Genomic DNA, 272,304 nt, shown 5'->3' with positions numbered 1-272,304 from the left:
GAGTTCTGTTCAGGCTGGGCCAGGAGGGGAAGTGCCAGGAACAGATATGGGTGCCGCTTAGTTTCTGAACAGAGAGACACGTTCAAGAACTCAGACACCATGGGGCCTTTGGCCCCTTCTCTCTGTCCCTGTGATGATGGGGCTAGTTGCAGTCACAGCACCACAGGCACTTAGTCCAGAGATAACATGATTTAAGATACTGGCATTATTTGGGGAGGCTCTAGAAACTTAGAACATGGTGCCAACCTGAAGGAAGCAGACCATTGGGTGAACCCTTGGGATACGTTATCTCCAGTTGCTTCCTGTCTTACTCTCTCTGCTTCCTGGTCCACCATGATGTGACCTGCTGTGTTCTACCATGTCATCCCCACCGTGAGAGACAGAACCTTCAGAAACCATGGGCTAAAGGAGTCTTTCCTCCTCAGACTTTGTAAGGTCCTCTCTCTCTACCCTCCCTCCCTCCCCCTACCTTCCTCCCTCTTTCTCTCTCTTTCCCTTCCTCCCCCTCTCAAGTGTGCACACACTCTCAGGCACACACACACAAATTAAAAAGAACAGGCTGGGCTTGAACTCAGATATCCACTCACTTCTGTCTCCTGAGTGCTGAGATTAAAGGTGTGTACCACCACAGCTTGGCATCAGTCAGCTTTTCTTAAAGCAACCAGGACTCCAGCCCATGAGTGGCACCACCCACAATGGGCTGGGTCTACCCACATCTATCACTAATGAAGAAAATGCCCTATAGACCTGCCTATAGGCCAGTATTATGGAGGCGTTTTCTCAATTGAGAGTCCTCTTTCCAAGTGACTCCAGCTTGTGTCAAAGCGATGTAAAACTAATCAACACAATTAACTCCTCATCAACTTGACACACAAGCACTATACTGTTCAATTACAACCTTTCCTTTTTCTTTTTTTTTTTTTTGGTTTTTTGAGACAGAGTTTCTCTGTAGCTATGGAGCCTGTCCTGGAACTAGCTCTTGTAGACCAGGCCGGTCTCAAACTCACAGAGATCCGCCTGCCTCTGCTTCCCAAGTGCTGGGATTAAAGGCGTGCGCCACCACTGCCCCGTCCAACCTTTCCTTTTTCATTTGTCCCCAAGATATGTTAATGTTATGTTAATGTTCATATGACAATATGAAACATAGCATAGCTTGAAAAGTTCTACAGTCTTTACAAATTCAAATACTTTAAAAGTTTGGTCTCTTTAAAGCATCCAAAATCTCTTTCAAAGTTCCAGGCCTCTCTAAAATATCTGAAGTTGCCATAAAATGCCAATGTTTCTTAACTACGGATGACCATAAAATGAGAAAAATGTTAAATACTTTCTTACTCTAAGAAGGAGGAGCCAGGACACAGTCACAATCTGAACAAAGCAAAACCACACTCCAACAGTGTAAATAACTCAAGTGCCTGGGATCCGCTCACCGTCTCCTGGGCTTCCGAGAATCTGAGCAGTCATACTTCTCGGGCTCTCCCATCCATGGTGCGCACAGTGTGTCTCACAGACTCGGAATGGCTTCCTCTTCACAACTGTGCCGTTCCTAGTGGTTGTTCCAGGGTATTGGCATCTCCGAAGTGCTGCGGTCTCTGCGACCAAGCTGCACCATCACCAGTGAACTTTCCTGGGCTCCCCTCAGAGAGAAAAGGACCAGGCCGTGTGGTGCCAAGCTTCAACTTCTGTCCATGACCTCTTCAATTCTGGGACTTCAGCTGCAACTGAGTCTTCAGCTGCAACTGAGTCTTCAGTCCTGGCCTCTCTTCAGAGACTCCAGCCCTACTATACAGTGCCAACAGACAGAGACAGTTTCAGCCGTCAGGGCAAAGAAAGAAAGGTCACAGAGTCGTGGTTGTCATCGAGGATAGAGGAAGACAGTAGTGAGGGGTTGGGGAAGACCCCCTAGAGCAATGGATCTTAACCTATGGGTCACGACCCCCTTGGGGGTTGAATGACCCTTTCGTAGGGGTCACCTAAGACCATCAGAAGGCATGGATATTTACATCACGATTCATAACAGTAGCAAAATTACAGCTAGAAAGTAGCAATGAAAATAATGTTATGGTTGGAGTCACCACAACGTTAAAGGTTCGCATCATTAGAAAGGTTGAGAATCTCTGTCCTAGAGGATGGGATGTCTAAATTGATCTTACAGAGAAATAAACGTTGCCTGGGATAGAGGGATGAGAATGTGGAGAGGCTCCAGGGCAGAGAACAGCATGTTCAATTGTTGATCAAAGAGAGAGCCTCCCCAACAATCAATTCCCTTTCCAGGAGGCTGATTTCCCAGCAAACGGTTTATCGCTTGTGTGCACTTACACAATATATAGCATGGCTGGAAAACCATGGAATGAATGAACCTTGAGAAGTAAGGAGGATTTCCAGCCCTTTTTGAAAATTTTTGTTTTGACAGGGTCTCACTATGTAGCCCTGGGACCAAGCACACAATCATACACATACACACAAAAAATATATATGCATACCGTGAACAAATAAACAGAAATACAAATGTATGTGGCATATATACACAAATGTACCTGTATACCCAAAACATGTGTACATACAAACGTAATTACACAAAAGGCACACACACACACAAACACACACACAGTAATACACCTTCCTTCCTTTTTTCCTTTCCTTTTTTTTTTTAAAAAAAAAAAAAAACAAGGTTTCTGTAGCCCTAGCTATCCTGAAACTTGCTATGTACACTAGACCGGCCTGAAACAGAGATACTGTTGATGTTTCCCAAATGCTGGGATTAAAGGTGTGCACCATCACACTTGGTCACCTTATTTTCTTTAAGAATTAAAAGAAAAGACACAAAGTAAAACAAGGATCTCACCCTGAAGCTCAGACAAGCCTGGAGCTGATGATGTCACCAGACTGTCTGGGAGCTCACAGCAACCATGTAGCTCAGTGCTAGGATTACCAGCATGCAACTTGACCCCCAACCCTTTTGCTATTGCTGTGTGTTTGTGTGTGTGTGTGTGTGTGTGTGTGTGTGTGTGTGTGTGCAGGTGCCTGCAGAGGCCAGAAGAGGGTATCTGATCCCTGGGGCTGGAGTTACAGGGAGTTGGGAGTTGCCATGTGGGTACTGGGAATGGAACCAGAATTCTGAGAAAGAGCGGCCAGTGCTGTTAACTCCAGCCCTTAAGACCTTTTCTCAATAGATGCCAGTTCTTTCATAAAACCTCTTCCTGAAGTTGTTTTCTGAGGCACTGTGATGGTTTGAATGAGAAATGCCCCCCATAATCTCTGGCATTTGAGTGTTTGGTCCCTAGGTTTGGGGGAAGCTTAGGAGGTGAGGTCTTGCTGGAGGAAGTTTGTCCCTGGGGATGGGTTTTGAGAACTTGTTGAGCCTGTTCCCTGGGCTTCCTGTGCACGTGGTTCAAGGTGTAAGCTCTCAGTAGCTGCTCCAGCCACCCACTGCCGTGCTGTCCTCTTCATTATGGAACCAAAGCCCAAAATAAACACTTCTGTAAGTCACCTTGGCCATGGCGTTTTATCACATTAGGAAAAAAAAGTGAATAACACAGGTGTTTAATGAAATAATCACTGCTTCTCCTAGAACTGAAACTCCCAGAGAAAAGCCAGGGCTATGTTAAAGACTCTACAAGGCAGATTGACTGATTCACGGTTGTGGAGAGCTGAAATGTTATGGATCCTGAGCTAAGATATCCTGGGCTACTTTCAGTCTCCGTAAGAGGCATCTGTTACCCACTTGTGTGGTTAGCCTAACATCTTTGCATCTATAAGGTAAAACCTGAAGGATTCAAGAATAAGAAAATAAATATGTAGATTCCAAAAATGAAAATATATATTTATAAGTCTAGGAGAATGAAAACAGACCATCATCAGCTTTCCCAGCAGATCAAGGATCATTTATTCACAGGGAACGGTTTTCTCAGATGTTTGGGAAGCTTAGGCTATTTTACAACTGGATGTTTCATTTACAAGACCAGGGCTTCCCCCTACAAATTGAGAATGGTGGTCCTGGCCATTCCTGACAAACGACAGATGTGAACTGAGCTAACCTTTAGGAGACAGAAATAGGTGACCTTTGGGTCAGACACTGTCTCCGTTATGGACAACTGGCGCCACAGCAGGATATTTTATGGGTCACATCTGGTCAAGAGGCTAGCTGACCAGGGTACCTTATCACAAATGTCAAATTGATGAAGCATTCCTTGCAGGGAATCTGAGAACAGACAAACAGGGCTGTCCCCAAGATGACCTAAGCCCGCACCAATGGAATTACTGTTACTATGCCCCCCCCCCAATGTAACCTGTAGAAAAAGAAAACCTATAAAAGCTGAATGAAGAGTTTGATCGGGGTGCTCAGTTAGCAAAAAGCTACTGTGTAGTGTGGAGGTGAGCAGGCCTGCTTTTCATCCTGCCCGGATCCCACACGGCTAGCTTTACACCCGAAATAACAACATACAAACTGTATTCATTTAAACACTGCCTGGCCCATTAGTTTTAGCCTCCTACTCACATCTTGACTAACCCACATCTAATAATGTATGTAACACCACGAGTGGTGTCTTACCGGGGAAGATTCAGCACGTCTGACCTGGTGGCTGGCTTCATGGCATCTGGCTCAGAGAGGAGAGGTATGGCATCTGTCTGAGCCATCTACCTCACTTCTTTCTTCCTGTTCTGTCTACTCCACCCACCTAAGGGATGGCCTATTAAATGGCCCAAGGCAGTTTCTTTATTAACAAATGAAATCAACACAAACAGAAGACTCTCCCACATCACTACTGATGTACCTGAAGGCGTCTGTGTGATCAATAAAGAAACCTCTTGCTGATTGCATCTATTGGTCTGGATTATTGAGTCTGGGGGATTCTCACCCACCGCCTTTGAAAACAAGGGTCTTTCAAAACCATTTGAAGCTTGGAGTGGGTGCTCACTCCTGTAATCCCAGTGTGTGGAAAGCAGAGGCAAGAGCGTTAGGAGTTCAAGGTCATTTTCCATCACACAGTGAACTCAATACCAGCCTGGGATGCATTAGACCTTGTCTGAAAACAAAGACCAAACAAATAAACAAACAAAAACACTTTGGGGATGCATACACTTAGCAAACAACTAACATCTAGCATCTCAAAGGCTAAAAATAATATTGGATAGCATCTGAAACCTATCCCAGGGATCTCCCCATTTTGCCACATCCCACTAACCTGAGATTTCCTTCAATGTTTTTGAGAATGTCTTGACTTATTGTTGGGGAATATTATTTTAAGGTGTGCTACTTTTGTTTATGTTGCATTTTTTTCAACTCTGTGAAGTTGTGATTCTTTGCCTGTCTAAAACACCTGATGTTTTAATAAAGCGCCTACAGCCAATAGCAAGGCGAGAGAGAGAGAAATAGATAGGGCTGGCAGGCAGAGAGAATAGATAGAAGGAGAAATCTGGGAACAAGATAGGAAGAAGGAGGACTTCAGGGGCCGAGCACCCGGCCACCTAGCTGTACAGCCAGACCAGAATAAAAAGGAAAGAAAAAGTATACATGAATAGAGAAAGATAAAAGCCCCAAGGTCAAAGATATATGGGATAATTTAAGAAAAGCTGGCAAACTCGGGAGGCAGAGGCAGGCGGATCTCTGTGAGTTCGAGACCAGCCTGGTCTACAAGTCTACAAGAGCTAGTTCCAGGACAGGCTCTAAAGCCACAGAGAAACCCTGTCTCGAAAAACCAAAAAAAAAAAAAAGAAAAGAAAAGAAAAGCTGGCAAGAAACAAGCCAAGCTAAGGCTGGGTGTTCCAAACTAAGAATAAGCCTCCCTGTGTGATTTATTTGGGAGCTGGGTGGTGGGGGCCTCCCAAAAAGCCGAAAGAGTCCAAAAATTCAAAAGAGCAAAAGCATCGCACAACAACTTACGACTTTCTTGAGGTATGTAACTATAAAAACTCATGAAATAATTTTCACGTTGAGATATGCTACTTGAGGCAACCTAAATCCATGTCCCAGACCAGGGTCATGCACATTTGGCCCAGGAAAAAATTCTGTCTATTCCCCTTGGATGTGTTTTGTGTTCACACCTAAGGAGCGGTCTCTGACAACAGAGCTTGGGCTGCTCCAGGCGGAGTGCAGACTTCATCTGGATGGCGCTACCCCCTTTCTGCTGCCTTAATAATAGGGTGGCGGGGGAGGGAGCAGGCTGGGCTCCTCTCTGAGGCTGTCACTTCTCCAAGCCTTGGGTGGAAAGAAGACTTAGTTCCTTATCCCTCAGGATAGGGACAGGCTCACTTTCACTTGTGGGTCCCACAGAATTCCCCAGTGGCCTGCTTTTCTTTGTTAGGGAAGCTCTCCAAAGTCTTCCTCCTGCCCCTCTTCCCTCTACTGCAGAAGCCCTTCTCTGTCCCTCTCATTCACTCCCTCTGTCCTCCATGTCTCCATGCCCACTCCGGACCTCCCCAGAAGGAGACGCAAATCCTCTTTCTGTCTACTACATTTTTTTGTTTGTTTGTTTGTTTTTTTGTTTTTTTTTGTTTTTTTTTTTTTTTTTGGTTTTTTTCGAGACAGGTTTCTCTGTAGCTTTGGAGCCTGTCCTGGAACTCACAGAGATCTGCCTGCCTCTGCCTCCCGAGTGCTGGGATTAAAGACGTGCGCCACCACCACCACCTGGCTACTATTTTTTTTAAAATGAAGACCAAGTCTCCTGTAGGTCAGGCTTGCCTTGTGTACTCTATGTAGCAGAGGATAGCCCAGAACTCTTCTTTCTCCTGAGGGTTGGGATTACAGGTGTGTACTGCCGAGCTTGGTTTTCATGCACCTGGGGATAGAGCAGGCGTTTTGTGCACACCAGGCAAATCCTGAACTAACTAGGCTACATGCAGTTATGTTTCCTAAATCTCTAATCAAATATTTAGTGCTTGTTTACCAAATGCTCCCCAACATGTTCTAAAACATGTTTTCAGTTAGCAATATTTATCATAAAGTCTTGTCCCCCACCCCCTACCTCAGAGAGCTGCTGCAGAATGCAAAAGTTGGATTGTGAGCCAAAGTTACATTTTAAGTTTAATGACTCTGCCGTAGAGATCCACAAAAAAAAAATGCCTCTGATCTGAAAGCCTCTCTCCCAAGGACAGAGAGGTAGTGAGAAGACAGAGACAACACGCCACATGTCTTCACTCCCTAAACAAGTTCATTTGACCAATCTGCACTGGATGTGCTTGCTCACATGTGGGCAGGAGGTACATAGGTAGGAAATATGTCAGAATGTTGGACCTGAAAGGAAATGCAATGAATTATGGGTTTTCTTTCTTAAGCCCTTGCCATCCGTGGTCCTGGAACATTTCCTGGAACCCCAGAGATAATCTGGCCAGAGTTCATCCATCTGGACAGTAATTATTTAAAACTGGCTTCAAATGTGGCTTTAAATTGTGGTAGTGGTCTCATCCTCGACGAGTGTGATTAACAGGATGAGGAAGAGAAGAAGAAGCTCATCTCACTTCACTAGAGGACAAGAGGGTTGCTCTGTGGAGTTGGGGGAAGGGACATGGATGATTGGACAGATGGACAGACAGACAGACAAACGGGGGACAGGGGCACATGACTGTTGACAGAGATTGACTGTTCCCACAGCCTTTCAATCCCAAAGAAATACACAGAAGCCTACATTACTTATAAACTGGTGGGCCTATTAGCTCAGGTTTAACTAATTCTTACATCTTACATTAACCCATTATTCTTTTCTCTGACTTGGTACCTTTCATCAGTGAGGCATTCTCATCTTGCTTCCTCTCTGTCTGGGTCATGACTGCAGACTCTTTCCTTTTCCCAGAATTCTCCTGTTCTTGTTGCCCCACCTCTATTTCCTGCCTGGTTGCCCTGCCTCTACTTCCTACCTGGTCACCCCAACTATACTTCCTGCCTAGCTACTGGCCAATCCACATTTTACTAAAATACAAGTGGCAAATCTTTACAAAGTACAAGATCATTGTCCCACAGCACCGGACTGTGTGGAAATCCCAGTCTGCTGGAAGAGTTTCTGTTTTCACAGTCTTGGAATGAGCTCATGCTGATAGCTCTGAAGGGGGAGGAACCACCGCCAAAATTCCAAAAGTCCAGCCAATGACACAGTGACTTCAGGGAAGATTTAGTCTCCAGACTGAGTTCCAGACTCTCATCTTCCTGCACCAATGACCTTGAGGGAACCGCCCCCCAGCAGCCAGAAAGGCTTCCAGCAGTCTACCCACCCACTTCACAGCCATTGGGTTCACCTCTTGCCTTTGACTAGAACAGCCTTCCATTCTGTGCCAGCAAGACACAATGTCTTGAAGACACAATGTCTTGAAGGTCCCCTCAACATTTCTGCCTGGACATGTCACCAGTAAAAAAATAACCCCACCCCCCACTCCAGGTATGTGAGGAAATGAGCTCCCTTCTCTGGAACCCTCAGGCCCTCTGCCCAGCATGTGGCTGTCTAGTTGACAGTGGTGATGGAGCTAAATTTGAGGGCTGAGAAAGGAAGGTGGAAATGCACTGAGAGATTAATGATAACACAGGGATTTTGCTGGCAGATGTGACAATACTTTCTTCACTCAGTAAGCACATGTGCCTCTGGTTCCAAGGGCAGTTTTGTAGAGTATCACACTGATGTGGCTAGGTACATAACAAGTTATGTAACAGTCACATTTATTACTCATGGTTCCCTGGACGTCCTGTATCTTTCTTTAAATATTTATTTATTTATTTATTTATGTATTTATTTATTTATTTATTATGTATACAATATTGTCTGTGTGTATGCCTGCAGGCCAGAAGAGGGCACCAGACCCCATTACAGATGGTTGTGAGCCACCATGTGGTTGCTGGGAATTGAACTCAGGACCTTTGGAAGAGCAGGCAATGCTCTTAACCTCTGAGCCATCTCTCCAGCCCGACGTCCTGTATCTTAACCAAGTCAAGGGGATGGCCACACTGGCATCTTTGTGTGAACCTTTATGTGGCCCTTACCACCTTTATTCCCTTCAAGTGGCCTCACACATGTCCACCACCTGGCAAAGAAGCCCCCACTCGAGGGCTATGAGGAATGGGGGCCACAGTGCTCTGCTTCTGCACTGTCTTGGAGGAGGGTGTGGTAGTTTGAAAGAAAACGGCCCCCAAAGGGAGTGGAACTACTAGGAGGTGTGGCTTGTTAGGAGGAAGTGTGCCACTTTGAGTGCTCATATATGCTCAAGCTATGCCCAGTGTCTCAGACCACTTCCTGTTGTGTGTGAATCAAGAAGAACCCTCGGCTCCTTCTCCAGCACCATGTCTGCCTGCATGCTGCCTTGCTTCCTGCCATGATAATAGTGGACTAAGCCTCTGACCTCTAAATGAGCCACCACATTAAATGGTTTTCTTTTTTTTTTTTTAAAGATTTATTTATTTATTATGTATACAACATTCTGCCTCGATGTATGCCCTCATGCCAGAGGAGGGCGCCAGATCTCAGTATAAATGGTTGTGAGCCACCATGTGGTTGCTGGGACTTGAACTCAGGACCTCTGGAAAAGCAGCCAGTGCTCTTAACCTCTGAGCCATCTCTCCAGCCCTAAATGGTTTTCTTTATAAGCTGCCATGGTCCTAGGGTCTCCTTACAGCAATAGAAGCCCTAACTAAGACAGTCCCTGCTGCTAGGATAAAATAACCTGTTGCTAAAGCCACTGGGCAAGAATAAAACCACTACCACAGTCCTAATTAAAAATTAATTAATAAAGCTTGATAAATTTGAAGCAAGCTTTATTAAATACTGGCCAGGATGATAGACACTGGCCAGGTGTGTACTCAGGATTCCCAGAGTATGATGCTGAACTACATTGGACAGGGACTCATAAAGGCAACATTCACGAGGCTACCTACTTTTCACCTTCATCCAACTGCGGGCAAGCGTACGTCCTGATGTGCCTTCTGCCTGCAAGTGATCAAGCACATCCTGTGCAGTTGGGACAGCTAAGATCGTTGACAGATGTGAAAACACGCGGCTTGTTATTTTACAAGGACAACAGCATTCCAGGAAGTCATCTGTTTTGGGGCAAGTGGGGCTTACAGGTGAGAGACTTGTTTGTTGTTGTTTTATAGCGCTCTTAACTACAATTATTTAAACTTAAAACATAACTTTAGCCCACAGTGGCAAGAAAGGGAAGGGTTTATCTTTAGACGCAGTCCAGCAGGGCAGGGATTGGACGCTGCTGGTCACATGGCACCCATAGTCAGAGAGCAGGGAGGGCCGGGCAGCAGCGAAAATCTTTAATCCCTGCACTTGGGAGGCAGAGGCAGGCGGATCTCTGTGAGTGCGAGGCCAGCCTGGTCTACAGAGCTAGCTCCAGGACAGCCAGGGCTACACAGAAAAACCCTGTCTGGAGGGGAGATGGGGACAGCGGAGAGGGAAGAATGAATGCTGGAGCTTGACTCCCTTCCTATCTTCTATGTAGTCCGGAGCCCAAACCCAGGAAATGGTGCCAGCTACTTCCAACATGGGTCTTCCCGCCTCCCCTGGCGTAGTCCACTTGCTGCTCCGAAGCTGAATAACCCCCACAGGTAGCTTGGAGACTTATATTCTAAGTAACTCTAGGTCCACCAAACTGACAAGGAACATTAACCCTCACGGAGGATTTTCCATTTGAAAGCACTAGCTATAAAGGGTAACCTGGAGGTCAATGCTCCAGCCGCACCTGACCTCGGACCTGGCCTGCCTGCCAATCATGCTCAAGGGGGCATGAGGGTTTCAGTTGTCTGGTGTATGCTCCTGGCTCCTCATCAAGGAAGCATCCAAGTTTCCAGCTTGCTCAGCACACGGCACACTCCTCTCTGATGCCTAGAACTCTCAGGCCGCCACAAAAGGACACAGCTCGGTCCCACAGCCCGCCTCCTCCCAGAGCTTCTCTTTTCTTTGCCTGCTTTATCAAAAGCTACTGGAGGATAGTGATGGGGCAGGGCTGGGGCGGAAGATGGTGGGGAGGAGGGTTTGAAGTGCTTCAAACTACCGGAAGGAAAGAGGGAATGAGGGGAGCCAGCTGTGACAACTCGGGTGCAGGGCAACGTGTAACCAAGAGAGAGCAGAGAGCCCCAGAGTCAGAGCACTTGCTCTGCTGCCTACCAGCTGTTCTCCAGAGCGCACCCCGCAGCCCACGAGACTTCTCACCCCTGACCTTAAGTGTGTTGCTTGATTTGGAAAAGGACAGAGACGACTTCCATGAGTCACTTGAAGTCAAGGTTCCTCCGCCAGTCACCCCTTCTGCTCCTGGTCTGGCCCTGGTACCTGCCTACTCTGTCCCTGCCATTCTACCCAGGGCTTCTGTGTGCTTGTGGTGTCATCCAGAGACCAGGACCCTAACAAGGCAGGGAGATATCCTTTGCCAAGGTCCTTTCTGTAGTGTGGCCTTTCTATTTCCTGCTTACATTCAGAACCGGAGCCTGAGGTGGTAGGAGTCCAGCTATGGATGTCTTCATTCTTTCTGCCTATTTAGGGGAGCTGGTGATAGGCCTAGGAGAAGGAAGAACACGGAGTAAGGAAAAACTAGAGAGGGAGTTAGGTGGGCCTGGGTCTTTCATACTTCCTACTACCCAGCCCTAGCATACCCTAGCCAGGGTCAACTCTTTGCAGACCGGGGCCCCAAGGAGCTAACAGCTGTGATGAGCTTTCTGACCAAGCACCTGGGGCCAAAGCTGGTGGATGCAGCCCAGACAGTAAGCGGAGACTGTGCTTTTTGTTTCCTGGCAACCCAGACCAGCATAATAACACAGAAACTACATTAATTACAACACTATTTGGCCAAAGGCTCAGGCATATTCCTAATAACTCTTACATCTTAAATTAACCCATTTCTATTTTTTTTAAAGATTTATTTATTTATTATGTATACAGCATTCTCAGTATTCTGTCTGCATGTATGCCTGCAGGCCAGAAGAGGGCACCAGATTTCACTACAGATGGTTGTGAGCCACTATGTGGTTGCCAGGAATTGAACTCAGGACCTTTGGAAGAGCAGGCAGTGCTTTTAATCACTGAGCCATCTCTCCAGCCCCATTTCTATTTATCTGTATATTGCCACAAGGCTGTGGCTTACCGGTATGATATGTTTACTCCTTCAGTGACTACATGGCCTCTCCTTGACTCTGCCTTCTCTCTCTCTCTCTCTCTCTCTCTCTCTCTCTCTCTCTCTCTCTCTCTCTCTCTCTCTCTCTCTCTCTTTCTCTCCAGATTTCCCACCAGGGTTTACTCTGTTAAGCCATTGGCTGAAACAGCTTTATTCATCAACCAATAAAAACAACAGATATACAGAAGGACCTCCCACAACAACTGCATCCTCTCAGTGGAGCTACAACTGCCGAAAATGCTGAAACCCTTACCAGAGGCCCCAGCAGGGCCTCCCTCCCGCATCTGCCTAGGAGGCACTGGCATTGTATTCTTTGGTGCACAACACTAGCCCAATTTGAACAAGCTGGTGTTGGAGCCCCTACCTCACACCTCCTTATGCAAGAAGTGGCTGTGGAGTGTCATGGTAGCCCCCCTCCCTACTATGGGTGTTCTGTGCTGGCCAGAGCATCTGGTTATTGACTAGATGGTCTTCCATGGAGAGCTGCCCCAGAAAGGAGATTAGCCCCAAGAAGTCACACAGAGGTAGAAGGAGAGAATCAACTCCATATATGTTCTATGGCATCCATATGTGTGCTTCTGTGCACGCACGCACACACACGCACACACACACACACACACACACACACTGTGGAATAATCCTGTTTGCTATGAAAATGTGTTGCTTTCATTGTTAATAAAAAGCTGATTGGCCCATAGCTAGGCAGGATTTGGGGGGCAGAGAGAACATTGGAAAGAGATGGAGCAGAGTCAGGAGAGCTGGAAGCCAGATGCAGAAGAAACAACATGGAAACTTCATAGATGAGTTAAATGAGCCTGGGGCAGCATGTAGATTAATAGAAATGATTTAATTTAAGTTATAAGAGCTGGCTAGAAACAAGTCTAAGCTGTCAGACAAGCATTTATATTTAATAATAAATATCTGTGTGGTTATTTGGGAACTGGCTTGTGGGACAAAAAAGGGTCCTTCTACACACACATGTGTATGTGCGAGCACACACACACACATAATGAATAATAAAATTGGATGATGTAACCAGGTGCAGTGGCTCACACTGGAATCTGTATTTGGAAAGCTGAGGCAGGAAGATCATAAGTTGGAGAGTAACCTGATTTTTATAATGAATTCTAGGCCATCCTGAGCCACTTTAGGAGGTTATGTCAGGGGCTGGAGAGATGGCTCAGTGGTTAACAGCATTTACTGCTCTGCAGAGGACCCACACTTGGTTCCCAGCACCAATATGTCAACTGACAACCACTTGTAACTCTAGTTCCAGGAGATTCAGTGCCCTCTTCTGGCCTCTTTAGAAACTGCATACATGTGGTGCACATAAATACTTGGAGGAAAAACATTCATACATGTAGAACAAAGGAAATAAATCCTTTTAAAGGGGAGAGATATGTCAAACAAACTCTCCCTGTAGCTGGACAGCAGCCATGGCAATAAGTGGGTCACTGGTGGGTTTTGCTGCTGAGAGCAGCTGCTCCCCAGATCAGCTCTATAGAGAGAAGTCTTTGTGTGTGTGTGTGGGGGGGGGTGAACGGTGAGTGGGATGAACTGGAGAGAGGGCTTCACAGTGCTCTGCCTCCTGGAGGTGGAAGGGACCTACACATCCTCACTTGTGGATCATGATCAAAATGAAGACTACCAGATGCATGATGGGTAGATGAATGGATGGATGATACACACATAGAGATGCTAAGACAAGAATCACGTAAGTAAAAATAGGAAAATATTACTGGTAGAATTTAGGATGGGTTTACAGGTGTTTTCTGGGATTACAGACATATCCCACTGTGCTGGATTTATTTTTGGCTGGGGTTGAAATTAGGGCCTTGTGTTACACAAGCACTCCACTGACTGAGAGATCCCAGTCTCGTGAATTTAAAACAGTTACACTAAAGATACACTGCTCCAGTAAGATCACACTGACTAAGCATCCTGTTGTTGCTTGGTTTTCTTGAGGGGGGATTATTATTTTTTGTTCCTTTTGTTTTGTTTTGTTTGGTTTTTTTTAATATTTATTTATTTATTTATTTATTTATTATGTATACAATATTCTGTCTGCCATGTATGCCTGCAAGCCAGAAGAGGGCACCAGACCTCATTACAGATGGTTGTGAGCCACCATGTGGTTGCTGGGAATTGAACTCAGAACCTTTGGAAGAGCAGGCAATGCTCTTAACCGCTGAGCCATCTCTCCAGCCCCTTTTTTAAAAAAAATATTTATTTATTTATTTATTTGTTTGTTTATTATATGTACAATATTCTGTCTGTGTGTATGTCTGCAGGCCAGAAGAGGGCACCAGACCTCCTTACAGATGGTTATGAGCCACCATGTGGTTGTCAGGAATTGAACTTAGGACCTTTGGAGGAGCAGGCAATGCTCTTAACCACTGAGCCATCTCTCCAGCCCCTGGTTTGGTTTTTTGAAACTGGGTTTCTCTGTGTAACACCCCTGCCTGTCCTGGAACTCACTTTGTAGACCAGGCTGGCCTTAAACTCACAGAGATCCACCTGCCTCTGCCTCCAAGTGCTAGGGATTAAAGGCGTGCGCCACCACTGCCCAACTTCTTGGTTGGCTTTTACTCTTTTGGGGGGGCCCACCACCCAGCTCCCAAATAAATCACATACACAGAGGCTTATTATTACTTATAAATGCCTGGCCTTAGCTTGGCTTGTTTCTAGCCAGTTTTTCTTAACTTAAATTGTCCCATCAGCCCTTTGCCTCTGCGCTTTTTCCTTCTCTTACTTCTGTGACCTTGCTTTCACTCCTACTCCATGGCTGGGTGGCCCCTATCATCCCCTCTCCTTGTTCTCTCGCTCCTTCTTCTTTTCCTCCCAGATTTCTCCTTCTATTTATTCTCTCTGCCTGCCAGCTCTGCCTACCCTTTCTCCTGACTTGCTATTGGCTGTTCAGCTCTTTATTAGACCATCAGGTGTTTTAGGCAGGCAAACTAACACAGTTTCACAGAGTTAAACAAATATAACATAAAAGAATGCAGCACATCTTTGCATCATTAAAACAAATGTTCCACAGCTTAGTCCAGTCAGCTAATCTTTTGACCAGATGTGACCCATAAAATATCCTGCTGTGGCGCCAGTTGTCCATAACGGAGACAGTGTCTGACCCAAAGGTCACCTATTTCTGTCTCCTAAAGGTTAGCTCAGGTCACATCTGTCGTTTGTCAGGAATGGCCAGGACACCATTCTCAATTTATAGGGGAAGCGCTGGTCTTGTAAATGAAACAGCCATTTGTAAAATGGCCTAAGCTTCCCAAACATCTGAGAAAACAGCTCCCTGTGAGTGAATGATCCTTGATCTGCTGGGAAAGCTGCTGATGGTCTGTTCTCATTCTCCCAGACTTGTAACTACATATTTTTGGAATATATATATACTTGGACTCTTCATGTAAAGATGTGTTACATTTGTTTCACCTTGCCTGCCTAAGGCACCGGATTGGTCTAATAAAGAACATAATGGCCAATAACTGGCAGGCAGAGAGAATAAATAGGGAGAGAAATCTAAGCTCAAAAAGAGAAGAATGGGAGGAATGAGGGAAGGAACAGAGAATGAGGGACACACCCAGGGCAAGAAGCCAGGCAGATACCAGGCAGATGCCAGGCAGACACATGGAAGCCGTGGAAGTAAGATACACAGAAGGAAGAAAGGTAAAAAGCCCTGAGGCAAAAGGCAGACAAGAGAAACAGGTTAATTTAAAAGAGCTAGACAGAAACGTGCCTAAGCAGAAACGAGCATTCAAAACTAATAATAAGTCTCTGTGTCATGATTTGAGAGCTGGTTGGTGGCGCAAAAGAAAGCATTTGGTACACATTCTGATGCTGCACGTTCCGGATCTCACGCCTCCACTGATTAGACTCTACCATCTTCTCCCCTCAACCCAAACTCTCCCCTCACCTTCTTCCCTTCAGCTCCTTTCTCTTTTCCTGTCTTCTCCACGAGATGACACCGCCTTCATTCACTAAAGCTCAGCTCCACCATCACTCCCGTTACCTTTGCCAGCACAAACGACTGCTTGCTCTCGCCCATCCCTGTGTAAATTGTGGGACCCTCACCCCTTATTCTCAAAGGGGCAAGAAGAAATTTCCTAGCAGAATGTTTTCCCAGGAAGATAGTGGCCTTCCCCTCCCCTACCCAGGAGACTCCAAGCACAAGGTCACTTAGCTCAGCCCAGCCAGCCACCCGGTACAGGCTGATAAAGATGGCCTAACTCAAGAACAGTGGCCTTGCTCTAAAAACAAGGAAAAAGCTGACTTAACAGAATGGGAGGGAGCAAAAGTCCTTGTACCCGTGCCAAAGCATCTTCAAAGATTCTCTTTGTAGTTATGCCTTTAAAAGCTTACCCCGCAGAGGAGATACAACTCCTCTCTACTTTGTTGTAACGGGGATGGAGATGAGTTCCAAACATGTTTGTATTATGCTGATTAAACCTTGCTTATTTACAGTCTGGGCCTCTCTGGGGGTCTCTCTCTGGGGGTCGTAATCTGGGCACAACACAAGTCAGTCTGGATTCTGTAACGGAGGGTCGCACACTGAATTGCAGCTCTATGTCTATCTGGGCCCTGTATTTACTCAGCATGGAACTGAAATTCGTTGGGCCGGGGGAATGACCCAGTTGGCAAAATGTTTGCTATGTAGGCATGAGGACCCAAGTTCTGTCCCCAGAATCTACACACACAAACACACACACAAACACAAAACAAAACAGGGCACAGTGGCATGTAATTTCACTTATTTTAAAATAGACTTTGTTTGCTTTTATTTTATGTACATAAGTGTTTTGCCTGCATGTAAGAGCACCACATGTGTGGATGCTCTACAGGGGCCAGAAGACAGTGTCTGATCTCCTAGAACTGGAGTTAAGAATAGTTGTGATTTACCTTGTAGAGGACCCGGGTTCTGTCCCCAGAACCACATGCAGGCTCACTACCAGCTCTCACTCAGTTCGAGGGATCTGATGGTCTTTCCTGGCCTCTTTGGCCAGTGTACAGACATATGTGCAGGCAAATCACCCCAATACAGAAAATAAAAATAAACAAGTATTTAAACATAAAGCAAGGTGAAGGAAACTTGAAGACTGACACATGAGGTTGTCTTTAGCTTTTTTCATGCCTAGTGACATACACACACACATGCACATACATATGTGCACTCACACAAAAATAATTAAAGATAGTCACTTGGCAAACAAAAAAAAAAAAAAAAAAAAAAAAAAAAAAAAAAAAAGAATAGTTGTGAGCCTCCATGTGGGTACTGGGAATTGAATTCCTGTCCTCTGCGAGAGCAGCCAGTGCTCTTAGCTACTGAGCCATATCTCTAGCCCCTCTGGTAGTTTATACCTTTAATAATTCAAGCACTAGGGAGGTGGAAATTGGCAGAGACAGGCAGATTGGCAGCTAGCAAACGTACCCTACTTGCCTACTTGGCAAGACTTGGGCCAGTTAAAAACACATGTGTCAAAAGGCAAGGTCAGGGCATGTGCCACCAAGCTTGCCAACCTAAGTTTGATTCCTGGGTCCCACGTGGTAGAAAAAGCAAACTGACTCCTGCAAGTTGTCCTCTGACCTCGGTATGTGTGCCATGGCAAGTGTGCACACATACAAGTGCCAACAAACAAATCAATAAATGTAATTTAAAATTTAATTAAAGGAAACAGAAGACCCAGAGGAGGGGTGAGTGTGTTTCTGACCAGCAGGCTGCAGAAGCCCCGGTCACGGAGCACAGACATTCCTCGACCCCCTAATCTTTCTGGTCATTCTGCAGGGGTTTCTCCCCGCGGTTACTGCCCTTCTCTTCCTATCCCATCCCAGAGTCCCTAAGGCACCCCTCCCCTCCTTTAGGGCCACAAAACCACCCTGCTCGGCCTGTATTGGGGCTGGGACCGGGTGGTGAGTGGAGGGAGATCCTTTGTTTCACTCAGCTTGCTGGGCCTTTTGTCTGTGAGATACCTGCCCAGCAAGGAGCCAATATCCAGTAACAGAAGACCTGTTGGAGGTGTACCTGCCCAACAAAGAGCCCTTATCCTGTAACAGAAGATCCATCGAAGGGGTCCCTGGCCAACAAGAGGCCATAATCCTGTACCAGAAGAACTATTGAAGAGCATTTGAAGGAAGAGATGGACAGGTGCCAAGGCAAAAATCCCTCCAACAGTCTGAAAAACAACACGAAAACACCAGAACATAGCGATCTTACAACAGAAGGACTTGAACACCCTAATCTAGAAGAAGTGGAAAAAATTGACATTATGAAAGTGATAGAGACCCTTAAACTGGATATGAAAAACTCCCTTAAAGAAAAAACCATGAGAAAAAAAAATTTAAAAAAAAATTAAAAAAAAAAAGAAATGGATGAGAAGTATAACAAAAAGTTTGAAGAAATGAGTAAATCTGTAAATGATACCTTAGAAAACCAAGAAAAAACAATCAAACAGGTAATGGAAACAGTTCAAGAATTGAAAACTGAAATGGAGGCAATGAAGAAAACACAAACCGACGGCTGGCTGGATATGGAAAATCTAGGTAAACGAACAGAGACTACAGAAACAAGCATAATCAATAGAATACAAGAGATAGAAGAAAGAATCTCAGATTCTGAAGACACCATAGAGAAAATAAACGCACTGACTAAAGAAAACAGCAAATCCAACAAATTCTCATCACGAAACATTCAGGAAATCTGGGACACAATAAAAAGACCAAACCTAAGAATAATAGGGGTAGATGAAGGAGAAGAATTACAGATCGAAGGCCCAGAAAATATATTCAATAAAATTATAGAAGAAAACTTTCCAAACCTAAAGAAAGATATTCCTATGAAGGTTCAAGAAGCATACAGAACACCAAATAGACTAGATTAAAAAAAAAAAACTTCCCCTTGCCATATAATAATCAAAACACAAAACATACAGATTAAAAAAAGAATATTAAGAGCTGCAAAGGAAAAAGGTCAAGTAACTTATAAAGGTAAACCTATCAGACTTACCCCGGACTTCTCTATGGAAACCATGAAAGCCAGAAGGTCCTGGATAGATGTACTGCAGAAACTAAGAGACTATGGATGCAAGCCCAGACTACTATACCCAGCCAAGCTATCATTCACTATCAATGGAGAAAACAAAATATTTCAGGATAGAAGCAAATTTAAACAATATGTAGCCACAAATCCAGCCTTACAGAAAGTAATAGAAGGAAAATCACAACCCAAGGAATCCAACAATGCCAACACTGCCTACAATAACTCAGTCATCTAGCGACCTTCACCAGCAAAACTCAAAGAAAGGTAACACACAAACTCTACTACCAAAAAAAAAAAAAATGACCGGAGTTGACAACCACTGGTCATTAATATCAATGAATATCAATGGACTCAATTCACCTATAAAAAGGCACAGGCTAAGAGATTGGATACAAAAACAGGATCCAACATTCTGCTGCTTACAAGAAACACACCTTAACCACAAAGACGGACATCTACTCAGAGTAAAGGGTTGGGAAAAGGTTTTTCAAGCAAATGGACCTAAGAAACAAGCAGGTGTGGCCATATTAATTTCTAACAAAATTGACTTCAAACTAAAATCAGTCAGAAGATATGGAGATGGACATTTTATACTCATAACAGGAATAATTCATCAGGATGAAGTCTCAATCCTGAATATCTATGCACCTACTTATGTAAAAGCACCCACTTATGTAAAAGAAACACTTCTAGAACTCAAGGCAGTCATCAAATCACACACACTAATAGTAGGAGACTTCAACACACCTCTCTCACCAATGGATAGGTCAATCAGACAGAAACCTAACAAAGAAATAAGAGAATTAATGGAGGTAATAAAACAAATGGACTTAACAGACATCTATAGAACATTCCACCCAAATAGGAAAGAATATACCTTCTTCTCTGCAGCTCATGGAACCTTCTCGAAAATTGACCACGTACTTGGTAACAAAGCAAACTTTCACAGATACAAAAAAATATTAGTAACCACCTGTGTCTTGTCGGATCACCATGGATTAAAGCTAGAATTCAACAAAAATGTTACCCCCAGAAAGCCTACAATCTCATGGAAACTGAACAGTCAACTACTGAATCACTCCTGGGTCAAGGAAGAAATAAAGAAAGAAATTAAAGTCTTCCTTGAATTTAATGAAAATAAAGACACAACATATTCAAACCTATGGGACACTATGAAAGCTGTGCTAAGAGGAAACTTCATAGCACTAAGTGCCCACTTAAAGAAAATGGAGAAAGCACACATTGGTGACTTAACAGCACACCTGAAAGCTCTAGAAAAAAAAGAAGCAGACTCATCCAGGAGGAGTAGAAGACTGGAAATAATCAAACTGAGGCTGAAATCAACAAAATAGAAACACAGAAAACAATCCAAAGAATCAATGAAACAAAAAGCTGGTTCTTGGAGAAAATCAACAAGATTGACAAACCCCTATCCAAACTAATCAAATGGCAGAGAGAGAACACGCAAATTAATAAGATCAGAAATGAAAAGGGGGACATAACCACAGACACAGAGGAAATTCAGAGAATCATTAGATCTTACTACAAAAGCCTGTATGCCACAAAATTGGAAAATGTAAAGGAAATGGACATTTTTTTAGATAAGTACCATATACCAAAGTTGAACCAAGATCAGGTGAACAATCTAAATAGACCTGTTAGTTGTGAAGAATTAGAAGCTGTTATCAAAAACCTCCCTACCATAAAAAGCCCAGGACCAGATGGTTTCAATGCAGAATTCTACCAGAACTTCCAAGAAGAGCTAATACCTATACTCCTTAATTATTTCACAATATAGAAACAGAAGAGTCATTGCCAAATTCCTTTTATGAAGCCACAGTTACCCTGATACCTAAACCACACAAAGACTCAACCAAGAAAGAAAATTACAGGCCAATCTCACTCATGAACATTGACGCAAAAATTCTCAATAAAATACTGGCAAACCGAATCCATAACACAGAAAAATTATCCATTATGATCAAGTAGTCTTCATCCCAAAAATGCAGGGCTGGTTCAACATTCAAAAATCTATCAATGTAATCCATCATATAAATAAACTCAAAGAAAAAAACCATATGATTATTTCATTAGATGCTGGAAAAGCATTTGACAAGATTCAACACCCCTTTATGATAAAGGTCTTGGAGAGGTTAGGTATACAAGGTTCATAACTAAATATAATAAAAGCTATTTACAGCAAGCCAACAGCTAACATCAAATTAAATAGAGAGAAACTCAAAGCCATTCCACTAAAATCAGGAACACGACAAGGCTGTCCACTCTCTCCATATCTCTTCAATATAGTGCTTGAAGTTCTTACAATAGCAATAAGACAGCATAAGGAGATCAAAGGGATTCGAATTGGAAAGGAAGAAGTTAAACTTTTGTTATTTGCAGATGATATGATAGTGTACATAAGCGACCCCAAAAACTCTACCAAAGAACTCCTACAGCTGATAAACACCTTTAGTAATGTGGCAGGATACAAGATTAACTCCAAAAAATTAGTTGCCCTCCTATACACAAAGGATAAAGAAGCAGAGAGGGAAATCAGAGAAGCATCACCTCTTACAATAGCCACAAATATCATAAATTATCTTGGGGTAACTAACCAAGGAAGTGAAAGATCTATTTGACAAGAACTTTAAGTCTTTGAAGAAAGAAATTGAAGAGGATACCAGAAAATGGAAGGATATCCCTTGCTCTTGGATTGGGAGGATCAACATAGTAAAAATGGCAATTCTACCAAAAGCAATCTATAGATTCAATGCAATCCCCATTAAAATCCCATTAATCTTGTTGATTTTCTCCAAGAACCAGCTTCTTGTTTCATTGATTCTTTGGATTGTTTTCTGTGTTTCTATTTTGTTGATTTCTGCCCTCAGTTTGATTATTTCCAGTCTTCTACTTCTCCTAGGTGAGTCTGCTTCTTTTTTTTCCAGAGCTTTCAGGTGTGCTGTTAAGTCACCAATGAGTGCTTTCTCTGTTTTCTTTAAGTGGGCACTTAGTGCTATGAACTTTCCTCTTAACACTGCTTTCCGACCGTGAGGGAACCTCCACCTGGCGATAGATGAAGAAAATGACTGAGCCCCACATTGGAGCACCGGACTGAGCTCCCAAGGTTCTGATGAGGAGCAGAAGGAGAGAGAACATGAGAAAGAAAGTCAGGACCATGAGGGAACCTCCACCTGGTGATAGATGAAGAAAATGACTGAGCCCCACATTGGAGCACTGGACTGAGCTCCCAAGGTCCTGATGAGGAGCAGAAGGAGAGAGAACATGAGAAAGAAAGTCAGGAACGTGAGGGGTGCGTTCACTCATGGAGACGGTGGGACAGAACTAATGGGAGATCACCAACTCCAGTTGGAATGGGGATGGATCATGCGACCAAACCCGTCTCTCGGAATGTGGCCAAAAGTGGGGGCTGACTGAGAAGAAAAGGACAATGGTGCTGGGCTCTGATTCTTCTGCATGGACGGGCTCTGTGGGAGCCTTCTCAGCTTGGTCGATCACCTTCCTGGACCTGGGGGGAGTTGGGAGGACCTTGGTCTTAGCATAGAGTAGGGAACCCTGATGGCTCCTTGGCCTTGAGAGGGAGGGAGGGGGGTATGGGTGGAGGGGAGGGGAGGGAAGGGGAAGAAGGACGGGAGGGAAGGGGGAGGAGGAGGGGAGGGAAGGGGGAGGAGGAGGGGAGGGAAGGGGGAGGAGGAGGGGAGGAGATGGAAATTTTTAAATATAAAAAAATAAACCATGAAAAAAAATAAATAAAATCCCATCAAAACTCTTCACAGACCTTGAGAGAACAATAATCAACTTCATATGGAAAAACAAAAAAACCCAGGATATCCAAAACAATCCTATACAATAAAGGAACTTCTGGAGGCATTACCATCCCTGACTTAAAACTCTATTACAGAGCTACAGTGTTGAAAACAGCTTGGTTTTGGCATAAAAACAGAGAAGTCGACCAATGGAATCGAATAGAAGACCCAGATATTAACCCACAAACCTATGAACACCTGATTTTCGACAAAGGAGCTAAAAATATACAATGGAAGAAAAAAAGCATCTTCAACAAATGGTGCTGGCATAACTGGATGTCAACCTGTAGAAGAATGAAAATAGATCCATATCTATCACCATGCACAAAACTCAAGTCCAAATGGATTAAAGACCTCAGTATCAATCTGAACACACTGAACCTGATAGAAGAGAAAGTGGGAAGTACTCTATAACACATGGACACAGGAGACCACTTCCTATGTACAACCCCAGCAGCACAGGCATTAAAGGCAACATTGAATAAATGGGACCTCCTGAAACTGAGAAGCTTCTGTAAAGCAAAGGACACTGTCATTAAGACAAAAGGGCTATCTACTGACTGGGAGAAGATCTTCACCAACCCCGCAACAGACAAAGGTCTGATCTCCAAAAATATATAAAGAACTCAAGAAACTAGACTTTAAAATGCTAATTAACCCAATTAAAAAATGGGGCACTGAACTGAACAGAGAATTCTCAACAGAAGAAGTTCAAATGGCCAAAAGACACTTAAGGTCATGCTTAACCTCCTTAGTGATCAGGGAAATGCAAATCAAAACAACTTTGAGATACCATCTTACACCTGTCAGAATGACTAAAATCAAAAACACTAATGATAGCCTTTGCTGGAGAGGATATGGAGTAAGGGGTACACATATCCACTGCTGGTGGGAATGCAAACTTGTGCAACCACTTTGGAAATCAGTGTGGTGGTTTCTCAGGAAATTCGGAATCAACCTACCCCAGGATCCAGCAATACCACTCTTGGGAATATACCCAAGAGATGCCCTATTATACTACAAAAGCATTTGTTCAACTATGTTCATAGCAGCATTATTTGTAATAGCCAGAACCTGGAAACAACCTAGATGCCCTCCAATGGAAGAATGGATGAAGAAAGTGTGGAATATATACACATTAGAGTACTATTCAGCGGTAAAAAACAATGACATCTTGAACTTTGCATGCAAATGGACAGAAATAGAAAACACTATTCTGAGTGAAGTAACCCAGACCCAAAAGGATGAATTTGGTATGTACTCACTCATCAGTGGATTCTAGACATAAATAAAGGTCAGTGAGCCTATAATTCCTATAATTATAGAGAAGCTAAATAAGAAGGTGAACCCAAAAGAAAACATATAGTTATCCTCCTGGATGTTGGAAGTAGACTAGATTGCCAGGCAAAAACTGGGATCTTGGGGGTGGGGGTGGATCTTGGGGGTTAGTGGTGATGTGGAGATGTGGAGAGAAAAGTGAGGAGGGGAGGATAGGGAGACCCTGGGGGAATGGGATGGTTGGGATGGAGGAAGGGTGGATAGGGGTGCAGGGAAGAAGATATCTTAATTAACGGAGCCATTTTAGGGTTAGCAAGAGACTTCACTCTAGAGGGGTTCCCAGGTATCCATGGAGATGTCCCCAGCTAGTTCCTTGGGCAGCTGAGGAGAGGGAGCCTGAAATGGCCCTTTCCTATAGCCATATTGATGAATATCTTGCATATCATCATAGAAGCTTCATCTGGCGATGGATGGAGATAGAGACAGAGACCCACATTGGAGTGCAGGACTGAGCTCCCAAGGCCCAAATGAGGAGCTGAAGGAGGAAGAACATGAGCAAGGAAGTCAGGACCGCAAGGAGTGCGCCAACCCACTGAGACTGTGGGGCTGGTATAATGGGAGCTCACCAAGGCCAGCTTGACTGGGACTGAAAAAGCATGGGATCAAACCGGATTCTCTGAACGTGGAGGACAATGAGGGCTGACTGAGAAACTAAGAACAATGGCACTGGGTTTTGATCCTAAGGCATGTACTGTACTGGCTTTGGGGGAGCCTATTCTGTTTAGAGGCGCACTTTCCTAGAACCGGATGGAGTGGGTTGGACCTTGAACTTCCCGCAGAGCAGGGATCCCTGACTGCTCCTTGGACTGGAAAGGGAGGGGGAGGGGAGTTAAGGAAGGGAGAGAGAAATGGGTGGGGAGGAGGCAGAAATTTTTAATAATAATAATAATAATAAAATTTTAAAAAGTTAATTAAAACAGGGCCGGGCGGTGGTGGCGCACGCCTTTAATCCCAGCACTCGGGAGGCAGAGGCAGGCGGATCTCTGTGAGTTCGAGGCCAGCCTGGTCTACAAGACCTAGTTCCAGGACAGGCTCTAAAAAAGCTGCAGAGAAACCCTGTCTCGAAAATCCAAATAAATAAATAAATAATAAAATAGGATAGCTGGTACATAAGGGTGATCTCTGATCTACACACACACAAACACATACACACAGAGAGAGAAGAATTGGAGGTTTTTGGAGCAAGTACTAGTCAAACGGCCTTGGTGACAGTGCCCAGCTTGGTACTGAACCCATTTCTGAAAGCTCAAACGTGAAACTGAAGCAGCCACTAGTCGTTGTTACGTTCACATAACTTTTGTCTTCAAATGTAAAAAGCCATTCCAGATCCCTTTCCTGATTTGACTCCCTCAGAAAGAGTGGAAGTCCAAAGATCCCAGGTGAATAAGCTGCCTTGTTGCACTGTCGACCTGGTACACTGGGCCAAAGGGCACTGCCGAGGTGCCAAGCCCAAGCACTTCCTTTCCTGATGTGTGTGGAATTATCTGAACTTGTGCCCAGCAAAGGCTGCAGGAAGGAGACAAGGCCAAAGGATCCTGGGATATCGGATATGAGCAGGTCAGAAAAAGAGAAAAACAGTTCACTTGGCTCAGGAGGAACCCCAAACTTGGAGGTAGACCCAGGAGGCTGTGGAGAGTAGAGCAGGGACTGAGGATTAGACCTCGGCTTTCATTCACCAATCACTTACCAAATCTGGAAGGGGCAGGGGGGCTTTAGGGAGAACAGTTCACTATGGAGCGGTTTTCTCACCCTGAACAAGCAGAGGCAATAGAGCGGTTTACAGCGTGCCTCTGGAGTTACACTGCTAGGATGTGGATCAGGTCAATATGACCTAGGATGAGTTTCTTAACACCCTTGTACCTCAATGTTATTACCTGTGGAATGGGAACAGTACCAAAACCTACTTCAGGATTTTTATGAGAATTAAATGAATCAATCCATGCATTTTCCTGAAATCATCCTGAACATAATAAACATCCAGTGCATGTAGCTGCTAATTAACTTGTTATTAACCAGAATCTATAGGCTAGGTCTTTCTTCTTTATTTCTTTAATTTTTTTTTTTTGAGACAGGGTTTCTCTATGTAGCTTTGGAGCCTGTCCTGGAACTAGTTCTTATAGACCAGACTGGCCTTGAACTCAGAGATCCTACTGCCTCTACCTCCACTGCCTGGCTTTCTCTCTCTCTCTCTCTCTCTCTCTCTCTCTCTCTCTCTCTCTCTCTCTCTCTCTCTCTCTCTCTCTCTCTCTCTCTCTTTGTTTTTGTTTTTTGAGACATGTTTCTCTGTGCATTACCTAGTCAGGGAGTGGTGGCACACACCTTTAATCCCAGCACCAAGAGGCAGAGGCAGGCAGAACTCTGTGAGTTCAAGGCCAGCCTTGTGTGTACAGAGTTCCAGTGCTGGGTTTATAGAAACCCAGTCTCTGAAAAGAAAAGAAAAGAAAAGAAAAGAAAAGAAAAGAAAAGAAAAGAAAAGAAAAAATGTGTATCATCACCACCTGGCTATAGGCTATTTCAAAACTATGCAAACAGTCGCTCTAAAAGCTGAGTGGTCAAGAGCAGCAAGGTAAATTGGTTGACTTACCTTGCTCACAACCCTGAGGATGGGCAGTCTAGGCTGACTCAGCTGCGCAGTTCTGCTGGCGTCTTCTGGGTTCACTGATGACCCTACAGCTATCTGGTTAGTGAACAGGGTTTGGGTTGTCCAAAGTGGCTTTATTTATGTGTCTAGTGGCTGTGGTTATAGCAACATTGTCTTCTGTAAGCTTTACACTGTGGTCTTGGATGCCAGCCACAGCCAAAGAGAGCAAGCCCTAGTGAGCAAAGGCTTTTCAGATCTTTTTCTGCATCGGCTTGACGTGCATGTGTGTCTGTTTATGTATACGTATGTGTGTGTGTGTATGTGTGTGTGTGTATGTGTGTGTATGTGTGTATGTGTGTGTGTGTATACATGCCCCCTTGTGGAGGCCAGATGTCCAGTGTCTTCCTCAATTGCTCTCTATTATTATTGTTTTACATGCATTTGTTTTGCACGGTGGAAGGGTGGACACATGCCACAGCGTGCATGTGGAGGCCAGAGGACAACCTGTGGCAATTGTTTATCTCCCTCCACCACGTGGGTTTGGGGGTCAAACTCAGGGTGCTTGGCTTGGTGGCAAGCACGTTTACCCAGTAAACCAACTACCTGGACCTCCACTTTATTTTTGGAGACAGGGTCTCTCCCTACAATTAGATTTCACTAATTGGCTTGGCTAGCTGGCCAATGAGCTCTAGAGGGCTACCTGTCTGCTTCTGCTGCAGCTTGGGAGTTATAGAAGCATATGATGTTGCTGCCTTTAGGTGCGTGCTGGGGATGAGAACTCAGGACCCCCTGCTTGCCTGACAAGCACCTTACAACTGAGCCGCCTCCCCAGCCTCCTGCCTCCCGTTTGCCAAAGTCCCATTAGCCGAGGCAAGTCGCAAGACCAGAGCCACATTTGAAGGCTAAAGAGTACACTTCATGTCCTGATAAGGAGAGAGATGCCGTCAAGGGCAAAGGGCCTGGGCTAGGACTAAGACGAGCATGTTCTCCACCATATAAACAACACATCACACTGGGTACCTGTTAGGTGAGCAGAGCTCAGTTTTAGAAACTGAACGTGATGCTCAAAACAGACGGGAAAGAATTGAGACTGAACAAAACAACCGCACAGCGGCCTTGAGTGTGACCAGTGCCCCAAGGCAGGATTAGTTACAGGCTAGGGAAGTTTGGGTCAGAGAGCTCCTTTAGTCAGGGGTGACCGTCACTGTGTTGGGAAGGTTTAATTAGCCTGACTTTCAATACTGTTAGAATCTGGACGCGTGGAGATGAAGGAAATGATATTCTGGGTAGAGAGAAAAGCAAAGCTAGAGCAAAATGGGTGTCTATGGAGTGCAGGAGCCATGAAGGAAGGACTGCAGGGAAGAAGACTGGAAAGAACCTGAGAGAGTGTGTGGCCTTGAACTTCCTACTGTAGGCAATGGGAGCCACTGAATGGTTTTTGGATGATGAATGAAAAGAACTATATCATCAGAAGCCTCTCTTGCTAACAGCTGAGGGCTTGGGGGAGGGGCGAGGGGTGTGGCTGGATGGCCATCTGGCGGTGAAGGAGATAGAAGTCTAGGTGGAACAGTCGGCTAGAGCATCAGGAGAGAAAGCAGGGGTGGAAGATGGCTCAGTGGGTAACCTGCTTGCACGCACAGCACGGTAACCTGAGATCTGGCCCCCAACATCCATACAAGCTGAGATTTCACCTGTAATCCCAGCACTGAGGTCCCAGATCAGATATAGGTAGATCCCAGGAACTCAGTGGTGAGCTACTCTAGCCAAGCTGGCAAGCCCTGGGTCCACTAGGACCCTGTCCCAAACACTCAGGTGGAGGGGCTGGAAAGATGTGACAGCAGCTAAAAAGCTTTGCTGCTCTCACAGAGGACCCAGGTTCTTTTCCCAGCACCCATATGGCAGCTCTCGTCCATCCATACCTCCAGGTCCAGGAGATTCAGTGTCCTCTTCTGACCACTGTGTGCGCCAGGCACACGCATAGTGCACACGTATACATGCAAGCAAAAACACGCAGGCACATAAAATAAAAAGAATGTAACCAAAAAAAAACATGTTTTAAGTAAAAATAAAAAAAAAATAAGGTAGAAGATGACATTGAGCTGCCATCTCCACGTGCACATGTATGAGCCGGTGTGCCCTCACACATACATGTGCACATGCGATGCATACACCACTCACTCACCCACAGACACAACAAATAAAACAAAGTAAGCGTAGGAAATGTGGGGGCCTTGATGAGTGACAGCACAGAGGATGAAAAGCTGTCAGAGACGATGCCAAGGATGCCAGGCTCAGTGCCCACAGGAGGGCAAAGAAGAAAGGGTTCCCTTCCAAAGCAGGGGAGCGTGGAGGAGAAACAGACCTGAAAGGAACTGGTGGGTGTGGGGGGTGTGGGGGACTTCTGGGTAGTGTGTCTCCCTAGAGACAGACACTTCCTGAGAGTAGAGCTCAGGACAGTAGCCTTGAACACAGCAAGCATCGTGACAAACATGTCACTTATGGTTAGGTGATTAAGAGAGGAAGCAGGATGCATGAAGCCCCTCCCTCCCGTGAGATTTGACAACAAAAATCATAGCAATCTTCCACTAGAACAAAGGTGTTTAAGGTCACTCAGGGTTCAATGTGAAAGGGGGGGGCAACAGGTATCTTATTATCGGGAGCTTTCTGGTTGGAGAGTTCCCCTGGATTCTTGGGACCTCTGCATCCCACACCTTCCAGAGAAGGTGCACAAAGTGCTACTCACTCCCCTGCTATCAAGAAACTGCCTTGTGCTCCAAGGCTCAATCACTGAGCCGAATGGTAGCCAAGTGCATTCTAGCCCCAAGGTGTTTAAAACCCAAAACCCAAAAAGGAACACCCTCCCCCTGCCTGCCCTTCTAGAAGGGAGGTGGGTTAGGCACTCCTGGCCTTCCGTTCTCCATCCCCGTGGTGTTGTGGAGATTTGGAGAACCACCTACTGGCCGTACACTTCCTAACTAAGCCCTGCTGTGTTTTCATAGCTAAAAATAGCAGCCCGCAGGCCACTGTTCTCACAGGAGCTCCCTAACCTCACTGCTTGTTTTCATGACAACCGGGACCTCTCCTCTTCCTGTCCAAGCCTCAGAGAACTCTCTGGGTGGTGGGGGTGTTAAAATGGTCCTCAGCTACTTATTTGCTAATTATGTCCCCAGGTGGCCTCCGGAAAAGAGCAAGAGGGAGGGCTCCATCTCTGCTAGAAATGGAGCGTTCCCAGCTTTGGGGGGAATGGATGAAAGGTGCCATGGATAGAGGTGGGGGCACAGCAAGCTCACAGTGCAGGGTAGGTGCCAGGTGGGGGCTCTGCCGAGGCACGTGCCCTTGAGATCTGAGCCGCTTCCAGCAGCCTTAGTGTCCAGGTGTCCAGGGAAGGACTGGCTTCACAGGGCATTCTCTTAGGCCTGTGTAGTTTTTTACTTAACTGTGTGAATTCTTTTTTTGTTTGTTTTGCTTTTTAAGACAGGACTTCTTTGGGTAGCCTTGGCTGTCCTGGAACTTGCTCAGTAGACCAGGCTGGCCTCGGACTCACAGAGATCTGCCTGCCTCTACTTCTTGTGTGCTGGGATTGAAGGTGTGCGCTACCACAGTCTGGTGTGAATTCATTTTTTCAAAATACATTTCTTTATTGTGTATGTGTGTGGGGATGCATGTGAAAGGCTTCATGGCCAGATTTCTTTTGCCACCACGTGAGTCCTGGGGATGTGAACTCAGGTCCTCAGACTTGGCGGCAGTCACGTTTACCTGCTTAGTCATCTCACCTTGAATCATTAGGGTTTTTGTTGTTGTTGTGGTGGTGGTGGTGGTGGGGGGTTATTTGTTTGTTTGTTTTGTTTTTTTCTCTTTAAGAGACAGGGACTTATTACTCAGGCTGGTCCTGAACTGTTTGGGCTCAGGCACTCCCCCTGCCTCAGACTCCTGAGTTGCCACACTAGAGATGCAGGCCTTCACTCCCAGCTGAGAGGATTTTGGCTTTTCACACTGGAACGCTATTTATCTTCCCTGTAGCAGAGGGCTTGCTGCATATGTGCATGTGTATATCAAGGCCCTGGGCTCTAACATGTCCTCATGGGAGACACTTCCAGAGGGCGGAGCATGCTCACGGAGGGAAGAGATCCCCAGCAGTGCACAAGCCACATTCCTAGCAGGAAGGACCAAATTTGACAGGAAGAATGTTTCCTACCTACTGGAAGGGTTTGGCATCACCAAAGGTTGTGCTGGGAATGAGAAAAGAGTCTTCCGTCTGTCCCCAAGGGAACTCGTTGATTGTCCTGGCAGAAACACCCACTTCTTTGCGGGAAGGGGTCTTAAGAGAGCGTGTTTTGATTTGGAGAGAAGGCAGCTGCTGGGCTGGCAGAAGGAAGGGAGCCGAGCAAGCAGTGGGCTCTTAGTTGTTTGCCATGGAGCAAAAAGCCTTTGGGGAATTTCTCAGTGGACAAAATGTCCAGCCCTTCCTGAGAGCCAGGCTCTTGCTGCCTGGCCAACAGGTGTACAGTTCAAGGTCCTCAACCTGAACTTTCTCACTGAGCCAGCGATGAGTCAGTCAGTTTTCACTGTTTAACAATCATTAACCCACCTCCATCTGAATCCCCGACTTGTTTTTCTGGTGAACAAACTGGGTCACTCGCTCTGAAGGTGACAGCAGCTGAACCAGCCAGTTTCCACACAGTCCACCCCGAAACACCTCCCCCCTCGATCACTTGGTAGGAGGGAGGAAAAAGAAACCCACCTAAAGTTGTAAAGAACAAAAAATATTAAATTAAACAGTGTGGCTGGGGCTGTAGCCTGTTTGGAAGTGTGTCTGCCCGGCTTGCCACAAACCAGGAGTGGTGGTCCAAAACTAATCCCAGCCCTCAGGAGGTGGAGGTCATCCAAGGTCATTCTTGGCTACAGATAGAATTTAAGGTCAGGCTTGGCTGCAGACACTGTTTTAACACACACACACACACACACACACACACACAGAACTGTTTATCTTGCTGTTTTGACTTGACCCATACCCTAAAGGTCAGACAGCTATGAGCTGTATCCTGGCTACAGTTTATAAGCAAGACTTATTCTAGTAATACTAACCAGCAAAGTAAAAGAAGCCCTTCTCTCAATAGAGCCCAGAGTCCAATCCAGAATACAGGATTCAGCTTCAAAAAACAAACAAACGAACAAACAAACATACAAACAAAAACCACCTAGAGTTTCTTTTTGATAGTACATAATTTCGGCTGATGTGTATAGTGAACCACACTCCTTCCTCTCTTGGCTCTCCTGCTGGCAAATAAACCCTGAAGGAATGAGTCAACCTCACTCTGGAGACAGTGGCAGCCAGGACACTACGCTGGGTTAGACTGTCATTTCTGGCCCCTTTCCTTCATTTTCTTCCCAAACTTCTGGTTGTCTGTAGAAAAACTGTCCCGTGTCTCTGTTGGTTAATATACCTCACAAAGAGAGGGCCAAGCCATTTTCAAATCATCCTTGGCATTTCTCAGCTTTCCCTGGAACCCCCCAGTTAGCATTGATATGTCCAGCTTCACCATTGAGGACCCGTAAGGGGTTCACCGGCATTTGTACAAATAAGAGACCATTTCAATACAAAGAGCACTCAGTTTTGGTCGTTAGGTCTGGCTCCCTGCCCCGCCCCCCAGTAGACTGCCAATGCCCCAGAGATCAGCCAGGATTTAGCTTGGAATGCCTGTGGGTCGGTCGGTGGAGCATGAAGCTTGGGTTGGTTAAGTTGAACTGGAGAATTGTTTAAAAATAAAAATGGCAAGAATTAAAAGGAAGGGGCTAGAGAGATGGCTCAGTGGTTGAGACCATGTTCTATTCCTGCGAAGGACTCAAGTTCAGGTCCCAGGACCCACACGGTGGCCCACAGCTGCCAGTAACTCCACCTTCACACTCACACAACCACAGACAGACACATACACATAAACAAACATAATTAAAAATTTATCTTGAAAAAGAATCAATTTAAAAAATATTTAAAAGCTAATGAGAGGAAGAAGGTGAGGTTCTTTCTTTGGAGAGAGATTTTTGTTACTGTTTTTGTGCTGGCTTTTCTTTATTTGTATGTTTGTTTGTTACGGTGGTGCTGGTGATCAATCCCAGAATCTCATGCGTGCCACTGTTAGACTGCTGAGTTATCCTCCCACCCCTTAGGTAATTTGTTCTTTTGAGACATAGTCTCACTGTATAGACCAAACAGGTCTTGAACTGCCAGCCTCCTGGGGTCACCTCCTGCTAGGATTACTATCATAGCAGTTGAGACAGTTCCTTAACCAACGAGATACTTAGCAAGACCTCCAGAAAACCAGATGTTCTGTCCACAGGATTTGCCTTTGGTGATGCCCAAGACCTTGGAGGACCCACAGTTTCCCTCTTCCCTTCGTTTTCCAGCTGGGGCTCTCTGGTCTTTACCTCTTTCTGCACACGATAAAAATTTGCTGGAAGCAGCAAGAAAGAGCTGGGAGGTCAAAGATGAGGTCTAGGAAATAGCCTAATCATGTAATCCAGAGCACGCACACACACACACACACGCACGCACGCGCACACACACACACACACACACACACGCCACATAGCAGGCAGGCTGCAGCAGAGCCTCCCACAGCCTCTGCATGCTCAGAATAGGACATCAACCCTGCTCTGAACCCTTATCAGCACGGGCGAGCATTCTCCGGGAGTTCCCCTGAAGATAGCGCTCTCAGTCCGTGCTCCATAGGCTGAGCACATGACAGAACCCCGCCTGACACAGAGATCCCGACTCCTCACCCTGCAGGGACCCAGACAGTAACCTCTGGATGTTTCATCAGAGAATCTGCCCTGTTTGTCCTCAACTCTCCTCAATCCACAGAAACTCGAGTCCTAGGATCATCACAACGGATACTCGATACTCTCTAGGAAGACTTACCTGGTAAAGGGAGAAGCTGTGTCTTCTAGTGAGACACACTCACTATGACCCCCAAAGTCCTGACAGTAGAGGATACAAATGTCTCAGCCTCCGAAACACACTGAGCTCACACAGAGGCAATGCCACCTCACCCTCTCTCCAGGTTAGAGACAATATGGGTAGGGCAATCAGAGTCTGTTAGAGAGAGCTGCAATCCTTGACGGTAGAGCTGAGACGGTGCCAGATCTCACCTCCAGGTCCAAAGCACATACCCTGTAAGATGTGCCCATCACTTCCAGCATGGCATGCTGTCAGCTTTCTCTGCAGATTTAGGAACTCTGAATTTCTTGAAAAATGCATGGGTCTGCCACTTCCCTGCTCCCTTCTGAGTCCTCTGTGACCCAAGAGTAAGATTTTTGCTCTGTCCCTTGCTTTCAGGTTGATTGTATAAATATATATGAAAGAATAAGCAAGATACTAGAGCCCCTTTTCTTTCTTTTCTCTTTCTCTCTCTCTTTCTCTCCTATTCTCTCTCCTTTTTCTCCCTTCCTCCCTCCCCTCTCTCTCTCTCTCTCTCTCTCTCTCTCTCTCTCTCTCTCTCTCTCTCTCTCTCTCTCTCTCTCTCTCTCTCTCTTTCTTCTGAGACATGGTCTCTCTATGTAGTCCTGACTGTCTTGGAACTTGATACACAGACCAAGCTGCCCCTTGAGCTCCCAGAGATCCTCCTGGCTTCTGCCTCCTGAGTGCTGAGATTAAATACACGTGCCACCACACCTGGCTCTAAAGCCTTTTTTCCAAACATAACTAGGATGAGGCAAAGACTTAGCACACTTGCTGGAGTAAGTAGCAAGCGTGCATGAAGCCCTGGGTTGGATACACAGCACCATGTAAACGGGGCATGACAGGGCATGCCTGTGGTCCAGCACCTGGGAGACAGGAGGGTTGTAGGACCACGGTTATCCTTTCTTATGTAGTAATTTCAAAGCCCGAGATGCAGGAGATCTAGCATCAAAGAACAAAGTGCCTAACTTTTTCTCCAGTCTCCAGTTGCCGATTCCTTAGAGTCCCGTGTTTATCAATTAAAGGGCTGGAGGCGTAGCTCAGAGGCCCTGTATTATGTAGCATGCTTGAGGCACTATATCGATTTCCCAAGAACACACCCACAAGTGAAAAAAAAGTCTTAAAATTCAAAAGAGCTTAGTTTTAAGATAATTCGATGAATTAATCATTGCACTAAAAAAATGATTGCCCTGGGGCCAGACAAGATGTCTCATCAGGGAAACAGGTAAAGGTGCTTGCCACCAACCCCCGGGGCCTGAGTTCAATTCCCGGTCCTCACATGGTGGGAGGAGAGACCTGAAAGTCATCCTCTTATGTACACACACACTTTATCACACTCACACACATGTACACACACACTCACACACATACATGTAAGTAAAAAAAACATTTTAAATGATTGTTTACTTGCCCTAAGAAATATAAAAATCAATATTGGAAAGAGTGTTGGCATCCCGAACCAGAGGTAGACCCCGGGCCCACGTGAAGTTGGTGAAAGGCCAGCAGAGTGACAGTTCCCAGGACAGCAGAATCTGCTGTTACATATTTTAAATTGATAACTTAAAACGTCAGTCCCCACAGCAGCAAACTTCCCTTTGTCTCCAGATTAATGCTGCTGCAGACTTCAAAAAGCAGACGCACTTACTTGCAGGAGCCATGGTGGCAACAGACTCTGCCCCGAGCCTCTGGCCTGGCTTCAAGGGCCAGGAAGGAGGACAGCCCCCAGCACTGTCAAGCAGTGTGCCCAAGTTAATAATTGGCTCTGCCAATGGCAGATCAGGCTGTTTTTGTGTGCCTGATTTGCTATTTTACGTAAATCACCCTGAACATGCTTGCATCAACCTACTGATGATGCACCTTTGATCAATAGATTTTAGACAAAAGTGGTTTTCGAGTCCAAAGATCGGGGCTGGGTTGACCTACAGACTGAATCCAGGGCATATAAAACAGGGGCAAGGCACAAACTGATAGCAGAGCAATCACCATCAAGCTCGGGCTCACTGCACGGGCTCGGCTGCCAGCTTCCTGCGGTACCAGCGGAGTGAGGATGGAGGAGGGAATGAACTTTCTCCATGACTTTGGGATCCAGTCGACCCGCTACCTCCAAATGAATTACAAAGACTCCCAGGACTGGTTCATCTTAGTGTCTGTGATCGCTGACCTCAGGAATGCCTTCTATGTCCTCTTCCCCATCTGGTTCCATCTTCGAGAGACTGTGGGCATCAAACTCCTTTGGGTGGCAGTGGTGGGGGACTGGATCAACCTCGTCTTTAAGTGGTAAGAACCATGCAAAGGGGTGCTTGGCAGGGAAAGAGGCCGCGTTCTTGCTAGAAATGGCTGTCCTCCAGCAGGGGCACTCCATCATGCCATAGGCTAGACCTCCCTTGACTTGAGAGTATCAGCAGGAAGAAAAAAGATGGAGAGAATCCCACCAGGGCCTGGGAATAGGGAAAATCTATTTTATCTGACCTGCAGGAGCTGAATTAAATGAAAAGTCCGTGTGAAGTCTTTGTTATACTTTATTACTTTAAGATAGGGTCTTGTGTAGCCCAGGCTGGCCTCAAACTTACTAGGCAAGAGATAGTAAATGACTTTGAATTCCTCTTGTCTCTACTTCCTGAGTGCTGGGAGTACAGGTGTGAGCGCCCACGTGCAGGTTAACATTCTGGCGATTGAACCTGGGGCTCTGTTGCTGATAGCATTTTCAAAGCATGCACACGATGCTTGTGCACCCAAACTGAGCCGCATCTCCAGCCCCTGAGTATAGGTTTTAGTACTTTGAGGAAGGATGGTTACCGTAGACATAGATGTAGGAAAGAAGCAGGGAGGCTGGGAAGAGGAAGCCAATGGCTCTTAGCCTTTAGGTTAGGCAGTGAGAAATAACCCAGGCAGCCAGGACCTGGTTCTGCCACCTTGCAACTGCATGTCTATGGAAAGTTGCATGAATTTTCTGAGCTTCTGTTTCAGAGTCTCTAAATTTTTGACTCTCTCCAGAATCTTAATAATAGTCACAGTGGGCATTTATTGAGTAGTTACTATGCGCCAGGCTCTGTGTGTGTGTGTGTGTGTGTGTGTGTGTTATGTGTGTGTGCGCGCGCGCACGAACACACGTGTTCTATCACTGAGGAGCGCCCTCAGCCCAGGCCTTGGGCTTTTCTGTGGAGATGCTATTTATGTTACAGGCCAGAGAGCAAGGCTAAGCATTCACCCGTGGGATGAACATGGTTCCTCCAGAGCAGAGGCTACCAGTGCTCTGAAGAACTAAGTTCCAGCTAGTGGTGGGGGTGAGACAACAACCCTGACTTCTAACACTGGCCGGGCACCATTGTGTAAATTTTCCCATCACGGTAATATCTAAGCTATTGATGCTTCTTGTTTGAAAGGAATCAATGAATACTGATTTGGCCTGTTTCCTCAGCTAGAAAATGAAGAGGACCAGTTTCCCCATTCATAGAATTATCTGTGTCTGTTACCAGGTGATGTGTGTGTGTGTGTGTGTGTGTGTGTAGACATGGTCACGTGTGTACATGTATGTGCCTGTGTTTGTGGAGGCCAGAGCATTCGTTCCTCAGAAACTTTCTGAGTCAGGGTTTGTGACTGGACTGGAGCTTGCTGAGTAGATTAGACCCTGGGGATCCACTGGCTTGTGTGCCCACTGGGGTATACCATCATGCCTAGGTTTTGGGTTTTTGTTGTTGTTTTTTTAATATTTATTTATTTATTATGTATACAATATTCTGTCTGTGTGTATACCTGCAGGCCAGAAGAGGGCACCAGTCCTCATTACAGATGGTTGTGAGCCACCATGTGGTTGCTGGGAATTGAACTCAGGACCTTTGGAAGAGCAGGCAGTGCTCTTAACCTCTGAGCCATCTCTCCAGCCCTGTTGTTGTTGTTTTTGCTTGTTTGTTTTGTTTTGTTGTTGTCTTGATTAGTTCTGGTGATGGAATTCAAGGCCTCCTGTTTTCATAGCGGGTTCTTGACCTCCTGAGACATCTCCCAGCCCCTGGCTCCCTGCTTTGCTTGTGGACTTTTTGTTTATTTGTTTGTTTGTTTTGTTTTGCTTGTTTTTTGAGACAGGGTTTCTCTGTAGCTTTGGAGCCTGTCCTGGAACTAGCTCTTGTAGACCAGGCTGGCCTCGAACTCACAGAGATCCGCCTGCCTCTGCCTCCCAAGTGTTGGGATTAAAGGCGTGCGCCAACATGCCTGTGTTTTTTAAGATGGGGCGTGGGGGAAGATACACAGTGATGAGGAATTATTTCATTCTGTAGCCCAGGCTACTCTGGAATTTATTAAATAGTCCAGCCTGGTCTTGACTCATGCCTCCTATTAAGTGCTGGGATTACAAGTGTGAGCTGCCATGCCTAGTTTGTTTGTTCTTGAATTCTAGAGGCTGAATTCAGATCAGAGTCTTATGCGCACTCTTTATCACTAAGCTGTCGCCTCAGCCCCATGGGATTTTCTTCTTAAAGGACAAGGTCTCTTACAGCTTGCCATGGACAGGCCTCTAGCTTGTAATCCTCAAACCTCAGGTTCTGGGGGCTCAGAGTAAAGGTGTGTTCAACTATACTCTGTTGCAGGGCATTCTTTGCTTTGTTTTTGAGTAAAGGACTCATTTGACATCGGTTGGCCTGAAACTCAGTAAGTAACTGAAGATCACTGAATTTTTAATCCTCCTCTTCTATCAGACAAGAGCTAGGATTACAGATGTGTGCCTCTCTGCCTGGCGTGTATGAGTCTCTGTGTGTGTGTGTGTGTGTGTGTGTGTGTGTGTGTGTGTGTGTGTTGCATGCATGCATGCTTCATCATGCAGTTTTATGTTAGAGGACAGCTTTCAGGAATCTATCCTTTCCTTCTACTATGTGGTTACCAAGGATACAGCTCAGGTCGTCATGTTTAGGGGCAAGTGTCTTTACTTGCCAGACATCTTGTTGGCTCTCTCCTGGTGATTCTTAATACCTGCCTCCACTTCTCATATTCCTTAGCCATAAATAGTAAAAGTCCTTAAGAGTAGAACAAATTGGGTTCCAGACTGAAAGTAGGGCCTCAAACATGATGATCAAGGTGAGGGGCGGCTCAGTCAGTGAATGTTTGTCTTATAAACCCAAGGACCTCAGTTCAGTCTCCTGAACCCATGTGAAAATGCTGGGCGTGGTGGCATGCATTTGTAACCCCAACACTGGGGAAGTGAAGACAGGCTGTTTTAGGGTATCTACTGCTGTGAAGAGACACCATGACCACAGCAGCTCTTTAAAGGAACACATTCAATCGGCACTGGTTCACAGTTCCAGAGGTTTAGCCCATTATCGTCACGTCATGACGACAAGCATGGCAGCACGCAGGCAAGCATGGTGCTGGAGAAGGAGCTGAGAGTTCTACATCTTGACCCCCACGCAGCAGGACACTGTACACCACACTGGGCCTAGCTTGAGCATTTGAGACCTCAAAGCCTGCCCCAATGGTGACACACTTCCTCCAACAAGGCCACACCTATTCCAACAAGGCCACCCCTCCTAATAGGGCCATATGTGCCAAACATTTAAATACATGAATCTACGGGGGCCATACCTAGTCCAACCACCACACAGGTGGAACCCTGGAGCTAATCTACCCTAATTGGTGAGCTTCAGGTCAGTGAGAGACCTCATGTCAAGGAGACAGATGGCCTTTTGGAGGTTGTCCTCTGACCTTCACACCCCTTGGGCACACACACATTAGAGAGTTGGGGGGAATGGCAAAGGAGAGAAAGGGAGGGAGCAGGACCTTGCTGTGTTGCCTAGGCTAGCCCCAAAGTCTTGGTCTGAAGTGATTCTCCTGCATCAGCCTTCCAAATAGCTAAGCCCACTACTACATCTGATTTTGGAAGCTACTTGTTTATGTTTGAATAGATAATACGTTCACCTGTCAAAATTTCAGAACTTGCCAGGTGGTGGTGGCACACACCTTTAACCCCAGCACTCGTGAGACAGAGGCAGGTGGATCTCTGAATTCAAAGCCAGTTCCAGGACAACCAGGGCTGTTACACAGAGAAACCCTTTCTCAAAAAAGATTTTCTTTCTAAAGCTATCTACTGTGTCACACAAAGTCCTCCCAGGCCCTCTCCCCAGGAAAAGGGAGATACATACCTCCAAAGGGGATAAACACGCCAGCTTCTTCCTCTTTGAAAGTGTGGGCTTCCAGATAAATCATGCACAGAATCACACAAACACTGGTTCTACTTTCCACAGGATTCTTTTCGGACAGCGCCCATACTGGTGGGTCCTGGACACGGACTACTACAGCAACACCTCGGTGCCACTGATAAAGCAGTTCCCCGTCACCTGTGAGACTGGACCAGGTAAGAATCCCAGCCCTCACTGAGGTGAGGTGGACATCGTTCTTCATAGACATGCTCCAACATCCTTTGCGGATGATGCCAACCTTGGGGCTGGAGGGGCCTGAGGACATCCATTGCTTTATTCTTTGATCATAATTCAATCTGTCTTCCATTAGTGCGATATCACCTTAATTCATGGCAGCAGGGCCTTCCACTGCTAGCGGGGAAATCTGAGTGATGCTTCCAGGATTAACGTTCCTAGTCCAAGAGAGGCCGGGCCATACCCGCAGGCAAAAGACTAGTCAGAATAACTGAGTCTTTGCCCTGTATCCAGAGAGGTGAAAGTGATTGATAGAAGCCTGAGGCCTTATTGTCCCTCCCAGCAGCCTGGCCTAGTTAACGTGGTCCTCTAAGCTGATTGTCCCACCCCTCAAGCTACTCAAGGTTTTTATCTTATTTTGGGGAGGTTGAGGAGGTGGAGTTCTTCTGTTCTGCCAGTCAGCTCTGTCCTGCCAGCTGTCTCCCAAATAACCACACAAAAACTTATTATTAGTTATAAATGCTCATCTGGTAGCTTGGGCTTGTTACTAACTAGCTCTTACATCTTAAATTAACCCATATTTCTTATCTACACTCTACCACACGATGATACTTTTCTCAGCACAGCATGTTGTTCCCGCATCTCTGTTTCCTTGTGACTCCTCGTGACTCTGCCCTTCTTCTTCCCAGTGTTCTCTTAGTTTGTTTCTCCTGCCCAACCTCTTTCTGCCTAGCTATTGGACAGTCAGCCTTTTATTAAACAAAATCAGAAGGTGCCTTGGCAAAAACACATCCTCATAGTGTACAAAAAGATTATTCCATAACAGAGTTGATATGGGATTCCCCTCTGTATGCTATGAATATGTTTTATTACCACTGGTTAATAAGGAAGCCACTTTGACCTATGGCAGGGCAGAATATAGGTAGGTGGGAAAACTAAACTGAATGTAGGGAGGAAGAAGGCAGAGTCAGGCAGACACCATGTAGCTGCCCAAGAAGCAATAGGTAACAATCCATGAGTTTTGTGGTAAAAATACAAAATAATAAAAATGAATTAATATAAGATGTAAGAGTTAGGGCTGGGTGGTGGCGGCGGCGCACGCCTTTAATCCCAGCACTCGGGAAGCAGAGGCAGGAGGATCTCTGTGAGTTCGAGGCCAGCCTGGTCTACAAGAGCTAGTTCCAGGACAGGCTCCAAAGCTACAGAGAAACCCTGTCTCGAAGAAAACAAGAATAAGAACAAGAACAAGAACAAGAACAAAAACAAAAGATGTAAGAGTTATTTAATAAAAAGTCTGAGCTAATAGGCCAAAGACTATGTAATTACTATTCAGCCTCAGAGTGGTTATTTCATAAGAGATTTCAGGAACTCGTGAGCAGGACCTAGTAGATGGAGAGAAACCAGTCCAGGAAGACCAGCAGATTGGAGAATATTTGTAGCTACACAAGGTTGTTTCTTTATTATGAGGTAGTTTTTTAAATAGGTCAACTAGTCCTAAACTTATGATGTAATTGAAGAGGACCTTGAACTTCTAATCCTCCTGCCTCCCCAACCCTCCTGAGACAGCAGATGTGCCAGGATTCAGTGCATGCTAGACAAGTACTCTATCAACTGAACTGCATCCCTGAACCAACCTGTGATTTGTTAGTTATAACCATATAGGAATTGTTAGGTCAAGTGACAAGACTTTTTTGTATTAGAAATATCCAATAAGTCCTTCCCAGAAAGTCTCAGTGCTACTGTTCCTTCCTCGGGATCCCTTTCCTTGCCTTCTGCTAGAAGAAACATCTTAGATGTTTAGTCTCAGAGACCAGTGTTTTTTGGTTTTTTTTTTGTTTTTTTTTTTTTTTGGTTTTTCAAGACAGGGTTTCTCTGCAGCTTTTTTAGAGCCTGTCCTGGACCTAGCACTTGTAGACCAGGCTGGCCTCGAACTCACAGAGATCCGCCTGCCTCTGCCTCCCGAGTGCTGGGATTAAAGGCGTGTGCCACCACCGCCCGGCTGAGACCAGTGGTTTTTACTGAGCATCTACCATGTCCCAAGCCCTGTTCTAGATGCCTGAGATTCCTTTGCTGATGATCAAAACAAAGATCCTGTACAAAGAGCTGAAATTTAAAGGGGGCTTGGTGTGTCAATATATAAAAAATCATAATAAATCAGTAAAACAGTATATTAGGATATGATTATTTGAGTGCAAAAAGAAGAAAGGGAAGAGAGAAGAGGAGGCTGGAGAGATGGTTAAGTAGTTGAGAATACTAGCTACTCTTCCAAAAAAGAAAAAAAAGCCCAGGTTCAATTCCCAATAATTCCCAACATCCATATGGTCTCTCACAGATATCCGTAAGTCCCATTTCAGGAGATCCAGTGCTTCTATGGATACTTCATGCACATGGCAAGCAGACATTCATGCAGGGGAAACATACATACACATAATTTTTTAATAGGAGAGGAGAGAGAGTTTGTCCATGAGATTTCCTGGAATGCTGACTGGAGGGGAGAGGAGAGAGCAAGCAGCTGATAACTCTCCAGAGCCACAATTGTGCAGGGGTAGGGATGTGTTGATGGGCAGATGGAAAAGTCCAGGTGGGGCTAATTCTCCCTTGACTCCGCAAGGAGCTCTTAAACTAAAGATGTTTCTTAATACAGTTCAGTTATGGGATACAGGCTATACCTAGGTATGGGGGTAACCTTGACCAAGGTGGCTGTCTTCAGCCCAAAGCCATGCCCACAAAAAGCTGAGAGTTAAGGACAACTTACAGCTATGCTCTCAGCAGTTGGAAAACCATCGTTCTGTCTAGGAGGGGTGGCAGATCTCGGAATTGGAAACAACTGTAAATTGGTCAGAGTAGGTCTCATTGAAAAGGTGAAATCTAGGGGCTGGTGAGATGGCTCAGCTGTTAAGAGCACTGGCTGCTCTTCCAGAGGTTCTGAGTTCAATTCCTAGACCCCATGATGACTCACAGCCATCTGGGATCTGATGCCCTCCTCTGATTGCAGGTGTATACGCAGATATAGCACCCATAAACATAAAATAAATAAATATATATTAAAAGAAAGAAAAGGTGAAATGAGCCAGGCAGTGGTGGCACAAACCTTTAGTCCCATCACTCAGTAGGCAGAGGCAGGTGATCTCTGTGAGTTCATGGCCAGCCTGGTCTACAAAGTGAGTTCCAGGACAACCAGGGATGTTACACAGAGAAACTCTGTCTGGAAAAAAAAAGAAAGAAAAGAGAAAAGCTGAAATCTAAGTCAAGGCTTGAAGAGACAAGAGAGTTAACCAGAGGAATTATGGGAGAAGAGCATGTCTGATATGTTTAGAGGCAAGCATCGAGGCAGTATGGCCAGAGCAGCATGAGGAGGAAAAAGAAGGGAACTGATGGTGGTCAGATTGATGTGTAATTTACCAATGTCCTGATTCCTGTGCAATCTCGAGACCATCTGAAACAACAAAGGCAGAGGACAACCTCTCCACTGTACTCCCCCACCCCTGTGCAGTCCTGGTGCATAGTATGAATTCAGTTTGTTAAATAATTGAATTATAGATAAATGAGTGGAGAGTAAGAAGGATGGATAGTTAGATGGAAGGCATGGTTAATGGATGGGTTTATGGATAGTTGGATGGAAGGCATGGTTAATGGATGGGCTGATGGATGGGTAGATGGAAGGCATGGTTAATGGATGGGTTTATGGATAGTTAGATGGAAGGCATGGTTAATGGATGGGCTGATGGATGGGTAGATGTGTGGATAATGCCTTGGCAGTCTCTCACACGGACACCTTTCCATCTTTAGTCTATTCTCCTCTTTTCTGCCATCTAGGGAGTCCTTCTGGCCATGCTATGGGTGCAGCAGGTGTATACTACGTGATGGTCACTTCTACCCTTGCTATCTTTCGTGGAAAGAAAAGGCCAACGTACGGATTCCGGTAAGAACTCACCCCTGGGGATGTGGGTGAGCAGGAAGTTGCACACTCTGTCGCCAGCAGAGTTGTTCTTCCTACTTCCCACATCCCATTCTCACATGTGCAGCTGGCACTAGTAAGAATCGTAGCACCTATGCTATGAATGAACATCAGGGTCACAGAATATTAGGGCCAGAAGGAACCCACTAGGATAGCCCTTGACTTAGACAAATAAATAAAGCTTGCCACCATGAATAGGAATTCAAAAGATCATCTAGAGCATTGATTCTCAAGACCTATGGGTCATGACCCCTTTGGGATTGAATATCAGATTTTTATTTTTTTAAAATATTTATTTATTTATTTATTTATTTATTATGCATACAATATCCTGTCTACATGTATGCCCACAAGCCAGAAGAGGGCACCAGACCTCATTACAGATGGTTGTGAGCCACCATGTGGTTGCTGGGAATTGAACTCAGGACCTTTGGAAGAGCAGGCAATGCTCTTAACTGCTAAGCCATCTCTCTAGCCCCTCAGATTTTTATATTACAATTCATAACAGTAGAAAAATTACAGTTCTGAAGTAGCAACAACATAATGTTATGGCTGGGGGATCACCACAACATGAAGAACTGTGTTAAAGGGTTGCAGCATTAGGTAGTTTGGGAGCCACTGATCTACAGAGAGTGACGGAGCTTAAATTAAATTCATTATTTCATCCATTCATTTATGGGTTTGGTTCCGGTGTTCGAACTTGGGACTTGGGCATGCTGAATAACTACTCTATCACTGAGGTGTATCTCCAGCTTTAAGAAAAAAGGTCAGGCCGTGATTGTGCAAGTCTTTAATCCCAGCTCTCTGGAGGCAAAGGCAGGTGAATTCAGAATGGCCAGGGCTACAGAGAAACCCTGGCTTGAAAAACAAAACAAACAAACAAACAAAATCCTAATTTTGTACCAGCCTGGAGTCACCTCATAGGTGAAAATAAACAGACATAAGATGTTCCTAATTGCTGGGTGGTGGTGGCTCATGCCTTTAATGTCAGCATTTGGGAGGCAGAGGCAGGCGGATCTCTGTGAGTTCGAGGCCAGCCTGGTCTACAAGAACAGGCTCCAAAGCTACAGATAAACCCTGTCTCGAAAAACCAAAAAGGAAGAAAGAAAGAAAGAAAGAAAGAAAGAAAGAAAGAAAGAAAGAAAGAAAGAAAGCAAGCACATAATGGGGGACTAGAGAGACGGTTCAATGATTAAGAACACTGGAGGCTCTCCAGAGGACCTGGGCTCAGTTCCCAGCACCCATATGGTGGCTCACAATGGTCTATAACCCTAGTTCCAGGAGATCTGACTCCCTCTTCTAACCTCTGCGAACACAAGGCATGCACATAGTATATAGACATACATGCAGGCAAGACACGTATACACATTTAAAAAAATAACATCAAGTGATCCAGGCAAGGTGGCACCTGAGAAGCGGGGGATCAGAAGTTGGAGATCAACCTTGGCTACAAGTTTAAAGCCCACCAGGGCTACATAAGACCCTTCTCAAGAAAAACAAAAGATTAAAAAAAAACCCTCAGGCTGTAGAGATGTGGCTCAGCAGGTCAAAATACTTGCCGTGAGATCCTCATAAAGCTGACGGAGAAAGCCAGCCCCACAAAGCTGTCTCACTTCCATACACATGCTGCGACACACAGGCATCCCACTCCCACATCATATAGAGAAACACAGCAATAACAAATTAGAGGGTTTTTTAAAGAAAAAAATGGCATAAGCACAGTCTTAGTTAATTTTCTATTGCTTTGAGGAAACACCGTGATCAAGGCAACTTATAGATGGAAAGGCTTGAGGTTTGGTTCCAGAGGGAGAGGGTTGGATCCATCGTGGCGGAGAAGTGTGGAGGCAGGAACAGCTGAGAGCGCGCAGGTTGAACTACAAGCAGGAAGCAGAAAGGGAGAGGCCTCAACACTCATTGCGGCTCTGGGAGTCTTTCAGCTTTAACCCACCCCTACTGACATACTTCCTCCGGCAAGGCCACTCCTCCCAATCCTTCCAAAACAGGGCCACCAACTGGAGACCAAGTATTCAAATGCCTGAGAATACAGGGGAGGTCTTATTCAAGCCACCACAAGCACCTCACATTTTTGAGCTTTTGAGCAGGACCCCCAGTTTCTAAAAATTCCTCTGATGGCACCTCAGTTTACCAGGCTCCTCCACTCTGACCAGGGCTGTTTTCTATGATGAAGGATCAGCATTTGGGTTCTGAAATGGTTACCTGTTCTCTTGCAGGTGTTTGAACATCATCCTGTGGTTAGGATACTGGGCTGTGCAGCTGAACGTCTGTCTGTCCCGGATCTACCTCGCGGCTCACTTTCCCCACCAGGTTGTGGCCGGAGTCTTGTCAGGTATTTGCAGTTCTGACTCCTTCCCCCCTCCCCAACCCACCCCCGCTTCCTATTCCTTCTGGATCTTCCTTGCACAACATACTGTCAATGTTTCAGTGGCTTCAAAGTCAAGGGTGGGTGGGTGGGAGGCTAAGGAAGTGGCTTCATCTATAAACCAACATGAGGACCTGAATTTGATCCCCAGCACCCACTTAAATAGGCAGGCACAGCGGCGCATGCCGGTGTTCCCAGAGCTGGGGAGGTAGAGACAGGGGGATCCCTGGAGTTCACTTGGTGAGGCTCAGGTTCCAGGGGCAGATCCTATCAAACAAACAAACAACCAATGAAGTGGATGCTCCTGAGGAACGCCTGAGGCTGACTTCTGGTCTCCACGGCACACGTTCACACACATGTGCATCCACACACGTAAACACGCAAGGACACAATTGAAATTATTAGTTTGCACATCATTCCCGAGCTAAACTACTAAAAGTATCCCAGAAAAGCTAACTCATCCAACCGAGCTTGTCTAAAGTCCCCAAGCTTCTTTTTTTCATTTTTTAAAAAAGATTTAGTTATTTATTATGTATGTAATGCTCTGCCTCCATGTATGCCCGCACACCAGAAGAGGGCGCCAGATCTCATGAGCCACCATGTGATTGCTGGGAATTGAACTCAGGACCCCTGGAAGAGCAGCCAGTGCTCTTAACCTCCATGCCATCTCTCCAGCCCCATCCCCAAGCTTCTTACCTTCTTTATTTCTCATTGATCTTCAATTTGAAGCAGCCCCCCATTCCTTCTCGGAGAACCTACCAAAGGTACAATGACTTGGGAGAGTTCCTTATTGAAAAACATCCATCTGCAGACCTAACCGATGTCTGCAGCTGGTGTTTGTGCATTTGCATTTTCTGAGATCCAGTCAGTAAGAGAAAGAAAAGATTGAGGTTAAACATTAAAAAAAAAAAAAAACAGTCCAGATTTGGGGCTGGGAGGGAGGGAGGGAGGAGGGCAGAACAATCAATTGCAAGGGCCTGCGTTTGATCCCTGGAACCCACATGGCACCAACTCCGACTAGCTGTCCTCCAATTTCCACATGTGAGCTACAGCACGTGTGCCCACACACATACACTCAAACACAAGGTGAATGAAATGTGTAAAAAGTAACAATAAAGCTGGACAGCAGTGGCGCACGCCTTTAATCCCAGCACTCGGGTGGCAGAGGCAGGCGGATCTCTGAGAGTTCGAGGCCTACAGACTGAATCCTAGGACAGCCATGGCTGCGCAGAGAAACTTTGTCTTGAAAATCCAAAAATAAATAAGTGGGTATAAAAATAAAAATGCCTGGTAAATGAACACATGCTTGTAGAAGCTATGTCACACAAAAAAACTGGGGATGTTTTGGCTAGAGAGGATAATGTCATCAACTGTGTGACCAAGGGTTTAAGTGAACAACTTATTAACTTCTGTGGAAGGAACTGACACCAACAGATGGTATTGAACGGTGACAATGGTCTGATGAGATGGCTCAGTGGGTTAAGGCATTTGCTACCGAGCCTGACAACCTGAGTTTGAGCCTGGGACCCACATGGTAGAAAGACCCAACTCCTGTAACTTGTCCTTTGACCTCCATACAGATGCCATGTCACATGTAGGCCTGCCCACACATGAACAGACATGCTTACATACACATACCCAACAAATAAATACATTTGGTGAATTTTAAAAACAAACAAACAAACAAGAAACAATAAAAGCAGACAAGTCAATCCAAAACTGAAAGAATGGGCCTGTCTGTGGGAAGGCATTCCATCCCTGAGTGTATGCAAGAAGAAGCACACCACACACAACAGGAAACCCAAATTCAGTGGGAAGATGTTTGAGATGCGATTCTTCCATCTGAAAAATACTCTGCTGTTGAAGACCTTCCACTCTGGTGTGTGACTTAATTTCACCTGGCGAGGTGATGGCCCTGTCACCCTTTGCCGCCTCTTTCTCACAGTGCTTTCTCTTGCACAGGCATTGCTGTGGCTGAAACTTTCAGCCACATCCGGGGCATCTACAATGCCAGCCTCAAGAGATATTGTCTCATCACCTTCTTCCTCTTTGGCTTCGCACTCGGATTTTACCTGCTGTTGAAAGGCCTGGGGGTAGACCTTCTGTGGACCTTGGAGAAAGCCAAGAGGTGGTGCGAGCGGCCGGAATGGGTCCACCTCGACACCACGCCCTTTGCCAGCCTCTTCAAAAACCTGGGCACCCTCTTTGGGTTGGGGCTGGCCCTCAACTCCAGCATGTACCGGGAGAGCTGCAAGGGGAAACTCGGCAAGTCACTCCCATTCCGCCTGGCCTGCATTGTGTCCTCCTTGGTCCTCCTGCACCTCTTTGACACTTTGAGACCCCCATCCCGGGCTGAACTTCTCTTCTACGCTTTGTCTTTCTGCAAGAGTGCGACGGTGCCCTTTGCCTCTGCCAGTCTCATCCCCTACTGTCTAGCCCGGGTTCTGGGCCAGACGCACAGGAAGTCTTTGTAAGGCATGAGGAGGCTTTGGTATTTAAAGTCAACGACCATGCAAAGGATTGGGGCCTACCAAAGCCTTCGGCATCCTGAGGCCAGAGGTGTTCACATCAGCCCCGGTAACCCTGTCTTTCTTTGCTATCTTAACCAAAAGGGTGAATTTTTAAATGCTTACAGGGCTGTTTGAGAAAAACCTTGAGAGCTAGAAGTTGGGTCATTCTGGAATTTTCCCTGAAGGCCCACATGCCATTCTCCTGTCAGACATAGAAGAGCAAGCCCAGGCCAGAGATCCTGACTGAGAATTCTCTCCCTGTGCAGGATCCCCCCAGCTGGGAAAAGAGCACAGTGCATTTGGGAGGAAGAGAAAGAAGGACCAGGAGGAGGGGGGTGAGCAAATCACAAGCCAAGCCACGTTATGTCTGAGTCTTTAGAGAGGACACTCTTGATAATGGCAGGCCAACTTAAAGTGTACTGAGCAGTCAGTTAAAGGCGGGAATTCTTCTTCCCGCTTTTCTCTGCTGGGTCCTGAATGGCTATGGTGACCATGTAAGTCAGAACATACACATCAGCAACTTCTCGGTCTGTCTCCTCAGCCTATGTCTGCGTTCCCTAGAATTCTCCACTAGTCCCCTGCCCCCGTGGCTGGACCCTCAGATGTCCAGCGCACAACTGTTTGGTGGTGCTTTTTGTAGGGTTAAGTTAAACTCTGAAATCTCGGGCGAAAGGGCAAAAGGAGAGCCAGGATCCCCTCTCCAGAAGGTCACTCCGATGTTACTCATGATTCCTGGAGCAGAAATATGACGCTTTCTCTAGCCCACGCCAGCCAAGGACTCATTCTTAGAGAAAAAGCCAGCTCCTCCGTGCCTGGTTTCCAGCCTTCGCTGACTTGCAGAGTATATCTACAGAAAGAAAGAAATGCTGTAGCTATTTATTCAAAATGTCTTATTTTGCTACGAATTATACATATAATTCTCATTCTCACCCACACATGCTCCCTGTTCCTAACATCTTTGAAAACTACATATATGTAGTATTTTATTAAAAGAACATTTTATTTAAGAATGGAGTCTTGCTTATTACTCTATTTTATTTTGTCTTTATTATTTTTCTTTTTATTCCGTGTGTATGGGTATTTTGTCTGCATGTGTGTCTGTGCACCGTGTGCATGCCTGTTACGTACAGATTCCAGAAGAGGGCATCAGATCTCCTAGAATCGGAGCTACAGTTGTTGTGAGTTGCCATGTGGGTGCTGGGAATTGAACCCAGTCCTTATAACACATGCAGAAATGTCAAGCATGGTTGTACATATCTGTAATACCAGCGATGGTGAGATGTGAGCTTAGCTTAGGAGGTGACATTCCAGGCCAATGAGAGATCCTGTCTCAAAAGATGGAAGGTGTTTAAAAAACAACACGTGAAGCCACACACACCACACCACACCACACACACACACACACACAGACACACACACACACACAGATAGACATACACACAGACACACACACACAAAGAAAAAGCACATGATAGGAAAAGAGTTCTATCACAAGCTGGCTAAGAGGAACTTAAAGGGCCATCTTCCCTCTTGGGAGGCTGACTTAAGGGCAGTTTATATAGGAAATAGGGATTGCAGACTGATGGACACATAGCTGAAGATTTGTATTCAAAGCACACCCATCTAATCACCAAGTAAGATGCCTTTCAATTTCGCAAATCTCAAGAACAAAGATCAGCTAAACTTAGTAGCACAAACCTTTAATCCCCAACATTCAGGAGATTTGCTAGTTCAAGACTAACCTGAACTGCAGAGCAAATTCAAGGTCAGGCTGAACGATTTAGTGAGACCCTGTCTCAAAGTGAAAAAAAAAGGGGGGGGGCTGGGGAGATGACTCAATTGTTAAAGTGCTTGCTATGCAAGTGTCATGACCTGAGTTTGGTAATCAGCTCCCATGTAAAAGCCAGGGGCAGCGGCACATGATGTAATCCCATAGACAGGGAAGTGGAGAAAGGAGGATTCCTGGGGCATCCTACCTATCTAGTCCAAAGGAAACTCCATTTCCCCAAATTCCAAAAGGCAGAAGGGACAAATACCTATGGTGCTTATTGGCTCACCAAAGTGCATGCTGGCTGCCAGCTCCCTCTTATCACGAGTACATGGTACAGATCTCGAAGTCCATACCAGTATCTTAGCTCTTCCCATCTTCCCTACCTTAACCTCCCTCCAGCTCACGGGCTTCCCCACCCCCAGCTACGCATTCTCCTTATAACCCTGCTATTTTGACTACTGCTCACTCTCTGTCTCCCTCCTCTTCCCACACTTTCCCTCTCTCTACATCTCTCTCTGTGTCTGTCTTCTACACTCTATCTCCCTTCTCCTCCTTTCTCTGCTCTCTCTCTCTCTCTCTCTCTCTCTCTCTCTCTCTCTCTCTCTCTCTCTCTCTCTCTCTCTCTCTGTCTGTCTGTCTGTTCTGTGATGGCCAAAGTTCTATGTTTAAGTTACTCTGCTTCATTGATCTATAAAGCAAAAAACGCCTCTAATCTGTGAGCCCTATTTGCCCAAAGACGGATGACTTCCTGGAGTACTGGAGGCTTCTGCTCTTGTAAGATAACGAGCCACGTGTTTTCACTTCTGTAAACAACATGGGTTGCTCCAACTGCAGGATGTGCTCGATCACATGTAGGCAGAAGCTACGTAGGCAGGGAGTATGCCAGGATGTGTGTTTGCCCCATTGGTTGGAAGGGGAAATGACGAAGCTTTTGACTTTATTAGCACTGGACTAACATAATTTGCAGTCATTCTCTGGAAGTCCCAGGTATGGACCTGGCCAGTGTCCCTCATCCTGTCCAGTATTTATAATAAAGTTTGCTTCAAATTTGGCTCAAAATTTGTAATATTGGTCTTATTCTCGCTGGGTGGGATTAACAGTTCCTCTCTCTCTCTCTCTCTCTCTCTCTCTCTCTCTCCCCTCTCTCTCTCTCTCGCTCGCTCGCTCTCTGCTGCTCCTGTTTCTCTCATGGCCAGGTCCAGAGTGCTGACCATGTCCAGTCTATTACCTTCTCTGTTCTAGATTCTTCCAGATAGCTCTGGATGTTCTTTCTCGCATATCTACAATAAAACCTTCCCTTCAGCCGTACCAAGGAGTGATCATGCCAGTTTATACACTATATATATAGTCTGAGTTGGTGAGTTCCAGATTCAAAGAGAGATCCCACCTCTGGTGCAGGAGTACCTTCTGTTTGTGTGTTGCTTTCATTGGTTAATGAATAAAGAAACTGCCTTGGCCTAGTTGATAGGTGGAGAAAACAGAAGTGAATGCTGGGAGGAAGAAGGGCAGAGTGGCAGATGTCATGGATTCTCCGCCTGAGATGGACGCCCGTTAGAATCTCCAGTAAGTCACTGCCACATGGCGATACACAGATTGATGGAGATGGGTTAAACTAATATGTAAGAATTAGCCAATAAGAAACTAGAGCTAATGGGCCAAGCAGTGTTTTAATAATTACAGTTTCTGTGTAGTTATTTTGGGTGTAAGCTAGCTGGGCAGCTGGGACAAACAAGCAGCCCTCTCCCTTGCAACACACCTCAAAAAAAAAAAATAATAAGGTAGAGAATAATTGAGGAAGACACCCAACACTGACTTGTGCTACACACCACACACACACACACACACACACACTCATATACACAGGTTGGGGATCTAGCTTAGTGACCATTATCTTAGTATCTAGTGTATGTAACGCTGTTATAGAGATGGATACTTTGTATTGGTATGGATCTTGGTTTATTGATACAAGTTTTAGGTCAATTTTGTTATATGTATATTTATGCTCTTGATTAAAGTATCATGTTTGTGTAGCTCATTTAAAAATGTAATGTATAGGGGGCTGGAGAGATGGTTCAGTGGTTAAGAGCATTGACTCCTCTTCCAGAGGTCCTGAGTTCAATTCCCAGCAACCATATGTGGCTCACAACCACTGGTAATAAGATCTGGTGCCAACTTCTGTCTGCAGGGATACATGCAGGCAGACCATTGTATACATAATAAATAAATCTTTTTTAAAATGTAATGTATAATTAAAAATATAGGTTAATAGATAATCATCTATAATAGTCAAGCTTATAGTCATGTTAGTTAGATTTTCTAGATGTATAAAGATATATTTCAGTTAGGTAAGTATTCTTCAAATCTTTCAGAGACCTTCAGAATATGGCATTTAAAATGTTTAAGAACTTGTGCTGGAGAGATGGCTCAGATGTTAAGAGAACTAACTGCTGTTCTGGAGGTTCTGAGTTCAATTCCTAGCAGACACGTGATGGCTCACACCCATCTATAATGAGATCTGGTGCCCAGAACACTATATACATAATAAATAAATTTTAAATACAAAAAAGATCTCTGACCCATTTTTAAAAAAAATATTTAAGAACTTAAGACTTTTCATGACAATGAGACACATCTGCTCCTGGCAGCACCAAGCTACTTCAAGAGGATGATGGCATCGAAGAGGCTTTTTATGGAGTTGGTTAGCCATTTGGGCAAGAAACTTCTCTTGCCTGGACTGCTTGACTGGGCATGCAGAACCCACAGAGAAATGACTGCTGAACTTACCTAAAGGTGAGATGATCCTTTGGGGTTCCTGTTTACTGAAAAGGTCTGCCAGACATTCTGCAGGACACAGAAGAAGTGACTGACAAACTGCCAATATAGGCTGAACTATCTTTGAAATTTCCTGCTTCATAGAAAAGTCTGCTGGATACTATGGGCCTGTAGGCTGAAGATGGATGTCCCAAAGGTACAGAACTTTGGGTGACTGTCCAGGCAGTGAGATGTCTCTATCAATTCTAGAATTTTGGAAGTTGTTTACAATGCACTTCCTGTTTACTTAGGTAATATTATATCCTTCTGGATTCTTTGATGGAGCTGAAGAATTTATAGTTATAGTTATAGTTTTCCCTAGTTATGATAAAAGATAAAATAGATATAAATATTATAACTGTAATTCTTGCTTGATATGTGTTTTGTTATATGTAATTTTACTATGTTAAAGTTAAAACCTTTCTTTTTATTTAAACAGGAGAGGGGAGGTGATGTAGGGTTTCCCTCTGTATCATTGATTAATAAAGAAACTGCTTTGGGCCTATATCAGAGCTATAGGGGAACAGAACTAGGCAGGGAAAACTAAACAGAATGCTGGGAGAAAGAAGGGCAGAGTCAGAGATGCCATGTAGCCCCACAGGAGACAGACACCGGAACTTTAGTGGGTAAGCCACAGCCACGTGGCAATACACAGATTAATAGAAATGGGTTAAATTAAGATGTAAGAGTTAGCCAATAAGAAATTAAAGCTATGCCAGGTGGTGGTGGCGGTGGCAGCGCATGCCTTTAATCCCAGCACCTGGGAGGCAGAGATAGCTGGATCTCTGTGAGTTCGAGGCCAGCCTGGTCTACAAAAGCTAGTTCCAGGTCAGGCTCCAAAGCCACAGAGAAACCTTGTCTCGAAAAACAAAAAAACAAAAACAAACAAACAAAAAAGAAGTTAGAGCTAATGGACCAAGCAATGATTTAATTAATATAGTTTCTGTGTGATTATTTCGGGGCTAAGTGGCCAGGAACCAACAAGTGGCACCTCCCTCCAACATAAGGCCATAGGTTTAGTCCTCTTACACCAAAAGCAGTGAGGGCAAGAGTTTTACTTCATGAAATTCTTCTCCCGTTTTCCCACGTGGCAGCTCCTGCCGTGTTATACAATGGACAGGCTGGGTGGGCGGGGCACCTTCCTGAAGGCTGGCTTGCCGATACTAAACTCCCCTGCTAATTATTGTGAAAGACAAGGGTCAGGTGAGGTCAAGTGAGCAGGCAGACCAAAGATAGCGTTGGCCCAGACGGCATACTAGTTACCAGACCACAGGTCAGCCAGAGTTGTTCTAGGATCACATTGCAACTTGAGGGAGGGTGGGGGCAGAGCCACTGCCAAGTGAAGCAATAGTCATGCATGCAAGAGTAGATGAGTGGGTGGGGGCAGGACAAGACAAGTGGCTGCTGGCAGCAAGGATTGGGGTTATAGGTAAAGAAAGCCCAAGGCCACTCAGCTCAAAACACCCAGAAACCTCAGGGGAACTACAGCAAGTTTCTGTTGGACTATTTATTTCATCTTGGTTCACAATCTCACCTCCAGAGCCCTCTCTACCCCCTCATCACCACCACGCTGCACCGCCTGTGGCAAGAGCTGACTGATTGCCCCAGACTCCGGGAACGTGTTTATTTCAGGAGGGTGGATTTTCAGACTAGCCTGGGGTTCTTCAGCAGGGCTAAGCCTATCTGAGACGCTAATGGTCCCAGGGAGAAGGGTGTTGGCTCTCATCTGTCCAAATGAACCCTCAACTCAGGTTTGGGACCCACACTTGATGCTCCAAACTCCTGCTCCTTGCCAGAGGATGCTGGCAGAATGTGAAGCACCCGGATGTCCAGTTGTGCCCTGGGGAGCCCACCAGCAGCAGACGACGCTCATCAGCTTGCTGTGGGAGTTATCTCTATCCACAGTTAGCTACATCCTCTCGACATCACCGGGAAGTTCCAACCCTTTGCCCTCCATCACACGCGCTCATACGCAGAGCGAGCGGCTGAGAAGCTAGTCACAATGGTGGGGCCAGTTTAACAACTAGGCAGTCTTGACACTGAAGAGGTGGTCTGGTTGTTAAGAGCGCTGACTGCTCTTCCAGAGGACCCAGGTTCAGGTCTCAGCACCCACATTGGTGACTCACAACTGCCTCTATCTTCAGCTGCAAGGGATCCCTTCTAGCCTCCTTGGGCACCTGAACATGCTCCACAGCTGGGGATTCATGGGTGGTACTGTCACCTGGTAAAAAAAAAAAAAAAAAAAAAGAACAACAATCAAACTCATGGGAAGGTTGCAGGCCCTGAGAAGTAGCTCTATTTGTGCTTTGCTAAGAGATCAGGTTGTCAAACCGCACTAGAAGTATTTATATTTATACTCATAGATCTGTGCTGCTCTTGGCCTTGACCAGAAAAGCTTCTTGCTGTGAGCATCCCTTAACAGGGACTTACATATAACTGGTCAAAGAGCTGAGAATAAGGAACTGTATGTGAACTGTCTATATTTATAAGTAAATGGTGGCATGTCATAATACCGGTTGATACAAAAAGAAACTATAACATATGTTGTTATTGGCTTGGGTATTTGTGCCACCCCAGAACTCATATGCTGAACCCTTCAATGGGATTTGGAACTGAGATTAGTAAGTCGTGATGTAGATGGGCCTTTTTGAGAAGCTTATTGATGAGACACCAGAGAGCTTGCTCTCTTTCTGTGCCGAGTAAGAACCCAGGCAGCCATGTGCACGCCAAGAAAAAGCCCTTGCCAGACCTGATCAGTGTGATATCTGAATGGAAAAAAAAAAAGAAAAGAAATAAAGAAGAAGTACAAGACTGTTCCTATGTGTGGTCGAGGAGAAGGTTTATTGTAGATAAAAATGGAGAGAGCACAGCCAGAAGCAGAGACAGAGACACCTGGGAGAGGCGGGAGTGAACCAGACCAAACTGGGCTATATAGTGAGAAGGGAGAGGGGAGAGGAGTCTCCCGTGAAGATGGGCATCATGGGCTAAGGAATTGGCATAGCCAAAATAGCTGAGTTATCTAGGGGCCAAAAGAGCCGCAGGCAGGGAAGCCCAGCTCTATAGCTGGGCTGCAGACTTCAGGATAGGGGGCTGGGTATGCCGGCCAGGAGGGCCCTGTAGCAGGAGAGACTGAGGGATGCTGGGAAAACCTGGCGGATAGCACCCGCTTTGCTATGTTAATGGCACCTCGGTTAGCCATTGCCCTGGGCTGGAGACCGTAACCTGACCATAGACTTCTAGCCATGGAAGAACCAGAAGACCGTAACTTGGGTTAAGTCTGTGGTATTTTGTCATAGCAACTCATACTGACCAACATGACTCAGCCATTTTGGCCGTTCCACTCTCTTGGCCGCCCTCTCTCTTGCTCTGTTGGACCTGGCTCCTCCCTTGGGCTCCTGGCCTCTTGACCTTCCCACTCCCCTTCCTCCCGTCCCCCTCTGGCTCTGATCTCTCCCAGACACCTCTTCCTCTTGCTGCCCCACGTATCTGTAGCATACTTTATGTGCACTTTAGGAGTAATCCTGTCCTCCGTTTCTCTCTTTTCTTCCTTCACCCCCAAGCCTGTGGGCTGGAGTCCAATCCCCAGGACACACACCGTAAGAGAGGAGGACCCACTCCTGACAGTTGGCCTCTGACATCCTTAAACATGCCATGGCATGTGTAAGTCCTCACACATACACACTAAATGAATACATAAACGTAAATTTTGTTTGTTTTGTTTTGTTTCAAGACAGGATTTCACTGTTTAGCTTTGGAGCTGTCCTGGAAATTGCTCTGTAGACCAGGCTGGCCTGGAACTCACAGAGATCAGGCTGCCTCTGCCTCCCAAGGGCTGAGATTAAAGGCATGCGCCACTTCCACCCAGCATAAATGTAAATTATTTTAAAGATTTAAATTAAAAACCCTACAAAGGTGGTGTCTTAGTTGGGGTCACTATTGTTGTAATGAAACATTATGACCAAAGGCAACTTGGGCAGGAAAGGGTTTCTATATATTGCTCCATATAACAGTTCATCATCAAGAGCCATCAGGGCAGGGACTCAAGCAGGGCAGGAACCTGGAAGCAGGAGCTGATGCAGAGGCCATGGAGGGCTGCTACTTACTGACTTGTTCCTCATGGCTTGCTCAGCCTGATTTCTTTATTTGGGGGGGGAGGTTCTGAGACAGGGTTTTCCTGTGTTATTGTGCTGGCTGTCTTGGAACTCACTTTGCAGACCAGACTGGCCTCGAGCCTAGAGAGATCTGCTGCTTCCTCCTCCCAAGTGCTGGAATTAAAGGCTCGTGCCACCACCACCCAGCATTTAACCTGCTTCCTTCCAGAACCCAGGACCACCAGCCCAGGGACAGCACCACCCACCATGGGCTGGTCCCTCCCCCATCACTAAGAAAATGACCTGCAGATCCACCCACAGTCTATTCCTCTAGAGATGTTTTAAATTGATGTTCTCTCCTCTCAGATGACTTTAGCTTGTGTCATAAAGCTATCCAGTGCAGACGGGGTTTTGCTGCTGGTGATTTGTTCTGTTGTTTGTTTTTGAGACAGGGTCTCACTATGTAGCCTCAGCTGACCTGGGATTTGCTGTGTTCATCAGGCTGATGACATCAAATTGACAGCAATCCATCTGCCTCTACCCCCTAAATGCTAGGATTAAAAGTGTGACCACCACGTTGGGTGGGTATCCATTTTGTTATTGACAAGTGCTATTTCTCTGTAGAGCTACGCTACACTTGGTTGACTTATGACTCAGTTGGTGGACGTTGGAGTTGTTTCCACTTTGAGCTTACTGTGACTAACACTGCTGTGACTATTTGCACGGCCGTATGATGCCATGTCCCTTGGGAGTGCCCTCAGGAGTGGAAATGCCTGGTCCAAAATAGAACCTTGTAAGGAACTGCCAGTCTGTCTGTGGTTTTGCCTCCTCTCTGAATTTTCCGGATCACACCTACATCAGGACTTTTTCCACTTCTTTGCTTTGCAAAAGATTTGGACAAGGAAACCAACTCGAACTCCCCCGACTGTCACCGGCAATGGAGTTGCTGTTCCACTATGTGGGCCGAGGCCATTTCATTTGCGGGCCTGTCTGGACATTTGAAGTCCCAGCCCTAATCAATCGAGCCATTTGTAACCTGTCGGAAGGTGCAGACTATTGGTTGAAACCCATGACTTTACCTGCTGAATTCCTAATATTTATTGATTTTGCTCTGTAGTAGTTGCTGAAGCGGACAGAGGCGTTCGAGGCCTGTGCATAGGACGGTAGCACTGGTGCCTAGGAGTTCTTCAAAAGCCTCTTGAGATGGAAGAGACTCTTCTGGTGCTTTTTGGGAAAGAGTTGGCTAGAAATGGGATGAAGGTGCAATCAACGCAAAGTCACTCCTGTCAGGAAACTGAGGATGTAATTCATTTAGAGGAGATGCTAGCTAGCAACTGCAGGAGCCAGTGGTAGACGGCTAAAAAGCTGAAAGACCCAAATCAAATTTCAGCATGGAAGGTTAAAAAGCTGCTAGAAGTAGGATCAAGCTCCTCCCCCTCCATCAAGGCTGGACAAGGTAATCCAGCATAGAGAACAGGTTCCCAAAAGACAGCTAAGCGCCAGAGACAGGTCCTGAGCTCGCTGCTAGGAGCCTTACAAACGGGAGGAAAGGAGGGAGGGGAAATTGGTCGGTATGTAAAATAAATGAAAAAGTGTTCATTAAAAAAGCTGCTGGATGATGCTTGGTAAAAAAGGCAAGACTGGGAATTGCTTTTTCTTTTCCTAAATTGCTCTCTTTCTTTTTCCTTTTTCTTTCTTTCTTTCTTTCTTTCTTTCTTTCTTTCTTTCTTTCTTTCTTTCTCTTTCTTTCCTTCCTTCCTTCCTTCCTTCCTTCCTTCCTTCCTTCCTTCCTTCCTTCTTTCTTTCTTTCTTTCTTTTTTGTTGTTTTGTTTTGTTGGTTTTTTGTTTTTGTTTTTTGAGACAGGGTTTCTTTATATAGCCTCGACTGTCCTGGAACTCACTCTGTAGACCAGGTTGGCCTCGAACTCACAGAGATCCACCTGCCTCTGCCTCCCGAGTGCTGGGGTTAAAATCATGCACCACTGCAGCCCCGCAGAGTCACCTTTTCAATACTTTCCTTTATGTTATCTTCTTGCCCCACAGTCAGAGCCTTCAAATCTGCTCACCCAAACTTCACAGTTCTAATGTGGGGAGACCAGGTGGGCTTATTTCATTCTGCCCTCCCAATCCATAGAACAAACAGTGGAAGTCCAGTCCATCTATATATATGGTGTTTATGAATGTTTTGCCTGCATGTATGTCTGTGTACATGTGTGTACAGTGCCTTCAGAGGACAGAAGAGAGTGCTGGATCCCCAGAATTGGAATTAGAAACAGTTGGGAGCTGCCATGTGGGTGCTGGGAATCAAATCCAGGTTCTCTAGAAGTTAAGAGTCTCACCCCAGAATGAATGTCAACCACATAGCTGCACAGACGGAGCGCTTGTCGGTTAACCATCCACACTCTGTACACTCTGTCGCCTCCCACAACCATGAGACCAATTGTGCTCAGGCAGAATAGCACACGGATGGAAAGAGCTGCGGGAAGGAGGAGCTGGAATGTTAAGTGAGTGTTTGATGAGTTCCCCCATCCCTCCTCTGTGGCAGGATGCCAACAGGCCCAATCCTGAGACTCTCTTGCAAGGAGTCACAGCTGCTCTGATGATGACGACAATGGTGTTCTGCCGTAGAGGACAGCATTCTACAACTCCCGTCTCTCCAAGGGCAAGATGAACAAAATTCCTCATCTCCACTGTGGACTGGCTCCAGATTCCCTGGCCGAGCTGACTCATCTTCTAGTGCTGTGAGTTTCGTCTTTCCATCTTTCTCCTTTCCTTAAAAGCTGCCTTCAACCCATGGTCCCCACTGGATCCACCTTCATCTTGAAGGTAGAGTAACCTTTCAAGAGATATAATTTGACTTAATTGATTTAATAACCCGAGCAGCATAAATTAGTTTTCTTTTTTGGGTTGGATGGTAACTGTCTTCACTATCAATTTGACTGGATTTGGAGTCACCTAAGAGATACACCTCCAGATGTTTCCAGAGAGTTTTAACTGGCAGGGAAGACCCACCCTGAGTTTGAAAACCAGTGGTCTGGGGAGATAGATGCCTGGGTAAAAGTGCCTGCAGGATCTGAGGTTGAATCCTCAGAACCTGTGTAAGGTAAGTCTTGACAGCACATTCCTGTAACCCTGGTGTTCCTAGCTCAAGATGGGAGGCAGGGACAGTGAATTCCTAGAAGCTCATGGGCCAGCTAGCCTGCTGTGTACTGAAGCAAACCGCACGAGACCCATCTCCAATAAGATAGAAGGCAAGACTGAGGTTGTCCTCTAACTGCATATGCACACCATGTCACTCAGGTGCCACATTTACACGCATGAACATCTATGTATATATACAGACACAAACACACAGACGCACATACAGGATTTATCTGTTTGTTTGTTTCAAGACAGGGTTTCTCTGTGTACTCTTGGCTGTTCTGGAACTCACTTTGTAGACCAGGATGTCCTGGAGAGTTCTGCCTGCCTTTGTCTCTTGAGTGCTGGGATCAAAGGTGTGTACCACAACACTTGGCTACAATTTTTGTTGCTGTCGTTTTGGTTTTTGAGACAGGGTTTCACTGTGTAGCTCCGGCTGTCCTGGAACTCACTCTGTAGATTAGGCAAGCCTTGAACTCACAGCAATCCTCCTGCCTCTGCCTCCCAAGTGCTGGGATTAAAGGCATGTGCTCCTCCTCTCCCCAGGAATTTTTTTTCTTTTTTTTTTTCTTTTTTTGGTTTTTCGAGACAGGGTTTCTCTGTAGCTTTTTTAAAGCCTGTCCTGGAACTAGCTCTTGTAGACCAGGCTGGCCTTGAACTCACAGAGATCTGCCTGCCTCTGCCTCCCGAGTGCTGGGATTAAAGGCGTGCGCCACCACCACCCGGCCAGGAAATTTTTTTTAACATATTGCATTGTATGTGCCTCACAGTCAGTTTTTTTAAGATTTATTTATTTATTTATACAGTATCCTGCCTATAGGCAAGAAGAGGGTACCAGATCTCATTACAGATGGTTGTGAGCCACCATGTGGTTGCTGGGAATTGAACTCAGGACCTCTGGAAGAGCAGTCAGTGCTCTTAACCACTGAACCATCTCCCCAGCCCCCCAGGAATTTTTTTTAAGAGGAGAAAGTGAGTTAAGCAGCAGCATTCACCTCTCTGCTTCCTGATTCTGGACGTGATAGGACCTCACCATTCCTACTGCTGCCTTCCCCAGTGATGGACCGACCCTCAAGTCATAATTCAGAATAAACCCTCCCTCCCTTAAGGAGGTTTTTATCGGGGTTTCTGCCACAGCAATGAGAAATGTAACTAATACAGACCAGGTCTTTAAACGGCCAAGGTCTTCCTTATCAGTCCATTTTACCCCTCCCACCTGCTGCACTGGGTGGGGGGGATGCGCGGGTCACTGCAGAGGGCTCCTGGTTCTGAAGCCTTGGGTAGGATCCATCAGGTATCAGAGTGGATTCAAAGGCATGAATATGAGAACCGCAATCTTAGCCGGGCTCTCCACACTCAGTCAACAGTGTATTGGTCACAGTTGGTACCAACCCATCTCTAGAAATAGGCGCTTCCTCATTTCCAAAGCAGTGAGAGATACATGGGTCTAGAAACTTATGAAGAGCACAATGACTCCATCAGATTTGTAAGTAATTCCTCTTCTTACGAACAGCAAATGACTCCCAGCACAATGACTCCATCAGACTTGTAAGTAATTCCTCTTCCACCTGTGGGCTGGGCTGAAGTCAACCCATTTTAAGAAACATAGAAGACTCTGGGAACTTCTGCTCTTTTAGAGCTCTTTTTCTATGTTGAATTTAGGGTTCCCTTTCAGGTATAGGTTTCTTTGGGGACAGCTTATCCTGTCTTTGGGGATAAGACGATGCTTAGTCCTAAGGGAGAGATTGGGAGGGAGGATGGAATTGAAACAAACAAGGGGGTGTTGGAGGCGAGCCGGTCAGAGTGGGGAGGTCTTCGATGGAAAAATACACTACTCAAGCTGCTTGCTGCAGCTGGGGTCAAAACCCCTGCCTCATGCATACTAGGCCTGCACTCTGCTATTGAGCCACATCCCTAATCATTCTCTCAAGTTTTAGTTGGTGTGAATCCACCTGGGAAACCTAGGTTAGAGGAGACAAAGCTAAAACATGCCGTTGTCTGTGTAGGTAAGGAATTCCTCGCACCACTGCCTAACACCATCATGTCTATACAAAATGTCTTAAAACAAAATAAAACACAAGAGAACAGTGATTCTCAAAGAACAGTTGCGTCCTATGTAAGGACACTTTTATATGTCAAAATTGGAGAGGACATTACTGATAGAGGTCATGAATATGCAGCCCCTTGTCACAGACAATGATGGGACCTGAAACAGCAATAATGTCAGGGCTGAAACATGGAGACTAAATCGATGAGAAAGGAGATACTATCATAATTTACCTGAATTAACTATCTTTCTATCCATCTGTCCATCCATCTGTCCATCTGTCTCTCTATCTCTATCTACCTATCTATCCCTCTTTCCATCCATCCTTCTTTCCATCTATCCACGTATGTATAAACGCATCCACATCTATCTATCTGTTTGTCTGTCTGTCTATATCTAGCTCCCTCTCTCTAAAATTTTACTACATTTTATTTATTGTGGGGGGGGGAAGCACGCACATAACACATCACCCATTTGGAAGTCAGAGGGGTAATTTGTGGGAGTTGGTTCTCCCCTTTCAACATGTGGGTCCCAGGATCAAATTCAGGCTATCAGGATTGGGGCAAGCACCTTTATCTGATGAGCAATTTTGCCAGCCCTCTTTTTTCTTTAAAGGCAGAGTTTCATGTAGCCCAACTGGGATGTAGGAGATCAAACTCACTATTGTAGCCCAAGAGGACCTTGAACTTCTGAGGGGAAGAAAGCGGGGGTTGTCCTTGCAGTTGACCAAACAACCCTCTTCCAGTTCTCTTAACTGGGAGATTTATTGCTCTAAATTTGAAAATATTCCATCCAATCAGGTCTGGCTGTTAAGGCAACCAGAGTCACTGCATCTGTGTTCATACAAGTAAAAGCACTGTGAGCTCCAGAGTCAGAGACCCCAACGCTGACTGCATGCTGTCACATGATGCAGACCACGTGGACCCCAGAAAGACTGAGCATCTCGGCCAAAGATTGGGTGAGATGAGCCAAGTGTGACACCGCCTGCTATTGTAGGAGTTAGTGGGGGGATCAGCTGTCTCCCCAGAGGCTCTGAATGTACTTAACACTGTTGATAAGTCACCAAGGAGAGCGAGCAAAACAAAACACAACGTAGTTAAGACAAACTCTGCGTAACTCTGCTCGGATTTGACTTCTCAGAGATGGGGATCAAATGCATACTACGTTAATTCATCTGTCCTTCCTTCTTCCCTTCCTTCCTTCCTTTTCTTCATTCTGTAGCCCAGCCTAGCCTGGTGCTCACTGTATAGCCCAAACTGGTCTAGAACGTGCAATCCTCCTGCCTCTCTCTCCTAAATGCTGGTATTACAGGGCAAACTACCATTCCTAACTCATGTTTTTCCTTTTCTTCTCTTCTTCCCCTCCCCTTTCTCTCCCCGCTCCCCTCCTTGTCCCCCTCATTCCCTTTACCCCTCCCTTTTATTTACAGTGCAATGAACATGTGCTTGTTTTCCGGTTGTTAAATATTAACTCATATTCAAGATACATCGCTTTAAAAATATTCTATACACAAGGCTGGGGATGTAGCTCAAGTTGGTAAAGTACTTGACTAGCATACAGGAAACCTGGGTTTGATCCTCAGGACACCTCAAGTGGTGACAAACGCCTGTCACTCAGCATTTGGGAGATGGCGGCAGGAGAGCCTAAGGTCAAGGTGACATTCAACTACCTAGCAAGTTCGAGGCCACTCTAAGTGATACGAAAGCCTGTCTCAAAGCAGATAAATAAGCGCCAGTGAGATCACTGGGTATAGCAGCTCCTGTCCTCAGGCTTCAGGCCTGAGTGTGAGCCCCAGGCCCACACAGTGGAAGGAACGGACTGGTTCCACAAATTGCTCTCAAGATCCCCACATCCCACTGTGGCATGCACACCTATACATTATTCAATAAAATGTAATCAGCGTTGAAATGGAGTAAAGAGAGTGGATCAGAAGTGAAGAGCTCCGGCGGCCCCTCCCAGCAGGCCCGAGTTTGATTCCCAGTCACACCATCCGGAACTGGTCCGACAGGGAGGAGTGTGGCGGACACAGCAAATGGCCACACCTTCCCTGAAGACCCTCACGCAGTCCCGCCCCGGGCATTTCTGCACCAACACACACTTTACAATGTTCTGGTCGCTTCTGCAAGACCCTGAGAGCCGAGGCTGGGGCTACCTAGGCCTCTATGCCAAAAGGATGGAGCCGTTCCCTTATTTGGCATTTGGCCCAGTTCCAGTATTTTGCTCTTATAAATAGTACATGAAGTTCTTTGTGAAAATTACATTTTTCCCATTTTTTGGGTTATTACTGCCTTGGGGTATAGTCTCAAAAATTAGTTGCGCAGCTCTTAATGCCCACTTGTCAGAACATTCCCCAGGCAAACGGTGGTATATTTGAGCATTTTGAGTTTTTATTTTCCAATAGTGTATTCATTTTTGTATGTATGTGTGGTTTTTTGAGACAGGGCTTCTCTGTGTAGCCCTGGCTGTCCTGGAACTCACTCTGTAGACCAGGCTGGCCTCAAACTCACAGACATCCACCTGCCTCTGCCTCCTGAACGCTGGGATTAAAGACCTGTGCCACCACTGCCCAGCTACCATATCCATTTTTGAAAACCATATGACTTCAGTTTTCCTTAAGGCTGCTTACATGGCAGGACTTTTGCCAGCTTTTTCTAAATTTCCACGAAAATACATTCAGGCGTTTTGAATGTTTGACCAGATTTTTCCCCCAATAACACAAAGTAAGACAACTTCCTCTTTTTTCCCCCTTTTCCTCTTCGTCCTTCAGCGGGGAAAAGAAGTTGGGAAATGTCAAAACATCGTCAACATAGTAAAACCAGAGCAATCTTTTAGTGGCTGTGCAGGGACATTCTCCAGCCAGCTCAGCTGGAGGTGACGGCTCCTCGCGCCCCAACACACACACACACACACACACACACACACACCACACCACCCCACACCAAATACACACATGAGGAAGTAAGCAAATAAATGTAAACAAATCAGAAAATCCCATAACTATCTAACTAGACAATCGGGTCCTTCCACATGCTAAGCAAGGACTCTGCCACAGCCCACAGCTCTAGCCTTATTTATTTACTTATTTTGTTTTTGTTTTGGGAGGAGTGTTATTGTTGTTTATTTTGATTGTGTGTTCTGGACTGTTTTTCTTTTTTTTTAAATATCAATAAAGAATTTTTTAGAAGTATTTTTTTTACCTATTTCATGTGTGTCACATGTTTGCACTCAGGTGTGTATGCCATGGTGAACATGAGGTCAGAGGCCACTTTGCTGAAGCTGGTTCTCTCCTTCTCCGTGGGTTCCAGGGCTGGGATTTGGGTCGTCAGGCTTGGCAGCAAGTGTCTTTACCCCCTGAGCCATCTCACTAGCCCAGTTCTTACCACCATGGAAGCTTTACCTAAAAGAAGCACAGGACACAAATGTCACACACAGAATTTCATAAGTTCCTGACTCAGAAGTCTGTCCCTGAACTTCATTTTCAAAAGTGGCAATGATTTCCAAAAACCGATTCATTTTCTCGTGGACATTCTACAGATGCTGCCTGTTCACAGTCTTATTTCATAAAGTAATTAATTCTTCCAGTTAAAGGCTACCTGGGGTCAGCCAGGCAGCGGTGGCGTGCATCTTTAATCCCAGTACCCAGGAACCCTGTCAGTTCGAGGACAGCCTGCTCCACAGAGTTCCACGACAGGCAAGCTATACAAAGAAACCCTGTCTCGAAAAAAAAAAAAAAAAACAAACTTTTTTTACTACTCGGCGGTAAAAAACAATGACATCTTGAATTTTGCATGCAAATGGATGGAAATAGAAAACACCATCCTGAGCGAGGTAACCCAGGCCCAAAAAGAGGAACATGGGATGTACTCACTCATAATTGGTTTCTAGCCATAAATAAAGGACATCGAGCCTATAATTCGTAAAAATTCCTAGAGAAGCTATATAAGAAGGTGAACCCAAAGAAAAACATATAGTTATCCTCCTGGTAATTGGAAGTAGACAAGATTGCCGGACAAAAAATGGGAACATGGGGGTGGGGTGGGATGGGGGAATGGGAGGATGGGGAGAGAAAATGGTGAAGTGGAGGATGGGAAGAGCTTGGGGGAATAGGATGGTTGGGGTATAGGAAGGGTGGATAGGGGAATAAGGAATTATATATCTTAGTTAAGGGAGCCATTCTAGGGTTGGCAGAGACTTGACTCTAGAGGGGTTCCCAGGTGTCCAGGAAGACGACCCCAGCTAGTTCCTAGGGCAGCTGAGGAGAGGGTGCCAGAAATGTCCAGATCCTATTGTCATACTCATGAATATCTTGCATATCACCATAGAACCTTCACCTGGCATTGGATGGAGAAAATGACAGAGCCCCACATAGGAGCACCAGACTGAGCTCTCAAGGTCCTGATGAGAAACAAAAGGAGGGAGATCATGAGCAAGGAAGCCAGGACCGCGAGGAGTGCTTTTACCCATTGAGACGGTGGAACAGATCTAACGGGAGACCACCAAGTCCAGTCGGAATGGGACTGATGGTACAGGGGACCAAACCGGACTCTCTGAATGTGGATGACGGTGGAGGAGGACTGAGAAACCAAGGACAATGGCAATGAACATGAACTCTACAGCATGGACGGGCTCACTGTGAGCCTTGTCAGTTTGGTTGCTCACCTTCCTGGACTTAGGGGGAGCTGGGAGGACCTTGGACTTAACATAATGAAGGGAACCCTGATGGCTCTTTGTCTTTGGAGAGGGGTGGAGTGGGGGTATGGGTGGAAGGGAGGGGAGGGAAGGGGGAGGAGATGGAAAAAACAAAAAAAATAATAAAAAAAAAAGCTACCTGGCATCAAATAAACATAAAGACGGGGGCGTTGCCTTCACAGCTAAGGGAGCTGTAGAATTAAATGCAAAGAAGAAAAGAAGGGAACTTGGAGAGACAGCTCAGCTGCTAAAGGCCCTTGCTGCTCCTGCAGAGACCCAGGTTTGGCTGCCAGCACTGACGCTGAAGCGCACAGACATCTGCTACGCCCAAATTCTGGAACGGAATCACCACCACAAGACCGACTCTGATGAAAAAACGGAGTCTTTATTCATGAGTTAACTCGGGTCCCTCCATCCATCTGACGTGGCAGCAGCGATGGCAGCTACAACAGCAACAGCAACACCAAGTACAGCACAAGAGCGACCCAGAGCAGGAAAAAAATGGAGGTTTATAAAGGGGTAGAGGCCCCGGGCATTCCAAGCCTCAGGGCTTGTGATTGGTTGCCCCCTAGTGGTATGAGGAGGGAGTTCCAGACTTCCAGGCTTGGGATTGGCTGCCCTCCAATGGTGTACTGGAGCTTTCCAGGCCTGAGGAGAATTCCCAACTGCCAGTGGCTGCCTGAGGCTCTGACTGGTTCCTTTTCCCTACTCAGGGATTGGCTGGTTTTGAGTCAGGGGCAGAAATGGCCGTTTCTAGGGCCAAACTATGTTTCTTTCTCTGATTCTTTCTACCTTTTTAACCCTAATTTTGGGACAAAGGCAAATATCTTTGGTATGTCCTGAACCTAGGGGATTACTGTGTTCTTTTGGTCCTAGTTTCAGGGTCTGGGAACTTCTCTCTGGCTCTAGGTTTGGGAACAAACTGTCTCTTCCCCTGGCTCTGGTCCTGTTTTCAGGGTGTATTTCTTTCCCTGACAGGCTGGTGGGGGTTATGCTAGGACTTCGGAATCACTGAATCTGTGAGGGCCTGGGCCTTTCACAACCTTAAATCCAGATGATCTGAACCCTTTGGCCTCCACAGGCACAGCATATACATGGCACAAAGACACACACACAGGCAAAGCACTTGTGGTGGTACACGCCTTTAATCCCAGCATTTAGGAGGCAGAGGCAGGCGGATCTCCGTGAGCTCAAGGCCAACCTGGTCTACAAAGTGAGTTCCAGGACAGCCAGGACTACAAAAGAAACCCTGTCTGGAAGTGGAGGGATAACCCCCATAGGTCCGTAGGGAGTGGCAAGTTAGGAGGAATTTTCTTTGTTGGAGTAGGTGTGGCTTTATTGGAGGAGGCACGTGGCTTGGGGTGGACTTTAAGGTCTGAGAAGCTCAAACAAGGCCTAGTGACTCTTTCTTTTTTTTTTAGATTTATTTATTAAGTATACAGTGGTCTGCCTGCAGGCCAGAAAAGGGCACCAGATTTCATTACAGGTGGCTGTGAGCCACCATGTGGTTGCTGGAAATTGAACTCAGGTCCTCTGGAAGAGCAGGCAGTGCTCTTAATCACTGAGCCATCTCTCCAGCCAGTGACTCTGGCTCTCGCTGCTGCCTGCAGATCAAGGTGTAGCACTCTCAGCTCCTTCTCCAGCAACACGTCTGCCTGGGTGCTGCCATGCCCATCATGACAATGATGGCTGAACCTCTGAGCCAGTCCCAGTAAAATGTTTTCCTGTATAAGGGTTGCTATGGTCATAGTGTCTCTTTGTAGCAATAGAACCCTAACCAAGACAGGAAGTGTGGGTTTTGAGGCTTCAGAATTCCATGCCAGACCCAGTCACTGTCTGTCTGTTTGTCCGTCTGTCTGTCTATCTCCTCTCCCTCCCTCCCTCCCTCCTCCAGCCTGCAGATCAGGGTGTACTCCTCAGTCACTACTCTAGGCTCATATGTGCCGCCCTGCTCCTCACCACGGCGATAATAGACTAAGCCTCTAGAAATGTGAGCAAGCCCCCAGGTAAATGCTTTCCTTTATAAGAGTTGCTGGGGTCATAATGTCTCTTCATAGCCATAGAAACTCTAAGGCAGTACCCATATGTGGTCGTTTGAATGTATCTGCCCCCCATAATCTCATAGGGAGTGGCACTATTTAGGAAGTGTGACTTTGTTGGAGTTGGTGTGGCCTTGTTGGAGGAGGTGTGTCACAGTGGGGGCAGGGTTTGAGGTTTCCTATGCTCAGGATTCACTGCCCAGTGAGTCAGTTGACTTCCTGTTGCCTGCAAGATAAAGTACTCTCAGCTCCTGTACCACATCAGTCTGCAAGCTGCCTTGCTCCCCCTTCGTGATCATAACGGACCGAACCTCTGAAACTGTAAGTGAGCCACCCTCGATTAAATGTCTCCTTTATAAGACTTGCCATGGTGATGGTGTCTCTTCACAGCAACAGAACCCTAACTAACACACCACACATATAAAATAAAGGCAAATAAAAGGAGAAGGGAAAAAAGGAGCAACCAAGCATTATGGTATGTATGGGCCTTTAATCCCAGCACTTACTTGGAAGGCAGAGGCAGGCAGATCTCTGTGAGTTCTGCCAGGACAGCCTGGTCTACAGAGCTAGTTTCAGGACAGCCAGGGCTACAATAGAGAAACCCTGTCTTGAAACACACACACACACACACACACACACACACACATGAAAATATCTGCCAGGCTTATTCATTAAGTGAACACAAAAGAATCGAAAGGAAGCCTCGGAAGCTGAGAAGATGTATGATGTTTGCCGAATTACTTCAGGACCTGGCACTGTTTGGAGCCTCTGAGCTTCCTGTATGATGGAGTAAGAGGCATACAACATCTGTGAATCAATGGCCCCACGGCACCACCTAAACTCAATGTCGTTTGAAACCCAGGCACCAAAAATAAAGGTTGGAGAAAGTCTGAAACTCCTTAAAAATAGAAATGATGATGCCAAGCTAAGCAACACACATCTGGAGCCCTGGCTGTTTGTGTCATCTGGGGAGGGGTACAACAGAGTCTAGGAATTCAAGGCCAGGCTGGGCAATATGGTAAGACTCGCCCTGAAAGAAGGAAGGAGAGCCCGGTAGTGGTGCACACCTTTAATCCCAGCACTCCACCAGGCAGAGGCAGGTGGATCTCTGAGATCAAGGCTAGTCTAGTCTGCAGAGTTGCAGGACAGCCAGGGCTATACAAAGAAACCCTGTCTTGAAACATCCCCCCCAAAAAAAAAATAGAAGAGAGAGAGGGAGAGAGGAAGGGAGGGAGAAAGGAAGGAAAGAAGGAAGGAAGGAAGGAAGGTTTTTGTTTGTTTGTTTTGTTTTTTCGAGACAGGGTTTCTCTGCAGCTTTAGAGCCTGTCCTGGAGCTAGCTCTTGTAGACCAGGCTGGTCTCGAACTCACAGAGATCCGCCTGCCTCTGCCTCCCGAGTGCTGGGATTAAAGGCGTGCGCCACCACTGCCCGGCAGGAAGGAAGGAAGGAAGGAAGGGAGGGAGAACCTGGGGAGACGGTCCAGTCCATAAAGCATTTGCCATGCAAGCATGAGGACCTGTGCACACACGTGCACCAACACAGGCAGGAATATGTACACATATGCACACATATACAGAGAAAGAGAGGAGGGAGAGAGGCGGGAAGGGAGAGAGGGGAAATAATTTCCAGAAGGCTACAATTTACTCCTTGTTTCCCTGCTCATGTTTTGGAACGTTATGTTCCATGTTTTAGACACCAGGAAACCATGCCTACCTGACTGAACAAGGGCTCTTTCAGCCTTCTTGCTTCTTTTATCTAATTATTTCATTAACCAATTAACTTGGAGGCAGGGTCCAGACTGGCTTCATCAGACCTCTGCCTACTGAGCTACATCCCCAGCCCTTCTAAGGCTTCAGCCAGAGGCCTCTGCAAGCACGGGCTCACAGCGCCCTCTGCTGTTCCATCACAAGAGATGGGCTGTTAGGACTCTATTGCTGAAGGACCCTGATCCAGGCTGTACAGGCAAGAGAAACTGAACCGCTTTGTGCGACACCACAGGACAAGCTCACTGACATCATCACAACATGGGGCAAGGCAAGGAAAGCAAGGGCCTGAACTTTGCCACAGTGAAGGTTTTCAGCCTTTCTGAGCCAAGTAGACCTCCCCCCCCCAAAAAAAAAACCAAAAGCAGAAAGGAAGAAAGGAAGAAGGAAAGAAGAGAGGGAGAGAGCCTGCGGAGATGGTCCAGTCCATAAAACATTTTCCATGGAAGCATGACATCCACACCAAAGGCATCAAAAATGGAAAATTATGCTCATTTAATACTATCTGTTAACCAGGGTTACAGGCATAAGGAAGGAAAACAAGCTAAAGATGAAGTGTGGGGAACTAGGGGCTTACCTTTAGATCCCCATGAAGATTACTCTCCGGGGTCTAGGAAGGTAACCCAGAGGGTAAGAGCATTTGCTGCACAAACATGAGTAGCAGAGATCAAAGCCCTCACACTGAGGGAGAAAAATCTGTGTGTGACTGCGCATGCCTGTAACCCCAGCGCTAGGAGTAGAGACAGGTGGGCCCTAGCGTTCACTGGGCAGCCACCCTAAGTGAAATAGTGAGCTTCTGGTTCAGAGGGAGAGAACATCTCAAGGGAGCACAGAGGAGAGAGATGGAGACACCCTTCCTGTGCTTTCCCGTGTGCATACATGGAAAAGAATAAATAAACCCTGGCCTCTCAGTTACAGCATACCTTGTATGCCTCCCTGGACGAGAGACTCACAACAACATTGCAGTGGAAAGTTTCCCAGCTGAAGCTGGAAAATAACTTGGTTATTTTCACTGCCAGATTCACCCAACAGCCTCAAGGCTCAAAACTACTTACCCAGCTCTGAGAAATTCAAGGCAGGGTTTCTCTGTAGCTTTGAAGCCTGTCCTGGAACTCTCTCTTGTAGACCAGACTGGCCTCTAACTCAGAGAGATCCGCCTTCCTCTGCCTCCTGAGTGCTGGGATTAAAGGCGTGCGCCGCCACCACCCGGTGAGCATGGTAGTTTATGCGCTCTTTTAAGTACCTTATCAGACATATCACTGAGCAGCCCCACGGCTCAGTGATGGCTTAGGAACCAGGCTGTTGCCCAAAGTTGTGCCTCCAAGCCAGGCACACTGCTACACACCTGCAGTCTCAGTACTGGGGAGACAGAGGCAGGAGGATCCCTGCAAATTTAGACCAGTCTGGGCTAGATATGGGATATCCTGTTTCAGAAAGAGAGAAAGGGGAGGGTGGGGGTAGAGGGGGAAAGGCAGACATATGCTCAGCCAAGCTCATCTCTCTCTGTCCTCACCTGTGAATTGGGGATGACAATAGGACCTATCATAGAGGGTTCTTAGGAAGAGTAAATAACTGTGTTTTTGTTTGTTTGGAGTTCGTTTGTTTGATTGTTTCAGTGGAGAGAGAAAACCCAAGACCCTGTGCATGCCGGTCACACACTAACACTAAGTAAATGTCGCTCTCTCAAGTGAGTCAAGAGTTGTTTTGCTTTGAGACAGGTTACCCAAGCTGGTCTCATACTCCTGGGTTTAGGTAATTCTGTTGCCTTGGTCTCTTGGACTCTGGGATTACAGGTGTTAGCCGCCATGCCTGGGTCACAAGGGGTTACCCATTCCAAAATAAGAAAAGAGGTCAGCCTCATGGAGTCAGAAGAAACAGCCCAGGCAGGCCCGGTGCTGCTCACCTGAAGTCCGCTGCTGAGAAGGACCTCAACTTGGAGGGCTGCCTAGGTTACAGAGTGACCTTTCTAAAAGATTGAGAGGAGAGGGGAGAGGAGGGTATGGGAGGGGAGGAAGGGAAGGGGAGAGAAAATGGGAGAGGAGGGCAGGGGAGGGGAGGAAGGGAAGGGGAGAGAAGAAGGGAGGGGGGAGCAGGGGAGAGAAGAGGGGAGGGGAGGGCAGGGGAGAGAAGAGGGGAGGGGAGAGAAGAGGGGAAGGGAGAGAAGGGGAGGGGAGAGAAGAGGGGACGGGAGAGGCAGCAGCTTCATGCTAAGTCTTCTTCCTGCTGTCACATTTGAAGAGTCATGGACAATCCACAACTTCTAGACTCCGAGCACCTTTGAGGCAAACAGTTTGCGACTCTAGAATTTAAAGGAGGAATTTAGGGTGGCCATCCTGCTGGAAGGGGAGCCAGCTGGCCTGTTTTCATTGGTCTGTTCAGCACTAATGGTCAAGATGCCAGACATCAGGGACCAGACCCTCCCCAGGACTCCTCTGTCGTAATATTTTCCACTTCCATGTTCTTTTCATTTTCTTTCTTTCCTTTTTTTTTTAATTTTCCCAAAATCCCCCGAGGGGGTGCACCGTTCCCGGAGGTACTGCAATACCAGGTCGATGCGTGGAGTGGACGGAGCAAGCTCCTATTCCAACTCCTAGTTCCAAAAATCCATTTACTATATTGTCCTCGGAGCTGGTGAGCGGTGGTGGCACATGCTGTTAACCCAGCACTCGGGAGGCAGAAGCAGGCGGATCTCTATGAGTTTGAGTCCAGCCTGGTCAGACAGAGCTGTTACACATACCTGTCTGGAAAAACAAAACATACAAGAAAAAACATGTGTTCAGATAAAGGATATAACCGATATTAAACTGATAAGAACAGATAAGAACAGGCTGAGAAATGAGTATTTCCTCAAAAAAATTTAGATTTATTTATTTTTTTTTTTTTTTTTTTTTTTTTAGATTTATTTTATTTTATATGTTTGAATATTATGTGTGAACACATGTATGGACATCATGTTTGTGCCCTGGTGTCCATGGAGATCAGAAGAGGTATTGGATTCCCTAGAACAGAAGTTGTGGATGTTTGTGAACCAAACCCCAGCCCTGCAAGGGCAGCAAGTGCTCATAACAGACGAGCTATCTCTCTGGTGATTCTTTGTTTGTTTGTTTGTTTGTTTGTTTGTTTTCTAAGACAGAGTTTCTCTGTGTAACCCTGGCTGTCCTGGAACTCACTCTGCTGACCAGGCCGACCTTGAACTCAGAAGTCTCCCTGCCTCTGCCTCCTGAGTGCTGGGATCAAAGGTGTGCAGTACAACACCTAGACCATCACTCCTGCACCACCCGCCTGACTACATCTCTGGGGATTTTTTTTTTTTTTTTTTTTTTTTTTTTTTTGGTTTTTCAGGACAGGATTTCTCTGTTTGAACCCTGTCCTGGAACTCATTCTGTAGACCAGGCTGGCCTCAGACTCACAGAGCTCCCAAGTGCTGGGAGTAAAGGCATGTGCCACCACCACCACCTGGCGACTATAGAGTTCTTTTTTTATTTCCAGATTCAATTATTTTTATATGTATTGGTGTTTGGCCTGCATGTATGTCTGTGTGAGGCTGTCGAATCCCTTGGAACTAGAGTTACAGACAGTTGTGTGCTGCCATGTGGGTTCTGGGAATTGAACCCAGGTCCTCTGGAAGGGCAGCCAGTGCTCTTAACCACTGAGCCATCTCTCCAGCCCCATAATTTGATGTGGGAAGGGCTACTTTTAATCTGAATCGTTTTGTTTCTTTGTTGTTGTTGTTTTGTTTTTTCAAGACAGGGTTTCTTTGTGTAGGCTGTCCTGGAACTAGCTCTGTAGCTGGCCAGGAACTCACAGAGATCTGTCTGCCTCTCAAGTGCTGGGTTTAAAGGTGTGGCCACCACTGCCTGGCAACTGTAGAGCTCTTAAAATTATTATGCCTCCCTAAAAAAAATATTGCTGAACATGGTGGCTCATGTCTTTAATTCCAGTACTTGGGAGACAGATACTGTGAATTTGAGCCCATCCTGGTCTAATTAACTATAGAATAGCCAGACTACATAGAGAGACCCTGTCTTTTAAAAAAGGTGTGTACGTACGTGTTCATGTGTGTGTGCGAGTGCCCTTGTGTATGTATGTACGTTGGGGGCTAAAGGTTAATGTCAGGCATCTTCCGCTATTGTTCTCCACCAACTTATTTTTTTTTATTTAATTTACGTATGAGTGCTCTTTATATACACATTACAGAAGAGGGTATCAGGTCCTATTACAGATGGCTGTGGGTCACCATGTGGTTGCTGGGGATTGAACTCAGGACCTCTGGAACACCAGCCAGTACACTTAACCACTGAGTCAGGGTCTCTCACTGAAGCTGGAGCTCACTGATGTAGCCAGGTTGACTGGCCCGCAAACTCTAGGGATCCTCCAGTCTCTGCCTCCTGAATTTTGTGTGGATGTGTGGCAAGTGCTGTACTGACCGAGCTGTCTCCTCAGACCACCCCCCTTTTCTTATTTCCATAGCCCAGGCTGGCCTCCACCTTATGGCAATCCTGCTTTATCCTGGTGTACGTAGGGGTGAGAGGCATGTGTCGATTTCTATCCTTTGTGTTTGATCAGCATCTACCCAGTATCTTCCCTCCATCTACCCCACTTAGATCTGAGGTTGGTGAGGGTCTACATGTGTTTCTTTTTCAGTTTGAGACTCAGGACCTTGCACATGCTTGGGGTGCTCTACCGCTGAGATACACCCCCAGCTCGAGGCTGGCATTTTAAGAAAAACAGGGAGCCGGGCAGTGGTGGCGCACGCCTTTAATCCCAGCACTCGGGAGGCAGAGGCAGGCGGATCTCTGAGTTCGAGGCCAGCCTGGTCTACAAGAGCTAGTTCCAGGACAGGCTCTAGAAACTACAGGGAAACCCTGTCTCGAAAAACCAAAAAAAAAAAAAAAAAAAAAAAAAAGACAGGGAATTTTACCAAAAGGCCTTCAACTGCATACAGGATCTTAGGAAAGGTTACGGCAGGCAAGAGGAGGCCGTCCTCATGAGAGCCTCTTGGGCTCTCGTTGCTCAGAGCGTGGAGCCAGGCATCCTGCCAGCTGACGACAGAGAAAGTACAACCCTTTCCTGGAAGAAGAAGGAAAGTCCTCCATCACGCTCCCCAACCGCTGAGGCTGCCCTCTGCTGAGGACAATTTTAGTCATAGTTGACTCCGGTTCAGGAAGAGAAAACACAGGCGCTTTCTCTGAGAGTTGTTGTTCATCAGGGTGTATTGAACTGTCTGTTTCTCCACAAGTGCCAGACAGGGCCCCAGAGTTTATTTAAGTTCTCATTCAGGGAAAAAAAAAAACCTCAGGCATTCTGGCATAGCCTGGCTAACTGACAGGTTTCCACCCTGGACCAAAGGTGAGGTAGGGCAGAGGGACATTTTTGGCTTGACTGTCTGCTTCCTGCTCTGGAGACTGTCTTTCATTTTTCATACTAACATATGCTCCAGGAAGACAAATCCTGCCGTTAAGGGTGCACCACGGCACCATGGCCATACTCCAGAAAGTACACTCTCTATATGCAGATATACGTAACACCTTTTAATTTTTTTTTAATGATTTCTTTTTTATTTTATGTGCATTAGTATTTTGCCTGCATGTATGTCTGTATGAGGGTCTCAGATCCCCTGGAACTATAATTACACACAGTGTGAGTGCTGGAACTTGAACTCGGGTCCTCTGGAAGAACAGCCAGTGGTTTTTTTTTAAGATTTATTTATTTATTTATTATGTATACAACATTCCTTCCATGTATGCTTGCATGCCAGAAGAGGGCACCAGATTTCATTACAGATGGCTGTGAGCCACCATGTGGTTGCTGGGAATTGAACTCAGGACCTCTGGAAGAGCAGTCAATGCTTTTAAGTACTGAACCATCTCTCCAGCCCCCTTTTAAATTTTTAAAATTGTGTTTGTCTGGGTGTTTTGTCTGGATGTATGTCTGTACGTAACTTACTGCCTGGTGACCGAAGAGGCCAAAAGAAAGAGTTAGGGCCCCTGGGACTATGGTTACAAAAGGTAACATGAGCCACCACGTGGGTGCCGAGAATTCAACTGTGGTCCTCTAGAAGAGCAGCTGGTGCTCTTAACTGCTGAGCCACCTCTCCAGCCCATAATAAAATTCTTTTTAAGTATATTTGTATGTGTATGCTACGTGTTTGCAGCTGTCTGAAGAGGTCAGAAAAGGGCATAGGATCCCCTGGCGCTGAAGATACAGGCAGTTGTGAGCTGCCCAGTATGGATGCTAAGAACCAAACTCCAGATCTCCAGAAAAGCAGCAAGCACTCTTACTGCTGAGTCATCTCCCTGGTCCCTCTAAAATTCTTCAACAAATAAACCTATTCTGCTGGGCTTTCTGGTGAATGTCATCAGACAATCCACCCCTTCCCTGAGCACACACAGTTCTTGATCCCAGACATTGGGTTAAGAACTCTCTGACAGCCCTTTGGATGTCAGTGTGGCGATTTCTCAGAAAATTAGAAAACAACCTTCCTCAAGACCCAGTAATACCACTTTAGGGTATATATCCAGAGGATGCTCAATCATACCATAAGGACATGTGCTCAACTATGTTCATAGCAGCATTGTTTGTCATAGCCAGAACCTGGAAACAACCTAAATGCCCCTCGATCGAAGAATGGATAAGGAAAATGTATATTTACACAATGGAGAAAACCAGCCCACAAATCACAATCCCAGAGAACCTAGACATCGAGGACCCTAAGAGAGACATACATAGATCTAATCTACATATGAAATAGAAAAAGATAAGAACTCGCTATTAAATTGGGAGCATGGGGACCTTGCGGGAGGGTTGAAGGGGAGGGGAGAGGCAGGGAGGGGAGCAGAGAAAAATGTAGAGCTCAATAAAAATCAATAAAAATAAAAATAAAAGAACTCTCTGACAGGCTTAAGTGATATCACCAGTTCAACCTGCTTATTTATCCTGCCTTACACAACTAATTACTCTTCTCATGTAATCTGCCCCGGTGTTTACACCTCTTCCTTATTATTTCACAAAGTTCTTTCCCTCTTAGGACACTGTGTTCATGTCCCCAAGTTCAGATCAAGAAACTGAAGGACAGGGAGTGCCACAGCAGTAAGCCAGAATTGCTCCCCAAGGAGGGTTTCTGTCTTGCTTGGAAGTGAGCCCAAGTTTGAATAAAGCATCTGACCACTCATGCTCCAAGTGAACAGGGTCCAGCCACGTGGTGCTGAGCAAGGACAGCTGCCTAGTCCACCACTGTCTTACATCCTTTCTGGTCTCAGTGCTGTACCCCTCGAAACTCATGTCCTAGCTCCTCAGTGATGGTATGGGGGCTACAGCCTTTAGGAGATGATTATATGATGGGGGCAGAGCCCTCATGTGACTGGTGCCCTTGTAAGAGGTCTATAGGGCTGGAGAGCTGGCTCAGTAGGTGAAAAAATGCTTGCCTAAAAATGTAAGCCTAACCGGATTTCAGATCTGATCGTCTGATCCTCGAAACCCACATACAAAGCCAGGTGTGGGGTTGGCAATATGGCTCAGCAGGTAAACGTATGGGTCAACCTGAGTTCAAGCCCCAGAACACACACCGTAGAGAGAACTGATTCACCCAAGTTGATCTCTACCCTCCACACACGTGGTACGCACACGCAGAAAAAATATACATGTTTTCAAAATTGCAAAGAGGGTTGAGTGGTGATGGCACATGCCTTTAATCCCAGCACTTGGGAGGCAGAAGCAGGCGGTTAACTGTAAATTATAGGCCAGCCTGTTCAACAGAGCAAGTTCCAGGACAGCCAAGGCTATTATACAGGGAAACCTTGTCTTGAAAAAATAAAGAAAAATAAAATAGAGAGGCAGGACACAGTAGCAGCATGTATCTGTGATCTCAACAATCCCAGGTGAGATGGGGGACAGAAAGAGGAATCACCCGGGAGCTATGAGGCCAGAGAGATGGGGTTAACAGTAAAATGGGAGAAACATGAGACTCCTGAAAGTTTCCGGATGTGTATACACACACACAGAACACACATACGTATAGCTGCACTCACACAAACACAAAGTCTGAAGGGTTGGGGAAATAGTTCCGCTGACAAGGCAGTTGTCCTGCAAGCTTGAGGACTTGATCCCTAGGACCTGTACTTAAAAAGTTAGATTGGGCTGGACAGTGGTGGCACACGCCTTTAATCCCAGCACTTGGGAGGCAGAGGCAGGTAGATCTCTGTGAGTTCAAGGCCAGGCTGGTCTAAAAGAGCTAGTTCCAGACAGGCTCCAAAGCTACACAGAAACTCTGCATCGAAAAAAACTGTAGGCACCTCTGTGCCTTTGATGCCAGCCTGGTCTATACAGTGAGTTCCAGGACAGCCAAGACTACACAGAAACTCTGTCTCAAAAACAAACAAACAAACAAACAAATAAATACATAGTTAGGTAAGCATAATGGTGTGTGTTTGTAATCCCAGTGCTGGGGAGGCAAAGACAAACTCCTTGGAACTCACTGACAGCATAGCCTACTTGTTGAGTTCCAGGTCAGTAGAGATGCTCTTGCATCAGTCGAGATGCTCTTGCAATTAATTAAAAGAGCCTTGAGGTTAATTCCTGTTGTCTCCATATATAAGTGTGAGCGCACACACACACACACAAAAAAACCAGGCCTGAAACCTCGAAGTCTATGTCCATAACCTCAGCATTTAGGATTGTGAGAAGCCAGCCTGGGTGACGATGAAAGACTATCTCAAAAAACAAAGACAAAATAAAGCAAGGAGATTTGAATAAGGCAAGGCCTGGGTCAAGTCTTTTTCTTTTTCTTATAGACTAATTTATTATGTGTACAGTATTCTGCCTGCAAGTCAGAAGAGGGCATCAGATCTCATTATAGATGGTTGTGAGCCACCAAGTGATTGCTGGGTACTGAACTTAGAATCTCTGGAAGAACAGCCAGTGCTTTTAAGCTCTGAGCTATCGCTCCAGCCTGAGTCAAATCTTGTAGTATCAAGCTTTGTTGCCATAAACAACTATACCAGCAAGAAGCTTTCAGCAGAGCCTAGATCATTAATTTCCACTCATGGGGTTATACCTAAGAGAAGCCAAGTTAGAAACTGCTCACAGAGGTGTTAATGCATTAGCACTCTCGAATGCACCATGCATAAACGACAGTACACAATCACTTTAGGTGACACTCTTTTACTGTCCAAAAGACTGCTGTGGTCACGGGGACGGGCATCCTGGCCCCTCACTCCTCAGCACTCTGTGAGCCGACATAGTCCTGCAGAAGTGCCTGCACCTCTGCCCGTCGGCTCATCTTGGTGGCCTTGCCCTGGAAGCGGCCCTTCTTCCCTGCTCCTTTGCCTTCTAAGACTTCAGCCACCCTAGAGAACAGAGAAAGTTAAGGAGATGGTTGGTGAAAAGTCAAAAATCAAGGGCAGTCCTCGGGGCCTAGAGGAAGGAGACAGGGCGAGTTCTAGGAATCAGAGAAGGCTGACACAGGAGGCTGATACAAGTGTGAGGCCAGCTTCGGAGACTATCCAAAAATCAAAATTCTCCAGGAGTGTCACATTAACACCTATTTCTAGGGATCAAATTTTCTTTAAAACAAACAAAAAATCCCTGTGGTTGATTCTCATTCTGTCACTTTAACTACGAGACCTCAAATGCAGGATGTACGGTCCCTAATCCATCAAATGAGGAGTGCTGGCGTCAGCCCACATCTGCTCGGCAGGCCTCACATCCTATGTGAACCAAGGCCATCACGGATGTGATGCCCTGCTACCTAGCACATGGCCGCATCAATATGTCAGAAGGACACAACTTCCCCACCCACTGTGCAGGAGCCCGTACCACATTACCTGGGCCCCAGGGTCTCCACGGCCTCCGCTGGCCCTGCCAATAAGAAGAGCCCGGCACCTTTCTCATCCCCCACAGTTAAGAACAGGAGGGTCTCCTAGGAGGTAAGACAAGGAGCACACACGGCGTCAACTCGCTAGGGCCATACTCTCCTGAGTCCAGAATAGGCAGCTCCCTCTAAATCAGAGACGTCACTGATACCAATGACGTAGCCTTCATTCACTCTGGCCCAGCAAGCTTTATGAGAACAGTTGGGAGGTTAAACACAAAGAGGAGGCAGCAGGCTGCTGACTGCCATGGTCTCACGACCACCACCCTTCTCCATCTCTGCTCTACCAGACACCCTATCTGCCAGCCACTATGCTTCTTGGCTACCTGAATACCTCTAAGCAGGCTTTGGGGCCTGGCCCTGGAGCCTCTCGTTCCCTTTAGGTAATGGGTTCTGCCTCCAGCATTTATCACTTCAAACTATAAATGCTGACAGACACATGTCTCTCAGGCTAGAACATGGCTCTTTGAGAATCAATGCTGTGTAGAAAGCAGAATTACTTGAGCCCCAGGGAGACATTCCATAAAGGGTTTTAAAGGGCAAAAGAAACCTGGCAATCACCTGTGCTCGACTATGGGGATGAAGAAAGGCGAGTGAGGCCTGAGGCCGAGGCCTCCGAGGGGTCTCTCAGCACACAAATCTAAATGCTTCCGAGCTTCCCTAACAACAGAGCTGGGATTGTGGCTAGTGCTAGGAAAAAACAATCGGGGTGAAATTTTTTTCAGCTCTTCATGTGTTAACCTGAAGGGACTCAGGCTAAGCTAATTCCCTCAGTTCTACCTCCCAGAGCCTCTGCAGAGTAGAGGAGGACTCTCTCATTCCTCTTACCTCTGACCCAATCTCATTGGCGATGATATTCATGAACTCAGAATCACCCTCTTTCCTACAACAAAGGACACAGATATGAGACCCAGGATGAGGCAGCTCTGTGTCACCGCCTCAAGAGAAGGAGCCAGGCTAACAACAGACAGATCTCATTGCTTCCCATTTGAACACACAAAGTTCCAGACTCCTCAGCATAGAGAAAATGCCCTCAGCTTCAGCAGTTTATACACAAAGGATCTCCAAGATGCTGGGAGATCTGTTAAATGGTGAAAGAAACCAGGAAAGGGGCTAACGAAGCCGACAAAGTCAGATGCAGCAAGTCCAGTCACACAGCTCCTGTGGTCTATTCAGCCTAGTGCGCTGCTTAGCAACCCACGTCCCACTGTGCACTGCCCCTCTCATCCCTCTGCCTGTCTCCAGCCCCTCCCCTCTCACCTGTGTAGTGTAACCACACTTCCCCAGTCTGGGCTGCTCCTGAGGCTGTGGGCAGTGTGCACAGCCAGGTCTCTGAGGAGACTCAGGTTGTTCTGAAATGGATGTGAAAACTCAGACAGGTGCGAGAGACAACAGGGAGCACCATTCTCTCTCCTCCTGTGCAGCCCTCGAACCCCCGATAATCCACACACTGGGCAGAGTCTCCCTGGCAGAGCCCAGGCCCTCTCCACTCCCCATAGTCACCTTCTGCAGGAGCTTGGTGGCATTCTGGAGCTTCTTCACTGCTTCCACGTGATCCTCAGCTCCACACCTATAAGACAACGGTTAATGGAGACTGGCCAACTGTCCAGGTGCTTCCAGAGTTGGGGGGGTGGTGCAAACCAACAACCTCTCCTTGCTGGGGTGCCTTCCTCAAGATGGGAACATTCAAAGGGTCCCTTAGGCAACTGAGAGAGAGGATAGCAAGGAATAAACCATTGTGTGTGGGTCTGAGCTGCTGTCCAAAGCACCTCACCCTCCAAAGTAGTAGATTATCCCATCTACCCGGCAGGTGGGAATGCTAAGCTCCAGGGCTACAGGCCTGGGGAGCAGGGGCTGGGGGTGGGGCCTACTTCAGCAGTGTGGTCAGTGCTTTCTCTCTCCCATGACTTCGCTCCATCCACTTCAGTACCCGGTGCCCAGCCAGAAATATCAGGTTGCTTTTGTTCTTTTTCCCTTTCTCAGTGCCCAGAATCTTAATGACCTGCACAAAGGGAATAAAACACACACACACAATCCACAGTGGCTCTTAGGACTCCACCACAGTGGATCAGACTCACCTGCCACTCCCAGCCTGCTCCCCAACATCCCACCTCACACTCCACAGCCCTTCCACACTTACCTGCAGGTCACTGAGATTGCTCACGTGGGTCCCACAGCACATGTTGGAATCAACACCCTCGATAGTAACAACACGAATGGGCCCAGCATGGTCATCTGGGAGACCCCGGCCCCTCACCTAGAACAGGGGGAGGGAACAAGGCTGTCTGAAATTTGATGAGGAGCCCTTGAAGAGCCACTCTGTGGACACTGGTGCCTGCCTCCCGTCTCACCTGCTCCACCTCAGGGTCATCCAGGCTCAGCTCTCGCACACTCACAGGGAGCCGATCTCTGATTTTCTGGTTGACACTTTGTTCTATGGCAGCTACCTGCTCTGCAGTCACAGAAGGGCTGTCCAACTCAATCACACTCCGGAGTCTCCCTAATTCCCTGCCAGGAAAAGCAGCAGGGACACAGCAAGCTGAAAGTACCTGAGGAATGTTCACGCTGAGCCTGTAATCCTAGGGCTTAGGATACAGAGGGAGGAGGAGGGGACTTTAAGGTCGCCTTCCAATACCTAGCGAGTCCATGTTCCTAGAACAGCAGGGGTACCTATCATCTCATACTCAGGAAACTAACTGCTGTGAACTCCAGGCCAACCTCAAACTACAAAGCCAGCCTGGGCAATACAGAAAGACTCTATCTTAAAAAGGAAAAAAAAATCCATAAATAATTGTACTGAATCCACACACACACAAAAATCTCATAGGTAGGGAGTGCCATTCCCATTTTCCAAATGCAGCACCATAAGGAACATGACCAAAGTCACGCAGAGGCAGGACCATACTTAGCTCTGGGCTCTAAACTCTATGTTCTTTCCCAAGCAGGCAGATGTTCCTGCGCTTATCTCAAGTTTCTCCTAAGAAACACAAGGTCTCCCATGACCCAGTTGGTCTTCAAGAAGAAAAAACTCTGAATACTGCCCTTTTATTTTCCTATCCTAAGCCATCGCTGGGAGCAGAGGTGGGAGTCAGGGACCTATCCCACCCTAAGCGTGCCTTCGACTCACCATGACGTCGTCTTCAGCCCAAAGAGATGGTCAGCTACTGCTGTGATGAGATGCTGCCCTGAGCAGGAGCAAGAGACAGGAGCAAGTTGAGAAGCCCAGCCACACAGCCCCATGACAATATCATCTCAGAAATTCTCACCGAAGGACTGCCAAGCATTTTAGATACATGACTGAAAATCACAAGGGCGGGTCTAGCTCAGTAGCAGAGTGCTTGCCTAGCAAGTGAAAGACCGTAAGTCAATTTCTAGCAACTGAAAGGGGCGGGGGGATATCATCATGAGAATTCTCCCAGCAGCTTTACAGGGCTATTTCATAGTAATTTGCCAAGGCAAAGTAGCTCCTCAGAGGCGGGAATCTGAGCTGAAGTGCTGGGGTGTCACTGATTCACTTGACAGATGTTTACTGAGCATCCGCCACATGCAGAATGCAGGCCTTGATGTCAGAGATGCAGCTGCACTCCTGACTGATGAGAGGGGAGACGACAAGAAAAGGAAAAGGGGGCTGGAGAGATGGCTCAGTGGTTAAAGCATTGGCAGTTCTTCCAGAGGTCCTGAGTTCAATTCCCAGCAACCACATGGTGGCTCACAGCCATCTGTAATGAGATCTGGTGCCCTCTTCTGGCATGCAGGGGCACATGCAGGCAGAACATTGTATCCATAATAAATAAATAAGTCTTGAAAAAAAATAAAAGAAAAGAAAGAGAGAGAGAGAGAGAGAGAGAGAGAGAGAGAGAGAGAGAGAGAGAGAGAGAAAGAATTAACTAGGACACATAAAGAACAAATAGTCAAAGCCCTGGAGGAAAGAGGCCTGATCTGTACAGTAACCAATGGGGTGCGGGCAGCAAGCTGTAGAGAGGAGGCCCTGTGAGGCCGGAGCACGCACAAGAGCAGTCCTGCTAGGGTTGTAGACCTCGGTGAGGAGACTGGCCTTCCACACAGAACCACAAGGGACTGAGATGATCTGATTTTCTTCTTTTAAAGGATTGTTTTGAGGCTCAGGACATAGCCCTGTGACAGAGGGTGTGGCTAACACATGCAGGGCCCTGGGTTCAATCTCCAGTACAGCAAGAAAATAAAAGATTTCTCTATGGCATGAGGCCCTGGATTTAACCCTTAATGGGAGGAGAGGAGAGGAAGGCCGTTTGGGCTGATGCACGGAAACAGAGGGGCGAGGAGCAAGACTGGAGGTGAGGAAATCAGCCAGAGTCCACAGGGAGGAAGGCGAGGGCTGGGACTAGGACAACTGGGTAGACGGAAGGAGAAAGATCCCTGAGGATAATCAAAACACCTGACTTGGCTCAGTGTCTCCAAAAGGGGCATCGATTTGAATGATTGAGGAAATGCTAATGTCCAACACTATATTCATGTAAGCCCAAGGAGAAGATGACGGCCTTTCCATTTTATTTTGGGACATTATGAATCTGAGAACCTACAAGACATCCAGATAGAGACATCAAGTGAGAACATTCCAACCAGCAGGAACTGAGTGGCCATGGTGGCTCATGCCTGTAATCCAGTATTCAGGAGGCTGTCAGCCTGATCTACATATTGAATTTCAGGCTAACCAAGGACACATAGGAAAACTGTCCCCCCCAAAACAAGAAAGGGCTGGCAAGATGGCTCAATGAGTAAGGTGTTGCTGGACAACCTGAGATCAACCAACCCCCAGGACCCATTCGGTTGAAGGAAAAAAAAAACTGCTACAGGCATATCCCCTCCCTGATAAATAAAACCTATTTTTATTTTTTTTTTATTTTTTTTTTTATTTTATTTTTTTTTTTTTTTTTTGGTTTTCGAGACAGGGTTTCTCTGCAGCTTTTTAGAGCCTGTCCTGGAACTAGGTCTTGTAGACCAGGCTGGCCTCGAACTCACAGAGGTCCGCCTGCCTCTGCCTCCCGAGTGCTGGGATTAAAGGCGTGCGCCACCACCGCCCGGCTAAATCCTATTTTTAAAATGGAGGAGAAAAAGCGAATAGCTCTTCCAGGACTTTAATGTTCATGGTGTTTCACACTTATCGTTTGCTGCCTGAACCAAAGCTGATGCTAGGTATATCCATCCTTCTAGAAGACCAGCTTAGCTCCAGGAGAACGGAAACCCCACCTCCGTCATCACAACACTGCGGTTCCTCGGGTTCCTCCCTGTGCGTCCGCGGCCCGTGGCCCTTACCTGAATGCTGCTGCATGTGATCAAACCTCCGCTCCCAGTCCACCCGGACCTGGACCTGGCTCCCAGGGGACAGAGCTGTCTGTGTGAAATGATCAGCCTGGGCCCCACGGCGGGTCACTCTCAGCACAGAGATGTCATTGATGGTACCACGGTCATCAGGCTGGGGGGAGAAAGTCATCAACACTAGGGCACGTCTCACCCTACCAAGATGCAAAGACACTCTCAGGGGAAGCACTCAGAGAGGTGGGCACTGAGTGTTCCAGGGGACGAGGAGACAATGTCAAGTGAGGTGGGGGCCCACATTGTTCTATGACAGGATTTCCTGTCCTCTTTCTGAACACCTACACATGCTGTTCTTTAGGGCAGAACAGCAGAATTAAAACAGAAAGAAGTACAGTGTTAAAGACGCTAGTAAAACCCAAAATTCTTTAGCCCTCATTGTTGTCACCTTAGATTATCTATTTAGAGACTATTATTGATAGTTCTAAAGTGAGTGCTCCTGACTTTAATCACTCCGTCCTCAGCACTGACGCCACAGTTAGATCCAACGATAATCGTCATTTAGGAAACTATCAAGTGCCAGCTGTTCACAAGGGACTGTGCCACCAAACAGCACGATGGAAAGACACATAGATCACAGCACAGGAACGAAATCTAAAGAGACCTATTAGTCTTGGGGAATCTGGGAAGCCTGAAGGACGTGATGTGTAATATGAAAGTTTCAGGGCAGATAAGATGGCTCAGAGGTTAAGGACATTTGCTACCAAGTCTAAAAACCTGAGTTCGGTCCCTGGGACCTAGGTAGGAGAAAACCTACCCCCTCAAGTTCTCGTTCTCTCTCTCTCTCTCTCTCTCTCTCTCTCTCTCTCTCACACACACACACACACACACACACACACAAACACACAAATAAATAAAAATAATTAAGTGTAGGGTTTTTTTTGGGGGGGGGGGTTGGTCCAACAGCTTCAGTTTGGACTTCTTATTCTTGGATCATTTAATCTTATAACAAAAACTGTTAGTGATACGAGAACAAAGTGACCTTTTTCTAACTGTGAAGTAGAATAAGAAAACACAATCTGAAGTGACTTTTGCAATGGGCCTGACTGAGTAAGTGTAGTTTTAAAGATAAGAAGAGACATTCTATAGACACTTGAGGTCAAGGGTTTGTCTTTAGCAGTTCAGGACGTCTCCATGTGGGAAAATAAGGAACTGATTTAAAAAAAAAAAAAAAAAAAAAAAAAAAAAAAAAAAACCGGGGAGACCACTCTCGTTGCCTGTGAGATGCAGGACACGTGGCTCCTTCTCCAGCACCGTGTCTGCTGCTATGTCCCACCATGATGATAATGGGCCAAACCTCTGAAAATGTAAGCCACCTCAACTAAATGTTTTCCCTTTAAAAAAAAAAAAATACTGGGGCTTCCCACACACACACAAGTCTACTGAATCCTCTTGAGCCACGTCTCCGCTTCAGATCCTCCATGGCTCACTGGTCTCTTGAATGGAGTCTATAAACCTGTACACCCCCACCCCCAGGGCCCTCTGAACTAGCCCCACTCAGCTTCCCAAAGCTGTCTGTAGCTCCTTCTCCACATGCACCACGGCATTCTTTTACCTAGCTAGATGTAGCTCGTCTGTCAGGCTTCACTACCCTGCTTATGCTGTCCATCTGGCTAGTGAAACCTCTCTTCTCAGACACCGCGGCCAGGCTCTCCATCAGAGCACTGAGAAGTCGGCTCTGAAGGCCACCCACCTCTTCTGAACTCCCGGCGGCCTCTTTCGCAGTCCCTGTGAAACACTTCACGTTCATTCCCACCTCACAGGGCCTTTGCACAGTTATTCCGTCTGCCTGAAATCTTTCTCTTGCTTGTACCGAGAAGTCTAGAGTGCTCTCCACAGAGGAGAGCATCCCACCACTTTCCCTTGACCCAGCTTTATTTCTAGTGTTATTATTATGACTTACACCTGCCTACAGGGTTGTCTGCAATAAGCACTCCATGTATGTAGAGGCACTGTCTTGTTCACCCGTTATCTTCAGCGCCTGGAAGATGACACACTGCGTGTGTCATAACTACATTGCTGAATGAACTAACAGTTTGGTTTACTGAGGCTAAGGAAGGGCGAGTGTATTTTCTGCAGGAGCGAACAGGAATGTGGGGGTCCCCGGGAGCGGGTCGGGCTGAGGCTGCTCCTGGTACCTGGCCCCCGCCCTCGGGGAAAAGCAGCGTGTCTTCCAGAACCACTTGGAAACCGCTCAGCACTTCTTTCTTGCCGCCGCTCGCGTCAGTCTGCAGCTCAGCGGGGCTGCAGGAGACCACGGTGGTGGTGAACTGGGAATAGAGAGGGAGGCGAGGGTGAGCCCGCGGACGCCGAGATTGCAGTCGGCCCTCCCCCTCCCTCCCGGTGGCACCCTCAGTCTCAGGACCCTCGCCCACCAGGCCGCACCTCCCGCGCGTAGCTGTCGCGCTGACACAGGAACGCCATCGAGGACTCCTAGGCCCTGGAGACCAGCGCGCGCCGGAAGAGCCGGGCGGAGGACGGAGAGCGACCCGGGACAAATTTTCTTAAGCGTTTCTGCGCAAACGTGAAAGCGTTAAGGAGGGGGTGTGGTTTGATTCAATTTACTGAAACTGCTAACTACAGGTGTTCTGTCTTGTTTTGTCAACGTTTTAAGACTGAAAGACCACAAAACAAAATTCACAACTTGATCTGAGACGTTCTTCAGACAGTCTTGGGGCTGTGTAATTTGAACTGGGGGGCTCCGCTGCATGAAGGTGGAAGGAAATAAGAGGGGCTGGACAGAAATAGACAAGGCATGTATGTTAATATTTTATTTAAAACGAACATCCATAATATTTCAGCTTGTAACTTTTTTAAGTATAGGGAAAATTTTAACCCACAAACCTCAGAAACCTGTGATTTATGATAATTTGGATTTTTAAAAATATTTTATTTATGTGTATGTGTACTAAGTTACAGGTGGTTGTGAACCACCTCACAACCCTGGTATGGGTGCTTAGAACCAAACTCTTGTTCTCTGAAACATACACTAGACATTCTTTATCACAGAGCTGAACAGGAAGCTAAGGGTCAAGGGCTGACTGGGACGTCTATCTGGGTGAGATGAAATCCACTGACTTGGATACAAGCCTGTCCAGTAACAACTTCCCGCTGCAAAAGGGGCCAGAATCTCTGATGAGGCTTCCCAGAAGGAGGGGAAAGTGCCAGAAGGAAAGAGACAGCAACACTCCTAGAATTTACTGTAATCTCTTTCTTCTTTGGCCTTTGCTTTACCACATAGAAACATGTATCCAAATAATCCCCAGCATCCCAAGCACAGATGCTAAGTCAAATCAGTGGGAGTCAGAAACCCCAACAGCCGGCACCCCACCCTCCCCCTTAGCTAATGCAGGACCACACTGGAGCAACCAGGAGGAAGACCTGTGACATAAAGAGGGACCCTTAAGAAAGAGCTTCTGCCAGGCGGTGGTGGCACATGCCTTTAATCCTAGCACTCGGAAGGCAGAGGCAGGCGGATCTCTGTGGTCTCTGCTGAGACCAGCCTGTTCTACAAGAGCTAGTTCCAGGATAGGCTTCAAAGCTACAGAGAAACCCTGTCTCGATTGAAAAATGAGAAAGAAAGAAAGAAAGAAAGAAAGAAAGAAAGAAAGAAAGAAAGAAAGAAAGAAAGAAAGAAAGAAAGAAAGAAGGGAGGGAGGGAGGGAGGGAGGGAGGGAGGGAGGGAGGGAAAAGCGCATACATCCAGAGCACCTCCCGCCCACGAAAGCTCCCCCTCAAGACCTTCCTCTATCTTTCTTACCTCTCCTTCCTTCCTAAGCCTCCGGTACTGGAAGGAGGCGGAAGGAAGGAAGGAAGGAAAACTTCTGGAAAAGTTCAGAGGTCTCAGTGGATCTTGACACATAACAAAACAGTTGATGAAGGCGCACCATAGCCTTTCAGCACGACAGAAGGTAGCTACAGCCTCCTCCCCAACTCTGCTGTCACAGAAAGCTAATTAGTTGCTGCATCCGCACTATCGGAATCATCCTGAAAAGAGAAGACAAAGCATGGGTCATTGCAATGGTAACCTTCAATGATGCTGTTCACACACCTCCACACCCCTACTCCACCCCACCCCTGCTCTCCTAAAATCCTAAGTCACAAATCTTAGGAAGCTAAGACCAAAGGAGTCTAACTTTGGATAATGAGCTGAACCACCAGGAATTTCAAGTGGAGTTATTGTTCCTTAAAGCGGCAAAGACCCTCATCAGAGCCAGGTCTGTCCAGCTGAAATGTGTCATTTGTAAAGGCAAAAAGGAAACCGAAAGATCTAGGAAAGACATTACTTACGTCTAGATCATCCATTGCAGGGGGAGGTCTCTTGGTGCTGACCTTGTTCAAAAGCTATGGGAAGAGACACACAGTCAAGAGATGAGAGATGAGAGAAAAGAAGTCTGAATATTAGTAGAGACAGGAGAATGCCCCGAGACCCAGCCATTAATCGGAGAAAAGTCAATTGATATTCTGTTATGTCTCTTTCTTTTCTTTTCTTTTCTTTTCTTTTCTTTTCTTTTTTCTTTTTTTGAAATGATTCCCTTTCTTAAAAGTTAATGGCGACCGGGCGGTGGTGGTGCACGCCTTTAATCCCAGCACTCGGGAGGCAGAGGCAGGTGGATCTCTGTGAGTTCGAGACCAGCCTGGTCTATAAGAGCTAGCTCCAGGACAGGCTCTAAAGCTGCAGAGAAAAAAACAAAAAAAAAAATTTAAAAAAAAGTTAATGGCGATGGGGAGCAACTGGAGAAATGGCTCAGAGGTTAAGATCACTGACTGTTCTTCCACTGGTCCTAAGTTCAATTCCCAGCAACCACATAGTGGCTCACAACCATCTGTAAAGAGATCTGGTGCCAACACTGTGGACATAATAAATAAATAGGTAAATTTTAAAAATTAATTCTGGGGCAGGGGGACTAGAATATGGTTCAACAGTTAAGAGCACTTCCTACTCCTGAAAAGGACCTGAGTTTGGTTTCTAGCACGCACGCACATGGTAGCTGACAACAGTCAATCTCAGGCTGGGTATGTTGGTAACTTGCTTACATCCGATACTAGGATTTAAAAAGTGGAGGCAGGAAGATCAGGAGTTCAAGGCCAGCCTCAGTTCACTACCTAGAACGTTTTCAGGGCCAGTCTGGGCTACCTGAGACCCTGTATCAAAAGGGCCAGGGCCTGGAGAGATGGCTCAGTGGTTAAGAGGCATTACTGCTTGAAACCAGGTTCAGTTCCCAGCACCCAAATCAAGCAGTTACCGCTCTCTGACCTACTCTGACACCTATATTCACATGGGACACATGAACTCACTAGAGTACACATACATACACAAGATAAATTAAAAATCAAACACCAAACAAACCAAGATGAAAATGCTAAAAATACTGATTTAAAGTAGGTGTGGTATCACAGGCCTATAACCCCCGTAGTCATAGGCTGAGGCAGGAAGATTGAAAGTTCAAGATCAGCTTCAATCACATAAGTAGACCCTGCTGGGTGGTGGAATCAAACACCTTTAATCCCAGCACTCGTGAGGCAGAGGCACACAGATCTCTGTGAGTTCAAGACCAGCCTGGTCTACAAGAGTTACAGGACAGCTTCAGTTACACACAGAAACCCAGTCTCAAAAGGGCTGGAGAGATGGCTCAGTCCTTAAAGGCTAGGCTCACAACCAAAAACCTTTTAAAGAATGCAGGCACTACTCTAAAAAAGCAACTGAAGTTGTGTGAAATTTTATTACTATGGGCCGGCAAGATGGCTCAGTATCATTAGGCACCTGCTGCCATGCCTGATTACATGAGTTCAATCCCTGTGACCTACACATTAGAAATAGAAAACAGACTCCCACAGGTTGTCTTCTGATTTCCATAGGGGTTCTGTGACATGTGTGCACCTGCCCCTCCCAAATAAACAAATAAAAATGTATTAAGTTTTTTTGTTTGTTTTTTGAGACAGGATTTTTCTGTGTAACAGCCTTGGCTGTCCTAGAACTCACTATGTAGACCAGGCTGGCCTCGAACTCACAGAGATCCGCCTGCTTCTGCCTTTCAAGTGCTGGAATTAAAGGTGTGCGCCAGTCCTGGAATTCACTATGTAGACCAGGCTGGTCTCGAACTAACAGAGATCCGTCTGCCTCTGCCTCCTGAGTGCTGGGATTAAAGGTGTGCGCTACCACCGCCCAGCATTAAGTCCTTTCTTTAAAGATGGCTCAACAGCTAGGAGCACCTGCTTCTCTTCCTGACAATTCAAATTTTGTTCCCAACTCCCATGGGCCGACAATTCACAACCACCTGTAACTCCAGCCTCAAGTGATCTAACACATGCATACACAAAAATACAAATAACAACGCTGGGCATAGTGGAACACACCTTTAATCCCACACCTTTAATTAGGAGATAGGGGCAAGTGCATATCTGTGAGTTTCACACTGGTCTATATATAGCAAGTTCCAAACCACCCAGAGCTACATAGTTAAGACCCTTTCTCAAAAATAAACAAATAAAATAATAAATCTTTAATTTTTCCTTTTTAAATTTCACTAATACTTATTGCACTTATTTCTGCTAAATAAACAGCAAATAAAATATACATCATATCAGCACCAGGAAGTGGCCTGCCTAGGGAGTTTCAACAGCCCCGCCCAGTCTTGATGCGTGCAGACACAGAACGATTGAGAGGGGCAGCAGGGAGCTGTGCCTCCTACCTCTGCGTAATGCTCCACCTGAGCCAGTTCCACCTCGTCATCTCCTTCCCAGTCTCTCCAGTTATCAAAGTCCACAGAGAGCCACACGGGCTGCAAGAGGAAGCATAGGTGTCACAGGCAGGAAGGACAGAAGCAAGAGAACATGAATCTACTTAGTGCCAAACACAGTCAAGAATAGCAAGGTCTGAAAAAGCACAGAGTTCTATCCTCCAAGGGCTGATGGGCAGGTAACTCAACATCCTAGAATTCAACCAGGCAAGACAGATAAGCTGCATTCCCTAGAGTCAGATGCAGCCCTTTGTTGTGTGGTATTTGTACACTGTGGGAAAATGTATTGCTGTGGTTGGTGTAATAAAAAGCTGACCGGCCAAAAGCTAGGTAGGAGGTATAGATTGGACTTCTGAGCAGAGAGGACTCTGGGAAAAAGAAGGCAGAGTCACTGGTCAGCCTTGGAGGAAGCTGCTTGGGCATTGCGGAGAGATGAAGTAACAAACCACATGACAGAATATAATTTAAAGTAAATGGGCTAATTTAAGTTATAAGAGCTAGTGGGACAAGCCTAAGCTAAGGCCTGGCTTTCATAATTAATTTTTTAAAAAAGATTTATTTGTCTGTTTGTTTGTTTGTTAATTAAGTATGCAGTGTTCTGCCTGTATGTCTGCCCGCAGGCCAGAAGAGGGCACCAGATTTTATTACAGATGGTTGTGAGCCACCATGTGACTGCTGGGAATTGAACTCAGGACCTCTGGAAGAGCAGCCAGTAGTACTCTTAATTGCTAAGCCATCTCTCCAGTTTGTTTGTTTGTTTTTAAGATTTATTTATTTATTATGTATACAGTTTTCTGTCTGCATGTATGCCTGCAGGCCAGAAGAGGGCACCAGATTTCATTACAGATGGTTGTGAGCCACCATGGGAAATGAACTCAGGCCCTCTGGAAGAGCAGCCAGTGCTCTTAACCTCTGAGATATCTCTTCAGTTTTTATTGTTTTAGCTTTTATAATTAATAATAAGTCTCCATGTCATTGTGAGCTGACTTCTCAAAGAAAACTGTGATTATAAATAGTGAGGACCATATTCCAAAGTGCCCACCTTTAAAGCCAAGTGTAATGCTGTAGCCAATCATGCCAGTATTTTTTAGGTGAAGCCTAAAGAACCAGGGGTTCAAGATCATCCTTAGCTATATAGCAAAATAAAGTTCAGCCTAAGCTACACGAGTCCCTGTCTCAAGAGAAAATTGAATATACATAGACATTTAAAATATTTTTTTTTATTTTTTTGGGGGGTGTAGCTTTAACTCTTTGCTCTTTGGAGGCCTGCCACCCAGCTCCCTCCCAAATAAATAAACAGAAACTTATTCTTACTTTTGAATGCCCAGCCTTATCTTGGCTTATTTCTAGCCAGATTTTCTTAAATTATCCTGTCTATCTTTTGCCTCTGAGCTTTTACCTTTCTCTATTTCTGTATATCTTTCTTTCCTTCTTATTTCATGTCTTGCTGGGTAGCTGGGTGACTGGCCCTTGGCATCCTCCTTTTCACATTCTTCTCCATTTATTCTTTCTGCATACCAGCCCCACCTATTCTTTCTCCTACCTAGCTATTAGCCGTACAGTTCTTTATTAGGCCAATCAGGTGTTTTAGGCAGGCAAAGTATCACAGCTTCTCAGGGTTAAACAAATGCAACATAAAGAATGCAACCCATCTTTGCATCATTAAACAAATATTCCACAGCATAAACAAATGTAACACATCTTTAACTAACAGTCTGCATCAGGGGGTGGCGTGTTTTGTTGTTTTGTTTTGTTTATGTTTGTTCGTGTTCAAGGCCTAGAACTGCTTTGTAAACCAGCGTGGCCTCAAACTCACAGAGATCCACCTGCCTCAGCCTCATCCTCATGTAGGGATTAAAGGTTTCTACCACCAGACCTGGCCATATTTTGTCTGACCCGATGTCTGTGCACCAAGCTCCTGCCTGGTGCCCGTGGAGGCCATAAAGGGTGTTAAATCTTCTGGAACTAGAGTTACAAACAATTCTATTCTGAGATACCATGAGCTGGAAATTGAACCTAGGTCCTCTGGATGAGTAACTTAAAAACTGAACCATCTCTCCAGTCCCATGACTTACAATAAAAATGTTCAAATCACATTTATGTATTTATTTATTATTTATTTACAGGGAGGGGAATGTCACTACACACAAATGGATGTAACACTTTTGGGAGTTGATTCTCTCCTTCCACCATGTGGTACCTGGGCCTCAAACTCAGATCCTCAGGTCATCAGGCTCAGGAGCAAGCACAGCTGTCTGCTGAGCCATCTCTCCAGCCCCCACAATCTACATTTCTTAATGTCAGCAAACAGTCAAAAATTGTGCATGCTTCCAGGACAGGATCCAAAGCTACAAAGAGAAACCCTGTCTTGAAAATTTTGTGAGTTCGAGGCTGGACTGATCTACAGAGCGAGTTCCAGGACGGCCAGAGCTACACAGAGAAACCCTGCCTTAAAAAAAAAGCCAGGCAGTGGTGGTGCATGCTTTTAATCCCAGCACTCAGGAGGCAGAGGCAGGAGGATCTCTGTGAGCTTGAGACCAACCTGGTCTACAGCGTGAGTTCCAGGACAGCTATGGCTGTTACACAGAGAAACCCTGTCTCAGAAAAGAAAAATTGTGAATGTTTGCTGGGCAGTGGTGGCGCACGCCTTTAATCCCAACACTTGTGAGGCAGAAGCAGGTGAATCTCAGTGAGTTCGAGGCTAGCCTGGTCTAAAGAGGCAGGCTCCAAAGCTACAGAGAAACCTTGTCTCAAAAAAACCAACAAAAAAATTGTGAATGTTAGTAGCCAGTCAAAATATTTTTAAGACTTATTTGTTTTGTGTATGAATGTTTTCTCTGTGTGTATGTATGTGGACCATGAGCCCATGAAGTCAGAAGTGTTGACTCCCCTGGAACTGGATTTACAGATGGTTGTGAGCCACCATGCCACCATGTAGAGCTGCAGATTGAACTCAGGTTCTCCTAGAGCAGTCAGTGCTCTTAACCACTAAGCCACTTATCCAGCCCCTCGAAATATTTTTTGTTGTTGTTATTGTTTCTCGAGACAGGGTTTTTCTAGGTAGCTCTGGCTGTCCTGGAACTCTCTCTCTGTAGACCAGGCTGGCCTTGAATTCAAAGAGATCCACCTGCTTCTACCTCCTGAGTGCTGGGACTAAAGGTGTGTGCTGCCACCTCCAGGCTCAAAATAACTTTTTTTTTTTTTTTTAAACTGTGAAAAAACTACTAAAATAAATGTAAAAGCCAGATTCGGCCAGCAGGTGGCCAACTTTCAGCTTTCGGAAGAGAGGTTGCTGGAGTTTGGAGAGTCTGAGTGCGAGACTGACAAAGTTTAACAGACCACCCTGGGAACAAAGGAAAGGGTGGATTAAAGATGGGACAGAAAATATGCAGCGGACTCCCAACAAAGTCAGGCAAAAAAAGTCCATACCCGTCTCAGGATGCTGAGACAGAAGGATGGCAAGTTCAGGGCCAGCCTTAGCTACAAAGATAGAGCCTATCTCAAAAAAACAAACACAAAAAGGAAAAAATGGAAAACAAAAAACAAAAAACACTTCCCCCAATGAACTCTGATGGATGCAGTCTAGACTGGAAGGATATAAATCTCAGAATATTTGGGAGATGAAATATACAGGACCCAAGTGACTCACTGAATACTGACTGGAAGGAAGGCAAACCGGAATCCAGATGTGAGTCTGGAGCCTCGGTACCCCGAGGGAGCTCACAGATAAGGGGCACAGAAGGAGCAGACCACGCCCCACACACTCACCTTGATATCCTCCTTGGTGAGCCGTGGCCAGGCCACCTTCTCCTTCCATTTCCTCACAAAGCAAGTGATAGAGCGACCAGAGCGCTTATCCTGGGAGTCCTGTCAGACAGAAAGCCTCATTCTCAGGATAAGCCCCCAGTTTCCTTGTTTGGCCGGCCTGTCTGTCCAGGCCTGACTATCGTCACCCTGCCCTCACCTTGGAGTTCACCTTGGCATAGAACTCAATCTCATTGTACAGCTCCACTCCATCACCGTTCCTGCAGCTAAAGAGACGTTAAAGCTGAGGCATAGGAAGAGCAAGGGGACAGTCGGGACACTAGGCCCTTCCAGAGAAGGCCACTACCTGAACACAATGCGGTGATCCTCAATGAGCACATTCACGTCGGTGCTGTCCTCAACACAAAACTCCATGAAAACATATTTGGGTCTGTCATACCACAGGGTCCGGGCGGGCTGCCTGAGGAGAGCGGAGGTGGGGCTTGGAAAAGTCTGAAGGCAATAACGAGAGGCGGAGGAGGAGACAATAGAGTCGAATGTGGTACCACTGAACCAGATGGAGGGGAGTGGGTGGAGTGGGTGGGTGGTGAGAATGAACGGGGAAAGACAAGGAAAGGAAGGAGTTGGGAGGTACAATCAGGGCACACCACCGCTCTCACCCACAGCCAGAGACCTGGAGTCCAGCGCTCCGGTGGATCCGGGCAGAATCAGCAGCTTCTACAAGACACGGGGCAGGGAATCTGCAAGGAGAGGGGGCAAGGGATCTGTACGATGGCGGCCTGAAACTCACCGTTCCATAGTGACTCCAGCTGCCCTGTGGCTTTTGGAGTCCCAGGCAAGGGCCTCTATCTTTAGATCCTAGGGACGCCCCTAGCAGCTGCCTCTCCTTATAAGGCAGGGGTAAGGGTTGAGAGGAAGGGAAAGGTGGCTTGACAGCAAAAGTGATCTGCACTCCAGAGGGACTCTGGGAGCGTTTACTGCATCCCTTCACCTCTCGGGGTCTCCAGAAATATACGGATCAGGGATATATTTTCCCTCTTTGGTCAGGGAAAGGGCTACCCTAGGCCCTATATGCAGGAAATCACTTGTTCTCGGCCTCCTTCATTTGTTCCTCCAATGCAAAGTACTCGTGTGTCCAATTCGCAAAAAGCACTAAAGAAGTTTCCAGAGGGCGGGCCCTCGGGAGACGGGAGGCGTGCAGGTCCCGCCCACCGCCCCTCCAGGCTTCCATGCCAGCGCCCGTTGTCATGGCAGCAGGGGGCACGAATGACGTGCGGCGGCGTTTCCGGGAAGATGGCGGCCGTGGAAGTGGCTACGGAGCTGGCAACTGGGGTGACGGCCGTCGAGCCAAAGGCGAAGGATGCAGAAGAGGAAGAGGAGGAGGAGGAGTCGCTGCCACCGTGCGAGGCAGTGCGCTGGGCCCCAGTGGGGGCGGTGGCCGAGGCCGGGCCTGGGGCGGCCGCCTTCTCGGAGGTGACGGCAGCCGAGGAGCCTGGAGCGGCCCCGGGCTCTCCTCCGGACGCGACCGTCCGCACGCTGCGGCGACTGCAAGCCGAGCGGCGGCAGCTGGACTCGGCCCTGCTCGCGCTGTCCTCGCACTTCGCGCAGGTGCAGTTCCGCCTGCGCCAGGTAGTGCGCGGGGCGCCGGCGGAGCAGCAGCGTCTCCTACGCGAGCTCGAAGACTTCGCCTTCCGCGGCTGTCCTCACGTCCTGGGTTATGAGGGGCTGGAAGACCCCTGCGGCGGCGACGACGGAGGCGATGGGCTTCCGGTGGACCGACCACGAGTGCGGGGCGAGGACCAGGTGAGCGCCTGGGGCTGGGTCCGACCGAGGATGGGACAGGCAGGGCATATGTGGGTGGTGATGCAGACGCGGACCGAGGCAGAAGGGGTGAGGAGCGAGCAAGCTGGATGGATTATAGGTACGTGAATGCAAGATACAGACGCTGGAGACAGGAAGATGCAGAAAGATACACGGCGAGCACTGAAAAGGAGTGGGTAAAGGGAGCAGTGCTGCCTCCGTCTGCCTTGCCCACGCCTTAAGGTACTTAAGTGTGTATGTGTGTCACACGCTCTACCATAAGATTTATCTCCAGCCTGTGCACTTGCTGATAGATGAGCATGGGGAACGGGAGAAGTGGCAAGTGAAAGGGAAGTGAATTGGAACCCATGGAAATTTAAATTTAACGACCCCTCCCGTGCTTTTTTGGCATGTACATAGGCTGTACTGTTTATGCTGTCCTAGCTCAGTGAGAGGTTTGGTAAATAGACACCTTCTCTTGGAACTGGAAGGAAACACACCTGATTAAAAGGAATTCCTAGCAGTGTCTTCAAACTGCGCTGCCATCCGGGGTTCTCTGAATAGAGCCTCTGGCTGACAAGTGTATTCTTCAGTACACTGAAGAAGCAATGAAGTTCTGTAAACCAAAACAAGGGAAGGTTCCTTACAAACTTAGCACCTCTGGAAGCTAGGAGTGTGGAGACAAGCTGTCTTTCTCCTTCATAGTCTGCAGATTACAGTCCACACCACTGAAAGTGGCTTTTGCCAGGAAAACTTATCGGTAGTTGGCATTGACTTGTTAATCTGAACTGTTCCCAGCCCCTTCCTTTTCATACTCATATCTCCGTGCCCAAGGAGCAGTCAGCTGTTAAGTCACCGACTTACAAAGTTAGGAGTTCGAGGCCACCCTGGTCTACAAAGTGAGTTCCAGGACAGTCACCAAAGCTACACAGAGAAACCCTGTCTGGGAAAAAAGTAAGTTAGAATAGATAGAATTGCTTGTGGCCAGGCCCAGTTCAGTAGTGAACAACAGCATGGGAGGTTCTGTGCAGACATGATGTTTTGTTTGTTTTGTTTCTCTAGACAAGGTTTCTCTGTGTAGCCCTGACTGTTCTAGAACTTGCTCTGTAGACCAGGCTACCCTCAAACTCAGAGATCTGTCTGACTCTACCTCCCAAGTGCTGGGATTAAGACATGCACCACTACTGGCCTGGATTTTTTTTTTTTTTAAGGCAGGGTCTCTAGCTAAAGCTGTCTTTGAACTTGCTATAGAATAATCTTGTGGTATTTTATTTTAAATATATGTGAGTGGTGAGTGCATGTGTATGTGCAGGAGCACAGTGCTGGTGTAACAGCCCATGTGTGTGTACAGGAGCACAGTGCTGGTGTAACAGTTTGTATGTGTGTGTGCAGGAGCACAGTGCTGGTGTAACAGTTTGTATGTGTGTGTACAGGAGCACAGTGCTGGTGTAACAGTTTGTATGTGTGTGTGCAGGAGCACAGTGCTGGTGTAACAGCCTGTATGTGTGTGCAGGAGCACAGTGCTGGTGTAACAGCCTGTGTGTGCAGGTCTGAGGACAACTTGCAAGGGTTAGCTCTCTCTCCTTGGAATGTGAGATCTGGAAATGAAACACAGGGCATCTGGCTCCGTGTTCCTTACCTTGAATTTCTCATCCTTCTGCCTCCACCTGAGATTACAGGCATGGGGACCATACCGAGTTATCCAGTGCTTGGCTCTGAACCCAGCATCTAGTGCATGTTAGGCAGGCGCTCCACCTTTGTAGCTATATCCCAAGCCTCTCCAAATTACCTTTAACTTTATCTCAGTTTATACTGGAAGTTAAATCCATTATTTCCTGCATTACCCCAGAACTTCTTGTTCTCTCTATTAAATTTGTTTGCTCAGCTCCAGCAAATATGCTGTAACTACGACAGCAGATGACAGACTTTGGCAGATGTAGTCATGGAAACAAATCAGGTTTTATAGCTGGTTTCTTTCTTCCTTGACTTCACAAAGGGATGACAAAGATGAACTATTTCTTTCTCATTTGGCTGATTAGATAACATCCTCCAGCCAGAGTTCATTATTTGGAATTTGTTACTGTGTATCTAATTTACTCCAAAAGCATATAAGAAATACGTACTGAGGGCTGAAGAGATGGCTCAGCAATTAGGAGCACTGACTGCTCTTGCAGAGAACCCAGGTTTGATTCCCAGCATCAACGTGGCAGCTCACAACTGTCTATAAATTCTATTCCAAAGGATTAGACTCCCTCCTCTGGCCTCTGTGGACACCAGGCACTCACGTGGTTCACAGACATACATGTGGGCAAAACATCCATAACATAAAATAAAATTAAAAAAACATTTTTTTTTTTTTAAGAAAGAAAGGAGAGGGCTGGAGAGATGGCTCAGTGGTTAAGAGCGTTGCCTGCTCTTCCAAAGGTCCTGAGTTCAATTTTGGCAACCACATGGTGGCTCACAACCATCTGTAATGAGGACTGGTGCCCTCTTCTGGCCTGCAGACATACACACAGACAGAGTATTGTATACATAATAAATAAATAAATATTTTTTAAAAAAAAAAGAAAGAAAGGAAATACATACTGAGAATTCACCTCATATTGGGCACAGTTCTAGGTGTGTTGGGGTTGGAAGTCAAGGCCTTTGCCCATCAGGAGTTCACAGATTAGTAGAAGCAGGTCCTAAACAAATACTGTAATGAGTCAGTGTACACAGAACAGAGGAAGAGTTGACTGTTCTGCCTGGAGACAGTCAGAGAAAGCATTCCACAGAGACCTAGTTACTAAGCTGAGAAAGAATGGGCTCGGATAAAAAGCAGGAAGACTCAGAAAGGATCAGAAGAGTGTCCTGAAACTTGCTGTCATGTTCAAAAAAGCTAAAGAAAGGGGATTGAGAAAGGGGATTGCTTTTTAAGAAGTTGAACAAAAAGTTAATTCTCTGTTTTTCATCTGTTCTCTCTCATATCTTGCTTCTTGAGGGCTTGGTAAGTACCGCTTTAAGGTTAACTTTAATACTGTGTAAATCCTAGTTTTAAATGCAGCTTTATGCCTACAAATGATTTACTGCCTCTGCTCCTTTGTTTTTTGTTTGTTTGGCTGGTTGGTCGTTTTATTGTTTTTCTTTCAGTGGTTGTTGTTAAGACAGCCTGAAACTCACTGAGGAGTACTGGTGTACACTGTCATGTCTGGCTGCTTTCTTGTTTTGTTTAGGATTTGTACTCAGAAATGATGGAGACCCAATATCTAAGAATATATTGTCAAGACTTGATCACTTTATGTAAAGGGCTTCTAAAAACTTAAAGACAGAAGCTACATGGTAACTGCCATGAAAAGGGGGTTGTCCTCAGAGAAACCTACTCCATGCATGTCCACACGCCACACTGTTACCTTCCCACCCCTGTGACTTGGCTTCTGTATATTTCTATGCCTTAGGCACGTACATGTCATTGTTTCTCCTTTTACAGAAATAGCTTTAACTTTCCCAAGTAGCTTTGGAAGTTCAGAAAGCTGGTTGATTTCTCTCTACATAAAGCCTTTCTCTATACTCAGATTCCCAGGCTTTGGTTTTTGAGACGGGGTCTCATGAAGCCCCGCCTATTCTCAGACTAGCTATCTAGTTCATGCTGTGGGACAGTGGTCTTTTATCCTGTCACTTGTATTACTTTTAATAAAATGCTGATTAGCTAGTAGCCATGCAGGAAGTATAGGCAGGGCGACAGCAACCGGGCAGGAAGTAGAGGGTGGCAAACAGAGTTATGGGAAGAGGAAAGTTTCATTCTGCAGTTGTCACCCAAACACAGAGGAAGCCACACACAGAGCAAGCAAGATGTGACTGCCTAGCCAAAAAAGGTATCAAGCCACGTGGCTAACACAGACAAGAATTATGGGCTAATATAAGTTATAAGAGTTAATAAGGCCGGGCGGTGGTGGCGCACGCCTTTAATCCCAGCACTCGGGAGGCAGAGGCAGGCGGATCTCTGTGAGTTCGAGACCAGCCTGGTCTACAAGAGCTAGTTCCAGGACAGGCTCCAAAGCTACAGAGAAACCCTGTCTCGAAAAACCAAAAAAAAAAAAAAAAAAAAAAAAAAGAGTTAATAAAAAGCCTGAGATAATAGGCCAATCAGTTTATAATAATGTAGACCTCTGTGTTTTCTTTGGGACTGAACGACTGAAGGACCAGGTGGGATAGAAACCTCAGTCAACAAGTTCATGCTGGACTTGAACTTCTGATCCTTGAGTCTTCACAAGCCATCATACCAGGTTCATTCCTCCCCGCCCCCCAGGCTGTTTTGCAAAATCCGTTAGCAAAGAGCTGTGAGCAGTTACACTGTGTTGGTTGGCCATGAAGATGACATCTTTAACTCCAGGAGGCCGTCTTACCTAAGTTTTCTCCTCTGAGTAGAGCTTTGAAAAACAAAAGGCTTCATTGTGTTTGTATCCTGTTTCCAATGAAGGGTAATCACTTCTCAGAAAACACACGTGTAAAGGCTATGGTGGTACTCGTCTTTAATTCCAGCGCTTGGGAAACAGATGCAGGTGGATCTTTGAGTTCGAGGCCAGCCAGGGCTACACAGAGAACCCTTGTCTCAAAAGAAGGAGAAAACACACACATAATTAATTGCCCTGGGTGAAGTATATTCTTACTGATGAACTTGCCTTGTCAATTGTCCCAGCGACTCATTTGGGACCATTATATATTTTTCTGGTCATTATTGGCCTGAGAGTCTTAAAGTGCCTTTGACTTCTCTTTTCTGTGAAATAGACCCAAGTGTTTTTCTCTTCATAGAGTGAGCAGGAAAAACGAGAGCGTCTGGAAACCCAGAGGGAGAAGCAGAAAGAACTGATTCTGCAGCTCAAGACCCAGCTTGATGACCTGGAAACCTTTGCTTATCAGGAAGGCAGTTATGACTCCCTGCCGCAGTCCGTGGTCTTGGAAAGACAGCGGGTGAGCAGACCTCAGAGGCGACTGCCGCATTTCTTATGGTTAATGTATCCCTGCTGGTGGTATTCCAGCATAGTCCCCCAGTGCACTTCTCCCATGGCCTTACCAAGAACCCCAGGTCCAAATCAGAGAGAAAGGTTACTGTTTCCTGGAATCCCTCTCTCTTTCTTATTCCCTTCCTTCCAAAGTTCCTTTACCATTTGTTTTCATCAATAAAAAGCATCAATAAAATACACACACACACACACACACACACACACACACACACATTTATTCACTTGGAAGCCTTTAGAATGAATATATATATATATATATACATATATATATATACATTATATGTATATATACTTGCATATATATATTCACTTGGAAGCCTTTAGAGATAGCAAATATGAAGTTTTTGGGATTTTATTTCTTTTTACTTTATGTATAAGAGTGTTTTGCCTGCATACATGTCTTTATACCATGAGCATGAAATGCTGTGGAAGCCAGGAGGTGGCAGGCCCTTGGAAGTGGAGTTACAAAGGTTGTGAGCTGCCATGTGGATGCTGGGAAGCCAACCCTGTCCTCTGGAAGAGTGCCGATACTCTTAACTGCTGACCCATCTCTCCAGCCCAAATATGACTCTATTGGATCTTTAGCCACCTTGAATCATTCACCCTGTTCTAATGGGTGAAAGTTGTCTGACCTGATAAGTTCTCAGTGCATGAGAGGTACCATTGCTGATTGAAGGAACTGTGTGTTTTGTTTGGTTGTTTGGTTGGTTTTTTTGAGACAGTGTTTCTCTGTGGGATTCACTTTGTAGACCAGGCTGGCCTTGAACTCCCAGAGATCCACCTGCCTCTGCCTCCTGAGTGCTGGAATTAAAGGTGTGCGCCACTACCACCCAGCTTGCTTTTATGAGACAGCTCTCGTATAGCATAGGCTGGCCTCTAACTTGCTATATAGGCCACCACTGCCCAGCCTCATCTTTCTTTTTAAATTATTGTATGAATGTGGGTGCAGACATGCCACAGCACAGTTCTCTCCTTCTACCTTTTTGTAGGTTCTGCGGATCTCACTGGTGCTACTAGGCTTATATATATAACAAGTACTATTATCTGCTGAACCATCTCTAACGCCCTGTCCTAATCTTAATCAGCAGCTGCGCCATTTTCTCCTGAAGTCAAAGATCCATGGTTTTTTTTGTTTGTTTGTTTGGTTGGTTTTTTTATGTTTGAACATAGAAACCTGGCTGGGATTCTCCTCCCTAGCCCTCCTTGAGACCTGCAAAGGGTATACTCATTGCTGTGGTCTTGATAGGTGATCATCGATGAGTTAATAAAGAAACTGGACATGAATCTGAATGAGGACATCAGTTCCCTATCAACCGAGGAGCTTCGTCAGCGTGTGGATGCAGCTGTGGCTCAGATCGTCAACCCAGCTCGGGTGAAAGAACAGTTGGTTGAGCAACTGAAGACCCAGATCCGAGACCTTGAGATGTTCATCAACTTCATCCAAGGTCAGAGTAGCATCTGGGAGGAGGAAGCAGGAACAGTGTGGTAGTTCTGTGTGGTCTGAGAACTCATCTGAGGGGGGCCAGTACCAGTTCTCACTGTGTTTAAGAGAACTTCAAAGACTTGAAATGGGTGTGGTGCTCCATGCCTTTAGTCCTCGAGTGTAGAGAGGCAGAGGCTGGCAGATCTCTGAGTTATATAGAGTGAGTTCCAGGCTAGACTGCATAACAAGGCCCCTTATGTATGCCTCAGTAGAATGGAAAGAACATTGTCTAGAAGCTTGTCTTTCAGGCCCACTGCTGGCCTCTTGTCCCTGAGCAGATTCCTCCCCTCTTGGGCTCACTCTCTTCACTGGGGATGAATCATTCTTCACTTGCTAAGCTAATATTTACTGAGCTAACTATGCTGTACCAGGTACCTTTCACACAGTGAAACACAATTTATGAAGTTCTGGTCATAGAGTAGGCACGATTAACTATTCCTTTTCCCTCTAAAAATCTGCTAGGAAGAGGGTAAGTGTCTTGGTTTTGTAACTTCTGATGACAGATGAAGTGGGAAGCCCCTTGCAGACAGGTGGGCACTGTGAGTGCAAGGCCAGCGGGAAGACAGGAAGCAGCTCCACCAGACCGGGCAGCAGCTCACAGCCCCCAGGAGCCGGCACAAGTAAGTACAGCTGCTAGAATGCACAGGCTACAGAAGCCGAAAGTGGGAGGTGGAAGCTGGAGGATTGGAAGTTCAAGGCCAATCTGGACTACACATCGAGATTCTGTCTGGCAAAAAGAAAGGACTGTGAGATTGGCTAGACAGGCAATGGTGCTTGCTGCCTTGGCTGAGGACATGTGTTGGAGCACCAGGATTATTACATGGTAGGAGAGAAATGACTCCCTCTGGTTGTCCTCTGACCTTATGAGCATTTGCACATTTGCATGTATGTGCACACACAAAAGTTTAATGAATGAATGATTGCTTGGGTCTTAGAAAGAAATGGGGAAGAGGAAATAATGGCACACAGTGTCTTTGGGGCATGAATGGAGTTGTAGAACTTAGATTTAATCCTGAGCACCAAAAAGTGAAACAAAAAGAAACCGAGAATGGTGGCATGTACTTGTAATCCTACCACTGGAGAAACTGAGGCAGGAAGATAGAACTCGAGGCCACCATGACATGGTGGTGCCTGAAACCCCAGCGGTGGGGAGGCTGAGAGGTGATGACTGCCATGGTAGCAAGATCATGGGCGGGGAAAAAAAAACAACCTCAATTATATACTAGAAATAGATGTCTGCACAATTCTAGTTAGTATCATCCGCCAAAAATAAGTCAGTCCAGCTACATCCTTGCCTTCACGGGGCACCTGTGCTGTGGCTTAGAGCAAAGCTTGCTCTCAGCTGTAATCTGTTGACTGTTCTGATCTCTTTCTAATGAATCACTGTTTTCTAAGCAGCAAAGGCAGAAGATGTGAAGAGAGTCCGGGAAACGGGGCTGCACCTGATGCGCCGAGCGCTGGCTGTGCTCCAGATCTTCGCTGTTAGCCAGCTGGGCTGTGCCACAGGCCAGATCCCTCAAACCTTGTGGCAGAGAGGCCAGGCAGACAGAGACTACTCCCCCTTACTGAAAAGGCTGGAAGTGTCCGTAGACAGAGTGAAGCAGCTGGCCTTGCGACATCAGCCACATGACTGTGTCATTACTTCGGCCAACCTTCAGGACCTCTCTCTAGGAGGCAAGGATGAGCTGACCATGGCCGTGCGGAAGGAGCTGACCATGGCTGTGCGGGACCTGCTGGCCCATGGGCTATACGCCTCTTCCTCTGGAATGAGCCTTGTCATGGCCCCCATTGCCTGCTTGCTGCCAGCCTTCTCCTCAGCCCCTGAGACCATGCACCCCTGGGAGCTCTTTGTAAAGTACTATCATGCCAAGAATGGCCGTGCCTACGTGGAATCCCCGGCCCGGAAGCTCTCGCAGTCCTTTGCCCTTCCTGTAATGGGTGGCAGTGCTGTGACCCCCAAGCAGAGCCTTCTGACAGCCATCCACCTGGTGCTGACAGAGCACGACCCTTTCAAGCGCAGCGCTGACTCGGAGCTGAAGGCGTTGGTGTGCATGGCGCTGAATGAGCAGCGCCTGGTGTCCTGGGTAAACCTCATCTGCAAGTCAGGGTCCCTCATTGAGCCCCATTACCAGCCCTGGAGCTACATGGCCCACACGGGATTTGAGAGTGCCCTCAACTTGCTCAGCCGCCTCAGCAGCCTCAAGTTCAGCCTTCCTGTAGATCTGGCTGTGCGCCAGCTCAAGAACATCAAAGATGCCTTTTGATGAGAACCTTAGCGCCCACCCCCCATGCACCTTGCTCTGAATAGGTAGATGTCCCAGAGTTCTAGAGTACAAGCTGGGGAGTTAGATGGAGGGTAGAGACATTTTCCTTAAACCCTTTTTAGGTGGTCAGCCCAATGGAGGCGAAGTCTGGTTTTCTCTTAGCAAATTAGGAAGATGTGCCAGAGACTCACCAGAAATAGTGAGTGTCAGGGGACCAAGAGATGGTTCGCCAGGTAAAGAGGCTTGCCGTCACACCTGGCAATCAATCTGAGTGATCCTGGGGACCCACATGGTACAAATTGTCCTCTTACCTCCACACATGAACTGTGGCACTTGTGTGTCCCTGCCCAAACACAAATAAGTGTAATAAAATCTAAAAAGCAGTGTCAGGGCTAGAGGTGTTGCTCAGTGGAACGGTGGGTGGAGAGCATGCGCAGTCAGGGCTGAGGGCGTTAAAGCAAGCAGAAAATGCCCGCGGGCCCCTAGCTCACCACAGTGCGCTGTCCACTCTGTAGGAGCTGCGTTAACAAACTCAGTTACCATACATAGCTAATGCCCAACTCACAGTAGCACGTCTGACTGTTAGAAAATGCAGGTTGGGCCCAGCATTCTCTTCATGGCAGCAAGTCACTGTATGAGGGAGTGGAAGATACCTGAGGCTCCTGCTAGTTAAGTTGGGAGCCGTCTTCTTCAGAAGCAGCTGTGAGAGCCCTGGGGCCAGAACGGTAATTCCAGTCAGGGATTCAGATTCCCCTTTCTTCTAAGGGAGTTTTAACTGAGTGTGAGATGAGAACAGAGAGCTCCCTGCTGGGGTGCTCTTCCCACAGAGACGGTGCTCCTCCCAGATGGCAGGTACTCTCTAGAGCCCCTCCCACACAGACAGTGCTCCTCCCAGATGGCAGGAACACTCTCTAGAGCCCCTCCCACACAGATAGTGCTCCTCCCAGATAGCAGGAACACTCTCTAGAGCCCCTCCAGGCTGACACAGTCTTCGGAAGTGAAAGCATCCAAGCAATCCTTGTCACAAAAACACACAGTACATATGGTGATGGGTGGCCCAGCCCCCTGGGTTGTGACCCACCCGCTGGCACTGCTTGTCCAGAAGAATGGCTGATGGGAAAGTCTGATCTTGCAGTGTGCTCAGCAGCAGGGCCAGGAATTTCTACTGATCTCGATACAGACCACACATCCATGCGTCTGTCAAAGTGAGGCTTGTCTTTCAGCTGCACTGGGCACACGCTCCAGGACTCACGAACTGGCACCTGCACTTTGTTCCTGTGGAGTACACGTCAACTTGTTTCAGTAACATGGCACTTAAGATGCATCATTGACACTTCATGGAAATACATGGAGATTCCCTATGAAACACTATAGTGTTCGGGGCTTGAGATAATGCTCCGTGGTAGAGTGCTTGCCTGGCGTGTCTGAGGCCTTGTTTCTCAATCCTCAGCACTGCTCCCCAGAAGAAAAAGAAAAAGATAATTGTAAAATATCGTAAATAATGATATATCTGTGATCAGTAATAAAATTACAGTATTTTGTGTAGCTTCTCTACAAAGCCCATAGCTTCCCTCTGCTTCTAAGTCTCTCTAGTGCTACCAGCCCATGTATTAGGTCAGTATTTCTTTCGGAACTATCTACTTCCCTTTGCCCTGGATCAAGTCAGGATTTGGTGGCAGTTTGGTCTGTATGTGTCCTGGTTCTGCCTGGTTTTATAGCAGCAACACTGCAGTGGGTGTTGTCACACATGCTGCTTCTGTAAATTGGCACTGTAAAGTCCACTCGGCAGGCTGTCAGTGTTCAGGGTGAGTGAGAACTGGGATAGTCTATAGCATGAAATGAAAAGGAGCCATGGGGCTGGGCATGGTGGCACATGCCTATAACCCAGCACTTGGTAAAGGAGGAGCTCAGGTTTGAAGCTAACCTGAACCACGTAAACTTTCAAGAACAACACCGGCAAGAGTGTGGTAGTTTAAAGCAGAGACAGGAATGTTGCCACAAGCTTGCGGCTATCCTGGGACACATGAGACGTGAAGGAAAATAAGGACCTATGACAGGCTCTAAAAAAGCTGCAGAGAAATCCTGTCTCGAAAAACCAAAAAAAAAAAAAAAAAAGAAAAGAAAAAAAGAAAAAGAAAATAAGGACCTGTGAGATTGTGGATCAGCAGGAAAAGGCGCTCACCACCAAGCTTGATGGCGGAAAGAACCAATTCATGCAAGTTGTCCTCTGACCTCCACACGTGCCATGGCATATGCACACATACACACATACAAACTCTAAAATAAATGTAACTTTTAAAAAGGGAGGGGCAGGCATAGTGTCTTACAAGTGTAGTCCCAGCACTGAGGAGGCAGGAGAATTGCCACAAGCTTTAGTTTGTCTGCATAGTGACTTCTAGGCCTGTCAAGGCTATGTAATGAAGCCTCTCTCAAAACAACCACAGAGGACGGATGAGATGGCTCAGAGGTTAAGAGCATCGCCTGCTCTTTCAAAGGTCCTGAGTTCAATTCCCAGCAACCACATGGTGGCTCACAACCATCTATAATACTGTCTGAAGCCCTCTTCTGGCATGCATGGAATACACACAGAATATTGTCTACATAATAAATAAACAAACATATAAATAAATGTTAAAAAACCAGATTTATAAAAAACAAACAAACAAACAACCACAGAGAACAAAAGAAACAACAAAAACCAGCCTGGTCTACACAGTGAGTTCCAGGGCAGCCAGGACCACATAGAGACCCCATCTTCAAAAACAAAAGCAAGTGTATATAATACACACACAATGACAGAAAGGTAATCTCTGCAGCATAGCATTCTTAAAGATTTTTAAAGCAGCCAGACCTAGCAGCACATGCCTTTAATTCCAAGACTAGGGAGGTGGAGTCAGGTAGCTAGATCTCAGAGTTCAAGGCCAGCCTGGTCTGCACAGTGAGTTCTAGGCCAGCCAGGGCTACACAGAGAGACCCTGTCTCAAAAACAAACATATTTAAAAAAATACAATAAAACAGGTTTCAGGTTTCTAAAGTATTTTATACTCTGGTTGGGTTTTTTTTTGTTTTGTTTTTTTTGGGTTTTTTTGTTTGTTTGTTTTGTTTTTTGTTTTTCAAGACAGGGTTTCTCTGTGGCTTTGGAGCCTGTCCTGGAACTAGCTCTTGTAGACCAGGCTGGCATCGAACTCACAAAGATCTGCCTGCCTTTGCCTTTCGAGTGCTGGGATTAAAGGCGTGTGCCACCACCACCACAACTCTGGTTGATTTTGTTTGGTTTTACAGAAAGGCTCTCATGTAGCCAAGGCTGGCCTCAAACTTGCTATGTAGCTAAGCATGAACTTGAACTGATCATCCTGCCTCCATTCTCTAGTGGTGAGATTACAAGTTGGAAAGATGGCTCAGCAATTAAGAGCAAGCACTGGCTACTCTTCCAGAGGTACTGAGTTCAATTCCCAGCTCACAAACATCTCTAGTGGGATCTGATGCCCTCTTCTTGCATAAAGGTGAACATGCCATGCAAATAGAGCACTCATACATAAAATAAATAAATTCTAAAAGAAAAGAAAATTGCATGCCATTCCCTCCAAACAAGTATTAATTATTAATTAATTTGGTTTTTTGAGAAAGGGTCTCTCTGTAGCTTTGGAGCTTGTCCTAGAACTTGCTCTGTAGACCAGGTTGGCCTTGAACTCACAGAGATCTGCTGGCCTCTGCCTCCTGATGCTGGGGTTAAAGGTGTGTGCTACCACCACCTGGCACAGTGAGTGCTCTTAACTGTAGCACTCCAGCCTTTGGGTTTTGGTTTTTCTTTTGGTGTTTTTGAGACAGGGTTTCCCTATGTTGTCCTGGATTTTGTTTGATATGTAGACCAGGCCGGCCTCGAACTCAACAGAGATCCTCCTGCATCTGCCTCTAACAGGAGTGTGCCACCAACGCAGAGTGTCCTATTGCCCATGCTGGCCTTGAACTCATTACATAGCTGATGATGACCTTGAACTTCTGATCCTCCTTTTACTGCCCCCTGTGAGTTGGGATTATAGTCATGGGCCACCTCTCTGGACACAGGTCCTTCTGGGGTGAAACCTGTCAGTCAGGAGGCAGCCTTCAGGAGATTGCAGTATGAACCTGCGATCTCACAGTGAGCATCATGGAAGCCAGGATGTGTAGGGAAGCAGATGTGCAGACACCAAGCCAAACAGAAGAAGATGAGCATCCTGGTCCACTGCTCCTTAATGAAGATTCCATTCAAAACTGGTACGTGGAAGCTGGAGAGACATCTCTGATCAAGAGCAATGGTTGCTCTTCCAGAAATACGTGAGTTCAATTCCCAGCACCCACACGGTGGCTCACAACCATCTGTAAGTGAAGTTTTAATGACTCTGACACCCTCCTCTGGCTTGCATGCAGGCACGAATGAGGTGCACAGACACAGATTTAGGCAAAACACCACACACATAAAATAAAGAAGAAAACACTTTAAAATGTTTCTAAATCAGCCGGGCGATGGTGGCGCACGCCTTTAATCCCAGCACTCGGGAGGCAGAGGCAGGCGGATCTCTGTGAGTTCGAGACCAGCCTGGTCTACAAGAGCTAGTTCCAGGACAGGCTCTAAAGCCACAGAGAAACCCTGTCTCGAAAAACCAAAAAAAAAAAAAAAAAAGTTTCTAAATCGATAGGTGGAGCAGCCTGGTCTGTTAATCACCTTGGGAAATGCTTCCTCCTGCTTCAGAAAATATTTTAATCACAGCCAGGCTTAGTGGCCCATGCCTATTGTCACAGACAGAAGAGACTGGGGCAGGAGGATTGCTATGAGTCCAAGTGCAGTTGGGGTACATAGTTTAAGTGTGTGTGTGTATGTCATGGCAGAGGACCTGGAGAGGACCCAAGTTCAATTCCCAGCACCTACATAGTAACTAACACACAGTCACACAATCATCTGTTACACCAGTTCCATCACCTTCCTCTGACCTCCTTGGACACTCGGCACTCACATACATACATGCACATACATACATGCAGGCAAAATACTCACACATAAAAAATAAGGGCTGGAGAGATGGCTCAGCAGTTAAGAGCACTGGCTGCTCTTCCAGAGGACCCGAGTTCAATTCCCAGCACCCACATGGTGGCTCACAACCATCGATAGTGGGATGTGGTGTCCTCTTCTGGCATAAAGTCATACATATAGATAGAGCACTCAAATACATAAAATAAAATCTTTAAAAAATATAAATAAAAATATGACGGGCGGTGGTGGCATATGCTTGCTTTTAATCCCAGCACTTGGGAAACACAGAAAGGCGGATCTCTGTGAGTTCAAGGCCAGCCTGGCCACAGAGTAAGTTCCAGGACAATCAGAACTATTCTGCAGAGAAACCCTGTCTTGAAATCCCACCAAAAAAAGAACTTTAAAAAATATATATTTTTAAAAATATGTATATTAATATTATATATCTATAATTTTAAAAAGCGAGGACTGTCACATGCATAGTCTAGTGGATAATAGTTGACATCATTGGGTTGAACATTGGAGATAACGTTTGTTTGAGCTTCCTTCACTATTTTCACCTAACAGGTCATTTTGTTCCCCATGACTTTTACTTTTTAATTCATTTATTTAATGGAGATAGGCTCTCTTCACATCACCTCGGTTAGTCTGGAATCGGAAATCCTGTCACAGTCCCCTGAATGTTGAGATTACAGGCGTACAGCCCGCAAAACCGGGCTCAAAACCTGGCTCTGTCTTCCGTGGCAAAAACAGTAAATGTCAGACTGTGTCCCCCTCCTAGTGGTAGAGCAAGGGACTACAACGAAGAAAGCGACGGAGCAGAGCGAGTACAGACTCACGCGTACTTTTTGTCCCTCCCTCCGAGCGCGAGAGACTGAACTCTGTTCCTGTCTGCTGTTGGTGCTGCTAATAAAGCTCGATTCCAAAGAACGCGCTGCCGGATGCGACCTCGACGAGCTTCTTCCGCCAGCTACTTTGACCACCAACCGAGAGGCGTAGGGGAGCCTGGAAGGCGGGACCGGAAGTGAGGCCACCGCTCCGCAGGGTGAAAGGTTAGCGGAAGTGGCCTCCTTTCCTTTCTGCTGGGAACCGGAGGCTCGCTGTCGGTGAGTGGAGGCCTGGAGAGGGTCTTGCAATCCGCCGCCATCGCGGCCCCGGGGTCGGGTGGCTGGGCGCGTTCCGACTCTGAGCCTCTGGCGGCTTCGTGGAGAGTCGCGTCGCTCGAGCAGGACCTGCGGGCGGCGAGGTGGTCTAGCCGGCGGCGAGCGATCTCCAGTCGCGGGCCTTCGATCCGGGCTCGCACACGGAAAGCCGCTTTTTTTAGAACTCTCTGAGCGACTCCTTGTCTTTGTTCCCTGCAGAAATGGGCAAGTTCATGAAACCCGGGAAAGTGGTGCTCGTCCTGGCTGGACGCTACTCCGGACGCAAAGCCGTCATCGTGAAGGTACCGGATCCGCAGGGGTCTTGGCTTGCATGCGGGTGGGATCGGAACTTAAAAATCCCACTGCCTAGCGACAGCCGCTGGGCTCGGCGGCGAAGCTGCGGGTGGGAAATGCATCATAGGCCAGAAGCTATTTAATTGTGGCCGTCGTGTATTGAACATCTTACAGGCGTGAGTAACTCTTGGTAGGGCTAGTCAGTGCCGCAGCTGAGATGCTGTGGCCTGGGAGAGACTGCTTCCACTTGGAACATTCCCTGGGTGTATTTTAGACTTCTGCTGTTGAGGACACTAGCTTCGGCTCCTGCCATTTGTCAGACTGGTCTCGGTCCAGGCTGCTAGCTTTGGAGTCTCGGTTCTAACCTTCATTAGCCTCGTGGACAAGTTGGTAGATGAAATAGATGGCACCTAGCATCCCCTTGAACGGTTTTATTCTGAGGCACGGTTTCTCGGTAGCTCTGGTTGTCCTGGAACTCAACTTTGTAGGCCAGGCTGGCCACGAACTGCTCCCAGGTGCTGGGATTAATTTTATTGTTTTTGTTTCCCCTCACTTAGAACATTGATGACGGCACCTCAGACCGCCCTTACAGCCATGCCTTGGTGGCTGGAATTGACCGCTATCCCCGAAAAGTGACAGCTGCCATGGGCAAGAAGAAAGTTGCCAAGAGATCCAAGATCAAGTCCTTTGTGAAGGTTTATAACTACAACCACCTGATGCCCACAAGGTGAGTCTTCCAAAAAAAACGCAAAAGTGGATTTTCATTTCCGCCATCCTCTTGCCGAGCAGAAGCAAGAACCTGGGTTCCACCTCAGTGCCATTGCCCCGGGGAGGGGAGTGACTCGATTTTATCCTCTCTGTCTTGGAGAATTTGTCTTTTTGTCTCCTGGGTCCTTATTGGGGCAGGGGTGGGGAGGGCTTTTCAAGACACAGTTTCTCTGTGTAGCCCTGGCTGTCCTGGAACTAGCTCTGCAGATCAGATGGGATGGTTTTTTGTTAGCAAAGGGGTGTCCTCCAGTCTGGGATCCTGTGTTCTGAGTCACAGATGTGAGCGTTCTGTCTCAGCATTTGTTCTGAACCACACTGGAACGATGACTTAGTTACTAAGGGTGCTTATTCTTGCCAAGCAAGCTGGGTTTAGTTTCGAGAACCCATCCGTGTTACATGGTTCAATGCTGCCTATCCTCCAGCTGTAGGAGATCAGACATCCTTTTCTGAACTCCAAGGAACCTGTGCTCACCTGTGCACAGGTGTACATAATCAGAAATCTTTCCACACTTTAAACGCTTCACACTTAGGAGGGAGGCAGGTCTCTTTAAGTTCTAGGCTGGGCAGGGCTGTAGAGTGAGGTTTATTATTACTATTTTTTTAATCTTTTTGTGTATATAGATGTTTTGCGTGTGCGCATCAAGTAGGTAGTAAGAATTGAACCTAGGTTCTCTGGAATAAGCAGTCAGTGCTTTTAAACACTGAACCATTTTCTAGGTGCCCCCCCATAAATAATTTCTTTGCAGCCAAGGTGGTGGTGCAGTTATGATCCTAGCTCTTGACAGCTGAGGCTGGGAGAGCTTTAAGCTGTAAGCCAGCCAGAGCTATATAGTTAGTGTTGGTTGAGAAGCCGGTTTCTGTTACTTTTAAAATGTTTATTCTGTATACAATCTTCTGTCTGTGGATGCCTGAAGGCCAGAAGAGGGCACCAGACCCCATTACAGATGGTTGTGAGCCACCATGTGGGCTGGGAATTGAACTCAGGACCTTTGGAAGAGCAGGCAATGCTCTTAACCTCTGAAGCATCTCTCCAGCCCAAGTTTCCTGATGTCTTTAGGGTCTCCTCGTTTGCTCGGCTCAGGCTAGTCCAGGATCTCACCTCAGCCTCTGGGGTGCTGGGTTTATAGATATGCACCTGTGCGCCACACCTGGCTGAGGAAAATCCAGAGGGAGAGGTCGCCAGCTGGTGTATTCACAAGGTAAAATGATGACTCGCTTACAAGGAGTTTCCAGGCAGTAAACAAAGCGACATTTCCCAGTGTTTGAGACCATGGAGGTGGCCTTGTTGAGATGAGGGTTTCCGAGGAATTGCCTGAAGAAGCTCAGCTCTAGTGGGTGCTCCTCACTGTTTCACTGAGGCTGCTGGATACTGACCACCCCAGATCCCCTCAAGGGCTAGGATGAGAGGTTCTCGAGCTAATCCTGTCTCTGCTCCATTGCCACAGGTACTCTGTGGACATCCCCCTGGACAAAACTGTTGTCAACAAGGATGTCTTTAGGGACCCAGCCCTGAAACGCAAGGCAAGGCGGGAAGCCAAGGTCAAATTTGAGGAACGGTAAGTAGGTCCTATGTTTGTTGAACAGTTTTACTGTTTCCTGTGAAAGAATTTTTCTGTTCCATTTTTTCATATGTCTTTTTTATTTCTTTCTAGATACAAGACAGGGAAGAACAAATGGTTTTTCCAGAAGCTTCGCTTTTAGATATATTTTTGTTTGCATCATTAAAAGTTTAAAAAACAAAACCTTGTGTCTGCCTGCTGCATGGGTATCTAAAAGGGAGACCAAGGGATAAGAGACATTGGAAAGGGGGAAGTAGGGAAATGAAACGGGTGTGCTTTTGTGAGTCTTGAACTTTGTGACCCTCTGACGGATTGACAGCCTCCTTGAAGAAAATGGCACTTACTGAACCTTTGCCCGGATGTTGCTCCTGACATTTCTAATACGGTACAGAACTGCTCTGTATTCTGTCAGAACTGAAGGGTGAGGCTCAGCCTGCCTCCCATTAGGAACCTCACCCTGGTAGTAACCTTGACTACACCGCGGGAAAAGTGAAGCAGAAATGTAAAATGAGGACATAGTAGCTGCCTTTAATCCGTGGGTTGTCTCTGAGTTCAAGGCCATCCTGTTCAGTTTAGTGAGTTCAGGAACAGCCAGGGCAGCAGTAGGCTCCCACACCCCCCCCCCAAGGAATGTAGACTATTGTATAGTATTAGGGCAGGTAGTTCTGAGGTTGAGGCCAGTCAGTATTACTTAGTGACACCATCTCGAAAAAGGGAGATCTGGTTCCAGAGTGCTAATAGAAAAAAACTGGTGTCTCAACACAGATCCAGTGTGATGTGGTTTGATTTTTCAAGACAGGGTCTTTTTGTAGCTTGGAGCCTGTCCTGGAACTAGCTCTGGTAGACCAGGCTGACCTTGAACTCAGAGATCTGCCTGCCTCTGCTGAAGTGCTGGGATTAAAGACATGCACCACCATCTGTCAATGTTAGCCATCTTGGGAACAATCCTGGAGCTGGATGGAAGGTCAAGCAGTTGTGAACTCCCTTCTCTTAGGACTAGGGTTTCCCAGCACCTACATGTCATACACAGACCCACACAAGTCTCAAAAATAAAGGAGGGTGAGGCAGAGTCCAGGCTGCTCTACAGTGAATTCCCAGACAACCAGTGCTGTACAGCCAACCCTGTCAAAAAAAATAGGGGGCGGGTGGCAAGGGTTTAGTGGGTAAAGGGCTGCTGCAGCCAAACCAAAGACAACTAATTCCCCAGGACCCACGTGATACCAGTTCCTAAGAGTCCTATCACCACCGTACCTTCCCAATGGTATGTGGGTGCCCTGCCCACACAATGTAATTTTAAAAATAACATGGCTCAGCAGTTAAGAGCACTGGCTGCTCTTCCAGAGGACTTAGGTTCAATTCCCAGCACCCACATGGCAACTCACACCTGTCTGTAACTCCTGTTCCAGGGGATCTAATGCTCTCACATAGACATGCAAGCAGACTAACAATATACTTTAAGTAAAAATAAAGTCGAGCTGGGCAGCGGTGGGACACGCCTTCAATCCCAGCACTTGAGAGGCAGAGGCAGGCAGATCTTTGTGAGTTCGAGGCCAGCCTGGTCTAGAAGGACAGGTTCCAAAGTTACAGAGAACCCCTGTCTCAAAAAACAAAAACAAATCCTACTGGCGAGATGTTTCAGGGATTAAGAGCACTGGCTATTCTTCAAGAGGCCCTGAGTTCAATTTCCAGCAGCCGCATGGTAGCTCACAGCCATCGATAATGAGATTTGGTTCCCTCGTCTGGCCTGCAGGCACACATCCAGACAACACTACACATGATATTTTTTAAAAAGTAAAATCAGCCGGGTGGTGGTGGTGGTGCACGCCTTTAATCCCAGCACTCTGGAGGCAGAGGCAGGCGGATCTCTGAGTTCGAGGCCAGCCTGGTCTACAAGAGCTAGTTCCAGGACAGGCTCTAGAAACTACAGGGAAACCCTGTCTCGAAAAAAACAAAAAACAAAAAAAAAAAGTAAAATCTGGGCTGGGCAATGGAATAGTGGTGCACGCCTTTAATCCCAGCACTCGGGAGGCAGAGGTGAGTCTGTGAGTTTGAGACCAGCCTGGTCTACAAGGCTAGTTCCAGGCACCAAAGGTAGAGAAACCCTGTCTCGAAAAAAAAAAAAAAAGTAAAATCTGCTGGATATGCTATCATGTGTCTTTATAATCTCAGCATTTTTTTTAAAATTTTATGTGCAGTGGTGTTTAGCCCGCATGTATGTATGTCTGTGCGAGGGTGCCAGATCCTCTGGAATTGGAGTTACAGTCATGAGCTGCCATGTGGGTGCTGGGGAATTGAACCTGGGTTCTCTGGAACAACAAACAGCCAGTACTCTTAACCACTGAGCCATTTCTCCAGCACCATAATCAGCATTTTGGAAACAAACACAGTTCAAAGCCAGCTAGACCTACGTACTGAGAGCCTGTCTGTCTTAAAATATAAGAAAGAGGTTGGGGGAAATCCTACCGACTAGTTAAAGCCAGAATTGACTGCCTGGGAAGATCAGTTGGGGTCAGTACTTCCTGTGTGTCCCCCTAGAGCATACAAGATTTGCAAGGCTCCTCCCAAGGGTGGGGCTGTGTGCTGGGAGGCGGGAATTCACAGAAACGAAAGTGGAAGCAAGTTTACCAGCAGAAGTGGCCGGAGTTTGTTTCAGACACTTCTGGGGGCTCTAAGGCCCAAACAAGAGTTTAGTCCTCCAGGGCCCTCCACCTTGTGCCTTGTTAGGAAGCCTCAGCTTTTGCCAACCAGGTGTGAGCCATGTCTACGACCTTCCAGAATGTAAGTAAGGAAGCTTGAGTGGTGCGAGTGTGTGAGGGGGAATACAGAGTGCTCTAGGCTGAGAACCTGCTCAGCTCACGCCTGCTGAAGGGCTGGAGGGAAGCCGAGAACTGGGGTCACCTTAGGCTCTCGAGCTGGTCATTTTACATACTGCCTCAAACACCAGGACTCAACACCCGCAGGTCAGGACCTTGATAATTCTGTGTGGACACGTTTTAATTCTGTGTGAATACATGTTACGAATTTGGTAGATACTTTGTTGTTAGTCAATGTGTTATGTACCTGCTCTAATGGGAAATAATGCCCTGAGGTATCTCCCAGCCCCAGACGCCTCCCCTCAGATTTTCATATTGACCTATTGGTCCTCTCTGGGACAGGTGGTCTCCTCCCTCTGACTCAGGCCACCTCTGAGCAGCTAGGTGGAGCTGCAAAGTCCGTCTGCCAACAGCCAGTGAGGTCGCTGGAGCAAGCACAGATTCTACAGTGGGCAGCCACCGCCAAGGAAGGATCCAGTGCAGCTTGTCCTCCTGGCTTTTCCACTCCCCCTTCTCATTAGTTCTTTTGCTTGGAAAGCTTTCATTTGCCTCTCGGGTATAATAAGAAAAACCACAGGCTCCAGGAACAAACCTAGCTTCGAATCCTAGTTTCTTCAGATTATGTCCCGTACCCACCATTAGCCTTCCTAGGGTTTACAGTCTAATCTCCGCGTCCTCACTTACTATGTAGGGACACTAATCTTCACAGGGGTGCCTATAGGGAGGGATAGGGAGATAGCTGGTCTGTAAACTGCTTATCTCGCGAGCACGAGAAGGAATTCGGGTCTCAGAACCCAGGTAAATTGAATGTAGTGACATGTGCTTATAATCCCAGCAGTGGGGAGAAAGAGACAGACACACCCCTGGGGTTTGTCGGTGAGCCACCCTGGCCTACTGGGCAGCTCCAGACCAGTGAGAGGCTCTATCTTTAAAAGTAAGGCAGAAGCCTGGAGAGATGGCTCAGCAGTTAGACTGTGTATTGCTCCTGCAGAGAACCTGGCTTCAGTTGCCACCACCAGCATGTGGACTTAGAACCATCCATAACTCCAATTCCAGGGGATCCAGTGCCCTCTTCTGGCCTCTCCAGGCACCAGGCATGCACGCGATGCAGTGACATATTTGCAAGCAAAACATCTGCACATACACACAAATGTGTGTGTGTTTATTTATTCGTTCGTTTGTTTGTTTGGTTGGTTTTGGTTTTTCGAGACAGGGTTTCTTTGTGTCACAGCCCTAGCTGTCCTGGAACTAGCTCTTGTAGACCAGGCTAGCCTCGAACTCACAGAGATCTGCCTGTCTCTGCCTCCCCTATGGTGCTAGGATTAAAGGCGTGCACTACCACCACCGGGCCTTATGTGTATTTTTTTAAATCCTGAGAACTGCACTACAGAGATGGCTTAATGGTTAAGACCAGTACTAGAGGACACCAGGATTTGACTCCTAACACACGCACATGGAGGCTAACAACCTTCTGTGACTCCAGTTCTAGGGCATCTGGCACCCCCCCCCCCCCCGCCTCCTTGGACCCTGCATGTAGGCAAAACACCCATCCATACCCATTGAATCCTGGGAGCTAAACTTAGGTCCTCTGCAAGAACAGTTAGTGCTCATAACTACTGAGCCACCTCTCCAGCCCATTATATTTTCAAACATTATATGGGTGTCTTAGCTGTACGTATGTCTATGTACCACTTGCATGCCCGATGCTTGTGGAGGACAGAAAGGGGATTAGATCACCTGAATCTGGAGTTACAGATGGTTGAGTCACCGTATGAGTGCTGGGAATTAATTGAACCTGTGCCCCCTACAAGATCAGACAGTGCTCTTAACTGCTGAGACATGTCTCCAGCCCAAGATTTATTTATCATATTTTATTTGTATGAGTTTCTTACCTGCCTGTGTGTGTGTGCACTATGTGCATAACTGGTACCCTCAGGGGTCATAAGAGGATGCTGGATCCCCTCAGGGAAATTAAGGATGGTTGTGAGTCAACACGTGGGTGCTAGGAACCAAACCTGAGTTCTCTGTGGAATCAGCAGGTGCTTTTTTCTTTGTCCATTTGTGTTGTCAAGATAAAGTTCCTTTGTGTATCCCTGGCTGTCCTAGAAATAGCTCTGTAGACAAGACCGGCCTTAAACTCACCGAGATCTGCCTCCCTCTGCCTCCTGAGTTCTGGGATTAAAGGTGTCTGGCCAGCAAGTGCTTCTAACTGCTGAGCCATCTCTCCAGCCCTGCCAATAATGCATCTTTTAATCACTACATAGTCTTCATTACTGTTGTTCTGTGTGTGTGTGCCTGCCTGTGTGTGTGTGTGCCTGCCTGTGTGTGTGTGTGCCCGCCCTGTGTGTGTGAGCACATTTGCCATGGTGAACATGTGGCAGTCACAGGATAACTTTCAGGAAATTCTCTCCTCCCACCATTGATCTGGAGTCAAGTTCAAGTCATCAGTCTTGTGTGTCAAGTGTTCTTTTTTTAAAAAAAAAATGTTTTATTTATTTATTATGTATACAATGTTCTGTGTGTATGCCTGCAGGCCAGAAGAGGGCACCAGACCCCACTACAGATGGTTGTGAGCCACCATGTGGTTGCTGGGAATTGAACTCAGGACCTTTGGAAGAGCAGGCAATGCTCTTAACCTCTGAGCCATCTCTCCAGCCCCTCAAGTGTTCTTATGACTAAGCCATCTCATCAGTCATGCCCTTCCACCCCCCTTTTAGTGTAATGCCATTTACCCCACAGGCAGGGAAATGGGTCAGCGGCCAATGAGGACCTACTAAGTGCCAGGTACAGTGGGACCCTGTCATCCAAGTATCACAAAATCACCTCCTAGGCTGGGGGTGTAGCTCAGGGATAGAGCTTGTGTTTACCATTTATAAGTCCCTGTCTCTATCCCCAACACTGTGGTGGGGACTGGCAGATCACAGATGTTTGGCAACTTGTGGGCAACTTGGATTAGGCAATTAAAAACAGTTCTGCTTATCATAAAGAAGTATCAGAAGTAGATACGTCCTCGACTGCCAACGGTCCAGCTCCACAATAGTGTTAAAATGATACACATTCAGTGGGAAGTGTCTTCTGTTTGAAGTTTTTGTTTGAAGCAAGGTCTCCCTAGTAGCATTGGCTGGCTGGGAAGTTACAATGTAGACCAGGCTGGCCTCAAACTCACAGATCTACTGCCTCTTCCTCTCCAAAACTGGGGTTAAAGTTGTGCTTGACCACGCCTAGCCAGGTAGTGCTCTTTGGATTTTGACCTCTTCTGGTTGTGATTAATGTTATCTCTGCTTATGACAGGGAGGCATGTGGATGACCGCTGGGACCATGCAATGCAGAGTACTTTCCGTTGTGTTTCTATCTGCTTAATTCCTATTTATTTATTGGGACGGGGTCTGGATATGGAACACAAGCTGACCTCAAATTCTGTTTTCCTACTGCAGCCTCCCTAGTGCTGAGATATAGGATATAGTCTTTCACCACCACATCTGGATTATTCAATACATCTCTTTTCTTTCCTCCCTCCCTCTCTCCCTCCCTCCCTCCCTCCCTTCCTTTTTTCCTTTCTCTCTCTCTCTCTCTCTCTCTCTCTCTCTCTCTCTCTCTCTCTCTCTCTCTCTCTCTCTCTCTCTCTCTCGCGACAGGTTTCTTTGCGTATTCCTGGCTGTCCTGGAACTTGCTCTGTAGACTAGGTTAGTCTTAAACTCATAGCTGCCTGCCTTTGCCTCTGGAGAGCTGAGAGTAAAGTGTGCGCTCTGTAGACCAGGCTGGCCTCAAACTCACGGAGATACGCCTCACTACCGCCTGGTTCGATGCATTGCCTCAAAGTATAATTTGCATTTTGTTTTTCTCAAATATCTTGTCTTTCCTTCTGATGAAGCAAGCTCCTTACATGGGCTTTGGTGGCAAATCTTAGTCAGGAGCGGGGTTTCAGTCCTTCCAGACTGCGGGAAATTGAGGCTCTGCATGGGGTGGTGCACGCAGCTTCGCAGAGAATTTGCAAAGCACATGACTCTAGAAGACACTTCAGAAATGGCCCTAGTAGCAGTGGCCCCTACTATGTTCCAAATGGCAAACTTCTTAATGGCCTTGTTGTTGTGCCTCCTGTGAGGGCAGCAAATCAGCTGCAGGTGACTGTGGCCCTTTTTGGCCCTAGTGTTGTGTCTCCTGTTTTAGGCCATCCCCAAAAGTTAATGCATTCTTGGATTACAGTATTTTCAGCCCACCATGGGCTCATCCCATCGTGAGCAGGGAACATCTGTGGGAAGATTAGTGTTGCAGCATCATTTATAACAGGAGGAAAAGGGCAAGAACCTGGTACAGTCCTGTAATTCCAGAACTCTGGAGGCTAAGGCAGGAAGATCACCTTGAGTTTAGGGTAAGTTGTATTAAATAGAGACCTTGTGTCCAAAACACGAAAAGAAAAATGTACATGTCCAATAATAGATTAGGTTTAAAAAGATGATAAAATGTTTTGCATAGGAGGGGGTCAGTGAGCAAGGTACTTGCTATGCAAGCACGAGGACCTGAGCTTGAACCCCTGAAACCCAGGAAAAGCTGGGCACAGATTCTTGCATCTATAATCCCAGTGCTTCAGTGGTAAGATGGTAGACAGAGACAGGAAAGTCCCAGAAGTCTAGGGCTAGCCTGGTACATACAGCGGCAATACCTGAGAGACCCTGCCTCAAACACGGTAGAAGACAAGACTAACATCTGAGTTTGTTCTCAGACTTCCATTTGTCACACACACACACACACAGAGAGAGAGAGAGAGAGAGAGAGAGAGAGAGAGAGAGAGAGAGAGAGAGAGAGAGAGAGAGGGAGGCTAATGCATGCATATGAATCCACACACCAGATCAGCAGATCAGCTCCCACCATACTGGGTGGCGTTGAAGCAAGAGAATCTGGATGTGTTTACTCATGCCAAAGTTCCTAGCCCAGTTCATCCTGCCATTCTGCCATCACTGCCACAGGGTTTGGTATCTTTTTTCTTTTTCTTTTCTTTTCTTTTTTTTTTTTTTTTTAGGATCTCATTATGTAGCCCCAGCTGTTTGTCCTGGAACTCGCTCTGTAGACCAGGCTGGCCTCAGACTCAGAGAGTCACCCGCCTTTGCCTCCCGAGTGCTGGGATTAAAGGCGTGCGCCACTGCTGCCACTGCCACCTAGCAAATATTTCAAGTATGTTTCCCCCGAGCTATCTTTTTCAAATAAACATCTAGAATTCTAATTTCTCTTAAAAATAGGAAGATAACCAGCAGTGTGCACCTTTAATCTCAGCACTGGGGAGGCAGAGGCAGGTAGATCTCTGAGTTTGAGGCCAGCCTAGTCTATAGAGTGAGTTCCGTTCCAGGACAGCCAAGGCTACACAGAGAAACCCTGTCTCAGAAAACAAACAAACAAGAATAGGAATATATAGGCTATTGGAACCACATCTCCAGGAGGAAAAATGAACTCAAGCACTCCTTATCACCCCACATTGGTCTTGACTCGCCGATGTCATCTAACCGACCCCGTAACTGCACTGAGTTTGCAACCTCTGATTCAGAGATGGAAACAGGGACCTAGTCCACCATTCCTACGCCAGTACAATGCGGTCAAGCTCTAGTTTTCCTCGGCTCGAAACAGCAAACTCCCACAGACTGTCCTCAGCACCACCTGTCCCTGCTCGCTCCCTGCCACTCGCTCCATTTCGTCCATCACACATTCACTGAACCTGTTTCGTTCCAGAGACTTCTCTAGACATTTGGGATGCAGACAGGAGTTGGGCAGGGTTGGCCCGTCCCAAGCAAGGACGGCCTTCTCTGGGCCAGTCTTGTCAGGTTTCCTGATCACCACCCGAACTCTGCCAGCCAGCGGCTGTGCTTTCCCACAAACAAAGGTGCATTCATTCCTTCCCGTGTCGCCTTTCTGTCTATTCTGTTGGTGTTCCCTTTGGACTCCCTCCAGCTCACACCAGCCTGAAAGGCTGCTCGGCGGGCGGAAAGAGGACAAGACGGGAGGTGTGCAAGTTACTTCTCCACGGGGACCTAGTCTGCCTGGCCAAGGGACGTCAGATGAATCCTTTAACCTTTACAGTCTCCTCATCTATAAAATGAGGACGAGAAGGCATCCCCAAGTGTTTGAACAAGAATTGAATGATAGGGTCAATTTGAGAGGTTTGGTTTATTGGTGGGGTAGCTTAGGTCTGCAATCCTTGAACTCCGGAGGCTGAAGGGGTGGGGGGAATTGCCATGAGTTTGAGGCCTGCCTCAGCCATGTGGTGTGTAGTAGTCCAGTGAGGACCATATACTACTACTCTGCCGCACGACAGCCGAAGGAGGGGCTGGCGATGTAGCTTAGCGGGGTAGAATGCCTGCTTTCAGTAGTCCTGAGTTCAATCCCGCGCACTGCCTAAACCAGGTCATCCATGGCCTCATAAAAAAGCATAAGGCGGGCTGGAGAGGTGGCTCAGAGGTTAAGAGCACTGACTGCTCTTCCAGAGGTCCTGAGTTCAATTCCCAGCAACCACATGGTGGCTTGCAGCTACCTATAATGAGATCTGGTGCCCTCTTCTGGCATGCAGGCAGACATGGAAGGAATGTTGTATACATAATAAATAAATAAATCTTTAAAAAAAAGAGTATGCTATACCAGGTGTGGTGGCTCAGGCCTTCAATACCAGCATCTGGGAGGCAGAGGCAGGTGGGTCTCTGTGAGTTCGAAGCCAGCCTGGTCTACAGAATGAGTTCTAGGACAGTCAGGGATACACAGAGAGACCCTGTTTTGAACACACACACACACACACACACACACACACACACACACACAGAGGAGGAGAAGGGGTGGGGAAAGAAGCAAGAAAAAGAGGGTAAAGAGCCGGGCGGTGGTGGCGCACGCCTTTAATCCCAGCACTCGGGAGGCAGAGGCAGGCGGATCTCTGTGAGTTCGAGACCAGCCTGGTCTACAAGAGCTAGTTCCAGGACAGGCTCCAAAGCCACAGAGAAACCCTGTCTCGAAAAACCAAAAAAAAAAAAAAAAAAAAAGAAAGAAAAAGAGGGTAAAGGTGCTTGCCAGGCAACCCGAGCTTAACCCTCAGAATGGCCCACAGGGAGAGGGGAAAGAACTGACTCCACAAACTGGTCCTCAGGCCTCCAACATGCATGCTCGCACTGATAAATGTAGAAGGAAAGTAAACAGATCTAGCTCAGTGACAGTGTGTACCTTGAATGCCTGAGGACCAGGGTTCAAGCCCCAGAACAACCAGAAGTTAGCAAACAGTGGTATGACGGTTTTCTACCTTGAGCCCTGGCTCCTTCTAGAGGATTCAGTTGCTTTCATCTTTGCATTGGGATTATCTTTCCTCTAAATTCCTGCTGCCCTTCCCAGTCAGCCACATCTACCTCCTCCTCGGGTTTCTCTGTGTAGTCCTGGTTGTCCTGGAACTCGCTCTGTAGACCAGGCTGGCCTCGAACTCACAGAGATCTGCCTGCCTCTGCCTCCCGAGTGCTGGGATTAAATGGTTGCCTTCTTGTTTCCTTCTGCTCCAACAGGTCCTCTGCCAACTTCAGGAGGAACAATCCAGGCTCAAGGTGAAGCTGCAGGAGCTGCAACAGCTGAAAAGGGGGCTCGTGAACTATCCCAGAGATGAGGTTAGATGGGAAATGAGGTATTCCTGGTAGAAAAGGGCTGGTCAGGGGCTGGAGAGATGGCTCAGTGGTTAAGAGCACTTTGGCGCTCTTGCAGAGGACATAGGTTCGGTTCCTGGCACCTACTGGGGCAGCTCACAACTGCTATAACTCCAGGTGCAGGGGATACAACGCCCCCTTCTGGCCTTCATGGGTACCTGGACATACACAGATACACATGTATACATGCAACCACCATTTCTTCCTTGCTGTGTGACATCAAGCATGCTGACTGAGCCCTCTGCATCTCAGTTTTCACATCTGTGAGGTGAGGCTACCTACCACCAAGAGCTTGTATGAAAAGTGGCGCATAGGGCCGGGCGGTGGTAGTGCATGCCTTTAATCCCAGAACTCAGGAGGCAGAGGCAGGAGGATCTCTGTGAGTTCGAGGCCAGCCTGGTCTACAAGAGCTAGCTCCAGGACAGCCAGGAATGTTACACAGAGAAACCTGTCTTGAAAAATGGCCCATGTCTTCAGTCCCATCACTCTGAGGGATGGGGGTGGGGGACGACACAGGGCAGGCCAGCCTCATCTGCAGAGCTAGTTCCAGGACAGCCAAGCCTACACAAAGAAACACTGTCTCGAAAAACCAACAGAAAAAAAAGAAAAGAAAAAAAGAAAAAGCCGGTATGACCTGTTATCACACAGTCCAGCTCTTCAGTGAAGACATTCTGCACTGAGCATCCATCAAACAGAACTGGGGGACACATTTTGCTCAGAAGGGAGTGGTGGGGACATATCCTAGTCTTGAAGGTTATTAACTTACCTCTTTCTCCCAACCTCCAGATCCCATTCCCAGTGCCTGAAGTCCCCTTGGTATTCCAAGGCCGCACACAGCAGGGCAGGCAAGCACCCAAGTTTATGATTTCTAACTTGGAGATCTGCTGCCCTCTGCCTGAAGGTTCTGCTCTGGTCACCTTTGATGACCCCAAAGGTTAGCCTCTGGAGGGAGGGAAGCTCCTGAGGGAGGTCAGAAGGTTTCCCAGGACTGACCCTGCCATTGCCCTCTCCCCCGCCCCCCAGTGGCTGATAAGTTGATACAACAGAAGGAACATAAAATTGACATAGAAGACTGCCGGCTGTGGGTGCAGATCCAGCCCTTGGAGCTGCCTGTGGTGACCAACATCCAGGTGACAGAATGGCAGGGTCCTTTCCCATGCAGTAGGTGGGCTTCAGAAGCTGGGTTCTATGGATGAGCTGGCCACCTGCTCTGTCTCCCGCTAGGTGTCCAGCCAGCCAGATAACCACAGGGTGCTAGTCAGTGGCTTTCCTGCTGGACTTAAGCTGAGTGAGGAGGAGCTGCTGGACAAGTTGGAGATCTTCTTTGGCAAGGCCAAGAATGGAGGTGGGGATGTGGAGACCCGGGAGATGCTGCAAGGGACTGTCATGCTAGGTTTTGCCGATGAGAAAGGTAAGGGTGCTGCAGGGGAGGTTAGGGGGTCAGGGTGGGTGAGGCTGGGAAAGGCAAGGCCTTGATGCCAAAGGTCACCTTCCCTGTTCCTCACAGTGGCCCAGCACCTATGCCAGATTGGCCAGTTCATGGTGCCACTGGGCAAGCAGCAGGCCCCTCTGAGAGTCTCTCCCTATGTGAGTGGGGAGATCCAGAAAGCCGGGGTAAGTGGTGGATGGGGCCTGGGAAGCGTCTACCTGCCAAACACCTGCCTGGGGAGGTTTCAGGGCCCCCAAACCTCACTGGCCTACACAGCAACCTTCCTGGGCTCCCAGACCCATCTCATGTTTTCATGGGGTACTCCTTGTCCTAACCCCTGCGCCGCATTGTCCTGTATTCAAATGAGCCCTTGCCATTTCTTCTCATAGATCAAATTCCAGCAAGCACTTCACTCGGTGCTGGTGAGGAATATTCCCGACATCCTGGATGCCCAAGAACTGCATGACATCCTGGAGATTCACTTCCAGAAGCCTACCCGTGGGGGCGGGGAGGTCGAGGCCCTCACAGTTGTGCCCCCAGGGCAGCAGGGACTGGCTGTCTTCTCTTCTGAGTCAAGCTAGGACTGCATGAGTGACCACCTGCTAGGGACTGGATTCACATACTGCCTAAAGCTACCAAGAACAGTCAAAGTACCAACCCAGTGTGCTGGTCTTCCTTATGTCAGGACAGCAGACTCCGTATGTGGAAGGGGGTCACAGGAGGGCAGAACCCAGATCTCGACAGCAGTGGCTTCCCACTGACACATTCTCCCCACTTCTTTTCCCCTTGACAGTCAGGGTTTCTCTGTAGTCCTGGAACTAGCTCTAGACCAGAGCTCCACCTGCCTCCGCCTCCTGAATGCAGGGATTAAAGGTGTGCACTGCCAGGCTTCTCCCAGCACTCCTAAAAGCACATCTGATCAGAACTCGGGGTTTGGCTTTTTATTGACACAAACACAAAGGCAGCTGTGGTAATGGGGTGGGGGGGACACAAAAGCAAACATCGCACTTCCTTTATGGAGGCCTCTGGGCCCCTCCTCCTCCCTCCCGCTGGCCATGGCTGGAGTAACAGCTTTCCCTAATCAGAACTCAGGAGCAGTTACCCCAACCTAGCCTCAAAGGTCCCCACTTTGGCTCCTACCCCACTAGCTCCCCTGCCCAGGCTCTTCTTCCCCCATCAGTGTAAACAGAGTTTGGGGCTGAGCCTCAGGGATGCTGCTTAGGCTCTGGGAAGGCAGCTGGCTCCCCTGACAGCAAGGGACCGAGCATGGATTCGGATTCTCACTTTGGTCCCAGCATAAGACCCAGGAGTATCTCCCAGAGCTCTGCTGGTCCAGCCTCCTGCCTCTTTCTTCCCCACCACCGACAGACAGGACAGGGCACAGACCACAGTAAAAAGCAGCTTGATCCCCAGAAGCTGGAGCTGCCCCTCCCACCCCTGGCACAGACACAGATTTTTGGCAGTGTTGTAGGACTGGGGAGGAGTAGGCCTCAGCTCCACCAGCACAGGGAAGGCACCGGGGAGAAGAGAATGGAAAAGGAGCCAGAGACAGGGCCGCCCCTCTCCACACACACAAGCACATGCTTTCCAATGCTAAGGCACTGAGACAAATCCAGAGACCTCAGTGAAGGGGAGGGGTACCCGGTCCCCTCCCAGAGCCATGAGCTACAGAGTTGGTTTGATTCCTGACCTTGTTGGAGGAGGCAGCCTTAGTTAAAGGCAGCAAACTGGAGATGGAAGAATCCCAATTGTGCTTAAGAAACTGGGGGCAGGAGACAAGGCTGGGTACTGATCAAGTCCAGGGGCAGGTGCTTGTAGGGTTGCAGGGACACTACGGTGGGCGGGCAACACGGGTACATGCTGGATTCACACAGATTAACCCCACATCCTGAGCTGACCTTTGGATTCTTTGGGGAGGTGGTGGGGCAGGAGGGGAGATGAGGCAGAGGTGGAAGCACACACGACAGGGAGGGACTGGCTAACCTTGGCACAAAAGCAGCATGGCAGGCCCAGGGAGAGAGTGGGGGGCAGGAAGCAGCCAGCCTCCTGATGACCCTCCCTGTCCCTTTGGCAGGGCCCAGACATCCAAGTGGTCACTTCCCAACCTCTTCTGAGGGCAGGAAGGGGGAGGGACAGCCCTGAGCAAAGAGCAAGCTCAGAGCAGGGAAGCAGTCCTCAGCAGAGACCTTTGGAGGGAAGGAGGGCGGGAGGGAGGGCAGAGCATCATGACAGAGGATCAAATGTGAGAGGCTGGTGGGCGATGCAACGGGGCTTCCCATCTTCTCCCTTCCTGGCTCTCAAGGGCCCTAAGCCCCTCGCCCTAGGTCTCCTTCTCGGGTCCAGGGACCAGGAGGACCTTGCCCACATTCTTCTTCTCCTGCATCTGCTTCATGGCATCAGCCACCTGGACAGGAAGAGAAGACCACTGTTGATGGCATCTGACCCATCTCAGAGCCAATCCCAGCTTCTTGGGATCCTCTCCTGAATCCCTGCACCTTCCGAGTCCCACCCAGACCCTTCCTGAAGCCTCCACACTCACCTTCTCGAAGGGCCAGATGGAGTCAATTCGAGGTTTGATGCGGCCCTGATTGTATAGAGCCAGGAGGTGGGTGACCACCCTGCTCACCAGTTCCACCTCACCCTCCAGGGAGCCCAGGTAGAAACCACACACGGCTCGGTTGGCCTGCAGCAACTGCAGAGCTGTCACGCTGAACTGATTCCACCAAGTGCGGGCCATGGCCATCAGGTTCCGCTTGGGGCCAGTCAGCAGGTTGGCCATTCCTAAGGGACGGAGTGACACAGCCTAGGGTCCAGGTGCAAGCATCCCTGTGTGTCTGGATCCTCGATCTCGCCATACTCAACACTAGGACTATCCCGGTTACTAGGCACAAACTAACTCTTGCTCTCTGGCAGATATAATGGCATATGTCCACAATCCTACTACTCAGGAGGTGGAGGCAGGAGGATCAGGCAGGAGTTCAAGGCCATGCTCAGCTACATAGCCAAGTCTGAGGCCAGTCTGGGCTACATGAGATTTGTCTACATACATGTATGCATGCACTTGTGTACATGCACACCCACACAAAATGAGCCCTTGAGATGGCACCGTGCCGAGCTTGGGACCCACATGGTGGAAGAAGAGAACTGACTGCTGCCAGCTGTCCTCTGACAGCTGTGTCCTGTGCCACAGCAACCACAGGTACACACACAACAAATAAAAAAAATTCGACACCCAAGGGCTGGGGACGTAGCTCAGTTGGTAGACTGCTTGTCTACCCTGTACTCTATAAATCAAGAATGTGGTGCAAGCAAGAGCCTCAGCATTTGGGAAGCAGAGGCAAGATGAGAAGTTCAAGTTTATCCTTGACTATGAAGTGGGCTTGAAGATGACTTGGGAATACTGAAACCTTGTTTAAAAAAAAAAAAAAGAACCTGATCTGGTGGCACACGCCTTTAATCCTAGCACTCTGGGAGGCAGAGGCAGGCGGATCTCTGTGTGTTCAAACCCAGCCTGGTCTACAGAGTGCAAAGTGAGTTCGTCCCAGGACAGCCAGAATGGTTACACAGAGAAACCCTGCCTCAAAAAAACATAATAATAATAATAATAATAATAATAATAATAATAATAAATAGAACTGGAGAGAGAGGCAGGTAGATCTCTGAGTTCCAGGCTAGCCAGAGCTACTTAGTGAGACCCTGTGTCAAAAGAGGAGGAGGAGGAGGAGATGGAAAGATCACTTTTCACCAGCTATGGTGTCACATTCCTTGAACCACAGCACGCAGGACGTGAAGGCGAGAGAGGGAAGAATCGGGAGCCTGTGGCAGAAAGCGAGAGCACACACATGCTCTCTTCCAAATTCCCCCTCATTTTGATACTTGCCTTTTTGTATAAAGTGGATTTTAAAACAAAAACCCAGCTTGCCCAAGAAGCCCAAGTGGCGCTGCAGGAAGAAAGCGGACGGGCTGGTTTAGCATTGTAAATAATCCCCAAATAGGAAGGTGGAATTACTATGACTCACAGGAAAAGTTGTGAACGGGAGTGAGAGTGGCTGTGGCACCCAGAGGCGACAATCCTAGTCACACATTTAGGACCCTTCCAACCCCGACCTCGCCTTAGAACTGCGGAGCCTCCATCCTTCCTTCTTCACTCAACAGCTCAGGCCCCCGTATCCCACCATATTAGTGGGATTTATGTATTAATTAGTCTCACCCTCCCGCCCTGTGCAACCTCTCTGCATTTGAGACAACTAACAACTCACCGTAAGTGACAACTTTGCCCATGGGTTTGAGGAGGTGGTAGCCCTTGGCAGTGTCGGATCCACCCAGGGGGTCCATGACTATGTCTACTCCTGCCACAGAGTAAGACCCAGAGGTGACAAACATTAATATTCACAGGTCTGGAGACACCCCTACCCTGCCCTGTGCCATCCTCCCGACTCCCAGGCCCTGGCCCCACCTTTGGGGGAGATCTTCTTGATCTCATCCACATAGTCAGTTGTGTGGTAGTCAATGGCATGTGTGACCCCGTTCTCCTTCAGCACCTCATGCTTGCTGGCCGAGGCTGTTCCAAACACCGTCACGTTCTCCACGGTGCGGCACAACTGCAGGGCTGCCATGCCCACGCCACCTGCAGCACGGAGCAGGCACAGAGTCACTGAGCTACCATTCCACACTCCGGCCTCCCAAAGACCTAGTCAGTCAGCCCATCACTTTCATTGTGCCTCCTTTTGGGACCTATGTTCAAATTCCATAATTGAGAACCAGAGAGGAGGAGACTGGACAAGAGGTGTGGGGTGTGGGCACATGGCTAAGGGCAGCAGGCTGAACCTGGTATCCAAATGTTACCACGGCAACTATACTGCAGAGGCCGCTGCTGGGCTCCAGAGGCCAGGCAGCCTGGTGTTACCATGACAACAAACCAGCCAGACTACAGAAAGGGGCCCAGAAGGGAAATCAGGGTGGGGTAAAAAAAGGAAGGGATCTGTCACCTGCAGCCATGTGTACCAAGACGCTGTGGCCAGGCCTTAGGTTGCCGAAGTCAAAGAGAACCATGTAGGCGGTGATATAATTGACCAGAAAAGCAGCAGCTTCCTCAAAGGTCATGGCCTCAGGCATCAGGAAGGTCTGGGCTGATGGCACGGTCACCTCCTCCTGCCACATCCCTGACCGGCACAAAACCATCACCCGGTCCCCTGCCTTAAAGAAATGGGAGAATATCATTTGATTACCGATTCATTAACCCACAGGTGACTTACCGGCCTTCGCCATGTCCCAGACCACTGAAGATACAGTAGCAGTAGACACAGCAGCAGTGGTCGTGGGATTAACAATAACAGCGTCATTTACTGAGTGTTTATCTAGTGTTTCATATGGAAGTGCTCAATCAATCCTTACATCAGTTTTGGGCCATCCTTATCTCCACATAACAGATCATATGCTTCATTATTGTGTAAGATCCCCAAATGCAAGGAACTTCCAGTTAGGGCAAGCGTAAGTATTGTTAAAGAGATCAAACTGCTTTGATTACAAAAGTGGGCCCCACCGTTTAATGGCAATGTGGCCTGGAGGAAATAAAAATTATTTAACCACTTTTCTTATCTTCATAAGGGGAACTGTAAGAATTAAACAAACAGACATACAAAAATACAACATTCAGAGACAGCACACTATCATGAGTTAATATCAGTAATGTTAGTTAACAATAATAATAATAATAACAGCAAGGGGAAGTCATCAAGTAACAGAAAACAGAGGACTACCCATAGCAAGGGACGTGCCAAAATGCAGGTAAGTGTACCTGAGTTGTAAATAGAAAATGGTGTGACCACCCCAGGGGCAGCTGTATTTCAGCTAACATTGGCTTAATATTAGAAAAATTATGCAGGCAGACATGGCACAAAAGGGTGATGCTCAAGAGACAACCCATTCCAGCCACAAGGAAAAGGCGTGGTCTTTCATTCCCAGTCACTTGCAGAAGGGTCTCTCTGCAGGAGGAAAGGGGACAAAGACAGCAAATAGGCAGGAGGAGGGAGGAGTCTCAGTCAGCCTGACTCTCGGAAGACCATGCAAAGAGCAGTGTGGGAGCTGTCCTAGACAATCAGGGTCTTAGCTACTGCAGGAGATTTAGGATCCACAAGGAGGGAGACTAAGACCTCCTACATAGGCTGTTTTCCAAATCATCAAGTCCCCACACTGAAGAGGACACCGTTTCTTCTGTGAGTTCTGGCCTGGGGGTGAGGTCTGGGAAAGGAAGCCCCCAAACTCAAGTCTAGTAGACACAGTAGCAACCCAAGAGAGCTGGCAACAGAGTAATTTCCAGTCGGACTAATGGCCAGTCCCGGATGTAGTCTAGGAAAATGTCACTTGGTCTAGCTCATACCTAACCTTTAGCCCTCCCTGCTCCGGGCCATGACCCCTCCCCAAGGCAGCCACCAGGAGGGTGGGAAAGCTCTCCCCACAGAATCCAGGCTCTTAACTGCAGATTCTTGCCCTAGGCAGGATATCCTGTATTTACCAGGCGGAAAGTGTGGGGAGGAGTGGGTAGATGGGTGGCCTTCAGCAGTAACTCCAGCTATTAACTTCCCCTTTCACCCCCCTCCCCCCAAAAATTCCTTTTAGCATCATCCAAGAGTCGGATAATTTCTAAGCCAGGACAAGGGTGGGACCACAGCTGGATTCATGAAGGATTTTAAGGAGGAGCTGTTTGCATGTTCAACAAATCCAGCAAACAGCAGGTCAGCAAAGGCCAAGATTCTAAGACTGCTTTGGAGAGGCCTCTCCTGAAGGTGTGGGATTTGAAAAGAAACTCCTAAACACATGATATGAAGAGGCGTCACCTCAGATGTCTCAAAAAGCTGGTCATCTGGTAAGTCTCATGTGGCCGAGGTTATGGCTGCGATTAATGATAAATGAGAAACAGACCGGCAAAGCTGGGCCAACCTGCTCAAGGTGCCACACCTCTCTACCCTAGTCCAAATGGGCTCCACCCGCCCGGGTTTCAGAGGCTGGGGTCCTCCGTACCGGAGAAGGAGATGGTTTGGACCGGAAGTTCCCAAGGGTAGCCCCGGGTCGTGGCCTGCCCGCTGAGTCACTGGAGATGAGATGGTATTGCAGTCACGAGAGCCCAAGACAAAGATGGGAGCCCGATCCCGCCCCCCCACCCCACCCGCCAAAAACTGAATAGCAGTTGGGGAGCGAAGCTCCTTCTGCTCCATGATGGGTGTGTCCCCTCTGGCCCAGCTCGGGGAGGGGCCGCCATACACCCCCATACACCACGGGGCTGCATGTGACTAGCGCTCTGGCATGGCCTCCTGCACCCCCGCCTAACCCTGTCTACACAGCTTCTCAAAGCTCCCGCGGGAGGGAAAGCGGGAGCTAGTCCCCACTCAACAGTCACAGACCACAACTGCCCGGGGAGTGTTTAGTGGGCAGGGGTACAGGTGTGGTTTTACTAGGGGAGGGGGCGAGCAGGTCATCTTGCGCATGCGCCTGGGCGCCTTATTGTTTTCCGCCCCCTCCCCTCCGTAACTCCGCTGGGGCGGCGGCCACGACTAAAAAATGGTTGGGGAAGGGGCAATAACGCTGTCGCCAGCCTCCAGTAAGCCCTTTTTCTCTAAGCCTTAAGACATGAATTGCTTTCCCATGCGTCCCATGTTAGTCCACCAGCGTCCCTGCTGGCTTCCCCATCCAGCCACACCCCCGGCACGCGCCCACTCCCGTCTTGCCGCCGCTCACCTTACGGTCGCTGACACCCTCGCCCACGGCCACCACCACGCCCGCGCCCTCTATGCCGGGGGTGACCGGCAGCGGCGGCAGCCGGTCGTGCAGCCCCTGGCGGGCAAAGAGGTCGGAGAAGTTGAGCCCACAGGCTCGCACGCGCAGCGTCAGCTGACCGGGACCCGGGGCCGGGGTCGCCGCCGGCCGGCTCTGCAGCTTCACCTTGTCGTAGCCACCGAAACCGGTGAGTACCAAGCAGCGCAGCTGCGGGGCCGAGGCGGTGGCCGACGCTTCGGGGGCCGGGGACGGCTGCGGGTCGCTCGCCACCTCGGCTGTCGGGGGCTGCGAAGACGCATCCTCCCCGGCCCCGGTCCCGGCCCCGGCCCCGGTCCCGGCCTCGGCCGCCGCCGCTGCAGTGGCCGCCTCGGCTGCGTCCCTCTCGGCCGACATGGTGAGACTCCCGACGTGCACTCCCAGCTGTACAGAAAGGGTGCCCAGCTTGGGAGGGCGGGACACGCGTCAGGAAGAGCGCAGGCTGCGGACACCAGTGGGTGGGGCGGGGCCCTGGGGCGGGGCCCCTGCCCGAAGCGGGTGGAGCTTCGTGCGCGGATTTAAAGGTCTAGGCCCTCTGCTGACCGAGTTGGGAGAGCGTGAAGGGACTAGCAGTGAGGGTGGTGGAGGGTTGGGGTGTGTGTGTGTGTGTGTGTGTGTGTGTGTGTGTGTGTGTGTGTGTGTGTGTGTGTGTGTGTGTGTGTGTGTGTGTGTGTGTGTGTGTGTGTGTGTGTGTGTGTGTGTGTGTGTGTGTGTGTGTGACTGATAAGCATGAGGAGATTCTGGGGCGTGGAGAGACGGAGACTTAATTTATTCATAGCAAGCCTTATACGAATTAAAAGCTGTAATGGCTCAGTTTAAGGATAATCCAAAAATTTGAGTTTACATCTGATTTGGGGAGCTAGTCACCTGTGGATCAGAACCCAGAGAAATTGTGCCTCGGGTTCTAACTCTGCCCACTAGTAGTAACCAGACTTCCCTCACTGTGGTCTTGCAATGGCAAATTACGCATGTGAACTGATCCTCCCCCAAGACAGGATCTGATTATGTAGCCCTGGCACCAGCTGTGTAGATGAGGCTGGCCTTGAACTCACAGAGATAACCTGTTGCTGCCTCCTGAGTGCTGTGGTTAAAGGCATGTGCCACCACTCTCCTTTTCCTTTCTCACTCTCTTTCTTTTGTTGGTATTGAAGATAGAATCCAGAGCCTCATGAACGCTAGGCAAGTGCTCTACCCCTGAGCTGTATTGTCAATGCTGTGTGTCTGTTCCCTTTCTGTAAAATAGTGATGATGTTGTGTTTTCTAATTATCTTTATAGGGTTATTCAAAATGAGATAAAATTTAAACGCGCATCCTCGACTTAAGGAATAGTTTTTCGTGTCTCTGTGTCTCTGTCTCTCTCTGTGTCTCTGTCTCTCTGTCTCTGTCTCTCTCTGTGTCTCTGTGTGTCTGTCTCTGTCTCTGTCTCTCTCTCTCTCTCTCAGATGGGGTCTCTCTATGTAGCCCTGGCTGGCTGTCCTGGAGCTCATTATGTAGACTCATTATGTAGAGTAACCTGGCCTGGGACTCAGGGAGATCTGTCTGCCAAATGCTGGGATTCACGTCGTACAACACCACGCCCGGTTAAGGAAAAGCTTCCCAAAGGCAAGAGATGCCATGAAAATGGAGGTTTGATTATTGTTAGCATGAGATGAGGCTGAAATTGGCTTCTAGACTAAGGTCTGCCCCCGGCTGAGCTGCCACCAGGTTCTAGCTTCCTTAGGCTTCTCTTTCTACCAAAATGTCCACCAGAGGACGCAAACGCTCCCCTAAAACTTTCCATTCAGTACTTGGCTAGAGGAACTCAGTCCACGCTTCTAGGATGGTCCAGGCCCACAGTTAAGTTGCTGCAGGCCCTGATCCGGCCATTCGTCGCTATGGAGACAGAAAGCTATGATGTCACTAATGTCTGGTGGAAGTGCTAGGGTCGGTACTTCCATTTCCCCAAACCCTGCCTGGACCTGAGAGTGGAGGAGGGAGACAAAAATCAAAAAACCTCCCTTTCCTGATAACTCACGCCCCGCTGTGTTCAGAAAGTAGATGGCTGCCGCCGCGCGTGTCCGCACTAGCACACCTGCGTGCACGCGTGGTCACAGAAGGCCTAAGCCTCGCGCTTGTGTGTGTAGCTTCGCGCTCGCCCCTTCAGAACTTCGCCCCTAGTCTGCTCTGCCTCCATTCCTAAGGAACTCAAACAAGCGGGGCTCGTTGGCCGCAATCACCCTCAGGCGCTCCTGGGGTCAAAGCAGCTAGCAGGACTCGGACTCTGCCCCTCCACCACCTCCCAGGCTCCGCCCCATCCCTGGCCCCGCCCCTCGGCGGTGCGGGTGGGAGGCGGGGCCGGGGGCGCGGCCCGCGGGCTAGGGGCGGGGCAGAGGGGGCCCGCAGCCCCGGGCGGGGGCTCGGCGCGGGCCCGCGAGATGCCGGTGTCGGCGGCCCGAGAGGCTGCAGCTGCAGCGGCGGGGGAGGAGGCGATAGAGGCGGCGGCGGGGCCCGGGAGGGGGGCGGCGTGGGGGGCCGGCGCGTAGCCGGGACTATGGAGGGGCAGAGCGGCCGCTGCAAGATCGTAGTGGTCGGGGACGCGGAGTGCGGCAAGACAGCGCTGCTGCAGGTGTTCGCCAAGGACGCCTACCCCGGGGTGAGGAACTGGCGTCTGGAGAGAGGGGCACCGAGGCTGCGGGGAGTGGGTGACAGGGGCTCCGGGGGCCTCTGGAAACCGGTACCAGGGCAACCAGGGACGAGAGAAAGAGGCTTCAAGGAGGGTAAAGAGGCGTTGGGGGCTCTGAAAGGACTGCAGAGGATTGGAGTGGAGGGAATCAAGGAACGCGGTGAAATGGATAGGGCTTGGGAGCATCACAAGATCCCGGATGGCGCTCTGGGAGAATGTCGGAGGTCCTGGGCATCCGAGAGGGAAAGAACTAAGGGCTAAAGGGACCCCGAGTGGGTCTGAGAGTCTACCTAGGATTCCGTGGAGGTTGAGGCAGTAGCTCCCCGGATCTTCCCTTAGCCCAGCCTCAGACCAACTTCTGTCTAGGGATCGAGCTGGACCGGGTGTCGAGGAAAGAGGGCAGTTGTCAGGGTGAGGACTGGAGAGAAGCTCTCATTTTGACCCATCCTTGTCTGCAGAGTTATGTCCCCACCGTGTTTGAGAACTACACTGCAAGCTTCGAGATCGACAAGCGCCGCATTGAGCTCAACATGTGGGATACTTCAGGTAGTCCAGTCCCTCGGGGTCACCCTGACTGCCAAGGTCCCTTACCCTAGCCCCTCCCTTAGCTACATCCTTAGATTCCATGCTAGCTCAGACATCCATCCAATTTTAGAACATCGATTTCTCTTTTGAGGCAGGGAAACTGAGGCAGAGTTTCTTGTGCCGAACAGAAACCATGTTCTGAAGTAGAAAGCCTAATATCTGAGCCTGGCAGCTGGGTTCTGCTTACCCAAGGAACTTGGGAAGAAAATGACTTATTTTGGAACATGTTTCTTGGGAAATGGGAACGGGTTTAGGAGAGCTATTTAGAATTTCGGGGCGGGGGGAGGGCAGTGGTGGAAAGTAGGTTTTTTTTTCTTTTTTCTTTTTTTTTTTTTTTTTTTAGACTGAAGTAGAGTCTCAAGAGGACAGGAACACTCTTTCCCTGCCTCAGCTCCAACCCCTTGGGAAGGGTTTTTATTTTTGCTAGACTCCCTGGAGGACCTTAGAGCATGTCTCATCAAAGCCCAGAAAGCATGCACACAATTTGTTGGAATATTATAGATCTTCTGAAATTCTTAAAGCGTTTCCATTCTCCAAAAGGTTACGAATTATTACTGTTAGATTAGAGAAACCCATAAGGGAGCAGAGAGCTATTTCCCACTCTTTCTGCTACCCTCTACCAGTCTCAAGACGCGCTCCATGCTGGGTATTGAAGAACACTTTTCCATTCTCGGCTTGTCCACTGTCAGTCTCCCAGGCCTCCCACTCACTCAGGTACCTTATCAGCTTACTCTCTTTCTTCCTGCAGGTTCTTCTTACTATGACAACGTCCGGCCTCTGGCCTACCCAGACTCTGATGCTGTGCTCATCTGCTTTGACATTAGCCGGCCAGAGACCCTGGACAGTGTCCTCAAGAAGGTGGTAGCCTGGGCAAGCAGGGAAACTACTGAGGGCACTGGGCACGACCTGAACCAGGAGAAGGGAACAATGGCGTGCCCCTCAGCTGGCTAGCAGATAAAGCTGCTACTCCAGCCCCGTTCCTCCCACCCACAAATCAGTCCTTGGAGCTGGAAATATTTCGCATCTGGGGAGATGAGACTGGGGACTGGCTATCTGTCCTCCCTATCTCCTTGGCTGTGGAAACCTTGGATGGAAGGTTTGGGAATGCCTATCCTGGGACTTAGGAAAGCCCTGTGGCCTCCTGTCCAGGCCATTATTTCCATAAGAAAAGCCTGTGATGAAAGCACAAGTCTGTCAGAGCATCCTTAGTTCCCAGGCAGGGGAGGGTGCGGTGGGGTCTGTTCTCAGGACAGAGCATGGGAAAGGGTTCCAGGCCGACAGACAATCCCGGAACCTTTTCACTGTCTCATCTCCTACGCCGTTCTGGTCTCAACCCGAGAAGAGAGGCTCCAAGTGATTTCTGCATGCATGGAGCGAGGCTTTGCGCTGTATCTCCCTCCACTCCCCCATAACTCTTATTTTCCACCCCCAACTAGTGGCAAGGAGAGACTCAGGAGTTTTGCCCCAATGCCAAGGTGGTGCTGGTTGGCTGTAAACTGGACATGAGGACTGACCTGGCCACACTGAGGGAGCTATCCAAGCAGAGACTTATCCCCGTTACACATGAGCAGGTGAGCCCCGTAATCTACACTTAATCCCAGCCTAGACTTCACACCCAGACAGGGTTTTAGTCTTTGATTTAAAGCCACCCTACATGGCTCATCCTTTTGCCCTAACCTCTGACCCTAACCCTTGATTCTTCCCCAGCTCTGACCTTCAACCCTAGCCCACAACCTTCATGTCCCTTTCTGAAGTACAGACTAAACCCTGTAATTTCCACCCATCCCCTTCTTTTCCAGGGCACTGTGCTGGCCAAGCAGGTGGGGGCCGTGTCGTACGTTGAGTGTTCCTCCCGGTCTTCTGAACGCAGCGTCAGGGATGTCTTCCATGTGGCCACCGTGGCCTCTCTTGGCCGTGGCCATCGGCAACTGCGCCGAACCGACTCTCGCCGGGGACTGCAGAGATCCACTCAACTGTCGGGAAGGCCAGACCGGGGAAATGAGGGCGAGATACACAAGGATCGAGCCAAGAGCTGCAACCTTATGTGAGGGGCTGCATTGGGGCAGAGAGTGGGGAGGGTGAGAGATACGATTGTTCCCCTGCCTGCTCCTGGACTTTTTGACTTCCTGACCCTGGCTGGAAGTCAATTCTGGTTGGAGGAGATAGAGGGCAGAAGAGGGTGTCACTATTCCACACCCTCATCCCCCTTTCTGCCGGTAGCTGAGAGGGCTGACTGGGTAGGCATTGGGGCATGAACTTGATGGGGCAGGCGGGTGTTCGGGAAGTCAGCATCAAGCAGTGACTTTGGACGAGTCTTCTACAAAGTGTATCTTCCTTCCTCACCCTAGTTCCCATAGCCCGTCTGCCTTCCCTGAGGACAGTGTCCATTGGAAGACCTCCTCTCCCCTCCCTTCTGCATCTGTTCTCACACACTCTAACCGTCAGGCAACATGCACTAAATTTTAAAACCAGAAGTCCTTTCCTACCATCAACCCAGCAACCAGTTCTACTTTCCTCCTTCCCCAGCAGTCTGCAAATAAAGCCCATGACCATGGAAAACGGCTATGGCCTTGATTTTGTTCCTCCGCCCCCCCCCCCAAAAAAAAACCCTCTCAATCCATCAGCATCCTTGTCTACAGAGAAGACACAGGAGAAAGTCGTGTACTGAAGAATCCAAAGTTTAGAAGCCGGGGGTGGGAGAGTAAAATACCTCGGGAGGCTTGGGTTCAGTTAATGTGGGTAGACAGCCCTGGGCAGGGGTGGGGGGCGGGGCGTCTTGAGTTAACTGATGCTGCACAAGTGTTCAGCATTACTCAGCCTGGCTGGGTATCCTGCTAGCACGGCAGAGGGTCCGCTGAAGTGGTACAAGCCCCTTGTTCACAGTCTCTCCCCTTGGCTTGCAGCCTGCTGACGCCCTAGGGATCATGAAGATAGGAAGGGCATTGAGAGCTTCCATATCCCTGAATCTGAACCCTGGTATAAGGTGAAGCTTACTAAGGGGACAAAGTCTCCTCAAGGACCCGAACATGGGCCCCCTCTCAGCTCTACCTTGAGCTCCTTGATGATCGGTGGGGGAGCATCATCTGTAATCGAGAGTCATCCCCACCCCAGCCCCTCGGGAGTGAAGGCCAGTGAAGGGGATGGCCAGAGGACTGGTCAGCTAGGACAGTGCTGGTCTGTTTCCTTGGGAGTCTGATTTCAGATTGTCCTGTATTCCCTTCCTGGCTCTGGTCCCACTGGCCTCCTTTTGGTGACATTCTCCCCCAGGAACCATCCGCGCGGGTGGCTCTTCCCCTCCTCCCAACTTCATCCCATTCAGTTCTGCCAGCCATGTTGGGAGAGGATGGAGGCAGGCCTTGCCCTCCCATCTGGTGGGACCCTGTGCACACTCCACCCCTCCCTGCACCAAGCATGCACTGTTGCCAATGGTGCCACACACTGGATTGAGAGACGATAGTCTCTGAGCTTCTGGAGCCTAGCCCAGTGGGGAAGAGAGGTACGTACGTTGCCTGAGGGACCCTGTACACATCCAGGCCGTTGTGGAGCTCCCTGAGCCAGTAGGTCCCAAGGGAGTTGGTGTGGGTGGTACCCTTGGCATAGATGCAGGAGATGCAACCGACTAAGTATAGAGGAAAGAGTGAGTGTGGCACAGCAGGGAGGGATGGCAAAGCTGGCAAAGGTCCTTTGAGGCCATAGAAGAGCCCACGTGGGAGTCAGCACTTCCTTGTGAAGAGCCACCAGGGGTTTCAGGCAGAAGGGTTTTGATTTGGTTTTTTGGATGGATGAGATAGTGGAGATTAAAGGTCTGGGCTCTGTGAGATATTGCAGCTTCTCCTTTCCCTCTCTCAGACCCCGCTCTCTAGGCAGGAACATCTTCCCTGTTTTCTGGCTTACTGAACCACCCTCCCCACCATCTCCTGTGAGACTCCCATCCCAAGCCATCTCTGCCAGTCTAAAGGAGTCTAGGCGCTAGACTCCCATCCTCTCACATGGTTAGGGGCTGACGCTGGCTGAGACCTTCCTCAAGGGCCCCAAGTCCTGAACCGAGAGGTGTAGGAGAGGCCTGGGGCTCTGTCTCTTCCAGAAGACTGATTCCACACCCCCCCTCCCAGTAGGGACTTGCTATAAAAATGAACTTGTAAGTGAACATGGTGGTTAGTGCCTGTAATCACAGTACTGGGGAGGTTGAGGCAGGAGGATTGCTGAGGGTTCAAAGCCAGCATGAGCTACAGAATGAGATTCTCCCCAACTTAAAAAAAAATTGACTTGAGCTGGGCAGTGGTGGTGCACACCTTTAATCCCAGCACTCAGGAGGCAGAGACAGGTGGATCTCTGTGAGTTCAAGCCCAGCCAGGTCTACAGAGTGGGTTCCAGGACAGCCAGGGCTACACAGAGAAACCCTGTCTCAAAAATACAAAATAAATGAATGAATGAATGAATGAATGAATAAATAAAATAAATAAATAAATAAAAGTTGACTTGAAATTTTTGGTGGGACTCCCCAATACAAAGCAGGCTCAAGCCTGTGGCCCCCACAGTGCAGGATGTTTGAACCCCTTTATTCCCCCAATCTTCCTCCTGTGCAGTTTATGCTTGGAGACTGCAAATGCATTTCAATAGCAGCCTAAAGCAAACATAATTAGGAAGATAAATCAGCTGGAGGAACCCCCAAAGTTTAATATATTTCCAAAACCAGTGGGAAAGGAATTTAGCTCCCTCTGCAAGGCTGTGTTGCCAGACTTATTTCTGGGGAAGGGTATGGGTCTTGGGACCTAGGAGCCCAACGGGTGCAAAGAGGCAATTGGAGTGTTCCTAGGTTCAAAAAGGTCCTTGCAGGCTGGAGGGAACCTTACAGCTACCCCACTACCCCCTACCCACGTGCAAGAATTAGACTCCGCTTCCTCCTCTGTGGCTGTTTCCCCCACAAATTAGACTCCAATGTAGCCTTGTTAATCATTTAATGAAATACACAAGCAATCATACTGTGATGCTGTCAGTGTATTTTAACCTCAGCAATCAGCCAGGGGAGGGGAGGAGACTCCTGGGTTCATTTCTCAAACACTGCAGCCGATGAAGGCCCCTAGCCCCAACAGTGACTTCAGCCCTCCCCAAGGGTCAGCCATGGAGAGAGCCTTGGTAAGGACTAACGTCTACGTTTGTCCTCAGACTTCCATTTGTGTGCCGCATGAGCTCATGAGTGCACACGCGCGCGCGCGCGCGCGCGCGCACACACACACACACACCATGCCAGATCAGCTCCCACCATACTGGGTGGCGTTGAAGCAATAGAATCTGGATGTGTTTACTCATGCCAGAGTTCCTAGTCCAGTTCATCCTGCCATTCTGCCATCACTGCCACAGGGTTTGGTATCTTTTTTTTTTTTTTTTTTTTTTTTTTTTTTGAGGTAAGATCTCATTATGTAGCCCTGACTGGCCTGGCCTGGAACTCTCCCAAATGCAAAGGTTACAGGTACGTGCCACCACACTTCACTAATTTTTCATTTTTCTGCATGTCTAAACATGAATATTCAAATTCATGCCTGTATATGACTCTGCTGTCTCAGCCCACACCACTGGGGCCCAGCTTCTACAAGCCTCAGAAATGGGTTCTTTTGAGGGGCACAGGCTTGGACCCCAATGCCCAGCTGTGTCTGTTCTTCAGGCAGGGTCTTACTATGCAGCTCAGAGTGGCCTTCAACTTGCGGTCCCCCTGCCTCAAGCACAGCAGAACTGGAATTACAGGCATATGCGACCATGCTCAAGGCATATGCTCAGCTTTCTACCATGTTGCTAGAGCAAGCCACCCAGACCCACTCGGGTTTGTCCAATGGCCTGAAGAGGAGGAGTCATGCGGGAATTTCCCAGGGGACATCAGGATCCTGGCAGGCCATCCTAGAGCAGCTCTCTTCTCTGCTCCCCGCTTCTCTCCAGGAAGAGAGGCCCAGCGCTCTGCTTTAGCGGTTTCCTCTATGATTTTGTCCCCTCTCTGCCTTCCTCCTTCCAGATGAGTTCCAGGTTGCCCTCCATCTCTACCTAGCTCCTTCCCTTCCTGGGTGGGGGGGTGCTCCAGATTCTGGGGCATGGGGCGAGTCCCAAGCAGCTATCCCACAGTAGCCCGAGACGAGAGATGTACATAAGTGACCCTCCCCCAAGAAAATGCTCTGCTGTTGACTCCTAAATAACAGATGTCTGTCTGCATATTAATGAGATTGGACGAATAATTGGCGAGTTTTTCATTCAGTGTCAGAATGAACCCGGAGGCCTTATGTTCGTGCACAGACACCCCTTCACCCTGACACTCCCTTCCCCCAGCGCAGAAGGAAGCAGATTCAGAAGCTGGCAGCCTTGACCCACAAAAGGGAGGGGCAGATGGCAACAGGGAAGGGTGTCGGCAGGAGGGAGACCCCCGTGGTCTAGTTTGCCAGGTTGCTTGGTCTGGATCACTGCCTCCTGTCACCCCCAGGGGGGTGGTGAATGCCCTGCATCTGCGCTGTTCCACCATCCTGCAAAAGCGGCCAGAGAAAGGTGGGCATGGGAGGTGCATGCTGAAGGGGGCTATCCCCGGAGAACAGAGCAGTATCGTGCCTTCTGTGAGGGTCTACATTGTTAGCCTCTGTGAGGGGATGTCTGGTGGAAAAAAAACAGATTTTCTTTTGCTTTTTTGTTTGTTGAGACAGAGTCTCTCTATGCAGCCCTGGCTAGTCTTGGTATTAAGACCAGGCTGGCCTCGAACTCACAGAGGTTCAATTGCCTCTGCCTCCCAAATGCTGGAATTAAAGGTATGTACCACTGCACCCAGGAAAGTTTTCTCCTTCTTTTCCTTCCTCCCTCCCTCCCCCCTTTCTTCCCTCCCTCCCCTTCTCCCTCCTCCCCCCCTTCCTCCTTCCCCCCCCCCCTCCCCCCCTCCCTCCTTCCTCCCTCCCTTCCTCCCTCCTTCCTTCCTTCCTTCCTTCCTTCCGTTTTTCGAGACAGAGTTTCTTTGTGTAACAGCCCTAACTGTCCTGGAACTAGTTCTTGTAGATGGGGTGGCCTCGAACTCAGAGATTCGCCTGCCTCTGCCTCCCGAGTGCCCAGAAAGGTTTTTGAATCAAACAGCTATCACTTGCCAGCTGGCTATCCCTGCCCTAATTTCTTAACCTCTGAGTTTCACTATGCCTTGAAAGATGGATAGAAATAAAACACATCACATGGTTGTCTTCATTCCTGATTTATAATAGGCCTCAAGCCAGGCTTGGCAGTGCACCCTGTAATCCCAGCACTCAGAAGTTAAGAGGGCCTCAAATTGGAGGAAGGAAAACAACAATAACAAAACAAAAAATAACCCCAGGGTATGGGTTGGTTCTGTTCTTGCCTATCTCCTAAACGCTGAGACAGTTTCCACACCGCTGCCTCTCTTCCCAGATCAACCCTTGTTCTGGCAAGGGTTAAATAGAGGTAGAACAGGACAAGAGGGGACAGCACAGTGGAAACCAAAGCCCGGAACAGGAGATGGAGATCTAGAACTTCAGAAGAGAAAGAGGAAGGGAGAAGGGACAGCAGGGCTGGAGTGCGCTCGGCTCTGGAACAAGAATGTGGAGTCTACTCCTGGTCCCGGAAGCCCCCGCTCTAGCTGTTTGATTGAAGTCCCACAGTCGCTCAGCACCCCTGCCAAAGGAGGGGATTGGTTGGCTCTAGAAGGTCCACTCTCAGCGTGAAAACAAAAGTTCCCGTGGCTGGGGGGACGCAGCGGTGGATGGCTGTGTGCACCCCCACCACTATAGCCTATCAGTCACTTGTGCGCCGTCCCCCTCTCTCCCTTGGTAAATGATCTGCTGCGCCAGCGAACAACTGTCCATTGTGTCCTAATGAGGGACGAGCAGGGAAAGCCAATCGCTTATGATGCAAATGAGCCGACGGCTGCAGCCCGCGCTTTCACTGAGTGCCCCTCTTCTGCTCAAGTCCTTCGTGCCCCAGTTGGGCCTTTCTCCCGAGTCCCAGTTCCCATCTGGTGGAGGAGGAGGGGGAGGCCCAGCCTAGCCCTTACATTGTCTGGCATCGCCACTCCCTGCAAGGAGTCCTGACCCTTTCAAAGCCTCAGAGCAGGCTTCTCCCTGCCTCCAGACGCTGCTGTTTTGTTTGACTCGGGGTGTATGTGTGAAATTCGTAACACATACAATTTCCCGTTCAAAGTGTACACTTCTGTGGTGTTTAGCGCATGCCCAAGCTGGTGTAATGAACACCTTTGGTCCTAGGCTTTATGTCCCCCTGCTCAGGACCTCAGCCTTCATGGGGAGGGGGATACCGCTGACACCTCAACACACTGGAGGCTGGTGTTGGAGAAAACCCCCAAGGCAGGTCTGGAGTGGAGTGGCCATCCTGTGCTTGGCCTTTGGTGGGAGAGTGACGGCTGGCACCGTTTCTCTTGAGTTTTTGGCATTTGGTGAGGGACTAGAGTTGGCTCCAGCACAGATCTTGGTTTCACGGTTTTCTGAACCTCTACATGTTTGGGGTGATCCCATCAGCAAGGTTAGAAGCTGTGGGAGACTCCAAAGACAGTCCTACAAATCCTTTGTTTCAGGACAGGACAGCCTCCCTGCTGTCCTAGGTTCCAGGGACAATGCTTGCTAAAGCAAGCTTCCTTCCTTCCTTCCTTCCTTTTCGTTTTTTTTTTTTTTTTTTTTTTTTTTTTTTTTTTTTTTTTTTTTTTTTTGAGACAGGATTTCTCTGTGTAGCTTAGGAGCCTGTCCTGGAACTAGCTCTTGAAGACCAGGCTGGCTTTGAACTCACAGATGTGACTGCCTCTGCCTCCGGAGAGCTGGGATTCAAGGCATGTGCCACTATCGCCCAGCAAGGCAAGATTTTCTAATTCGGGACACAGAGGGTTTTATCCTACAGCCTATGAGCTGGGAGGGCCCTGAAGGTGTAGGTGGAGCTCACTTGCTGATAAAGTCATTTGTTTTGCAGTTTTCAGCCGAAATGGCAAAACACCTGCTTATCTGCAGTCTGTATTTACCGGATCCGTTCCTCCTCCTCCAGAACCTTGGGGATGCTTTAAAGAAGGGGAAGGAGCCTGAGGAGATGGTATGCCCAGATAGCGGAGTCCCCCCAAAAAATGAACAAGGAGACCGAATCCCGAGTCCTGTATGTAAAAGCAAAGAGCCTTTATTCTTATTCAAGTTCAAACTCGGACTCTTTGTCTCCAATGCATTGACCCATTAGAGTCCCGAGCTCAGCTGGGGTGGGGTTTTTATAAAGCAGAGGTTGGGGTTAGGGATTTCTAAGGTTCAGGTCCCTTGATTGGCCGGTTGACGTTTGTCTAGGGGCATCCTGGTGAAAAGGAATGGGTGTGTGCTGGCAGGTGATCCTGTCTACAATGGTTGGAGCATTAGCAATTTCCTTTGGAACATTAGGTACTTTCCCCTTGGAGGGTCTGTTCCTGGATGGTGCTGGGTGGTCTCTGTTGAGCCTGTTATGGCTGGGTCCTACAGAGACAGCTCAGTTGATAAAGGACTTGCAAGCAAACATGAGGACCTGGGTTTGATCCCCAGTAGTCATGAAAAAAGCAGGACATGGTGGTAGGGGAAGTGGCACAAGAGAAATCCTTGGGCCCACTGGTAAATCCGCTAAAGGTCTCAAGTGAGAGAGAGACCCTGTCACCAAAAACACCAGACGTTTGTCAGGTATGGTGATATACTTTAGTCCCAGCACTTGGGAGGCAGAGGGAGGTGGATCTCTGTCATTTCGTGGTCAGCCTGGTCTATAGGATGGGTTTCAGTCCAGTGAAGCCCTGTCTAAAAACCAAAAAGCCAGGGTGTTTGGCTTCTGAGAAAGACTGACCGCGTGAAGACTCCTGGCCCACGTGTACACATAGGAACTTTTCCCTGACAAAAGCTCTTCGGGAACTAATGCTAGCTTCCAGAGAGGGAAAAGCCTTTCTATAGTTGCAAACTCTCTTTGACCTTTCCCAGCCTCCAGATTCCATTCAAAGCAACCTTTCCCAGACACGGACCAGACAACTTAATGAAGGCATTTTTATCTGTGCCTTAATGAATAGGGACTCCCGGGCTGGTTAGGCCCAGATCTGCCACCGACTCAGAGTGACCTTTGACAGGTGCCCCGGACTTCAGTTTTATCATCCATGAAGCAATCGTTGGCCTGGTGAGGAGAGATAATATTGGGGCTAGCGCTGTGAACTGGCAAAGGTATTCCTAGGAACATCATAATTATTTCCTCCGTCATGACAGCGGCAGGCTGATGGGTAGGTGCAGTTCTGACTAATCACAAAGGGGCAGGCTTCATGATGGGCAAGAGAATCAAATAGGAAGTCTCCGGAAGTGGGCTCCGACGTGTAGATAGATGCCTTAGACCGTGGAGTAAATCACAATCTAAGGGTAGGAGGGAATCAGCGCATTGAGGGGCAATATGTGGCTGGCTTTCCAATGGTCTTAGGGTGGGGCTAAAGGCTGGATAAGCGGTTCAGTTCATGGGTCCCATGTAACTCAATTAGCAAATACTCACTGGGTGCCTAACAAGGCATCTGCCAGGGCAAACTGGAGCAATAACTGTGAAAAAAAAAAAAAAAAAAGCCTAACCAACCCACAGGGAGTACAAGCATCCTGTAGGAAAACAGAGAGGACAGGAGGTAGACACGTGGCTGACAGAAGACTTCAGGTGGCACAGCCACCTGTACTCGGGAGGTAGAGGCCCATCCTTGGTCTCCCTGAGCTTGACACCAGCCTGGGTTACCTGAAATCCTGCTGCCAAAACAAAACAAATGCGAACAAAACACAAACTGGGCTAGAGATGGCTCAGTGGCGGAGAGTGCTCCTGCTCTCAGAGAGGACCCAGGAATGGGTCCCAGTGCTGAGGTCCAGCAGCTAACAACTGCCTGTAACTTCACTCCAAGGGATGGGAGGCCTCAATTATTTCAAAACAACAGTAACAAAATAGCTGGGTGTGGTGGCTCAGGCCTTCAATCCCAGCACTCCATAGGCAGAGGCAGGTGGATCTCTGAATTTAATCTAGGCCAACCTGGTCTATATAGTGAGTTCCAGGCCACTCAGGACTATAAAACAAACAAAATTAAATATAAGCAAAGTAGAATGGGTATTCTAAACTTTCTTTTTTTAAAAAAATTATGTGTATGCCTGTTTTGCTTGCACATCTGTGCATCATGTATATACAATAGAGGTCAAAAGAGAACATCAAGCCGGGCAGTGGTGGCACGTGCCTTTAATCCCAGCACTTGGGAGGCAGAGGCAGGTGGATCTCTGTGAGTTCAAGGCCAGCCTGGTCTACAAGAGCTAGTTCCAGAATAGGCTCCAAAACTACAGAGAAACCCTGTCTCGAAAAACCAAGGGGAAGAGAGAGAGTTGAGTGCTGGGAATTGAACCTGGACCCTTCGGAAGAGCAGCCAGTGCTCTTAACCATTAAGTCATCTCTCCAGCCCCCAAATGGGCATTCTAATTGGGGAGGGATTCTGCTCTGGGAAATCAGGGAGAGGCTTTGGGAAGGACAGGGGTTGAGCAAGATTTGGACCTTGCAGATGGTAGATCAGTAATCAATAATACAGCTTGAGCAAAATCTGCGGATCCCTACACGTGGTAGCCAGAACACCTCAAAGGAATCACTGGCTGACATATTAAAGGGGTGGTTTTAAGACTTTATGGACAGAGACTTTCCTGTCACCTCTCCTCTACTTGAGAGCTTCGGGCTCTAGTTCCAGAATCTGAGGGTGTCACTTGGTTCTTCCAGAAATTCCAGGCTTCTTTTCCACCTGGCCAAATGGTACCTAAATCCCAAGGTGAGATTTCTAGAAGTCATTCTGAGTCCTGAGTCCATCATGTCATAACCTCTGAACTAGAGCTTTTCTGTGTCTTGTCTCCACCTGAAGGCCAGGATGATGGACCCGTCACCCTTTCACAGCCAGACCCAACACATACACATAAGCTGAAAAACTGGGCACACGGCCTCCCCTCAATCACTAAATATTTATTGTTTTCGATATGGGGTTTCTTTGTGTAACAGTCCTGGATTTCCTGGAACTCACTTTGTAGACCAGGCTGGCCTCAAACTCAGGGTCTGCCTGCCCTTGCCTCCCGAGCGCTCCAATTAAAAGCCTGTACCACGCCTGGCTTCAATCACTGATCTTACTGTTCACCGCCTGCTGATCCCTAGCGACATGCACTGGGGAAAGTCTGCAGTTTCGCCAGGCACATCTTTGAATCTGGGCTTTGTCATTTTTCTTCCTGTAGTGTGACCTATGGTAAGTCTCTTGACCTCACAAAACTTCATTTTATTTGTATGTAGGGAATGACGCACGGTGCGCGAGAGCACGGCAGTGATAATTGATGATTATTATTGCTGTGGCTCACAGGACCCAGGGCTGGATGTCTGAAATTTCCCACTTTAATGTCCCCATATCTCCTCCTCCAGGCAGCTTCCTGTTCTCCTGGGGTCTTTTTCTGTCACCAGCCTTTGGGGCTGCTGGCAGTCCTCGCTCCAGGCAGGCTTCCTCGGCTCCCCCTTAGAGCGAGTTCTTGCTGACTCTCTCAGGGCTGTCCGTGCCTTGCACTCCAGCAGTCAAAGGAGATAAATTACAAAATCATTTGTTTTATTTGTTCTTGTTACCTTGAGGGCTGTGTGAAATTGCCTTGCCTTTGAAAGCTGCATTTGCATATCTTTATGCTGGAGTCAAAGGCTGCCTCTGTGGTTTGGCTGAGATTTAAATATTAATAAAACCTCCTAAAACTCTAGCTGTATTTTTTTTAAAACTAGTCTGGCCCTTCTGCTCCTAGGTGGCTAATATAATATAATCTTTGTCCTTGGCTTTGTTTATTCTTAAAGGACCATTGTGGAGTTAACTGAAGCAGCTGCTGTAACCTTGGAGATAAGAACCAGTTACAAGCCCACCAACCTTATTTGTTCTTTTCAAGCCCAAACAGCTCCCTTTCTTGGAGACGAGAGGAGCAGATACAGGGAACATTTTCTAGGATCTTATTTCCCTTATCTCAGCTTGTGGTTCTCAGACTTGAGTCTGTTACAGAGTCCTAGGTCACTGGGTGGGCCCTACCAGCCACAGTTGCTGGTCCAGTGGGTCTAGGGCAGGTCTGGGAATCTGCACACCTAAGTTCTTAGGTGATGCTGTTGCTCCCAGAAGGCCTCCACAGAGGGGCATGTTTTGAAACCATGCTACTAACACGCATGTTGCCATCATTTTGGTCTCTGAAATCAGGTGTTCAAAGTTCATGCCCTTCAGTCACAATAGGGACTCCGTTGCTTGCGTTTTCATCCAGGATCAGCTTGGGAGTTTTCAAATTGGTATCACATTTTGTTTGGTGTTTGTATGTGCACACAGGTGTGCCACAGGGCTCATGTGAACAGAAGACAGCCTGTTTGTCAGGTCTCGCCTTCTACCATGTGGGTTCTGGGGACTAAAATCAGGTCACCGGCTTGGAAGCAAACCTGTTGAGACAGGGTCTCCTGTAACTCTAACTGGCCTGGAACAGTGAGTGATCCTTCTGCCTCAGCCTCCTAATGTTTAAGTTATAGGTGTGAGCTACAACTCCCAGCTTAAGCACAGCCTCTGGACTCGGTTGCCCAAGTGCAAATGAATAGGTGAGGACTAGCCTCTACATTCCTCAAGTCTTTGTAGAAACTAGCTGTTTCCAGCTTTAATTTTTAGTCTGCCACATTTATCTATCCCCTTAATGGTCCCTTGTTTTAGCAGATTTTTAGGTTGTTGGCAGGCAGTGGGCATCTCTGAAGCACAGTGCAGGCCTCTAGTTCAGGCATTTTAAGCAATGGTGAGTGAGCCCCATTTTGTGGGTCAGCAGGCCTTCTGTGAGGTTTCCTGCAGTGCCCCCCACTCTGCCCTTCTTTCCAGGCTGTGCACTTTGGAGGTTGTTCTTATCTGCTCCTAGCAGCCTTTACAGGATACATTCTGGGCATCTTGGCTCCTTCCGCCCCAACCATTCCAACACTGATTCCTTTCTTTTTCCTTTGCATGTTTTTGTGCTGATACTTTGTGGATTCTGGCTACATTTTTTAGGAGGGAGATAATCAGCCAGAGTGCTCCTCTAGGCTCCCTCCCTATGCCTGCCTGATAATCCTCTTCCCGCTTCCTTGCAGAATGAGATAATAGTCAATATAGGAGCCAGTTCCTAAATGCTGCTCTGCCCAGAGAGGGCTAGAGATGGCAGGGTGGAAAAGTGGGAAGGCATCAGAGGTCAAAAGAACAAGATTTACTCCATCATCAGATAGAGCTTTTAATGTAGGCCAAGCATCATAACAGAGCTCCAATCAGACGGAGTATACCTGTGTCAGACAATTATCTGACTTGTATTTCGGTTAAATCTGCTCTCACCCAGGATCCCACAAGAAGCAGGGGTGTTCTGGATGGACGTGTTCTTTCTACCGATCTCAGTGTTAAGGGACTGCAGGCTGAAGTCTACCTCAAGTCATGGCTGGTTCCTGGAAATGATTGGGTTAGGACACTAGAGCTTCTGCTTACTTGCCTTTCACTAATGGTGAGACACCTTAATTCCCTGCTGGGTACTTAAGGAAGTGACAGACCTGGGAGGGCTTGCTTTTGGTAAGGCTGAAAGCTTTTCTTCTTATAGATTTATCTTTTGTCTGTAGCCCGCCTATGAGGTCATGGGCACATATGTGCAGTGCCTGCAGAGGCCGCTGGGTCTCCAGGAACTGATGTTAGAACTGTGAGCTACCATGTGCGTGCTGGGAAACAGATCCTATGCCAGAGCAGTAAATACTCTCAACCAGTGAGCAGTCTCTCCAGACCCTTGTTTTGAGACAGATTCTCATGCAGCTCAGACTAACCAGGAACTGATTTTCCAGCTTCCACCGCCTACATATAGGGATTGCAAGGGTGGGCTACCATGTCAGGTTTTATGTGATGCTGCGATCAGATCAGGAAACTGATCGGAGCTTAGTACATGCCAGGTAAGCACTCTTACCATCTGAGCCACATCTCCAGCCCATTGGAACCAGCACTTCCTGACAGTTGAGAACACAGTCAGAAGCTGGGAGATTGAAGGGAGTAGGAATGATAGCCGTGACCCAACATTTGGTCTCTGCCTGACAGGTTGCCTTTATTCTCTCCCACCATAGCCAGTGAAGGAAGCCTTTTTTTGCAAAATCCCCAAACCTAAACTGCCTTTTTCCTGTGGTCATGACTGATGCAAGTGGAATGAAGAATGATGGGCCAGAGGCAGGCCAGGCTTCCTTACAGTCATTTGGTAGCTGTGCAAAACCTTATAAATGAGAAACCTGTTGTTACTTTCCAAAGAAAGTGATGAAATACCCACTTCATTCCAAGGCCGTGGTGAAGACCGAGACAGAATAGAGTAACCACAGTTTGCTTCATTTTCTACCCACAGGGCCCCAATATTACAGAAGTGCGATGCTAGGTGTGGTGGTGCACGCCTTTAATCCCAGCACTCGGGAGGCAGAGGCTGTGATATCTGAGTTCATGGCCACTGTGGTCTACAATCTGGGTTCCAGGACAGCCAGGACTACACAATGGAGACCCTCATTTCAAAAGGGGGGGGAAGAACGAGCAACAAGTTCTCTTAACTGCTGAGCCATTGCTCCAGCAGTCCTTAAAATTAATGAAAGGATCTTGCTGGGCAGTGGTGGCACACACCTTTAATCCCAGCACTCAGGAGGCAGAGACAGGTGGATTCCTGTGAGTTCGAGCCCAGCCTGGTCTACAGAGCAAGTTCCAGGACAGGTTTCAAAGCTACACAGAAAAACACTCTCTTGAAAAACAAAAACAAGGGCTGGAGAGATGGCTCAGTGGTTAAGAGTACTGACTGTTCTTCCAGGTGACCTGAGTTCAATTCCCAGCAACCACATGGTGGCTCACAACCATCTGTAATGAGATCTGGTGTCCTCTTCTGGCATGCGGGCAAACATGGAGGCAGAATATTGTATACATAATAAGTAAATAAAATCTTAAAAAAAAAAACAACAAAAGATCTTAATTCATTATTCTTAATTTTTCTATTACACTTACCTGTTTGGTTAGTTTGCATGTGCACAGGCACACACAGGGCATGCACGTGTGAAAGCCAGAGGACAGCAGCAGGAGTCAGTTTTCCTTGTCTCCTGTGGGCCCTGGGGCTTGAACTCTGGCTGTTAGGTGTGGCAGCAGGCCCCTTACCCATTGACCCACCTTGCCAGGCCCCCACAAACAGTCACTCTAGCGAAAGTGTTTGGCATTCAGTTTATTTGCAGAATCAACAGCACACTATTTATAAATCACACTTTGTACAATCAGGTTTCCCCTGCCCTTGCACACTGGGGGGTCAGGGAAGACCTAGTCCCTCCAACAGCTATAAACAGCCTAAGATAATGAGTTTATGAAAAATACATTCTTTTCCTTCAGCAAACAAAATTATTTATGAAGCAGTATGGTTCAGCAATAGGGAGCAAAAGGGAAAAAATTACTTCTAAGAAAGCAACAGCTCCTTTCCTGGTAGGATTCATCATTTCCAGTCTGAAATATTCATATCAGAGATCTTGTATTTAAAGAGGAATGGGTTACTTAGCAGGGCTACTACAGCAAACACTGTGTTCATCAGTTACGGGAATTAGAAGGCTCTCCCGGACACTGGTACTTGAAAAACTTTATGTTCATATTGAATACATTATCTGCTTCTGAACTTCTCGGTGTCCACTGACACCCAAGACCTGTTCTGGTTTTCTTGGTGGGGGTGGGAAGTTGGGTTGGGGGTGCAGGGACGGATGGGGGAAATATGGGTGTTGTTTGGTGCTGGGTATGGAACCTGGAGTCTTGAGTACTGATTTTAAGTCAAACCACAGATCTCAAGCAATGTCCTTGAAGGAATTGACTCTTGGCCTTTATGAACAAGAGATGTTCTAATAAACAAATTAGGACCACCAGTTATTCACTCTTAGTCAGGGTCTTATATAGCCCAGGCTGGCGTTGAACGCACGATACCCGTGTCTCTTCCCACCAAGTGCTGTGATTAAAGGCGTGGACACCATGCCCAGTGCAGACCAGCCACACATTCTACTCTTTCTCTCCAAGAACAATATATAACGAACTAGCATCTTGATCAATTGGTGGGGTTAAAACAGATTTAACTTTTAAGGAACCCTCACATAGGTAAAAACTTTCTTTTACCCCCCAGGCTGATGCCTATAAAATACTTAGTGAGGAGGATATGCAAGCACCCAGGCGTGAGAGATGGTCCCTGAGCATGGAAAGATCACTTCCTAAACTAATCACTGGGGTCTTGTGGCTCACTATAGTCATGGGTGATATTCTGTACCAGGTAGGCGTCCAAATCCCGACATTGGTAGACGGATATACTGTCCAACACCCAGTCCCACATCACCAGGTGTGCCTCACACAGCTGTCCAATCTCTGCAGGCAGAACACACAGAGACAGGTGTCAAGTCATTCTTCAGACCAGACTCAATCAATCCACACTGGGATCTGACTACAGGAGTCCTTAGGGTCAACAGGAGGGAGCCAAACTGGTGCTCTGAAGCAACACGTCAGGATGGAAATCCTTACTCAGAAGCCAGAGGGGCGATCGCAGTAAAAGCCCGGTCTCGCTGGGCGGTGGTGGCACACGCCTTTAATCCCAGCACTTGGGAGGCAGAGGCAGGCGGATTTCTGAGTTTGAGACCAGCCTGGTCTACAAGAGCTAGTTCCAGGACAGGCTCTAGAAACTACAGGGAAACCCTGTCTCGAAAAACCAAAAAAAAAAAAAAAAGCCCAGTCTCTGGAAATTGAAATACTGAAATAACACGAGCTTCAACCTGATAAAGGAGAAGCCACCAAAGAGAGCAACAGTGTGGAGAAGTATCTTAAGTGAGGTAACAAACCACCAGATGCATGATCACCTGTGTGTAAATGCACATACACATATACACTCTCCTTTGTTTACAGACAGGGTATAACTGTACAGCTGTGGCTGGCCTTGAACTTGGCCTTGTAGACCAGGCTATACTTGAACTCACAGAGACTGAACTGCTTCTGCCTCCCAAATGCTGAGGTTAAAGGTGTGTACTAACATACCTGGCCTCATTTATTACTTTTATAATACAAAACAACAAAAATGTCAAAAAGATGGCTCAGTGGGTAAAGACACCTGTAGAGTTTGACTGTAATAAAGCTTTTCTAATTAACATTTTAGTCATTCATTCATGTAAACCAACCAACCAACCAAAACAAAAACAAAAAACAAAACAAAACAAAAACCAAACAAAAACAAAACAACAATGACAAAAATAGGCCACGAAGAGTGGCAACACCTTTAACCCCAGCACCTGGGAGGCAGAGGCAGGTAGAGCTCATTGAGTTCCAAGACAGCCAGGGCTACATGGTGAGACCACACCTCAATAAATAAATAAAATAAAACAAAAATATTAGTCAAGTAAACACCAGGTAATTAGTGACCCCACAGACGTAAGTACATGAATACACTTTACCAGGGCAGCCATTCTCTTCTGTCCAGGCACTTGGCTGTACGATCACAATTGGATGAGCATCCTGCATCCCCAGGAAGGAAGAAAAGTGTATCACAGCAGGGTTTATGGAAAAGTCTGCCACCACTTTCACACAGCGAGAGGCTAGAAAGGAAAGGCTTCCCTCCACACATTCACTGCTCATGGTTCCCAGCCCTTACCGATGCCTCTCAGCTGAGTCCTCTAACACAAGCTCACTGTAGAGAAAGCCCCTGCGCTACTTTACAGGATTTGCTTAAAGGCAGGAGAGTATATTCCTCCCGTTAAGAAGGCCCCAATACTCACTGTGTCACGGGTGAGTGACGAAAGCTCCTTCACCACAGAAGCCCCACACAGCTGCAGCATCCTCTCCAGCTCATCTGTAGAGAACGGATATAAAATCATCACAGTGATCCACACGTGTACCCAGTGCCTGCGCCAGTCTTCCCTGGAGCAAACCCTCTCAGGGGGCAGTCAGTTTTTGTTTTAAGGGACAGAGACCCTAAAATTAGTATGGCTCCTAAGTTAATCTGCCACTGATATGCCTATGCCTGCTCTGGTCATTTGTCTCCACGAAGCCACTTGGTAGATATGGTTTCGTGGTCTCCCAAATGAAACACGTGAAAAAGAAACCCAGGATCGGATTTCCAATAATTCGCTAGCTAGCTAGATACTATGTGAAAAACACTTGTCTTTCTTCCTTGTTCCTGCATTCTAATTAGGTGTTGGTGACTGATAATCACAGCCACTGAGAGCACCATTCTTGATAATTACTCTAAATGTGAAAAGATGGGACTGTATTTCATCCAGGGGGAGGGAAACCCAAAACAACATGTCCTCCTGGCCAGACACCCAGCATAGGATCAGAACAGGTCACATGCTGGGCTAGAACCCACATGTCTAGGGAATGATTATCAGAAGAGCTTGGGCCTAAGAATCAGCAGCACCGACCAACTTTGGCTTCTTTGGATGTACTCTTAAAAGGATCCTCCTCATACTGTTCAGGAAGGAAGACTGCTCACTCCTGAGAACTGTGGAGGTCTCCTGCCTGCCTGAGCTGAGGCTAACTTAGCCTCTCTGCCAATGACATTCACTAGAGTCCCCAGCTGGACAATGGTTGCGCACACTTTTAATCCCAGTACTTGGGAGGGAGAGGCAGGTGGATCTCTGAGAGTTCGAGGATAGCCAGGACTACACACACACACACACACACACACACACACACACACAAACAAAAAACTGTATCAAGAAAACAACAAAAACCCCAGAGAAACCATTGCCCAACATGTGTGCTACCACTCATCTGCTTGCGGCCAGACACTCAGGCCCAGGTTTTCGACCCGTGGGCTGTGATCCCTTGGAGGGAGGAATCAAGCGGCCCTTTCACAGGAGCTGAATATCAGATAACAGTAGCAAAATTAGCTATCAAGTGGCAATGAAATAATTTTATGGCTGGGTCAGCACAGCACCAGAACTGTGTTAAGGGGAGCACCATTTGGAAGGCCGAGAACGCTGCGCTAAGGCCTCCCTAAGTCACAGGACTCCAGTCCCCGGAGCTGAGGTGAGACTCAGATTAAAAGGGGAAGAAACCTTCTTTTTGAAGAGAACTAACCAAAGCTACACATGGACAAGGGCCTTGGATAGCAAGAGTGGAGCCCACAGCAGTCTTCTGTGGTTCGGGTCTCAGGAGCCCAAGCTGGTGGTGGATTCTCTATGTACTCAAGGACAACCCTAGACTGCTGACTCTCCTGCTTCTACCTCGTAAGTACGTGGATTACAGGCACATGTCACAAAGTCCAGCTTCATGGCAGTTTTCATTGGCACATCATATTTAATATTAAATTGAACTAGAAATATCCACTATGACCCTCCTTTTCCCCTGGGCCTGGGCCTGGCCCAGACCATAAAACTTCTCTATTAAATGAAGGTAGCTCAGGAAGAAGAGAACTCTTTTTGACACTTATAATAAATTGGAGGTTCATGTATCCCTGCCCGTCCTGAAACTTCCTTGTAGACTAGGCTGGCCTTGTAGATCTGCTGTCTACCTCTACCTCCTAAGTGCTGGAATTAAAGGTATGTGCCACTACTGCCTGTTTGATTGTTTTTGAGACAGGGTTCTCACCACTTATCCCTGGCTGGCCCAGAGCTCAAAGTGTTGGCATTAAAGGCATGTGCTGAGAACCGGAGAGACGGCTCAGCAGGTAAGAGCGCTGATTGGTCTTGCAGAGGTCCTGGGTTTGGTTCCAAGCACCCACAGGTGGCTCACAGCTGTAACTCCAGTTCCAGGTTATCTGGTTTCTTCTTCTGACCTCTTATGGGCTCCTGGCACAAGTGGTGCATATACATTCAGAGACAAAACATTTCACATAACAATAAAACCACAATTCTTAAGCAGGGTGTGGTAGCACAGAGATAGGTGGATTTTGAGTTTGAGGCTAGCCTGGTCTACATAGCAAGTTTCAGGGCAGCCAGGTCTACACAGAGATGCTTTCTCAAACAGAAAACAAACAAAATCTAACAAAAATTAAAACAACTACAGCAACAAAGGCCTGTGCTGCCACACCTGGTGAAGCCCAGGATGTTCTCATAGTGAGCAATGCTAGAAGCTTTGTCCCACACAAGCACAGAATACGGTACCTTAAACCTCAACTCCTCACTAATCTCATGGGAAAGAACACATGCCTTGCCTTTTGTCATAGAAAGACCTCCACAGAGGCTGACCCTGTCTGCTACCTTGTACGCTCTGCTATGTAAGAAAAGCTGGTTCTGCAACGGCACAGCCTCCCAGGTGCTTACCTTTGGGCATGTTGGTGAAGGGCTCACAACAATAGATTTTTAGGCCTTTGAAGAGCTGTGAAGAGAACAGAATGAGTGATGTTGTGTAGAGAAAAGAATCTACGCAGGTGTCCAGGGAGCCAGAAGAGCACATTCGAGCTCCTAGAGCTGGGGTTACTAGCAGCTATGAGCTGCCCGATGTGGGTGCTGGAAATCAAAAGCAGGCCTTTGGAATGAGCAGCAAGCACTGACCACTGAGCCGCCTCTCCAGACTCTATCCCCTTTTTGTGAGACAGGATCTTATATAGGCCAGGCAGCCTCAAACTTGTAATATAGGTTGGCCTCGAACTCCTGATCCTCCTGCTTCCACCTCTCAAATGCTGGGATGACAGGAATGCACCACCTTGCCGAGTCTGGGTTTTTATAATAGAGCCCCCCCTAAAATAGAACAACTTTTCTTTACCACTTGACAACTTCTGTGCTCCTTCCTAGAGCTAGACGATCAGCTCGATATTCTGAACTGATTTCGGATTTTACTGAATCATGCATAAAATTGATCTATATTCTACAGTCACTCTAAAAAAATACATTATTTTGTGTGTATACGCATGTGCCATATGTCCAAGTGCCTGGGGAGGCCAGAGGACATCAGATTTCCTGGTGCTGATGTTACAGACAGCTCTGAGGTACCCAGTGTGGATGCTAGGAGGAGCAGGAAGTGCTCTTAACCTGAGTTCTCTCTAGCCCCTGAAGTCATTCTTTGTCATTTAAGGGATGAACACCTTGTCAGGTCCAGTTTATGCTTGGTGACCCTGGCAAAGTGACTTTACTTTTTGTCGGAGATGATGAAAATAAACCAAACACTAACAACCAACTGGTTCTTCTTTACATTTAATAGCAAGAAATTCAAAGCTACTAGATGATGGTTGATGTTTACCCTGACTGGGTACCAGGACTAACCATGCCCCAGCCAGCACAGCCATCTATGGTATGTGCACACAATCCTCTTCTCTACTAGTCAAGAGCCTCTCCCTCCTTCCCTACTGCTATGACAAGTACCACTGCATCTTCAGGCGACTTGGACATTTCTCATTTGGTGCAAATCTTTCACCCAGCTGGCCGGAACACCTGGTGCTCTGATGACACAGAATACATACAAACACACCCTCTAAAGGGAAAATATAATTACAGTGCTCCTTAGCGCCGCCCAAAGAACATTCCGTGATACCGGAAATGTCCTGTATCTGTCTCCTAAGATGTAAGCCCTAAGCCACTTGTCAGGCACTTGATATGTGGTTAGTATAATTGACGAACTGAACTTCCAAACTTTTCTTTTCCTTTTTGGAGATAGGGTTTCTCTGTGTAGCCCTGGCTGTCTTGAAACTAGGTCTGTAGACCAGGCTGGCCTCAAACTCATAGAGATCCACCTGCCTCTGCCTCCCAGGTACTGGGATTAAAGGTGTAAGCTACCACTGCGTGGTTTGAACTTCATTTTTTATCAAGCTTGGAGCAGGCCCGTGTCTAGTAAACGGTGTTAGTACAAAATCTTAGGTGTGCACTGACTTGAGTTCTGAGAGTTTCAAGTTATCATTTTAAAGAAACCTAAATTTGTGTCAGTTATTAATATTTTTGTTTTGATACAGGATCTCAATCTGTAGTCCCCCAAATTTACAATCCTCCCGCCTTAGCTTTGAGTGTTGGGATTACAAAGGAGCGCCACTCACGAGGTATATGGATGGCTATATTTTCATATACCATTTGAGTAACTCATTCTTTTGACTGTCTTCCTACCCTTCTATGACTCTAAAAGAAAACTGACTGGGTCAGCTGAGACAAAATCAAGGGGCTGAAAACGGCAGATGGCTCCACTGGAAATGACTTCACCCCACATGACAGGCAGAGGAAGAGGGCAGCAGGCAAGGCAGTTCTTGTTGGAAATGACAGTTCCCACCTCTGCCGCGCTCCCTATCCTATGTGTTGACAGGACCTAGATGCTCAGAAATGCTAGAAGTTCCCTCCAGGCAGTCAGTTGGAGCAAATGCTGCCTTGAGATATATAAAACATTAGGAATTTCATACCCAGGCCGACACTGATGAGAATGTCTAGTTGTGAGATAAGGGATCTAAAGCTTCACCTCTACAAACACATTTCAGTATCTTCTGAATGCCATTACTTTGCCCAAGCAGTTTCCGTCACTGCCATCCTGAATGTAAGAGAAATCCCGTGGCACTCGGCTTTCCTTTGAGGAAAGAGGGACGGACCTGGTGTTAATTCTGCACGGAACCAGCTGGGTAAGAACAAACGGTCGGCTCATAGAGAACACCTTGGGGAAAAGCGAGAAGCAGGGTGAGCAGCTTTTCTTGGCACCTGGGACAGTTATGTGATGGCTCAGAGAGTGAGGATGGGCTGACACCAAGGGTTCAGAACCCCGAGCTTGGCTTGTGATACCGTCCAAAGCAGTTTTCCGTAGAAAAACCACCCTCACCGGCCTCCTCTCAAGTTTCTGTGGAGGAACAGAAGGCGCTCCGCGTGGGAGTGTTCTGAAACACCTGCTGGTGCACACTTGAAAGGGAAGAAAAGCAGCCTGGGAACACAAGCACTTATCCAGTAACCTGGGAAATCAGTTGGCTCTGGCCTACCAGGCAGGTGTGAAATATTGCGGAGACCTCTTCCTGCAAGGAGGATGCAGCTCTGACTGCACCATCTGCTACGGCATGCTAGAGAAAAGTCAGAGTCCTGCTCTTACTTGCAAAGTTGTTGGGATAATCTGCTTTTCTCCTGCAAAGCCATCTATAACTTGTGAATTTATATTTGAAGCTCGACGGCCTGTGTTTAGCTTCTTCTGTCACGCACTAGTTAAGTCAACCTGGGGAGTTTAACCTCTCTAAGCCTAAGTTTTCTCATATGTGACATATAGGTAATAACAGTAGCACATCACAGTGCTGTAAGACTGCTGACTACGAGTTGCTTCCTTTCTGTGCACACAGGCTGTACCATGTACACTGCTCACAGCACTTACTGTGCTACTCAGAGAAAAGACCACGGTGAAGTAAGAGGAGCAAAAGGTTTAGATTCACATCTTTTTTTTTTTTTTGTGTGTGTGTGTGTGTGTGTGTGTGTGTGTGTGTGGTGGTGGGGCGTTAGAGAAAGGGTTTCTTTGTGTGGGCCTGGATGTCCTGGAACTCACACTGTAGACCAGGCTGGCCTCGAACTCACAGAGATCTGCCTGCTTCTGCCTCTCTAGTGCTGGGATTAAAGGAGTGTGCCATGACCGAGCCTAGAGTCACATCTTTGAAATCTAAACTCTATCACTTACAACTGCCACTCTAAGCTTTATGTTCCCTTACTCACGGGGCAGAAGCAATCCTTGTTTGCCTTGTTGGGCACACAGCCAGTGCCCAGTGCACCACAGCAGGTGGCTGCAGAGCCCTAGGCTGGGGTTTCTGTCACACACAAGAGGGACTTTACCTTTTCCTTGGATTCTCTGGATCGCTTTGGACCTTGGTGGTTTCTTCCAGTAACAACATCTCCTTTGACTTCAAATTCATGCTGAAACCAAACACAAAACTTTATGATCAGTGGGGTGGAGAGATGACCCAGCTGTTAAGAGTGTGTACTCATCTTGGAGAGGACCAGAGTTTGGTTTCTAGTTCCCATGTCTGGCTGCTCACAACCACCTATAACTCCAGTTCCAAGGGGCTCTGACACAGGCTTCCACAGGCACTATATTCATGTGTACACACGCACAGGCACACATGCGCACACACACACAAAATTAAAAACTGGGTCATGTAGCAGAGTACCATGTACCAGGCAGGCCAGGACTATATTATAAAATATTGTCATTATTATTATTATTACTATTATTATTATTATGACAAAGCTGTGTAGCCTGGCTGGCCTAGAACTCGATCTGTAGTTTAGGCTGCTTCTTGATTCTGCCTCTTCCCAAGAGCTGAGATTTAAAGACCTATCCAACCATACCCAGCTGAGACCCTGTCTCAGATTTTTTTTTTTTAAATTCATCCTTCTATTTTATTTTATGTATGAGTGTTTTGCCTACTTGTATATATGTGTTCCATACACACACCTGGTACCCAAAGAGATCAGATTCCCTGGAACTGGAGTTATAGATAGCTATGAGAATCCATGAGATGCTGGAATAAAACCCTGGTTCCTAGCCTGGTGTGGTAGCACATGCCTTTAACACCAGCACTTGGAAGGTGGCGGGAGGCAGATCTTGGAGTTTGAGGCTAGTATGGTCTACAGAGTGAGTTCCAGGACAACCAGGGCTGTATACAACACAGTAAAACCTTCTCTCAAAAACCACCACTAACAAAACAAAACAAAACTAACAAAACAACACAAAAAAATCCTGGTTCCTTAGAATAGCCAAGTGCTCTGACTTCTCTTCTGGGGCCCAGGTTCAATTCCCAGCACCCACAATAGCAGCTCACAACTGTCTAACTCCAATTTCAGAGGATCTGACATCCTCACAAAGACATATATGCAGGCAAAACACCAGTGCATGTAAAATAAATATAAATAAATCATTAAAAAACGAAACCCAAACCAACTCCAAGAAAACAAAAACCCCAAACACACAAAGCACCATGACCAGAGGAAGAGAAGTCACATTCGTTGAAGTACTTTGGTATTTAATTAGTTAGTGTGCGCACATCTGTAGGCTCAGGCTGGCTCTTTCCATCCACGTGGAGCCTGAGGTCTGCCTTCGGGGCATCAGGCTCAGCAGCTAGTGCCTTCACCTGAGCCACCTCCACAGCCCCAAGGTCAATCTTTGCTGAAATTACCGATCAGCTTTCATCTCATTGGGATTGATTTTCTTTTAAAAATGTATTTTAATTTCTAACATCTATCTCCTTTCAAAAGATTCACTGAGCATTAGATTAAACTGCTAACACTGTACCGTGTAATGGTAACTGGAGGGTTTGATCGCTTAAGTCAATTGTGTGTTGTCAGCTGAAAACACTAGGGCCTTTCAGAGCTCCGTTGAGAGATTCAGTTACTGAAGTCACAACAATAGAATGAGGCCAGTGAGATGGCCCAGCCGAGAGCGGCTGGAGCGGCAGACCGCCCGCCACAGGTCAGACAACCTCGGTCCAACCCAGAACCCGCACAAAGGTAGGAAACGCTACAAAGTTGTCCCCCGACCTCCACACATACGCTTCCCACTTTTATACACACACACACACACACACACACACACACTTTAAAAGATAAAACACACTTAACATTTTGAAGAAACTCCAGTGTTTTTTATAGTAACTACTTTGCTAATAAGAGAAAGACTAATGGGCCGGAGAGTTGGCAGTTTGGGGAAGAATGCTTGGAAGCTGCTGTGAGTGAATTTCAGACGGTAGGGAAGACTTGCTAAGCATTGTTGGGATATCAAGAAGCCAAGCAAGGGACTGGAGAGATGTGGGCAAGGCTCTTGCTGCCAAACTTGAAAGCCTGAGTTTGCTCCCCAGACTCCACATAATAAAAGGAAGGAGCCAACTTCTGATGCCTACAAGTTGTCCTTTGACCTCCACACACATGCCAAGGCACACACCTTCCCCCACAATAAATAAAAAGTCAAACCCCAAAGTAGAAACCATCTCTATGCTTCCAATTATCCTAAAAGTAAAATTTTTAAGTATTATGTGGCTTCACACAAGTCTTCCCCAATCTGGTCCTTGTCTCTGAGTTCTCACCTGTCCTGCCGTCTGTGCTCCCTACACAAAACTGGCCAGTTCCCTATCTTCAACTACAATGGTCTATTCTTCTTTAATAAACCAAACCCACCCCATCATCCAGATCTATTGTTTCTGTTTTTATTTTGAAAATAAACGGTTTCTCTGTATAGCCCTTGCTGTCCTGGAACTTGCTGCAGAGCTACTTTTGTACACTGTGAATATGTATTGTTCTCATTGGTTAATAAAGAGCTGATGGGCAGGTAGAGGTTAGGTGGGGCTTGAGGACAAAACAAGGAAGTGGGGAAGAAGGAGGGCGGAGTCACCAGGAGATGTGGAGAAGATGAACATGCCATGCTGAAAAAGGTACTACCATATGGAAGAGAGTTGATAAGAAATATGGGTTAGGGGATGATGTGGGGGAGCAGGAGGAAGTGGCAGAAGGGGAGAGTGGGAACTGGGATTGGCATGTAAAATGAGAAAAAACTGTTTTTTTTTAAAAACAAAGAAAAAGTAAATTAATTAAAAAAATTTAAGTTGTTAGTAACAAGCCTGAGCTATCGATTGAGCATTTATAATTAATATTAAATCTTTGTGTGGTTATTTGGAAGCCTGCAGTAGCTCTGTAGACAAGTCTAGTCTCAAACTTACACAGATCCACCTACCTCTGCCTACAGAATACTGGGATTTAAGGTGTATGCAGCCACACCCAGCCACACCCAGATCTTAGTGCTTTCTGTTCCTATCAGAGTTGTTCTCTACATTTTTCGAAGACAGTTCTTTGTTATTAGGTCTTAGCTCAGTTGTTTCACAAAGACTTTGCCCAACCTCTGTAACTGAGGTAGGTAACCCTTGACTCCAAACAACTGTTAGTCTATTGTCCATCAAAGCATTTATTGGTGTATGAGATTCCTCTATTTATTGTGCATCTCCTCTTACTAGGCATACATCTTTCCAGAATAGGGAATTTGGTCATTCTTGTTTACTGTGGTATTCCTAGTAACTGATACTTGGTGGGCTACCAATAAATGGTCGCTAAGTGAAATTAACATCAAGTATCATTTAATTAATTATGAATATACTGAGTAGTGTGTAATAGTTTTAAACAGATTCCACTAATTTTGTTTCGTGTGATCTATTGTCATCATCAGTTCTTGGCTGTACTAAAATTATTCTTCCTACTACATGCTTAACGTATTTAATTCTCACTGTTCTTTGTATCATAAAAAGCAGCATTTCTTGGAAGGAGACTGATTTCTAAACAGATATTCAGCACGTTAATTTCTTTTTCTGAGACAGGGTCTCCTGTAGCTTATGCTGGCTTTGAACTCATGTAATTTAAGTTGCTCATTCTGCTGCTCCCACTCTCTAAGACTGGGATCACAAGCAAATGTAATTCATATTCATGAGGTGCTGAGAATCAAACCTAGAGTCACACACGTGTTAGACAAGCACAAACCGAGCCACACCCTTACCCAAAGTCATTTTCTTTAACAATGGTGACTAGCCAGTTTCCTACAAAGGTGTACACTTAGGAGCGTGGTGTGGTGGAACAAATATATTATCCCAGAATCCCAGCACTTGGGAGGTCAGGGGTAGGCGATCAGGAGTGCCAGACCATTCCATGCTATGCGACCCCCACTCCTAAAGGGTGGTGGTAGTGGTGGTTTCTGATTATTTATTTATAAAGACAGGCTCAGACAGGCTCATAGGCCTTTAGTCCCAACACTGAGGAGGCAGAGGCAGGTGGATCTTTATAAGTTTGAGGCCAGCCTGGTCTACAAACTGAGTTACAGGACAGTAAGAGCTGTTACACAGAGAAACCCTGTCTTGAAAAACAAAAACAGAAAGACAGGCTCTTGTTATGTAGCCTAGGCTGGCCTGAAACTATGTAGTCCAGTCAGGCCTCAAACTCCTAAGCGTTGGTATCACAGATACGCACCACCTCATCCGGCTCTGGAGGTGGCTCGTTATTTGTTCATATGAATCTTTATTTTGTAAGTTCCTTTCTTTCTGCAAAGAAAACACATTCTTTTGCAATCTAGAACGAATAAGAACACGGCATTTCCTGGCCTGCTCTACATCACTCTCAACAGCCCCCTCACTGAGGAAAATGTGTGTTGAACGGAAAGCAACGCCAATTGCAGCGTCTCTGGCACGTGCATATCAACTACCTACCACACTCAGCAGTCTTCTTTCTTGAATAGACCGGATGACCCCTGCAGAGAACACAGGAGAGATAAGTCATAAAGAGCAGAACAACAGGTTCTCTTTGTGGAGGTGGGAAATTCAGCAGTTCACAGGAGAGCTCACTCTTTAATAAGGCCGGTGGCAGATTTCCTTCTGGACACAGTGAAGATTATATTATTTAAACATAATAAAAGTGCTGCTTTATATGGATTCCTCCTACTATTAGATAAGTCCTCGCTCACATCTAGCACGGCTAAGAGGGGACCAGGTCCTGTTCTATCTGAACAAAGTCATACGCATTTAAAGACAAAGCTAGTTTTGTGCTAAAGACCTTTTGGTAACTCAGACTTAGCATCAGCAGAAACCTCAGGTGTTAAAGGGAGCAGACACACTGCATTGCACTTACATGAATAACTAACTATCCATTTTCCTCCCGCGATTCCTAGGAAATACTTCAGTGTCCGTTCACACACAAGCTCAGCATCTGCAGAATGAAAGGCACCCAAGGCGTTAGAAAAACAGAAGTGGGAGGTGCTGCCCAAGAAGCTGGAGCCCAGCACCCCTTGAGATATAAAATCAGAAGCCAGAAGCATCACTAAGGATAACCAGCAGGAGTGGGTTGTTGGAAGCCTGGAAGAGGCAGATGCCATGTTGAGACCAGAGGAACTGTCTGCCTCAGCCAAGGCTAGCTAAAGAGCGCTACCCCATGTTAATTAGTACTAGTGATCAATGTGGGTGTAGATCTACTTTACCAGACAGCAATATGTAAGAAAAGTGCTGAAGTCCTAAATTGGAAAAAATAAAAATTAAAAAAGATCCTAAATCAGAAATGCCAATGACAAGTTCAGCCCTGCAGTTTCTCCCTGGGGACCCTGACCCCTTGTGTTCCTGAGAGGGACAGGGAAAGTCTCGCCACAGCTATTCCCCTTCCCGTGTAGGTATTTCAATAAGCAGGAGATGAAGAGTCTGTTTATTGCCTAGTGTTTCAAAGGCCACTTTGAAGAACTGAGCAAACTGAGAAAAAACCATTTAAACAGGAGAGATGTATTCAACTAAATCCCAGACACAGCAGGCCGTCTGCAAGTAGTGGAAGCGGCCATTCTGCCTCACAGAATTCCTCATAATTTAAGCTTCTTGCTTAAATGTTATAAAGGCTGATTTTAGCTCACAAGCAACACATGCTGCATTGTCTTTGAGTTTAAAGAGCTACTTTAGATTTAATTTGTATTTTCAAGCTCTCTTTCACCTTTATCACCTTTCATCCTAACTCATTTCTTAAAACATATTAAAATCTAATGGTGTTCCTCTCTTACATAGAACTTAGCTTCCATATCTTGTTCTGGCACCTGCCTCCAATGAGCACTGCCCTCTGGTACAATTTCCATGCACGAGAAACCTAGATTTTAGCGGTCTTACAGAAAGAGTCAAAAAGCTTTCAACCCTGTGGTGAAGCCTAGAGCTCTGTGGCACTCTGAATGTAACTGACCCTCACAATCCCAAAGGGAGTGGTACTATTAGGAGGAAATGTGTCACTGTGGCAGTGAGCTTTGAGTTTTCCTATGCTCAGGATACCCGCCCAGTGTCTTGGACCATTTCCTGTCGCCTGCAAGATGAAGGACTCTTAGCTCCTTGGTCAGCACCATGCCTGCCTGTGTGTCACCATGTTTCCCGCCATGATGATAATGGCCTGAACCTCTGAAACTGTAAGTGAGGCACCCCAATTAAGTACTGAGCATCTCTTCACAGCAACAGAAACCTAACTAAGATAAGCTCTAAGGACAGAAATATCCCAGGGTGGGCAAGCATGCACCAGAAAACCAATTCTGTGAGCAAGGTTTTAGACAGTCCTGTGCAGTTTTTTGACTTTCTGAGCCTTACACTAATTCTTTTTTTTTTTTGGTTTTTCGAGACAGGGTTTCTCTGCAGCTTTTTTAGAGCCTGTCCTGGACCTAGCTCTTGTAGACCAGGCTGGCCTCGAACTCACAGAGATCCGCCTGCCTCTGCCTCCCGAGTGCTGGGATTAAATACACTAATTCTTTAGATGCTTAGAGATGGATATCTCAGCCCCTTGAATCTTCTCATTCCTTTATTCTCTGCCAAACATTACTTTTATTAAAAAAATTTTTTAGATTTATTTTATATATAACTGTATTGCTTACATGTGTGTTTATGTATCACATGCATGTCTAGTGCCTGAGATCACAAGGGGGTGGTGGATACTCTGAAACTAGAGTTATGGTGGTTGTGAGTTGCAATGTGGGTGCTAGGGATCAAACCTGGGTCCTCTGCAAGAAAAAAGTGCTCTGCCTCTCTCTCTCACACATTTTTTATTTTGGTGGCGGCAGATGGGGGTGTGTTTGCAACAGGGTTTCTCTGTGTAACTGCCTTGGCTGTCCTGGAACTCACTCTGTATGTTATGCATCGAACTAACATAGATCTGCCTGCCTCAGCCTCCTGGGTGCTAGGATTAAAGGTGTGCTCCACCACCCACCAAGCCTCTCTAAGCCTATTAGTTGCCACTGTGAAAAGACTGTGTTCAGCACAAAGAATATCACCTAGACAGCCACTTCAGAGCCACACTTCTCTTGCTACATGTACCAGGCATGCATTAATAAAACAGGCCAATTTCATATAAGCGTTTCAGCAGCTCTGAAATGTTTACTCAGATTTTACAGTCAACTACAATCTCCCAGAGGTATCTTACATAAACACAACTAATACTAAAAAAAAGGAGAAAGTGTACGACACGTGGGCAGGTCCACTCTTTTCCTCCTTCCCACACACACTCAGCCACACTCAAGCCAAGAGTCACATGCAGCTCACTACTCTCCAAAGTCTGAGTGGAGATTTACTTCCACCCTGTTCTCTTTGCATTACTTGCTCTTCCATGATCTGGTCTGCTCTATACCCCTGAACTCCAAGGAAGTGTGGTTCAGCAATCATTTTGCCCAAATCCAACAAAAGGTCATACAAGACTACTGTCTTTGTAAAATAATAACTATTGGGAGACTTCATCCATGGCATGCTTAAATGAAGACAGGCTCAACACTCTGATCTGAAATGCTAGGCCCAAAACTTTTTGGGGGGAGAATTTACACACACACACACACACACACACACACACACACACACACACACGCACATCTTTCATGCATAACACAAATCCATTTTTTTGTTGCTGCTTCATTTTTTTTTAATATTTATTTATTATGTATACAATATTCTGTCTGTGTGTATGCCTGCAGGCCAGAAGAGGGCACCAGACCCCACTACAGATGGTTGTGAGCCACCATGTGGTTGCTGGGAATTGAACTCAGGACCTCTGGAAGAACAGGCAATGCTCTTAACCGCTGAGCCATCTCTCCAGCCCCTTCAGTTGTTTTTTTAAGACAAGGTCTTGCTTTATAGCCTAGGCTGGCCTTGAACTTCTGGCCTTCCTGCTTCAGACTCCTGAATGCAGGGATGAAAGGTTTGAGTCACCACAGCCAAGTCGTTCATGTTTTATATATAAAACCTGAGGGTAACTTTTTGTTTATGGTGCTAGGACAGTACCCAGAGCAGTGGTTCTCAGCCTTCCTAATGCAGTGACCCTTTAATACAGTTCCTCATGTGGCAATTCCCAAGCATGAAATTATTTTCATTGTTACTTCATAACTGTAATTTTGCTACTGTTATGAATCATAATATAAATATTTGTGTTTTTCAGATGGTCTTAGGTGACTCCTGTGAAAAGGTCTTTCAAACCCCAAAGGGGTCGCAACCCATGGGTTGAGAATCACTGACCTGGGGCCTTGTACATGCAAACTAAGTAGCACCCTTTCACCAAGCTTCATCTGCAAACCCTAAAGGCAGTTTTACACAACATGCTTCATATGTCGCCTACAGCCTGACTGTGAACTGCCACATAAAAGGAGAATTTCCACTTGTTATGTTATGTCCATATTCAAATAGTTGTGGATTTTGAATTTTTGGATTAGGGATGGATGCTCAAAATGATTGATATGGATCTTAATGGGGTTGACGAGATAAATGCAATATAGTCTGTAAAGGTTTGTACTGTACCTGTTTTCATAATAACATGCGTAGTCTCCTCAGTAATTACATCAGTTAAAGTGAGGCGGTATTTTCTAGCAAACTTTTGCACAATCATCTGAAACAAAAATCAAACATTGAGTTAAGTTAGGGACTGGAGAGGTGGCTCAATGGTTAAAAGTACTAGCTGCTCTTTCTTTCCTTTTTTTTTTTTTTTTTGATTTGTTTTGAGACAGAGCTTCTCTGTGTAACCATCCTAGCTGTCCTGGAACTAGCTCTGTAGACCAGGCTGGCCTTGAACTCACAGAGATGTGCCTGTTTCTGCTTCCTGAGTGCTGGGATTAAAGGCAGGCATACCACCGCCCGGCAAAACCGAATCTTTTAAATTTTCTTTTTTTGGTTTTTTGAGACAGGGTTTCTCTGTGAAACAGTCCTGGTTGTTCTGGAACTCACTTTGTAGACTAGACTGGCCTCAAACTCAGAGTTCATGCCTGCCTCTGTCTCCCAAGTGCTGGGATTTATGGCGTGCACCACCACTGCCTGCTAGTGGCTCTTTCATAGGACCCAGATTCAGTTCCCAGTATCCATGTGACAGCTCACAACTGTCTGTAACTCCAGTTGTAAGGACTCTGGTACCCTCACACTGACACACATGCAAACAAAACACCAATGCACATAAAATCTTAAAAGAAATTATGCTAAATTATCTTAGGTACACAGCTTAGAGTATTAGTTATTCCAACTGAGTCTTCATTCTCAGAAAAGGCACACTCTTAAAACATTTTTTAAAAATAACGATCTTGCGTTTGTGTATGTGCATGTGGGGTCAGAGAACAATTCTCTGGAGTTGGTTCTCTCCTCCTACTTTCTTGTGTTTTGGGGATTGAACTTTGTTGTCAGGGTTACAGGCAAACACCTTTCTCTGTGGAGTCACCTTGATCACCTTGCCCTGGCTTTAAAAACATAACAAGGTTGAAGTCTCAAAACTTAGACTATTTAATAAAAACTACATATAAATCAGCCAGGCATGGTGGCATACACTCTTAATCCCAGCACTTGGGAGGCAGAGGCAGGAAGATCTGAGTTCAAGGTCAAACTGGTCTTAAGACTGAGTTCTAGTCCAGCCAGGGCTACATTGTGAGATCTTGTCTCAAACAAGTAAATAACATCCCCCTAACCCTCGCAAGGGAAGAAATGAAACCCTCCAAACCATGAAAAGTCAGAGAAAAACATTCTAAGGCAGTCTAATGTAGTACCAGAAGTCAGAGAATTAAAACTAAAGATGAAAAAAAAAAACCCAAAGTAAAACTAAAGATGATATCTAGATTCTTGGAGTTTCTTTGCAGAATGACAGACCGCCATCCTACAGCTGAAATTTATCTGCCTGCCTACATCTTATAAACTGAGTGGTAACTAGCCTTACATAGAAAATTTTGCTGTAGGGGGCTGGAGAGATGGCTCAGAGGTTAAGAGCATTGCCTGCTCTTCCAAAGGTCCTGAGTTCAATTCCCAGCAACCATATGGTGGCTCACAACCATCTATAATGAGGTCTGGTGCCCTCTTCTGGCCTGCAGGCATACATGGAAGGAATGCTGTACACATAATAAATAAATAAATATTTAAAAAAAAAAAAAAAAAAAAAAAAAGAGCATTGCTTGCTCTTCCAAAGGTCCTGAGTTCAATTCCTAGCAACCACATGGTGGCTCACAACCATCTATAATGGGGTCTGGTGCCCTCTTCTGGCCTGCAGGCATACACACAGACAGAATATTGTATACATAATAAAAAATAAATATTAAAAAAATTTGCTGTAGATACACATAGCTCAAAACCAAGGACTCAACTCTGATAGTTATAAAACACTCAAGAGAAGATATCTGTAGTCAATACAAAAAAATATCAATTCTCTCTTAAGAAAAAATAGTAGAAGAGACTCATTCTTCCCAAAAGAAATCTAGAGTCTCTTAGTTATTATCTATCAAGCAAATAAAAATCAACAGGTAATAAAAGAAATTAACCAGATCCACTATGGGCACAGTTGACATAACTGGTAGCTACTGTTTGGTGAGTAGGTTTATTTATTGGGTAGTATCATCTTCTAGCCCTCGATACTCATACAAATATTTATGTGCCCGAGTACTGCAGTGGAAGCTGGCCACCTCTCACGCTGCCTCACGACACACTGCCCCCAGCACTGGAAGCAGCAGCTGGCGATGCTAACGCCACCCTCCCACTTTTGCTGCTGCCCTCTGCCAGTGTCATTAGCAATTCTGAACTGGTTAATTGCTGAAATCCCAGCCTTAAAACAGTGCTCAGTTAGAAGAGCAACTGCTGAAAAGATCATCTTAACACGGGCTTCAGAATTAATCATGTGTAATACAGTCAGTGGCTTTCATCATAAATTTAACACACTTCAGCAAATCCGAATAGAGCTCAAAGTTTTCCTCTTTGCGTGTTTAAAGAAAACATGTACCAAAGCCACTTGTAGTTTAATCTGCACCTCAGAATTGCCCAAGGCAAAAACGATTAGACCACTCTTGCTATCTCTAAAGAGCTGAACTCACAAAACAAAGGAACAGTGAATACAAATTTTCAGCAAATAAATGGGAATTCTAGTCATGAAGGCAAGTCCATCAAGAGCTACTTAAGCAAACTGCTGTCTGAGCAAGGGACTGTGAGGTGACAAGGGACTTATACATTGCATCTGTCAGGCAGACAAGCTTGCTTTGCCTTTTCAATAGCAGGACACACGGGGTCCAAGAATCTATGTAGTCACTACCTGTAGAGCCATTAGGACAGGGAATGGTGCCTAGCCTACGAAGGATCTATTAAGAAGACACTTCAGAACGATTTAGCTGCCTCTCAGCGAACAATAAATGGTATCTTCTATTAAATCCAATTGATAGTTAGGTATGTTATCATATTTTAAAGAAATATACAATTATTTTATTATTATGAGAGTTAATTTTAGGAGTAATAAATTTCCCAGAATGTTTGGAATCTATAAGCAGTTTAAAAAGAAACATGGGTTCAGTCGGCTTCATGTTTCAATGAGTATGAAACAATTCCCATTTCTGGCACTGGGGCCCGAGGAGGTGCCCGAATCCTAATAAACAAGGGGTGCCAAGGGCAGAGGACAGAGCAGGGTACTGAAAAAGCTACCTACCAGCCAAGATAAAGACAAACAGACCCTGAGAAATTCCACTACCTGGCAGCATTCTCAAAACCAGTCTAGCTGGGTGGTGGTAGTGCACGCCTTTAATCCCAGCACTTGGGAGGCAGAGGCAGGCGGATCTCTGTGAGTTCGAGGCCAGCCTGGTCTACAAGAGCTAGTTCCAGGACAGGCTCTAAAAAAGCTACAGAGAAACCCTGTCTTGAAAAACCAAAAAAAAAACAAAAAAAAAAACAAAAAAACAAAACAAAAAAAAAACAAAAAACAAAAAAAAACCAGTCTACATTTAGTTAGATGCTGATAAATTTACTTAGATGTGAATTGAGGAGGGAAAATGATACCTTCTGGAGAGAGGTGATATATCTAGTCACCTTATTTATTTTTTTAAATAAAAAAATTCTAATACAATTCAAAAATTGTACCATACTCAGCAAGGCACTTAGTACTCAATAATTATTTCCTCAGATAGATTTCTTCTTAGAGGTTGTGCACTGCTAGCACATCTATAGCAGTCAGGCCCCAGTCTCTAGCGGTAACTATGAATACACTCACTACTTCTTTGAGGGTCAAGCCTGAAACCACCACGGATATTCCTTGATTGGCTCTTCCTTCTGAAGACGTCAGTTCCGGCGTTATCTCGCTCACAGTTTCCACCACTGCAGTGTGAGCATGAGCAGCAGCTGGACTCGTGAAAGACTCGGAAACTTGACGCTCGGATATTTTCTGTGCAGAATTTGAAGCAGATGTGGTGCACACATGAGCTGGCTCTTTAGGGGACTCAGATTCAGGGTTTCTACTAGAGAAAAGGCTGATTCCAGATTCCAGATATGGGGTTCCTTCTGCAAGGAAGAGAATTTTAATTGATGTGGCAATAATTGTAGAATTCAAGGTTCCAGTCTTTGGGAAGAATTAAAAAGACCCATTAAGATATGTTACGAGAGCACACTTCTCTAAATAATAATATGGCATTATTTGTTTTTTTGAGACAGGGTTTCTCTGTGTAGTCCTGACTGTCCTGGAACTCACTCTGTAGACCAGGCTGGCTTCAAACTAGGAGATTACGTCTGCCTCTGTCTCCTAAGTGCTGGGATTAGAGGCGTGTACCACCATGCCTGGTTAATATGGCATTATTAGAAAAAAAGAAACAACACAGGGCTGGAGAGATGGCTACTCTTCCAAAAGACTGAGGTTCAATTTCTAATACCCACATGGTAGCTCAAAATTGTTTCTAACTCTAGATCCAGGGCATCCAACACCTTCTTCTGGCCTCTGTGGGAACCAGGCATGAAAGTGGTACACAGACATACATGTAGGCTAAACACCCATACACATAAAATAAAAACAAATAAATCTTAAAAGTTGGCCAGGTGGTGGTGGTGCAGACCTTTAATCCCAGAATTTAGGGAGGCAGAGGCAGGAAAATCTCTGTGAGCTCGAGTCCAGTCTGGTCTACAGAGTGAGTTCCAAGACAGCTAAGATTACACAGAGAACCCCTGTCTCGAAAAACTGGTGTGTGTGTGTGTGTGTAGGTTTAGTGATATGTACTGCAATAGTGTAATTTTAGAAATGACTTAAATGTCCACTGAGATTGAGTAAGAGACTGAATCAAGCTTGCTCAGACATCTCACTGGCCCACCCATTAGACTATATGCTTTGAAAATAAATGTTGATATGCAAAGATGGTTCTAATGCATTAAAGATGATAGCTAAAAAATTCATTAATACATTTATCGATTTATTTGCTGGGTGTGCATACTTACTAACACAGCTATTAATTTATTTACTTACTTATATGCTGCAAGTGTGTGTGCATGTGATATAGAATTAAGAGGACATCTTGCAGAGCTTGGTTCTCTCCTCCCATCCCGTGGGCTCCACAGACTGAACTCAGAAGTCATTACACTTGATGGCAAGTCGCCCTGACCTGACAGTCACCTTGCCAGTCCAGAAGTACGTCCTGTAGTCAGACCTGGAGGCACAGGCCTGTAAGTCTAGTACTCACGGCCGAAGCAGGAGGGTCACAAGTTCAAGGCTTACCAAACTACATGACAAGTTTAAAACTATTTTATTTTAATTGATTAGTTGAAATAGGGTCTTATACATAGCCACTGATGAAACTGGCCTTGAACTCTAGGTGAAGCAATCCTGCATCGGCTACTCAAGTAACTGAGACTACAGACATATGTACCACTACATCACATTTATAACTATACTCTAAAACTGTGAGTAAAATAACTAAAGAAGCTAGGCAGTGGTGGCGCACACCTTTAATCCCAGCACTCGGGAGGCAGAGACAGGCGGATCTCTGTGAGTTTGAGGCCGGCCTGGTCTACAAAGCGAGTTCCAGGACAGACTCCAAAGCTACAGAGAAACTCTGTCTTGAAAAACCAAAACCAACCAACCAACCAAACAAACACAAAACAGCCCCCTAAAAACCCATTTCTTTATAAAGTTTTGGCGAAGGGTCTATTAAACAGTCTTCGCAGGCCTGGGGCTCACTATATTAACCAGGCTGGCCTCGAGCTCAGAGAACCTCCTGCCTCAACAGGTGTGTGCCACCATGTCCAGCTGAAACAGCAATACTTCATTATTAACTGGGTAGTAGTAGAGGTAATTTTAATTTTAATTTTAAACTTTTATTTTATATTTACTATTTTGTCCAGTTTGGGAACAGATAATATACAAGACTTCCACGAGGGAAGGAAAAAAAGATTAAAATCATAGATAAACCATTACATCTTTCACTTAACACATACTACATCTGTGAAACATTTTAGAAAATGTCACTGATCAAGAATATAAGCTAGGCGGGCTGGATAGATGGCTCAGAGATTAAAAGCACTGGCTACTCTCACTGAGGATCTGGGTTTTTTCCCAGAACGCACATGGCAGCTCACAACTTTCTGTAACTCCAGCTTGAGGGTACCCATCACCCTCTTCTAGTCTCAGTAGGTACCAGGTAGGCACAAGGTGCACAGATAAACGTGCACAAAATATACATATGCATAACAGAAAGTAAATAAAAAAAAGAGAAAGAAAAGAAAAAAGAAAAAGAATTAAACAACCTAAGAACATAGCCAAACAGCACATCTGATACAAATAATGTTTTTTATGATGTTGCATTTTTGAAGATTAATTAAGTCTTTCTTGCCAGGTAGTGGTGGCACATAACTTTAATTCCAGCACTCAGAGGAGGCAGAAGCAGGGGTCTCTGAGCTCAAGGCCAGCCTGGTCTACAAAGCAAGTTCCAGGACAGGTAGGGCTGTATTGTAAAGAAACCTTGTCTTGAAAAACGTAACAAGCAAACAAAAACTTTAACTGATTAAAGCTTTGATGTACAAGTCATAAAAATACACCATTTACTGAGTGATTTATGAAACAAAAAATCATTTATATTCATTAAAAATAGATGACTTCATGTTGTGACTTATTTTCCAGTAAAGAACAGATTTGTAACTTTATTCTAGGATCTTACAATTCTAATAGCTGAAACATAAACACGTAGATGACCAACCAGACCCTATCATTTTCAAAATTATACTAGTAATCCACTATGGACAGATTTACTCAAGGGACGCTAGGCCAGTCAAGCACGTGGCTCTGGCAGGGCTTGCCCTTCTCCCCACTCCCTCTGCCTTGGGAAAACAGATTACATTCCTAAAGCTAGCCACCAAGGTCTATTCCCTTATTTGGCTACTTCCCCTTCTGAGGCTGACTGCAAAGGTCCAGCTCTCAAAGTACTGAAGTCCAGTAATCAGAAGCTCTCTTTGGTTCATGAATTAACATACACAATTAAAATTAAACACCTCACCCTAACACGGGCTTTCCCATTTTACCTTTATAAACCAGTATTTGCCTATGTGCCACACCTGTCTCCTCGCCATCCAGAGGCAGTCCTTTGTCCCTCTGTGACAAATATCCCTGCCCTTTTTTCTTTACCCCTGCCCCCTAGCTCATTCTAACACAGCCCGCTCCCTTTTCTCCTCTTAAATTATATCTGCAAGGTCATTTGCTGCTGTTTTTCAGCCTGAGTCAGAAAGCAACCACTTTAACTTCTCTTTCCTGCTTAATAAAAGATCTCTCTGTAGAGCAGATATTTGGGTGTGGTCTGTGCCCAGTCAGGGGTATGGGAGGAACCCCACACTGTTCGGGGTCTCACTTACAGCTGTAATAATTTGCAAGTAAATTCAGGTCACAGCTCAAGTTACTTTTCAAAAGTGTACTTTGCACACAGGATACAATGTGAAACAAAGTGTTTTTGCATTACCTAGATCTTGCCTTGTTAAAGTCTGTGGTTCAAGTGACTTTTCCATTTCAACAACCTGAAGGAGCTGCTCCTCTTGAGACGGGCAGTTCCTGTTTTGAAGACTCCCAGAGCAGCTGTGTGCAGAGCACCTATGGCTTGCCAATGGAGATTTAAAAGGGTAAGGCCTGGAGAGAGGGATGAGAGAAGGAAACCATCACCACCAATTCGGAAAGGCCCAAAGCAGAAGTGAAACATCTCACTGTCAGAGAAATAAGGAATGACCAGCAAAAAAGAGCGTACACGACAGCCCCGAGCCTGGATTCATCTGCCTGCCATCGTGCCACTGCCGACATATGACCTCTCCACTTCAGGGCTGGACTGAGGCAGTGTGTCTCAGAGCTGATGCTAATTCAGATTTTATACACCATCCCACTTGAGTCCAGATGCATGTTAGGCCTCTTGTGGAGATAGAAAACTGAGCAACGCTGACATCGCCACACTTTATTTGTATCTAATTTGAGAAGAATTTATAGTATCACCCCCTTCCCTGCATTTTCAGTGTCCAAAGTCATTCTGAAACAAGAGGCTGGGCTGGAGATGGCTCAGCAGTTAATGGCACTTTTTCTTTTTGCAGAGGACCTTGATTTGAATCTCAGAACACACATGGTGGTTTACAACTGTCCATAACTTCAGTTCCCGGATGCACCTAACAAATGTATGTCTACACATTTGAGCAAAACACTCACACATTAAAAAAAAAAAAAAAAAAAAAAAAAAAAAAAAAAAAAAGAGCCAGGTAGCCCGAAAGTCGCCTGCTGATGTAGAGGCAGAAGAGCAGGAGATCAAGGTTGGCCTTGCTACGTAGTAAGTTCAAAGTCAGCCTCAAAAACATACAAAAATGAATGTAATTAATAAAATTTAAATAAAAGCCAACTATTGTGGTGGGCACATATTTCAGTGGTAAACACTTTGCTTAAAGGCATAGGAAGACCTGCCTTTGATCCTCATGATCACACCCCCTAAGTCAACCATTAAACGTTAGTAACATGTGTGCCCAAGAAGTAGTTCCTCCAGTCTTTTGCGTGTTTATGACTTAGTATGCCAATGAGCTAACTACTACTAAACATGGCTTTAGTGCTCGAGGAAGCAGGTCTTTTTCTTTTTTTTGTTAGAAGTATAATGCCAGCACCCTAGCCTTAAAAATAACTCCTCAGTTAAGTGCAGGGCCAGGAAAAGAGGACATTGCTAGATTATTGACAATCTGTTACCATTCCCCAAAGGAATACACAGACATAACAGGGATTCAAAAAACAAGAGCCCTTTGTTTCCTGAAGTGGTGAAGTATTCGTCCTGATAGATTTAAGTATTTTTGAAGGCAAAAGCAGTGTGGGGTGGCACCTACCTGCAATTCCTGAATTCAGAAGCCTAACTTGACAGCCTTATTTTTTATAGTTTTTAGAAACAGTGATTTAAATACATATCGTGAAATAATGTTTTGAATTTTTCCCAGAGTAAATTGACAGACAGACTTTTTCTAGGAAGGCAAAAGGCCTTTCACTTCGGGCAAGGTCTGTCAGGAGATGTTTATCATCAGCTTCCAGGCTTGCTTTGGCTTTAGTTCAGTTGGGTTATATTCTGACCTTTAAACGACAAGAAGCTCTGAGTGCTCACTTCTCATGCTGTAGCTTAGGCCTTGTACATACTCAAAAGTCTACATCCAAATAAACAAAGCAATATGACCCAGGGTTATTTAGTGTCTAATTGTGTACATCTAGTGTGCCGAAGGCTGAAGGAGGATCATTTCAAGTTTGAGGGTAGCCCAGTCTACACAGGGAGTTCTAGCCAAAGGAGACCCTGTCTCAAAAAACAAAGCACTCTCAAACAAAACAACAACAACAACAAAAAAAAAACAAAACAAAACAACCAACCACAGGAAGGATGGAATAAACATTATATGCATAAGAGTAATGCAGAAGCCAGAAATTGACACCAAGTATCCAACTTGATTTTTCCTCTACCTTACTCCTCAGACAGGGTTTCTTAGGAGCTAACCAATTTAGATAAACTGACTGGCCAACAGCACTAAAGTGTTTCCTGTCTCTGTGTCACCAGAGCTGTGATTACATGCTTGTGCTACTGTTCCTGGTATTTTTTTTGTATGAGTGTAGGCATGCATGTGATTGTGCACACAGGTGTGTGTGTAACTTGCTGGGTGGGTGAGTGTGGAGGCCAGCGGATGTCTACCCGTCAGGAGCCTACCCCTATGGCTGTATACCCATCTCTCACTGTATCCAGAGCTCACTGCCTGTTTCTGCCCCTGCCCCAGGAATTTCAGCACAGGGTTGTAGGTATGAGCACCAGAAACAACTTTTTTTTTTTTTTTGGCTTTTCAAGACAGGGTTTCCCTGTAGTTTCTAGAGCCTGTCCTGAAACTAGCTCTTGTAGACCAGTCTGGCCTCGAACTCAGAGATCAGCCTACCTCTGCCTCCCGAGTGCTGGGATTAAAGGCGTGCGCCACCACCGCCTGTCTCCCAGAAACAACTTTTAAGTGGGTCTAGGGATCTGAGGTCCTTATGTTGGCATGGAAAACACATTCTGACTGCGTCATCCCCCAGCCTCAGGAATGGAAGGAAAGTTAACAGGAGTTCAATGTGAGCAAAGATGTTGCTCAGATGCCATAGACTGACATTTCTTACCTCCCAACTCTTGACTCTTTATTGTCACTGGTAGAACTATCTGAAGGTTGTGGCTGGAACTTGTCAGCAGAAACATACATTGGATTCCGGCTTCCAGGATTCTCATTAATGTTCTTTGAAGTTAAAATTGCTTTAAATGGATGAGAAAAATCTATTTTACTTATTTGTTTTGATGGTTTTAATTTAGGTAAGGATATTGATTTTGTTTTAAAAGCAGCAATCTATGACAATCAAACTGGTTCTTTTTTCTTCTGTGTGTGTGACAGGACTCTCACGACCCTCCTGCCTCCATCTTCGCAGCAGATTTTAGCGGCGTGTGCCAGCACACATGGCAGTGGCAGAACTGCACAGCCAAGGACAACACTGAACCTCTCATCCTCCTGCCTGTACTGTTCAAGGGCAGGGTTCCAGCTGTGTGCCGGCACACCTGATTTTATGTACCAGACTGTACCAAATGCTTCAGGTATGCCAGGCAGGCACTCTGCAACTGAACTATACTCCAAGCCCTCAAACTGGTATTTAAACAAACATATTAGATAAAATTTTACTGATATAAGCAATTCAACAAATGCCAGCACCAGGCAGAACGAAATAATCACAAAATAGTAAGAATACGGGAAGGAGCATTAAGACTTGATAAATGGAGTTCCTCAATCACCACAGGCTGAAAACAAACAAAGCATGCTTTTTTTCTTTTTTGGCCCTGGATGATAAGAAAGCAAGAATATATAATGTGTTCTTATCTTGGAAGCAAACTGAATTATGCTCAAATATCTGCTAACAGCAAAGGAAAAGTACTAGAAAGCATAAGGCACATCTCCTCCTCTGATTTCCATCAAAGACTGCACAGATTCCAGGCTGAAACTTTAACGTGCATGTGTGTATAGGGGTGAGGGGGGCAGCAAAGAGTCAGATGCAATGACATTTTCAACTACTGGGAAACAAACACAACAAAAAATAAGCCCATAAGCAAAAGCACACTCGCGAGCACACATACAACCTTAAGGTATTGGTTGATAAAGTTGAGTAATATAATGAACTAATAATGAAAGGCACAGGCATGCAAAAATCATAACAGACCCACAGCAAGGCTCTAGCATGTGCCATTCCCTTTGAGAAAATGGCTTGAAGGAAAAAAAATGAACTCATTCTGGAGATCAGGCTGGCAGTAAACTTACAGAGATCTGCTTACCTCTGCCCTACAAGCCTGGACAGCAGAAGAAATAGTTAAACATCTAAACATCAAAACAATTAATTGAAAATTAAATATCTTCCAAAACAAAACTGGAATCTAGGTGTGAAAGTACACACTTTCTTTTCTTCTCTCTCTCTCTCTCTCTCTCTCTCTCACTCTCTCTCTCTCTCTCTCTCTCTCTCTCTCAATTGAGACAGCTTTCTCTGTAGCTTTGGAGCCTGTCCTTAGCTCTTGTAGACTAGGCAGGCCTCAAACTCACAGGGATCCGCCTGCCTCTGCCTCCCCTGGGATTAAAGGCATGAGCCACCACCGCCCGGCTGATAGTACACACTTTTATCCTAACACTTAGTAGGAAGAGACAGGGGAATCTGTGTCCAGGCCTGTCAAGGCTACACAGTCAGAGATCTTTTCTCAAAAAGCGACCGACCACTTTTAACACCAGCCTTTGGGAGAAGCAGGTGAACAGGCTTGGTGTTAGAGGCAGGAAGACACTGAGTGCTCCAACACACACAGACAAACAGGAAACATAAGCCATTTATCTCAGCTAATACCAACTCATTCAGAATTCACAGGGAAGCATCCTAGAATAACTAAACAAGTGTTTCTAGGAATAAACACACTGCCATCTAGAAAGGCTTGGATGTATCTGAAAATCACTTCTTGAAAGAAACAAATCTACAGAGAAAGATAATTTATAATAAATATGTATAAATTTATTCACAAATATTAGGCAGGCTGTGGAATAAACCTTAGGCAAATAGGAAGATCTACACAGAAGAGCAGGACACTGATTTTAAGAGCCCAGGGAAGAAGCTTTTATCATCCTTAAGAATACTCCATCACAGGCTGGAGAGAAGGCTCAGGAATTAAAAAGCATTTGCTATGTACATCGGAGGCCCAAAGTTCGGATCCCCAAAATTCACATAAATGCTGTCTGGGCCCGACAGTCACGTGTAATTCTAGCCTAGGAAGGCACAGAAAAAGGACCTTCAGAGCAAGCTGTCTAGGGAGACTTGCCGTAACAGCAAGTTCTGGGGTTGACTGAGAGGCTCTGCTTCAAATGAGTAAAGTGTAGAGCACTGGAGACTTTGACACCAACCTCTGGCCTCCATATAAAAATGTACATGTGTGCTCACACACATGCAAACATACAATGAAAATGAAAAAGGAAAAACAAATACTAAATCTTAAAAATAATATAAACTTAGGGGCTAGAGAGATGACTCAGAATTTAGGAGTAATAGCTGCTCTTCTAGAAGCCCCATGTTCAATTCCCAGCATGCACATGGCAGCTGACAACTATCTTCAACTCCAGTTCCAAGGGCACCTGGTGTGCACTGGTACAGACAACATACCATAAGTATAACTTAAAAAAATTAGTATATAAATTCAAATAGTCACTAGCTAAAAGTAACGTATCGATGTTGGTTTTTCAGCTTTGAGAAAAGAATGACAATGTCTGGGAATGTAAACTGGAAGAGTGTGTTCCTAGCATTCACGAATCCCTGTGTTCGAGTTTTAGCACTGCATAAAACAAGCATGGTATTGCTCACCCATACATAATCTGAACACTTGGCTAGTCGTGGCAAGTGGTTCAGCAGTTCAAGCTTATTTAGTTACACAGTGGGTTTGAGAGCAGCATGAGATATATGAGACCTGTCTCAAAAAAGAGAGGAGGGTTTGCTGTGGGTCAATGGTCTTGTACCCTGTCATTTATATTGTATTGTTTTAATAAAATGCTGAGTGGCTAGTAGCCAGGCAGGAAGAATAGGCGGGGCGACCAGAATAGGAAAATTCTGGGGAGAAAAGGCTGAGTCTGCAGTCCTGACCCAGACGGAGAGGAAGCAAGATGAGAATGCCTCACTGATAAAAGGTACCAAGCTGAGTGGCTAACAGAGACAAGAATTATGGGTTAATTTAAGTTATAAGAATTAGAATTAACACGAGGGGCTGGAGAGATGGCTCAGTGGTTAAGAGCACTGACTGCTCTTCCAGAGGTTCTGAGTTCAATTCCCAGCACCCACATGGTGGCTCACAGCCATCTATAATGAGACCTGGCGCCCCCTTCTGGCTTGTGGGCACACATGGAAGGAATGCTGTACACATAATAAATAAATAAATATTAAAAAAGAATTAATACGAAAGCCTGAGCTAATAGGCCAATCAGTTTATAATTAATGTAGGCCTCTGTATGTTTCTTTGGGAGTGAATGGCTGCAGGACAGGGCGGGACAGAAACCTCTCAGTTGTTAAGAGCACTTGCTGTGTGACCAGAGACCTATGTTATATGCTCGGTGTAGTCTCATGTGTACCTTTACCCCAGTGCTGGTGGTAAGGACTAGGGGTGCAAAGACACAAGGTATGCTGGGCTTTTCTGGCTGCCAGCCTAGCCAAAAAGAATACAAATTACAAATGTTGGGAAAGACACTACCTCAAAGAAGAGGACAACCATGTGTGCACACCTGCACACACACATATAGCACATTCACCAAACAAACGACTACAGTTAACGTTAAGGAAACATCAGAAACAAAGTGAACTGGCGTAAGAAGCCTTTGGGACTCCTCCACACCTCTTCCGGAGCCTTCTTCGTACCCTCATGCCTGAGGCTATATTAAAAGTATCTTTTCGTTTGTTTGTTTGTTTGAGACAGGATCTCTCTATGTAGTCCTGCCCTAGATCCTAAAGCTTGCCTCTGTAGACCAGGCTGGGCTTGATCTCAGAGACGCTCCTGCATCTGCCTCTGAGTGCTGTGATTAAAGGTGCGTACTACCAGGCCCTGACTAAATATCTTTAAAAGGAAAAAGAAATCAATTTTTTTCTTAACGTTTCAGGCTAAGGAGAGAAAGGTTCCAAGCTAGAGTTGGTATTGACAGTGAAGCATTTTAGAAAGGAGCCACAAAGAAACATTCTATCTACGGATATTCAGTGGGCAGGGGAGAGAAACAAACTAACATGGATGCCAAATATGAGGCAGTAGCTTAGGCAGATACTCACAGCCAGACAGTAACAATTCTTGTCTTGTGCATCGGAACTGAAAGTCTCTATTTTCACAATAAAACAGTGACAGTACCCCAAAGATAACTGTATTGGGGACGGGACTCTGGGCTTCATTATCTGGTGATGAACTAAATGAAGATGCAGTTACAAAGAAAGTATTTAAGGAAATACATTTTGAAGCAGTGCCATAGCAACAGAGTTCCCAGCTTCCCTTGCACGAGTGACTGCTTCTTTCTGAACATAAAAATGTTATAAGGCACAAGTGGAAAACAAGGTCACTATACTGAATAATGAGCAGACTTGAGGCCCTAAGAAGAGTCAAAGGAAGGCCTTCGGGCCCCCAGAGGACCGAGGAGGAAGTGCTGGAGGAGGAGCTCCGCACCAAGTCAGTGGGCAGGGAAAACTCTGGGAGGTCCCTAAGCACCAACCCCTCCTGTGGGTGTCCTACGGGACACACAGATTCTCTAAATGAAAACTTCCTCACGCCCGACCCCTCTCACCACACCCCAAGTCCTAGGATGATAAACATGCTCCAGCAAAGCCTGCTCTCCAACTGAAAACTCAAGGCACCGCTCCTGAAAGAAGAGATCTCTTCCTATAAACAAGAAAATACACAAAATTGGTCTTTGCTTTGTGATATAAGGAGTGTATCTCAATGGTTCTCTCTCATGGCTTTCTGAAATTACAGGTTACGCACTACCAACAACAACTAAGGACAAGAACTGTTTCTATTTCCCACGGGGTCTCCATGGCATCTCCCTGTAGACACCCAGAGAATGACATGAATGAATCTTGGGTTCCTTTGAAGGGAACGTCACTTGTGAGTAGGGCTAGAAACAAGACTCCCAATCACTCACGGAGGCGCCAGGAAGTATGTGCTGAGCACAGACCACACGATCTCACCCTCACTTCTGAAGGAAACGGCACGGAAGGGAAAGTCTTGCTTGTGGTACTGGTATTTGTTTGGTGTCACAAACCTGTTCCTGACATGTTTTGTTCTGGATCTGGCGGGTCTTTGGGAGCAAGAGGGTCAGCTATGAGGGACAGGGAGTGGTCAGAAGGTTGGTTCCCTTGCTGCTCTAGCACAGCTTCCAGGTGGGCCATTTCCTGCTGCAGCTTTATCAGGTTATCCGTCATGGTAGCCCTCTGCTGTAAAACCAAAGAACACCAAGAGTCACACACTTTAAAAGAGATACCATAAAGTAAAAACTGTCATACCAATTAATTTCAGCACAAGAACTGAAATCACCTCGTATGAAGTTATAGGTTCTGACCGAATACCTCTTAATCCAACTAGACTCATGTGGTTAATGACCTTGAAATTATTTCAAAATGCTGGAGGAGGGCGCATCCTCCAACTCTCCCAAACAGACTTGCTTCATTGTAGCTCATATTTTCTTTTATTTTTTTTTTTGTTTTTTTTTGTTTTTTTTTTTTCGAGACAGGGTTTCCCTGTAGTTTCTAAAGCCTGTCCTGGAGCTAGCTCTTGTAGACCAGGCTGGCCTCGAACTCAGAGATCCGCCTGCCTCTGCCTCCTGAGTGCTGGGATTAAAGGCGTGCGCCACCACCGCCCGGCCTCATATTTTCTTTTAAAGATGAAATAAAACAGAAAACAAAACAAAACAAGAAACAGTAACAGTATTTTAGGCTTAAAATTTGCAAGACTGTTAACATCTTATATAAACTATGCTTCAAAGATTTGATATTGTACCAAGTGGTGGTAGGGCATGCCTTTAATCCCTGTATTTGGGAGGCAGAGACAGGAGGATCTCTGTGAGTTCAAGGCCATCCCTGTCTACAGAGTGATTTCCAGGATAGCCAGGGCCACACAGAGAAACTCTGTCTCAAAACAAAAACAAACAAATAAAAAATGTATACAGATATTTTGTCAGTATGGTACACCTGGAACTCTCAGAGGTCACAAGAAGGCACTGTACCCACTAGGAGAGGAGTTGTGAGCCATCATACGGGATTTTTGTAAGAGCAGCAAGTGTTCATAACTGCTGAGTCATCTCTTCAGCTCCTGATTTGTTTATTATTTTACTTTTAAAAGACTTGTAGCCGAGAGTAGAGGTGCAGGATGCTGTGCTCAGCTCCAAATATATTTCGTTTTAAATGGACAAGGTGTTGAATAATCTCCTATAACATTCTAGAAAGCATGTAACAACAGTTACTATTTTTTTCTTGTCTGGTGTGGCCACCTGTCCCCGCCCCTCCCAACAGCCTGGTCTATATAAGGAGTTTCAGGCTAGCCAGGGCTACACAGTGAGACCCTGTCACACAAACAATTTAACAAGTCTATGGTATTTGACAAACAAAGAACAAAGGCATATAAGGAAATTTCTAAAATACATGTTTCTTCACGACTTCTAAAAAGAATGTTGATGCTGTTTTTCAGCTTAGGGAGACAGAATCTGTGTCACCTTCTGTCTTTTTCTTCTGACCCTTGAAAATGTCTTTGCTCTTCATTTAAAACAAGTCACTTTCTTCCTACTCTACACAAAGTTCACAGTTCTCAAGAGGATTTCATGACCACCCCCCAAATTGTATCTGCAGCTTCACAAGGTTCCCACTGCTACTGAGACTGTATTGCTGTCAACATCTGCAGTGAAGCGTATGCCACCACGTGGTACCCATGAGTACTGACCTCACAGACAGCAGACCAATGCTTTAAAGGCTGACTAGTCTGCACCCACTACTCCATCTAACCTTCAAATGGCCATTAAACACACCAGAAGATCAGAAGAAGCAACTGAAGCACCGGGGCAGTGACTTTCTTTTGGGTTTTCCCATAGGAAGGAAACATAACTTAGACAAATTCTACTATAGGCAATTGCTCAACTGCATGAGGAAGCACAGACAGGTGACCAAGTCTGCTTGATTCGAATTCCGAAATAGCTCTTTAAAGAGCTCTCTTCTCTAGTTCTAGGACTGGTACGAAAGCTACAGAGAAACCCTGTCTCAAAAAACCAAAAAATAAAGAAAGAAAGAAAGAAAAAAAACCCAGCTCTCTTCTTCAGTCCTAATCTCATATTCTCACACTTTAACACAGGTGTGACACCACCTAAGTTCCCTAAAAGGCACGTTTATCAAGTCTCCTTTTTCCAAAAGGGCCTTAAGTAGCATAATACAGCTTGGGTAATAAGTTTTTGGACATTAAGAACTGCTAGTCTTTACTGTCTTCAGGACAAAGTTCAAATTCCTAAGCAAGCTATCCAAAAATCCGTTCCCACCTTGATCTTTTTTTTTTTATTATTATGTATACAATATTCTGTCTGTGTGTATGCCTGCAGACCAGAAGAGGGCACCAGACCTCATTACAGATAGTTGTGAGCCACCATGTGGTTGCTGGGAATTGAACTCAGGACCTTTGGAAGAGCAGGCAATGCTCTTAACCGCTGAGCCATCTCTCCAGTTTGATCTTATCTGCTATTATTCCCAGCATTTCCTGTTTTCTAGAGACAAGGGACTAGCCAGCGATCCTTAGACATTCAAGGCTTCTGAATCTTTGCCTCAGTGGCTGCCTCTTTCAAGACTTTCAGAAGACTGTCTGCCAGGTAAACAGTTTGCCTTGTGACTTGGCTCAGGCTGCCAATGCATCAGTATACTCAGGGGAACACACAACTTCCTTGATGGGAGGAATCGCCCCTTGTTTATTTTGTTTGTTTTGAAGATAGGCCTATGATTCTCAGGCTAGCGATACTAAGGCTATGGGTGTACAAGTGTGCAACGCCATGCCTGACCCCACTGCCTAGGAGAGAGTAAGTTCTTAGCAAATAGTTAATGAAGAAATGAATGAATGGGATGAATTATTCTTTGGGTAACAAAAGGGGGGTAGAGATGAGGGGTGGGAGCTGGCAAGATCATTCAAGCCTAACGACTTGAGTTCCATCCCTGGGACCTGTATGGTGGGAGGAGACAAATCTTGCATCTTCGCCTGCCTGCTGTGGAATATGCATACATATGCACATAATAAGCATCAAAAAGGTATATTAATGATGTTAAATTAGGCATTATCTCTCATCTGTGACTCCTCAGTTCTATATAAACAGAGGGCAAAGACCCCAGTTCAATCATTTTGCTCATCTGTGCCAGTCTAGATTAAAGTTACCTGTTTTGAATAGTTACTTGATAAAAACACTTTAAGAAATGAATCCTGAACAAATGATAAACATATTTCTGGGAATAAGATCAAAGGTACAAGAAACAGCACAGTAGTTTATTGAATGTCAAATATAATACAGTATGGCTAAGACAGATGGGATAAAAACCTGGAACCTAAAAAACAAACAGCCAAGGGACAGAATTAGGTGACAGACATACTGACAGAGCCCACAATCTAAATCAGAAAGGATCAGAGGAATAGAAGACCTCCTAAGTCAATCATTCTGATCACTATGGCAATCTTGCAAAAGTAGAGAATTTGGGGGATAAAAAAGGCACACAATGGACAGTTGTCTCAACGGTTTCTTCCCAACTCCCACAGGCTTTGGGCCTAGGATTCACTCTGCATGGAAAATGTCTCTAGGAGCCAAGTCCTCTCCATTTGTTATGCTTGCAGCAATGCCTAGAGTTAAAAGACTTAACACCACCTAGTGTTGGCAAAGGTACAGGAAAGTGGGAACTCCAAATACTACAGAAACTAGAAGAAGCACAGGCTGGCGTAATCCCTCTAACGCAAAGCATAATGATTTATGTCATATATCAAAATCAGAGATGTGGTAAATATCCAGCAATCAGGATGTCTACTAGCACTGTGACTAGCAGCAACGGTGCCTCTTAGCCCAGAACCCTTAACAGGCAGCAAAGGGGCAAATATTTCATTATGCACTCAAACAACAGAAAGCTAAACAGGGAACTAAAAAGATTCAGATGTGATGGTGAACTCCTGTTACTCCAGCATTCAGGATGCAGAGGCAGGAAGATCTCGAGTTCAAAATCAGCCTTACATATAACAAAGTGAGACAATGTCTTCTACACAATTCCCGCACAATTAATAAAATAAGATTAAAAAGTCACTGACAAATTTTAACAATACAATAAAAGGTAAATCACAATATAAGTGTATAGAACATTACTGAATGGTTTTTTGATTTTGGAACTCAGAGATTCCACTTGCCTCTGAGACTAATGGGGTGTGTTACCATATCTGGCTCCTTTTCTGAGTTTTTGAAGATAACAAAAATGTCTTTAGGAACACTATGAATTCCCAGTTTCATTTAATTTAGTACTTTTTAGGAAAAGAAGAAAAATTACTTACATGCTGGCAGCTAAAACACATTTATGCTTTAGGAGAGAAACAAAAGCTACAACAGGATGATTCAAAAGGCTCCAAATAACTCCATTTTAACAATGTGCCTACTGGACCAGTGAGTTGGCTCAGAACATAAAGCACTTGCCACCACACATGTGGGCCTGATTTGATTCCCAGAACCAGTTTCCAGAAGATGTCACCTGACCTCCATACATTTGCCCTGGTGGCAGACACACCCACACACATACAAATAAATGTTAGTAAAAAGGAAAAAGAATGAGCCTATTACAATTTAAGGAAGATAAGCAAATCAACCAAAACCATACTGTCAGGTACAGAGAACTCTGAGTGGCACTCATGCCAGAACTAATAGATATTCTGCATTAGACCCCAACAGGGGGACCCTTAACAAGCTGCCCAGCTAGTAATGAATGAGAGACCCTGATGAATATAAGCTTAGAAAATTTTGGTGTCACTTTTATTATATGAAAACTAGGTGACAGGAGCCAGGTCCGGCTGTGAGAAATATAATGTTCTTTCCAAGGGACTATACTGCCTAAGGTACAGAAGCATTCACACAACTGAATGATGAAGATTTAATAAAGCTGCTATCCCATACAAATGTCACCAGTCCCATACCAGGTTCAGGAATAAATAGCATGTAGGCTCTTTTCTAATGAGGAAGAGATGACGTATTATTACCAACAAGCAACTAGACTACAAAAGACGAAGATAACAAGACATATCCACAGCACAGTGAAAGGTAAGATGGCCTCTAGTGGAAAGACAGTCCTGTAGGTTTCAAATTGGTTCTGAGAATAAATATATCCTTTTTGATACAATATTGCTTTCATATAACTTTGTTATGGGGTAAGTAGGTTTTAACGATCTGGCTTATTTAGCCGGGCAATGGAGGCACATATCTTTAATCCCAGCACTTGGAAGGCAGAGGCAGGGGGATCTTTGTGAGTTCAAGGACAGTCTGGTCCACAGAGTTCTAGGACAGTCAGGGCTACACACAGAAACCCTGTCTTGGGGTAGAGGGAAAATCTTAAAGTTAGCGTTCAGTGTTCTACAGTGAGTTAGATGGTATCAAAGCTATATAAGATATTCCACCAGGTACTTCACGAACAAATGTTAGGCCATGAATCCAGAGCTGACATTAGTAGGTCTAAGAATGTAGGATTCATTCCACCATGTACAGAGGACATTACCAACTTACGAATGCTTTTACCTGAGTGGTTAAAATATCACTCTGCGAGCAGTCTTCAGAGAGGTTCGTTTCACTCTCGTATCCGGATGCCGCTTCGCCTACTGACAAGAACACGAGCCTCAGATGGAAAAGCAACCGTGACCCCTGCGCCCTGCGCTACCTTGCCCCTTTCCTTCTCACAGCACTCGCTACACTTTCCAGTTACCTAAAGGACTAAACTTGGGGTGCTGGATTTCCTTTCAGAACTCCTGCGACAGGCTGGGTGTGGTGATGAGTGCTTTTAATCGTGGATTTTGGGAGGCAAAGGCAGGCAGATCTCTGACCCAGGCCAGCCAAGGCTACATAGAGAGATCATGTCTTAAAGAACCACAAACAAATTGGAAAAAATTCCACAATAAAAATCAGAAGCAATTAGGTCATTCAAGTTCATTCTATCAGACATTCTGGCTGCATGAAGACATTTTAAAAAGATTTTATTTTTATGATTTTTAATTATGTATATGTTGTGTGTCTGTGTGGGTTACTTACATATTAACATAGCAGGTACCTGTGGAAGCCAGAAGCATTAGATTCCCCTCTGGAGCTGGAGTTACAGGTAGTTACGAGTCACCTGACATGAATACTGAGAACCAAACTTAGGTTTACTGCAAGGGAGGATCTACAATTTCCCCCTTCATTTATGTTTATGTGCATTGGTGTTTTGCCTGCATGTATGTCTATATGAGGGTATCGGATCCTCTGGAATGGAAGTGACAGACAACTGTGAGCTGCCATGTGGCTGCTGGGAACTGAACTTGGGTCCTCTGGAAAGAAAAACCAGTACTCTTTAACATCTGAGCCATCTCTCCAGGGCCCCCACCCCCAAAGAGTGTCTATTCTTAAAACACCCCGTCTCTACAGGCCCAGGAAAGACTTTTGACTTTTAAGGAAAAGAACTATAGGAAGAGCATCTTTCAAGTTTAAGCAGCAGTTAATGTAACTGTACTTGGAAGCTCATGTATCCCAAAGAGACGTGAACACTTAGCTCACTCCACAGACTGGCGCAAACAAAACTACCTGAATCTGGGATCATAACGTCCTCTTCTTGGTCATCATCGTCTAGACACGCTCCCGCGTCCTCGCCATCTGAAATCAGTTCCTTGTCACTTCGGAAATCCTCCTCGTCCTCAGACTGGCGACACACTTGTCTGGAAGGAGGATTAGACAAGGGATCCTGGGAGGCTGCGTGTGCAGCTGAGTCCTGGACCCCACTGTGCTGGGAAGAGAACAAGCTGCCAGAGCACTTGGCGTCCTCACTGAGGTGATGCTCCTGAGACGCCTCTACAAGGATGACCTCATTATCCTTATCGCAGTCGCCAAGGCCACGCTTCAGGGCTGCCTGGGTCCCCGCTGCTTTCTCAGACAGACGCTGTGTCACAACACCGCTACATCTAGTTCTGGGAAGTTCAGGTGTATTGCTTATTCTGCCAAGTAAGTGCTGGAAGCAGGGGAGATCTTCCTCCTCAGAACACTCGCTCTCTTCTGAGGACTCTAACCTCCTAGGCCCTCTGCGGAGACTCCGAGCCAGCGAGGCATGGGTTAAAGGGCTAGGGATCCTACTGAACTCTCTTCTCTGGATACTCCCGTTAAAAACAGCAGACTTCTCCATTATGTCACCGTCACCAAAGCTAGTATTTTCCTGTATTTCAACATCATCCAACAGGTCATCAGGTGTTTCCGAACAAACTTGAAAAATATTACCACTCTCCATGGGTTGTTCGAGCTTATCTGAGAACAGACATGGAGAGAAGTCTGCACCAACAGCTTCACCTTCCTGCGTTTTTATTTCAAGATATTTATAATCACCCACAGGAAAACTTAATTTACAGACTCCAGGATGCATAAGACCTAACGGGAGCACAGTGTTTCTACCTCGTTGTCCTTGGAAGTTTTCACTGCTGGAAGATACTTCATTAATACTGCCCGAGTCGGCATCTTGACAAGCGTTTTTTCTGTTGCTCTGGCTAATTGTGTGCACTGTACTTTGAACAACAGTCTCATTTCCCATTGCCTTTTCAGTTGACAATGTATGTTTCTCAAAATGTTTCTCTGACAGGGTTTTCTGATGGTCAGTTTTTAAGGAGGATGTGATGGGAGAGACTGACTGCTTAAGTTGGGAGTTTTGTGGAATGTCAGGGTTACCTGAGGTGCTGAGATCATTTTCATTGTTTGTGTATTGAGATGAGGGGCAAAGCCTGGACACTCCAGCGGAGACTGGATCAGTGCCTGGCTCACCTTCCCGATGAAGCAGAGGTAAACCCACTGTGGCAGTCCCGGCCTGGACATGGCTGGTTTCAGACTTTTTGTGTCCCTGCTTTTCTTTGTTTTCTTCACTTTCAGAAGTCACTTTTGGACTCACTTCCCTTAAGGACATAGAGGAAGCACGAGCTGTTACACACTCCTTTTGGGGATCTCCTGGTTTTGTAAATAATGCAAATGACTGGCGCTTTGAAACCTGAAATGTATTCTGTAAATACTGAGTATCAAGTTCACTCTCCTCCGTTTCTGCTGTCCCCTCAGTGTGGCTACCTTCGTGTCTCGGTGGATGCTTGAAGCACACTGCGCCACTTCTGGCATCTTTAGAACCATGGACCGGTTCCTTGAGGTTTTCACTTGCTACAAACTGAGGCACACGCAGACTGGATCCTGTTTTTGCATATCCAGCAGTGCTGGCTTCTAACAACGACACACTGCTCTGCGTGTCACAGTCAGTGTCAGGGACCAGTGAAACACTGCTGCTCTCGGCAGGTCTCTCGGTGGGCGAACCCTGCCCTCCACCCAGCGCCAGCTCCTGCAGGTCTTTGGTACCGTCAGACATTTGGCTTGTCTCAGGCTTCTCTACTTCTTTTCCCTGAGGGCTAGGATCGACAGGTCCTTGAGCCATGTTTGCTAACTGCTGTTCTGAGTAAGCCTCACTGGCCCTTCTCTTCTTTATTTGTTCATCTGGATCATTATTCTTCTTGGCATCTGCTGCAGGTTCTGTGTCCTCCATGAGTTGAGCCTTTCCAATGGGCCTAAGGGTGGAATTGTTTTTCTTTGTTTCTCCACTGCTACTGAAACTATCAATTTGAAACTCAGCACAAGCAAGTGGACTTGGATTCCTACTGACTGGCTCCAGTGCGAGAACACATCTGATGGAAGACTTCCTTCTCAGCCTGTTCTTCTTAGGTGCTTTCCAACTGGGGGCATTTAATTCTAGCTCCAAGTCGCTTATACTGTGGCTTATAGGTTTGACTTTAGCTGTGAAAACAGACTCTTTTCCCAGTGATTTTATTGGATCAGCATTTTTCTCTGTATGAAGATTATTACCTTTTGCTTCGTTCTCTTGACCATTACTGGTAATGCCCATCATTTGGCCATCTGGCTCCGTTTGGTCAGTTCCCTGAATTATATTTTCAGGAGTCTTTTGAGTAACTGTTAAATCTACTTTCTTGATAAAATCCTCAGGATTAAGGCATGTAGTCCTCCTTTTACGTTTTAATTTATTTGTGAAGGGGTGCTCTTGTGTTATCTGCTGTTCTGTAGTAACTGTGCCTATAATTTCAGGTACATGGTTCAAGTGAGGGTGGCTTCCCTTTCTCTGATAAGTTTTCCTGAATATTTTGTCTTGGATATTATTCTCTACTGGTCTGGAGAAGTCTCTTTCACTTTTACACTTGAAAGCTCTGTGGGGATCAGAGGCCACTGAGTCCATTTCCTTTGAAGAACTGGAGTGTCCATCTTCGTCATGTGAAGCTTCTAACACCACAGCCGCCTCAGCGTCTAACCCGCGCCTCCTGGCAGATGTGCCCTCAGAAGTTAGCATTTCACCAGTTTTGGAAAACCACTCGTTCACCTTCTGAATGCTGCTATTCAGCGCTATCCAAGGAACATCTTGGGTAGCTCTAGAATCCTCAGGGCACAGGCTTTTCTGATTATTCCAATTTTTGCTCTCACAGAGGGAATCAGCATTCAGCTCTACCTTTTTCTCAGCACTGGGAATCTGCCTATCATTACATGTTTCTTTACTCTCAGCCCATCTGTTCCGTTGGCTCCTTGTGAAGCCAGACTGTTTGCTTTTATTATAGAATTCAGCCTTTTCTACATTCATTCTGTCTTCAGTGAGGAATAAACTGCTGTTCTCATGCTGTAATGAGCTGGCATGAATATCTGTGCCACATGGCTCCACATGTAAGTTTGAAACAGAAATACTCTGACATTTTTCTGGATGCCTTTCAGTTGCATGATTCTCAATGGGGTTCAAATCTTTATTACTGCACTGATGCTGTTCAGTATTTGTTACATCCTTACAAAACTCACAAGCAGCTGAAATATATAAAATAACAGGTACTTAAAAGTGAATTATCATGAGAAAATACACACTTAATACAACTTGGGAGTAGAAATCAATCCATTAACCATACTTTTTTAAATTTTAGATTAAAAACATTTTAAGTGTAAAAATGTTTTCCTTGCATGCATGTATGTACACCACAGGCATGCCTGGTGCTCAGAGAAGACAGAAGAAGATTTCAGATCCCCTGAAACTGGAGTTATGAATGGTTGTAAACTACCATGTGGATGTTGGGAACCAAACCCAGGTCTTATGAAAGAACAACAAATTCTCTTAACTGCTGAGCTATCTCTCCAGTACCAATCCACTAGCTTTTTAAAATATTTGTTGTTATTATTATTGGTTTTTCAAGACAGGTTTCTGTGAGTAGCCCTCGCTGTCCTGGAACTCACCTGCCTCTGCACCTAAGTGCTGGGATTAAAGGTGTGCCCTGCCATCACACCCAGCTTCCACTGGCTTTAGCAGAGCTAACATCATAAACTATGATGATACTGAATCTGTAGCTCACCCTCTTTTTGTAAAAATACTTATTTATTATGTATACAATAAATATTGTCTGTGTGTATGTCTGCAGGTCAGAAGAGGGCACCAGACCTCATTACAGATGGTTGTGAGCCACCGTGTGGTTGCCAGGAGTTGAACTCAGGACCTTTGGAAGGGCAGGCAATGCTCTTAACCTCTGTACCATCTCTCCAGCCCGCTGTAGCTCACACTCTTTCAAGCTACTCCATTATACAGTCTGATATTTTCCTAAACATGGAAATTAAATCACATCTTCTCTTCCCCTACTCTCTAAAACTGAAGGAAAAAAAAAGGTGATTATTTGATCAACAGCCCTCAAGCTTTCTATTCTGTTAGCAAACTAATGCTACATTTAAAAATTAGCTGACAGCTAGGTGTGGTATTCCATCACTGAGAAGGCTAAGGCAGGAAAAACGCTGATAGTTCAAGGCCAGCATGAGCTGTAGTATGTTTGTTTCTAAATCAGTCAAAACAAAAAGAAACAAAAACCAGGTGGCAAAAAATGAAATATATCAACTAAGAGGAAAGGACAGCAAGGGCTGGTGGTATGTGACTACAATCCCAGCGCTTGGGTGGCTTAAACAAAAGGATGGATAGACTACTCTGGATTATACAGCAGAATTGTCTGAGGGCAGCATGCAGCTCCACACGATCGCACCAGTATAGTGCCGCTTGCTGTCACACAATGGCAGCTCAAAAATTTTTTTTTGATTCTTTAAAAAGATGCTGTGAATTATAAATTATAAATAAATTTGGAACCTGATCTTCAGATTAATTTAATTACAGAGCTGTATCTACCTACTCTCTTTAGTGTCATTAAGTTGGGAAGGCTTGACATTACCCTTTCTTGCAGACTCCAGACTGGCTTCATCTCCAGCTCCCCGAGGGGTGATCTGTAACAATTCCTGGTCTTGCACACTAAAGGAGGGAAAGACAGAAGCTCGAATGAGAAATTCTAGTTGTATGCTCACAAATCTGTCCGATGTGCAAGATCAAATATTTTAGCTCCCCTAGAGAGGGTCGTAGCAGCTGAGCAGACTGACTCACCTTTTGGAATCTGTTCTCCTTTAAGTGCCTTTCAGTAAAAATGGAATTATTAAAAACTGAGAGCAGTCACAAAGATCAGAATAGTATAGAACACTGCTTTTTGGATATGCAAATAAGAACACACTTGTATGCTCAGGGACCACTGGGGAAGAAGGGGTAGCAAGATACTAAGAACCAGAGGGCGGAAAGACCAGAGCAAAGCGGTGTCTTCTGGGGCTGGAGAGATGTCTCAGAGGTTAAGAGCATTGTCTGCTCTTCCAAAGGTCTTGAGTTCAATTCCCAGCAACCACATGGTGGCTCACAACCATCTGTAATGGGGTCTGGTGCCCTCTTCTGGCCTGCAGGCATACACGCAGACAGAATATTGTATACATAATAAATAAATAAATAAATGCATGGATGGATGAATAAATAAATAAATAAAACAAAAAAAAACCGGTGTCTTCTGGACAAGCAGAGCCACTGCACTCATGAGCTCACTACAGCCATCTGCACAAGACAAGCCTGTCAACATTCTAGCATCTAAAGGGAAGGGGTTCGTGAACCCATACCCCTAACTAGGCAGCAATAGACAGACCATTGATTGTGAGGGAGAGTTAACTTCCTTCAGGGTATGGGGCTCCTTGTCAGCTGAGACTGAGTACACTCTCCAGTGGCTGGTCCAAAACCTCGAATAATGGAGACATGGTTCAATGGGTTGTTTTTTGTTTGTTTGTTTGTTTGTTTCATTTTGTTTTGTTTTGTTTTTGGCTTTTTGAGACAGGATTTCTCTGTGTACCACTGGCTGTCCTGGAACTCAGATATCTGCTAGTCTCTGCCTCCTGAGTGCTGAGACTGAAGGCATGCGTGACCATGTCTGGCCGAGAAATGGTTCAGTGTTAAAAGCTCTGGATTCGATCTCTAGCACCCACAGGATGGCTCACAGGCATCTGTAACTCCAGTTCCAGGGAACAGGATGCATTCTTTTGGACTCTTCAGGCACTAGACACAAATGTGGTACACAAATATATGTTCAGGGAAAAAAAAACCACACACATAATTTTTTTTTGAGACAGTCTCTCTCTAGATCAGGATGGGCTTGAGCTCACAGAGATCCACCTGCCTCTGCCTCACAAAAAAAAAGAATTTGGGATTAAAGGTACATGCTACCAAGTCCCGCTCTACATAAAAGTTAAAATAAAAACTCTTTAATCCCTACCACTGAACCATACTTCCAGCCCACCCCCCTCCAATTTTAAGGTTAGGTAAAAGTAATTTGTAGGCAAAAATTTACAGATAATGACCAGTTATCACAGATCTTAAAAAGAAACTGTTAGATTATGAATAAAATTAAACTCTTTGGGCCAGGTGTGGTATTATATGCCTTTAATCACTTGGGAGGCAGCAGCTGATCTCTGTGAGTTCCAGAACAGCCAGGGCCGCACAGATTCTGCCCAAAATAAAAATAAATAAATAAATAGATTCTCTCATACTTTCACTAGTTATAATCACTACCATATCTGAGAAATTCAGAGAATTAAGTGTTTGCTGACTGCCACCGTTATCTAAAACTTCTTTGGAATAAAAAAATGTACAAATAAAAAAGGTTTCCCAGAAAATAAAATAAAGGGGACGAAACTAAATGATCCTTAAATTTTCTTCTAACACCATGACCTAAACCTAGAATCCTCAATAGTAATTAGATATGAAAATATCAGCCTCAGGGGCTGGAGAGATGGCTCAGTGGTTAAGAGCACTGACTGCTCTTCCAGAGGACCTGAGTTCAATTCCCAGCACCCACATGGCAGCTCACAACTGTCTGAAGATCCAGTTGTAGGGGATCTGACACCTTCACACCAATGCACATAAAATAAAAGTTAAATAAACCATAAAAAATATTTTAAAAAAAGAAAATATCAGCTTCACAGACAAAGGCTCCTTTATGACTCACCTGCAGCCATCTGATTTATTAACTATCTCCTCAGAAGAGTCAGACCCTTAGAAAACAAAGAACAAAACCCAAAAATCACTCAAGGTTTTTAATTAAAAGGGTCAAAAAAAAAAAAATGTTTCTTCCAAAACATACCGTAGTTCATCCAGAAATATTTATAGTGCATATTTTGTATAAGTAATGTTACATTATAGAAATAATGCCCACTGTGTGGCAATACAGAGTAGCGACTGAAAGCATGGGCACCAAAGCCAGCTTCCTACAGCCAAATTCTTTTTTGTTGTTGCTTGGTTTTCGAGACAGGGTTTCTCTCTGTAACCTGGCTGTCCTGGAACTCACTCTGTAGACCAGGTTGGCCTCGAACTCAGAGATCTGCCTGCCTCTTGAGTGCTGGGATTGAGCGCTGCCACGGTCTGACAATACTTTCAAATTCTTAACCTTGTTTACTTAATGCATGCATAAAATTAGTAACTACCTCAGGACCAATATCTTAGATACAACAGCACCTAAGATACAGTTCAGTGTCCCTAAATAGCAACTGATATGAATTGTACTACTTTTATTAACACATGTGTGTGTGTGTGTGTGTGTGTGTGTGCATGCGCGCGTGTGTATATAATGTAGATGTCAGAGAACAATGTACTGGAGTTGGCTCTCTCCTTCCAGTATGTAGAGTCTAGAAATTGAATTTAGGTTATCAAGCTGGTAACAAGTGCCTTTACCAACTGTGTCATCTTACCACGCCCCTGGAATATTTGTACAAAGCAACAGCATTGTTGATGGATATATTATGATTAGAAAACATACAAGTTAATTTCAAATAAATCCAATAAATGTTATAAAGATACATGGTGGTGCAGGGAACTTGAAATAGAATCATTCTTCCCAATTTGATTATTTATTTTTAGATAGGGTTCTTCTCTATGTATCCCAGGTTGACCTCAAACTCATGATTCTCCTGCTTCAGCCTCTCAAGTGCTGGATGACAAACTCAGTCACCCTCACAAATTCTAAGAAAACATGGTTAAAGAGTCCTGCTTGAGCTCATTTCTTTTTTTCTTTCTTTCTTTCTTTTTGGCTGACTGGAGACTGAGTGCAGGGCCTGAACAGTTTTCTTAGATCTCTCTAAATGTTAAGCCAACTAATCATGTTCTTTTTTATTTTGACTTTATATTTTTACAAAATTTACTTACATTCATAACCAGCATCTTTTCTTTCGTTCTTTTTTATAAAGTAAGATTCTACAAGGTGAAGTGTAACTTTTACATAATTTAGAATTCACGATAGAGTCCATAAAATTATTGTACTTTTACTAAAATTCAGAGCAACACATATAAATCACAATCAAGATTTTTGATAAAATTTTAACCCAAACAACCTAGCAATTATTTTGAACTTAATGAAATCTGAGACCCTTACCTAATTCAACGTACACAGACTTCTTTCGAGGCTGTGGCTGCTGATTTTTCTTCGTCGATCTCACAATTCCAAGGTTAGAAAGCTGGACACTGAGACTGTCTTTCTGTTAAACCGTAGAGAATGCCTAAGTTTTATGTTTCGAAAATTTCCTTTATTTTTCCAAAACTATTTCCTAAGTATTAATACAAAAATTTAGAGCTGATAGTCTATATTTCGAATCACATTTGAGATTGGACTGACAACATAAAATATATTTTCAAAAAGCATAAATGGTAAGAGGTAGAGCCTGAGGGGGAGGTTACAAAGAAGGAACAGAGGTAGCAATGGCTGGGAGTCAAGTGAAAGACCCATGAAAACACACTTTGAAAATGTCTTAGTGTTCTTTAACACATTATGTACTGATGTAAAAAAAAAATAAATCAGGCACTATAGAAATAGCTCAGTGATTAAGAACACAGGCTACTCTTGCAGAGAACCCAAAGCACCTGCATTTATATGCACAAACCCCACACAGACATACACATTAATTAAAGATAAAAATAAATCTAGTCAGGCAGTGGTGACACATGCCTTTAATCCCAGGACTCTGGAGGCAGAGGCAGAGGCAGAGGCAGAAAGATCTGAGTTCAAGGTCTACAGAGTGAGTTCCAGGACAGTCAGGGCTACACAGAGAAACCCTGTCTCAAAAAAACAAGAAATAAATAAAATAAATCTAAACCGTTTAAATAAAACCATTTTAGAAAGGACTAATGGCAGTCATAAAACCCCAGTTCCTATGGACAGTAAAGGTATATTTTGTAATCTCTGTTATCCAGTCACATACAGAGTAAGTCATTACGTTAAGTTGAAGTAATTTTCAAATGCTTACAAGAGAGCAGTGATCTTGTTTCAGTTTCAGACCAGCATCAGAGCTGAAGTTATAAAACGGGAAGGATTATAACTGTCTCTTGATCACAACAGGTTCATAATTCTTACTTATTGGAACACTTGTCCTGCCATTTTAATTTACCAGCATTCTCGCTTTACTAAGTTTTCATGTAAATCCACTCAGTCACTAATTCACAATGTTAATGCTTAATAAGTAATGCCAGAAAAAAAAAAAAAAAAAAAAACCAAACAGAAAACAGCTTTACCAAGTTGTCATTTCCAGATTCAATCTGCCGAAGTCTTTTGACTCGGTTTCGGTAGCCCACACTCTGGACGATAGAAGTGTCCTCATTCAAAGGTTCAGAAGAATTTTTCGTTTTTGAAAAGCTGTAACTGCTTGCAACTTTGAAACATAAAGTACCATGTTTTAGTTAGAAGAAAACAACAATCTTCCTTAAATACCCAAAAAGAATACTGTGTTTGCTCCCTGCTGTGTAAGGATAATGCAAACAACAAAACAAGCCTGGTGGTGGTGGCAGCACATACCTTTGATCCCAACACTGGAGAGGCAGAAACAGGAGGGTCTCTGAACTCCAGGACAGCCAAGGCTACACAGAAAGACCCTATCTTGAGAAACAAACAAACAAAAATAACAATTCATTATAGATATATTTAATTGTTTCATTGTATGATTGAGGCAGATTCTGTGTATTAGTCTGAAATTTGATAGCTTTGAACTCACAGAGATCTATCTGCCTCTGCCTCCTGAGTGCTAAGATTTAAGGTGTATGCCACCATGTGGGTCTACCTTTAATTTCTAATTTATTTTTTAATTTATGTGTATGTGTGTATGTATGCATAAGTTCACGTGTAGCATGTGGGTGTAGGTGCCTGTAGAAGTCAGCAGGCACTGGATCCCCTAGAGTTGTAAGCCACCTGCTGTCATTGATGAAATCTAAATCTAGGTCCTCTGTAAGAGCAGCTAAGCATTCTTAATTATAGAGCCATCTCTCCTGTTCTGATTATATAAATTTTTTTATAATTTTGGTTTCTTTTTTTTAATTAATTTTATTTATTATACATAGTGTTCTGCCTGCCTGTATGCCTGCTGGCCAGAAGAGGACACCAGATCTCATTACAGATGGTTATGAACCACCATGTAGTTGCTGGGAGTCGAACTCATGACCTCTGGAAGAGCGGTCACTGCTTTTAACCTTTGAGCCATCTCTCCAGCCCCCTAAAAATTTAATTAATTAATTAATTAATTAATTATGTATACAATATTCTGTCTGTGTGTATGTCTACAGGCCAGAAGAGGGCACCAGACCTCATTACAGATGGTTGTGAGCCACCATGTGGTTGCCAGGAATTGAACTCAGGACCTTTGAAAGAGCAGGCAATGTTCTTAACCACTGAGCCACCTCTCCAGCCCCCCTAAAAAATTTTTTAAAGTCCAGTTTGGAAATTCAGAGACTATGCAAGTTATTTTTATAGCCCCTACACACTTAAAAACTAATAAATTTGCCCATTAACAAATTTACCATATCTCTCAATTTAAGGAGTAACAATGTAAGGTGTACCACTATTGTTTGTACCACTAAGAAAGGAAACTTAAGCAATGACATACAATTGATAAAATGCTCCAATTTCAGAGACATTAAAATATACATTTTAGGAATGAAGAATAAAATGTAAGGCTGATAGGAATGGTTTAAAATGATACAGGCTGACAGGGCCAAATTCTTGCAGCGAAGCCTTATGCCCTGAGTTTGATTCTAAAGTTAACCTGTAGCCTCACTTGCCCAAGGACAAGTAACTTCCTGGAATGCTGGAGGCGTTGTTCATGTAAGATAGTAAGCCCTGTGTCCTTACTTCAGAAAACAAGGTTTTGGTTGCCCCAAATACACAGGATGTGCTTGATCACACATAGGTGGGAGGTATTCAGGCAGGAAGTATGTCAGGATGTACGCTTGGTCCCATTGGATAAAGGCAGATAGCCTTGTAGGTTCTGCCCTTATAAGCAGACTAACCTAATTCAGTGCCATTCTCTGGGAATCCTGGGTACGGACCTGCCCAGGCCAGTGTTAAAAGTTTGCTTTAATTAGACAATTGTAGATTTGTTCTTTCTCCTTGAAAATTTCAGGTTTAACATCATGTAAATGAAGGAAAAAAAATCCTAAAGTTACCCTCTGATTTCCAAATGTGTGACCTAGCAAATGCATGTCTGCACTACCACAAGTAATAAAAATTTAAAAGTTAGGGCCAATGAGTAAAGGCAGTTAGCAACAACCCTGAAGGTCTCAGCTCAACCCCAAAGGCCCACATAGTAGAAAGAAAGAAGCAACTCCCGAAAGCTGTCCTGATCTGCACATACATGTTGTGGCAGGCCTAAGCCACACCCCTCTATACACAAACAAACAAACAATCAAAAGTAACTTTAAAAAATTAGGGCTGGAGAGATGACTCAGTAGTTATAAGAGTAGTTATAAGTTATAAGTTATAAGAGATGGCTGCTCTTCCAGAGGATCCAGGTTTGATCCCCAGCATCCACAGGGTTGCTCAAAACCATTGTAACTAATTACAGAAGATTCAACTCCTTCTGGAGTCTGCAGGCAGCAAGCATATATACACTGACATACATGGGCTTAGTTTGGGTTTCTGTTGTTGCAATGAAACACCATGACCAAAGTAAGTTGGGGAGGAAAAGGTTTGGCTTACACTTCTATATAACAATTCTTCATCTAAAGCAGTAAGGACAGGAACTCACGTAGGACAGGAATCTGGAGGTAGGAGCTGATACAGAGGCCACAGAAAATACTGCTTACTGGCTTGCTTATCATGGCTTGCTCAGCCTGCTCTTATAGAACTCAGGATCAGCAGCTCAGGGGTGACCTACTCACAAAGGGCTGGGCCCTCCTACATCAGTCACCAAGTAAGACAATGCCCAACAATTGCCTACAGCCCAATCTTATGAAGTTATTTTCTCAATCGGTTTCCCTCCTCTCAGATGACTCTAGCTTGTGTTAAGTTGGCATAAAATTAGCCAGCAAATACATGTAGGCAAAATTCCCACATACATGAAATACTTTTTATTAATTTTAATTTTTTTTAAAAAAATACAGAGGTTAAAGAGGCTGGGTAGAGAGCTCAGTAGCTGCATGACATGGAGACTTGATTCCCAGCGCTCACATAAAAAGCTGGGCACAGCGAACGCAGACACAAGGGATCCCAGCCTAATTGGCAAGCACCATGTACCAGTGGAAACCTCGTCTCAAAGCCATGTGGATTGCTCCTGAGGAACAATGCTTGAAGATGACCTCTGGGCTCCATACAGACACAGAACTCAACTGCCCCAGCCCAAGCTGGGGCAATAAATAAAACTTAACCAGACTAAACTCTATTCACATAAGACTAACTTATTCACATAAACTAGCTTGGAAAACTTCTCAAGTTCTTCAACCAGCCCTTGAGCGCTGCTTCTGGGCTGTACAACACTTACACTGCATTCCTGTACTGACCAGGTTCCCCAGCCGGCCCTCGAGCATGCAACACTTACACTGTATTCCTGTATCGAGCTCAAAAGCATCAGTGATTTTCAGCAGCTCTTCAACAAGTTGACTAAACCTTGTACTTCCTTGCAGACTTCTGAAATTGTTTTGAGAAGCACATATATGATTAATGTTAAGCACACTAAAAAAAAGACATGCAAACACATAGATTCTAAGTTTCCTACTGTAAACATAGCAGGAAGCACAAACTCAAAGAATCAGTAAAAATAAACACACACATACCAGTGACATCACATTATAATCACTGACACGAGAAAAAACTTCGTGGGCATACTTATTTTTGCTTTGATTTTGTGTCTGTGTGTGTGTGTTCATTCTCTTTTTGACTATACTTCTTTTTTGTTTTTTTTGTTTTTTTAAAGATTTATTAATCATGTATACAGCATTCTACTTGCATGTGTCCCTGCAGGCCAGAAGAGGGCACCAGATCTCATTACAGATGGTTGTGAGCCATCATGTGGTTGCTGGGAATTGAACTCAGAACTTCTGGAAGAGCAGACAATGCTCTTAACCTCTGAGCCATATCTGCAGCCTTTTTTTTTTTTTTTTTTTTTAAACGAAAGGATTTCTCTGTGTAACAACAGCCCTGGCTGTCCTGGAACTCACTCTGTAGACTAGGGTGGTCTTAAGCTCTCCCTGCTGGAATTAGACTGTATTGATTTTTTAAATATTTTGGTGACTCATACAAGACCACCAAAAGCCTAAATCTCCCTAATATTAGTATCCTGGGCTAGGCATGGCTGTACATGCCTGTGATCCCAGCACGTGAGAGGCAAAGATAGAGGAATTAACTCAAGGACAATCTGGGCTACACGACACTGTTTCAAACAAAACAAAAAACCCAGGCAGAATAGCACACTCCTGTAATCTCAACTGAGCCAAGAGGATCTGTAGTTTGAGGCTAGCCATAGTAATTTCAAGGCCAAACAGAGACTCTGCCACAAAGCTCCACCCCAAACGCAGAGTAAATATAAATCAAGAGCAGATTCTTAACCTCCCAAACCAACCGAACCCCTCACTGCCAGCCCTGCTTCTCAGATTTCCATCAAATAGACACCAAAATCCAAAGACAGATTTAGGTTTACGTAGAACAAAATTAACTCCTCCTTTAAATATCTGCCTACTATGTATTAAACACTGGACAAACAACAGTACTAGTGGAGGAGATGAAGGCACTGCCCTAATAGAACTAACTGTGGTAGAAGCGATGTTTGAGACACGGAAGTGCAGCCCCATCAGAGATAAGACTGTTGATTCTTCTGTATTCAGAAGAGTCAGAAAAGACAGTATATGTTATCTATTGCCATAGCAGCCAAGTGCTCCTGATGGCATTCGGTGTTGGAAGCTAAGCAGGATGGGGGCTAGTGAGCATGTGGATGGGAAACAAGGCACTAAGTTGCTAAGACTTGGTGATGGCAGATGCCCCACGAACATCCAAGGAAATAATCTTAGAAATAATCTGTTCGTTAAGCACTTTTTTTTGAGACAGGGTCTTGTACAGTCTGGGCTGGCCTCCCACACACTATTTAGTCAAGGATAACCTTCACAGGCAGATCCTCTAACCCCCACCTCCTGAGGGCTGCTGTCCCAGGTATGTGAAACCACGCCTGTCTTTATTTTATTATTTTGTGTGTGTCAGTCTGTCTTGTCTGCCTACATGTGTGTGCAACATGTGCATGACTGGAGCCCACGGGTCAGAAGACTCCCCATGGGACCTGAGTCACAGACAGCTGTAAGCTACAAATACCCTTAACCTCTGAGTCAACTTTCCAGCCCTTATTCTTAAATTTTAAAAAAGTAATCAATTGACTAATTAATTTACTAGCAAACTAAATGATTAATTAGGAAGGAGTATGTGTACATGCCACAGCTCACTTTTGGAGACCAGAGCACAAGTCGCAAAGAGGCAGTTCTCACCTTCCATCATATGGGTCTTGGGAACCAAACTCAGGCCATCAGGCTTGACAGCGCCTTTACCTGCTCAGCCATCTGAGCTGCGAGACATCTGGTTTGTGTGGTACCATCATATGAACTAACTCAGAGGCCTGTGTCTACCAGGCAAGCACTCTACCAACTAGTACACCTCTCGCCCCCAATTTTTGTCTATTTTTCTATTGATGAATGGTTTTACAGAACATTACCTACATATGAATTTCTCCTTTTTTCCATGCCATTGTTGCTCCCACCCTCTCATGATTACACAAACTATGTACCTTCTGGTTATTTCACTCTTACACAAAGGACACTGAGAAGGCCCTTTCTTCTGGTTAAGAAGTTTCAGCATACAAAATCTATAAATTAGAAAGAAAGAAAAAAAAAAAAAACAATTTAAGTTAATTTTCTTTTGTAGAAAGAACACCCAAAAAGTAATAGCCATGAAGATAATTTCACAACTGCCCTTAAGAGTCATTTAAAGGGTAATGACAGGTAAATTACAATAATTTTTCAGTAATTATTTTTAGATGCTGCATAAGCAGAAAATCAAGCCATGTAAGAAATGACCTATGAAAACTGAACTTAACCTGCATATGACTTACTATTGTGATCAAATAAAACATTAAAAAATTAACACAGCATATTTAATGATATATTCATAATTATTTCATGTAGTATAATCAGAAATGATTAAGCAGCTAATATAAAATTGTATTAAAAAATTGTTGTATTCGTTTAAAAGCTCATCGCCTAGGGTCTGGGCTATATACACTTCAGTGATAAAGCACCTGCCCAGTATACACAAGCCCAGGTTTATCCCCGGGACTAAGTAAACGAATCTCTGTGGCTCATGACAAAGCTACAGTAGCTCAGACAATAAGGTTCTGAAGCCAGGTGTCGTGGCCACCTTTAATCCCAACACCCAGGACTCAGAGGCAGGTGAATCTGAGTCCAAAGTCAGCCTGGTCTCCACAGTGAGTTTTAGGACAGCCAGGCCTACCAAGTGAAACCCTGTCTCAAAAGCAAACCAACAAACAAACAAACAAAAAACCAAGAAAAATAAAAAAATAAGCCAACCATACACAATATATAGTTTATCAAGCACTGATATAGAAGCCAACAACAATTATTTCCATTATTACTTTATTTTCCCCAACCCACACCCCAAAACAAGGTTTCTCTGTCTACAGCTGGCTACCCTGAAATCCACTCCATATACCAGGTTGACCCACAAGGATCCATTTCTCTGAGTGTTGGGATTAAAGGTGCACCGGGCTCCATCATCATCATCACCACCACCACCACCACCACCACCACCACCACCACCACCACCACCACCACCACCACCACCACCACCACCATCATTTTAATGTAAACTTCTTGAAGCAGAACCATACAGCTATGCTGCCTTGGACCATGGCCAGAGAGAAGTGGCAGAAGCCATCAAGGAACTCGTGGGACTTTATCTAAACCAGTAAGGTGACGTGGAAAAGGAGCAAGACAGTGGAAGTAGACCTCTGGATCCTTGTTTGGGAGAGGATGGGAAGAATCAGAATTCAGAAAGAAGGCTGGAGAGATGGCTCAGAAGTTAAGAGCACTGAATGGGGGTGGGAGGTGCCTTTAATCCCAGCACTCGGGAGGCAGAGGCAGGCGGATCTCTGTGAGTTCGAGGCCAGCCTGGTCTGCAAGAGCTAATTCCAGGACAGGTTCCAAAGCTACAGAGAAACCCTGTCTCGAAGAAAAAACAAACAAACTGGCTGCTCTTCCAGAAGATCTGGGTTCAATTCCCAACACCCACAGGACGGCTCACAACCAGCTGCAATTCTAGTTCCAGGGGATCCAACACCTTCTTCTGACCTCCATGGGCACCAGGCACACACATGGTGCATAGTCATCCAGGCAGGCAAAACATTCATACACATAAAACAATAAAATTTAAAAGAAAAAAATTCTTTTTCCCTTCCTCCTCCTCTATCTCTTTCCCTCTTTCTAAAACAGGGATTTACGCTATAATCCAGGCTGGCCTGGAACTCACTATGTAGCCCACGTGTGACGGCTATTCTTGGTTATCAACTTAACTACATATGGAATTAACCAAAACCCAAATAGCTAGTCACACCTATGAGGGCTTATTTTTCTTCCTCAATTAAATCATTTGAAGCAGTTAGAGCTACCTTTAGTCTGGTAATCTGGGCCATGCCTCCTGCTGGCAGCCTATATAAAGCACACAGAAGGAAGCTTGCTCTCTTTTTGTTTGTCTACTTGCTCTTAATAGCAAGACCATTACTTCCCCATCACTAGAGGCCACTTCTTTGGGCTTCTGGTGTGTATTGAAGACCAGCTAAGACATCCAGCCTTGTGGAGTAAAAAACTACTGGATTCCTGAGCCTTCCATTGGTAAATAGCCATTTACTATTGGACTACAGCCTATAAGGCATTCTAATAAATAACCCTATATATTTTCACACACCATACCACACCACACCACACACACACACACACACACACACACACAGAGAGAGAGAGAGAGAGAGAGAGAGAGAGATCCGCCTATTACCCCAAATGCACTCTGTCTACTCCTTGTTCATGTATCAGGATGTGAGCTCTCGGCTGCTGTTTCAGAACCATGCCTGCCTGCATACTGCCCATGCTCCTGCCATGACACAGTGGTGGACTCCAAGCTCTCTAAGACTGTACGCTCCAATTAAATGCTTCCTTCTATAATCTGCCTTGGTTACAGTGTTTTCTCATAGCAACAGTAACTAAGACACACTGTAAACCATCATGTCTGGCTTAAATATTTTAAAGCCAACATACAGCTAGATATGTTGGCTCAGTATTTAGGAGGCCGAAGCAGGAGGATCACAATAATTTCAAAACCAGTCTGGTCCACACAGTGAGTTCAGGGTTACACAGGGTTACAGAAGTGAGAGTTTCAAAAAACAAGAGAAAGTAAAGCAACAACAAAAAACAAACACTCCTAGGGAAGACGGCCTCCTTCAGAAAGAGACCCTGACACATAGAAAGGCAAAAGGATCAAGAAGACAAGGGGATAACAACAAAAAAAGTAGCAGCATAGAGCCAGGAGTCAAGGAGTGTGGACTGTCAGGAAGCCGCCTCCAGACGGAAGCAACTCTGCCAACAGTTGCACTTTAGTCCCTAAAACTCATTTTGAATTTCTGACGGCGAGAACTGCAATAACATCGGGAACTGTTTAAACAAACAACAAAAAGGACAAAATTCTTAATAGTCATCCCGCAGAATGGGGGAGATAGGTCCCAGGGATACCAAAATCCTTGGATATTCAATCCCCTGACATAAAAAGATAGTTTACTTAAATACATATAATATAAAAATATAAATGACAGAGGCTGGAAAGATAGTTCAGTGGTGAAGAACATTAGCTGCTCTTCCAGGGGACCCGAGTTTACTTCTTAGCACCCGTACGTGGCAGATCACAACTGTATCTAACTCCGGCTCTGGGAGATCCAACACCCTCCTCTAGCCCCCATGGGTACCCCTACGTATGTGCATGCACACATTCACATAAACATAGAAGCACAAATATAAATAAATATTTTTAACCATATGATGCATATTTCTGACTTTATATTGTTTAGGGAACAATGAAAAGAAAATTCTGCATATATTCAATGTAGACACAATTTGTTTCCTGAATATTTTCAACCCACAGTTGGTTGACTCAGCCAATACATAACCACCTCTAGATATGAAGGGCTACACGGAACTTGATGTTAATGAACTGTAGCCTAAATACACAGTGTTCATACCTCTATCTTCACCAGCACCATGAAGCAGGCAAACACTGTACCTTTTTAGTGGGAAGAGCAGAACATGTAGGGATAAACAGAAATGACAAACTGGGAAGGCTGAACAAAATGTGCTTATTTCACAATTGCTTCCAGTCTACATTCACCCTTGAACACCAAAAACAAACGAAACAGCTGTTCAAAGGGACGCTACAGATTCTTTTAGATAAGCAATGTCAAAACTTTACCAAGAACTATGGTGATGGCCAATATATATGATGAATTCATAACTACTCCCTGAGGAAGAAAAACAAGTTTAACTAAAAAACCAAGGCCTCTATAAAGCTGTGTAATGATGAACACGCACAAAAGTTAATAACAGATCTATAAAATTGTTCACTTACTTGCAAAATATGTGATCACACTTTGTAGAAATGGGTTCTTTGATCAATTCCAAACTAGACAAGTACAAGAACAAAGTAGAGAGAGAAAAAATAAGTGAGGTGAATTAAGTTCTTTATAAGCAAATGGTTTTTTAAGTAGAGGTTCAGCTTTAAGTTGCTATAACTGAGCCTGAGTATAGATTTAGAGGAGTGGTTCTTCACCTGGTGGGGGGTGTCAAATGACCCGTTCACAGGGGTCACCTAAGATCATCGGAAAACACACGTTTACATTATGATTCGTAACAGCAGCAAAATCAGTTATTGAGTAGCAGTGAAATAATTTTATGGTTGGGTATAGTGATATTTTTGCTTTAACAAATAAAGCTTACCTGAAGATCAGAGTACAGAGCTAAACCACTAGAGGCAGTGGTGGCACACGCCTTCCATGCCAGTACCTGGGAGTTCAATGCCTTTAATCCCAGCACTAGGGAGGTAGAGATAGGAAGGGATATGGCTGGGTGGAGAGAGGAATATATGGCGGGAGGAGATAGGAGCTCGGTACACTCTAAGGTGCAGTCTGAAGCAGTCAGACAGAGGACAAAGTCTGAGCATACAGTCTGAGGAGAAAGTATTCACTTTGAGGATTCCTAGAGAGACAGGATCTCTGCCCTTTTGGTCTGAGCATTGGTAGAGATAAGAATTCTACTGCCTGGCTGCTTTGCTTCTCTGATCCTGCTTTCAACCCCAAATAGCTGACTCTGAATTTTTATTAACACCAGTTAGAATTTGTGCTACAGTTGGGGGTCACCATAGCATGAGGAGCTGCATTAAAGAGTTGCAGCATAAGGAAGGTTGAGAACCATGATTTAGGACAATTTAGTATTAAAGGTCTGTCACGCTTAGAGCAAGGAGAAAGTATGATCTTGCTGGGTGTGGAGAAGCCTCCAGCCCTGGGAGGCAAGAGCACACAGCTCTATCTTGAGAGTTCCAGACCAGCCAGGCCTCCACATCAAGACTGTCTCAAACAAAACAAAACAAAAAAACAAAGATCCTTTCACTGAGCATTCAGAAACATAACAGAAATTCTGATCTCTTCAAAGATCTACATTACTGCTAGCATTTAAAAGATTAGCTAGGTTGGGAATGTAGCTCAGCAGCAGAGCACCTCCCTAGCATGTTCAAGGCCCTGGGGTTAACAACTTCCCTCACCCCCCACCACAAGCCGATATTTCATATTCGTTATTTTCACTTTTTCAGCCAGCATTTTTAGTGCATATCCTGAATCTTAACTAAATGCCACACACGGAAAACTTGTGCACAGTGCAGAAGTGAATCCCCACAGTTCCAGAACTTGAGAAATAGAGGAGATTGAAGAGTTCAGCTACAAAGCAAGGTCAAGGTCAGCCTTGGCCACAGAAATCCTGCCTCAAAAAAAAAAAAAAATCAAACCAGTGGCTGCCAAGATGGCTCAGTGGTTGAGAGCACTTGTTACTCTTCCAGAGGACCTAACCAGTTCCCGGTACCCATATCACCTGGCTCGTAACTGTCAGCAGCCACAGTTCTAAAGGACCTGATACATGTTCCTGGCCTCTCCAGGAACCCAAACATATGTGACATACCTTGATATGGACGGACACACACAAACCTTTTTTTAAAGAGAGAGAGAGAGGAGAGAGAGTGAGAGAGAGAGAAAGAGAGAGAGAGAGAGAGAGAGAGAGACTCTTTTGTCTTGTAGTAAATCTTTCCCGTAGTTATAAGATTTTTTTTTTTTTTTTTTTTTTTTTTTTTGGTTTTTCGAGACAGGGTTTCCCTGTAGTTTCTAGAGCCTGTCCTGGAGCTAGCTCTTGTAGACCAGGCTGGCCTTGAACTCAGAGATCCGCCTGCCTCTGCCTCCCGAGTACTGGGATTAAAGGCGTGCGCCACCACCGCCCGGCCAGTTATAAGATTTTTTAAAATATTGACTTTTGTGTGCATGTGTGCCAGAGGATAGTGTGGGCCACATTATGTTCTGTCCTTGTCCTTGGGAGCCAGGTGTCAGATCCCCTGCACTAGAGTTACAGCTGTCGTAAAGCACCTGATGAGTTACAGCTGTTGTAAAGCACCTGATGAGTTGCAGCTGTTGTAAAGCTCCTGATGAGTTGCAGCTGTTGTAAAGCACCTGATGTGGGTGCTGGGAACTGAACTTGTGTCCTCTGGAAGGAGCAGCTCTTCTGCCTTTGCAGCCCCAGTTAAAAGTTTTCACTTGAACTGTGTGTCAACACATGTACAGAGGCCAGAACTACTCCAGAACTACTCCATGGAGTTAGTTCTCTCTCCATATTTATGAGAGTTACATGGCTCAAACCAAGGTCACCGGGCTTGTGCAGCAAGTGCCTTTACCCACCAAGCCCACACCATCCCTCCCAAAATATGAATCATCCCTTTGTGCCTTACAAATGCTAGGCAAGTGCTCTCCCACTGAACGACAGTCCTAGCTCTGCTTTACTAAGTAACTGGTGACAGGTCAGGTATGACATCAAATCAGATGCCAGGATATCCAAGTGTTTGTGACCAAGTAATGTACCCCACCTATGGATATGTCAAGCCTACTGTACATTTTTTTAATTGCCTCACAGCACCTTAAAATGTATTTATCAGGCAGTAGTGGTGCACGCCTTTAATCCCAGCACTCTGGAGGTAGAGGCAGGAGGATCTCTGTGAGTTCGAAGTCAGCCTGGTCTACAGAGCGAGCTCCAGGACAGCCAGTGCTGTTACACAGAGAAACCCTGCCTAGAAAAACAAACAAACTAAAATGTGCTTATTTACTGTGTGTACAGTGGGCAATGTGTGAGTATGCATTTGCCGTGGTGCACCCATGGAGGTCAGAGAAGAATGAGCGGGTCCTGAGGATCAGACTCAGGTTGCTGGGCGTCAGTGAGAGCTTTCCCCTGCTGAGCTAGCTTACTGGCTCACCTTACAGCTTGTTTTCAGCATAGGATCATCTTTTGTTTTTTTGTTTTTTTTTTTTTTTTAATTTTTATTTTTTTGGTTTTTCGAGACAGGGTTTCTCTGTGGCTTTGGAGCCTGTCCTGGAACTAGCTCTTGTAGACCAGGCTGGTCTCGAACTCACAGAGATCCGCCTGCCTCTGCCTCCCGAGTGCTGGGATTAAAGGCGTGCGCCACCACCGCCCGGCCATCTTTTGTTTTTTATTTTTCGAGACGAGCTTTCTCGAAACAGCTCTGGCTGTCCAGGAACACACTCTGTAGACTAGCCTGGCCTCGAACTCACAGAGATCTACCTGCCCCTGTCCCCCAAATGCTACGATTAAAGACAGTTGCCACACCACTGCCTGGCTTGGAATTGCCTTTTTAACTGAGTATGAAAAAGTTCAAGCATTTGCACAAATAAAATAGGAAAATGAACCGCATGTACTATCATCCTGAAGGAGAAATGTGTTAAAAAGAAAAACCACGCAGGGCAAAAGCACAGAGTACTGAAGCACACACTGGTGGGGGAGAGAGAGAGAGAGAGAGAGAGAGAGAGAGAGAGAGAGAGAGAGAGAGGCAATAAAACGCATGAGTGAGGAAGTGGCAGTGGGGGACAGCTGAGTCATGTAAGGAAACAAACCAGGCAGTAATTGGAAAGGGAGCAGAGAAGCTAAACTGAGCAGGACCATGCTCGGTGCTTGTGTAAGGCTGCTGTGCGGAACTGGAATGATGGGGCCTAGAGAAGAGGGGGGAGGTAGCTGGGAGCCCAGCTGGGCAGCAAACGTGCCTATTTTGTCCTTAGCTTCACTCTGCAGGAGCTCTATACACTGAGTTCTGGTGGTCAGGCCAATGTAAGACGTTAAAGAGGCAACTTGCTGGCGTGAGGGAAGTACAATCCGCATGTCAAATGTAGAAAAGGGTCACGGGTCACAGGAAAGGCTGGGATGGAAGAGCCTGCTGTAAAGGGCTTAGTCGTGTAATTCCTGTGGTCACGGGGATCCTGACTAAGTCTAAGGCTAGCTTCTCCTACCAGCTCTGTCTGTATGGGCAGAATAACCTCAGGTCACGCTTTCTCCCGGATCCTCAGTTTTCACCTTGGCAGTCATCTGGGCTACTGCGAGAACACAATTCCAACAAAAGTGACTGATTTGTCACTAGATCACGATTTCTGAGACAAGCTAGACACCAAACAAAGTTCTTAGCAAAAGAGAAATTGGATTGAGTCATGATACCAGATGGCTTTCATTCTCACCACTGACTCAATTCTGAAATAATTATATTTCAGTATGGTAATTACAATCCGAGCTATATAAACACATTGTAAACACCAACTCTGAACAGATGAAAACTCCCATATGTAAAAAGGTAGTGACTGCTGTAGGAAGAGCTTGAAGACGAATAGGAATGAAAATGGGAAAAAAATTAAAATGTTTCTCTTCTAGCTTCTGATAAGAGTAAATGTTTACTATAAAATTCAAATGTTTCAAACACTTTTCATGTCATGCAATCTTTTCAGTCTACTGAGTATTTGTAGCTTGAGCTTGAACGGGATGAATCACCGGGGAAAGAAGTACCAGGTACACATTTCAGCACATAAAAACTGCTACGTAGGCCGGGCAACCCCAGCACTCGGAGGCAGAAGCAGGTGGATCTCTGTGAGCTCAAGGCCAGCCTGGTCTACAAGAGCTAGTTCTAGGACAGCTAAGATTGTTACAGAGAAACCCTGTCTTGAAAAACCAAAAAAGAAAAAAGAAAGTGTCACATAGGCATAGTTAAAAGGGTGAAAAGAGCTACCAGTGACCACAAGGGACCGCCAAACAAGCTAGATGTAGTAGTGCATGTTTGTGGCTCCAGCAACCTGGGGAGGCTGAGAAGAGATCACATGAGCACAGGACTTGGAGACCCCAACTTCAAACTCCCACCCTGAAAATAAAAATAAAGCTGCTCCTCCCAAATAACTTAGGGACAGAGGACTATCAGTGCGGAGACCTAGGAACTGACACTCTGCTCCACAGCCACCCCAAGGAGCAGCTTCTTTTCTTTTACTTTTCCTGGTGGTTGTTTTGCATTGGTTTTGGTTTTTGAGACATGGCTTCTATGTAGACCAGGCTGGCCTCAAATTCAGAGATCTCCTTGCCTCTGCTCCCAATAGCTGTGATTAAAGGCTCCAAGTAACAGTTTTTAGTCACGATTAATCAGGTATCCTTTAGAACTCACTGCATGGGCTGGGGTGTGACTCAGCAGCACAGTGTGCCCAGCACACATCAAGTCTTGGATTAAACTCACACTAACACACAAGGGAGAAGGGTTTGTGTAACTGAAAATCATCCTAGTTTGGAATGCAGGTGCAACACAGCACACCATGGAAAGGTCCTCAGTTCAATCCTAAGAACTGCAAGAAAAATAACAAAGCAGTAGGCTCAGTCCCACTCTAGAACATTCCATATAAATTACTTTAAGCTTTAAAAATGACTATAGAGGTGGAGAGATGGCTCAGAGGTTAAGAGCAATGGCTGCTCTTCCAGAGGTCCTGAGTTCTCTTTGTGTGTGTGTGTGTTTTGCCCCTCCCCTACAGGATTTCTCTGTATAACAGTCCTAGCTATCCTGGAACTAGCTCTTGTTAGACCAGGCTGGCCTTGAACTCACAGAGATTCATCTGCCTCTGCCTTCCAAGTGTTGGGATTAAAGGCGTAAAGGCGTGCACCACCACCACCTGGTCCTGAGTTCAATTCCCAGGAACCACATAGTGACTCAAAGCCATCTGTAATGAGATCTGATGCCCTCTTCTGTATACATATGAAATAAATTTTTTAAAAAAATAAAAATGACTGTAGTGAACAGTCTAGTTTAAAAATTACTAAAATTGCCAGGTGGTGGTGGTGCGTGCCTTTAATCCCAGCTCTCAGGGAGGTAGAGGCAGAAGGACCTCTGAGATCGAGGTCAGACTGGTCTACACAGTGAGTTCCAGGACAGCCAGAACTATACAGTGAGACACAGTTTTAAAAAATTAAAAAAAGGAGGCCTAAAGTTTACAGGTGCATACCTCTAATTCTCACTTTGGAGGCTAAGGGAGGAGGACCAAAACCTTTGAGGGCCACCTCAAAGAAAAGAACAAGAGAGTGCAGCAAGAGGCTGAGAACGCTGAGTAACTGAAAGGAAAATGTGCCAGTAACTTTCTTTCTTGCCTCTGTAGTTTTTATGTATCTGAATTTTTAACTGATGGTTTAATTTGCCAGAATGAGAAAGAATATTACATTTTTATGACTGAGTCCCATGGGAATGTAAAATAAATGGACCCAAATGCCACATTATTGAAGACTTTTTGATCACTGTTTGCAATTATCCCCAGTAAGTTTAGGCTTTTCAAAACCAATCTTTCTCTTACAATGATATTTCTGCCTCTGTAGCTCTGATAGTTCATGGATTTGGCTGTAAATCTCATGTAAGTCTTGTTTTTGTTTAGCTGCAATGCCGAGGGTAGATGCTAGCACTTTTCAAATCTTCTCTCTGAAAACACATCTTCCTTAATCTTATTAACTTGACTTCAAGTACAAATAACCTCATGAAGCATGCAGGCAAATTTACTTAAATCACCCATCAACCCATCAAAGGTAAATGAAAAAAAAAAGTACAACTGGGAGTTGGAGAGATGGCTCAGCAGTTAAAAGCACCGGTCGCTCTTCCAGAGGTCCTGAGTTCAATTCCCAGAACCCACATGGCAGCTCACTATTGATGCCCTCTTCTGGTCTGCAGGAATACATGCAGACAAGGCAAGTGTATACATTAATAGAGAAAGAAAGAAAAGAAAATCTTAAAAAATACAACAGATCAATAATTTTTTTTTTGTCTTTCTGCATGTTGACATTTGTGCACGCACATGGAGACTCCAAAATGATGTTGGCTGTCTTCCTTGCTTTCCAGCTTATACAATGAAAACAAACAAACAAACACACAGAAAAAGTGGTATGTGAGTCAAGATTTTCCTTTGTTTTCATGAAATGTGATGTTTCTCTTTTTATGTGTCTCTGTGTGTATGTCCACACATGTATGCGGCACCTGCAGAGACCAGAAGAGGACACTGACTCCCCCGGAGCTAAAGTTATAGATGATCATGAACTACCTACCCAATCAGAACGCCAGGAACTGAATCCTGTGTCCCAAATGAGCAGCAAGCACTCACAGGCACTGAGCCTCATAAATCAAGCCTCAAGGATCAAAATTTTCAGCCAGTGGTGGTGGTAGTGTTCGCCTTCAATCCCAGCCCCGCAAGGTAGAGGCAGATGGATCTGAGTCCTAGGACTGCCAGAGCCTCAGAAATCAAGCCAGAATGGCCTGGCACCCAATGACCAATCTGCCTCCGGCAGAATGCTGGGAGGCTTGTACCATCACACCCAGCCCAAGATTTACCCTGAACTGTGTGTTATTTGTGTGTTTCTATGAGGAGGTTTGTACAAGTGAGTTAAGATGCCCATGGAGGTGACAAGAGTGTCAGAGTCCCAGGAATTAGAGTTATGGGGGAGGTATCACTCACCTGACCTGGGTACTAGATACTGAACTTGAGGCGTCTAAAAGCACAGTATGGACTCTTGGCCACCAGCCCTAGCTTAGGCTTTTTAACACTGGTTATGCCTTTTCTCCGCAGCATTTGTTCACCGTACTGAAAACTGAACTTGGACCCTAAAGCATGCTGGTTAAGTTGCTCTGCTTCCAAGGTAGACATCCAGTCCTGAGCAATGCTTTTAAGGGAATGAATGAATGAATGAATGAATAAATAAATAAATAAGAGGGGAAAAGGGTCAAGTGTACCCCAGGCTGGCCTCACAGTCAAAGATGACCCTGAATTCCTTGCTGTGGGGCAATCCTTCTGTACACTGTGAAGATGCGTTGCTCTCCTTGGTTTAATCAAGGGCTAAATGGTCAATACCTGGCAGGAAGGTTAGGCAGGAAGGCCAGACTGAGAGAACGCTGGGAAGAAGGGTAGAGTCGCCAGGAGATGGGGAGAAGCCAGGGAGACACGAGACAACACAAAATGGGATAGAGGTAATAAAGCCACGAGGCACAAAGTAAATTAATAGAAATGTGATAATTTAGGTTGTAAGGGCAAGTTAGTAACAAGCCTAAACTATCAGTCAAGCATTTATAATTAATAAAAAGTCTCCCTCCCTGTGACTGGTGGGACAGAGATGACAGGCAAGACAGAAAACCCCGCCTACAATTCCTAATCCTCCAGACTCCACCTTCTGATGGGATTATAGATATCGGTCCCCAGGCCTAATTTATGAAGTGATGGGAACTGAACCCAGGGCTTCCTGTGTGATAGGCAAGCCACTCTCCTGAGCTATATTCTTGAGCCGTAGTGCATAAAATTTTGAAAATTACAAAATTATACACTAAAAACTAACTTCCAAAGGCCCTGGAAGGTCTGAAAACTAGGAACTCATAAGCACACAAGGGAATTTTCTAGGGTACTAGAAATGTTTCATATCCTGACTGGGGATAGGTACCCATATAAACACTGGTCCAAACTTAATCTTTGAGCCAGGTGTGTCGTTTATGCCTATGATCCTAGCACTCAAAAGGCAGAGGCAGGAGGATTTGCGTTCAAGGCGAGCTTAAGCTAGATAGTGAGTTTGAGGCTGATTTGGGCTGTATAGTGTAGCTTATCATAAAAGGAAAAAGAAAAAGAAAAAGAAGGGGGGGGAGAAGAAAAGTTCGTTCTGCATTAGTTGTGCAAGTATTGCTTAAAGCTTTGAGAACTAGTGGTGTTCTCATTTAAATTTACGGGGTCAGACTGAGCCAGAGAAGATTTTTAACTTCATTTACTATGGTTATTACGTCAGGTTGGTCTTATAGCTGGAGGAAAAGTCTACCAGAACCCTGTCCTAAGCAAGGAAGAACAAATCAAGACAGGCCTTTAGTTGGGAAAAGGGATTTGAGGGAGGGGGGGTGTCAGAGCGAAGATTTTTCTGCACTTTTAAAACTCTTCAGTGATAAAAAAATACAGTCATTTTGATATTAAAAGATTGCTTTTCTCTCTACTATGTAAAGACACTTCTCATTTGCATGAAAGAAAATCATACAAAGGACCCCAAATTAATAAATTCTCCTGGCCGGGTGGTGATGGCGTGTGCCTTTAACCCCAGCACTCGGGAGGCAGAGGCAGGCGGATCTCTGTGAGTTCGAGGCCAGCCTGGTCTACAAGAGCTAGTTCCAGGACAGGCTCCAAAAGTTACAGAAAAACCCTGTCTCGAAAAAACTTAAAAAAAAAAAAATTCTCCCATTGACTTACCAGATTGGACACTCTAGAATTTTCTGCATAGCATGAAGGACATTTTGTACTTCTTCAATTTGAACAGCAGGTAAATCCATTTCTTCCAGGTACAGTGAACTTCAATGAAAATTTAAAAACACATGTAATTAAACAACTTTAAAGGTTTTTAGGCCGGGCAGTGCTGGCACAGACTTTTAATCCCAGCATTCAGGAGGTAGAGACAGGTGGATCTCCGTGAGTTTGAGGCCAGCCTGGTCTACACGCGCTAGTTCCAGAAAGGGACCAAAGTTATACAGAGAAACCTTGTCCCCCGCCCCTGCCAAAAAAAAACAAAACAAAACAAAACAAACAAAAAAAGGTTCTTCAACACAGTTGCTTACCTGACAATTTTCTTTTCTTTTTTGAGGTAAGATCGCATATAACCCACACCAGCTCTGTATTTGTGGGCACTCAAGGCTATTCTTGAACCCTGGATCCTTCCGCCTCCACCCACTTACTGCTGGAATTTCTGGGTTAAGTCATCCCCATCCACCCCTTTTTGGGGAGAGTTCTCACTCTGTAACCCACACAAGCCTGAAACACACTATAAAGCTCAGATTAGCCTCCAACTTGTAGCAGTCCTCCTGCTTCAGCCTCCTGAGTGCTGGGGTTACCACACCTGGTTTGTAATTCTAAATAAGAGAAATTTAAATTTTGCTTTAGAATTATACCAACTATAGAGTTGATGAACAACATCTCCATTTTTAAAAAACAAAACAAAACACTCAGGGTCTGGAGAAGGCTCGCCTCTCCTCCAGAGAACTAGAGTTCAGTTCTCATAGAGTTCTATCTATGTCAGGTGTCTGGAAGTCTAAAATCCAGACCAGAACCCCTGCACACATATGCATATAGTTAAAGATAAATATGTTTTATCTAACTACATATTAAGTAATAAATATACTTAAACATAAAAAAATGAATCTTTAAAACATAAAAAAAAATTCTAGTAGTTGCTCTTTGCAGTTAGCAATCTAAATTCTCTATTATTTGTCATGTAACCTTATAGTCTTCCTTTGGTCTTTCCTTTCTCCAGGGAAAGGACAGCTACAGTGAAGTTACTGGACAGAAGTGGTAGCTGTGAACTTTCTCCAGACTCCCTGCTTCCTTTTTCTTGCTTAAAATCAAAACCAAGCAGGGACAAGTGGTGGCATGTCTACAGTCCCAGAAAATGGAGAAGGTGAAGGAGAAGAATGGCTTGGTCTCGAAAGTTCAGCAGCCTTCCTGGGCTAGACAGGAGTCCCCAAATCAGTCAGGTATGCTGGTGCAAACCTGTACCTCCAGCACTCTGGAGGGGAAGCCAAGAGGACGAGGAGTTCAAAGTCACCAGGAGCTAAGCGCGGAGTTCAAGGCCAACCCGAGTACAGAAGACCCCCGTACTCAATATCCCCAAAACTAGGTGGGCATGGTATAGGAGGCCTTTAACCCCTTGTCCCCCGAGGCAGGGACAGGCAGATGACGAGGCCAGCCTCCTCTACATAAAGAGTTCAAAGCCAGAGAGAGCTATATAATGAGATTCTGTCTTAGAAACTAACCAAACAAACAAACTAAAACCAAAACAGACGAAAAGAAACTCACCTTTTTTTTTTTTTAGTCACCCAGAACGAACACTAAAACTGCTAATGCTTCTCCACCTTCTGGGGGTTTCCTTGTTAGGGCACTTAAACTCAAGATTCTCTTTAAACACGTCTCCCCTGCCAAAAGCATTCACCACTATTGGCATTCCTTTATGCACTTCCCTTCTATAACCTCCTGTGAACTGTAGCTGGATTTCCCGGCCACACGTTTGCCCTTCCTTTCCTCTCACTTACCCTTCAGCCAGCATTCTAACACTGCCTTCACCCCTCCCAGGAGTCCTCTAGGTTTCACAAGGCTTTGGACCCTTTGGTTCCACCCCAGTCATTCTCCTCCTCGGTAAACACCCGTCTGTGCACCTGCAGTTTCCCGCCCTTCAGATGAGTATCGCTAGCTATCCTCTCCGTTCCTCGGGGCTGTCTCACCTTTACTCGGAGCAAAACGTCCGTACTCCCGAATGCCGCGGCCCAAATCCCGGAGTAGCCGCTTGGACACCAGTGGGTCCAACCGCGGCACCGCCGCGCAGCCGCATTTACAATTTATCTGTATTTCCCGCGCTCTCTGTCGCCAAGGAAACCGACCGCTTGGCGCCTAGTGCTAGCCTCTAGGAACACGAGATCCAGACACGTCAGCGGAAGAGACGGGGAAAAAAAAAAGTAGACACTCTTTCCGGGCTCGGGATTGGCCACCTAGTCTTTCCCTGTATGTCGTAACCAGAAAGAGACGGAAGAGAAAGAATTTTGAGATTCCTATCAGGCAGCCGCCCCTTCCCATCTACGCTTGCTTATTACGTCACAGTAATTTTATACAAAGGGTCGGAATAGCGACCTGAAGCCAGAATATGAGCGCAAGGTAGTGCCCAAAGCAGTTGCAGGACGAGGCCTCATCCCTCCCTTAGTCTTCCTGCCATGGAAGTCTCCAGTTTAGGCAAATAAAGAATTGTGTAAAAAGAACTACCAATTCCAGCATGCATTGCGGAACGAAAGGCCTTCACCACAGCGTCTCTTGGAAACTGTAGTCTTAAGGGAGAGGAGCTTCCAACACCGGAAGCAGGCACGGTTACCACAGCAAGCCAGTTAATACAGCGGAGACCTTCTCGCGGTAATGCGGGTTAGCTGCTATGCATTGCAGAGTTCTGTTTTCATGCCTTGCTCACAAAGAACAGACTAAAAGAAGCTGCAAGTCACAGGGAGACTACAATTCCCATCCAGCCCCGCGAATCTCGTGTACCTACTCCTCCAAGGTCAGTGACCTTCGGGAAAGCAGAGGGCGGCCAATCGGCTTGGGAAAGGGAAATCCAGTCGGCTGACATCTGCGCACTAGTTCCGCCCCTCGGCCAGGGTGTTTGTTATTGTTGTGCGGTTCAGATAGCTTCTGTCCCGCCCTTGCCAGCGCATCATTGACCAATCGGTAGAGTGGTGATTTTGAGGGACAAATAGTGCGAGCCAATCATCTTATCGGAAACTCAGAGAAACAGGGACTAGGCCCGGTCTCTGTCCGCCATGTTAGATTCACCCCGCAGGGTTAGCAGCCGAGCTGGCAGCGAACGGTCCCTGCACTGGCCACGGGCAAGCGCCCCCCGTGGGCCGAAAGCTGGTAAGAAAGCCACCGCCGTTACCTAGTCGTGGGGTCACGTCGATCTTAGAGAATCAGGGAAGTTCAAGGGGGAGAATCTTGAAATAGAGGAGTGACTTTTTCCGTGTTCAGGGGCAGCCAGTCCTTTCAGTGAGCAGATGAGAGAGCTGCTTGGGTTGTCAGCGACAGTGGGGGGTGGATACTGCCTGAGGGAGAGTGTTTCTGCTAAGAGAAGGTCGACATCGCCCCCCACCCCCCAAGTACTAAAAGAGGGCCTCCGGTGATGGTGGTGACACTGTCCTGGGGACATGGAGTTCCAGGAAACGATTATTGGAAGATTAGGATTGAGTGTGTGAGAAGAAAGGACACGCATCTTCCTCATTCTAACCTTTCCTCTTTTTGAGACTCCATTGGAGATATCTTAATCTAGGACCTTCCGTGTTAGAGGGGCTTCGTTTTCCCTTTTCGTCTAGCCCCCAGCTTACCGATCACCCATTTTAAAGCTCAAGTGGAGACAAAGTTCAGACTCCCAGGTCGCCTTTATTAACATTATTTGTCGAGGTTAGAAAAATCCGTACGGGGAAAAGCTGACTTTTGCCACGTGAATGGGAGTCAATGAGGCATGCGTTTACAGTGCCACTTAAGAAAGCTGCTGGCTTCGGCCCAGCTGACCTGACTGCTGGCTGTTAACCAACAGGTAATAGATGGGGTTAACTGTACCTTTGGTATTTTCACAAATTCAAGATTAAGGCTCCTGCTGAAAGCTTTTTCCCAAAGGGGGGTAGGCCTTTATGAAGACCTGTGTATTGACCCCCTAACCTAGACCCTCCCACTTCCTGTTTTCTCCCATTGAGAGCAGCTGGATGAACTCCAAAGCATGGAAGCTAGTTCCACCTCATGTGATCAGAGAACGGGGAAGATAGACGTTGCAAAGTGCCCGTGTATTTCAGAATTTTTACTTTTGGCAAACTCAGTCATTTCATTTTCCTCATTTCAGACAAACAATCAATCAATCAAAGCTCCAACAGTCTGGGGATTTGGTGGGATTCTGCCTAAACTTTAAAGATCCTAAGGAAGGATTGCATTTTAGGTGAATGAGCACTGGATGTCAACAGGATGGGTGCTAGAGACTAGTATTACTTTGGCAGTGAACTTAACTATAGATGAAGTCAAATCAGAGGAAAAGTTCAAGAATTGTGTATCTAAAATAATCAGTAAGTAAGAACGTAAGGCTCTTAAAATGACAGTTGTAGCCACAGTGCCACACTCTGGAAGCAGAAACAGGTCTACATACATAGCAATTCCCAGGCCAGTGTGGGCTACAGAGTGAGACCATCTCTCCTCACCCCCAAAAAAGGAATAAGACAAAAGCTATCTTGTGTTTTGTTTTTTGAGATAGTGTTTCTCTGTAGCTTTGGAGCCTGTCCTGGAACTAGCTCTTGTAGACCAGGCTGGCCTTGAACTCTCAGAGTGCTGGGATTAAAGGCGTGCACCACCACCGCCCAGCTTGACAGAAGCTATCTTGAGGAACTAAAGGAACTAAAGAACCAGTTCTTAAGATAATCATTTACATATTTGAACTCTGTTTCAAACGGTTCTACATATTTTGTGCTGCGGGAAATCGCCTGCCCCCCCCCCCCAGCTTTGCATGTATGTGGACCTATGCACCTTACTCCCAGTTCCCTAGGCCGAGATTTTATTTGATCCCTTTGATAACACTGTTGAGGTTAGTCTTTGTTTTATCGATTAAACAAGTGAAGCTTAGAGATAAGCAGTCTTCTCACAGTTCCCCCGATAAGCAGTCTTCTCACAGTTCCCCCAGTCACCCTGTGGAGGAGCTGTGTCTGGGATGCAAGTCTTCCCGACCTATTGCTACCTTCCTGTGACACTGGAAGCATCTAGGATTTAATCTTGTTCATTTGTGTGTGGAGTAGAACCTAGCTCTGCCTGCATGCAGATTGAAAGTGTGCTGAGTATTTTACGTGGTGGCCTGTGTTGCCAGTGTCTTACAGCTTTAAAACTAAAAACTTAAACTTTTTTTCTTGAAGTCACAGTACATCAGTAAGCAAAATCCTTCATTAAAATCAGTATATTTTAGTAGTAGGTATTTGATTAAGAAAATGCCAACTTCTTAGCCATAATGGTGGGTTTTTTTAAAAAAAAATGTCATTTTACAGCTATTTATGGATAGAAAGATGAATATCTTGTCAAGAGAGACGTTGTGGAGCATGGTTTTGTGTCAGGAGAGATGTGTGGAGCATGGTTGTGTGTCAAGAGAGACGTTGTGGAGCATGGTTGTGGTCCAGTGGTAGAGTGACTTCGCAGCATCCAGGCCCCTGTGTCGACAGCCACACAGACACTTACTGGAAAGGAAGGAATTCTGAATATCAAAATTAACTCCTGGTTGCTAACTGTGGAGGCCACAGGTCCATAAGGACTAATTATGTTACTTTCTTTACTTTTGTATAGCTTTTTCCGCAAGTAATTGTGGGAGTTTTGTTGTTGTTGTTGTTTGGGTGTTTTGATTGTTTGCCTGCTTGTTTTCTGGAGACAAGTACTCATTCTGTAGCCCAGCCTATTCTTGATTGGACTGCCTAAAACTGAAACTTCCTTCTGTCTCCGCTGCCAGAGTACAAACATCTTGTCTCTGTTCTCCATCTTGTTGGCTCATGCTACAGACACTAACCAAGCACTGGGCTGTGCAGTGAAAACCTTAGAGACGTCAAACACATTAGGGGATATAGCCAAGATTTAAATTCTTCCAGCAGACTTTTATCTCCCTTCCCTGCTCCTCACCTCTTTTAAAGACAGGGTTTCATTGTTTCCTAGGCTGACCTAGAACTCTTGGACTCCGGCTCCCATCCTGCTTCAACTTCCTGAGTGACTGGGACTACAGGTGTGTGCCACTGTGCCTAGCTTGGCTTTTATTAATGACATGGAAGGTTCTAGATTAGTTCAATTCTGTAGCTTAAGTGCAAGTCTTTGTGACCTAGCTTGAGCATTAGTGTCCTTATTTCTGAGACAGAAGCTTCTAACGTAGCAGGGAGGGTAAATCGTGTTGCAGTTGGGACACTGCTTCTCTTCTTCACTATCAACCCCCAAATCTAACTTATGTGTATGAAGCCTAATGTCTCTGTGTTTTATCCCCTTCTTTGTTTTGTCCATTCATCTTTTCAGCCCCACCCCACAACATGGAGCCACAGGTCACTCTAAATGTGACTTTTAAAAATGAAACTCAAAGCTTTCTGGTTTCGGATCCAGAAAATACAACATGGGCTGATGTTGAAGCTATGGTGAGTACCACTTTGTTCTGGTTTTCACTGCTTTAAACACAGGTATTCTTTAGTGTGCCTATTTTAGAAATTTATCTTTAAGTTTGTCAACACTACCATTTCTGGACTTTTTGAAAATTTGCTTTTGACAGGGGTTCAGTGTTTTGTTTTTGTTTTTTTTTTTTTTCTTTGTTTTTCCAAGACAAGATTTCTCTATATAACAATTCTAGCTGTCCTGGAACTCGTTCTGTAGACCAGGCTGGCTTCGAACTCACAGAGATCCGCCTGTGTCTGTCTCCTGACTCCTGGGATTAAAGGTGTGTGCCACCACCGCCCAGCAGGGTTCAGTATTTGTATGGGCTATGTACCCGGATAAAGGGAAGAAACAACTATATTCCTTTAAACATATTTAAAATTATCTATTTCTTGAGAGGGAGCAAAAGTCAGGGGAAATTTCAGGAGTTGAGTCTACTCTTCTACTGTGTGGGTCCCAGGTATCAAACTCAGGTAAAATTATTTTGAAGTGAAATAGGATTTAGAACGATCCATACTTAGAAATGTCTGAGGGGTAAGTTAGTGTGTCCTCCACCCAGTAGTATGTAGGGGAATGTCGCTGGCTGGAGAGCAGATATATTGCTGCTGTTTGCTCACTGCCCAGGACAGGATTTGTGTTTTGCAAGACACAAATTGTTGCTTTATTGCTGGGTCAAAGGTTGCCTATCAGTGTTGGCAAAAAGCAAAGCAAAACCCCATGGGTGGTTTTTGCTCATAGTTTCTCCCATTTTGCTTTGCCCTTTGGACTCTTCTGGTTTCATTGGTTTGCATTAGTCAATGTTTTACTATTTGGGCACCTATGTTTAGTGTAACCCATTTGGTTACAAGCATGTCTTGACCTCATATCTTAAAAAGGAAGGAAATGTTAGAGGGACCTCCCAGTATGTTACAGTTAGTTTCCTGCCTTCCCCAGACTTCTCTCTACTATCCTAGGCAGATGGCTGTTGGGAAAGCAGTGAGATCTTTGAAAATGATCTGAGCGTCAGTTACCTTTCTTTGCCTAGTAGCTAGGTGAGTTGGCAGCTTGTGTTTTTCTTTTATTTTAAAATTTTAATTTACAATAGTGTAATACATGCCCATTATAAGAAATAAAAGAATCTTAATATGCAAGGAGATGATAATGTCTGTCCATAGAGCCCTACCCTGTGTCTGCTATCCACATCTCCTTTGTCTAACCAGAGATAACAGCCCTGAATACTTCCCCACATTTCCATGTTCTGTGTTCATGCAGGTATCATGCTAGGGTCACAGGAAACACTGTTCTGCAGCTTGCTTTTCTTGCCCAACAGTATATTGTAGCCATAGTTTTTAATCAGTAGACACAGAGCAAAACACGGTCTTCTTAAAGTGTGAGTCCACGGTGTTGCTAGTGTTGTTGAACACTATGGATGTGACCCTTAGTTACAGTGTGTGTGGGGTGGTATATGATTGTGTGCACATGGGCACATACGTGCAGTACACTTATGTGGAGGTCAAAGGACAACCACAAGTGGTCCTCACCTTCTTTCAAAAATGAAAAAGAAATGCTTACCATCCTAATCTGTCAGGTTGAATGCTTTTATGTATTTACTAGGTATTCCTATTTCCTCTTCTGTAAATTTTCTGCATGTTTACTTGTATTAATTAATGTTTGTTAAATTTTTTGTTAGCTCTCTCTGTGTATCTTTGGCTGTTTGGAACTCACTGTGTAGACCAGTCTGGCTTCAAACATTGAAGTCTGCTTGCCTCAGCTTCCCAGGTGCTGGGAGTAGAGACCTAAAGGTGTGCCCAACCATGCTGGGCCCTTGATATATATATATATTTGTTTATTTATTATGTATACAATATTCTGTCTGCATGTAACCATTACAGATGGTTGTGAGCCACCATGTGGTTGCTGGGAATTGAACTCAGGGCCTCTGGAAGAACAATCAGTGCTCTTAACCTCTGAGCCATCTCTCCAGCTCCAGGCCCTTGGATTATTAATCTTACTGTTTGCAAATATTACCCCCTTATCTGTTACTACTTGAGTTTGTAGTTGGTTTTTTTGTTTTTGTTTTTGTTTTTTATTTAAGTATAAGATTTTGGGAGGGGAATATACTTTGGTATTCACAAAGCTCTGCATTGCATCCCCAGCATCACAAAAAGAATAAAAATAAGGGGCAGGGAGAGGGCTCTGTGGGTTAAGCCCTTGACATGCAGGTGTGAGCACCAGCATTCAGATCCCCAGCACCCATATAAATGCCAGGTGTGTATTAGGGTCTGTGTGTAATCTGGAGCTTAGGGAGCCCATATAGCTCATCCTGGTAGCAAATTGGCTTAACTGGACTAGCCAAATTGGTGAGCTCTGGGTTCAGGAGATCTGTCTGTCTGCAAGGTGGTGATGCACAGGCTGATACCTGCAGGCTGTAAGAACTGTGGTCTTGGAAAGGTCCACACCCAACTACCACCCCCACAGCAAAAAGAAAAAAGGGAGAAAAAAAGAATGAAGTTATATACTGAGGTACACTGACCCATTTGTTTCCTTTGCAGGTAAAAGTTTCATTTGATCTGAGTACTATTCAGATAAAGTACCTGGATGAGGAAAATGAGGAGGTAAAATAACTGTGCCCCCCCCCCCCCCCCGTAAATAGAATAGGGATCTTATCAAGACGGATACAGTTGAAAAAGTTCAGGATAAGGTTTGTTTTAATGGTTCACACCTATATTTCCAGTACTTGGGGGACTAAGGCATGAGGATCCCAGAAACTTTAAGGCCAACCTGGACATTGAAACAAAGCACTATCTCAGAGAGCTGGAAGGGAAAAAAGACAAAAGGGTTCAGAATAATGTTATCTCATTTGCTCAGTAGTTTAAATATATTTGATAATCTCATACTTTATGAAGATTAGTGGCATCTGAGATGGAGCTGGGAAAGGAGAAAGCAACATAGAGAGTATCAGAGAGAGACCCTAAACTATAGCAAAGCTCTGACCTAGTGGACGATGATGGTGATGCTAACAGGGACGCTTCACTAAGTGGTTAATGCATCAGACTAGCAGTGCTGTGGGGGGAGACATTATCATCTCTGTTTACCATGAGGAAGCAGGGGCTCTGAGAGCTTAGGAATTTTGCAGAAGACACAAAGGCAATGAATGGAGTAGAGGCTTCAGACCCCAGGCTTTTAGCTCTACACTATGGTACCATTCAATGTCCCTAAGATAAAACAGAGCACGTTATTTAAAAAGTAGTGGAAATGCTGAACACCTGAGCTGGGGCTTGGATGTGAGACTGGCCCTCGCACGTGAGTGTCAGGCGATGAGACTCACACTTCACTGTTGCTGTTTTCTCTTCATAGGTGTCCATCAATAGTCAAGGTATGTTCCTGAGGAAAACCTGGTAAGCTTTGCCTAAGGTTTGCTTGCCATGGCAGTGTCTGTCTGCGGTCCAGAGCTGAGGAGGAGGAGGCTTTCAGGTTTAAGGGCATCTGGGCTACATAGTGACTGAGATCCATGTGCTCATTCGGGTGTTTCCATGTCAGCCGTGTTCTGCTTCAGCATACATTTTAGAATGGAATTTGGAATGCTGTAAATTGACATTGTAACCATGGGCATTAGTTTCATAGGAGATTTTTCTTTTTCTTCTTCTCTCTCTCTCCCTCTTTCTCTCTCTTCCCCCCCCCCCCCCTCTATCTTTGAGGTAGGGTCTCAGGAGGTAGCCCTGGCTGGCTTCAGACTCATCAGGTAGCCTAGGTTGACCTTGAACATATTCTGCCGCCTCCACCTCCTGAATACTGAGATTATTCCTCTACCTCCACTTCATGCAATACTAGGAGTCAGACTCAGGGCTTGGTGACTGCTAGGCAAGCGCTCTACCACCTGCATCCCCAGCCTCGTGGGATATTTATTGTATGCCTTTTTTTTTAATAGAAGATAGTACACTTGCGTGGATCATAATGACAGGTCTTACCCAACTTTGTATTTAAGATGCTAATCCTCTGAAAATAATATACATCTAGTTCGTCATAAACAATTCATTCTGCTAACATTGCATTTGTTCTGACCTGGCACATATGTAAATTTCAATGCATAACCAAACCATGCTCCCATGTTTATCATATGGTTGGTTATAGTTCATATCTTAGTACCTAAAACCATATTTGAACCAGGTAAGATGATAGATAGTCCAGGCACTCCCCTGAATCTTGTACATCACAAAGCCTAGGTAGAGGAGCTGGGTGAAAACCTTGTACTGAGACAGCTAGAGCAGCACAGAGGGACTTGAGATGCTTTGGAATAGCTCTCTTTGCATGGGTAAGTGCCACATTCACTTTTCCTGGGGAGATGCAAACAAATGTCCAGCCATACCACGTAGGCACCAGTAACAGATCAAAGCACAATCTCACCAAAGTCCAGCTTGGTTGCTAGACTTTGCTTGGTTGCTCTTGCAGAGCAGTGTTATGTATAAGAGTATGGGTGACCCCCAAACAACTACCCTATTGGGTTTGCAATCCCACTGCATCATGGAATCCCATTTTTAGCCCTCCTCTGGCTTCTGTAAATAGGCTGGCATTTCTCAAGACCACTTGCAGCTGGGGAAAGGAGTTGACATCTCAGGCAGGGGTCTCCTGACATCTTCATAGAATACCAATAGGCTCTGTTGGCAGAGCTTTGGCTGCCACTGTATTGTTATGCTCTGACATAGCTGTGGGGCAGAGGCCAAGAACGTTATGACCAGAGGGAAAAGCACCATACAACAGTAAGAACGGAGTTTGTCTAACAAAAAGGTAGTGACACCATAGTAAGAATTATAAGAATTTGAGGATTGGGTTTACTTTTTAAAAAATAAACTTTATATTTTTAAGATGTATAACACTGATACGAAATACATACAGAGATGGCTTTAAAAGGTTATTTCAATGAAAGAAATTAAAATATGTGTCATCTCACAATTGCCACCCCCATATCCTGCCTCTGCCACTTCAGGGTGACAGTAGCTGAAATCTATAGCAAAATTCCTAAATATAGTACACTAACTGTAGTCTTCATGTTGTATACTAGAACTGTAGGATTAGCTGTCTGTAGTCACAACACAAAGGATTGTGAGTTTGAAGTCAGCCTGGGCTACATAGCTAGACTCCCTACCCCCCACCCTAAACCTCCCCCAAAACAGCAAAAACTGTAGAACTGATGATACAATGGAATCCTTAGGACTGATAAAAATAAATAAGTCCCTTGTTTTTCTCTTTTATTACTTTAGAAGAATATGAAGAAGCACTTAAGGTAATGTTTACTTCATTTTATTTTCAAATAATTTTTAAAATATTTACTGAAACCTGAACTCCAATGAAAGTACTAAGAATAAATGGAATGACACCATTTTGTTAGGGACACTGGTAAGTAGGGCATGTGACTCAGCAGCAGGCAGCTCCGAATACAGTTCAAGTTGTTGTGTCACCTCGCCGCTGGTCTGGTGCCACCATCTTATCTAGAAAGAAGCCCTGGGTGTGGTGGTGCTCTTCTGTAATCCCAGCACTTAGGAGGCCGAGGTACCTGGACCACTGAGTTCAAAGAATACTTAAACTACACAGTAAGTTTGAGACTAGCCTTGGCTGTGTGGCAAAACTGTCTCAAAAACAAAGAAATGGCAGGAGGATTGTTTGAGCCTAGTTGAGGGATAACCTGGGCAACAGAGCAAAACCCTGCTTCAACCAAAATATTGCTGTGCACAGAAAAAATTTGGGTAGGTGTCTTTTGTTTTTGTTTTTGTTTTTTGGCAGTGCCAACTTAACTCAGGGGCCTCTGGTATGCACAGTTATGAGACAAAGGGGGCTAGAATTCTAGCCATTTGGTCCCTAATTCTTCTTAAACACTTATATACCTTCATGAAAGCCAAACTACTTCTTGAAGGAATTTCCAGAAGACGTGATTAGGAAAATGCTCCTTACAAAAATACAGCTACTTAAGCTGACTTCCTAAAGTACGGGGTTAGTGAGAGGTAAATGTTTAGCTATAGGGCACAGCTTTGTGGTTTCCATGATTAGTGCTAGTCTGGAAGTGATTTTTGTGTTTTAGAAAGTTGAGATTAAAGCTAATACCTTATAGAACAACCAATTAAAAGCCAGACCTTGTAGTATACACCTGTAATTGTAGTACCTAGGAGGTGAAACAGGAGGACCTTAAGCTGGACCTGCGAGGGCAACCCTGGACAGACCCCATGTCAAAACAGACAGAATTAAAGGATAACCTAGTTAGTGGGAAAACCTCACAATCTCACCTAGAAATTTCTTCAAATTTTAATGTAATAAAGCTATTTGTAGTTTTGTTTTGGTTTTTGTTGTTGTTGTTGTTGTTTTGGGTTTTTTTTTTTTTTTGGATACAATTTCTCTGTATAACAAACAGCACAAGGTGTCCTAGAACTCTGGCTCTGTGGGCCAGAGTGGGCTTGAACTCACAGAGATCTGCCTGTTTGCCTCCTGAGTGCTGGGATTTAAAGTTGTGCACCGCCACGCCCAGCTGTAGTTAATATTCTTGGCGAAAGGTTCTAGATAACGTGGAGGTTAACTATCTCTTTCCAAAGTGCTTGGAGGAGATATTTGTACATTCATAATGATACTATCTTAGGAATGGGTGCTAAGACTAAATTTGAATTGTATTTGTCTCATACTTTATAAGTAGTCTAAAGGTAATTTTATAGCATTCTTAGTATACAATGTTTTGATCACTATTGATCATAAAATGCCAGGTGCTAATTTTCCACTTGGGACATCATATTGTAGCCTCATTTTATAACACGCTCTTGTAACATACTTTCAGATGGCTAACATTAAGCAAGGAAACCAACTACAGATGCAAGTCCATGAAGGGTACAACGTGCATCATGTTGTAGATGAAGGATTCCCCCAAATTGTAGTAGAAAAACAAGCGACTGCCAGGACAGGGAAGAAGCCACTTGCACATTATTCTTCAGTGGTGAAAGTCCTGGGATCAGATAAAAAACCCACCGAGGAGCCTGCAGCACAGGTATGAAGAAGATGGCCTTTCTGTCCAACGAAATGTTATGTCTCATTGTCTCTTATATACCATTCAGATAATCATCAAAGATTTGGGCAGGGAGGCTGGGGAGATAGCCTTGAAAGCACAAGAACCTGAGTTTGATCCCTGGAGTCAGGTTTTAAAGAGGAGAGCAGGGCTGGAAAGATGGTTTACTGGGTAAAGAGGTGGTGTGCAAACATGGGTACATTAGTTCAAATCCCCCGAATTCATATGAAAGTCAGGCACAGTAGTGTCATGCCTCTAAACATGGTATATCTGTGATCTCAGTGCTCTATGGCAGGATGGACGTTCACAGGCTAACTTTACAGTGGTAAGCATCAAAGAAGAGACGAGACCTCTCACTCAAAGCCAAGGACCACACCCAGTGCTGTCCTCTGATTTCCACATGTGTGCCTGTGCTCCAAAGAGCCAGGGGTGGTACATACATGTAATCTCAGCACTTAAGAGGCAGAGACAGGAGGATCCTTGGGGCTTATAGGCCGGGCAGTTGGCTGTTTCCAGGCCACTGAGTGACTGCCTCAGAAAGAAAGAAAAGGTGAACAGTGCCTGAGAAATAACCCCCAAGGTTGTCCTCAGCCTCCACATGCATGCACAGTCTGCAGATCCACAAAAGATTGGGTATTATATCGACCATTTGGATCAAAATTTTGAAACTGACAACCCTGGTTTCCTTCCAGAGAAAGAGAAGAAACTAGAAAACACTTTCATATTGTAACTTTTTTTAAAGATTTATTTATGTATTAGTATGCAGTATTCTGTGTGTATGCCTGCACATCAGAAGAGATGGTTGTGTGTCAACCATGTGGTTGCTGATAATTGAACTCAGCACCCAGTGCTCTTAACCTCGGAGCCATCTCTCCAATGCCTCACACTGTAACTTTTGAAAAACTACATGCTTGTGACATTTGATAAAAGAAACCTGAGAAATAGCACATTTTGGAAGAATTACTTCTGAAAAGAAAAGTAGCTTCCACGGTCTTGGATTGTATTTTTCCACAGCCATGTCCACTTCCTCCTGGTGACACAGACCAGCCTCAAGACAAGCCCCCAGACTGGTTCACAAGCTACCTGGAGACGGTGAGTGTTCTCTCCAGCTTGGGTTTTAGCAGCACTGTTGGCCCAGGAAGAAAGCTGAACCCAGATTGCTGCAGCCTCTGCTGTAGGTGGTTGAGAGTGGCAGCTGATAATTTCCAGGCATCGAGTAGATGTGGTCAAGGAAGTTGTCGCCTTTGCCTGGGGCGTCATGAAAAGAGGCTGTCTAGTTCTAAGCATGTGGGAAGAGACAGATCTCTGCTTGAAAAGGGCACAGAAATAGTCATCCCAAGGAAGAGTCAGCTTAGCCGTGCAAGGAAGAGACCTGTAACATTTGTGTCATCCCCGGTAGCCATCAGGCATGTTCTTAAGTTACCCCAGAGACGGGGACATTTCAGGTTTGCTTTTCTCGTCGCACTTTTTCCAGTGCCTCAACTGGGTCCCCCTTCCCCCCCCCCCCCCCTTCTGCTCTGCATTGCAGTTCAGAGAACAAGTGGTTAAGGAAACGGTTGAGAAGCTTGAACAGAGGTTGCAGGAGAAGCTTGTCCTCCAGAAGTCACCCTTAGATTCCTCCCCCTCTGAAGTCTCAATTCCTGTTTCAGAGGAAACACTGTTTTTACCAGAGAACCAGTTCAGCTGGCATATTGCTTGCAGCCACTGCCAAAAAAGGATCATTGGTGTACGTTACCAGTGTAGGTAAGCGATTCCTGGGCAAGGACAGTGACCGCCTAGCATGCTGGGTACTGGAAGGGAAGCTGGATGTCTCTGTCTCTGAGCAGTAGGTGACGTGGCTTGGATTTGGAAGCACAAACTCCTCGTTTACCTGTTTTGTGGGCTTCCTTGGAAGTATTCTGAGTGCCGCTCATTTACACATTGGGATTAACAGAATCAGGCAAAATTAGATCACTAAGGAGACAACCCCACCCCTTGTTCAAAATGATCTTGTATATCCTTTCTGTGAACTATTTCATGAAAATAGGTATGATTAGAAGTTACTCTTCTCGTTTTACTAATGAGGAGCATAGGCTCCACATAACCAAGTTCCACCTAACTGGTAATGGAGCAAATATAAAGTCTCTACTTCAGGGACTTCCTACTGTAAGGTGTTTACTATGTTGTTCTTTTCACACAGCCTGTGCCCATCCTACAACATCTGTGAAGATTGTGAAGCTGGACCATATGCCCATGACAATAACCATGTCTTGCTAAAGTTGCGAAGACCTGTTATGATTTCCTCCGAGCCATTTTCCCACCTAAAGTATCCCACTCCTCGTCTGCCTGCCGCTCTTGAACAAGTCAGGTAAAGCCATATGCCTGAGGGTGCTCATCTGATTGATTGGCTTCTTGATTCTGCTGACACAGCATGCTGATGTTAAGAATATCTAATGTAGGCCATAGGCTAGGTGTGGTGGTGATGCATGCCTTTAATCCCAGCACTCAGAAGCCACAGAAACCCTGTCTTGAAAAAAAAAAATTATATGGTTTGGGCTGGAGAGGTGGCTTAGTGGTTAAGAGCACTAAGAGTACTTGACGCTTTTGCGGGGGACCCTGGGTTCAGTTCCCAGCACCCACACAGCATCTCACAACTGTCTATAATTCCAGTTCCAGGAAATCTGATGTCCATTTCTAGCCTCTGTGGGCATCAGGCACACATGTGGTACACATACATGCTAGCAGGCAAACACACCTACACATGAATTAAACAAATCTTTAAAAAAAAAAAAAAAAACTGAGATGCCCAGCATTCAGAACCATCCTGAGTTCTAAAGTGGACTAAGCTATGTAGTGAGACAGTGATGTCGTATAGTATCACAGAGTCACTAGCACTCTTCCTACTTTGCTCTTTTTGATTGATGCATAATAATGAAACAGTTGCCTGAAACTGAAGTGGAAATGATGATTATAAAAGAAATTGAGAAACTAGATGCTAGCCATTGATGGATTTACTTAGCTCCAGATAGCCTCAAAGTTTGTTTGTTTTTTAAGACAATTGTTCATTATCCCACAGGCTCCAGAAGCAGGTGGATAAGAACTTTGTGAAAGCAGAAAAGCAAAGGTTGCGTGCTGAGAAGAAACAGCGGAAAGCAGAGGTCAAGGAGCTTAAAAAGCAGCTTAAGCTCCACAGGAAGATTCATTTGTGGAATTCGATCCACGGATTCCAGAGTCCCAGGTCCCCTTTGGGCCGACCTGAGAGCTTGCTGCAGTCTCACGCCCTGATGTAAGTCCTGGACCAGCGCGGGAGTGTGGCTTGGGGTCAGCTCTCTACAACTGGAACTTCAGCATCTTTTGTCTTACCTGTCAAGTCTCTCTAGCGCTCACCCGATTCAAACTGCCATTGTCTGGTCCAAGCTGTTTCAGGAGTTATTTCTGACACTTGTTTTGATACCTTATTCTGAGAGCTAGAAATTAGTAAGACTCAGGATGGTGGTGATGCTTCAGACTTCTCTCAGAAGGGGGGTGACTCGGACTTGACTTTTCTGGAGGCAGTCTGGCTGGGTTGGGAGCAAAAGAAGCAAGTCTCCATTTGTATTTATGGACACTTTTAATTATCCCTTAAGGCATTATTTTTGTTTTATAGCCTGGAGTTAATTCCTAGCACTACCTTTTACACACACACGCACACACACACAGGATTCTTATTAGTCTCGGTTTTTGTTGTTTAATTTATTTTTGGCTTTTCAGGACAGGGTTTCTCTGTGTAACAGCCCTGGCTGTCCTAGGACTAACTCTGTAGACCAGGCTGGCCTCGAACTCACAGAGACCCACCTGCCTCTGCCTCCCAAGTTCTGGGATTAAAGGCATACACCATCACCACCTGGCTGTGATTGTATTTATTGGTGTGTGTGTATGTGCACATGATGTGTGAGTCTGGCATGTGTGCTGTGACATGCATGTCAAGGTCAAAGAACTTTGTGAGATCAGTTCTCTTTTCTCTGCCGTCTGTGCCTTATGGGGTTCAGGTCACTCAATAGACTTGCGTGTCAAGCACCTTTCCCTGCTGAGCCTAATTACTTTTAATTACAGGGCCTAATTACTTTTAGTTTTTAAGGCAAATGTATTAGTACATCCTTAAAAGCAGTCAGCCTCTTGAATTCCGGTGTGGCATGTGCAGAAGCCATCACACCCAACAGCAAGTAACTAAGCATTTGGATTCCTGTCCAGGCTTCCTTTGCAGCCCTGTGCCCCAGTTATGCCAACACTCAGCGCAGCATTTGTGGATGAGAATTTGCCTGACGGGACTCATCTGCAACCAGGAACCAAGTTCATCAAACACTGGAGGATGAAGAACACAGGAAATGTGAAGTGGAGTACAGACACAAAGGTATTTTTCCCTCACTAAATGTAAAGGCAGCCGTGCATAGTCACAGAGGACCCGGGTGACAAGTTTTCTCTTGTTCTTTTCAGCTCAAGTTCATGTGGGGAAACTTGACATTGGCTTCTACAGAGAAGAAGGATGTTTTGGTTCCCTGCTTGAAGGCTGGCCATGTGGGGGTTGTATCTGTGGAGTTCATCGCTCCAACCTTAGAGGGAACATACACTTCACATTGGCGTCTTTCTCACAAAGGCCAGCAGTTTGGGCCTCGGGTCTGGTGCAGCATCATAGTGGATCCGTTCCCCTCTGCTGAGAGCCCCGAGAATGTTGAAAGGGGCCTGATCAGCTCAGGCAAAGCTGATGACTTCACCTGTGAGCAAGAGGTGAGCACTTGCACTGTAGCCTTCGCCCCTAAACCAGATGATTTCCTCAGTCTTTAGGAATGCCAAGCTTGGTGACACATGCCTCTATTCCATGCGCTTAGGAGGCTGAAGCAAGGGTACTGCAAGTTTGAGGCTAACTCTTGCTAAGGACTGACGCACACGGACACTGGGGACTTGAACCCAAGAGAACTCATTCATAGCTTGCTTTTCTTCAAGACTTCCTAAAGTTTGCCATTTCTGAGTTTTTTATCAGTATGACAAAATACTTGAGATAATTAACTTCTAAAGAGAAAAGGTTTATTTTGGTTCACAGTTTTAGAGGTTCCCACCCATTATTAGGCAGACCTATTGCTTTAGGCCTCTAGTCGGGGGGTTAGACTGTGCTGGCAGACAGCATATGGCGGGGGGGGGCGGGGGGGGGACAAAAGCCACTCAGGTCCAGGAAGGAAAAAGAAAAAGAGGAAGGGATCAGAGTCCAACATTTCCCTTTGGTCACATGCCCACAGTAACCTATGGACTTCAGATGAGGCTCTACCTTGTGTTTATTGTCTAGTAATACCATGCCTCTAGGGGTCAAGCTTTTGGATATTCACGACAGGTTTTTCTGTGCAGTCCTGCCTGTCCTGAAACTTGCTCTGTAGACTATGTTGACCTCATACTCAAAGATCCTTCTGCCTCTGCCTCCCAAGTGCTGAGATAAAAGGCCAGTGCTGGATTTAAGTTGTGTGCCGCCACTGCCCAGTTTAGGGCCCAAGCTTGTAACTTGCGAGTTTGGGGGATATTCTTTCCTCCCGTACACTTTTTTGATTGTGTTTGCCCTAGTCCTCAGGGTGTTTAATGTCCTTAGGGTGTTGGTACAGGCAGTCCCTGAGGGTTTTTGTCTGTTGTGCTTGCTATACCAGGGAAGGGCTGCCTGGCCGGCCTGTGAACTTCTGGTAGCTTCTCTACTTAATGTTCATCTCCTAGACTATCCCTGAGTACTAACATGCCTGTTACCTGCTGCTGTCTGCCATTGATTTTTGTTAGTGGAGAAGTCTAGTGCAAACGAGTGTTCATTTCCTGTTTGAGTTAACTAACTACTTTTTGAAACAGTATATGAACTCTTTACTATTTCTGCAGGTTTTCTAGAAGTCTAAATTAAAATTAAAAATTTGAATGTAGCGCCGGGCGGTGGTGGCGCACGCCTTTAATCCCAGCACTCGGGAGGCAGAGGCAGGCGGATCGCTGTGAGTTCGAGGCCAGCCTGGTCTACAAGAGCTAGTTCCAGGACAGGCTCTAAAAAAAAAAAAAAAAAAAAAAAGCTGCAGAGAAACCCTGTCTCGAAAAACCAAAAAAAAAAAAAAAAAAAAAAAAAAATTGAATGTAGAGGTTCTGCTGTGTTGATATTTTAGGGGTGGCATTGTCAGCCTGGTGCTTGAGCTCTGTTGAGGCCCTATAATGTGCCCAGTTATTTGTCTCTACAGGAAGCTTTTCTTTTGGCTGAAGAAGCGATTCCACTGGGTGAAGTGACAAAGCAGACAGAAGGGAAAGGAACCAACGTCTCACCGAAGACACAGAGTGTCGACAGCGGGAGGGAGCTGTACATTCCATCCGTGGACCTCCTCACTGCCCAGGTAAACAGCCAGCACTTTGGAGGAAAGGGGAGAAAGGGCATGAGCACTGGGGAGAGAGTCCTCACCTTCTTAGTGAGAGGTGGCGTGGCCATCCATGGCTCTGGGAAGTTAAAGATGGGCAGGCTTGCTGGGTGGTAGTGCTGCACATTTTTAATTTAGCACTTGGGAGGCAGAGGCAGGCCAAGGCCAGCCTGGTCTACAAAACAAGTTCCAAGACATCCAGGACAGTTGAAACCCTATCGCAAAAAAAAAAAGCTTGATCCAGTCAACTGTATTTAATGGGCATGTGACCATCTATAAAACAAGTTTCTAAACTGTTCCTCATGAGTTTGAAGCTCAGGCTTTGCTTCCCCACAGCTTCCCTCTAGTGGCCTCTTCACATCAGGCTGCTTCACTGGCCTGCCCGCTGTTTCCTCTCCTCCCCGCAGTTAGACATTTGAGAACGTTGGTTCCTATTTCACTCTTTTTAATTTCACTTGATTGAAGAGGGGCATGAATCTGAACAGAATTGAGCCCAGGGAGTGTCCAGAAGGCCTGTAGGCCCAGTTGCAACAGGACGTGGACTTGCACTGCAGACACTGTTATTTGGCCATCTCTATTTCTAGGACCTGCTGTCCTTTGAGCTGCTGGATATAAACATTGTCCAGGAATTGGAGCGAGTGCCCCACAACACCCCTGTGGGTAAGCATGCCTTGGCTCATCTGTGTAGGTGCTGGTGTTAGAATCTGAGGCACTGGAGGGTGGGGAGTCCTCCCATGAGATAGTAAAGCTGCACTCATGGTCCATCTCCTTTCCCTGCTGTCTGTCAGTGCCACAGTACAAGTGTGCAGGACTTCTATTGTAAAGGAACCCCTTCTTCATTTTTCTCCCTTTGTTCCTTGACTCGTAGATTGGTATCTTGACTTTGACCTGCTAGGCCATTTACATGTTTGTGACCCAGCATTGATTGGTGAGAGGTAGCTGCATTTCTGTTGATCTGGAGAAGTTCTTTATGACAGGTGGTGGAGCATATTTGGGTTTATTTTAACCCCATAGGAAGCAAAAAACCTACCAACTGCTGCTTCTGGACACTTGTTTGTGATATCGTGCTTTTTCTCAGTTGATGGTTTTCCTGTCTTCATTCTCCAGATATGACTCCCTGCATGTCTCCTCTGCCACATGACAGTCCTTTAATAGAGAAGCCAGGCTTGGGGCAAATACAGGAAGAGAGTGAAGGGGCGGGATTTAAAGCACTTCCTGGTAAGGGGTTAAATGTCTATAAAGCACTTGTACCTTCCCTTCCCATTCCATGCCTATTTCCATAACCCGTTCCTCACTAACTTCTCAGCATGCAAACTGATGTCCTGCAGCACCTCTCGCGTGCTCTCTAAGTCTTCCCTCGTGAGAGCAAGAGCAGCTGTTCGTACCTCACCAGGCTTGGTGTGCAGCAACTGGTGAAAGCTCTCAACTCTGTCAACACAAGTGACAGACAAGCTTTGTGTGTCTTTCAGATTGCGCTGTATCAACAAAGAGGAAGGCTGAGGCCCCTGCTTCAGTGGAAGAAACAGAGGAAGACCTGAGTGGGACCCAGTTTGTGTGTGAGACTGTAATCCGATCCCTTACCTTGGATGCTGCTCCGGACCACAACCCACCTTGTAGGCAGAGGTCCCCACAGAGTGAGTGTCCATATATTCCCACCAGCTAGCAGGGCGGCATCTGGACACTGAAAGGTGCTCTTCTGTGCCGAGAGGGGGAGACCGATCTTTGTTGGAAACTCTGATCATGTTGGCTTTTGACTAAGCTAGTATTCTTACTAGAACACCAGGAACAAGGAAGCCATCCTAACTCATTTCTGCACTGTCTCAGGGGAATTACCGCTGCAGACCACAGAGGAACAGCAACCAGTTGTGCTGCCTGGATTCTGCAGGAAGGATTCTTCCTGTAAGTTGGCAGCTCCTCAGTAGACGCTCCCACTGGCAACCGAGTCATCTGCGTTCTCCCAAGGGCAGCAGTCTGGAAAATGTAGGACAACACAGGAGTACCACACTGCTTCCCAGGGTTAAATTTTACCATAAAAAATACCTTCATGGCCGGGCGGTGGTGGCGCACGCCTTTAATCCCAGCACTCGGGAGGCAGAGGCAGGCGGATCTCTGTGAGTTCGAGACCAGCCTGGGCTACAAGAGCTAGTTCCAGGACAGGCTCCAAAGCTACAGAGAAACCCTGTCTCGAAAAAACCAAAAAAAAAAAAAAAAAAATACCTTCATGGCAGAGGTGGTAGTGCATGCCCTTCATCCCAGCACTCAGGAGGCAGGGGCGGGCAGAGCTCTCTTAGTTCGAGGCCAGCCTAGTCTACAGAGCAAGTTCCAGGACAACTGCAGCTACATAGAGAAACCCTGTCTCTAAAAAACAAAAACTTTAAAAAAAAAAAAAAACCTTCACAGGTTCTAGAGGTGGCTGTTAATAGTCTTACAAGCATGAGGAGGTCAGCTCAGTACAGCAGATGGACAGACATTTTAGCATGGTTTTTGTTTTGTTTGTTTGTTTTTGTTGTTGTTGTTTTTGTTTTTTTAACTAGCTCTTATAGACCAGGCTGGCCTCGAACTCAGAGATCTGCCTGCCTCTGCCTCTCGAGCACCATCACCACCCGGCTTTTAGCATGGTTTTTAATCTCAGTACTTGAGGTGGAGATGTTTACACATCTCTGAGTTTGAGGCCAGCTACATAGTGAAACACTGTCTTCAGAAAAAATGGGAAGGGGCGCAAGGGAACTATACCCAGTGTTCCGTCTCCTCTAGCGTCCATTCACAGTCCATTGTCTGCCTGCACGCTTACATACGCGCACTACCTTCACGACAGATTGCTAGTACCAGATTAATAGAGCCAGTACCATGTCTCAAAACTACCTAAAATTCAGTTTCTTAGGGTAAGAGTCCTTGCTGTGTGAGCAAGAGGACCTGAGTTCAAATCTTCAATACTCTTCTAAAGGCCAAGCAGAGCCCTGTCTGCTTGTGACCCCTGTAGCCCCAGTGTCAGGGAACTGAGACAGGCAAATCCTGGAGCTCATAGCCAACCAGCCTAATCAAAAGGCCGAGCTTCTGGTTAAGTGAGAGGCCTGTCTCTAATAAGGTAGAAAACAATAAAGGAAGACACTTGGTGTCCTCCCCTGACCTACACAAACACATATACATGTGTAATCATCATGCACCATACATAAAAAAAAAAAGAATTGGTCTATATGTCTTTAAACATGACAGTTGGGTTTTTTGCTTAGAGTGAACACACACGAATACTTTTTTACACATATACACAAATAGCAGAAAGGTGAGACTGGAGGGATGGCTCAGTGGTTAAGAGCACTGGCTGCTCTTCCGGAGGACTGGGGTTCAATTCCCAGCACCCACATGGCAGCTCACAGCTGTCTGTGTCTCCCGTTCCAGAGAATCTGACTTCCTCACACAGATATACATGTAGACAAAACACCAGTGCACATGAGATGAATCATGTTTTAAAAATGGCAGAAAGCTGTGGAAGGACAAAGCAAACTGTTCATGGGTATTGCTCAGATAGGCTCTTGAGCCACCCTATTCCTCACCCCCATGGTTTCCCTGTGTTCTCTTCTGACTGCATCACTTTCCAAAGGAGGAGAGCAAGCATACAACCTGAAGTGCTCACCACATGATGCCTTTTCTTAGCCCTGGTAGCTGGCTTACCTGCTAGGATAGAGCTGTCATGATGAAGAGAAAGGGGCTGTAGGACTCCACTGCTCATAGGAAGTCTGGCTGTTTCCGCCCAGACCTGTTGTTTTGGCATGATCTTGAAACATAAAATAAATACAGTGACGGCTCCAGCAGCAGCCCATCCCTCTGGTCTTTCCACTCTGGCTTTTCTGCCAGTTCATGATCCACAAGGTTTGCTGCTCAGCCTGTCCTCACAGGGTTACTTTTGTTCCTTAGTGAAATTTGCCTTGCCTGAAGAAGGACCACTTGGAGATGAGAGGGAAGAGATTGTCCACATTGCTGAAGAAGAGGAGGAACTCCAAGATGAAGTTCAGAGTCAGTCTTCTGCTTCCTCCGAAGACTATATCATCATCCTGCCTGAGTGCTTTGATACCAGCCGCCCCCTGGGGGACTCCATGTACAGCTCCGCACTCTCGCAGCCAGGCCTAGAGCGAGGGGCTGAAGGCGAACCTGGGATCGGAGCTGGGCAGGAGCTAACTGAAGCTGGAGAGAGACTCCCTGAAGGGGAGAGCCAGCTGCAGGCGCAGAGCATCAGTGACATCCTCACAACCTCCCAGACTCTGGACACAGTGCCCCTAGTTCCCGAGGTGGTCGGACTTCCACCACCGCTGTCCAGGTACTGCTCAGCACCCCTTAGCCATCCTGTTCCTCCTAGGGGAAATGACCAGCTTAATCTCCAAACTCACACTCATAATTCTCAGCACTTGTGAATTTGGACTTTAGACAAATGTTTACTTTAGTTGACCTTACTTACATGAGCATCTATGTTCTTATTTTTTCTATAATTAAGAGAAAAATCTTTAAACACACAAACATATCTGGATCTTCATGTCTTAATTCTTGAGTTGAATGAAGGTGACAGAAACTTATATGAGAATGTGTCATTTAGCTCAGCGTTAGAGCATCTGCCTGGCACGAGTGCCTGGGCTCAACAGAAAAGCTTTCATCCTCCAGGTACTAACACAAACAAAGAACAAATAGGAAATTAAATTCCTAATGGATATATACCACAAACCCAGAGAGTACATAAGTCTCTATGGATCTGGGCCATTGGTCTCGCCTAAGGGTACAGGAAGTGCAGGAGCCCTAAGCATAATTTAAACCACTCAGGAAACTAAACCGTCCTTCTGTTAGTACCACCTGATGTAGGGGGGTGTAAGCTGTCCGTCTGTTAGTATCAGCTGATGTGGAGGGGTAAGCTGTCAGTCTGTTAGTACCAGCTGATGGGGGGGTGTAAGCTGTCCGTCTGTTAGTATCATCTAATGTAGGGGAAGTGACCTGAGTGAAACCAGTTTTTCCGGCTGGACGGTGGCTAACAAGGAAGTCAGAGAAGAATGCAGCCATTCTGAGCAGATCCCCAAGCTCACTCACACGTGCTGGGGACCAGGAATGTGAAGCCTGCAGAGAATTGCATGACCACACTGTTATTGTTTTCCTACCACTGCTGTGACTGCTTTTCAATTTCCCTCCCATACTGTGTCTTTCTAAAGGAACTCCCCTTGTGTACAGCACGGGGTCCCAGGAGTGGATTCACCAGTTACCATCCAAGAAGCTCCTCCCGTCGCTGATGAGATCCGAGGAGGTAATGACAAGTTGATCCTCACCTCCATTCCTTTACTTCTTTCCACTGGAAACCAGGTATCAGCAGGCTGTCCTGTCCGTTTCTGTGCTTCATGGCCTTGAAACTTGCCCTTTCCCTCTCTCTGTGCTCCTTCATGTGCTGAGTTTCTGCTCTCTCAAGTATATATGTAGACCTTAGGGAGCTAGGTGCTGCACTGTGGCGGGAAGAGGAAGGCAGCCTAGGTGCCAGCTCCGGCTTTGCCTTTACCAGAGTGATCACCAGAGTGATGAGTTTGTGATACCCGTGGATCTGTCCCCTTATTTGGACAGTCAGGATGGTAGCACTGTGAAGTAGTAAGTAGGTCCTCAGTCACTTCCTAAAAATGCCAAACCTAAAACCATTTGAGACAGGCTGGAGAAATGGCTCAGTGGCAAAGAGCACTGGCTGCTCTTCCACAGGACCCAGGTTCAATTCCCAGCATTCACATGGCAGCTCATTACTCCCTGTAACTCCAGTTTCAGGGGATCTTCACACAGATGTACATATAGGCAAAACCCCAAAGTACACCAAATAAATAAGTAGATGTTAAAAAAAATTTTGAGAACCAGCATATCAGTGTACTAGGATTTTAGAAGCTTTCTCAATGACGTCACCTTGTATAGCATTTCTAGACAGTTTGTCTTTCTCGGTTATTTAAACCTCCCACAGAGCATTCTAAAACTTAGTAAAGAGGAAAGAAGGAAAGACTTGAGACACCCTGTTAAAGTTCCACCGGCCTCAATAATAGCTTTGCTGTGTTGGAAAACACTAGGTGCTTGTGGACACCCATCTAACCAACAACTCTTTTGCTTTTAGAGCCCAGAGGCTCGTCAGGACTGGTAAACAGCAGACAGAAGAGCTATGACCACTCAAGGTAATGACCTTGTGAAGTCTCTTCAGGAGCGGGTGGACATCCCAGCACTGCTTCTGCTCAGATGAGCCTCTCAGAGCACAGGAAGGAGAGCCCTCATTCCTACTTGTTCTTCAGCGTTTGCACAACATTGGACAGAGCTAAAGCAGACAGCTAAAGCTTATGTTTAAGCATTTTCACATTGCAGACAAGAAAGGACTGCCCTAAAATTCACCTCCCCTATAGTGCCCAAAGACAGGAAGGTTAAGCCCCATGTGCATCTGGACCATTTTTTCTTAGATAATAGCTACCTCTCTGGTCCCTGTCAGCTCAGATCAGTATCCAAAAAAATCACATTTCCTTTGCCAGGTGTTTTCTCTGAGATGCACAGAGTGCTTATATCATGTGTGCCCGTGAACACATTAATTTACAGCTGGGATGGAAAGCTGTCTTGGTAGCAAGGTGTGTGTTTCCTGCAGTGCTCATGCCTTGTGCCAGCCAAGCCCTGCATCAAACTTCATTATCTTTTTTTACATCTAATTTTTTTTTTAAGATTAGCACCCACGTTATCTTGTCATGATTTTATTTGGGGAGATAATTTGGTTTTCCTCTGTAGGCACCAGAATGGGAGCAGCATTGCTGGAGGACTGGTGAAGGGGGCTTTGTCTGTTGCTGCCTCTGCGTACAAGGCCCTGTTTTCTGGGCCACCAGTCACTGCACAGGTCAGTGTGTGGTTTCTTTTCCTTAACCTTAGCCCCTAAGTCACCAGTAAAAATGGCAGTGTCTTTCTGTCTGGATTGGCAATTAACATGGCATGGACTATATGTAGACTTAGTCTCTGAACACATAGCCCTGCCATTTCCTATCTTTTTAATCAAGTTCCTCTGGGGAGAAAAGGAAAAGAACCTGAGATTTGCTGAAGGCCTACTGTGTGTACAGAGCCACGAGTACAGATGCTACAGGGTGCTTAAGACAGGATCCCCAGGACAGGGTAGGACACCACCACCTGCTGGGACGGAGGCTTCCTGGAAGTCGGTATCCATCCGAATGAGGCCTAAAGGACAAAGCAAGTGTTCCCCCAGGAAAGAGTATTGGAATGCTGTATGTGTAGTTCTCACCTGTAATCCCAGCTACTGAGGAGGCAGAAAGAGTCTAAGTTCAAAACCAGCCTGGACTACATAGTGAAACCTTTCCTTAAAATAAAAATTTAAAAGGGGTACAGATGTAGTTTAATAATGATAGAACTCTTGCTTAGCGCCCTGGGTTCAGTCCCTTTGTCAGGGGCTTGTTTCTTTGGAAAGTGAAATGCATAACTGGCACCCGGGCAGGAGCTGCGTCAGGAGAGGGTGAGGGCGGGAGAGGGAGCTGGGCTTTATTTTAGGCATAGGAAGGGTTTTGTTGTGTTCTGTGTGTGTTTGTTTTAGTTTGGGACAGAGTCTCTCTCTCTCTCTCTAGCCCTGACTGTCCTGGAAATCACTGTGTAGATAGACTAGGCTGTCCTTGAACTCACAGAGATCCATCTGCCTCTGAGTGTTGGGACTTAAGGCATGAGGCACCACCCACCATGGACAGGTTTTAAGGATGTGATTTGATGTGATCACATTTGTTCTTAGTGAGGTCACTCTTCTACAGTATAGAGGTATGACAGAACCAGTAAAGAAATCTACATGAAAATTCACATATAGGTGGAAATTAGGGTTTAAAAAATAATAATGGGGGCCTGGAGAGATGGCTCAGCAGTTAAGAGCACTAGTTGCTCTTCGAGAGGACCTGTGTTCAATTCCCAGCACCCACATGGCAGCTCAAGCTGTCTGTAACTATACAGTTCCAGGGGATCTGGTACACTCACACCAGTGCACATAAAATAAAGCTAAGTAAATTATTAAAAATAATAATGTAAAAAGATAGAAATATCAGAACTTGCTAAGTGGTAGTGGCACACACCTTTAATCTCAGCGCTCGGGAGGCAGAAGCAGGTGGATCTCTGAGTTTGAGGCCATCCTGGTCTACAGAATGAGTCCTAGGACAGGCGCCAAAGCTACAGAAAAATCCTGTCTTGAAAAAAAAATGTCGGAATTTGTCTATTTTTAAGTATAAGTGCTTAAAAAGAAGTCAGGGCTGGGGAGATGGCTCAGAGGTTAAGAACACTGGCTGTTTTTCCAAAGGTCCCAAGTTCAAGTCCCAGCAATCACCTGGTGGCTCATAACTATCTGTAATGAGATATCTGGTGCCTTCCTCTGGCAAGTAGGCATACATGCAGGCAGAACACTGTATACATAAATAAATAATTTTTTTTAATGTATACAACATTCTGCCTCGATGTATGCCCGCACGCCAGAGGAGGGCGCCTGATCTCAGTACAGATGGTTGTGAGCCACCATGTGGTTGCTGGGAATTGAACTCGGGACCTCTGGAAGAGCAGCCAGTGCTCTTTTAATCACTGAGCCATCTCTCCAGCCCAATAAATAAATCTTTAAAAAAAAAAAAAAAAAAAAAAAAAAAAAAAAAAAAAGTCGAGCCAGGCGGTGATGGCCCACACCTTTAATCCCAGCACTCTCAAGGCAGAGGTAGGCAGATCTCTGTGAGTTCGAGGCCAGCCTGGTCTACAGAAGGAGTTCCAGAATAGCCAAGGCTATTGAACACAGAACAGAGAAACCCTGTCTCAGAAAAAAAAGTAGTAGTAGTAGTCAAGGGTAAATCTCCAGCTTTTTAACTTAGGTACTCTGAGTAGTGCCTTGCATTACAAGAAGGAAGTAGGGCTAATGAGATCACTGAGTCAAGGTACTTGCTGCCAAGCCTTGAAAACTTGAGTTTCAATCCCTGGGACCAATATCATAGAAGGAGAGAATAACTCTCAGGAGTTCTCTTCTGATTTCCACATGAGCACCACACACATAAACAAAATAAAATGTATAATACCCACCCCCCCCCAGTGAAAAAGCTATTATTTATTTAGATAAGAGTAAATCTAGTCAGTTTTGCTTAGTGTTGAGTTTATAATTTATCCAGATTAAAAGTAAAACCATCCGGGGGCTGGAGAGATGGCTCAGTGGTTAAGAGCATTGCCTGCTCTTCCAAAGGTCCTGAGTTCAATTCCCAGCAACCACATGGTGGCTCACAACCATCTGTAATGAGATCTGTGCCCTCTTCTGGCCTGCAGGCAGAGTACTAAGAATACTGTATACATAATAAATAAATAAATCTGGGAAAAAAAAGCATGAAGATTAAAAAAAAAAAAAGTAAAGCCATCCATCTTGCAATTGGATGTGTACATTTCCATCACAGAGAAGAGATTTGAACTGAGGCTGGTTTGGCAGACGTTTGCAAGCAGGTTCTAGCAGGAGCTGTGGTTTTGGATGGGATTATCCAGGAAAAATGGAGAAGGCAGAAGCAGCCTTTAAGGATCAAGGCAACAGAACTCTACAAAAACAAAACTTAGAGGGAAACAGGGCGGCTGCTGGGGTTTAGGGATCTCGATAAAGGGACAGTAGGCAATGCCAAATGCTGGAGAGAGCTGTGACCCAGTGGTGAGGAATCTGACAGTTAAGTGTGCCTCACTTTCCCAAAGCTAGCAGCATGGGGGAAGGAAACACTAGTCTGCGTAAGGCAGAAGGAAGTGCTTAGAGGAGAGACTTGAGGTTGGCTAGCCTAGCCGAGTGATGTTGTCGATACAGATACAGAAATTTCTGAGGTGGTAAAGGTAAAAAGAACTGTAAAGTATGAGTAGATTAAACCTGTCAAGGTGATAGTTAGGTTAGACTGTTCTGAATAAACAGAGAGAGGGACCAGGGTTATAGCTCAGTGGCAAAGCACATGTCTGGCATATGTCAGGTGGAGGCAGCATCTCTGAGTTCAAGGACAGCCTCGTCTACATAGTTCCAAGATAACCCAGTCTCAAAATGGGGAGAGTAGGAATTTCCATAAATGGGTGTTAGCCTTATCTTAATGAGATCACTTATATTCTGAGGGTAAAAAGGACTGCCTGAGATATAATTTCCCATTTCTGTATCCATCTTGCTTGCCTGCCTGGTAAAGTTTCCTGTCCCATGCCATCTTCAGTACATCTCTCTTGCTCATATTTGCCCTAGCACCACAATTTTATGTTCACAAGTCTTCAAGGCTTCTTTTCATCTTGCACTTCAATTTTTACTTGACTGAATAATTGGTGGTGTGTGTGTGTTTGGGGTTTTAAAGATAAGGGCTCACTCTATAGAGCCCTAGCTAGCCTCAAACTTGGGATCTTTTCCCAAGCTGGAATCGCAGGTATGAGCCACCGTGCCTAAGCATGCTGCTTTCATTAAGTCCTCAGAAGCTTCTCCTCTGTCCTGCTCTCCTAGTGCGTATTCCTAGCCAGAGCGCTGCTGACCTGTCAGGGGAAGAGGAAGGCTTGTACTCTTGCTTCTTATCACCTAGCATTGTAAATCAGGAAAGACTAGGATGACCGTGTAATAAAGATTTACAAGATAAGTGATTAAATTATGCAGAAAATGTCTACTTATTTTGCACAGCCCATCGTTTCTGAAGATCAGACAGCAGCCTTGATGGCCCATCTCTTTGAAATGGGATTCTGCGACAGGCAGCTGAACCTGAGGCTGCTGAAAAAATACAACTACAATATCCTGCAGGTTGTGACAGAGCTGCTTCACATCAACAACAACGACTGGTACAGCCACCGCTACTAGGGACTCACCTTGTATTAAATAACTGCCTGCTGCTCAGAGATGATCATTTTCTGTCATTGAGGTGTGGGTGGAAGCCCTTGCTTGTTTTTTTATCTGATGAATCTATATTGAGAGTCACTGAATTGTCAAAACAATGCCTGTTACAGTATTTCTTGAAGCAAATCAAAGACCAGAACTTAAATTTTCTTTTTAGAAATGGGATGAGTGGGAGACAGTTTTCAGCTGATGTGGACAGAACACTCCACTGTCGTATGTGGAAGTGTATTACTTGGACTTCCTGTAGACTGCTTTTTCTTTTGCTTGTACTGAAGCTGAGTATTTTCCTTTGTTCTATGTGGATATTTTTAATGGGCTGTTAAATGTTAGTTTGGTTTTTATTTTTTAAAGATTAACATTGACCATTTTCAAGAATTATTCTCCTAATTTCTATAACCAACTCCAAGCTTCATAGCTACGTGACCTTACAGGACAGCAGATCAAGAAAGTCATTTCCCTGTGAGATTTAGTAAATAAGTAATTTGGCTTTCAGAAGAACCCCATGGTGCAGTTGAGTGTCCATCCACTGGCAGGGAACCTCAGAGGACAGAAGGGCGTGCTAGTCAACCTGCCAGCATCTATCCAGCACTGTTTGTTGGAGTAATTTCGCATAAAGTTTTATTTAAGGAAAAACCCTAGGTAGTGTGAAATATTTTGCTAATCCGTATAGAGAAGGGAAAAACCCACCTGTTAGGTAGATAAAGGGAAAGGTAAATTTAAGTCATCTTTTTTGTGACTGTCAACAGATCTTAAGAACAGACACGTGCAAACATTCATCTTGGTAAGGTTCAGGTGTGGGTGAGAACACAAGGAAATGCTGGTGACTTCTGAATATTTGTAATCCTCTTCTGAAGTATCCAGCCCTAGAGAGACAGGAAGTAGTGGATGGGGCTAACCCTCCAAAAGCTTAGTTTAACTCTAAGATAAATGGGAAGAAGCTTGCTTGCAGAATTCTAGGTCTCATTTAGTTTATCAAAGAGAGCTTTGGGTACAGGTGGGGAAAGAAGTAACAAAACACTAAAGACTTTATTCGTGGTAAGAGTTTAAGAGACGGAATCTGGACCCCAGCTCAAAGGGGAGATATAGTTATATAGTATTATTTAACTTAGTTGATATTTATAATAAATGGCGATCTTAATTACTCCTAATCTGTTTATTTACAGTCTAACTCTTGAATGCTTCTAAATAAAGCACAATTCACACTGCAAGCCAACTAGGATGTTTATTATTTAAAATGTTTTCATGGGGTTTGCGGTAGACGCGGCTTGTAGACGCGAAGCCGCATGGTGTGGGTAATGAGGTGGATCTGGAGTCGGACCTGTCTTGACCATCTGGGTCCAGTCGTTCGTTCTGTTGTACTCGTACATAGCCACTTAAAGAATTGTGAATAAAGGTTCTTTGAAACGCTTACCTGGACTAGTTGGTCCTTGCAGTATTTGTCTTCCCTTTGAGAATCACGGAGCCGGAAGCGTCTTCCAGCGGCGGGCGCTTGGGGGAGGGGGCGGGGCCGAGGGGCGGGGCCAAGCTTGGCTTGGACTCCAAGCTTGTGCTCAGCGCGCAGCTCCCGCAGTTTCGATTATGCTGAGGGCGTTGTCACCTCCGGGTAAGGCGCTCCGGGACCCCTACCCCCTCCTTTCCCTTTACTAAGCAAGAGCTCAGGGACGTTTGGGCGTTCTCAGCGCCCAACGCACAATGCCCAAATTCGACTAACGGCCAGTGTGGTGGGATTTAAAATCCTTCCCCAATAAGTCCTACCTTTTCTTTCCTTGCCCACATGATTATGGCCCTTGGCAGAGTTCACTAGTAGAAAGGGAAGCTTGGCTCCTGGAAGCCAATAATCCCTGCTTCCCACTTGCCGCTCATTCTCCCAGGTCTCCGGTGAAAGGAGCTAATCGCCCCCGCCCTGGGGGCCACTCCACCCTAGAAGCCCCTTTCCCCAAAGGAGCATTCCAGAAAACCCAATCTTGCAGCTAAGAAGAGCCTGGAATTTCAGACCTAAACCAGGTGAGTACGGTATCTTCATTTTAGCCCAGGAAGATCTAAGGGTGTCCTAATGAGCCGCTTCATTCCAACCACTACTCAGGGCTTTGAGGGAAAGTACAGATTTAGCCTCGACCTTTCCTGACGAAGAACAGACTCAAATGTGACTGTGTTCCTCAGAAATCAGTAAAGAACAGATTTAGGCTCCCTCCCAGTCCCGTTCCAAACGGCTTCTTAGCCACAGGTCTGATCACTCATTTGAGAAGATTCCAGAATGAAAGCCTCCCTTCTGCACTCACAAGCTTACTTCAGGCATTTCTGCCCGGTGCTCTTGGATTTCTGCAGAGTAATCACTGATTAGGGAGGACAGAGGGACCCTGTGACTGCTGTGCTACCCACTCCCAGCTTCCCTTTCTTTGAAATAAATGATAGTTCAGCTTTTCCTGGAAAGATATTTTACGTTCACTCATGGAAGTCCCTTAAAGTGAAATAACTTCTGCTTTTCTTTGGTTTTCTCTAATTTGAACTCTTAGTTTTTAAAAAAGCCCCCAAGGCACCGCCCAAACCTCTCTTCCCTAAACTAAAGCTTGCTTAGATAATGGTAGGGCTTCTTGCCAATCTTGAAAAACTTAAACAGGCTAATAGCACTGCATCTTGTTTTATTTCTCATTAGTGAAAAATCCTACTGAGCTATGGGTAAGACATTCTCCCAGCTCACCTCTCAGCAGGATGAGGACAAGTTGATCCTACCTGATAACTCAGCCATTGCCAGCAAGACTGCCAACTACTTCAGCACTGGTAGCAACAAACCACCGTGCTCCGGTGTGCTTTACGCCAGGGCTGCTGGTACCAGATTTGTGATTTGTCCTACCTGCCAAGGCCATGGGGAGATCTCCCACGGTGAGTAGCCCAAGGTTCTGGAAATAATACCCTAGAAACCAGGGGAGATCCAGCCCTGTCCCTCTGGATTCTCCCGGAATAGGTGGCTAGCAAACTTCATGCCCTCAGTCTCAGACTGGCCAAGGAGAAATCTCCAGATCCTGCCATAGTTCAGTTCCCCAGACCCAGAGGAAAATTACTTATCTATCCCTCTGCTCCTCAAACAAGACTGTGTCTTAGGATTTGGGAAGTTAAAAAATGACCTCTCCAAACGAGTAAGGCACCTCTGGCTAACTAATGACTCTTTGTTTCTTCACACCTGGTCATGGAAATCACATTCCTTTTCTAGTTGAATGCTGAGCTGCCAGCTTCGCCCCTGTGTTCTCAGTCCTGCTGTGGGATAGAGGCAGCATGCTTCCAGCCCTACTCTATGGAGCGGAGGAATGCCTGGGGGAGGCTAGCACAAGACATACTCGTCAGGGACACCTCTTGGCATTCTCTTTCACCCTCTTTCCCTCTGCAGAACTAGAGAAGCAGCTGGTAGCCCTCATCCCTTACGGAGACCAAAGGCTGAAGCCCAGACACACGTGAGTGTCCTACAGCCCTAGGGGCTGCCTCACCCAACTCCCCGATTAGCTTTCATCCAGAAAGTCCCAAGTCTCACTGTGATTAAACTTATACTACCTTCAAGTTCCCAAGGATTGTCCTTGTTTATGAAAGTTAGTGTCAGCAGCCGGGATTGTAACTCACTGATAGTGTGTTTGTTTAGCTAGCATGCATAAGGCAGTGGATTTGAGCTCTAGCAAAAAAAAGATGGGGGGAGAAGGTAAATGTCAGTTTTGCTAATTACCCTTGATTCACAATGTAGACAACATATATTGGAATAGCATACCCCATAAATATGTACACTTATATGTCAGTCGAAATTTAACAACAAAAAAGACCACAGAGATCACAGCAGATACCAGCTGAGACCAGCCATTTCTTGGCTGTGTAAATCTTTCCAGGAGGGAACAAGTTGCCCTGAATACAGCTACCTTTCCTGTAGCAGTTTAGATCTTGTGTTCTTCCCAGCAGAGGTAGGAAACCAGCTGCTCAGATCTCATTCTGGGACAGTTCAGAACCTCAGACGCAGCCCTGGGTTTCAATGCAGTGCCCCTCACCCTGTATGTGATCTGTGTCCATTTGACATGGGTTCCTGCAACCTGCTCCAAAGACCCTCAGCTTCTGCCTGCGAACTGTTACCCAGCCACCCCAGCCACTGTACTAAAAGCAGAAACCATCCCAGGAGATGGCTTAGCAGGTAGAGGTGCTTGCCGCCCAGCCTGATGACCTGAGTTCAAACTCCATGATCATATGGTAGGCACGAGGTAACTCCCAAAGGCTGCCCTCTGGCCTCCAAACACATACAAAATAAATAAATAAATGTGGGGCTGGAGAGATGACTCAGAGGTTAAAGTCACTAACTGCTCTTCCAGAGGTCCTGAGTATAATCCCCAGCAACCACATGGTGGCTCACAACCATCTATAATGAGATCTGGTGCCCTCTTCTGGCCTGGAGAGACACATGCAGACAGAACACTTTATTTTTTTGTTTGTTTTTTTTTCTTTTTTCTGGTTTTTCGAGACAGGGTTTCTCTGCAGCTTTTTTAGAGCCTGTCCTGGAACTAGCTCTTGTAGACCAGGCTGGTCTCGAACTCACAGAGATCCGCCTGCCTCTGCCTCCCGAGTGCTGGGATTAAAGGCGTGCGCCACCACCGCCCGGCCAGACAGAACACTTTAAAAAAAAAAAAAAAAAAAAAAACCAGAATGAATAAATGTAATAAAGTAGAAACAAGCAGTGTCCCTTATAAAATACTAGGTTCTTTCCCTTTAATCATATCTCAGATTGAATTGCATGAGTAGATAGTATCCTGTTCTAAGTACTGAATTGAATTAAATATTAAAATTCAGAGCTCCCAGAGTCACGTAGGCTGGTTTTTAGTGGTGACAGTAGCATTCATTGAGGTCTTGCTGTCTGCCAGGAACCGTGATTAGTTCTTTTCCTCCTCTGACTCACAGGAAATTCTATGAAACAGATCTAATTGGCTCCACTGCACAGACTACTGGGCTTTTGAAAAGGTTAAGTAGTTCCACTCAGCATTATTGGGTCAGTGAGGACAGAGATCTGGGAGTGGAAGCCCTCTGACTGCCTTCCAACCCTGTGCTGAACACAGCTAGAGAGCTAAGTGTGCAGTTGCCAGACTGTATGCAAGTAGAAGCCACCCGTCTGGAGAGGGGGTCTAAATCCCCTCCTCAGATTTCCTTGGTGTTCTCAGACTTCTCACCTCCATCCCGGGGCCTGCTCTCACACAGGAAGCTCTCCGTGTTCCTGGCAGTGATCATCTGTCTGCTGACATTCTCCGTCACCATCTTTTTCCTGTATCCACGGCCCATTATCGTGTACCCTGTAGGCCTCAACTCCTCCATGGTGGCCTTCGATAACAGTCATATACGTCTCAACATGACGGTAGGTAGTAGGCACTTTTGATTTCACCCCTAACTTCTCCAAAACACTCCCGTCTTCCTTGTAGCCTCAGGTGTAAGTACCAAGGATCTTGGGGTATGCAGAAGACTGCTGAGAGGCAACATGAATGCCATAGTAGATTGTATGGACTGGGACTCTGCATAGTGAAGGGTCAGAATCTGGACCAGATCAATCATTGGTTGGAATAGGGATGTCAGGACAGAATGAAGAGAAACTGAGCAGGACAAAACTGGATCCTCAGCTAACAAACTTTCCTTGGTGGGTTTTTACTATGTTGCCCAGGTTGGTCTTGAATTCCTGGGCTCAAGTAATCCTCTGTCCCTCCTAGAGTAACTGGGACCATGGGTTTGTGTTATGGAATATGGATTTTAAGATGTATTCCATTTGTTTATGCGTGGAACATTTGTTTTAATGATGCACAGACGTGTTGCATTCTTTTTATGTTGCATTTGTTTTAACTCTGTGAAGCTTTGCCTGTCTAAAACACTTGATTGGTCTAATAAAGAACTGAATGGCCAATAGATAAGCAGGAGATGGGATAGGCAGGGCTGGCAGACAGAGAGAATAAAAAAAGAGGAGAAATCTGGGAAGGGAAGATTGAGGAGCAAGAAAGAGGGAAAGGAGAAAGTCATTGGGGGGCCAGTCACCCAGCAACACAGCAAGCAACGGAGTAAGAAGAAGGGTATATAGAATAGAAAAAAAGATACAAGCCCAGAGGCAAACGATAGATAGAAAAATTTAAGTTAAGAAAAGCTGGCTAGAAATAAGCCAAGCTAAGTTTAGGCATTCCTAAGAAAGAATAAGACTCCATGTGATTTATTTGGGAGCTGGGTAGTTGGGCCCCCCAAAAAGAGCCGAAGAGTAAAAGCAACAGGGGTGCACCACAGGACCCGGCTCAGTGTTCCTCCTTAAGGGTGACCTTTGCCATCAAGAGCCTGCTGAATCACTGATACTGGTCCTTGGTGCTGAGGCCCGACAGGGTAGGATGGGACTGAGGCCAAAGAGCCAGGTTTCTGCAGCTGCACATGGTCTCCGGAAGGGGAGCCTTGCTCACCATTCCTTCTCCCTGCCATCCCCTCCAGAACATCCTGAACATCTCCAACAGCAACTTCTACCCCATCACCGTGTCACAGCTGACAGCAGAGGTTCTCCACCAGACCTTCGTGGTGGGCCAGGTGACCAGCAGCTTCCACCTGCACATCAGTCCTTTGGCCACCGGACAGGTAAGGTCCCTCTTCCCGACCAGCCCTGCCCACAGTTTGGATGTATGTGCTAGTAGAAAGGGGGCAGCCTGGGCGCGGCTAATCTCATGCCCCTTTGTTTGGCAGATGCATTACGAAGTTGCCAGCAGCATTTCGGATGCAAACACGTAGTAAGTACTCTTCGCTGTCTTCTCTCCTACCCTCTTCCTTGGCTTAGAATCCGGTTACTATTCACTGAGGGGCTGGCGAGGTAAAGACATTTGCCACCATGGCCTGAGTTAGAAAGAGAGCCCACTCCCACAAATTTGACATCTGCACATATGCCACAACTTTAGTGTGCCTGAACACACACACAAATGCACACACTAAATATTTGTTTTTTATTTGTTTTTGTTTATCAAGACAGGGTTTTTCAGTGTAGCCCTGGCTTGCCCTGGTACTCACTCGGTAGACACAGGTTGGCCTCGAACTCAAGATTTGCCTGCCTCTGCCTCTTGAGTGCTGGGACTAAATAAAGGCTTGTGCCAACCACACCCATATTTTAAAAATATCTACTTGGGAGGGGGGCTGGAGAGATGGCTCAGCAGTTAAGAGCACTGGCTGCTATTCCAGAGGACCTGTGTTCAATTCCCAGACCCACATGGCAGCTCACAACTGTCTGTAATTCCAGTTTTAGGGGATCCAACACCTCACACAGTCTATAGATAGGCAAAACACCAGTGTACATTAAATAAATAAATAAGTCATTAAAAATACATAAATATATTTGGACCCATGTGATTGTGCCACATACCTTTAATGCCAGCACTCAGCAGACAGGTGCAGGCGGATCTCTGTGAGTTCAAGGCCTGCCAGGTCCTCGGAGCAAGTTCTGGGATGGCCAAGACTACACAGAGAAACCCTGTCTTGAAAAACAAACAAACAAAACAACAACAACAACAAATCCACCTGGTTTCCTAATTGCTTCAGACTCAGAAACCTGCATTTGGCCTGCCCCCTTGTGGCTCGGACTGCACTATGCCAGGGGAAAAGTCCAAAGCCTCTTCCTGTTGAACCTAGATTAGAGCATCAGGTAGAATTTTGTTAATCTTTATATGAGTTGGACTCTGTGAATCTCTGTGGAAGAATGGTATCTAGTTTTCTGCTGAGGGAGAGGCCAGCATGTGCCTGGACCAAGAACATGGTTGGCCAGGTGGTCAGGCGCTTCTTACAGGATAAGGCATCTCGAGAGAGGCATCTTGGAGGCCCCTGTTGGTAGGCAAGCGAACTGTATGCATTGTGACTTGTAAGCCTCCTCTTTGGGTTTCCTGACCATTTGTAAAACAAGGCTCATTGTTCTTTCTCTCAGCAAAATCTGCGCGCAACTGAAAGTCAAAGTCCATCATATTCTTTTGCATATCCAGTAAGTATGGCACGGAAGCCCCATGTCTCCACGCCCCCTTCAGTCACACCTCGGTTGCATTTCATGAGGGAGAGAGAGTCACAGTAGCTCACACGTCATTAGGTCCAGAGACTAGCAAGTCTAGGGCCTGTTCCACACATGACCTTTCTTAAGAGAGCTGTCTGGAGCTTCCAGAACACAGGTGTGGCAGCTGTCCAGCGTCCTGGCAGAGCAGGGAGCAGAAGAAAGTAGGAGGGAGGACCTCGGGAGGCAGCCTCACACACACCATAGAGCCAGGCCAAAGCCGTCCCTTCCCTCCCAGACTTTGTGACAAGGCCTGCTTCCTCTCTAGGGGTACTCTGACCTGCTCCTACCTGAGCCATCAGCAGCAGCTGCCCTTCGAGAGCTATGAATACGTGGACTGCCAGGAGAACACATCAATGCCCCTCCTGGAGATCCCGTCAGTGTCCCTTCTGGAGATCCCACACCCAGCTTGACCTCTCCACTGGCCCTGTGGCGCAGGCACCTGCGGCCTGGTGTGCACCTCAAGTCCATGGAGCTCATGGAAGGACGAGTGGCTTTGCTGAAGTAATGGAAATGTCCGGCTTTATCGTGCCTTCCCCTGACACCCTCAGCACAAGGAGCTCTTGATCAACGCCCTAGGCGCTGGCTCCTCGGGTCCAGGAGTAACTTCTTATAGATCTTCCTTGGGATCTGTGTTAAGAAACGTCTGACCTGGCATTGTCTTGCGGCTGAACGTCATGGTTGTCCAGCTCTATCAGGGTGGGTCTTCAGTTGGAACTGAGAAATCTGTAGTTTTATCTGGATTTTTATCAGCCCGAATGGATCATTTCATGTTCTCCTCCCAATAACAAGTGGCCTTTGGGACATTCAGTGCTGTCCCCAAGGTCTTTATAGGTGACTATAAATGTTCTCTTGTGCTGTCTGCTTTGGTCGTGTGATAGTGATGTTGATGGCCTGCCTCTCTCAGCCTGCAGACCACACCGTCTAAACGCCTTCTCTGTGGAACAGCTCTAATGTTATCTTCACAGCAGAAGCTAGGTAGCTGAGGGGAAGCCATCTGGTCTACCCTAGACCAAAGGCAGAGTCACAGAAAGCCTGAAGGATAGGAAGCTGTTGATGTCAGGGCAAAGCTGTGGGGCTCCCATGGGTGTCCTATGGCTTCTCTGCTCTGCAGCAGGCCCACCCTCTGTTCCCAAGACCTCTGCTGTCCTCTGGGCTTTGACTGTGAAGAGTGACAGATTCACCAGAACTGAACTAGATCTTTCTCCTTGCCTGTCTCTGCACTAGAGCCAAGCCCCAGGTAATTTCTGGTTTCCCACTAGACTCCAAATAGAGGTGATGTCTGTATTGCAAGAGAGCAGAGATGTTTGTCTGCTAAAGTGAGCTAGCCTTTGCCCTTCAGACAGCTGGTGTGGTGGGAGAGCTGAGATACTGTTAAAGGAACTATGTGACTAGCCTGGGCTACCAGGAGGAAGAGGAAGTCTATCGTCACCAAGCTTTCCTCCTGGGTAGTCAAGGTTAAGGTATACCAACAAAACACAGAGACCCGGGGCGGTCAAGCTGAGGTTTTATATGTAAACCACCAAATGTAAAAGATTTCTCTCAATAAACTCTGTTTAGCAGTGTTGAGCGAAGACAGAACACCCCACATCTCCCAGACCATTTGCTTGTATGTGTGCATGCATGTGGAGGTCAGAGCACAGCCTTGGGTGTCCTTCCTTAGATACTTTTTTAAAATGTGTTTTTTTTTTTTTTAGAAATTTTTTTTTGATTTATTTATTAAGCATACAATGTACTGCTGGCAAGGAAGGCACCAGATCTCATTACAGATGGTTGTGAGCCACCATGTGGTTGCTGGGAATTGAACTCGGGACCTCTGGAAGAACAGCCAGTGCTCTTACCCTCTGAGCCATCTCTCCAGCCCTAAAATGTGTTTTATTTTGAGACAGGGTCCCACTGTGGAGTCCTGAAAGTCCTAGAACCCACTATGTAGATAAGGATGGCCTCAAACTCAGAGATCTGCCTGCCTCTACCTCTCCAGGGCTGAAATTAAAGAATCAAAGATGTGTGCCAGCCGGGCGGTGGTGGCGTATGCCTTTAATCCCAGCACTCGGGAGGCAGAGGCAGGCGGATCTCTGAGTTCGACGCCAGCCTGGTCTACAAGAGCTAGTTCCAGGACAGGCTCTAGAAACTACAGGGAAACCCTGTCTCGAAAAACCAAAAAAAAAAAAAAAAAAAAAAAAAAATGTGTGCCACTGTGCCAGGCATTTTGTTGTTTTGTTTTTCGAGACAGGGTTTCTCTGTGTAGCCCAGGCTGTTCTGGAACTCACTCTGTAGACCAGGCTGGCCTTGAACTCACAGAGATCTGCCTGCCTCTGACTCCCAAGTGCTGGAATTAAAGGTGTGTACCACCACCACCCAGCTGCCAGTCACTGTCCTTTTAAAGGAAAAAAAAAAACAAATTCCAGGGTTCTGCCTGTCTCTGTCTCCTAGCGCTGGGATTACAAGCATATGCCAGCATGCCCAGCTTTTCTTCCATGGGTTCTGAGGATTAAACTCAGGCCTTTGTACTTGCAAGTTGAGAGAATTTTTTTTTAAAGATTTATTTATTTATCATGTGTACAGTATTCTCAGTTTTCTGTCTGCGTGTATGCCTCCAGGCCAGAAGAGGGCACCAGATCTCATTACAGATGGTTGTGAACCACCATGTGGTAGCTGGGAATTGAACTCAGGACCTTTGGAAGAGCAGACAGTGCTCTTAACCACTGAGCCATCTCTCCAGCCCCAAGTTGAGAGAATTATACCAACAGCCTTCATACTTTTGTGTTCTGATAGTCATGTAGGCTTCCAAGACCTTCTGAAACATTCTGCTCCTCTGGCTCCTGAGAGTCATCCCCAGAGGCTTGCTCTTTCCTTCCATATGTATTCCTAAACTGTCTTTGAACTTCAATGTTTCTGCTCAAAGCCAGTCCCCGTACTGTCCCAGCTGTCCCACTCAGGGATCATCTCTAGACTACAGTACGTCAGGGCTCCTGACCCAAAGGTGATGATGCCCCATGGACTAATGTGAAATGACTAATTGGTCCCCAGTTGTGACTGAGGGAGGCTTTCTCAGAACTGGAGCAGAAAGGATTTCATGGGACTTGTGTGTTTTCCTGGAAACTGATATTAAGGGCCCCCCAGTCCTGCCTCCTCTTCTGGCTTGAGCTGATAAAGAAGAGAGACCTGGAACTTGGGGGTCCCCTGGCCCTCTACTAAGTGGAAAGTATGACATGACATTCAGGAGGCTGGAGGCCTGAGGACTTTAGCAGGCAAGCACCTTGCCAAGGTCACGTGTCCTAAGGAGCCCAGTGCTGCAGCGCCCTTGTCTTGTGAGTTCTCCCAACCCCTCTGCATCGCCCATCTGAAAGCACGGTACCTAGGATGGCCCGAGAACTGTATACAGCTTGAGCATCCCTCTCTGCCCTCTCCACTGCTGCTCTAGTGCATCACAGCCCCTCCCTTCTTGGGCTGGATCACAGTAAGCATGGGTTTGTGTTGGCAGAGGCTGCCTGTTCATTTCCTGGCCGCCCAGACCCCAAATAATCATACAGAAACTGTTAGCTCATGCTTCTTACTGGCTAGCTCTTATACCTTAAATTAACCCATTTCTATTAATCTGTGTATCACCACGTGATTGTTGCCTACCGGTAAGATTCTGTCTGGCATCTCTCTCCTGAGTGGCTACATGGCTTCTCACTGACTCCGCCTACTCTTTCACTAGATCTCTTCCAGCCTGACTCTATTCTGCCCTGCTATAGGCCAAAGCAGCTTCTTTATTCATTAACCAATAAAAGCAACACATTTACAGGACGACTTCCCACACTGGGCTTGGTTCGAGCGATGGGCATTAATAAGCCGAGACATCTGTCATCTCTGGATGAGGAACCCTGGCAATAATCATAGGGTACAGCTCAAGACCGTGTTTTCCTTGACTTGGCCTCAGACAGCATGGGCTCGCCTTCTACTCTCCTCTACTCCAAGTATGGGTCCTGCTCTCCTCCCTCCATCCCGTGCTCATTAAACTGACCAGCCTTGGTTCTTTCCAGGAATCACGTTTTAATCCCCAGCTAGCCTCCTCTCCAAGTATGGCTGGCTTTTTGGAGTAGAAAGGTTGCAAGGTGGAAAGAAAGTGTGGTTGCTGTCTGGTTTTGGTTGTTGTTTGTGGGGTTTTTTTTTTCCTGTATTTTTTTTTTTTTTTTTTTTTTTGTTGCTTTTGTTTTTGCTCTGCGGTACCCTCGGGTCCTGGAGTCCGTCTCTGGATCACCACTGCTGGATGTAATTAATCGACTAAGAAAGAAGGGGGAGACAGGAAGCAAAACAAGTTAAGTCCTTTCTGGGTGTGCTCCTTTCAGAAGATCGCGGTAAGCCTCTGAGGCCAGAGGATGCAAAGTGAGATAAAACAGAGCAGCCGCTCCTCTGCCTAAAGACCTGCGCAGGCCTCACCCTCGGGGCTTGCATTCCACTCCTGCCATTTTACACTGACTAGGAGTTACTAGTCGGCATCCTGGCCTGGTGGCTTGAGCCTGTAATCTTAACTAGTTGGGAAGCTGAAGTGGGAAGATCACAAGTTCAAGGCTTGCCTAAGGTAGAGAGGGAGTTCAGGGTGAGCCTGGGAAACCTAACAAGATCCTGTCTCCAAAAAAAAAAAAAAAAAGTTCAAGGCTGGAGAGAGAGCTAGCTGTGAGAGTGCTCGCTGAAGCTGAGCAGCTGAAGCTGGGCAGCGGTGGTGCGGGCTTTTAGCTCTCTGGAGGCGGAGGCGGGTGGATCCCTGAGTTCCAGAATGCCCTGCTCTGTAGAGGGAGTTCCAGGGCAGCCTGGATTACACAGAGAAATCTTGTCTTGAAAAAAAGAGTCGTAGTTCGAGACCAGCCTGGTGTACAGAGCTAGAGCTAGTTCCAGGACAGGCTCCAAAGCCACAGAGAAACCCTGTCTAGAAAAACAAACAAACAAACAAACAAAAAAAGAGTCGTTGCTGGTCTTGCAAGGGACTAAAGCTCCGTTCCCAGCACCCCCCCTCCTTGCAGCAGCTCACACCCACCTGTACCTCCAGCTCCAGGGGATCCATTCCGTCTTCTGACCTCAGACACTCACACATGTGCAATATACACAAATACTCCTTGTTTCTGTTTTCTTTTGTGTGGTCTTTTGAGACCGGGTTTCTCTGTAGCTTTGGAGCCTGTCCTGGAACTCACACTATAGACCAGACTAGCCTCGAACTCACAGAGGCTCTGCCTGCCTGTCTCCCGGGTGCTGGGACTAAAGGCGTGTGCCACCACCGCCCGACTAAGTAAAAAGATTTTTTTGTTGTTGTTTTTTCGAGACAGGGTTTTGCTGTAGCTTTGGAGCCTGTCCTGGAACTAGTTCTTGTGGACCAGACTGGCCTTGAACTCACAGAGGATCTGCCTGCCTCTAACTCCCAAGTGCTGGGATTAAAAACATGCACCACCACCGCCCAGCTAAGTAAAAAGATTTTTAAAGGAAGGTGGAGTAGAGTAGACAGGAGTAAGAACAGACGGGGCAGAGACTAGCATGCACAAGGCCCTGGGGGTTCAATCCCCGGTACCACAAAAAGAATTTCAAAGCAAAACCCAGACATAACTTTGAAATGATTCCAGTCCTCTCCCTGACCCCTGCTAAGAAATTCTCCTTGGCCTCCACAGGCACTCAAGGACTTGCCCGCAGTCACGCAGTCAGAGCCCCTTTGCCTCTCACCGTAAGTCGGGAATATTTAGGAGAGCTAGACTGGCATGCATTCGGGAGACCTGATAAGACAAAGCACAAGTCACTCACCTGGCGGTTGCGAAGGGAGCTGAGGGTGGGAGCAGGCTTTCCTTGGGGGCAAGGCACAGACTGAACCTACCGGGAAGAATCCCCTCAAGGAAGCCATTCTGTGATCCCCTGTTCCACACTTTACAGGGCTCAGTTTGATCTGCTGATAACCTACAATTCACACCCTACACTTCGACCATGACCACCTTCTCTGTCACACCCTACAAGAGAGACCAGTGCCTTCCCAGTCACTATCCAGAAGCCTCTTTGCTGCCCTAGCTTGGTTCAAACTATCCAGGAGGAGGAGGCCACTTGGGCTGTAAAAGGTTATGGGTCCCAGGAAGGATCAGACAGGACAGAGGCCAATAGGAACTACGGGGGAGTGGTTCTGGGATGGATGCAAAGGGCTGGCTCTCCTCACCACCTCTCCTCTCGGGTAACACACTCACCACGACCTGGAAGGATTGGGGGTCCACGCAGTCTACAGGCTTGCTGCCCATCTTGTTGGGCCCCCGCTGGTCCAGGCTGGGGTTCTTGCCTTTGGGTGTCCCTCTGGAGATTATCCTTGCCAGTGCTCTGTGTGGGAGGGTCAGGCTCCTTTGGTGGCTTTGGTCCAGGTGATGGCTGGGGGTGTGCCTGCTCCTGTGGCTGTGCAGGCGGTGGTAGTGGCGGTGGCTGTGGCTTTGCTGGTGGCGGAAGAGGCCCTTTTGGATCCTGATGTGGCTGAGATGTTTGCTCGGAATGCTGTTTCTTCTCTTCCTGTTTTTTTACTTCCTAGCAAGAAAGTCCCAGCAAGTGACATCTTCTGTCCTCACCCAACCACTTTTCTCACAGGGGAGCTTGCAAGACAAAGGAGAAATGCAGACTGCCCAAAGTATCTCTAACCCCTGGAGTTAGAGGTTGGAGCTAGCCTAGGCTGTCTCCCTCAGGCCTCGGGTTCTGGAGTCACTGTGCTAATTCCCAGGCTGGAGAGATGGCTCCACCCTTAAGAGTGCATATATTCACCCTTCCAGAGGACCTGAGTCCCCACCACCCACACCAGTAGTTCACAGCTGCCTGTAACTCCAGCACCAGGGTTTAGTAAATGTATCAAAACAGGTTTTCTGGATATGGTGGCATATGCTTATAATTCCAGAAATTGGGAGGTAGAGGCAGAAGGATTGCCACAAGTTGGAGGCCAGCCAGGTTGGCATAAGTTCTAGGCCAACCAGGGCTACATTCTGAGACTGCCTCAAAACAAGGCACTGGGTAATAATAGGTCCGTCGGTCAGGTGCTTGCCTTGCAGACATGAGGACCTGAATTAGATTCCACAGAACTCACAATAAAAAAAAAAAAAAAAAAAAAAAAAACTGGGCAAGAGAGCTGGAGAGATGGCTCAGCGGTTAAGAGCACTGGCTGCTCTTCCAGAAGCCCTGAGTTCAATTCCCAGCACCCACATGGTGGCTCACAACCATCTGTAATGACATCTGGTGCCCTCTTCTGGCCTGCAGGCATACATGCAGGCAGAACAATGTATACATAATACATTTTAACACTGGGATCCCAGAGGTAGAAGGATCCCTGGAGCTTAGTGGCCAACCAGCCTAGCTTAACAGGCTTCAGGATCATGAGGATCCGTATCTCAAAAAGCAGGCTAGATGGTGATTGAGGAACAAAGCGAAGGCTGTCCTCTGCCTCCACATATGTATTCAGGTATGTGCGTGCCCAAGTATGTCTACGCACACAGAAGAAATGGGAAAAAAATCAATGGCTCCACCTGTGTTCTCTGATTTCGTGTGTGTCAGGCTTGGAGTTGCAGCTCAGTAGTGCAGCACACTTCCCCAGCGTGTGCGAAACCCTGGGTTCTGCCCCAGCACCTTTCCCCACCAGACAAATCTTACTCACGTGGCACACAAAGTTCTTAATGGACAGTACAGTTTCGAAGCATTTGCAAGTTTTCTTACTTGCATGTATGCATGTGAGCCCAGACAAGGCTATTAAATCTCCTGGAACTGGAGTTTCTTGTGGTTTTGAGCCATCCTGTGGCTGCTGAGAACCAAACCTGGGTCCTCTGAAAGAGCAGCCAGTGTTCTTATCCACTGCACCGTCTCTCCAGCCCTGACTTTATTGATTTCAATTGTGTATATGTGAGGGGAGGGATGTGTAAGTGAGTGCAGCTGCCTGTGGAGCTGGATGTGCAGGCAGCTGTGAGCTGCCCCTACAAGGATGCTGCAGGAAAAGGAACTTGGATCTTCCGGAAGAGCACTCTTAGGCACTCTTAATCACAGAGTCATCTCTCCAGCCACGTGGACACTACATTTTTATTAAAAGCCTTTGAGCATCGGGCAGTGGTGGTGCACGCCTTTAATCCCAGCACTCAGGAGGCAGAGGCAGGTGAATCTCTGAGTCTGAGGGCAGCCTGGTCTACAGAGCAAGTTCCTGGAGAGAAACACTGTCTCGAAAAACAAAAACAAAAGCATTTGCTCTCAGGGCCTAGAGCTGGCTCAGCACTGAAGAGTATTCGCAGTCCTCCCAAAGCATTAAGTTTCCAGCACTCACATTAGGCCGTTCAAAACCACCTATAACTAATTCAAGGGATTTGACTCCTTTTGGACCCTAAAGCACCGATACACGAGAAGATACACACACACACACACACACACACACACGCACGCACACACATAAGTAAATCTGGGAGTCTCAAGAGATGGCTCAGTGGTTAAGATCACTGGCTGCTCTTCCGTAGGACCCAGGTTCAATTCCCAGCAACCACATGGCAGCTCACAACCATCTGTAACTCCAATTTTGGGATCCAACACCCTTTCCTGGCCTCCAGTGGCACCAGCTACACACATGGTACACAGGCATACATGACATACATGCAAGCAAAAAGCATATATATCCATATATATCCATATATATATGGATATATATATATATAGCCAGGTGTGGTGGGATACACCTTTAATCCCTGCACTCAAGCAGAGGCAGGTGGATTTCAATAGGTTCAAGTCCAGTCTGGTCTACATAGTACACTCCAGGCTAACTAGGGCTACATAGTGAAACTCAAAAAAAAAAAAAAAATCCATATAAGAAAGTCAAGTATTTGGTCTGCCAGACATGCAGTCACATGCCTGTAATCTATGTAATACTTGGGAGATATCAGCAGGAAGATTGTAATGATCATCTTAGGTCTGGTCTACACAGGGCTACATAGTGAGACTCTGCCCCCCCCACCAAAAAAATAAATAAAATAAAAAAATGTGCAGTGGAAAAAGATTCACACAACTTCTCCCAAAGATGATTAGAAAAGTTTCCTAACGTGTAAATTGGATTTTTATTCACAAATTAAACTCATATAAACCGCAGCTCATTCTCACTAACCACATTGCAAGGATTCAGTAGCACAGCCTTTCAGGTAATGGACCTGCACTACTCAGAACCAGCCACTAGGAGGCTGAGGTGGATGGACCTTTTGAGCCCGGAAGTTCATAGTCAACTCGGGCAACAGAGTGAGACCTCATCTCTTCAATAACCTTTTGGGCTTCATCCCCACTTCCACCAGCCTACAACAGGAAAATGAGCTAGCTTGCCTCCTACCCCAGCAAACAGCATCCCCCAGTCCGCTCTCAGTCCGCTTCCTAGGGAATCTGTTCTCCTTCCCCATTCACTGGTGCCCCCTGGAGGACCCTGACCGCGCCCCTCTCATGCACCTGCTCTTGCTGCTGTTGCGCCATCAGGGCCTTCCTCCGTTCCAAAGCCATCTGCCGACGCCGAGCCTCCCAGTGGTAGGCACTACCCATGATGCTGTGATGATAGAAAAAGCTCGGCAGGGTGTGAGGGCAGGAAGAGCCGCCCAAGAGGATGCCACTGCCCTCAGACTCCTCTGTTGCCTCCCACCCCAGCCACACTGCCTGTTAGCCGGACCACCTCACAATGTGGTCACTGTCAGGGCAACTGGGCAACCCCCCAGAAGTGTTGGAGGTTGAGGTAAAAGGCTCATGGGGGAGCACCTGTCAGTCCTCCAGAGTCCTGAGGAGGAAAAAGATGCAGCCCTGCAGTCCGGGCTTTCAGTGGATTCTGGAGACAATCTGGCAATGCAACTTGCTCATTTTTCTCTTCCAGTGTCTCCCTCCAGCCCTTGCCAAGGGGTTTCCTGACCCTCTGCTGGCCCCTCCCTCCTCACGAGCTGTTTGGAATTACCTTTCCAGAACTGTTCTCACTGTTTTCTCACTGTTCTAACAGGACCACATTGTGAGGTGGTCCGGCATTGTTTGCATTGAGTCTACATAAAAGACAACACAAAACCCAGCTGAGCTACACTGTGGAGGGCTGGGGGTGGGAAGCAGCCCCTGGATCTGGGATAGCCTGTTGATTCTATGTCGTGAGATCAGCTTGAGTTTTAGTGGGAGATGCAAGCTTAATCCTGGCAGTGTCACTCGGTGTCTCAGAGTCCTCCACTGTCAAGGATGCTGGTACGCTTGGAAAGCGCCCGCCTTCAAAGTGGGCACTCAGCCAGGAAAAGCTGGAAGAACTGTCCCAACTCTGATGTGGGACAGGAGAGTTGTTTTGTCTGTCTAGACCTTTTTCCTTCTCTCAGCACCCAGGGGAGTCATCTGCATCCCTGGCTACTTCAAAACAATAGGATAGAACAGTCAAAAAACGAGTCACATCACTGACTTCTAGAAAGAATGGTGCTGGTGCTACTCAAACTCAAGCTACCACTTATCTATTTCCCTAGTCCTCTTTTTACCGTTTGAAAAATTTTCGTTATTATTTATTTTGGTGTGTTTGATACCGGGTTTCTCTGTGTAGCCTTGGCTGTCCTGGAACTTGTTCTGTAGACCAGGCTGGCCTCCAGCTAGATCTGCCTGCCTTTGTTCTGGGCTACCACCGCTTCCTGGCTTTTTTTTTTTTAATAATTTATTTATGGGGCTAGAGAGATGACCCAGTGGTTGAGAGCATTGGCTGCTCTTCCAGAGGACCCGGGTTCAATTCCCAGCACCCATATGGCAGCTCACACCTGTCTGTAACTCCAGTTCCAGGTGATCTGATGCCAGTGCACATAAAATAGACTTAAATAAATGTTTAAAAAAATAAAAAAAAGATTTATTATGTACAGTGTTCTGCCTGCATGTATGTCTGCACACCAGAAGAGGGAACCAGATTCCACTACAGATGGTTGCAAGGCACCATGTTGTTGATGGGAATTGAATGCAGGACCTCTGGAACCTCTGGAAGAACTACCAGTCGCTTAACCTCTGAGCCACCTCTCCAGCCCCTGACCCAGCTTGTTTGTTTGTTTGTTTACCATTTTTTAAAAAGTTTAAGATAAGTTCTCACTTACTTACCAGGCTGATCTTGAACTTAAGACCCTCCTGCCGCCTCAGCCTCACAAG

The 272,304-nt window shown here is 46.1% G+C and overlaps 12 protein-coding genes, 2 long non-coding RNA genes and 1 pseudogene across 28 annotated transcripts; 9 read left to right on the top strand and 6 right to left on the bottom strand.

Annotated features, from left to right (window-relative positions):
* The first annotated feature begins 35,774 nt into the window (after positions 1-35,774).
* G6pc1 (glucose-6-phosphatase catalytic subunit 1) lies at positions 35,775-50,035 on the top strand. Its single transcript, XM_038326608.2, has 5 exons — positions 35,775-36,098; positions 40,049-40,158; positions 43,994-44,099; positions 46,367-46,482; positions 48,478-50,035. The coding sequence occupies exons 1-5, from the start codon at positions 35,869-35,871 to the stop codon at positions 48,987-48,989; spliced, it is 1,074 nt and encodes a 357-aa protein (XP_038182536.1). The 5' UTR covers positions 35,775-35,868; the 3' UTR covers positions 48,990-50,035.
* Positions 50,036-52,257: 2,222 nt separating this feature from the next.
* LOC119812607 lies at positions 52,258-67,268 on the top strand. 3 transcript variants are annotated; one of them, XR_005285105.1, is made up of 4 exons: positions 52,280-52,359; positions 58,151-58,279; positions 60,244-60,439; positions 67,209-67,268. It is a non-coding gene; the product is annotated as an uncharacterized LOC119812607 (long non-coding RNA). The 3 variants fall into 3 exon arrangements; XR_005285103.1 differs by lacking the exon at positions 58,151-58,279 and having other exon boundaries at positions 52,258-52,359; XR_005285104.2 differs by lacking the exons at positions 58,151-58,279; positions 67,209-67,268 and adding an exon at positions 63,687-66,619 and having other exon boundaries at positions 52,258-52,359.
* Positions 53,555-55,863, top strand: LOC119812608. The gene is made up of 2 exons (XR_005285106.1): positions 53,555-53,586; positions 55,359-55,863. It is a non-coding gene; the product is annotated as an uncharacterized LOC119812608 (long non-coding RNA).
* A 6,620-nt stretch (positions 67,269-73,888) lies between the features above and the next one.
* LOC119813909 lies at positions 73,889-74,017 on the bottom strand (annotated as a pseudogene).
* Positions 74,018-80,520: 6,503 nt separating this feature from the next.
* Positions 80,521-89,102, bottom strand: LOC119812031 (alanyl-tRNA editing protein Aarsd1). The gene is made up of 12 exons (XM_038326339.1): positions 88,983-89,102; positions 88,736-88,867; positions 86,538-86,697; positions 84,373-84,430; positions 83,597-83,753; positions 83,386-83,502; positions 83,117-83,247; positions 82,749-82,815; positions 82,506-82,597; positions 82,074-82,128; positions 81,199-81,293; positions 80,521-80,721 (listed from the first exon to the last, which is right to left on the bottom strand). Exons 1-12 carry the CDS (start codon positions 89,019-89,021, stop codon positions 80,586-80,588), a joined length of 1,239 nt encoding a protein of 412 aa, XP_038182267.1. The 5' UTR covers positions 89,022-89,102; the 3' UTR covers positions 80,521-80,585.
* A 1,300-nt stretch (positions 89,103-90,402) lies between these two features.
* Ptges3l (prostaglandin E synthase 3 like) lies at positions 90,403-98,241 on the bottom strand. 4 transcript variants are annotated; one of them, XM_038326341.1, is made up of 8 exons: positions 98,188-98,233; positions 97,762-97,842; positions 97,449-97,562; positions 97,302-97,368; positions 97,106-97,204; positions 93,290-93,379; positions 90,888-90,941; positions 90,403-90,584 (listed from the first exon to the last, which is right to left on the bottom strand). In XM_038326341.1, the coding sequence occupies exons 1-8, from the start codon at positions 98,205-98,207 to the stop codon at positions 90,549-90,551; spliced, it is 561 nt and encodes a 186-aa protein (XP_038182269.1). In that variant the 5' UTR covers positions 98,208-98,233; the 3' UTR covers positions 90,403-90,548. The 4 variants fall into 4 exon arrangements, with proteins under 4 accessions (XP_038182269.1, XP_038182270.1, XP_038182272.1 ...); XM_038326342.1 differs by having other exon boundaries at positions 97,314-97,368; XM_038326344.1 differs by having other exon boundaries at positions 97,776-98,241.
* A 131-nt stretch (positions 98,242-98,372) lies between these two features.
* Positions 98,373-109,194, top strand: Rundc1 (RUN domain containing 1). 2 transcript variants are annotated; one of them, XM_038326338.2, is made up of 5 exons: positions 98,373-98,905; positions 103,691-103,849; positions 105,149-105,347; positions 105,889-106,005; positions 106,784-109,194. In XM_038326338.2, the coding sequence occupies exons 1-5, from the start codon at positions 98,396-98,398 to the stop codon at positions 107,647-107,649; spliced, it is 1,851 nt and encodes a 616-aa protein (XP_038182266.1). In that variant the 5' UTR covers positions 98,373-98,395; the 3' UTR covers positions 107,650-109,194. The 2 variants fall into 2 exon arrangements, with proteins under 2 accessions (XP_038182266.1, XP_038182265.1); XM_038326337.2 differs by having other exon boundaries at positions 106,781-109,194.
* A 4,491-nt stretch (positions 109,195-113,685) lies between these two features.
* On the top strand, positions 113,686-116,575 carry Rpl27 (ribosomal protein L27). Its single transcript, XM_038327053.1, has 5 exons — positions 113,686-113,763; positions 114,019-114,101; positions 114,651-114,820; positions 116,307-116,417; positions 116,514-116,575. Exons 2-5 carry the CDS (start codon positions 114,021-114,023, stop codon positions 116,560-116,562), a joined length of 411 nt encoding a protein of 136 aa, XP_038182981.1. The 5' UTR covers positions 113,686-113,763; positions 114,019-114,020; the 3' UTR covers positions 116,563-116,575.
* A 2,449-nt stretch (positions 116,576-119,024) lies between these two features.
* Positions 119,025-128,974, top strand: Ifi35 (interferon induced protein 35). Its single transcript, XM_038327767.2, has 7 exons — positions 119,025-119,198; positions 126,754-126,852; positions 127,675-127,822; positions 127,912-128,018; positions 128,113-128,299; positions 128,396-128,502; positions 128,707-128,974. The coding sequence occupies exons 1-7, from the start codon at positions 119,178-119,180 to the stop codon at positions 128,896-128,898; spliced, it is 861 nt and encodes a 286-aa protein (XP_038183695.1). The 5' UTR covers positions 119,025-119,177; the 3' UTR covers positions 128,899-128,974.
* Positions 128,975-129,243: 269 nt separating this feature from the next.
* Positions 129,244-136,547, bottom strand: Vat1 (vesicle amine transport 1). The gene is made up of 6 exons (XM_038327766.1): positions 136,052-136,547; positions 133,306-133,513; positions 132,774-132,944; positions 132,577-132,666; positions 130,857-131,098; positions 129,244-130,721 (listed from the first exon to the last, which is right to left on the bottom strand). The coding sequence occupies exons 1-6, from the start codon at positions 136,481-136,483 to the stop codon at positions 130,638-130,640; spliced, it is 1,227 nt and encodes a 408-aa protein (XP_038183694.1). The 5' UTR covers positions 136,484-136,547; the 3' UTR covers positions 129,244-130,637.
* Positions 136,548-138,621: 2,074 nt separating this feature from the next.
* Rnd2 (Rho family GTPase 2) lies at positions 138,622-141,932 on the top strand. Its single transcript, XM_038327390.2, has 5 exons — positions 138,622-138,758; positions 139,247-139,334; positions 140,122-140,231; positions 140,810-140,944; positions 141,173-141,932. Exons 1-5 carry the CDS (start codon positions 138,657-138,659, stop codon positions 141,419-141,421), a joined length of 684 nt encoding a protein of 227 aa, XP_038183318.1. The 5' UTR covers positions 138,622-138,656; the 3' UTR covers positions 141,422-141,932.
* Positions 141,933-155,584: 13,652 nt separating this feature from the next.
* Positions 155,585-224,469, bottom strand: Brca1 (BRCA1 DNA repair associated). Of its 6 annotated transcripts, none has more exons than XM_038328437.1 (23): positions 224,407-224,469; positions 222,389-222,487; positions 213,154-213,207; positions 209,258-209,335; positions 207,032-207,120; positions 203,742-203,878; positions 202,609-202,711; positions 201,190-201,235; positions 199,054-199,130; positions 194,375-197,662; positions 193,340-193,419; positions 187,829-188,000; positions 182,658-182,787; positions 179,983-180,146; positions 176,268-176,554; positions 172,574-172,661; positions 168,918-168,995; positions 168,500-168,540; positions 164,097-164,177; positions 160,650-160,704; positions 158,160-158,233; positions 157,839-157,899; positions 155,585-156,765 (listed from the first exon to the last, which is right to left on the bottom strand). In XM_038328437.1, the coding sequence occupies exons 2-23, from the start codon at positions 222,466-222,468 to the stop codon at positions 156,620-156,622; spliced, it is 5,409 nt and encodes a 1,802-aa protein (XP_038184365.1). In that variant the 5' UTR covers positions 222,469-222,487; positions 224,407-224,469; the 3' UTR covers positions 155,585-156,619. The 6 variants fall into 6 exon arrangements, with proteins under 6 accessions (XP_038184365.1, XP_038184367.1, XP_038184370.1 ...); XM_038328439.1 differs by having other exon boundaries at positions 193,340-193,416; XM_038328442.1 differs by lacking the exons at positions 213,154-213,207; positions 222,389-222,487; positions 224,407-224,469 and adding exons at positions 210,377-210,503; positions 211,537-211,588.
* Positions 224,470-225,435: 966 nt separating this feature from the next.
* Nbr1 (NBR1 autophagy cargo receptor) lies at positions 225,436-254,329 on the top strand. 3 transcript variants are annotated; one of them, XM_038324870.2, is made up of 23 exons: positions 225,437-225,577; positions 228,386-228,452; positions 228,734-228,849; positions 231,394-231,456; positions 232,199-232,217; positions 234,100-234,122; positions 235,656-235,862; positions 236,895-236,972; positions 237,409-237,623; positions 238,060-238,227; positions 238,936-239,145; positions 240,090-240,249; positions 240,333-240,623; positions 242,087-242,236; positions 242,842-242,917; positions 243,365-243,475; positions 243,727-243,891; positions 244,082-244,156; positions 246,170-246,569; positions 247,444-247,535; positions 248,370-248,427; positions 249,020-249,125; positions 252,912-254,329. In XM_038324870.2, the coding sequence occupies exons 3-23, from the start codon at positions 228,748-228,750 to the stop codon at positions 253,083-253,085; spliced, it is 2,943 nt and encodes a 980-aa protein (XP_038180798.1). In that variant the 5' UTR covers positions 225,437-225,577; positions 228,386-228,452; positions 228,734-228,747; the 3' UTR covers positions 253,086-254,329. The 3 variants fall into 3 exon arrangements, with proteins under 3 accessions (XP_038180800.1, XP_038180798.1, XP_038180799.1); XM_038324872.2 differs by lacking the exon at positions 243,365-243,475 and having other exon boundaries at positions 225,436-225,577; XM_038324871.2 differs by lacking the exon at positions 244,082-244,156.
* A 361-nt stretch (positions 254,330-254,690) lies between these two features.
* On the top strand, positions 254,691-262,755 carry Tmem106a (transmembrane protein 106A). 2 transcript variants are annotated; one of them, XM_038326650.2, is made up of 9 exons: positions 254,691-254,724; positions 254,993-255,125; positions 255,775-256,001; positions 256,504-256,567; positions 258,336-258,489; positions 259,590-259,730; positions 259,836-259,879; positions 261,058-261,111; positions 261,443-262,755. In XM_038326650.2, exons 3-9 carry the CDS (start codon positions 255,794-255,796, stop codon positions 261,585-261,587), a joined length of 810 nt encoding a protein of 269 aa, XP_038182578.1. In that variant the 5' UTR covers positions 254,691-254,724; positions 254,993-255,125; positions 255,775-255,793; the 3' UTR covers positions 261,588-262,755. The 2 variants fall into 2 exon arrangements, with proteins under 2 accessions (XP_038182578.1, XP_038182579.1); XM_038326651.2 differs by lacking the exon at positions 254,691-254,724 and having other exon boundaries at positions 254,737-255,125.
* Positions 262,756-265,416: 2,661 nt separating this feature from the next.
* Positions 265,417-270,708, bottom strand: Ccdc200 (coiled-coil domain containing 200). The gene is made up of 4 exons (XM_038324808.1): positions 270,619-270,708; positions 267,375-267,699; positions 266,869-266,918; positions 265,417-265,443 (listed from the first exon to the last, which is right to left on the bottom strand). Exons 1-4 carry the CDS (start codon positions 270,706-270,708, stop codon positions 265,417-265,419), a joined length of 492 nt encoding a protein of 163 aa, XP_038180736.1.
* Positions 270,709-272,304: the final 1,596 nt, after the last annotated feature.

Source organism: Arvicola amphibius, chromosome 4, assembly GCF_903992535.2.
Source record: "Arvicola amphibius chromosome 4, mArvAmp1.2, whole genome shotgun sequence".
NCBI lineage: Eukaryota > Metazoa > Chordata > Mammalia > Rodentia > Cricetidae > Arvicola > Arvicola amphibius.
The sequence above is the reverse complement of the archived record's forward strand: the minus strand, read 5'-3'. Positions and strand labels throughout refer to the sequence as shown.

Excerpts from the sequence above, each read along its gene's own strand:
- Ptges3l (XM_038326341.1), bottom strand. The coding sequence starts at position 98,207 with ATGAAGGAGGCCGAGAACAA. Across the intron at positions 97,563-97,761 it reads CTCCAGGTCTCTGGCTGTGG|GCAGCCCGCCCGGACCCTGT; the intron begins GTGAGAGCGGTG and ends CGCTCTCCTCAG. Across the intron at positions 97,369-97,448 it reads GATCACCGCATTGTGTTCAG|CTGCAGGAACGGTGATGGAG; the intron begins GTAGTGGCCTTC and ends ACGTCTCTTTAG.
- Ifi35 (XM_038327767.2), top strand. The coding sequence starts at position 119,178 with ATGTCTACGACCTTCCAGAAT. Across the intron at positions 119,199-126,753 it reads TGTCTACGACCTTCCAGAAT|GTCCTCTGCCAACTTCAGGA; the intron begins GTAAGTAAGGAA and ends CTGCTCCAACAG. Across the intron at positions 128,300-128,395 it reads AGGTTTTGCCGATGAGAAAG|TGGCCCAGCACCTATGCCAG; the intron begins GTAAGGGTGCTG and ends TGTTCCTCACAG.
- LOC119812031 (XM_038326339.1), bottom strand. The coding sequence starts at position 89,021 with ATGGCGTTCCTGTGTCAGCGCGACAGCTACGCGCGGGAG. Across the intron at positions 83,754-84,372 it reads GGGCTGAAGACGACGTCATG|GGAATTAGGGAGACTCCGGA; the intron begins GTGAGTCGAAGG and ends TTTTCCTGGCAG. Across the intron at positions 82,816-83,116 it reads GCACTGACCACACTGCTGAA|GTGTGGAGCTGAGGATCACG; the intron begins GTAGGCCCCACC and ends GTTGTCTTATAG.
- Nbr1 (XM_038324870.2), top strand. The coding sequence starts at position 228,748 with ATGGAGCCACAGGTCACTCTAAATGTGACTTTTAAAAATGAAACTCAA. Across the intron at positions 228,850-231,393 it reads GGGCTGATGTTGAAGCTATG|GTAAAAGTTTCATTTGATCT; the intron begins GTGAGTACCACT and ends TTTCCTTTGCAG. Across the intron at positions 249,126-252,911 it reads GGCCACCAGTCACTGCACAG|CCCATCGTTTCTGAAGATCA; the intron begins GTCAGTGTGTGG and ends TATTTTGCACAG.
- G6pc1 (XM_038326608.2), top strand. The coding sequence starts at position 35,869 with ATGGAGGAGGGAATGAACTTTCTCCATGACTTTGGGATCCAGTCGACC. Across the intron at positions 40,159-43,993 it reads CACCTGTGAGACTGGACCAG|GGAGTCCTTCTGGCCATGCT; the intron begins GTAAGAATCCCA and ends TCTGCCATCTAG. Across the intron at positions 46,483-48,477 it reads TGTGGCCGGAGTCTTGTCAG|GCATTGCTGTGGCTGAAACT; the intron begins GTATTTGCAGTT and ends TCTCTTGCACAG.
- Ccdc200 (XM_038324808.1), bottom strand. The coding sequence starts at position 270,708 with ATGGGTAGTGCCTACCACTGGGAGGCTCGGCGTCGGCAGATGGCTTTG. Across the intron at positions 267,700-270,618 it reads CGCAACAGCAGCAAGAGCAG|GAAGTAAAAAAACAGGAAGA; the intron begins GTGCATGAGAGG and ends CTTTCTTGCTAG. Across the intron at positions 265,444-266,868 it reads CTAAATATTCCCGACTTACG|TCGATTAATTACATCCAGCA; the intron begins GTGAGAGGCAAA and ends CTTCTTTCTTAG.
- Rpl27 (XM_038327053.1), top strand. The coding sequence starts at position 114,021 with ATGGGCAAGTTCATGAAACCCGGGAAAGTGGTGCTCGTCCTGGCTGGA. Across the intron at positions 114,102-114,650 it reads GCAAAGCCGTCATCGTGAAG|AACATTGATGACGGCACCTC; the intron begins GTACCGGATCCG and ends CCCCTCACTTAG. Across the intron at positions 116,418-116,513 it reads AAGGTCAAATTTGAGGAACG|ATACAAGACAGGGAAGAACA; the intron begins GTAAGTAGGTCC and ends ATTTCTTTCTAG.
- Brca1 (XM_038328437.1), bottom strand. The coding sequence starts at position 222,468 with ATGGATTTACCTGCTGTTCAAATTGAAGAAGTACAAAATGTCCTTCAT. Across the intron at positions 207,121-209,257 it reads AAGAGTGAAATAACCAGAAG|AAGTCTGCAAGGAAGTACAA; the intron begins GTACATAGTTTG and ends AAACAATTTCAG. Across the intron at positions 201,236-202,608 it reads GTCTGTGTACGTTGAATTAG|GGTCTGACTCTTCTGAGGAG; the intron begins GTAAGGGTCTCA and ends TTGTTTTCTAAG.
- Rundc1 (XM_038326337.2), top strand. The coding sequence starts at position 98,396 with ATGGCGGCCGTGGAAGTGGCTACGGAGCTGGCAACTGGGGTGACGGCC. Across the intron at positions 98,906-103,690 it reads GAGTGCGGGGCGAGGACCAG|AGTGAGCAGGAAAAACGAGA; the intron begins GTGAGCGCCTGG and ends TTCTCTTCATAG. Across the intron at positions 103,850-105,148 it reads TGGTCTTGGAAAGACAGCGG|GTGATCATCGATGAGTTAAT; the intron begins GTGAGCAGACCT and ends TGGTCTTGATAG.
- Vat1 (XM_038327766.1), bottom strand. The coding sequence starts at position 136,483 with ATGTCGGCCGAGAGGGACGCAGCCGAGGCGGCCACTGCAGCGGCGGCG. Across the intron at positions 132,945-133,305 it reads CTTGGTACACATGGCTGCAG|GTGGCGTGGGCATGGCAGCC; the intron begins GTGACAGATCCC and ends TCCGTGCTGCAG. Across the intron at positions 132,667-132,773 it reads CAAGAAGATCTCCCCCAAAG|GAGTAGACATAGTCATGGAC; the intron begins GTGGGGCCAGGG and ends ACTCTGTGGCAG.
- Rnd2 (XM_038327390.2), top strand. The coding sequence starts at position 138,657 with ATGGAGGGGCAGAGCGGCCGCTGCAAGATCGTAGTGGTCGGGGACGCG. Across the intron at positions 138,759-139,246 it reads CCAAGGACGCCTACCCCGGG|AGTTATGTCCCCACCGTGTT; the intron begins GTGAGGAACTGG and ends CCTTGTCTGCAG. Across the intron at positions 139,335-140,121 it reads CAACATGTGGGATACTTCAG|GTTCTTCTTACTATGACAAC; the intron begins GTAGTCCAGTCC and ends TTCTTCCTGCAG.
- Tmem106a (XM_038326650.2), top strand. The coding sequence starts at position 255,794 with ATGGGTAAGACATTCTCCCAGCTCACCTCTCAGCAGGATGAGGACAAG. Across the intron at positions 256,002-256,503 it reads CCATGGGGAGATCTCCCACG|AACTAGAGAAGCAGCTGGTA; the intron begins GTGAGTAGCCCA and ends TTCCCTCTGCAG. Across the intron at positions 258,490-259,589 it reads ATATACGTCTCAACATGACG|AACATCCTGAACATCTCCAA; the intron begins GTAGGTAGTAGG and ends CATCCCCTCCAG.